This window comes from Epargyreus clarus, unplaced genomic scaffold (genome assembly GCF_041222505.1).
Source record: "Epargyreus clarus isolate Ecla_fem2 unplaced genomic scaffold, WU_Ecla_fem_2.2 ptg000001l, whole genome shotgun sequence".
NCBI classification, from domain to species: Eukaryota; Metazoa; Arthropoda; class Insecta; order Lepidoptera; family Hesperiidae; genus Epargyreus; species Epargyreus clarus.
The window spans coordinates 4,039,026-4,309,666 of NW_027332209.1; the positions used below are offsets into that span (position 1 = coordinate 4,039,026).

The window sequence follows — 270,641 nt, forward strand, 5'->3', positions numbered from 1 at the left end:
TTAAACTGCTATCTTTACCAGGACGATCGTTGTCATTTTTGGAAGAATTACTGTTCTGTATCGTTTTATTTTTTAACTCCATTATCAAAAGTTAAGAATCTCAATTTTCGCGGAAATCTTAAAGCTGTATTTTTCGTAGTTTTTATGATCGTCATTACTTAACAGCCTCGGATTTAATGTTGTTTTTTACTTTCAGCAAATTACAGTTCTTCAAGGTTTCGTTTATATTGCCGAATGACACGATGTACTTAAATTATTGAAAGGGGATTATGATAAACAATTAACTATAGTACATGTTACGAGCTTTCGTTACTTAAACATTAAATAATTGGTTTGTAAGCGATATTTCAATAAAGTGAAAATAAGCTTCTGTTGGACGGAAAATCTATGAGCGGGCTCCGTGTTTTACGGTTAGGTTAGTAGTTCCTACGTATACTACACATTTTCGACACAAAAAGCTAGATATTTGCAATCATAATAGACATTTGCAATCAATTCTATTCAGACAAACATAGTTTAAACAATTCTTTGGCGCTGTTTCTTCATTACATCAAAATTGTATTTAAATAAATATACTTATGTTTGCTTTATAAGTAGATGTTTGTTAATGGAAATGACGTATTGTTATTTCCCATTGTATTATTTGTTAATTTTAATTGATATTATAGAGTGCATGTACTCACAATGTTATATTACGCTAGAGTGACATATCCGGAGTAGATACCTGTTCATTTATGCAACAGCATGCAAAGAGAGTGCTCGTGGGTTCATGTACAATACGGGCATAGCCCCGAGGCTAGACTGCAACTGAATTGGAAAATTAAGCAACATTGAGCGCGGTGCACTATGGCCTAAGCCCCTTTCACCCTATGATCCGTGCATAGGACAGTAACGGGTTGACGACGAGTTTTGTTAGATGGCCAGTGACTTCTATGCTTCGGTGTTTGGTGGAATATGCTTCAGGATTCTCCAAATTAAGGGAACACTTTTGCACCAGCAATGGGATACAAACACGTATGAACCGAAGAAGAAAAAGAAACCGGAACTGAGTGATTGGCACTTTCAAATCTAATATATCCTTTTGTAGGAGCTTAGTGGAGTATGTTTTAGGACTCTCCAACTCATAGGGACACTTTTGTCCTAACTATGGGTCATAAAAGCGTGTGCGGTCGACCGAAGTGATTGGCACTTCCAAATCATATATGAATCCGATTGTAGGAGTTAGGAATTAGATTCTGTTCTACAACATGAGACATAACCTTGATATTTCTTCAATTGGGTAATCTGTTATTTTTAGTAATAAGATAATTTTGATTAAATCGAAATCGCTCTCTTTGTTGCGTACTATAGTACCGACTATCAAGGTTGCAATCAATTTTTTTTGTTTTTATATTACAAGCCAATGATATTATCGTCTGAATGGACTTATTTCGTTCACCAATATTATTTTTTGCCTTTAATTATTATAAATACCGTGCTATTAAAAATAACTACTGTTCAATAGAATTATTATTTCGATTCTAATAACAAATTATACACTGATTGTTTCCATTTATTGTAATTGTGTTTTTAAGTGAATATATCGTTTTAAAATAGCCAATTTGTTTAGTGACGTCATTAGAAATCCAATATGGCGAACGAATTATTTTTATTCACCCCCTTGATATGAGTATCAAATGAAAGGGTTTCTTGAGAACAACACGAAAACCCAAATGACTTACTAAAATCTTCTTTTAAGTATAAGTAGTAGAATACTTTTTTATATATTTTTTCGTTAATCTGCCTGCAGAATTTGACAAGGCTTTAAGCGAAGATTCACCTAAAAACGCTACTTTATCCAGGATAATGTTTGCTTTTTGCTTTAAAACGAAAAAATCCGTGCGTAACACTTGAAGAGTTGGGACTTACGCGGGGAACGCTCGAAATGTACCATACAGAAATATATTGTACACGAAGTTTTGCAGACAGGTAAACCACATCCACTCAACTATACCATTATAATTGCTTAGACGCGTCTGAAGTCCGCCTAGGTGAAGGTAGCAACACACCGTCGCGACGGATGGGGTGCTTTGAACCCTTAGATCGTCTGGCGCGAGAAAAGATCTCACCTAAAACTTCATCTCTCTTTAGTATCAAAATATCAAAAGTAAGTTTTTTTTATTGATTTTATAAAAATTACTGCATAAGTTGCCTATCCATTTTTTAGATCGGCCAATGTTGCCTTAATAGCAAGCGCCATCCGTCAGAAATCTTGTCAAAACTTCCGCTTAATTATGCCGCGACCAATAAAAAGTAAATTAACTAGGCCATTTTGATTTTTGAAAATGTGAAGCAAGCAACTTTGTCATAGGACATAGAATTAAACTTAAATGCCTACACTTGAAAAACATAACCCTCCTTTTGTCGGAGTCTAGTATAGGTAATAAATAAAAATCAATATTATTCCAATCTAAATTTCAAATAAAAAACGTAACAAATGCATTGTAAAGGTAGCAGCACACCACCGTCGCGACAGACAACGGGGCAGCGAACTCAGACGTCGTCTGGGATATTCCTCTTTTTGTTCTATAGTCTAAACCTAAGTTTAATATCAGTGCATTATTCATTTACTAACGATCCGGAAACTTAAGACATTGAATTATAGAAGTTCTTATATTGTTAAAAGATAGAGCTTTGAACAATATACGAACAGTTATAGTTTGTTAATTTGTTTTAAAATTTAATCATTATTTAAAAGTAATATTAACATCAATCGCACAATAATGTTGATTTAAAAAATAAGTGCCCGTCATCAACGTCATCTTTTGCCTAATTTTATCGAGTGATCATCATTACACAGTCTAAAGGTACATAAACAGACAATTCAAATGCTAATTTTGTTAAAAAAGAAACAAATCGACAAAGGCGAATTAGGTGCCTATTAAACCCGTACTTTGTTACAAAAAACGAAAAGCAATGGATGCGTGATCACGATGACAAAGCGTGACCAAATAAATCCAATGTCCTTCACACCACACGTTGCTATTAAAAAAAAACTGTTTGCAAACAGTGCCATTGCTTGTAGGTACGTATAGTTACAACTGCGTAGTATTAGTATTAGTATTCGTATTAGTATTTACGATGTCCTGTATTGTTTGAATTGTCAACATTAACCTGGTTAAAGTTTACGATTGTAATTATATGCCCATAAATAAAAGATTTTGTTGATGTGAGAAAATTAACATTATCCTCGTATTCATGAATTAACTTACGTATAGATAAGTAATTGTAGGTACACAAGGATTATGATGAGCTATACTGAAAGATTATAGTAATAAAATCTAGATACAACATATCTATGTTATGCAGATAGACTGATAGACTTTCGTAGTTAGTAACTCTATCGTCCATCATTGCCTTAATAGCAAGATTCAGCGGGGGATGAATAATAACTTTCTTTTCATTAAATAATGAAGTATATGGTGTAATTTACCAACTTTTATATAGTAGGTACCTATGTATAGTACTCATAATTGTTACCGATGACTTCATTCGTAATGTAGACAGGTAAAGTATTTAGAATACTTAAAGATAACTTAATAGGTAATAAGTTAACAAAATCATAATTCCTTTATGTTTACTTAGGTCAGAAAATACAATTTAATCTAACAATGTTTGAATGCCTCAGAAAGGATACTGAAGGTCCTTCAAGAGATAAAACGCTCATTATAAGTGGAACCGATGCAATACACATTACGTTGCTTGTCACGTTTAGAATATATTAAAATAATAGTTGTTTACAAAGTACTATTGCTTAGTAACAATATGCCTTCGTTATAACAATAAGATTAAGTGCAGATGAATAATTTAAGCTATTCTTCGAGAGCTTATAATTTTTAGGACACAAAATTAGACAGATAGAATTTGTGTATCCAACATTTAATAATCTCTACATTATAGATAAAATGTCCTTAAAATCCTTTTAATAATAAGCAAAAATATACACGGACCTTACTAGTATAACTATAGGATTACTTTATATGTTTTTATAGAGTTTGATAGGCGATTAGTAGACAGTGTGTGGTAGCCATATTTATGACCAAAAACAAGACATCCGTAACACATTGAGATAGGTCCGGGTAAGTAAGAACAAAGGAAGCATAAGTAACGGTTTCTTACTATATTATTACGAGTATTTTAAACTAGACTTTTAAAATTATGGAATGATTATTAAAATATCAAGTAAGTATAAAAATAAATAAAGTTAGAGAATGTTTTATATTTTTAAACACTGGTCAGTTAAATTAACACACAGTCATTTGATCACATCACGCTAGTAACCGTTAGCGTCGTAACAAGGACGGACTCTATTTCTGAACGCGAATTACACAATGCGCGGGAATTTTACGGTTTTCACCATTGCTTCAGCGCCATTTTAAATCGATATGTTTTATTTTAATAATAATATGTTGCATTTGCGTTGATTATTGGGATAAATTAAAATTTCAAATAATTATTTTATTCTGAAATTCATTAATAACACCAGGAGTCACGTCAGGAAAATGGTATCGTTTAGTTAGATAAAATACGAAAACGTTTTCGTACCTAACTTCGCTGTGGTGAGTGCTAACAAAGACACACATCTATAAATTTTATTAGCAGCATAAATTACACTGATGTGTTGAGATTTGACGAAAGATCAATCATACGAGTTGTCTTCTTTCACTTCTTTCTCCTGTGAGTTGAGACTTTATTCTTCATGCTCGCTTATCTAAGGATCGAAGTTTGATACCATATCCATTGTAGAAACATCGAGAACAACTACTTAATAAATAAGTAGACGTAAGTACTTATGTTACAAGAATCTATTCTATTTGAAACTGGAATGATAACACAAGTGTTTAGGAAGCGGATAACTTGGTCAAGGTTAAGTTTGATATCGCAATGTAATTCCACGTCTGGTTTATTTAGTGAATTATCGTAAAACTAACGAGTCCATTGTTATTTTTACTATAAACAGCTAATACCCGTATGGATTTGTTTATATATTTTATCTTTTTGTGCAATCTAAATAAGAATAGTGTTTTCTAATGTCGAAATTTAAGGATTTAAATGTTTATCCAATGAGGTAAGATGGTGAGAAATTGCAGTAGTAACATGTTGACTCTACAAATACAATATTAATTAATAATGGAGAAAGGTAGAGCCGTAGTCACTAAACAAATTAGTGCATAGAGTAAATCGTTTTATAATTATATGATTTAAGAATACGGGGCCGTAATAAAGTAATCTCGGCGATCTTACGCAAAATAATTACGGTAGAGTTGCAGTAACACTTGTACTAATAAAATGTGCAAGCAAGTACATTACGATAGAAAACATTTCAGAAAAGGTAAAATTGCTATAAAGCCTGTGCAATATACAAGGTGTTTTAAAAAAATAATTAAAAGGCTATGGAATTTTCCGATAGCCAAAAAACATGATATAAATTTCCGATTATCGTTATTGTACTAACTAATTTAGCTAGTTTGTGTATTTTAATGAAGCGATTATTCACTCTAAAAAATTGCTTTCCCGACATTGAAATTGTATGAATGGTTTCGATTCGTATCCACACAGATATCTTATTCGCTTCCTTGAAAACCGGTTGGCCGATACTAGGTAATGCTCTTCTTTATTTAAATTCACTGATCAATATTTAAAACATTTTCAACGTTTTTATCTAATATATAATGCATGAATTTTAGTGTAGCATAGTATTTTTTCTCTACTTTCATCATCTATGACTTTCATACGTATATTACCTTATGTTTAAAAGTAAGTATTCTTTGTTTGTAAAATTGTGACGCAGGGCTTAACAAATTTTATTATTCATGCAGTTTGAGATTTGCAAAGAATTGTACAAATTCTGATTATTACAGTAGACAAAGACCTTCGTTTAGATACATTTAGATCAAGTTACATTTATCGCCCAATGAAAAGCAAGCCCTACATAACATGCAGCCGAAAGGGAAAGTTTGTAGAAGCTATAAAATAACTTAAAATAACCGATAAATATATACCCATCTTTACAGGTATATTTTTAAAATCTTATAAAACTGCAGGCAGGTATTAAATCCCTACGTGGCTCTACCACAATCTACCATAAAAGAGTTTTTACGAATTGGGTCAAGTGTGCACCTTTTTGGTTTGTCGTTACGTCTCGTTTTCCGGAAATGCTATAATTATTAACAATTTTTATGCGCAGGTGGTGCAACCCTAAACCAGTACCTACACTATAACCTACATACAAATTAGGGCAAAGTTGCAACAAAGCTAATCGTGTGGAATACCCCAAAATTATCATTTGGCAAGAGATTATTTGTACGAAACTATTATTCGTTATTGTAACTTCGTAATAACAAATTACGAAGTTACAGACATATTATTATTATATACACAGATATATTATTTTTAATGATACGACACATATTATACGACCAAAAAAGTAGATAGATTTATGTATATGACTGAATAACAAATTATTTTTTTATTTTTTACGAATTGGGTCAAATGCCTTTCATTTTTTCTGTGTTCGATTGTTCCGGAAATGCTATAATGAATAATGTTATTGGTACAAGCAGGTGTTATGTGGAACTTGTTATATTACGAATTAGGGCAAAGGTGCAACTTACGAAATGGTGCGGAACGCCCTAAAATTGGTAACAGTTGGTTTATTCTATCTATATACATATTATTGTTTAAATTATGAAGTATGTATGAATAAAATGTTACGCTTGTGGTAAACGAAATTTAGAACAGCTACACCACGCACAAAATAATACTTATTTATTTCCTATTTTTAAATAAATATGTATGTACTTTATTTTTTAATTTCGTTTGCACTTGATTCCTTTCTTTTATGGACGAGTACTTAACACTAGATGTGGCTCAATGTTCAACACGTAGCTTTATACTAATGTAGAGTCAATATAGAGTAATAGAAATCTGATAAAAATCCATTTACTAGCACTATTTGATATATCTATTCTCCAATAGACATTTATCTATTGTATTTATCTGTCAATAGGTATGGCGAGCTAGGTACAACAAGGAAGTTGTTTGTTTATATGTTAAATTATACACTAGACATAGGTAGCGTCACTGCCAACTACATAACATACAAACAGGTGCCTACTGCATAGTAATATTATTACATAAATAGAAGAATTACGAAAATATTTTAGTTTTTTACAAATAAATTCGTAATGGTACTTACGTTTTCTACCGCGCCGATTTATACCATTGAATAATTTTCAAAGTCGATTTTTATGTCCCGTAGTACTCTTATCAGACTTATCACTACTTAAAGTGCACTTTTTCCTTCTCCGTCACGAGAGTAATAATCCTTAATTTTTACAAAGATTTTGAAAGAAAACTCACAAAATTTAAACAAAGAATTTTCTCGCACTGTAATTTTGCGCTTATTACATAAAGCTAAACTAAAATCAGCACTATCACTGCTAGTTTAAGGCAAAATCAGCTGATTCACATGATTTTTTCAGTCGCGCCTTACAAGATTTCCATACGATCTTCTAAACGCACTGAAATAAAATGACAAGGGAATGTTTACATCAATACATTGCACAGACGCAATACTCGCTTCACGCACACATGAAACCCACCATTTGTGTACGAAAGCAAAATATTGACTGGCCGTAGTGGGGATGAAGCAGGTCAATGACGTTGCTGCCAGATGAGTGGTGGAGAAAGAGATAGAAAACAAAGTAAATAGTAATACGCCCTGTGTGCATAGAGACAGAAATACAACAAACTACTGCACACTAAACCAAAACATGCATGTATAATGAATTGCTTTGTTCTCTATTACTGTTTTTCACAAAGAAATAATTTTTGTGAACTAATAGTTTCTTCCCAAATATACTAAAAATAAAATAATATTTAACAATGCGTATGCAGTAATAATGTTTACTAAAGATATTTTAAGATTAATTTTACTTACTAGTATCAATTATTGTCCTTAATTATTCACTGTTATTTAGGAGTTCTAAAAATAGTATTTTTACATTTTAATTTAGTTCATTATAATATCATTTTGTGGCATAATATCTGTCAATCACATCACAACGTATGGAATAAAAATAAATTTGATTGTTATCGGCCTGTTCAAACATATAATAAATTATTAAATACTACCTAAGAAAACACTTATAAAAAGCTAGAAAATATTATATGAAAGCTGAAAATAGATGAAATATATATATATATATATATATATTTTTTTTTTTTTGGGTATAATATACATTTATTATTCATTTTAATATTTTGTGGATATAAAAACTCCTCCCCAGCTTATTGTAACTAAGCTTGTAAGTGTATTGTTAACTTAATGTGTACCATAGATATTTTAAAATATAAGGATAAAGAGGAGCCAATTGAAAACATTTTAAGCTGAGATTAAACTGATATAATAATATGCCACTTTCTTTTTAATTTTTTGAAATAGAAAAATATTTAATGTCAGAACTTATCATTTATTTCAATCTTCGTAAATATCTTGTGTCAAGTAATGTCAACTGCTGTCATTTGAGTTTGACAACGTCATATTGGCGCAATGTATTGACAACATTCATTCGCATATATTTGAAAAATATTAAAATAAATAATGCTATAATAATGTATTAGTACATTCATACCATAGGTGTTATATTGTCGTATGTAACTTTAACGGTGTATGTATATGTAGCTAGTCTTTAGGAATTACATCGCATTATCACAAGGAGCGACCCGTTATCACACCACTTGCTATCAGAAACGATTGTTGTGATGATAAGTCACTTTTAAATCGGCAATAAATATTGATAACAGAAGGATATTGTTTAATTTGAGTTATTGTTGCCGGCTGGATAACATTTCAGGTATGTTTGAAATTATGTTTATTTTTTAAAGTATTTGATAAGTGGATGTTAGTTATCATTATACACTTTTTGCTATATTTTAAACTACATAGGTGCATTTGTAATAAATTGTTACTATGAAATTATTAAATGGGCCCATATCTCTTTGAACTCTGTAATGCTCCAATGCCTGGCACCAAAATGGGCATATGAGCACCCAAAAAGATATATTTAAATGCATTCCTACTTGTTCGGGAACCAAATCTAGAACTATCTACCAGCTAGATTAGGTGATTGATGTGTATAAAGATGTCCTTTACAGTTATATATGTTCACTGCATGGGTTCACAAATTTGCTCAGATTTTATGGACATAATAAGGAGGATTCTTCATTATATGTTATATCTTAAATAATATTTCTTTCCTAGGTATAAAATCATTATTTTCGTTAATGTTATATTCCATGACATAATGGTATGTTTTTGTAAGTAATAAATCATTGTTACGTTACATTTGTCATTAAGTTCTTCAGTACTTTATATCTATAATCGGTACTCTAATCATTAGAGTCTAATGGATATATGATTCTTTAAAAAATACTTGTATGTGTTGTGTTGAGAATTACCATTTCTGTTATAATTGTTTAATATATAAAAATATAGTTATTGGTGGAATTTTAAAAATATAAAATTTATATTTTATAATATAATCCCTAAAAAATAAATTGTTAATGACCTTATATGTGATATAGAAAAGAAAGAAATAATTCATATTATGTTTATACATAAATGAGATAAGGCAAACAAACAAGCATAACATAATGTAATGTTTGTTACATAATACATATTTTTCATAAATTTAAAATAGCTAACAGCTTGCAGTCCATTTGATGATAAGTGATCACCACTGGACATCTGTGACTAACCCCATAAAAAAATATTCTACCTGAACGACAAAGATGTGCGACGAGCCATAGACGTGCTGCTACCCATTAGACTAAGGTCGCCTCATATTTAAGTCAGCCAGCATCCTCAGCCTTCCACTGATATGCTGAACTGCTTCATGTAAAGTTTCATTATCAACCCATCCCTGTTCCACTGCTGGTCGCCACTCAGAATGAAAAGGAATTGTTAGACTTCACATACCTTGAAGTTTTCTCAGGTATGCAGGTTTCCTCATGATGTAAGCTTTGATAAATGTAAATCTCTGGTGGAACCATACTGACATTACTACTTTTCACTTTTCTTATCATATGTATTTTATTATTATCAACCTAGTCTACTGCTGGCCAAGGGTGTCCTCTCAACATGAGGTGAGTTACTGAAGAGAGTAAGCCCATCACATTGGCCAAGTGCATTAGTATTAGTAGACTTCACATACCTTTGATATTTTTTTTAAGAACTCAGTCACGGTTACTTTAGAACTTTTAAAACATTTTTATTAATTGCACTACCCATTACTCCACCACTTAAATATGTGATAATTCATTTATATATTTCTATGAAATTAAAAGTATTGTGGAAGAATATACATTGTTGCCAATGTAATAATTACAATGTGGCTATTTGTTTTTTGTTTTGTTAGCACTGGAACATTTTTATGTTATTTTTGCTTAAACAAATAATTATCTTGCCTTAATTATCGGCGACGCCAAATATTGTTAGGAAACTTACATGCATGAGGGTTCTTCGTAAGAAAAGGTCTTAAAGGTGTGTGAAGTATATCTGCACTTGCTTAAAGTGGCAGTGTAAGTCCTAAGACTAAACATTCTCACTCAAAGAAGAGAGTCCACTAGTTGGACAGTAATGGGTATATGAAAACAGAAGGACGCGTGTAGCCGCGAACAGAAGGCGACTATGCTCTAAGTATAAATGAAAGTGTTCTCATATCTTAAACAATGGATAGCAACTCATCTAATTAAACAGGATGATGTAATAATTGTATGTATCTGATCTATTGCCTATGAGATATGACAAATCATTGTTTCAGGATGTTGACAAAGCTTCCAGTACATATAGTGGGGCAGGCCGAGAGGCTGGCTAGAATGTCGAGAGTCGCCGCGATAGTAAGGATGTCCTCTTCAGCGCCTAGTACCGGGTTCTTTTTTAGGCAGGTATGTTTTATAAGTTAATGAGACCTTCTAATTGGAAAGCCGCTAAATTTGCTTCCAGGATTTTAATTAAGGAGGTGTGATGTCCTATTAAAGTTGGTCTAGCAATTTCCTATACTAGCCCCTACAGAAAAGAGAAGGATATGTTAACATTTCATATATTTTTTAGTATCCAATTACTTATGGATTACCTATGCTATTTTTATTCAAGTTCAGATCAGTTATATTATAGTTAAATAGTTATATATGTTGCAATATTGACATAGTTTCAAATTATGTTAACTGCACAAGAATTGAATCATTTCGTCAATTATTTATATTACATTTTACCATGAACATTTAACCAAATAAATGTTTTATTTTGTTACCAATTGGGTTATTTCCTTATTTCCAGCTCTTTGACACAGTCAGCAGTACATACACATATCTTCTGGGTGACATGAAGACTCGTGATGCTGTTCTCATAGATCCTGTGTTGGAACATGCTGAGAGAGACGCTACTCTAGTTAAAGATCTTGGCTTCAAACTTGTTTATGCGAGTAAGATTTTGTTATTATCCACTTATATATTTAGAGGCATAATGGGCAAGTGTTGGTTGGTTCAATTTAGGAAAAATTTGCCATCTACAGTGGATTTATCTACACCTTCCCTAAAAATGTTTATATCTGTATTAATCTAAGTAGATTAGAAAAACTTTTATATGAGTCCATAGAAGAACAGTGCCTTCTATAGATTTATTTTTAGATGAATTTAGAAACTTTTGCTTCCAAATTTTTCATGAACATGTCATATTGATATTTATACCTTAAATCAGCGATATACAATGATCCTACAATTCATTCTTAATCATTTGTACTATACATTTTTATTAAAGCTTTGATCACCATAAATCTTTATTATTATTCATATTGCCCGCTCACTATACATATTGCCCGCTCATTATACATATTGCCTTAACTAATCAGATGCTATACAATATTTCAGTGAACACGCATATGCACGCGGACCACGTGACTGGCACGGGCAAGTTGAAGTCCATCTTGCCCGGTACCAAGAGTGTGATCGGCAAGTCCTCCGGTGCTCAAGCGGATGTTTATGTGGATGATGGGGAAGTGGTCCGGTTTGGAGGGTACGAGCTGCTGGCTAAGTCCACGCCGGGGCATACTAATGGATGCCTTACCTACATTTGTCATGATCAGGTATTGTGAAGTTGTATTTTTGTGTGTGTCGTCATGCTGTATGTGTTGATGTTAGGTACATTTATTGTTACATTGATTCAAAACGTAAATAATATTCAGTATAGTAATGATTTACGAACTGACTGACTGAGTGACTGAGTGACTGACTGACTTCTTACTTAGTAGGGTACTTTATGCAGTCTGTCCCGGTCGTTTTCGTAGGATAGTAAAGCTTTGGTGGTATTTTTGAGCGGTTTGAAAATATCCGAGACAGATTGGCCAGTAACCCATACTTTCCGACACCAATCAGTATTAGAGCAGTGTGATGAAAATGGGTCTAGGATGCTCCAAACTTCCACCCTTTGTGGGGAGAGATATAAAAAGATGCAGCCAATGGTAAAGAAGCCACATTAATCATTGCAAACTTTAGCAACCCTTTAAGTTACAGAATACGCTGCACTCATCATCATTGTGTGACCAATTTACTTAAATATCATAATAACTTTATGTTTATACGAATGTGCAAAACTGCATGTCTCATGAGACCACCAACAACAATATTCATTTATCAACGTTATCTCCGCAACTAAATAGTGATAAAGCATCCATTATCTCTGCTTAATCGATTTTTGATGAGTGCAGCCTTGTGCTGTGTCACAGGTATTTACATTTATCTTTTGTATTTATTGACCATTTGTATGTAATGTTGTCAAGTTGTTTATATACAAGGTCCTACGTGCCACAGGCACTGCTCCCTTTAATATAAAAATATGGTATAATTTCTTTCTATTTATGAATCTCGTAAATGAGGAAAATAAATTCCACTTGTTTTGAAACTACTTATAAACAACCCTATTTATTTATATAGTTTTAAAAGATATACGTCGCACAATAAGTTGAACGGGAAAATGGTGGATGTAAATTTGGTGTAATGGAACCTATCCTGTTCGAGATAGAATCTTAATTAATAAGTAATTATATAATTAAATAGGCAAATGACTGGAAACTAATAATATAATTTTTATATGAGATCTAACTTCAAATTTCAGAGCATGGCGTTCACCGGTGACGCGCTATTAATAAGAGGTTGTGGTCGCACAGACTTCCAAGAGGGCTCATCAGAGAAACTATACGAATCGGTACACACAAAGATTTTCACGCTACCAGACCACTATACACTATACCCGGCGCACGATTATAAGGGACAAACCGCTACTACAGTTTGGGAGGAGAAGAAGTATAATCCAAGGTTGACAAAATCATTAAAGGAGTTTATTCATATAATGGATACGTTGAACTTGCCCTATCCGAAGATGATTGGTGAGTTAGCATTATTATCTATTACATAAGGTTTATTTATCATCATCATCATCATCATCAACCCATTACTGTCCCACTGCCGGGCACGAGTCTCCTCTCATAATGCGAAGGATTAGGCCATAGTCCACCGCGCTGGCCAAGTGCGTATTAATAGACGTACATAGGTACTACTTTATAATATATAAGTAGCAAACGAGCATGCAGTCCACCTGATAGTAAATGGCTATTATTGCTCATGAATATTGTAATCAACCCCGGCTATTATTGGATTCCTACCTGAAGTCGGCCACAGATGCGTTGCTGCCCCTGGGGACTAAGTTGGAATGCTAAGGATAAGCCTTTGAAAGAAACACAGCAGTGCTTAATCCTGCTATATTTCACATAATAACAGTGGTGGCGGTTCCTCCGAAGTTAAACGATTTAGGGGTCTTACTACTTTCACTTATCATGAATTTATGATGATCATTAACTACTTGTGTGGTAAGATATACTTTTTGTTACAGACAAGGCTCTACCCGCAAATAGAGTGTGTGGATTGTTTTGAACACAAGTTTTGAAGATATTCAATGACAATTCAAATGACTTAGACTGCTTAGGACAAGAAATGGTGCAATTGTTACTGATATATTCAAATATATATTTTTGTATTTAGGTAAAAGAGATTATTTCATGTGACCATTTGGAAGATTATTAAAAATATTACTCGATGTATGAGGAAATCATTTAGGAAATTTATATGAGTCAAAGATTTTGTTATTTGTATTAATTGAAATACAAATTAACATTCAGAAAACGAAGTTTATTATAATCTTAAATATTTAAAAAAAGATCATCGTATTATCGCTAAAGTAATATTGAAAACGATTACCTAATTGTTTGATTTACATAACTTATTGTTACTTACATCTATATTGTATTGCTACATTACATTTTTTTATTTAAATCTTATGCAATAGATGGTGTTATTCTACGATATAACTTTGAAAACACAAGTCATTTTTATGTAAATAGTATAGTATGGTATAACAAGTTACCAGACACAAATTAGTAAGTTCTAATAGATTATTAATACCCAGTTATATATGTTTCCTCGTAAAGATAAGTAGAACATTTTATTTTTAATGTTTTTTAATTAAAATAAAAAAATAAAAATGTTTGTGATAGCAACACTATTTTAAGCGTAATATGAACGTAGGATAAACATAAACTATACATTTTTTACAGATTATTTTGTGTGAAAAGTAATAAAATGATATATTTTTACAACAAACTATATATGTATAATGATTCAATGTAAATAAAATTGTAAATATCATCACTATGTTGTATTTTTTCAGAACCAATATTTATGTAATTGGACTTTGTTCCTATGTAATTTGGGGTTTACGAAATCTCTATTATTATAGATCTATCCACAACTTCGGATAAACAAACAAGCTACGAACACATTAAAATAAGGAGAATCATCTAATATGAGCCGTTGAAAAAGTTTCTACCTGCAAGCAGTAAATAGTAGTCCGTAAACGGCGCTATTGTTGCAAGAGTATGAAATGACAGAGTAAAGTGTGCTGAGTTGTAATATAAATAATTTTGGTTACTATATATAGTAACCAAAATTATTTATATTACTCTTATTATACTCTATAGAGTATAATAAGATACATAGAATATAATTGCAGAATACAGAATCTTAACTGTCTAAATAATTTCGTAATTTTATTAAACATTCTTGGCGTTTTTTAATCACGTGCTATACTAACGCCACCCTAATTTAATGCATTTCGATGGACACTTGCATACATAGAGATAGTACTCCTTTCCCGCTACATTCCATAGCTAGGGGACTGGGCGTAGCAGCTTTTCTACGTTGTGACTAGATGTCGCTATATACAAATATTAAAATATGGAAGTCTTAAGAATAGGCTGGTTGAACCACGTTTGTATAAATAACTAAAATGGTTGGTCATTTCCACCGTTTAGGACTTTTAGCGAGCTCTAAGCAGTCAAAAGTCTGCGTCTCTACGGTCCATCTATAAGGATTTTTTTAAAATAGTTGTAAATAGTAATTAATTTCGTAGCGTACCTACATTCCATATATAGACCCCTCCTACGTATAATATCGTAACCCACAAAAGTACCTTTTCTTTTTTATAGCATAAATTGCCTTATTTTAATGTGTTTTATCGACAAAAGTAACGTTATAAAGCGTATAAAATAATATATATATCAAATTTTATAGAGATACCTGAAGAAATGCAGATTATTCGCATTTTAGCATATTCGAAACTTTGAAACGCTCTCCTTTAAAGTTGTCATTTTGCAGTTACGATATTATACGTCGATATTTTCTATAAAAACGCATAGGTACATAGCGCAGAACTCTCATCACTCCCTATCATCCTTTGAATTCATAATTTTCAGTTATACAACTACGTACTCAAAGATATTTTAGGACACCGAGGGGCGTGAACCGCTCCACGACAAAAACATCGCAAAACGTCATCAGCACGCCGTTCCGTCATGGGTTTTTGACGGCTCCCGGTCGGTTTTGCTTGACCGGAAAAAATGGAACGGACCTTAAAAAATTGAGGCCGATTAAATAAACGGAATGAAAATGCCTCGTACTTTCTTGTGCTCGTATATGTAAATTCAAATTATATTTGCATATTCGTGGTACGCACGGACAAATTTGTTTTATTCGAACATTTTTTTGTGTGTAGGTATTATTATAACTGGTTTACCCACTGATAATTTGATTGTAGTAAAATACCTACTTAGGAACAGTAGCAATCACTGACCGATAGTGATTTGAGATTCGATCTTTCAATTTGAGGGTCAGAGGTTCGAATTCCTGGCACGCGTAGCCAAATTTTCTAATTTATGTGCGTGCCAGATATTACCTAATTATCACTTCCTTTTAATGTAAAGGAAAATATTGCCAATAAACCGAAGTACCTAAAATGTTCTTAAAGTTGTGTGAGGACTGCTAATTCGTACTTGCTCAGCACTGTGGGGTGTGGCCTAATTTATATGACTTCTACTAGGAGGTGGAATTAATGAATCGGCATCTGCAGCATTTTTAGGTAGGTACCTTATTCTATATTTACTTACCTAATATAGTTCATATTGAGTAAAATATTTAGTACTAATCACATATATCAATGAATACACATCATGAATCTACTAGATGGGCAATAATATAAATCAGAAAAGTGTACCTACATACATGTTATACACTTTAAATTGCTCTAGGTGTAAGAATTTATTCCCATATTATGAATGTATACACTGACTCAGCAAGTTGTGGTGACACCCTAATTTATATAGAAACGATCATCCCTTGCTCCACCCTCCCCGTGAAGGGTTTTCCATTCTTAACTAAAAACACCACCATATCGATTTGACACGAAAATGGTTCTATTGGGATTGGGATCCGAATGAGTCAATACCCGGCTAGGCGGCGTTTAAATGATAAATTCCTTATATTAAATTTAAAAACACAATTTTGATATCTGTGCAGTTATCCTTGCCTGTTAGGCACTACAATACCTACCTATATGGCAATACTAATGGTGACTGACTGACATAGTGATCTATCAACGCACAGCCTAAACCACTGGACGGATCGGGATGAAATTTGGCATGCAGGTAGATGTTATGACGTACCTACACATCCGCTAAGAAAGGATTTTGATCAATTTTATCCCCAAGGCGATAAAATAGGGGATGAAAATATTACTACGTAATGGGAGCGAAGCCGCGGGCAAAAGCTCGTACAATATATTGTAGACATCCTAAAAGAGCTATAGTAACAAATAGGACAATAAATACCTAATCTATGCCTAAAATGTTCAGGATCCATACGAAATTACCTTCTAACAGTTTCAGAACCCCAATATTATCTGCGAGTCTTTTATTCTATTCGATTAAAATGTTCCCCCGGTAGCAATATTTCATTAATAGTTTGTTGTTTGACATTCCGCCAATGAGGTTTCAAATTCCCTCTGGGAGGGGTCTCTGACGGTGATAGAGTTGCCACGTGTAGCCTTTGTATTAGGATAGATACATTGCTATATTTTTAGTTTAGTTTGTCGAGTGTACCAATAGTCCATATAATGTTACATTTGGGTTGCAATTATTGGAGGACGCAATGTTATTATTTGGATGTCAATGTTCATACAAATCCCCCTTGATAGCCAAAAAATAAAATTCCGTCTTCTGACTTTTGTACGCTCCGGACTAACATGTTTTATGGATTACAGCCCGCATTTTGTAAATGGTGGATTGTGGCCCAAAATCTTCCAATCCATCCATCCTAAACGTAGAGGAATAACGTAAACGAGACAGCTTAGATTCAAAACAGATAATTAAATCAGTGAGATAATTGACAGAAATTAAAATCACGTTTCTTATATTCAATAGAGATTCTTTCTACAGAAGATCTTTACGGCAAAAGTCCATACTACCGCACTGAAAAGAAGATTTGCGTTAAATCTGTAGTGCAATTCGCCGTGACCCTACGCAACTGGGTCGAAATTTCTGCAACAAAGAAATTAGAAAACCGTATTGTGAGTACCCGTTGCATATTATAAAATAATAACGGTCTACTGATATACGGCATTTCGTGTGCCTTAGCATAGAAACCATAACATTCGTTCGGTTACACCCTCGTTCTCTTCGCGAAGAGTTATTCTATTTTTAAGCAACAATCAGCGCCCCTAGCGGATTGTCTCAGAACTTGGAAATAGTATGGGCCAATACGTAAACAAATACCAAAACAGTCATATTTGTCAAAACCTAAAAACTCCTGGTAAGGGTACAGTTACGTCTTATATAATCGGGCCGCTTGGCACAGTGGCAACCGTATCGATCTGGCACGCATGAACCGTTTCAGGTTTGATCTCGGGCCAGGCAACTTTAATATTTTTATTTTAGGTTTTACTATCATATTTTGTAAAGCTTAGAGTTCTAGAATCAAATTAGATGCGGAAGATGCACTATGACACCCTGACACGCAGGAGGTTCGACGTTCTCGGTAACGTCACTACGTATATAGGAGCACTTTTTTATATTATGGGAGTAGCAGACGAGCATGCAGTCCACCTGATGGTAAGTGGCTACTGCCGCCCATGGACATCTGTAATCAACCCCAGATAGGATTGGATATTTCTACCTGAAGTCAGCCACAGATGCGCCGCTACCCTTGAGGACTAAGGTGGTACGCCTCGGAAAAGTATATCTCCATTACCACACCCTTCAAACCGGAACACAGCAGTGCTTAAAACTGCTGTTATGAGAAATAGGTGTGGGGGTGGTGCCGCCGGAGTTGAACCACAAAGGGTTCTACCACCTTCAAAGTTCTTCAAAGTTCTGGGATCTCGAAACGAACGCATCCGAGCTTCCCTTGTGTGATGCCTTTCCTCTCCCCTCGCAGCAGGCTCTCCTCTTAGAATCCTGGTGTTTCGTCTTCCTTCGTCTATATATATTTATTTACCGATTGACAGTGTCCCGAATATTTTCGAAAGTATGGTGCGTCTAACATTAGGGAGTTTCACGGTCATGGCGCTAACGAAGTGTCCCGAGAACAAAGGGAGGTTATTAATGGCCATTGTGATATAAACGTAGCTTCTGTTCCTAGCTTAGACACGAGTAAACTGTGATTTCCAAATGGACTTACTAATAAAATTATAACAGCTTTATAAAAAAATCAACTATAGTTTTAGGTGAAACTGTACCTACGTAGGTACAGTTAGTTACGATTACATAATGATAGTTCATGTATTAGATAGTACCGATTTAGTAATGTATATAAAATACCATTTTCGGATTCGGTTGCGGATTATCAGCTATAAGATAGCTAAGTTAGGTTATGTTACAGTACGGCAAGAGTGGGAGCTCGAACCGTCCAACAAGCGACCCCGGGAAGGACGGCGGTATGTGTGGTCGCATACCGTCGTAAACACTACATGGTGTGGGAGGAGCGAAAACTGCTCCCCAGGGTAGAGCTCGTTGGGCATCGCGCTTGGAGGGCTCTGGTTGTGTTCCGTTGGAGATCCCGGAGTTCTCCAACAAGCGTTGAGGACGGCCACCGGGGGGGTTTTAGTGCGGTAAAAATCCCACATAACCCGGCGTCGCTCCCACGTCGTCGGGTACCTTTTGAAGGTTGCCCCTTTAGCTAGTTACTCACCGGCGTTTAAAAAGGATCATAGTGTAATGTTACATAACGTATTCTTCCTTATTAAATTACCTATCAATGAAATGCAGAGTCCAATGCGTTGAATTAAACAATGACTTCAACTTTATACCTACCTCAACTTAATACTTTATGCATAGGCACTGTTACAGATATATTTTTTAAAAGAGCATCTTAATTATGTCAAAAGTGTATTTAAAGTATAGATTTTTGAAAGAATCCTTTTTGAACCACCGCTTCGCACGATGTTCCCATTTATCTAAAATACTGAATCTATATCTGTTTCTTTTTGCATCTAGTTCTCTGTATTAGTACCTGCACCATGTCAGTATTACAGGTTGATTGTAAACGCCAACACACCTTGATTTGCCAGAACTAAGTGCGAGATTATTCGAATGGAACGCTCCAGTGCTTCGGATTTCCTGAGTAACTGCATTTAATCCGATCAATACGTCTTGTATAGGTGCTGCCGACTGCGGTCCAGTCTATATTTGTTTATGTTAAGTCTGATTCTAGCTTTATTGACCCCGATTTGAGAGGATTATTTTACATGGAAATGCTTTTAATATGCTGGAGAATTTAATGGAAATATGCAGTTATTTCGATATTAAGTGGTCGGACTTCTGTTTTTGACCACAAAGTCTAAAGTTGTTCTTTAAATACTCGTTGCATCGTTATAATTGTTACCTCGAACAATAAGGTTGGAACATATAAATAAAGGTGGTAAAACCACACCCATCTTTTACCATTTGGCGTATCTGCGTAGTTAAACTCCGGTGTTACCTCCGGTACACTCATGACTACTTAATATAAGCAATGGGAAACAGTGTTGTATTTTGTCTTGTAAAGTATGGTAAACGATACGTACACATATATGAAATACTCCAATTTATTACTCAGGGGTACCTATGCATATGCAGCAAAATTAAAACAGGACACTACTCCTATCTGTTGTTGATTTTAGATGTCTATATGCGGCAGTAGTCACTTACCTACCATCAAGTAGACTGCATGCTTTGTTAAATCTGTCTAAAAATATCAAATTCGAAAATATATAAATAGAAAGGCTACTACTATTTCTAAACTGTACTCGTATAGTCGGCAATTTATCTATATTTGTTATTGAAGGATCATTGATTAGCGAGATTAAATAAATCTATCCCAGCTTAGGTCTGAGTGAACTAATGGAAACTTAAACGGTTCAGCGTTCGGGATTTACCGTTTCATCCACTCTGTTCAATATGCCTTGATCCTGTGTAGCCTAGTTTGCTTTATCTGTAACTACTTTTGTAGTATCATCATTATCATCAACCCTTTATTGTTCCACTGCTGGGTATGGGGTTCCTCTTAGAATGAGAAAGATTAGGCCATAGTCCATCGCGCTGGCCAAGTGCGTAGTTGGTAGACTTCACCTTTGACATTTTTTACGATGTTTTCCTTTACCGTTTAAGCAAGTGATCAATAATTTATAGTATAGTGCCTCGTATACTTTACTTTAAAATTAATCTTTTTTTAAAGAATTTGAAGTAGCGAACAAGCATGGATTTATTTTCGAAAAGGAGCATTCAATTCTACTAATTTCTGTCTCATTACTCTCATATAACAGAGGTAGCGGCGCATCTGTGGCCGACCTCAGGTAGGAACTAAGAATATCTAATTCTATCTGGGGTAGCTTAGCATGTCCATGGGCGGCAGTAGCCACTTACCATCAGGTGGGCTGCATGCTCTTCTGCTACTCCTATATTGCAAAAAAAATCTACGTTTTAACTTTGCCAGTATTTAACCCCAAGTATTAGTCAGTCAAAGCACTTTCTAAAGCATATTCTATCAAATTACAGTAACTGCGCTCTATGACACCGCGACACGATAATGCTTCTAAGTTTAGTCGAGACGTATGAGACACACACATATCAACGGATACTGTGTTATATTGTTTGTACCTACCAGTGGTTTCCAACTTTTTATATTTATCGACCACACTACTTTTTTCACCACTGATCAAATTATCATTTTAGTATTGGTTGCAAGGGAAGAAGAGAAGCTATGAACACAGTTATAATTGTTACTGTGTTATAAACGAGTAAGATCGGATTCAATTAAAGTTTTAATCACTTTGCGTTCTACAACTACAACTACATATCTAAGTTCTCGTGTACTTCCATCTGCGGACTAACGATTGAGAACCAATGCTATAGAGTATAGACTCCTTTGTGCTTCGCTGACACAGGCTGTTAAATATAAGCTTAGGGAACGTACCCATACTACGTTTTCCCTTTTTTTTAAATCCCTCCTTGGTAACCACCCTACGGGTAGTACCCATTTGCTAAGACCCCACTTCGAGTTCCTATCCCTTAAAAGCAGTCAAGATTCATTGGTCTTTTTTGGTATTGCCTGCGTAGACAGGAATCTGTTTTTAATCAACTAACGTCCTACCTATGTGCGTCAGTGTTGCCACTTGCGAGTTTAAAAAGTGCCATATTTAAATATAGCTGAAAAAAGTGTGATATTTTCCTAGAGATTATTGACGTAACGAAAACCTAAGACCACTTGTCACCCTTGAGACCAAGCGTAGTATTTTTAAAGACCCCCTCACCCATGAACGGGTTAAGTAAATAGTGCTATATTTGAATACAATTGAAAAATGCGTGAGATTTTTTAGAGATTAATGACTACGTAACAAAAATCTTAGCCCCCCCCCCCCTGTGCCCAAAGTGGTATTTATAAAGACCCCCTTCCCCCCTGAATGGGTCACGTAGTATGTGTACGTTCCCTTAGTTATACGTGTTATGTATACAAGTATATGCTTACATACGAATGTGTGAACATGCATACTGTGTCAAAGGTAATTTTGTAGTAAATGTTACTATGTTTACATAAGATTAACTAGTGTAATGCAATGAACCACGATAGCGTAAGATAACCGATCATATTGTAGGTATACGATACGATAGGTACACTGTGATGTTATGTGTGTGTAAGTTAGATTGTGTGTATAATCCCTGTATAATACAAATACGAAAAAATATATCTTTATCGTATATATTTATAAAATATAAAGATATATTTTTGGTGTATGACCACAAAATTGAATAAGGATTTAGTAGGAAAAAATAATAAAATTAGCTGAGTGCATTAATCTACGAACTTATGTCGTCACAGTACATTTAAGAAAGGTCTCAAAGAAAAATGCCTATGCATTGCCATCATATAGAATGGTACACTATATCGCAGTGGATTCTCCGAGTAATCGGGTCTGGGAGTTCGGTACTTAATATATATAATAATAAAATTCATTTATTTCCTCTCACAATAAGTACTTAATTTATATTTATAGCGTGAGGAGAACATTTACATTCGATTGTGTGTGTGTGTGTGTGTGTGAGAGTGTGCGTGTGTATGTATGTGTGTGTGTGTGTTTTGTAAGAGTGTGAGAGAATGTACAGAAGGGACACAGAACTTAAGGCAGTGAATGGAAAGAGTAGTTGTCTTGGTATTGGTCCATTTCACCCAGGACATTGTCTAGCACGGAGTTATGAGTAATAATAAATGTCAACCATATCGAGGCGTCGGCCATATTGAATTTAGAATTACGTCACTAAACTAATCACCTATTGTCGTATACCAATGTGTATGCTAGCTCGATCGATTGTAGTTTACAGTGATGCAGATATAAGATTTACCTCACATACGTATCAACTAACAACAAACGTTAAATAAGATTGTGAATGTCCACTATATTGGGTCGTCGGCCATATTGGATTTAGAAGTACGTCACTAAAGCTAAAGCATTGTCATCAAATACCGACGTGTATGCAACTTCAGCTCGATTGTAGTTTACTGATTTAAAATGCAGATTTAAGATATAACCCTTACACACATATGAACTAACCAGGACAGTTAAATAAGACCTTGCAAAAAGGAGGTAAAAAGAGTCTTTCTTTATGTACCAGAGCTACGAAACCACTGCTTTTATAACAGTGAGACGTATAAAATCTACGTTCTTTACGTTTAAAGAACCGCGATAAAACCCGACGACAGTGGCATATAACTGAACAGCCTCAACGCCACGCCAAAAGTTGGCAGCCGCGAGATACATAAAAATCGATGAGTCCGTATTGTAGGTCGCTACAGTCTACTAAGTGTTTCTGGTTCTTTTATAACGATATAGGTATTGGAAGAAAGAAATGCTTATGATGTGTTGCGAAATTGTAGAAAATATTTTTCAGAAAAGCGCCAGTATAAAGAATATTTTTTACACAAGTAATAAAATACGTTGAATTTACGCCAACGAACAATATTAAGTAAAATTTATATGTACCAATATACAATGTGAAACCATTAGAAAATTACTCTTTGTCAATAAATGTCACTGTATAGCGTGCTAGCAGGATTTAATGAATCTACCTGATGATTAGATGAAAATTTAGAGCAAGGATAAACTTCAAATTCACACACAAAAATAGCCAAAGGTTATGCAATCCTGATATTAAATGGCCACTGCAGCCCCTAACCATATAAAGGCTTTCCGACTTAGGTCTCAGTAGCGTCAGAACTGTATTGATTAATGTGAAGATGATAACACGAATCATGTCATCAAATTACCAAATACCAATTGGTCAAAGTAAAGTAAAGGAACATTTACCCGCACGTCATAAAGCGATAAATCTTCAAAAATTCGGAGCGCTATTCGATGACATACATAGCGCCGAGTAATCCTCTATAGAGGCAGTGGAGCTGAATACCGGACTGTCTGGGACGTATTCGTGACGTCATCCGCCGCATATGCAAATATCTGGAACGTTCTAGACGAGACTGTGCACAGAATTCTGAACGTGATGATACACGGGGGCTTATTCTGTGCTTTTGTTTGGCGTGTGAGTCGTTATGCGGTATTTTTGACTTCTGTCTGTGTACACAATTAATAATAAAAAGTGTTTGTCTTTTTTAAAGATTGAAGAAGCAAATCTCCAGGCGGTAACCAGCTCCATATAAAATAGGGAATCTACCTAAAGCTGATCACAAATAAGGTATTTGTGATCTGTTTCAGCTACTCCCGACTAGGATGGTCGCCTTATATTGTGTAATTCAGCCGGCATCCTAACTCATCTATCCAAACGCAAGATCTAAGCAGGTTCACTCTAGAATGTCCCTGTAGTTCCAGGATTAGAATAGGGCTACGGTAATTCCTGCCTGTCGTAACAGGCGACTAAAAGGGGACTTCCGGGGTTGCGGGCGGCAAGAGTGGGAGCTCGAGCCGTCCAGTAAGCGATCCTGGGAAGGACGGCGGTTTGTGTGGTCGCATACTGTCGTGAACACCAGATGGTGCGGGAGGAGCGAAAACTGCTCCCCAGGGCAGAGCCCGATTGGGGCATCGCGCTTGGAGGACTCCGGTTGCGTTCCGTCGGAGATCCCGGAGTTCTCCAACAAGCGTTGAGGACGGCCACCGGGGGGGTTTTAGTTCGGTAAGAAACCCATATAACCCGGTGTCGCTCCTACGTCGTCGGGTACTTTTTGAAGGTTGTGAAGAAAAAAAAAAGGTTCATTCTAAGAAATAAGTGTGGTGCTGGTGGTGTTACCTGACCGGTCGAACAATACTGGGTCTAGCATCTTTTAAAATGTTGAAAGAATAAGGGGATTGCTCTTAGCTGAAATGATGACATAAAGTATGTAAACATTTTAACACCCCTCGGTATTAAAATAAATCGATATTCAATGAGTAAAACTCATTGAGAGGTTGATGGGACTCTTCGAAATATTGGTGAGATGAGTACTTGAGATAATTCTTTTAAAATGAGCTTTAGGACAAAAAATTACATTTCGTTTTTTTATAATATAGGATTAGTAGACGAGCATGCAGATCAACCGATGTTAAGTGGCTACTACTGCCTATATACATGTGTATTCAACCCCAAATAGGATTCGATTCCTAACTGAGTCGGGCACAGATGCGCCGCTACCCCTGAGAACTAAGCTGGAACGCCTCGGAAAAGTATGTCTCCTTTACGACACTTAAGCAGCACTTTAGCAGCTCTTAAGATTACCATTATTATGTAGAAATGGTGGTGGAAAAGGTGTGGCGGTGGCCGGAGTCGAACCACAAAGGATTCTACAAATACGTTTCACACTGCATATAGGATATTCTTTACGTTTGATGTGTATGTATGTATACTTATAAACAGTTACAAACCTACTCTCACCCCGTATATACACGCCTAACTGCAGTCGTTTAATAGCCCCGACTTGGCTCGCTATTGACAATACGGGTTGGCCGGTCATTTTCCTACCCCCATATAACACGAGCGTTACCCATTTACGTACGCTTTTATACACGTTTTATATCCAAGAATAACATGTCAGGATATGTTAAAGCCGTTGTTTCAAGCGCCATTATACTCTCCGAATATAAATTACACAACAATACATTTTGAACGAAATATGATATTGTTGTAAGTTATAGCTTCATTTGTTATACAGAAAATATTATAAATTCTATTGAAGATACTTGCTTCTAGAGACCAATATCGGTACCGCTTCTCATATCGATAAAAAGGCTATGCAGGTATTAAAGAGTGACAAAATTTTAACAGTTGGCTCCGGTATGACTGCCGTTCGTTTTAATCTTTCTTTTTTAAGATTTAAGTAGTAAACTAATATGTGGTCTTCCTGATATGTTGTCTCTGTCGTACACGTTCACTAATTCCATGAGGAACAGGGATTCTATCAATACCGATGACAGAAGCGTTGCCTATTTTAGAACTAAGATAGTCTCCTCATATGTAAGTCAGACGGCTCCAAACCCATTCCACTGAAACGCAAGAATTGCTTCCGCTAGGAATTGGTAAACGTGGAACCAACCCAGTCTAACCATACTGCATCTACCTTTAAAAAGACAAAGAGAATAAAACAGTCCCATAGATTAAATAGGTTATTTCACTATAGTCACGGAAGCTGGAATAAAACTGACATAAAAACGTGTCATCTCGGCATTTCTTAACCGATGCGATCCTCGTGAGAAAGGAACGGCACGTGGCTCTCCTCGATATACTGCAATATACTTAGTACATTGCATTATATCGACGACCTCAATCTGTCCACGGCTCCTTTGCTTCGGCTTTAAATAAGTAAACTATACTCAAAGCAGTGGAGTTACTGTATCGTGGATGTAGAGACTAGTATACTTTTTACCCAACTGCTAGGGAAGGGTAATGTTTTAAATGTTTGGATGTAGACTGATTGACGTTAAACTTTTTTTTTATAATATAGAAGTAGCAGACGAGCATGCAGTCCACCTGATGGTAAGTGGCTACTGCCGCCCATGGACATTTGTAGTCAACCCCAGATAGGATTAGATATTCCTACCTGAGGTCGGCCACAGATGCGCCGCTACCCCTGAGGACTAAGCTGGAACACCTCGAAAAAGTCTGCCTCCCTTACCACACCCTTCAAACCGGAACACAGCAGCGCCTAATAACCGTCGTAACTAAGTCGAACCACAAAGGGTTCTACCACCTTCAAACTGAACTGTGTGGACCGTTTTTCCATGTGGCTAGCCAATATCTTAATGAGTTTAGGGGTGAAATAATAATGATAACGATGATAACTCTTTGTTTGAAGCTCAATATTTGTTGATAAAATGTATACAAAAACAAATGTATGAGAATTTTCTCCATTATTGTTTAATTGTTGATTGTACTTTTTAGTGTTTTATATACCAAAAGAATGCAGAAACCTGAAAGCAAACCTGAAGTGTTTGTGCAACAAACAGAATACGATCTTCAAGATTTTATTTCAGCAAAGTAAGGTTTTGTTCGACACTCTTATTGAACTGAAAAAAGCAGACGTGCTGCGGCATTTATAAAGAAAAGACGTTACCGTTGCACGTGGCACTCGTATTGTATCGGAAAATGTACACTTACAGCGTATTAAATCACACGAGCGACCTCAATCCGACGATTTCTTTCCATCGAGCTTTTAAGTACTGGAGTGCAGTTGTGAAATCGAAAAACATTTTCAAGATTTCTAGAAATTTACGAGAGGTTTCTTTAATTTTTTTTGCACTTACCATGTGCTGGGATGTTAAGGAGCTACTTTACTAGATCCGATAGAGTTTCGAATAATTTCGGATAAGGATCTGAATGACAAACTATTATAAATTTCGTCCAAGCTAGCCGTCGCTGATTAGTTCTTTACTTTTTGAAATGAAATCCGTAACCGAAACTATCAGGTACACTGAAGTAATTCTACATTTGTAACCGATATTTTATCAATCCTAATCATTATGGTGGTACGAGTAGAAGTCTCAATCCGCCGCATCACCGCCACACCTATTTCTGACTAATGACAATTTTGACGACCCGCGTGGCGGAGCGGTCACCATGCCGGTCTGACGCGCAGAGGGTCCCGGGTTCGATCCCCGGCCAAGACAGAAATCTAAATGATGAATTTAGATTTCTGTTTCTGGGTCTGGGTGTTTGTGTATTTGTCTCTGTGTGTGTCCATAGCACCCACGATACAGGGAATCCTAGTGTGGGGCTGTGAGTGTAGAAAGCGTTTTTTTTTTTTTTTTTTTAACAGCAGTGTTAAGCGCTGCTGTGTTCTGGTTTGAAGGATATAAGAAGGGAAATATACATTTTCGACTCATTCCAGTATAGTCCTCAGGGGTAGCAGCGCATCTGTGGTCGACCTTGGGTATTGATTACAAAAGTCAATGGACGGTAGTAGCCACTTACCATCAGGTGGAGTGCTCTACTGCTACTCTAATATTATAAAAAATAATCCGAAATTTCATATCCATTACATCCCTACTTCGTACTTACTATCTCGTTTTTGCACTCAAATAACTTGCGGATTGAAGCTCTATCTAGTGATCTCTAGTATATATATATACCTTCAGGCTTAAAGTTTAAGTTCTAAGAACTTTTTAATTACAACCACCACTTCAATCTAATTTTAGTTTAAACTAAAATGCTTTTTCGTAAAATGCTACCTCTTTATTTGGTAACCATTTATCCTTTTAATGGACGGTAAAATATGTAAATTGCTTTAAGAGGTGATTATTTACTGTGCCCGAAAACAAACATTTATTTGAACGATTACAAGGCACGTAGTGTGCTTAGAATGTTTTAATAAATTATAATAGTATATAAGTATTTGGTTCATCTGTTTCTTAAAGTATAGAAGTAGCAAACAAGCACTCAGACCATTAGATGGTACGTAGCCACTGCCGCTCATTGACATTTGTAATTAATCCCAGATAAGATTTTAATCCTACCTTAGGTTGGCTACAGAAGCTGTGACAATGTTGGAACTTATCGGAGAAGCAGTTATGTCTGTCTAACCACATCCTTGATACCAGAACACGGCAACGCTTAACACTGCTGTAACTAGGCAGAAATAGGTCTGATCTGGTGTGGCGGTACCTCCGAACCACAGTCAGTTCTACCGCCTGAAAATGATAGCAGTCACGGCCTTGTATTCTTAAATGTAATCTTGTAATCGTAAATGTCTTGTAATCAATTGCAACCTTTTTAAATATAAATTAACGCAATGAATTGTAGAATGAGGTTTTCTCTGAAACCTCGACACATAAGTTTTCTTCATTCTTCATTTTATAATATGCATCGAAAATAGGGTAACATTTTTGCATATAAATTAAAAACACAAAAATAAAGCAATCACAAACAGCAATCTACAAAATGTGAACGATTCGGTGGTTAACTTTCCATCTGTCGAAGGGGTGCGGCTGGTCAAACAAATTGTTTTACGTGGCACCACCGCCCCTTCTGTGAGTGTTGCTATTTGCAATCAGGGTATGTCTTGTTTTAGTTGGAATACTTGTATAAGACTAAATGTTTTAGATATTAATCTAATGTGAAGTCTATCTATCGTTCGGTCAGTATATTTAACTTCATATATCTGAAATCTTTCTGACAACAACGCATTTACTTCCTCAAGTACTCTCACTTGCCATTGACTACAGTCTTACCTATCATTAAATGATGGTAGAATCAGTGGTTCAGTGAGTAACACTATCACATATGTTTTTAACGTGAATCAGTTCTTGCCTTTCGGTGGAAGCAGGGCCGGATTTAAGGGAGGGCAACCGGGGCGGCAGCCCCGGGGCCCCCACAATAGAGACGCCGGTTTTTTTTTTAATTCCGACTAGTAAACACTAGTAAAATATATATATAAAAGAAATCAAATTTTTTTTCGCTGTTTTACCTTTATCTACAGTACTTTGTACAAACATGAATATAAGAAGAATCTACCTGCGTTTCACAATAAAATATATATTGAAAAACTCAACTAAAAAAAATTGTACATTTTATTCGGAAAATAATTTGGGGCCAAGGGGCCTCCACTCCTTTGTTGCCCCAAGGCCTCTAGACCTCTAAATCCGGCCCTGGGTGGAAGGATGACGATGCTGGATGGCAATTATATTAGTCCTCAAGAGAAGCAACGCGTCTATGATCGGTTTCAAGTGGAATCTATGTTCTATATGATGTTGATTACAAATTTATGCGGACGACAATAATACGACCATTAGTTGGACTGTACGCTTGTTTCATTAAAATTCATAAATAATACGGCACTGCATTTTGGAATTTTAGAGTACTGAATACTCTTCAAATGATTTGTTATTTGTTTGTGAATAGGCCCAATTTGTCACAGTATCATGTGCTATTGTACACATTTGTCAGTGCAGTTTGTGATCAATATTCACAAAACTTGTATGTCCGCGCAACAATGGAGATGTAACAGAACGGAGCTCGAATTGAGTTATGAAATTTCCACGGGTCAATCAAAATGGCGATTGGCTTGCAACTATCGTGCATATTTTATATGTTTGTTAGATATGTGTTATTGGTTATTGTGGACTGTAATAATGAATATTCGGACTAGATATTAATGGTATTTGCTTTTTCTATTATAATTAATTAAGTAATTGTTAACTATACCTATAGGGTGAATTTTTTAATTGTTGGATGGTCAAATTCAAAACTGTGAATGAAAAATCCTCAAAGAAGTTACGGGGCCGATTTTGATAATAACTAAAACTGCAAAATTAGATATTTAAAGAAATATTAGGCAAAATCCTAGCCATGAATTGGACAGGCTCATTTTGAAAAAAAAAAATACAAAATATAACCATTTTTGAAGGTGGTAGAACCCTTTGTGTTTCTACTCCGGCGGCACCACCGCTACACCTATTTCTGCCTCATAAAACAGGCGTAAAGTGCTGCTGTGTTCTGGTTTGAAGGGTGTGGTAAGGGACACATATTTTTTCGAGGCGTTCCAGTATATTCCTCAGGGTTAGCGGCGAATCTGTGGCCGACCTCAAGTAAGAATATCTAATCTTATCTGGGATTGATTACAGATGTACATGGGCGGCCGTAGCCACTTACCATCAGATGGACAACAAGCTCGTCTGCTACATATTATAAAAAAGAATATTCCTGGTATTTGATAGAGTCGCTTATGAGGATTAAATTCTGGAATACCAAATTAAATATATTACTTTTCATATACATCACAAGTCACGAGTACACTTACACAGTATCGCAATAAAAGGTTTTGGCGCACATTGTAAAAAGAGAACTAGATAGAAAGCGCTTATTTAAACACTGAAAATGTGGAAAGGCTTCGAGTGAAAAATGTACAAAGCCAGTTCATTTAAAATGGTACGCATTTTTTCCATGTAAATGCAACGTGCACCGTGAAATTTTATACTTAATTTATAAGATAGGAGTCTGTTATTTATTCGCTCTCTTACCATATTTCCATTATGTTCACGGCTTTTTGTAACATGATTATTAGTCTGCGAAAATTGAGAATTTAAATATGGAATCGTTAGTCAATGGTTGTTTTAATAGTTCCCTGTTGACTATTGGTTTATTGGTATGTGGTTCGATTATTAGTCAATTGGGATCACATTTAGCTTTTTCACATTTCACATTCACATTTACCTTCTTAAAAAATGCTATTCTAATATTTTTTTCATTATTGTTACTGTTTTTTGTCGTATTTTTAATATCTCGGAATCATTAGTCAATTGTTCCCCGCTTCATTTTATCAGTTCTCTGTTGCCCAATGGCTCTGTATTTTCGATTATGGCTCTAACAGGTTGATTACCTATCAGCTTTAAAGGAAATTAAAAACGGAAGACTCATCATTGGAAATGGTCATATTTTCTTTTTTCTTAATTTTAGTTATACTCTTGATAATATGAATGATAATAAGTTGATGGATTTCCGGTATATTTTATTGTTCACCGTTGACTAATCGTTCTATATTTTCGGTTGTGGCTTAATCAGCAATTATATTCAGCTGTAAAACATATTCTGAACTAGTCCATCATCATCGGGAACAACTTGTCGTATTTTTGTGATGTTGTGATTGTTTTTTTAAGATATGATTTGAACAAAATATTTCGCTAGTGGCTTAATGAGGTTCGTGGTTAGCTTAGAGGCTTATCGTGTGTTATTATCCACATGATCTTATTATGTTCTTCATTAACCGTTATAAGTTGCGTATTTGTACTCAGTGTACTAATTACGTTACTTAAGTTTTTATGCAGACAAAGACGCGATAATACTACATTACAATATTTTCAATATATCAACGCCTTTATACTCATACCATCTTAGTAGCAGTACAATGATAAATACAGGAGGGGAAAATTGACTAATGATACCGTATTTTGCTTTGTAGCTCAATTACATTGATATTCAGCTTTGAGGCTTATTAAAACCTGATGCCTCATCATCGGGAAATCCAGACAGGGCTAGACGAAGACAGCATTCGTGATTCGTTTCGTTATTCGCCCTTTGCGTTGCGTTTTAACAGCACTGCGCCTGCGTGGTTCTCCCTCTTCCCTCCTCGTCGCACTCGCGGTGTTCCGCGGCCGTCCCTCTCGCTCCCGGGAGGGTCGATATATACGACGCTAGGTACGCGTACGGTGCTGTACCGACTGACTAGTACGCAGGTTTCTGGCGTCTTGCATACACGTTAGTAGTCAGTCGGGAATTCAAGCGCGATACCGCGGCCGCTACAATGTCGCGCGCCGTGCTTTTTATAAGTGTTTTTACCATATTTTTGGACGTGCTGCACGCCGGACAGGTAAGCTTTAGATACATTTTCTCAGATTTCAGGGTATTTCTCCGTTTTAGCTGGTGCGGCGTGCTGCCGGGGACACTAAGTCGAAAATCGATTAACGCGTTCGGTAATGTTTTCACGTCGGGCGTAAAATAGCATAACCGGCTGAAAACAGTCGCGATGCCATAAAAGTTTTAGACGCTAACACGCACGTATTTCGTTTTTTGTACTTCATATGTTTATTCATGTGTTTTTTGTGTTGCGTAACCATATATAGATATAAAAATCTGTGTTAGCACTAAAAACTAATGGCTTTAAAAAATTGCAACTCAATTATGAGGAAATGAGCGCGTTTTCAGCGAGGTTTAAATGTAATTGGATGCTTGAGTTGAAAAGATTATGGACAAGGTTTGTATTTTTTAAATGATTCCCATATTTTTTGATTTGTGAACTCTCTGCATTACATTTATAAAAAAATATATTAGCTAATATCCACGCAGATTTTCGAGGCAAGAAATTGATCGGACCACCTATATATTCCTTTTTAAATTTTATTACTACGATTTTATTAAAATACGTCATGGTTTAAGACCAGAATTAACTTTTACAGATAACTAAAATATTCTTAGGAAAGACATCGCCTTTTAAACCTTTAAGATTATTTCTTTAGTTTAAATATGTCTCAATTATTTATTTTTTTACTCAAAACCGTCGGTAATTAGTCATTAACGGTTACACGGGGTTAATCTTTGATGGGTTAAAAACTATCAATTCATTATTAAAAGTACTTCTTTAAAAAACGATTATTTGATAAATTAGCGCACAAGAAGAAAATCCATTCCAAATATTTTTTTACAAATGACTGGAAGGGCCTCTAAAGGGCCTTAAGACCTTCTGAACACAATAACTTCCTGCCGGCCCTCTTTTGAAAGGAAATTTCGAATTCAAATATTCTTTGGCTTCTTTCCTGTCGAGGGATTCAAATTTTGGCATTAAGTTAATTGTATATAGGCTTCTACGTTATAAATATGTAAAATATACCAGATATTGGTAATATATACTAGAAATTTGCCCATATTTCCTTCGTTAGAGCAATTATTAAGCCATATTCTATCTTCAAGGCTCGATTGTACGCAGTATAAAATATTATGATACGGAAAGCGTCAAATTCTATATACTCGTATTTATACTTGAAATAATTGCAGTTTCTTATTATTAACTACAAATAACTACGGGACACATTTCCTCAGAAATAGGGGTAATAAAAAAGTATTAATAGTCATTTTGCGAATTTCCAATAACAATTTAAAAAGAAAAAACATTATTAAAAGTATAAATGGATTTTATGGAATTATAAGAACTTAGGTATCGATGAAAATTTTAGTCGGTGTAATCTTAGTTAAGAATAGTAACGCCTACGCCTTTTTAACAGAATTTTGAAGTTCGAGTATTTAATATTAAAGCTATATTTAACAAAGATCTTGCTTTTAAATAATAAAATCTTATCTCAATCAGAGTTACTTCAATCAAAGTTACTTAAAATGCGAAATCTTTTATCATTAATTTTATATAACAGTTATATGAAATAATAATTAGTATTTTAGCGTTTTTAAAATATCCTTGGTTGGTTAAAATGTACTAAGTCTACGGCTTAGCAAGTCTACTTAAGAGGGACATGCGAAGGTGGTACTTTGTTAAAGTACTGCATCTTATGCATTAATTTTAGCTTGGCTAAGAAATTATAAGGCCCCTACGGCGTTGAACATAAGGAAGAACACGTTTTGTCTGTTACGGCACGCGTCTGACACGCTCTTTGTCTGTAAAACTAAATGAAGGGTTTGTATTTTGGTAACCAAACTTGGTTACGTAATCATGAGATGTTTTTAAATCGTTTTGCTTTAAGTAACAATTCAAAATTGTGTTTTAATCATCAAAAACTTAATTTCGGTCGGCCGTCGGCAAACGAAAAATCTTATATTGAGTGAAAATTTTGTATTTTATTGGCTTATAAGGAATGGAATTATAAAGATAGTTTAGATTGACCCTTCATTTTAAGTAATTAGCGATTTTTTGCGCATTTTCGTATTTTTCTAATCAAGTTATTACTTTGCTATCTTTTTATTCTTTATGTCATTTCTACTGCTTACGCCCGGTATTAATACTCAGTCTATCCGTATTTTGCTTACCAAAGATTGAAATTAGACAATGTCTAGAATGAAGTATAATTATCAAATATCTTTCTTTGGTAGTAAAAAAATTTGGTAAATTCATTTTCTTAGTAACGGGAGTTACCCAATAGGAAGATTTCTTTTTATTATTTACGTATATAGGGCAGTTATTTTAGTACAGCACAACCCTTTTATGTTATACTGGGTATAATGCGGACCCCATTGGATGTAATTCGCAAATTCTTAGTCATCTCACGAACGCACGTACGAGTATGTCCCCGAGTTCCTTTATTGATTCAATTCCGTTCATACCATGCTTAATAGAATATTTTTGCGCATAGTACCGTTCAAGTAATATGAGTATGAAGATGAAGTAACATTTTAATTCATTTTAAAATGTGATGGTATCTACAACTACATGAAGAGTCGGTAGAATGGAAAAGTTAAAATATAGTAAAATTTTTCGGGAACTGTATTTTGGTTAGATTTAATACCTATACATAAAAATGTATAGGTTCTCATACTGGTGCAATGTAGTAGAGGATCCTTCAGACCTTACAATAAATAAGAGTCTTGTACTAGTAATATTTTTGGAGTTTGTGACGTACACTCAAATAAAATCTCTAAAATTACTTCTTCTAAATTAAAAAGAAAATAACAGACGGATTTGAGGAATGTCTTTTCAAAAATCTTAATTAATCAAGGAAAGTCAAAAGTTAAATATTTTAATCAAGGGATCAAACTTATTAATTGAAAATGACCGCATTGCAGCCGCTCGTAATAATTCTCTTTTTAAAAACTTTCTATTCAATGGTTTTAGTCTTTTTCGAAACTTTTTATACTTTTATACTCTTAAATATTTGAAGTTTAACTTAAAATATTTGATTATTGGATAAAGTCGAATGCAATAAACCTGCATTTGTAATTTTGTAGATATTAAAATAAATTTGAATTTAAATGTTCAAGATGAAGCATAGCTTGAATGTTTGTTCAAAAATTTGATAAACATTATAATTTACGATATTAAAATTAGATACCTTCCCATATTGCGCACAAATATATGATAATATTTTGACAAACCCTAAAAATATTTCGATTCTATCAGGGTTGTTTGATAGCAAAGTTCATTAGCACCCTTCCCATTTCCATGTGCCACCTGGCTTCCGGTTGATCCCATGTGAATTATGTCATTATACATAGATAAACATAATGAATTAGCAAATAAAGCAGTAGCCTAAGGGTTAAAAAATTGGTGTCCCAATCTGGGGTTCTGAGGTAAATAGGTTACGCAATAATTTAAATAGCTTACATTTAACACTTTGTCCCGATGACGTATCGATCTTATTGGACTCAGTTCCCATCGTCACCCATTGATTTGGGTTTCGAAACAGTTGTATGCCTATGTTAGTAACAGTATTTCGAGATCTTTGTCGAGATAGAAATTTTCCAAAAAGCTGACTTCAAAATTATTTTAATGAATTAGGTATATTGATAACGGCGAATTGTATCGATGAAGTCAATTATATTTTTGTTATCAAGTTTTTTTATTTTCTTAATCGTATCTCAATAGGCAAAGCTGGTTTTGAAGCAGATAAATGCATTTCCAAGTACATAGATGCGGATATGTACCTATCTCTATATCTGTATAAAAATGTCGAAGTTAAAGTAACATATATTTTGTTGGTGGCGCGCTTCAAAAAACTTCATACAATTTTTCACTATTTCGATTTTTTTTTACTATTGAACTCGGAATATAGGAGTGGTGCTGCAGTCGAATCGCGGACAATACCTCTGAATAGTATTTTTAATAACGAAAATATTTCGCCAACTACAAGTACTTTCAAACCTCCACCAATTCACAGTGGAGTACTAGTATTACGGGCTTAGGTTTCGAGAGGGCTGTGCCTAGTGGGATATAAAAGGATAAGAACCATGTAGGAACCCTAGGTATACCCAAAGATTATAAAATATACTACTATATGGCACTATTTGTTTTATTATATATTTTTTAAATCCCATGATAGTCCTATTAATATCGGATCAAAATAATTTGGATTTCAAAAAGTATAAACACCATTTTGCATTTTGGTAGTTCAGATCACGGAATAGTAAATTAAAAAAAGCTTTTCAAACTATACGAACCTTTTTTATATGAATACCTTATACAATACAAAAAGTATAGATAGCGTACTATTAGAATTCTTTAAAGCCATTAAAATAGCGAGAATTCGCACCAGGTATTCCCAGTAACAAATGCAGGTTTTTAATGAATTTCGGCAAAAGTCCGCAGTATAACGATTTTCGCCTTTCTTCCCGGGGATTTAGGGGAAGCTTCCCTTTTGTCTATTGTTTTAACAGTTCCACCGTCCATTGTTGGACGCGATAAGGCTTTTTATTTTTGTTTTCCAACACCTTAATGAATTAAAACGTTTTTTCTGGAAATACGAGTACATTGGGAGACGTGAAACGCTTATGCGTGTGTTATGTATGTATGTACGAATCATGACATTTTTATAACAGTTATGTGTCGAGGAAAAGCCAGTACCCAGCATTTGGGAATTTAAAGGATTGAAGTCAGACAAGATCGTTGTCACATACCTTGATATTTAATTATAGGTATATTACAAATATAAAAAAAAAATCCGTTCGATTTTATTCTTTTACAAAATATACAAAATAGTATTCAGTGCCTAGGAACTTACTTAGCAAAAAGTAGCAAATCAAAAAATATTTGCAAGTTTATTTAAATTCGTTTATTAAAATATAACTAATTTGATATTACCGTAAACCTGTCTTATATTACGACGCCTTAGCTACACACTGCACGATTTTTTACGATTTACGCCGTAGATTTCCACGACGCGACGCCGTATCGTGTATTTCTTTTATATCCGTCTCTCTAGGTGGAAATAAAAATATATGTACAAGAAATATCCCCTTGTAGTGGATATAAAAGATATGTATTTCAGTATTTCCTTCAGCTTTCCTGAAGTTTCGCTATAAGCGTCTAGAATTACATTTTTATCTCGCTATACAAGGAGAATATCGAGTTTAGTTCAATCTGGGGCCGTTTCTACCCCTGGGGAATCGTAATGTGTTTCGCAGAGCCGTAGCCATAGAATAGAGAATGGTTAGATGTACCTTCTAAATCTAGTTAACTTTACAATGGTAGTTATAATACTTAGATGCAGAAGAGTCAATATATATATGATAGGTACTTAAATTAATACTTTATACGTCATACTTTTTTTTTTTTTATAATATAAGAGTAGCAGACGAGCATGCAGTCCACCTGATGATAAATGGCTACTGCCGCCCATGGACATCTGTAATCAACCCCAGATAGGATTAGATATTCCTACCTGAGGTCGGCCACAGATGCGCTGCTACCCCTGAGGACTAAGCTGGAACGCCTCGGAAAAGTCTGTCTCCCTTACCACACCCTTCAAACCGGAACACAGCAGCGCTTAACCCTGCTGTTATTAGGTAGAAATAGGTGTGTCGGTGGTGCCGCCGGAGTCGAACCACAAAGGGTTCTACCACCTTCAAAAACTTGCCAGAAAGCGAGTCTGAAACCCATACAAGACTTGAAGCGTGGATCCTTAGATCGTGTTTTGTTTCAATAATGGTAAAAATATGTAATGCCACATATAAACTATAAAAGTAAAGCTAGAATTTTGCCAAAATGAGTACATAAAGCGCCATCTCTTATAAGTACGTTACAAATGCAATTATAAATAATTCTAACATATCAGATAAAAGCAAATAATAGCATAAATAACAGATCGTCCGATTTTATAATCATGTTATCTGAAATCAAAATGTAAGTGCGGAATACATCGTCTACAAGGATTTCTGCATTTTCTGATTAATATTATTAACTCTAATATTTTTTGTTTCATATAAAAAATACGCTGTAGTATCTAGTACTTCTGTATTCTATGGTCGTCGTAACCGGGCGTTATCTACCCTCCACATAGAGTTTATGCACGAACATACAAATTAATTAGATCTCAGAGCGAAAGTACAATTAGATACACGTTTTGTTACCCGAATTAAATAAGGTATCTTTGGGTATACAAAATATTATAAATATTCTGTATATATGTATTCTGTATATTATTTTGTAAGATACCTTATTATGTGTATTTTTGAAGGAGAAAACGAGCATGTAGTGTATTGATGAACAGAGGCCTGCTGCCCATTGACATCTGTAATCTCCTCCGTATAGAATAGGATCTCTTCCAGACGCCGATCAAAGATGCGTTGTGACTCCTAAGGACTAAGATGTTCGCCTCATATGTAATGCATGCACATACTTACATAATTTAATTAACGTAGAATTGCTTCAAGCTAAAAATAGGCGTGGCGCTGGTATCTCTCTGGTCCAATGATCCAGTCATACAACACAACACAACAACACTATCTTATATATAAAATTCTCGTGTCAAAATGTTAGTTACCGTACTCCTCCGAAACGGCTTTACCGATTTTCACCAAATTTTATATGCATATTCAGTAGGTGTGAGAAACGGCTACTTTCTATTTTTAATACCCCTAAGTGATAAGGGTTGTTCACTCTTAATATTTTTTTATTTATATGGCAATAGCGTTTGCCGGTTCAGCTAGTTATTTAGATAACAGAGATAATTAAAATAATAGTAATCGCGTCAGTAAAAGATAAATAAGATAATTATATAATACTAACAATAGTTCATCCGAACCTACTCACAGCTAAATATTTAGAATAGTAATAATGTAAATATTAATCTAAACTAGATTTGCCGAGCTCCAGGGACAACAGTGATTTAGCGCCGCCAAACATAATTAATCTACACCTGCCAATAATTATAGTAAATCAATCTTTATAATAGAATGTTCTGAATATAATTTACTTGTAGAATATAACAGCATAAAATGTGAGATTATAATGGCGTCGTTTAATAATCCACATGGCATTTAATTATAAGGGTTGTATACATTTACAGAAATAGGGTGTGTCAGACGTGCCGTTACGGATAAAAAGTTTTCTCTTATACATATACTTAATGTGTGTTATTTATACAAGATGTCATTGCCGTAATGTAACATAGCCGCATACATACAGGATGTATGTTCTTATGTATGCCCTTTCAACATAATATAGTCTAAAAAACAAAAAAAAAATATTTGTCTGATATTATGACAGAAGTAGGATAAGTGGTAGTTATATCGAATTGAAATATTCAAGTGGTTTTCCTTTAAATCCGTAAAACAGTCTAGGCACTATAAAAATATAATGTTCTTCTTAAATGTATTGAAATGAATCTAATTCAAGTTCTCTCCCAAATATGGCGTGAGGATAAGTGCTGCAGCCAATTTTCGAGCGAGTACTATTGGAGGTAAATCTAGTATACAGATCTATATATAGCATACAGAATCTAATTACTATTGGCAAATTGATCAGCTTCGCATAGCAACGAGTAAATAATTAGATGGATATCAACGCAGGATAATTCAGATTTGCACGAGTAATATCGTTAGCGTGATTGCAAATATTTCAAATGTTAATCATATATTTGATTATTAGATTATAATAATTTGAATTTGTAATTCGATTTAAATCTAAATTTATGTTTTGATTTTAAAAGCTCATGAATATGCCATTTTGTGATAGCTGGACTTCTTCTATACTGATAATGTGTGTATGTATGTCTTATTTTGATTCTGATAAAAGAAAAAGTATGTAATGATTTCATAGATTAGTAAAGATTACTCACGCCTAACAAGAAAATGTACCCAGTTTTGAAAATTGAAATAGTTGCGTAAAAAAGTTTTGCCACGTCTCCGTGCTAAAATGTCCCTAAAATATTTGAAATAATTATTTATTTATTACGTAAATTAGTTATTTGTTCGTAAATTTTCTCTAAAAATGATTTTATTTGTCAAGGATTCAAAAAAAGAACTTACTAAAATAAGCCATTCAATTTCAAGGCGGCGAAGTATCTTTACTAATCTATGAATGATTTACTTAACATTATTAAACTTAATTTTCCGAGGTATACCGGCTTAGTCCTCAGGGACACCGGCGCATTTGTGCAGGTGCACCTCAAATGAGAATCTAATATAATCCAGGGTTGAGTGCAAACTCCTATGAGCCACTCCGAATAACCACTTACCATCAGGTGGACTGCATGATAAAAAAACGGCTTTGTAATTTTTACCAATGTTTTAAGTATGCCATAATAAGGAGCTATTACTTGACATACAGATTAAAGTACCTTTATAAATAAGTCAACATCTAAACTGGAGCACATTGTTAGTAGAATACGCAACCAAAACGTGACGTCATCAGTATGATTTGACAAAATGAAATATTCATATATTTGCGTGATTCCATTAAATTTGTTTCGACAAACTTTATATTCAGGACCCGAGGGATAATGTGTCGTAATGCGAAAAATTGAGTTGTGTTTTTCTCGTAATTTAGTTAATCTTGCTTGATGTCGGTCGACTCTTCAAAGAGATTAGTTCGTTTTCACTAGAGATAGGGAAGCTGCGAGCTCAGAATCATAATTAGAGCTTATACTACAGTTTTGGAATCCTCTTACGGTTCTAAAGTAGGTGTTTTACTACCCACTCGTATTATAAAATAGTCTTAATCCCGGTATAACGTTTGTTAGCTCTGTTTTATGTTCAGAACCTTTTCAGAATATATTAGGGTTAAGCTGGCTCATGTACCTATTATTAATGTAGTAGTTTAAGAATCGATCATGAACATTACAATAGTGTAGAATGTTATACGTATGAGATTCTCAGGGGAAGCATAACTTTGTCAGATTAGTTTCCACTGTTATATGCGATACGTGTCTTCTGAGTAAAGAATATTTATATGATGGTAGGAAGTGTTATAAGTAGTGTATTCTCGATTGTGTTGTTTGAGGTTGTAATATTACAAGTCTGTAATGGTTGATGGCTTTAAGTATTACATATGTCCACAGTAGGTCTCAGTTAACAAAGTGCTCATAAATATGGTTTTAATGTATCAACTTGGTCTACAATTTAAGTAAATCACAAGAAATCACAAGAAGTGATATTGTTTAATAAATTAATGAATTTTGATTGGATCATATTTGATTTTTAGGAAAAGTGACTCCCAGTTTCGGTAAGTTCCTTAAAAATGGAAGGTGATTATATAAAAGCGGCAAGGAAAACTGAAAAATTACACGCTAAGCTTGTAAAAAAGTTCTCAGGTTTGCTTGTTATTTCAACATAAAAATGTTTGAGATAACAAGCAAACCTGAGAATAATCAGTCAGGGTTAACGCGAAAAACTCGAAAACAGTAAAAAGAAGTGAAATTGCTTAAAAATAAGCGGATATTTCACGCTTGAGTGAAGTATGAAATATCTTTCTAATTTAGGGAAAAAAGTTTAGCGGGAAAAAAGTAGGGCGATGTTTACGATTAATGGCTTTGGAGGGAATGTTCAAAGCAAAGATGGCTCAATTGAATCGCTTAAGCCTCTGATCTTGAACGTCGAAAATTGGAAACAGAATAAACTGAATTTTATCTATCAGAAGTTAAAAGACAAAGAAGATTATAATTAAATTAACGTGGATCCAAATCGTTCGACTTTATTTTATCGATTGAAGCATTTTTTAAAGGTATATAAGGTCTGTAATCTATACTAAGCCAGAGTGGAAAACTATGGACTTAAAACTTCTCAGTCTGAGAGAAAACTCTTGCCCATCAATGGAATAGTAAATAAAAAGAGTTGATATTAAACTTAATTATCTTATATGGTTTACAACAAAATATTTTACTATACGTTCTATCGTTACACTTACCGTTAGTCTCGTACTTTGAATAAAATGAAGGCAGCGGAAATATTAAATACAACGCTTCTTTTATTCACAAACGGAATACCTCTGAGGTGTAATCCCCATCCGCAAGATGGAGACACTGCTTTGAGTAGAGCTAAGACGATCTAAGATTGCCGTGTGGCCTCGAAACCGGCGATGGCAAAGCGATATTTATAATCTATAATATTTATAATCTAAAACATTATGTATAAAGAACTTTAAACGCATAAAAGTTGGTATGATTTAATTGATTTAATAATTAATAAATCGCGTTGAAATGCTTCTTAGAACTACTACTTTATAAATTTAATGATTTGTAAGGTATTGGAAACGTAGAGGCACGTCTGCCTCTGTCTCTATTGGGGGTTCTTAATAATAATAAATGTATTCAATGTTTTGCCTACAAACAAACGACATAATTATGATATTTTCTGCATACTAAAAATTGACAAGTTTCGATCTCTGACACCCAAAAATTGGATACATAAAAAAATATAAATTATAAAGTTTTAATAAAGGACATAAATCTGTGTAGCATGATGTAGAGAAATAAATGAGATGTGGTGTCATAAAAATAAAGATTTTATTTATATTTCAAGTTATCCAACTTCGATTTAAGTATTTCGTCCAACATAGCTGATTTCGAGGAATTATCTTGGCGTGGCACTAAGCTTTAAGATCTCGCCCAAACTTGTATAAACGAAACTACTCAACAAACTCTTATCCCTCTTCTCACGATCGTGAGCTCTATCACATTCGAAGTGTCGTGAATCCTCGAGAGTGGATGGGAAGCGACATTTAATTTCCCCGAGAACTCTCTAGAACGCTATTTCCTTGGAGTTTTCGAGAACATTTATGAAGATATGTCAAAAACGGGCGCGATTTCGTGACGGGTGTGGAGATAAGATCGGGAATTACTAAAACATTTTTATTTTTTGTTTATACCAATTTGTTAGGTAAAGGATTTATGTTCAATCTTTATGTAATCGATTAATTTGTATAGTAGGTGTTTTCAACATGTAGTTTTTATGATAAAATCAATTTTACTTTGTGGATATAGATGGTTAAGTAATCTCGATTGGATTAAGTAAATCCTAAATAGCTGAGAAATTAAATAAGACTAAATTTTGTTTTGCCTGTTTCGCGGACTTTATATTAAAATCGGAACTTAAACCTAGACACATTACGAAACTTATTAGTTCGCTAACAGCTGGACAAATAATATGACTACATCGTGGATATTTTGTAGCAGCGCTACTAAATTATTACAAAACTAGAAATCTGCTCAGTAAAAATATATTGCTACTTATATATCTTATATTTGATTAAAACAGATTTAGAATATAATAAAGTTGTATCAAAAATAATTTAATTTGAATTTTCTTACAAAAAATTATTCCGTTAATTTGAAACCTCATTTTTATTGAAAGGGGCTCGCCTATTGCCTGGCCATCCCTGCGTTCTTTACATCAGAGCACTATTGTTGAGTGAGAGCTACGAGTCTAGCTCGTACAGTAGGTATAGATAACGCTGCATAATAAAACTGTGCTAGAATATACCAGAAATATAATTTATCTTTCATATTTGAAAAAAATATTACGAAATTACAGTAAGTTGATTTTAATGTAGCTTGTACTTCGTAATTCGACTGTTACTAAAACAATGCGCTTAGATCATATTACCTTTATTTATATTTTGACATGTTGTCTTCGTATTAACTTGGTTTCACTAAAGGATAGTACCTACTTCTATTTCTAACCTCCTAACATGAGGTGTTTTAACCTCAGAACCTAACATCAGAAATTATGATTAAACGGTAGACGATTCTATACTTAGGAGGGTATCTGACATTGATTTAAAATTTCCACTAGCTCATTATCAATAGCAATTAACATGATCTTGAACAACTCGGAATTTAAATTTTAGTTTCATTTCTTTCATGGCATTCAAAACCTCGTATTATCAACTTAACAATTAATATCCATCCAAGCGTACGTTTGTCAGCCCGCGCGTTTCATGGCTGCATGCTTAAGCCGTCAGCTCGTTTCCATGCGGCTATTATTCGCGAAGCCTCAAGATCCATATACTCACATAGTACGTGCTTACCTTTACAATACGGTCTTTACTGTGGAACTCTACTAGATATACCTGCTCTAGTATATTATTTATAAGCGTCTGATCAAATTTAAAGGTTCAACAATTTGTGGTTCGATTTTGGCATTACCGCTACACCTATTTTCTGATCTATAAAAGCAATGTTTTTAGTTTAGTTTTTAAGGGTGTGGTAGTTTTTAAGAGATATATTTGTAGCATCTAGAACGGACTTTACTTTTTTTTTTTTTGAGATTAAATTTATATCTTATATTAAAATCTTTAAATAATCAGCTATTGAAATCCATTAATTCAATTACTTAATTACTGAAAAGGCTACGTAGTTAAAGACATGAAATAATTAGTTTCTATCAAATAGACAGCTGTCAGCCCTCGCTTCATGGCCGGATGTACCGTCTTCAGCGCAGGCTTCCACGGGGCTATTGTTCGCGCAAGAGCCTCGGGATATAGATACTCACGTAACACATGCTTACCTTTTCAATGTGAAGACCGCACGAGATGCACCGTGTCTACAATAGATCCCACTCTGCGATTTCTGTTAAGGTTTTTCGCATACGCTTTTTATAATGGATTTTTATTAGATAGCCTATTTTTCACTACGTTATTACTATGAGACGTTTTAATATTTAGGATAAAAATTATATTAAATGTTTAATGTAATGCGTATCCTTGAAAGAACCCACCAGCGCTTAAGCTTGCTGTTGTAACGCAGAAAGAGGTGTGGTGGTGATGCCGGAATGGAACTACAAAGGGTTCTAACACCTTTAAAGTAGAATAATCAAAGTTAAGATATTTGTAACACATACACAAAAGGCTAGTAAAGCAAAGACTAAAAGAAGAATCAATGTTCTCTCTAACATTAATCTTCTAGAATGTTCTCGGCCGTATCGTCAAAGTCGTTTGTAAGATTTAGATACCTCTGGAAATTCTGTAACAAAATACAGGGGAGGTAATAATAATGGTTTACGTAATCCGACTTAGTTAATGGCTGGCCTTCCGACGGAAGTAGCCTCTTCGTTGGCTTCGTATCCTAAATCTATTGATAAATGGACTTCTAGATTGAAAGAAATCGTTGTAAAATAGCAGAGATGTAGCAGATATGCAGATTATTATCAAGTTGTTTAGTAGTGATATGAAAGTTTAGTGTAGTGAAGAGTTACCTATCACTGTCACACTTTTTTTAAGCAAGCGTCAAGCAGACAGCAGTCATTGCGTTTTAGTAGAAGGGTGTGTGCCGGCTGAATCATATGAAGCGACCAGATTAGACCTCAACAGTGGCACTGGCAACGTATCTATGATCGACTCTTCTATAAGTCAGGTTTCCTTTATCATGGAATGATGAAAGAAACAGGATTAAGAGTTTTTTTTAAAGTTCTCGAAGGTGTATGAAGTCTAACTTATATTAACCAGCTTGTTGGTTCATTTCGGAAATTCTCTCAATCTGATAAGAGACCCGTGTTCAGCAATGGGACAGTAATGGCTGACCAAAGTTACCTAATACACGAAATATTTGATAGTAAATTCATGATTAATATTCTCAGTGTCATCATTATCTTTGACTATTATTATGACATTACTGTGCCAGGATTGAGATCCTCAGAATGAGAAGGGTTAAGGCAATAATCCACTTGACTGAGTAAATGCGGGCTCGCTTCCTACTTCAGAACATTGTGATGAGCTGTCAAGTATATATTTAGGTTTCCATGACTTATAAGTTTATTACTGTTAGCTATCGATTAGCGATCGAAATTAGACCATATGATTTTCATTTGATTTTCTATTGCTTCTCAATTTAGATGAAATGAAAGTAATTTTAAGACGAAGCTTATCGCGTAATGAAATGAAATGGTTTTAAGGCAGTAGGAACATCTCCACCAACGTTACATCCATTTATGTCTAACAACTACAGTGTCATTTTGTTCTGGATCGAAGTGGAATGTCGATCGTAGGAGATAAATGTATACGACGCGCCGCATCTTACTCCTCAGGGCAGCAAGGAATCTATTGTCATCCTCAGGTGCCAAAAAGGTGCAAAAATATCTTTTTGCCAAAACCGGAAACGCATTGGCTAATTTGAAGTTGCAAATGTTCGTAAGCAACGGTGACTACTTTCCATCAGCGTTATCATTAGAAAATTTGGTTCGGGGTTGATTATGTCAAGTTACTATGCAGAAGAAATAACGCAAATATTTATAACACACATAACTTATAACAGTTATAACACATAATATATAATCATTGTCATTTGTGCATACCGTGCCGGGCCGTCGCGTAGCCGCCATACTCTATAGGAAATGCCGGGACATTTCGCTCATTGGGTATTCAAAGACGTTCCCACGTCCCACTTCTATATCAGATATGTCGCTTGCTTACCGAAACTTCTTATCGTTGAATACGTAATACTCTGGAGCACTGAAGAATTCTTATTTGTGCTATAAGATGCCCGCTTTCAAGTTATTTGGTCTATGTAAAGATAAAATTAGATTTTCGTATTAGTTCCTTACAATCATTACATTTACTTCACCTTATTTACTTGACAGAACTGTGCTTTAGCAGTTATCATAATTTCTGTTTCAATTATATTAAATTAAACTAAATAAATTAATTTGTATAAGAGAGCTCTCCTTCAAAGCCGGCGATGGATTGGCGACTCCTCTGGTGTTGCAAATGTCCATAGGCAACGTTGACTACTTTCCATCAGGTAGCACGTCTGCTTTATCGTCAGGTTCAAATATAAAAAAAAAAGACAGAACGTTTCAAGCCATATTTCACCTTGATTATGCGATTAGTTAAACATTTTTCGATTATTATCCAGTAAATATATCAACAACCGATGAGACCCATTAATTAAAAAAAATGTGGACCTATTAACAGAAGTATAGACTTATTCTTAATGAGAAAAGCAGAAGCTCGATAAATATGCCGATATTAAGCTTTGTAATAATCGTCTGGCATACATAAAAAAAAAGCAGTGATAGCCTAGTGGTTAAGAAACGCGGCTTCTCGATCGAGGGGTCCGAGGTTCAAATCCCAGGCACGCACCTCTGATTTTTCAAAATTATGTGTGTATTAGAAATTAATTATCACTTGCTTAAACGGTGAAGAAAAACATCGTGAGGAAACCTGCATACCTGAGAGATTTATAAAAAAAAAGTCTCAAAGGTATGCGAAGTCTACCAATACGCACTTGGCCAGCGCGGTGGACTATGGCCTAATCCTTCTCATTATGAGAGGAGACCCGTGCCGAGCAGTGGGACGTTAATGGGTTGATGATGATGATGATGATGATACGTCAAAAATTTCCATATTTATTGTCAACGTAAATTATATTCCTCCTTCTTTAATTATATGGAAATTCGGTCAGTGTTGGGTCACATCAGCTCATAAATCAACTTATCTCTTGGGATTAACAATTGTCTTGAAGATTACCGTTCCAGATTAAGTTAAAGTATGTTAACTTATTTTATCAAATTTTTACATTTTATACTTTTAAAATCGTCAGAGTACGGCAATCTTCATGAAAGTTGCCAATTTTTCACTCATTCTTCTGAGTTGCTTCTTTATTGCTGAAGTTCGTGCCTGCTCTGGTGGTCTGCTGTGCAGGTGTGCTGCAAATTTCACCAAAAAGCTTAGTCTTAGGCAATCTGTAATAGACATCTTGGTTAAGTCCTTGATCTGTTCAGACCATCTGGTTGGCGATCTTCCTCGAGGTTTTTTACCATCCTCTTTTCCAACAATCATGATCTTCTCCAAGCAGTCGTCTTCCTTTCCCGTCGTGCTATATGGCCAATGTATAAAATAATTCTTTGGAGGCAGATTGCCAGTAATGGTTACCCTTTATACGGCATCTACTTACAACAAAATCAGTAGCAATGTCAATGTCAGTTCTATTAAAAATAACTTATAAATAAAGTAGCTCTTCATAACGGCACTTAAAAGTAAAGTACAAGCTCACAGACGCAAGCTGTTGACAAACATGTAAAAAGCAAAAAGAACCCGTCCGTCCTTGTGTCGAGTGTGCGAATGAACTTGTGGTATGCGAAATAATTGGCCAAGTGCGTCATAATCGCACGCTGAGGGTTCCGTACCACCAAAATTTTCATTTTTTTATTTATATTCAGTATTTCTTATCATGTCAGCATTATACATTTGAAGTGCCTACGTATTGCGATTCAATAATAATGAATAAAGCAAAAAACACTGAAAAATGGCGGTTTCTTGTAAAGCGAGTCTTATTTATTTTCGACTTTTTAAATTTTTAGTATTTGCTGTTATAAAGGCCACCGTTATACATACTTTGGAAAAACTCAAGTGTCTGTCTATAACGGTATACGAGATAGAGTCTTCTGACAGACGGACAGATAGCGGAGGCTTAGTAATCCCGTTTTTACCCTTTTGGTACGGAACGCTAAAAAACTACTACGATAAAATATGTGACTCGGGCCTTACTACGTACTACGCTACGACAAAAAGGCAACTAATCGTGTGAACAGACTTTTTAGAACGTCATAGCAGAGAAGTCTGTGTTTTCTTCTTTCTTTTTCGTCTTGGTCGTTTAAGGCAGGCTGTATGTTTTTTCTGGCTATTGAAGCAGAATTATTTTATGAGGCGTTTCAACTATTTTCCCAGGGAACTATGTTGTAGTTACGCAAATTCAAGTGGGACTTCTGTTTTATCTGATGTTCATAGATGACAGTGATCAGGAATTACAAGAAATGATAGTATTCACTTACACCTATTTCTGCCTTATAACAGTTTTAACAGTAGTGTTAAGCGCTGCTGTGTGATAGTTTGAAGGGTGTTGTAAGGGAGACATACTTTTCTGAGGCACTCCAGCATGTCCAGCTAGTCCTCAGGAGTAGCAGTGCATGTGTGGCTGGTCACGTTGGAATATCTAATCCGATCTGGGGTTCTGGGGATCACAGATGTCCATGGGCGGCAGTAGCTACTTACCGTACCGTACCGTAACCGTACTATATTAAAAAAGTATCTACACTTGATAAGAAGAAAAAAAAAAGAAAAGATAAGAAGAATAATAAGTTTGGGTAAAAGATCTCATGTGAAATGATACGTATGTATTCTGAAACATGACTCATGTTTATGATGTACTCTGTACCTTGTGGTGTGTTGCTAGTAAATGTATGTTTAAAAGGTTCAATGCTTTTAACCCATAAAGAGTTGACACAATATTTAACAGTCCATCGGTTATGCTTACTGAGTGCAATGAAATAGGATTTGTGCACTTTACAACTCATGTTGTTATACATTTTGTATTCTTTATGAAGAGTTGCTAAGTATTATTACTTATTCAGGTAATATCGGTAGTCTTGTAGGCGTCTATCCGTCTTTTTATACATGTTAAATAATATTGTTTAGCTTAAATTCTTGTATTGGTATGGTATTTATTATAGTGTGGTTTAATTTTTTTCTGTTCCACTCTGTGTTCTTAAACTCAGATTAGTAATTTCTATGGTAGAAAGGGTTTAGTGTATTTTAATTGCAGTAATACTAAATACTGATACATTTATTCCGATACTTCTTTGGTCCTAATGCTTTCCGATTTAATCCTATAATGACACTATTACCACGGAAATGGCTTTATCTTAAGTGGAAGCTTAAGAATAGCAGCCAGTTTCCTTATTTTCATTACTTTTAACTCGTACTGAAGCGTAAAATAAAGAAGCAATGAGTGAACTAGAACGTTGAATTTGTACGATCGCATTCAATTAAAACAAGTCGTGCTTGTAATTTCATTTAAGGGTTCGTTTTTGCGATGGCTATGATCAATATTGTTTGCTGTTTCGTGATGCTAATAGTTCTACTTTCAAAGATACGTTAACGTATTAGAATATTTTTTTGCTTCTTCAAATGTATGATTTCATAATTTGATTATGACTACTTTCTCTAATCGTTACTTCTGCTTCAATTCACAATTACCCATTACTTACGCGTATAACGTTTAGACTACAGTTAGGTAACTAAGTGTAAACACCTAAGTAAACTCGAATGCATCTATAGAACTCAACTATACCGGTGATAGCATGTTGGTTAATTGCGTCAGCGGTACAAAATGCCCAATGGAGCGGCAAATAGGCCCTTCTGCCCCAGTTGCGGAGACGGCCCGAAACATTGATAGCTACCCTCCAAGTGGGTAAACTAATCTCGTGAATTTTATTCCACCGTAGACCCCTGAAAAATGAATTTTGAGGTTACTCGCCTTTCGAAAGAGGGTAAATTGAGGCTGAATAATTTACTTTTCGGCTTTTCTTATTGCGTGTTGGGTAGGATTAAGTTTATTCTGATGTGGTCGAAGCGAGGTGTCGTGTTCTACTCAATGTTGGGGATATTTATGAGAATGGAGATAACGTAGTGCTTCGCCAGACGTGTATTGATGATTTCATTGTACTTAGCGTAACATATCACCTTACATTTGATATAACAGTGTGATATTTTCCTAGAGATGACGTAATATTTAAGTACGTCAATTTCTCATGAATGTTTTTTTGCTGTTAAACGTTTTCGTCAGATTTATTCTTTACCAATGATGCAAATCGAATATCTTTTCTATACCATTCAAATCGTATCAACGGTCAGTTGACCGTTTTATATCCCACAATGTAATGTCGGGTCTGACCGGCAATGCCGCCATATGTCAGGAATATGATTCACATCGTTTTACTTCTGATCCATTTGTTTTGTGCTGACGACGTTATTCGATTTGTTCTCGGTTTAAAATATTAACTCACTTATTGCCCACGTTCCCTAGAATTTGTTAGAAGTTGTGTTAGTTTTCACGTCTTGTTCACTATTTACTAATAATACTTATGTCTTTATCTCCATCAAATTACTTATTGATTATTATAGTAAGAGTCGGGTTCTAAGGTTGATTATTATTTTCTTGATTTAATCATTTGATTGAATCATGACTGAATATAGAAACTCGTTTTTCATATAAAAACTTTTAATGTTTTAACCATTTTAAAATTACATTCATTTTAAAATTAACATACACAAAATTTCATCATTATACCTCAATTAACAAAGAAGTAGTGAGATATCAATTGTAATAATAAAATACAAGGTTTAATATACTAACCAAATGAAACTCAAACTGTTACCAATGCGGTATATATAAATGAGGTCACAATTGGAATTGAAAGACTGATTAGGATTGATAAATAATAATCGCTTATAGAATCATACCTATCTTTCATTAGGTGGTGGGAAATTCATCCGGTTATCTAGTTTATTGTATTTTTTATTATTATTACTATAGATATCTCCATAGACAGTGCTATAATACAATGGAGTATTACATAACTTGGCGACCCGACCCGCAGCATTGCAATTTATCACCAATATGATTCGCGTTTATAACTCGTTTGGCTTCCGGCGTTAGTTCGATATTGCTGACATTTATTTGCGCATTATACTCGGATTGCTTAATGAGTTTCCTAGATGGATCTATAACTTGCTCTTCGTAATCTTGATTATTTAAATCTTCATCACTTTGGATCTTAATTATACTGTTCATTGACATGCGAATATTATTCACTTCGGATCTGCTTTATATTATGATCTGATTATAAATTGCGAAAATCATTACAAATGTGGTCAATTTGATTCATTTGTTTTTAGAGTCATGCAATACATACATTAATTTTTTTAAATTAATTCATATTCCTGTTAATGAAATTGCTTTACACTCACCTTTAATTTGTCGTAAGATGAATATAAAATGAGAAGGTAATTATGTAACTGGTAATTTTATTCATTACGTTTTCTAATCTCAATAAGGAAAAAGTTAATTACTTCCATGAATACTAACGAAGTAGTGAGTTGGAGCTTGATGAAACTGGAAAGTGGAGAAAGACTAGTAGTTAGAGAATTCTCATTAAAGGCGATTAGTCAATGGAAGTAGGTCTCGACTTGGTCTTAGTTTCAAGAGTCTTTGAACACGTAACGGTGTCAATAGAACAATCGAGTTGCAGTTCGTTTCATCGTGAGACTTCATTGAGGACAACGGAAACAGTCTTAAATACGGTGATTTATTTCATTCGGACTCTATTTTAAGGATTGCTTTTTGCCAACTTGTTTGTCCAAGATTGTAAGTCAGAATGACGTCGTGTCTCTTAAGTTCTATATTGCGTAGCATACAAAAGCGTCCATTTTGTGTTTCAATATTTATTGGAACAAATTATATTTATGCGGAGAGTGAATTCTAATAAAAATATAAATTATGTGGTTAGCTTACATTTGGCTTATAAAAGTATAAAGATTACGGTTATAAGTAATTTTACTCCACAAAAGTAGATTGACCAAATTCTAGTCCTTTAAGGGTAGTTTAATAAATGTATTTTTGTAGTACCAAATGAAATAGCTAGCTTGACGAAAGGTTGATACAAATGAGACAAGTTCTTAAAGGAATATTAAGTACCTGGGACCCAAGGAACCTTTGTGGACCCGTACTTGAATTGCTTTAGAAGTAAATAAATTGAATTGGCCTAAACAACATTCTTATAAAGGTCAGTGCGTACATTTTCTCTTTTTGTAACCAAACGTTTTTGTGACTTTGCTCGAATTGTTTAAATTGTTGTGAAATTATTAAGTTCTTTTTCCATTTTAATATAGTTTAGTTTTTGTCTATTTATTTTGCTTTGTCAAAATGTTATTTTATTGTCTCCGGGCCCAGTTACGTACATTAGATTATTATCAGCGAATATTATCATACCTAATATTTTATTCATTGAAAAGTATATATTTCTATCAGCTGTTACCCGCGGCTTCGCTCGCAATCGGATGTTATTGTCTGTACCTCGGGAACGGTACTTTTTGGGACTAAAGGTACTATGTGTCCTTTTCTGAGCCGCTGGCAACGTGTGTAAAAATATTCAGGCTAATCTGTTATGTAGTTCAGGCGTGACAGTGTAACAAACAAACTCACATTCGTATTTATAATATTAGGAGAGATACACATTACTTCAAACATCATAGAAGACACTGAATAGTAGTAAATTATAATTTTGGTTATATCAGTAGTTGCTTCATTTTCCTATTCATCCACAAAATTAATAAGAGTTATTATTGTATGCACTTGATTTCATAAATCATAGAAATGATTGAGCGTTAGGAATGATCGCTGCAAGCAATTATATTCCATTGTCTCTTCACTTCCATCTCGGTCGGTAGTTGCTCTTTAGTCAGGAAATCTTATATATGTGACCAATCAATACATGATATGAGACGGAGATATACGTTAGAGCGGGATGGATAGATGATTCGAATAAAACTATACGATCGCTTCCTTTGAAGTTAGGGATGTCCAAATTCTGTTATATCGATATATCGTATTGTATCGATACGCGATATTACCTATCCTTGTATTTTATGTGTATATATTTTTATCTCTGCTTTTTAAAGTATTTTAACTAGGGAATGTTAATACGAAGGACTTTATAAAATTTCTATGATGTTTTTAATTGTAGGAAGTAAGAAGAAAAAAACACTTATATTTCTGAATAAAATAAGATAATAAAATAATAAACTTTTATTAATCACATTTGATAGCATTATAAAGTCTAAAGATCTATTTAAAAAATTTAAATCGGCTTGCAAGTCTAAACTAAATTTTTGTATATAATGTGAATTTTATTATTATGAATAAATAAATAATTATTACACCTACATACAATACTCGTACCATACCATTAAAGTAATATTCTCAATATGCTTCAACACAATAGGTAAATTGAACCACATTGTTTGTCAAATTTATCATATTCATGAAAATATCGACATGTATGATATTTATCGATATCCATATGTATGTATCGATTTTTCAATATATTTAACATCCCTATATATAAACTTGCGAAGTTATAAGCTGGAGCTTATAACTTCGCAAAAACATTGAAGCATAACGTCATTGATTGGAATCAATGACGTTATGCTTCAATGTTTTTGCAAACTTCGAAGGCTTTTGGGTGGTGGATTTTTTGCGCGGAGTTTTTGATCGTGTTCTGAAGTTAGCCTTGCGGTTCTCAACTTTTGTACTGACCTCCTTTCTTTAAGTAGAGAAAAGTGTGCTTTAAAGAATTAAGTATTGCAGGTATGGTAACGCTATTATTTGTGAGATTTGTAGATGATTGCAGATGGTAGTGTTTTTGATTTTGTGCATGTTTGTATGTCTGTATGTATGTTTCATTCTTAAGCACGCCCAAACCAACCGTCTTGACGAAATTTTTATATGTGAGGTGACGTTGGTTTCACCTAAATTGCGGGAGTGACAAAGACTACATTTTTAAGCAGTTTTTGTTTTTAAGAATATTTTTTTGGTTTGTATCCTTTATTTAGAATACAAAAGATGTTATTTGTGACGGGTGACTAATGTATCGGTATACACGTACCGTACGTTTTACGTATGTGCGTACGTACTAGATTTTTTTGTATATTCCACCAATGATCGTATTACAGTTTATCAATGTCCACTAAGCACAATGCTACCAATAACTGGTAAAGTCTTATCTATCGTATGTAGGTATTTAATATACATTCCTAAATGTAATTAAGACCAAACCATGACCCAAACAGTAAATTACAGCGTTGGAAAAATGTCCGACCGGCATTCATTAACACTGGCAAATGCAATTGAATGCAAATTTGAAATTGTATGCAAATGTCGCGTTCCAATATACTATCTCGCTTCTCTTTCACGGGCCTTTTGAAGCTTGATTAAGTTCAGTTTTATTGAAGCTTTGATGAAAACTTCTAGATGAAGTTGAACGTTTTTTTTTTAATGTAGAAGTAGAGAACTAGCATGATCCCCACCTGATGGTAAGTGGCTACTGCCGCTCATGGACATCTGTAATCAACCCCAGATAGGATTAGATATTCCTACCTGAGGCCGGCCGCAGATGCGCCGCTACCCCTGAGGACTAAGCTGGAACGCCTCGCAAAAGTCTGTCTCTCTTACCACACCCTTCAAAACGGAACACAGCAGCGCCTAACACTGCTGTTATGAAATACTGGTGGTAGCTACTGCCGCCCATGGACATCCGTGATCAACCTCAGATAAGATTAGATTCCTACCTAAAGTTGGTCACAGATGCGTCACCATCCCTGAGAACTAAGTTGGAACGCCTCGGACAAGTACGTCTCTACTACCACACCCTTGAATGCGGAACACAGCAGCGCTTAACTTTGCATATTGGGCAGAAATAAGTGAGGTGAAGTACCACCACTTCGGAGATCTAACCACAGAGGGTTTTACCACTTTTAGTGCTCTTAACGTTAATTTTTATATAAGGAGAGCACTAACTCACACAATCAAAGATGGAGACCACAAATGTGTTATTACTCTTGAGGCTTTGTTGCCTCAACGCCTCATTTAGTCTCCCTTACTGTTTCTCAAACCAGAATAGTAACAATAGAACAATAACTTTAGACAATAATAATTAATTAGTTATGGCTTCCAAGTAATTCTATGCTTTCAAAGCAATCAAAGAGTAATAATATTCCGTTCCCATTCAAATGAATATTCACTGGCCACACATAGATTAGTAAAGATTACTGACTCCTAACAAGTAAATGTACCCAGTTTTGAGAATTGAAATAGTTGCGTAAAAAAGTTTTGCCACGTCTTCGTGCTAAAATGTCCCTAAAATATTTGAAATAATTATTTATTTATTACGTAAATTACGCTGTATTAGTTATTTATTCGTAAATTTTCTCTAAAAATGTTTTTATTTGTCAAGAATTCAAAAAAATAACTTACTAAAATAAGCTGTTTGTGGCTTCATTCAATTTCAAGGCGGCGAAGTATCTTTACTAATCTATGTGGCCACATATGAATAAAAATAATATAAAATCCTGCTCTTTTACGTTACATAACTAGAACATGTAACAATGTTCTATTAATGGCTTTTGTAATTAATGCTCATAGTGCTTTCAGAGTGACATTCCATTTCTATGTTCCGTATATTGCAAGTCATTCGTTCAGTTCCGGTCACTTCTATATACTCATGTATGGAAAAAATAAAAGCCTTTTCTACTTTTAATATCTACTGTGACGTGTTCTAACAATAACTTGTAACAATCTCTAGTAATTACTTTTGCAAATACTCATAGTGCGTCAGTATCATCAAAGAGAATGTACTTCTTACATCGCAGTGAAGTCATTCGTTCAATTCTAGTCTCTAGAATGTAATGCAGCATATGAAAAAAATATAAAATCATTTCCACTTTTATAATGTAAGATGTGAATCGTCTTTATTAGGTAATACTTTTGCAAATACTCATAGAAACTATTTAGTAATTCCGGTCACAAGTATATGTAGTAGCGGAAATACATAAAGCATCCTCCACTATTAATATGTACTGACGTGACGTCACAATAACTCCTAACATCTCTAGTTATTACTATTGCACTTTACTCATAGTTTCAGAGCAATATCAAAGAGAATGGTCCATACATTGCAGTGAAGTCATTCGTTCAATGCCGGTCACAAGTATACGTTGCAGCGTTAATACATAAAAGCGTTATCTAATAATAATATGTACTGACGTGACATAACAATAACTCGTAACATCTCTAGTTATTACCATTGCAATTTACTCATAGTTTGAAAGCACTATCAAAGGGAATGTTCTCCATACATTGCAGTTAAGTCATTCGTTCGTTGCGGGTCACTGCTCTATTTACATAACAATTATGCATATTGAACGTTACAATGAATATGCAAAGTTCATAAGGACATGCATGTAAAGCATGCTATATGAAGGAACTTTGTTAGTATAGGACGTTTTGTATTGTGAAATAGTGGAATTAAATGGAACGATGGAATATGTAGTGGAATAGTCCAAACTAAACAATGTGTGTTTAGAGAAGAAAATCAAGAAAAGTCTTTGCAAATAAGTGTTTTTATGCATCGCTTTTTTATGTCGCTACTAATCTACGTCTATTAAGCAATAATGATAATAATGGTAATATACCGTAAGTGATGGGCATTAGAAAATAGAAATAATTAATATTTTATTTAAAGAAAACTGTGTATCTTAATTATTTTACGCATGTCTTTATACATATATATATTTCTTATGTGCGTGTGTATGTCACTGAACACCTCCTAAACGACTGGACTGATTTTGATGAAATTTGTTGTGTGTGTTCAAGGGGACTTGAGAATGGTTTAGATTCACAATTTAGTCCGTGGGAAAAAGTTTTTTTATTGTTTTTTATTCGTAAGTAGTTATAGAATCGGAAACTACGTATTTGATCAAGTGATGATCTTTAGCAAAGTTGTTGTCCAAGAGCCCACGAGGGTTTGGGAGTTGGTAAGACCAATTTTCGACAGATGGCACCACTGTCATTCCTCCAATGCAGGTACAAATTTTCCGTTTTATGTATGTCGTATTATTTCTTCAAAATGCGGGTGAAGCCGCGGGCACCACTAGTATACAATAAATAGCTTGAAAAATTGTGAGGAACTACGCTAGAATAATAAAGATCAGAAACACTTAACACTTGACCACTTTTAAAGTGTGCAAATGATATTTAGTAACACGTACCATGTTCAAGATCTAAGCTAAGTGTTTGAACAGCCGTCTAGAGTGGGGATGGATTAAGGTAAGCCGGACACTCCGACACTAGTGTCGGGGAGTGCTTGCAACCACTCTAAGCTCTAGCAGACATTCCTGCGGACAGCCATTAGTGTTGGAGCTGGCTTATCTACTGTGTTGTGGTAGTAAGACTTCAAGTGTATTCATGGATGCAAGGTTCTTGTTATTTCGTGACGGCATAAGACACATACCTTTTTGAAGAATAGCCTGTAGCGTGTAAGGGATTGTGGTATAAATAAATTTCTAGTTTCTTAGAAAATATTTTACTATAATTATAGTGAGTTGACGGTTAACTCATACAAAATTGTACAAATATAAATAAAATGGACTAATCTAAGGTTTAATTAAGTGCAGAAAGCTATGAGTGTAGAATTAAGTGCTTTTAAGAAAAAGTTAATTGTGAGTCTAATTATATACATATAAAACGTTCAAACTTTGATCATTATTTTCGAATAATTTCGTAATATCTTCTTTTTTGTGTTTTAAACATTTTTATTACACAATTATAAAAATATATTAAGTATCTTCTTTTGGTACTATTTAGTAAAAAATAAAGTTTTAAAATGTTAATCCAATATACAAATGTAAATTGAAAGTGACATCTACGCAAACTTTGAAAAAGGGTTTCAGAGTTAATGCCATAAAGGTCATTGACTTTCACCCTTTAAAAGTCAATGCACATTAACCAGGGAGAAGGCTTAAAATATTAACGAGAATTTAACGTAGAATTAACACGAGGTACCTATTAAGTGACGTCTTGGCGTGCGTACATATGTAGGTGTGGATCTGTATCATACCGTACAAAAAAAACCGTTTTCATTAATATATCCTACCATATCGATACACTAGATATAGTAAACCGTTAACGAAAACGAGTCGACAAATACTTTTTCAGTCTTAAATTATTCGTTTCTCTGTACTTTTAAAAGAGATGATTACACTGAAATTTAATATTTCAAATTGAGTATACATTTGTCGACGATTTAAAAATGAAAGTAACTCGATATCGATAAAAACTGTGGTTCTGAAATCGATATAAGAAACAGTTTTTATATCGATATGAAAACCGTTATCAATAACGAAATATCGAAAACGGTTCAAATAAAACTGTAAACGAAAACTATTCACGGTTTAGTACGTAGACGTTTACACTTCTTCACATAAGCACATATCTCTTTACGAACTGCTCCTTTGAAGGGCAATGATGCGTTCATTCACCGTCTCGGCCCTAATGGACGTGTAAAAGTTTAATGTGTAGGTCCTACGGAACCGGCCCGTCGGTGAGGTACCTAACGGATTCAGACTAATCTCTGCGGCAATTACTCTTATGTGATTTAGCACTTTAATGGACGTAGTGCAATGGTAGGGGACTTTGTAAACAATGGTAGGGGAGACATTGTTTTTTTGCTTTCAGAGAAAATGTGGAACTAAATTGTGGTTTAAGGAAAGAAAAACGGAATTCCGTAATAAAATGAGGGTTTCAAAGCCCACATTTTTTATAGGAACACCCATTTACTTTTCTAAATAAATAAATATTTAACTCGAATCAAAAACTATCGAAAATATCTTCTAAGAAAGAAAAAGCTTAACATTATTTTTTCTTAAAGTAGGGTAAAATCAGTGATTTTAGATATATAGTGTGACAATAGAGTATCCTATTTAGTAGATTGTTCTAAACATTCACGGTCTTATTCATAAAAAGTTATAGCACACTTATAACGTTGCTATAGTACGATTGTCAAAAAGTGTTATTCATAAACGCATTTTAGGCATTAAACCGTTCTATAAACCTTCTATAACTTATAGAGGCCAGAACCCTACTATAACAGTGCTATAAGGCAAAGATGGCCGACTCTCAACAGCTGATTCGTGATTACTAACCTAATTTGACAATACGTTTTAAATAAATTATGTCAATGTCCATTTTGTATACAAAGTTGAAATAATTTATTTTAATATCCGATAAAAAACATTATTATATCACTATTTTAAATTACAATGCAAATTTTACAAAGCTTAGATTATTAAAAATCTAGAAAACCGTCCACTTCGAAGAACATTGCACCAAAGAGTGATCTGTTTTCATTAGACTATAGGAAGCGTTATCGCTTTAATACATCGACAGTAAATTTTATAATTGATCTCGTACGTAATGATCGTAAATTAGATCGCAGAGGTCCTGGTACACCTTCTGAAATACAGGGTTTACTGCCATAAGATATTGCGAATGTTTACAAAACGAAACTTAATTTAATTTAACTTTATATAATTATATCAATATTACATAAAACATTAATATCCAACCAATTTTCACTCCTTTATCTTTTAACAACTTTTGCTTCACATCCCATTTTAACAAATAAAATATTTTTAAATTCGCGGTATTTACAAATACAATGACACTGACATGTGATTTGGTTTTATCGACAACCCATTGACAAGAATGTCAAGACAGAATATTTTTTAGTACGAAATAATGTCATTTAATGATGTTTATCTATGGATATTCGTCAATTTGTTCGCCGAACTTCACTATAATGGTAACATTTTCATTTATAGTTGACTTTAGCGACACATTAGTTATAGAAGGTTTATGGAACGTTTATGAATAAGCAATTTTATAGAACGTTTTATAAGCTTATTGAACACTTTAACTAATGAGTGCTTAAAACCTTCTATAAGCATTTTTTAAGAATAAGACCGTCAATATTTCAGCACTAACAAATGGAGTTGTGAACGACTCTCGTAGTTCAGTTGCCGAATTTCAAGTTAATTGTGTCATTACAGAAACGATCTTTATTCGAGCTCGTCACCCGTGTCTTTAATAAATTTATCTTGTCAGGGGGAATATTAAGCAAGTTTAGGAACAAATTACGAGCGTAAAGTTACCTCGCACCTCCGAAGTTCTCGCATAATTACCGCGGTATTTGCCGTAATGTCTCCCGCGAGCTCACGTCGTTTTACTGCAGAACAGCGTATCTACGTTCCGTTGGCGCAAACGAGCTCAGATAACCGGTTTATTGCTTAACGGCTTGTCAGAAATCGGGAGTTTCGCACTTGTCATGTTTTTTTGAAGCGTGCATATGAGAGACTTGTGTGTTATCCTGTCTACAGTAAACCAACGTGAAGCACGGTTGGGATTTGAATGGGTGATTGACACTGGCAATCTTTTAAATACATTTCCGTGTTTCGCAGGGCACCTTTAGTAGTTATCATTTGATAGCAATCGCTAAAGATACTTGGAAGTATTTTGGCGGCGCAAAAACATCCAGCTGATTGGACAGTAATCTAATTTCAGTAATTTTCTCAGAAAGTAAATTTCTCAGTAGTTCACACTCTAGTAGTCCTCCAGATTAGATAGGAGTCCCGTGTCTTTAGTGGTACATAAAATTTCACACTACTGTGTTTAGAATTCAACATTTCTGAGGTATTTGGCATAATATTCCTGCGAGCTCACACCGTTTCTCTGCAGAACCGCGTATCAAGGTTCCGTTGGCGTAAACGAGCTCAGATAACCGGTTTACTGCTTGACGAGTTGCCAGAACTACGGAATTCTCAAGAATCAATATCATAATACTCTTTCGCGACTGATATGCTACTTTATTTGTCGCATTCCCGCTGATGGGAATTTGTATCAGTACGTAGAAAAATATCTGAAAGCAATGCTGTTTAAAGTTTTAAAGAGAACACGATAAGCATCTTTCTACGAAACCTTCCATTTCAGTATTTTGGCGAAGCAGGGTACTCGTACCTTCGATGAATTAATTATCTTAATTGGATTGTGCCTATTGGTCGCAGGCAATGGATGTTCATACAGCTCGTGAGCTGTAATGACCGTTTAACGTCATGCGGATATAAAGCGCATGTGACAGAATACATAAAAGGACCAATCAAATATTTAGGGAAGAACAAGGTCCTCTTTACAACCATAACTGCGCGTGGATCGTTTGCTATATGTCAGAATATGCACATCTCCATCTATATCAAGAAAAAAGTTCGAGAGGTATTTTTTCAATAGTTTTGTTTTAAAGTAGCCATTTTACTCTAAGGTCTGTTTTTCTCTTGTTCAAATATTTTACTTTCGCTAAACTCCGTTTTATTGTCGCTCGTGAATTCCATGGAAGCTTCAGTGAATTCTACTAGTTTTGTGAAATACGGCTCAAATATTTCCCGGCGGCTCCTTGGTTTTATCTTACAAATCTGCAGCTGCCGTTTTGCTACAATGTCTGTTGCTTTATGTATTGCCACGGCTTTATGCATAGTCGTTTATATTGCGGGCGGGCAAACGATTTATTATCCCGGAAAGTCTGAAGGGACAAGATAAGAAAATTTCGGGTTTCTTACTCCATTAAAATGAATTTATTGTGACAGTTTGATTCTGCGATCCAATCGTGAGGGTTCTTTTGGCAATATCAAAAATTAAATCGGAAGCAATATAAAACCGTTTAAGATTAAAAAACAATGGATAGGAAACAAAAAGGTATCCAGCCGTAGGTGAGATTAGCCATCAGTAAGTGGCGGGGTACCAGGCGCACATCGGTCGCTAGGAGTACGGCCGTTGTGAAACGGAGCATGTAGGTTAAGAGCTCTCAACGCTTTGTTAGCGCGCTCTAATCACTGCCGGCCCTCAACGACACGCGACTCAAGGGCTCGTGGCGCACTAGCGTTTTGTGCATCCTCTTCGCTATCTCTTGCTACGCCATGCTTGCCTTGTACCTGCTCGCCTAAAAATTTGTTAAAGTTCAAAACAAAGCCGTTTTTCTTTTGTCTTCGTCTTACCCGTGAACTTCTTTTACATGTTGTTTTCCAACATGTATATCCGAAATAAAAATCCGTATGGATAATCAACGTATGTGCTGATGTCTAATGAAATTCGTTTTAAAATATTCCTAGACGTTTCTAAGCCATTCTATTGGAAATTACTATTAGTTTTAAAAAAATATAAATAGCATTTTAAAATAAACGTTCATACGTTCTTCATAGATTTTCTTCGAAAGTTTATTTGAAAGCTAGTAATCTATCCTCTGATTCTGCAAATGTTTTAATCGAAAGTGTTAAGTTGGATAATCTATTTCTTAACTTTAATATATCATAACAAAATCCCAAGGATATTCTTTGGTCCAAAAAATAATACCTAAACAAAAAAAATATTATGATAACGATAAAAATGTGCGTAATGATGACACGAAACAACATTACCTTATAAAATAGGATTACAAGTTATCATTCGTCATCATGAACAACTTATTCCGCGGGAAGCACGTTCATATTTGGCAATAAGTCACAACGCCTTATCTCGATTTGGCCGTCGCATCGAATGGCCTGGCTGTTATCCAAGGTACACATTTAATTTCGCCAAACACTATGTTTTATTGGGGTAAGCAGGACGTTACACGAAACAAATTTGATTTACCAAAACGTCCAGTAAGGCTGTGTACGTGGCCGCATATAAGATAGAAACAGGAGAAGTAGAAACATTAGAAATAGGACCAAACATTTAATAATTGAATTTTACAAAAGAGATAGAAATGGAACATAGAAACATAGAAATAGACTTAAATATGGTGTTATATTCGAAATATTGTTGATTAAAAAAAATTTTAACAAAAAAATAAAACCCACTTCTATGTCACTACAAAGTAAAAAATAATTGAAATAAATGTTGGTTTAGTACATATTTCTGAAGTTGGCGCTCAATATATTTCGTTTGATAACAGCGTAAACAGCGTGTCCAATATGAGCGCCGATTTCGGAATTTTCCTCGAAATGGGACCCCCTGTGAAACTAACCGCATACAATGGTGTATGAATCATGTCGATCGGTCGCGGCATCGTGAAAAAATCGCCATAAAAAAAATATATATATACGGTCGAATTGAGAAACCTCCTCCTTTTTTGAAGTCGGTTAAAAAGTGTTAGGTAGGTGGTAGGTGGGTTAGCTGAAAGAATAATACATGTAATATGTAAATTCGCAGAATTAAATATAAGTCGTGGAAATTCTCAAGCGTATAACTGCTACACTCCCACACTTAATTTAGTCTTACAGCAGTATTCGCGTAGAGTATTCTGGTTTTAAATGAGATACTCTAACTTAAATATTAAGTTCATTAAGGTCTTCAATAGCAACAAGAAATTATTTTTAAGGTTTATGATCAAGGTGGAATTCCAAGTCCATATGTGGAGGTTAGTTAAAGTTAAGATTGACAGTTATCACTTAAGATTAGGTGATGTAGATTCTCATTTAATTTCTTATACAATAAGATCCCAAATCTTACCCTAAATTGTATCAAGAGAAAGAATTTAATACAATACCAGCCAGCAAAATAACAATTGTATTTCTTGTTACTTTTTATGTTCATCATGATCTAAATATAACTACTTGTAATTAACCTAATCTATCCCGTTCTTACAGATAAAGTTGTTTACCTCTCAAAAATATTTAGTACTATACAATAATGGTTGTAGGTTAGTTAGTATTTTCAAGAGGTTAGTTGGTTCAAAAGTAAATTTTAGACGTTTGAAATGGATTTTGCCGACAGGCTTATAATAAGCGGGTTTTCTTGTCCTGTAAAATGGTTGTTTGTGGGGGTTGGAGGGGTGGGAGGGCAGAACTCATTTCCGGTCCGTTGACGGAAGCCGAGGCGGCCAATAAGTAGAGAAAAATTGTATTCAGAAAAGTGTGGCCTCTTTCAAATCGTAATTTCATATTTCCCTTTCCTTTCTCCCGTTTCTAATTTGAATACTGTTATTTAAGGCATTCTTATTTCCTTTTGAAGAAATTTGCGGCATTCATAAAATACTTTGAAATGTATGAATAAAGCATATGCTATTATGGAACTAAAACAAGAATGTGCTTGACACCATTTCTTTATAATAAAAGTTGTGCTTTCAGTAGCGGGTATTAAATACCACACGTCACGAACGTGTGTTAACCCTTTGTGTTTTCTGCGGTGATAACATAGCTACACTTATTTTTGCTTTATAACAGTAGCACCCTGTATGCTACTTTCATGGTGGTTACTTTTGGTTAGGTTACAGACATACAGTTGCAATTGAATCATCAAGGGATAATACTCCAATCTTGAATGGAGTTAATCCTCAACACTGGATAAGCATGGTGGTAATATTCCTGATCTTCTCTCATATCTTGGAGACTCCTTCCGTGTTATCTCCAGAAGCTTGTAGTGCAAGGATTTTAACACGATTTCTTTACTTCATAAGGGTTGTGGAGCCAAATCGCAGTGCATAAAATTGGCAAAGTTATCAAGTCTACCAGGAGTTTGCATTCAGGTCGTCCTGGCAAGCCTCCAGCGATGTTGGCAACAACATATGTAGGACACAAAGTTTTGAACATTATGACTCTCGTGTTGGCTCATTTTGTCATTTTTGTGTTCTACCCTCCTCTAGGCTCTCCTAATTGAATTGAATTTTTAATGCGCTGCAAAAAATGTGAATTTTGGTTTTTCTTCTTACCCGATATAAATTTTGAAAACCTGGAGATAACTTTGTTAGAGTTCACTTGAATTATTTTCTAGTAAAGTTAGTGGTTTTATTACCTTTTTTAATCAAGCAGGTTAAGTTTCATAGACTACTGTGGTTCTCTTTCATCTCATTTCTATTAGTAGAGATAATCGCTACCAAGAAAATTAGCGATGAAATTTTAATATTCCAGGTAGATTTTTAATACCTTTCTTCTTATAGACTTATTGAAATTTTTCATTTCAATAAAAACTTAGTAGATCTGTGTTATTAATGATTTTAGAAAATGTTTTATTCTTTAAATTGTAATTATTTTACAAAACTTTAAATTTATCTGTGAGCTGCACATCGTTATACTTAATGTAGATTTTTTAATTTTAAAAATATATTTGTTACTTATATTCATATAGGTTTAAAACACGACTAATTAGTTGAAGAAGAGTAATTCTTATATATGACTTATATTATTTTCTTTCATGTAGAATCTTTTTGTAGATGGCAGGCAAAGAAAGAAGAAAGATAAGATAATGTTTTCCTTTATTTTTAAGCTTTCAAGGAATCGCAACAACAGTTTGAGAAATGATAGGAACTATCAGTGACAAACGATAAGAAATAGAAAAAGCACCCAACAGCTAAATGCAGGAAACTTGTACAATTCATTCTTAGTAAATGGCGTTAAATTTTTCTCTTCCAATTGAATACCATCGCCACCTTCCTATTTCTTACCAGGCGTTTAAAATAAATTGTCTAGAAAATTGCATTTCTGTCGTTTTGTTTTATTTTTCATGCTGCTTCTTGTTTCATGGTTTTGCTATTTTGCGGAGAAATGGCATATTTCTCAAAACAATGTATGTAGAAATAATAGTTTGCTCCCGGTAGGTTTGCCCATATTGTGGATGAAGTTGCAACTTTACCACCTTTAAAATATCCACGTATCAGGTATAGATATTTATCCTTTTTGATTTAAATGTTAATCCAAACACCATTATCATGGTTTCCTAGGATCTCAATTGTGTGTTCCATGTTAGTTTTTTCCATAAATTATTCTGTAAATACGTAAATATACAAATTGTTATGTGGCATTATAGTAAGAATTTAAATCTACTATTTGCAATATATAACCACACCTGATATTTAAATATGAAACGAGCCAGCCTTATATGCATATAGTTAAATACTTGAATACTAAAGAATTTTCGTTTAAAATACCTAGCGCTTAAGAGAAAATTCCTTATCGAAGTCTTAAGAAAATAGTTCTCGCGTTCTGTGATAGACAAATGAATTTAGTTTTAATTAAATACTAGAGCTTAAATGAATAGTGATTTTTTTTTTTAATTTGACTCAATTATAATCAATAAGAAGTCTTAATTCTTTTTAATTATTGCTCGCGAATTACCGGATGGCTTAACGTGTCCTTCAAATGAAGAATTAGTAGCACGAATCTACTAACTAGCGGTCACCCATCCTACTGCTGACCGTGCTCGATGTTGCTTAACTTTGTAGTACAATTGATCATATAAGCCGTTGGCTTTATGCGCTTAAATACAGAAGCATAAATAATATAAAACAGAGTTTATTATGAAATCCGTATGATACAGCAGGGATTTAAATATGCGGCATTGTGTTGTGAATGATTAAGCCGTCATGTTTCATATGCGATATGTATTGATTTGAAACAAAGGATGACTTATGGGATCCGTTGTGCATTAACTAGCCGGGTATGCCACTGATGCTGTGATTGGATGGTAGTAGATTCCATTGTTACGCTTGATTATGTAGCATCGAGATATTAGTTATTTATCATCAACTGGCCATTGTCCCAATGCTGGATACTGGTCTACTCTTGGTATGAGCATAGTTTAGGTCATCGTGGACCAAATGCAGTTAGGATATTTAAAAAAATGAGAATTTTATCCTTGAACAACGATGAGGTGCATTTCTAACGACATAAAATGACATTTTACAATTAATCAACATCAAGCCTGAGTATGGGTTTTCTATTAAATTGACTGCTCATTGAGAACAGTAGAGATTTATAAAAAATCTAAAGGGTATGTGAACCAATACGCACTTGGCCAGCGGTGATATATGGCCTAACCCTTCTCATTCTGAGAGGAGGCCTTGTACCCAGCAGTTGGACAATAATGGGTTGATGATTATGATGATGATGGCATCTGGAAGCTACAGCGATTATAAAGTGGTTACCGCGACTGTCAACAGTTGCTCTGTGACTATATGGTAGTGTAGACAATAGCTCGTTAAAATAACAAAATCAATACTCGAACCTTAGCGGCTTAGCCAAAGCTTAGTAACAGCAGCGACAAGATGGTAGGCTACTATGACTTAAGCGATAGTAGCCAATGCAATAAAACCTTGATAAAAATCCAAATTTCAAATTAAGTAAAAATTTTAGTACACAAGGTTTTATTGATTTAAGTAATGACCCCTAGACGTTTAAGTTACACGACTCAACTTCAAAATTTAAGTTTCACTTTACCTGAAAATTATAACGCTTATGACGGTAATTAGAATGTTTTAGGTTATTAGATGTGAGCACACGAAACTTTGCCCCATACCTTTGCTCACGCGAGGCTTTGAATAATTCCGTATTCGTCATAGTTTTACGAACAAAACTTACGTACCTACCCCTAATTTCCTTTTCATACGAAAATTGTAATGCCGAAGTTTATGAAGTGTGAGGGCGTGCTCGGGGAAATTAAATACGGTCTGTGACTACATTTGAATAATATTTATCGTGTATCCTAAGAGGATTTTCAAAAACAGGTATTTTAGTATTAATTTAATATACGCTGCGAGGTAGCTCATAATTATTTTTAATTATCCCCGCCGCGTCGTCCCGTGGCTGCCGCCATCTTGAATATTCATCTGATGGAGATAGGACTCTATTATTTTTTAAGCTCCAAGCTAATTTTCAGTAATGAGCCTTATGGGCTATGGTACGAATAATTTAATCTTATTTCATCATCGTAAAACCAGCGAGTGTGTACTCTGAGTGAAATGGGTTAGATTGGTGTTTCTTATTCGCTAGTCGTCTTGAGAGTGGTAGGAGTCATAAGGTAATAATAACATTATTCTGAAATCGAAAATAGTTGTATGTTTGTGCATGTGTGCCTGATTGATTGATTTTGCCTACTAAAGATCGGCATTAGACAATTTATTTATACTAGACATTGTCTAATTTTTTTACCTTTGCTTCTTAAACAGTAAATAGACTGATTATTAATAACGACCTGTAGTTACTTATTGTTAGTTTTTGATTATTTTAAGATTATTTATATTTTGTCTACGAGTATGTCATGCTGTTGTCTATCCTATAATTACTATATTTTATATCTATGTTTACTTCTCTTTATCAACTAAAAGTCGTAAACAGAGCAGTTTTGTTTCTTTCAAAATTAAACGACAGCTCCGCTTTGTCGGTGCCTACTTTCTTTGATTAGTTTTTGTTCAAAAGAATGAGGTTGCGCATGAAATGGGGTAGCGTTGTGAGCAAAGGGTTGTGGCACATTGTTTGTGCCTTATACTAATGATTAGCTGACTTAATATAATCAATCAGTAAAACATATTTACGTTTAAACTTTACACGTAAAGAATACTTTGGAAACTCTTTTTTGATAATATTAGAGTAGCAGACGAGCATGCAGCCCACTTGGTAAGTTGCTACTGCTGCCTATGGAAATGTGTTATCAATCCCATATATGATTAGATTCCTACCCGAGGTCGACCATAGATGCGCCGCTACCACTCAGGACTAAAATCCCACGAAAAAGTATGTCACCCTTCAAAACAACAATACAGTAGCGATTATATGAAGCGTTTCATTGTAAGGGGCGCCTTGAAGTACTTGAGATCGATATCAGTTCTACTCCATAAATATCTTCAATATTTCAGGTATGGATGAGAGACGTTGTTCTTATTACATCTGGTTCTTGTATACCATAAAAACGCTGAAACGTTATCCTGCATTTAACATTTCTGTTAAATTTCTGCCTTATAACAGCAATGTTAAATGCTGCTGTGCTCTGGTTTGAAGAGTGTGGTAAGGGAGACATACTTTTCCGAGGCGTTCCAGCTTAGTCCTCAGGGGTAGCGGCGCATCTGTGGCCGACCTCCGATACGATACGAATATCGAATCCTAACTGGAGTCGATTATGGATGTCCATGGGCGGCAGTAGCCACTTACCACCAGGTGGTCTGCATGCTCGTCTGCTACTCCATATTATAAAAAAGGCAGAGATAAGTACGGCAGTGGTACTTCTAGAATCGAACCATATGTTAACACTGATTGCTAACGTACTTTTATAGCTAATGGACCTTTAAATAACTCCGCAGTATAACATAATTTTCTATTATTAATTCGAAAACGCACTCACAAAGGCAATTCCAGTTCTCATCTCGTAGATGGACGTGTTTTACTTTTTATGAGACATAAAAGTGACGCGTGACCCCAGGCGAAGAAACGACTCCTGAATAACAATTTGAGATTTGGTATTTTCTAGACTTTACTACCATCACATATTTATCACACTTAAAACTTTGTGACGCAAATGAGAGCTTTTAGGCGTTTTCTTGTTTAAGAAATAGGTGAGCTATATATACTTCTTGGTATTTGTAAGGTTAGAAGTAGTATTGTTGGATTTGGCTAGGAAAATATCATCGCCACCTATTTTTGCCTTGGAGCAGCTCTTGCGTTTCGGTGAAAGGGGAGGCTAGCTGACTTATTAAGTAACGTAAAGTTACTTGGAAACAAGGAACAAAAGCTAACCTGTTTTGATTCTTAGGAGTGGCATTGAGTCTGTGATACGACATGTAGAACGGGAACTCCAGTTTTATATAGAATTGGTTACCATGGACGGGAGTAGTTACTTGTCATGCATACGCGTTTGCCACTTCTTGATAATAATAATACGACATAGAATGAAAAACAAAATAGAACCTGCTGAAACTAGTTTGGTCGATGTTTCCTTATCCTTACGCAAAATTCGCAAAATAATTTTGAATTTATGAATGCATTTTGTATAGAACAGGAATTTTTCATGATCATTTATAATCAAATCATGATCTATGTCATCCACTTGAACTAGAGCGCATATCGAAACTACAATATACTAATATTCAACAAATGTATTATACTGCAGTCTTGCATGCTATTAAATATCCACGGCAATGTTCGTGCCCTCCAGTGGACTAATTTTGAATTTTACTTACATAAAGTCACGCGAGATTTCTCATATGACTCATATATGCACATACTTTACTAAATATGGTTCTTAAACTTTCTTATGTTATTTAACTTGTAAGTAAATGGACTGGCTTAGAAAATTGTTGTTTATAATTGTAAATTATTTATTGTTAAGAATTAATTATTAAGTAATTATTAATTAATTTAAGGTTTCAATGATGTAAAGCGCATATAGGGCATTAAGGCATATTTTATACGATCAAAATAATGAAAAAAAGGTTCCTATATGTTCAAATGTTTGTCACATTAGATCCTAAATGTCGAAATTTAAAAGATTTCATTTTACATTTAATATTATATACGAAAATTTATTTAGATACAAATGTATTCTTATACATCGTTGGCTCTCATATATGTCCTATTTATGTCGTAGATACTTGATTGGTTTATAATAAGATAAATAATATAATATCCCTCCCTAACACGATATCCCTCCGGATATTACTCATTAAAATAAACCGGATGTAGAGTCGTCTCTACACATCAAAGCTGCCTTAATTAAATTTCTTCGCGTATAATAATAATATGGGGAAATCAAGAATGTTAATAAGTATATACGTAATATGTCGAGAGTGGTTTTTATAATATAGGAGTAGCAGACAAGCATGCAGTCCACCTGATGGTAAGTGTCTACTGCCGCCCATGGACATCTGTAATCAACCCCAGATAGGATTAGATATTCCTACCTGAGGTCGGCCACAGATGCGCCGCTACCCCTGAGGACTAAGCTGGAACGCCGCGGCAAAGTCTGTCTCCCTTACCACACCCTTCAAACCGGAACACAGCAGCGCCTAACACTGCTGTTATTAGGTAGCAATAGGTGTGGCGGTGTGGCCGCCGGAGTCGAACCACAAAAGGTTCTACCACCTTCAATTATTATTGTTGATTGATTGATTGTGTAATTAGTACCAATAATTTAGTTATTAAGATTATTATCTGGAGATAGAAAGTGATTAGTTTTGTATAAATAGTAATTGAGTATAGACATTTTTACAAAGTTAGCCTCGTAAGTTTTATTTTTATCGGAATGCAATACACGTCGAAACATTTAATCGAAATCAAGGCTGGTTAAAAATAAAAATAAACTGCTACCTCATGCATTGCAGTATAGTTCGCCTCGTACCGCCGGTTTTATTCCCTGTTATTCCCACTATTCCTTTTCTCTTTACCCAGCTTGCGGGTTTAATCCATGTAGTCGGACCCATATTAAAGTTTGCACAATAAAGAGAGTTTAGTGTAGTCGTTTTTTGTAGAATTAATTCTCATCGGATTATTTTGTTACTTCGGAAGCATTATGTCGTTTTTTACTGCTATGCCAATAATATATTTCTTGTGAGTATTCATTTGGATTAACCAATCATGTCTTTTTGGTTTTATAGTATGTTTATTCCTGGTGTTCTCTAATTCCGTCTTTTGCTTTTCCTTATGTAATCTTAACAATTTTAAATACACTTAGGAATTACATTGAGACCCGTATTTTTCTGGAAAAATATTCATTACCAAACCATTCCTGCTCCTCTGCTAATAGGTTCACCATGCTGGCATGGATCATTGATCCGAATATATAGATTTCACATACCTTTTAGAATTTTCTTCAAAGAAATCAATAATGTAGGAATGAAAGGCAGAAATATTCATTTATTCCAGAGGCCACTATTGCTTTGGTACAAGTATTTAGAATCAAATCGTAGCTTATTCAAACCAGTATCGTGTCCACAGCCTGTATATTACCCGATGCTATCGGCAGTGGAGCCAGATATCGACCGCGGTACAAACCTTCCACTAACGCATTCCTCGCCTCGTTGCCCGATGGTTTTGTGCTTTAATCAAACGAATGGCTTAAGCTGGGGTCTGTGACTAATAGATATGGAATAGAAATATATTATTCGATACTTATTTTATTTAAAACCTATGTTACTTAAGTTCTAATATTGACTGATTGAGTGAAAGACAACTTAAACTAGTGGATCTAAGAGAAAAACAATTCATTGTCTTTCTTTTATAGTGTATTTGATTAACAAGAAATATTTTTTGTAGATCCATTCTCATGTTTTGAAGTTACTATTTCAATAAAAGGTCGCATTTAACACATACATTTTTTTAAATGTCTTCTTTTATTACTGAATCTTATTCTAAAAAAATGTGTTTATTACTGAATCTTATTCTAGTGTAAATTGTTTGGATTTTCACATTCTCGACTTTAAGTAAAAATTAACAACACAAGTAGCACAATACCGGTATCGGTTCCTGCTTTATGTACTTTATGTTGCACGCTATCTTGATTTTCCTTTCAAGTCTCGTAATGCGAGTATTTCTCTTTTGATATTATCAGATATCGATATAAAATCATAAAGTACTTTCTAGTATCGCATTATCCTTTTCATCGTAATACGAGCTTTGTGGCTTGACTCAAGTAGAATATAGAATTGCGATTAGGCTAAGCCTAAGTGCCTTAGTGTCTTATGCGTGTTTTATTGTATTCCGTTTTTAGCGATTTTTTCAATATCGAATAATTCATTCTTAATGGTCTTGTTCGTAAGAAGTATACTTTAAGGATGTTCTTTTGTTTCCTACTTGTATGAACTATTATATATTCTTTCAGTTCTTCGTCTTAAGTAAAATCATACAAAATCGTTTCTTTTCAAGTCAATCATCATGATCCTTTTTTATTAAATTCTTCTGCAGTAGAAGTTCTGCATTCTTTTGTACTTCGGTATCATTGTCCGACATCATTAGTATAACCTGTACATATATTATATAAACATATGTGTGAAGTGTGTTTGTTAGTGAACATAAAAATCGCATCTCCGTTCGTATTAAAACGGTATGTTACGAGAATTCGTACCACAGTTCAATAGCCGCCGTATTTACAGTATACACGGTATTTTTAGTATCCTAGAATATTTTAATTATAGACTATAGAGTAGCGTACGATGCGCTTATAAGAACTTCTATATGAACACTACTTTTTAGATAGAAACCATAGACTTTTTAATAAAGCATATACATTATAAATTATTGTTTTAATAATTAATAGTTCGGAAGTTTAGAAAATACTGAATAGAATAGAATGAATTAGGTCATAGCTTCATTAAATATTTCTTATCTTTGTCTTAACAATCTTAAGCCACTGGGATTAAATGGTAATACTCAATTATCGAATCTATCAGATCTATAAAAACTATTAGTATTATGATTAAGTAAATTTTTTAGCTTCACATTTTCTTCAGCGAATTTACCTTATCTAATATGTCAGATCTTTCAGAACTTCTTATTATGATTACCTAATTAAATACTGTTAGCTTCATATTTTCTTCAACTTTTTTACCTTTTAAAAGTTAAAAAGTTTTTTACACAATTTGACATTAGAACTTTTGTCTTTACACCTAAAATTCGCGTGCCAAGCTTCCGTAGCGAGAATTCCCCTATTGCGAAGTGGCGGTATTTCTCGATGTGTTAGCGGTATTTCACACGGAACATAAAGCGCTTTGTCGCTGACGGATATTGGCCGCGCTGCGCTGAAATAACTAGGAACATTGCTCGAGCAAGCTATTGCTCTTGCGATGTAATGTATGTTCGTGGCTTTGTAGCGTGTGCTGCAATGTTGTTGTTTATTTCGTTAAGATAATGGAGTTATATCTACGCAATTGTTTCAATTTAAAAAGTGGATTTATTATTATTATATATGCATTATACACTTGAGTGTAGGGAATTTGTTAGCGGTATCTCACACGAAACATAAAGCGCTTTTACGCTGACGGATATTTCGTTAATATAATGGAATCATATCGCAATTATTTTCAAAATGATGATATGGAATGATTTATTATTTTTATTTATGTATCATACGTTTGAGTATAGGGAAACACGGATTAATGTATGCAGTAATAGTTATATTGGAAATATTAAATTTATGTAAAATGTAAGTGATTTAATGCAATATTAAAATAATTCAAATTGAGTTAATAAGCGTAATATTAACTTATATAGCGTGATAAAAGTTTCATGAGGTTTTTGAGTTTGCTAGCATAATGTAAGTAATATAATTACATTACTGATCAATTGATCGTTGTAACTTAAAATGTAAGTAGTACATATGCTATATCCGAAGATATGCTTAAAGCTGCGATTTTTATGTAAACGTTCAATATTACTAAGTCCTTCAATTTAATGAAATTCAAAATCTATTAACCATAAACGTGTACTTTGTTACGCCAGCGCTCTAAGAACTTTGCTATGTAGTATATTGGAAATTTAATAAGCAGCGTGCTTTGCACAGCTTTCACTAAGCACAAAGCCTTTGTCAGTACATTGTAGAATAAACTTGTCCGAACAATGTCTCACTTAACTGGAGATACGAGTTTGCATGCATAAGTGCATGTATCGGAATATCCATGCATCTAGCATGATGGATATTACTGACAAGCATTCGATCTTAAACTTCTATTTATAGGGGTTCCGTACCCAAAGGGTAAAAACGGAACCCTATTACTAAGACTTCGCTGTCTGTCCGTCTGTCCGTCTGTCACAGGGCTATATCCCCGGAATCGTAATAAATAGACACATGAAATTTTTACAGAGGATGCATAACGGTGGCCGCTATAATAACAAATAGTAAAAATAAAATAAAGTTGAATATTACAAGGGGTCTCCATACAATAAACCGGTATTTTTCGGCATTTTTCGATGTAACTCTTAAACCGTAGTAGGAAGACTGTTGAAATTTTTACAATCCATTTACTACTATAACTGGTATTATAATAAATACAAATTAGAACCATAAAACATATTTTAATATAGTTATTTAAATTTTATTATACGTTGTTTACGTATCATCATCACCCCAACGCCATATATTGTTATATCATATAACAAAGTATTGTTGAAAATAATAAAATGAAAACAAAAATAATGAACATTTGGTGATACGGAAGCCTTCATGTGCGAGTTCGACTCGTACTTGGCGAATTATTTATAATAACAAAGTTACTCAATTAACACAAGATTTTCTTTAATTATACCGAAGGACACTTAATGAAATTACATTTCATAAAACAAAATCAAAATTAGTTCTCCTGTTAGGAACTACGATGCCACAAATAGAAAAATAAATATGTTAAAAATAAAATAGGTAAATCGTATAAATTACTAATTACATTAAGTAAAGATAACTATGATAAACAAAAATCCTTTCGCAATATCATGTTTACCAGAATTCCCTTGGAAGTTTATATTAGCTGTAACATTAGAGCTAATATTATTGTTAGAACAGAATCTAGAGCTACTTTGTTAGAGAAAGTTGCCTTCACCCAAATTATTTCTCCATTTTATTAGTGCCCTTAAGCCTTAAAGTTTCTCTGTATGCCTTATCCTGCCTATTCCCTCAGGATCTATAAACTAGCAACATTGAGTGTAGTACACTCAGAGGAAACTAGTTACGTATTATACAGTAGTTACAAAGTTTGTTGGGAAAGGGAATTGCTAAACTTTTTTTAATGATTACCAATAGGCTTGAAGCGTGAGAAAGTTTGACGTTGCGTGGTGCAAGCTGTAATGTATAATAAAATTGGGCATAATTCAAAATATCCATGTTTACGGGAGAAAAAAGGAAAACCTATATTATTGATAGATTTAAAAAAAACTACATTTTTGCATGCTCCAAATTAAATTATGTATAGTATTTATTAAATGCATATGTGCAGGATCAAACATAAAGTGAGATAAAAATTTAAATTGAGTTTTTACAGGTAGGTATTAAACATAAAGTGAGATAAAAATTTAAATTGAGTTTTTACAGAAATGATTCATAGAAACATCTTTTTGAATGCGATTTGATAAAATTTTCGAAAGCCAGGAACTATTATCGCGTCGCTCGAAAGGCAATTTCTGAGATAATGTTTCACATCTTTACATATTTCCCAAAACTGATAATAATAAAGCTCTAACCAAATATTCGCGGCGCCTTATGAAATATTTCATCAAACCGTTCAATATCTAGTCATAATGCGTCTCTGAAGAGTTTTTCACGTTTTCGCAATCAAAGTGAGTGTCGGTTGAAACGATCCCAAAGCGCCGAGAAGATAAATGACGTGCGCCACTCCGGATCAAAGAGCACAGATAGCTACATTGAATATTATATGATCCTGACCACAGATCGTATATGATGTAGAAATGAATAACAACACAAATTCTCTAAGGAAAATTCTAAGGAGTTGATTTCTAAGGAAGTCTGTGTTGTTAAGTTAGAACTTAAAATTGAAGATTATAATCGCGATTAGACCAGTCATGACAAAGATTGAGGTTAGGTTAGGTTAGGTTAGATAGATTGAATATAAATGACGTGCGCCAATCTGGATCAAAGAGCGCAGATAGCTACATTGAATATTGTATGATCCTGACCACAGATCGTATATGATGTAGAAATGAATAACAACACAAATTCTCTATGGAAATTTCTAAGGAAGTCTGTTTTGTTAAGTTAGAACTTAAAATTGAAGATTATAATCGCGATTCGACTAGTCATGACAAAGATTGAGGTTAGGTTAGGTTAGATAGATTGAATATAAGCGACGTGCGCCAATCCGGATCAAAGAGCGCAGATAGCTATATTGAATATTATATGATCCTGACCACAGATCGTGTATGATGTAGAAATGAATAACAACACAAACTCACTAAGGAAGTTGTTTTTAAGTAAATGTTGTTAAGTTAAAACTTAAAATTGAAGATCATAGTCGAGACGGTGATGAAAAAGGTTGGTTTAGACACATTGATAAAGATTATCTCCATAGAATAGGTATGTAACTGAATCAGTAATTATTAATTAGGTTATCTTCATAAATAAAGAAAATTACGGATTATAGTGTGATTAAAAAATAATGGTTGTTTCTGAAATTCGCAAACTTATTTACATATTACTCTAAAATAGAATACATATACATATAAGAACACGTTTTATTTTTATCTGTATGTCTGCATTGGCTAATATTAGAAACGGCTGAATGGTGGATCCATTGTTGTTTGGAAAAAGGGTTTAATTTACCATTTCATTCTGTTTATTTTGGTCCCTTATAAGGTTTATATAATATGTACGAATGCCCGTTGGCAGTGTTACGAAAATAGAAAGTGATTCAATAATACTATATTAGTGTAACAATCTTACTATTATTTCCTTTCTATAACAATATAGTTGTATCTATATGAGTGTACACAGACAACTATGTCAATCGATTTACGTTCCTACACGTTCTGAGTTCTATTCTCAGGAGACGCAACGCTGTCACGTTCATATGTTACACAAATATTTTTATTTGGGTGTAATCCAATATGTTTGTCTTTGGTTCTTTAATACGGATGACTAAGAATCAAGCCTTTGAGAATCAATCTTAACAAAAATCGAAATTTGACAACTAATGTTGGTAAAAATTACAAATTTCGAACTTTGCTAAACGAAAATTGGTTAATATGGATTACTACTTCTAAAGGACTTAAGTCTAGGCCGATAAGGATCACAAACACTTTGTATGTGTGATTTCAAACAAATTTATTTGAATATTTCACATCACTTACTTTACTAACGTTGCTTTTCATTTCTTATACAAAATTATTGCTTAAAGGTTATTAAAAATCTTAATTTGAGTTGAAATCATCATATCCACACACATACAATCTTATATATAAAATTCTCGTGTCACAATGTTACCGTACTCCTCCGAAACGGCTTTACCGATTTTCACCAAATTTTATATGCATATTCAGTAGGTCTGAGAATCGGCTATTATCTATTTTTCATACGCCTAAGTGATAAGGGTTGTTCACCCTTAACATTTTTTTATTTATATGGCAACACGTTTGCTGGGTCAGCTAGTTTTCTAATAAAAAGCTGGATCACATAATAACACTGATCCAGAAAAATACGAAACCCATTCACTGACATCAATTTCCGATGGGTCATACAAGTCAGTGACAGCAATGATTGATTGTAATGAAGACTAGTGGCGCCCTCAATGTAAATCATGTTTGATTAGTCCCGCTCTTGTTTCTGGATACAAAGAAATATAACTTATGAAGGGGGAATAAGATGTCTCGTCATTGTGAGCCATACAGAGCCATTTGTAATGGAAATTATGCATACTTACAGTTAAAGTATTCATTAAACTAGGGGGTAACACAGTAAATATAACTCTTGATGATTTCGTAAAATAAAATTCTGTGAGTAGTTTTTATTTTATATATAAAATTGTATTTAATGTATGGATGTTAAGAACATTGAGGACAAGATGGGCATGTATATGATTTTTCTTATAAAATTTAATTCACACATACTGTTCATACATACGTTTAGTTCATACATGTAGATACTGATAAAAATTACATACATTACAATACATTATATAACACATAAAAAAGTAGTCTGTATACTGCCTTCCAGAGTAGGATAAAATTCGTTCAATACCGATCAATTATTTTTTTATATCACCATGGTCGCCACATGATTTAACATGAAACACGACAGACGAATAATTGCTACCTGCAATTGATTTCAGAAGTAATTTATTAATTTATGTAAAGTATATTATTTTTAAAGAAAAAATGTTTCATTGTTATTTTCATGACCATGTTTGAAGATAACGATAAATTAATATATAATTTCTGGCTAGGCTTTTGTACACATGTCTACATTTCCACAGTACCTACAACATAGATAATCTTATGTCGACAGTACATAAGCTCGAGCAGGATATTGTGCGCTATTATTTTAAAAGCGTAGATCACCCCGGGGATGAGACTAGCCGCATTGCGGGCTGTAATGCCTGTATGATACTGCAGCCTCCGCCCGAGAAATTATATTTCAAATCAACTAAAGCTAGTTGAATTTATGACTCTAGTTACGACTTTTGAGTTGTATTAGGTTTTTAATAAATGATTTCTTTATGTTTATGAAAGTAAATGTTCCAGTTCTATTTATTAAATCTACAACGTTTTTGTAAAATGTTTTTATAGTAAGCTTTTTTTTATAATATATTTTTAGTATGTGGGGGTCAAATCATGTAACTGAATTTAACACCAGTTGACCCCGATCGATTGAGTTGAAATATTGCATATATGTTTGGTTTGTATGACAATGGAAATTCGATGTTTAGTGACTTTAGCCTAGATTGAATATGACATCCCAACGTTGTGTGTTTGATTCTCATTCAGGATAATCGATAAATTTAAATTTATTCTAAGTAAGTCTCTTTGTCTATAAGAATGTCTACAACACACTGATTGAGCTGCATGTGTAAGCGTCATATAAATAAGTGGCTAACATAGACATTCTTGTCAGACATGGTCACAGCAACGGGGACGTATGCATGATCAATTATGCATGCAAACTTGGTTCCAGGATCTCCATATTTCGGGGATGAACCTGCAAGTACACAGTTGCTACAGCCATGACACTGCAACCTCGAAATTTGATTTTGAGTTTATTGTCTCTTACCTAACGAGGTACAGCTTTTGTATCTTTGTTTCTAAGTAGATGTAGCAAACGAGCATGCAGTCCACTTGAATAATGGCTGAAACTCATAATTTTATCAAGACGGCAGCGCTTATGTTTTTTATAAAATGTAAGTTGCAAATGCATTACCAGATGTAATAAGTGCTCATTATACCCAATTCCATAATTGGAGATTCAACCTGAAGCCAAACAAGGAAATGGCGCTCAATATATTTCGTTGGATAACGATGTAAACAGTGTGTCTAATATGAGCGCCCACTTCAGAAATATGTACTAAACCAACATTTATTTCAATTATTTTTTTATTTATTTATTAATTCATTGCATCAAATATGGTACATTAGATGGTATATTTTGACAAAGTTCTGCACATTTGGCCAATATCGGCATGCAACAATATAAAAGTAGTGTCATAATTTTTACTTTGTAGTGACATAGAAGTCTGTTGTATTTTTTTGTTAAAAATTTTTTTTCACCCTTTTTAGTGATGATATACTTACATTTATATTAATACAATATAAAATTATATTAACGTGATCATGAATGAAGGTAAGGTCTGAGTTTACATTGATTGGAACCGGCCGCTCGCAGGGCGCTGCCGCGCCCTGCTCGCTTAGTTTTATATTGTCTTATATGTTCCAACCTAACCTAACTAAATAATCAATGATGAACTGGCTTTGCAATTTCATTAGAACCTACACCAAATATCTTCAAACACAACTCAATTATTCCCATCGGTTGAGGAGTTACATATTTTGTCTCAGAGCCACATTATCAGACCCTTAAATAGTCAATGATGAACTGGCTTTGCAATTTCATTAGAACCTACACCAAATATCTTCAAACACAACTCAATTATTCCCATCGGTTAAGGAGTTACATATTTTGTCTCAGAGCCACATTATCAGACCCTTAAATAGTCAATGATGAACTGGCTTTGCAATTTCATTAGAACCTACACCAAATTTCTTCAAACACAACTCAATTATTCCCATCGGTTGAGGTGTTACATATTTTGTCTCCGAGCCACATTATCAGACCCTTAAATAGTAAATGATGAACTGGCTTTGTAATTTCATAAGAACCTACACCAAATATCTTCAAACGCAACTCAATTATACCCATCGGTTGAGGAGTTACATATTTTGTCTCCAGAACCCATCGATGGATCCTAACTATATTTAAATCGGACCAACTTCCAGCTCGTCTCTATATAATAAAAAAAGAATTATTAAAATCGCTCCACTAACGGCGGAGTAATTCGTATACATACATAGAAAAAAAATACCGGCCGAATTGATAACCACCTCCTTTTTGAAGTTGGTTAAAAAAGATTTACTTATACTCAATCCTATAGTATATAGAGGCTAAGCTAATTATCTCTGCAATATATAAGCTGAAGGCGTACCAACTTTCCCAGATACTGCTAATAAAGTCATTTCCTCGTCCACAATATGTCACTATCAGGACAATGAGGGTCCCGGAGGAGATGACTCGACTGCGAATCAATTAGGCGAGGATTACACGTCTCTAGGGCTGGCGAGCTTGTTTGTTGTTATAATCGGGAGACATGCGATAAGGCAGACTTTAGTTAAAATTTAAATACATCTCTAATTTACAGGATTATAAATGGTCATTCGTATGAAATCTATAAGTAATAGTAGATGAAACGGGAGTTTTATTTAAAGTTACAAATGCTTTGGTACCCTTGAGGACTAACTTGAGGCGTCAGGTGTCAATTCGATGTGGAGTTTTTTTGTGGCAAGGCAGACTTAACACAGAAACGTTGCACTGATGTCATAAAGTAGGAATATGTAGGAGTATAAAACAGTAGTACGTAACTACGTACATAAGGAATAGTGCTTCTGTAGGCGATTTTTCAAAACTTTCAATCGCACTTTACTTGAATGTCACTACTAAAACATTTAATAATTTGAACTAACTGACTGACTTTTAAATGATTAGCTGTAAAGAAGACATTAATGTTGTTAGAAGACGTTAACGTTATTGTTATATCAATTTCAACCACAAATGTCACTAAAAGTTATACGGTAGAAAACATCGAGTTTTCCAAGCCCAACCGAATTAAGAGATTGCAGCCCTAACTTCCCTTATCTTCTCCCACGATGACGCCTCGGGATCTTCTCATTAAAACTTTGGGTCACCAGCGACCTTTATAATGACCTTCTTAATGGATTCGACCAACTTTTAAACAGGTTTTTACACAATTCAAATCTTGTTCTTGTGTCACATTTACGACATTAGAATTCTGGAGAGGTTTAATTTGCAATGTCATGTTTCTTGGCCACCTTTGATATTCGGACCTTAGCTCTTAAGGTTTCTGGAGCTTTGTTCGAATTAATGACTTGCTGTTGTAATTTGAAAACAACTAAAGGAGCTAGAGAGCACCTATTGTGCTTTTTCAAATCTATGGATTTTTACTTTTCGTTTCAATTCATTACCAGCTAGTTTTTTCTAATTATGCGAAAAAGCTATTGATCTTTATCTTATTAAAATCTATATTTATCTGACAAAAAAGCTATTGATATTGATCTTTTCAACTTGATACATGCCCGGCTAGATCTTTGCAATCGTGCCAAAATATCTTGCGTCACATTTGTATTGAAAAGCATTTGGGTATAAAGATAAATAATTATCCTTATTAACTTAAAGTTATTTTGTGTTATGAGGTAGGTTGTGGTTTCAATTGAATAAATTCTTCAATAAATTAAATCATTTTAGTGATTATTTTTTCTCAAGTCTTGAGTTTAACTTGAGATTAAAAACAATTTTGCTTTTCATTTTGATGCACTGTTTTCTGCAACATTCCGTATTTCCTGAAACAGTTAGTATAATTTCTTAGCACAGTTTATTTTTAAACAGTTCACTTGCAGCGGTGTCACGTCGCCTGGCTTACGCTTATCCTTTGCTTGTGACAAAACTTTTTAATTTATTTCCTCCCACCTTTTGTTCATTTCATTCTGCGTTGCAAGCGGGCCATTAAGATTACCCTGTAAAAATAGTGTGCATTTTAACGTTCATTTCTTTAATTTGCATTCCTATTTCATAGCATTCCTACGAATTATTTATGAAGGTCATAAAGAGTGGTGCAAAATAAATGGGCTGGTAAGGCCGTCCTTCGATGTATACCTGGCTCATGGCCAGTTCATTTGGCCTTCGCTCTTAAAATAATCCAGGCAACTTTTCTACCTGCGAATAAAACGGGAGGTCATATGTCACAGCTTTGGTCTTAAGCCGTCTCCGCCGCTAACGAATTACTTTAACTGTTTTAAAACTCCACACCAATGTGTTGATGAAAAGTTATTTTTGGTGAAATAAATTTACTGAAATGATATTTTTTCGTTTTTGAATAAAACTAATATATAGGTATTTTGTATAAAAATACAATCAATTCTCATATTCAACTGGAACACTTAAATTGCAATCAATCTACAGCAAAATCGATCTTTCTAGCTTTGGGGAAGGGGTTGTGTCATAGTGAACCTAAATCATTTGGATTCTTGCCAAACTAGATTTTGAAAACTAACGTATCACAAAGTAAAGCTTGGTTTACACATTTTTAACTTGATATCTATCGAAATTATCATTTTCGAAATATACTTCGTGACGAATTTGAAATTGTGAATTTAGATATTTATTTAGAGTATTTGTGCTAAAGCCGATATCAAGGTATTGCTTATCAACATTACAATTTTGTTAATTACTGTTTTATTGTTATGTCCTTGAAAAAATTCCTTTGACGAACGCTGAAATCATTACAGTGGGTTTTTCCCGAACGAAATTTTAATTCAGAACATTGTTAGAACAAAGAGACAGTAGAACAATTTGCGAATAAAGAAATAATTGGAAACAATATATAGCCCGTAAGCTTTGGAAACAAATTGTGGAAAGTTTAAGAGGGTCGTAAGCTCCATATAATTGCGTTAGGCAAGCTCATTGTGTATTACGGTATTTATTATTTTTATTTAATTAGTGGGTTTATTATCTTTAAGCGGATTGTTTTATTTGACATGAAATTCGTATATTTGTTTTATGAACCCAGTTAACAATTTTGTTTCTGCATAAATTTATAATTAGGGAAAAGTGTAGAGGTATAAACAATAACTATAAACAAACAATTAGTGAAAATTGATAAAATTGATGTCCAATCAAACAGTCTATTAAACAAAACTCCTTAAATTGCAAAAAATGGAGAGATAGATAGATTGGTAAATGTAGTAGTAGTAGTAGTCAAATCCAAGAATACACTGTGCAGAGCAAATCTTGTGATTTCCGCTGAACTTTACGGAAAACTTGTATATGAATCAGATTTTCATAAGAATTGCGGCAAATACGTAAAATCTTTTAAACTTAAAAAATAAAAAAGATGGAACTCATGAATAGGAACTAAAAAAGATCAGTCCTTTCACTCGAGTGGTGGCCCCATTTATCACTTCTTTGTGCAATGGCGCTTATCGATTTGCTACCTTTGCCAATCTGTTATGTCACTCTGCCTACATAGGATTTAGTAAATGCTGGCGTTGTAGTCATAAATCGAAAATGCTTAAAGGTCACTGACCTGTGCTATCATTATCAGCCTGTGACTGTTCCATTTCTCGGAAGATGTTCTTTCACGGAAGAGTGACATGAGTTTAGTTAAGGACAAAGTAAACTATACTGGCGAGGTATGGATTAGAAGACTTTACACACCTTTGCGGATTTGTTATCCTCTTTCTCTCAAGCATGGAATTTTTTTTAAGCTTTTTCTTACACACTTAAACCAAGCGAAGTAGAAGGACTAGAATTTTGAAAAGTCAATGGTACTTTGGATACAAATCCAGAACCTTCAGCATGAAACATCCAATTTCAGAACAGTACTTTAATATTCCTCCATATAGACCAATAAAACATTCTTTGTATCTTTATCCGCACTATATCTCATGTTATCACGGACAGCATAATAAGACTTTATGGAAGCGTAAAAGCATTAACGTATCTCGCTCGTACCGAAATTCCCGGGAAGTTTTTATTCAGCAAATTCACTTACCCTCACACATCGGGCGCGGCGAACTGCCCTAAGCTCTCATTAAGGCGGCACTTTGCCTCTCGCCTTATCTCAAGTGTGCTCGGCCCTGGCACACTGACTCGTTTTCTATAACATCTACGTTGGACGTGAAAGTTTCAAGGGTTTCTACGTCGTAATTACGCTTTGACTTAAAATCGCTGATTCAAATAGGTCAGATACAGAGCACATCGAAAAACGTTCGTTAGTTGCAATTCGGAATTAAGTTTGTAGGTGTAAATAAGTGATAGTCTACTGGCGTCTTTTTGACTACCATGATACTGCAGATCAAGAGTGGAATTCAAATTTCGAATTATAAGAAAAATATATAATGTATATGAAGCAACTGAGGAATATCGGGTGGAACAAAATATGTATTGTCGCGAAAGTTAAAGGCACCAGTAAGGGGATAACAGATGTAAAAATTTAGCCACAAAATAATTTTCAATTTTCAATATCACTCACTTAATTAAATTGATGAAAGAATAATTGAAAAAGTATTAACCTGAAAATGCTGTAAGAAAGCAAAAAGTTGATCAAATATTTCTTTTAATTTCGGAAAAATCCAGGTCAGGTTAATTTGCCTTTAGCATTTAGAAATACAGCAATAATGAAACAAAAACAGAACAATATTTCAACAATTAAGCTATCAAAGTGGCACTCGGTCCTTTCGTTAAATATTTATCAGTGAAAAGGCAAACTTGATTAAGATTATGTTCATTAAGGGCAGGCCAGGAAGTGGCTCTGAGTTGACAGCCCTAAGGGACAGGCTTAAGCGATGTGGAAAAAAGATGGTTTATTCATTTGTGGGAGGTGAGAAATGACAGCTGCCTTTTAATCGGAGGTTCAGAGGGTTGATAATATCTAGTGTAAAGTGTGACACATATTTATTCTAGTTAAGTGCGCATTAAAATGAAGTATCACTTGCTTCAACGTTGAAGGAAAACATCGCGAAGAAACTTGTCCGAGTGCCCTTTAAAAAAGTTCTCAGTAGTATGCAACAACAAGCACGCAAGAAAACAAGAAAACAAGCAAGCAACAACCTACCAATTCGCAATTGACCATCGCTCTTACTTTGAAAGAAGACCCAGCCAGCAGTAGAACAGCCTTAAGTTAACGCCGATGCTTTTAATAAAATATTTTATCAAACAAAATACTTTTGACGTCGAATTAATACTTAAGCTAGTGCTGAAACAACTGTCTAAACTTAGGTACCGAAAATTCTCTTGGTAATTTGTTAAAAGAGCTAATTATGAAAATGTGACGGCGACTGCGGGTATTGTGAAGTTGGGAAGTCTGGGCGAGTGCCAGATACGCTTTAATTAAGAAACCATTAAGGCACCATGGATGACACTCCGTTATGGTACATAATCCAGATCGTGGGTAGAATCTTCTCATACAATGTGATAAAGAAGTAACCGTAGGTATTGTTTGCCTCTTTTATTTGCTCATTTTAAAAAAGTAACCTTCAGGATTTTTTTCTTTGAGTCTCTCAAAGTCCCAATTTGAGTTTAATAAAAGTTGAACCGATTTCATCAAGACTATTACTTGGTTCAGGTATTGGTTCCTTTTTAGATCCCGGAGTCCTCTACGTAGCGCCGAAGACGGCCACCGAGGTTGGTTTTAGTGCGTTAAAAACCCCACATAATATTATGCCGCTCCCACAGTACCTTTTGTAGGTTTCCCCCTGGAGACCTATGGGTTATCTGTTAACATGTTGAAAGGTTAAGGACCCAAACAGATTAAGTAATTGTAGCTTTGACTGTCGACTATTTATTTGCATTTCAGAAGCTAGATGCGGCAATGTAACGCTAAGCCTTGTGAATGTAGAAATTCACTTATTATTATCACTTCTTTATAATAAAACCATAAGAAAAATGAGATAGGAGTCATCCGAGTTGTGCCTATGAATTTATTACGGCCGCTGCCGCCCGTGACGTCACCGCGGCTTATCTGAAGGACGCTTACTCCTGAGTTTATCTTTGACGCGAAGTCCTCCCTACTTTTGAATTTCACGAGCGCCGTGACTTCCTTAACATAATCAGCCCGTGAAGTACTGGCACTGAATATTTAATGCATTCGGGTTAATTTAGCGACCCGTTTTGCCTTAAAATGTTGGTAACTGTACTAAAGAGCAGTTAGTTGGAGATCGTTATTAAATCTGTGGTTTTAAGTCTATAGCAGAGAGACGTAAGATTGTTAGAACAGAAATTATCTTTTTCATACATGTTGGATTATAAAACGATTGCTGTTGGATTACCAATTACCGGTCAACAATTTACGTTGACGGAAAACATCGCGAGGAAACTAACGTGATTTTCTTTAAAAATAGTTGTCAATGGTGTGTGAAGCAACAAAAAGCAAGCAAATATGTGATTAATAATTATTTTATGTTGCAGTACCTAAGTGTTGTATACATGTGTGTGTGTAACTGCGTATGCTTACATTCGCTACACATTATTACATTTCAAACACAAATACAATTTATGCTTCAAGGCACAGTTCTGTGTGTCGTGATCGTTTTTACATAAGTAGTAGGCATAAGGTAAAGAAATATTTCCCACTAATAATACATACGTAGAAAAATCCTATTGTTACAAGTATAATATATTTTTGTAAGCCTATATTTGGTATTTACGTCACATCACTACATGTTGGGTTGGGTTGGGTTTGTTGTGTAAATTTTCACTATTATATTTCAGCATTGGGGCGAGTGTGCCTGAATCAAATTAGTTACACTTTACTGACTCTGTTGGGAGATTTTTTGTGGGTTTATGTAGAATGACGTCAGTGCGCTTTATTACACAGGGTGGTTTAAAAATATTTCTATTTCAATTTTTAGTTTCATTCTGTTCTTTTACGTACAATCGCATATAGAGGTATGGTTTCCTCACGCAGCAATTTCAATGGTTTATTTTATTTATGTTTTTTTTCGTTATTACCTGATTGTATCTATGTATAGTATTAATCGTATTATATAATTTAGGAAATTTTGTATATTATCGCAAAAAAGGCAACGTTATTATGGTTGAAATATGTTTATTAGTTACGTACATTTCTTCTCAGTGTTAACAAGAAAGAAATTTAACGTTACCAATTCGTGAATTTAGTACAGTTATGGCGAACTTTTAGGGAATTCTTCAGAATTTCTTCACTATTTTTTCTTCATCGCCTTCACATTCTTTGGTCCTTTCGGTTTTTTTATTATTTAAGTTTGCTATATCCCAGTTTAATGTGTGCGTTCGAATCTGCAAGACTATTAATTACAGTAATAAAGTAGAAAGTAGAGTTTAAGGCGGATCTTGTATCCTGAAATATACGTTAGTTGCAACTAAATTTCTTCTATGGGTCCATAAAAGTCAGTAGAGGTTTAGAATGGGCTTTCTTTAATGTAATGGATGTTAGGTTTGGTTAAATAAAGAAAAAATAACACTTTTTCCGATACAATCTCTAAATGGTATTGATGCAATACATAAATAAAAGGTGTTTGAGAACATGAAGGGGACGTAACGTTTCTTCCTTACGTGACGATTTTACCACTGAACACCTACCGCGAGCTAGGTTAAGAAAACTCGTTTTAAAACATTAACACTCTTGTTGGAAAATCTAAACTCCAAAATTAACGTCGAATAAAAATATTTTGATATCCTTACTTAGCAATGAGTTCAGCAGGTATCGAAAAATACTCTATATAAATAAATAAAATTAACTAATCTATCAGTTTTAATTTGTTCACACTAAAAGCTTCGAATAGATAATTTAATTTAGAGAATGGTCCACTGAAACAACGCTGAAATATTCCAACTAAACGGACTTCTGTTTTTCAGCGCTGAAAAATGCGGACAGATATTTTTCTGCCCTATTTATTTCAATGCTGAGTAGCTTTTATTGTGCTTTTGTTGCAGTTCACTAGTGGCATTGTTGGGCTGTTGATTTACTGCCTTCATCTCTTTACTTTGTCGGGAAACGTATAATGTTTTCAAAAAGTATGGTCACAATAGCGTTCGTACGATGCAAAATGCAACGCTTTGATCAAAGGCAAAGAATTGTAAAGGTTATTTTAAGTTGAATATTTAAAATTATGTTTGTTGTACTCTTGTGTACAAAGTTAACTTTGGTAATTAGTTAATATGCTGTTATATGAAGAAAAATTAAAGGGAAAATAAAACGAAATATATTCCATTATAATATAATAATTTAACTTTACATTAGTATATTCCAATTTAGTGAAGTTTTAAATCTCTGTTTAAGGATAGACCGTTTACGAATTCCGAATTAAACCAATATTATTTATACATTACAAACAAATATATACAAAGAATTTTACGTTACTTTTCAAGGATCAACGATTTATTTAATACATTAAAACAATACATGACTTACAATGAGATAGAATTACTATAATTTGGATTTTATTCGTAAATCCTACTCGAAAAGCTACTCACGTGACCTTTTACCACATATAATACAATTTCTTATCAGTAAAATGTACATTATTTTAGCAACAAACACTAACAAGCGATAATTGTAATAAAAACAAACTATCTGAGATAATAAGTTTAGAGAATTAAAATTTAGGATTAAATTATACACAGATTGTATCTAGTCTAGGAATATTTTACGAGTGTCGTCTAGACCGACGCACTAAACATTATTGCTATTGTATCGTTCATCTTGCATAATGACGACCATGATAGTACAAAGTTTTACAGCTGTCATTCAGTTGTAATTATTCATTTTATAGCGATAGTCATATTTGGTGTAAGTTGTGTGTTTCGTATGCGTTGTGTTTTCTATATGATATTCTAAGGTAAAGACACCATATTCCGACTGGTTCTGAAATTAGCACCAAATTCCGAGGAATGTAAAAAAGCGTTTAAAAAAACTACAAGCTCTTTTTACTGACACATATCTTAATTGATATAAATCGTGTACACTTGAAAATGTTTGCTGCTTTGCTAGTTACCATAGTTAGTCTGGGTGGATAGGCTATTCCCTAATATAGTTTCGCTCCCACGTTAGGTTTCCGTGGATGTCGGTTGTAAGTGTCGGGCCTCTATACGAAGTTATGTAAAGTAAGTAAGACAAAAGGATACTATACCTATGTTTATTTACTTTAACTAAAAGGTTACAGTTAATGGAATATTCTTTGTATTATCGTACTTTTTCACCTTTATCACATTGATTATACGTTGAAAGTTAAAATTTGAATTCCAGAAAATTAATTTCAGTATTTCGCAAAGTTCTATATGAAACGCCACCATAATTTTCCAATGTTATTGTAAGGTAATCAATGTTCAATTATTCTCCCTTTATTCTGGCTTAAACGAGGGAGGGTAAACGGCGTGTAATTCGCATGTGAAATGTTAAACGGAAATAAATGAATTAATGTTGTCAACTTTATGACCATAATGGTACGCGGGGCTGAAGTTTCGTAAATTGTGGACAATATTGTGGGGGAACCGTTGTGGTGACCATAAATTTCGAAATAACGGTCCGTAAAGAGTATTTAAACAAAACAAAAGGGCCGTTACCTGTCATCATCAGTCCCAAAAACGGTGGGATTTATTGCCAATGTCACTCCCGCCCGACTATATCACTCGTAATGCGTCTGTCAACATAAATCAATACTAATCGCGGCCAGACTAATAGTTTAATTAACTTGGTCATCATAAACTTAGAAGTACAGTTAAGCGTAAACTCGTATAATAGTTATGTATTATACGAGTTTACGCTTGTTTTATGACAATTTAGTTTAGTTGATAAGGTTTATTTGAACTATTTAAAAGTATATAAACGATTATCATTAACTCTATTACTATTTCAGTGTTGCACACGACATTCTTTTTATATTTTAAAAAGATCCGCACATAAGGATCTCGTAATTGTTTGGTAAAATATTATGATCAATATTAAATATTATTTATAAAGTAACGAGTTTTCTCTAGAAATTCACAGATACAGATAAGATACGCAGATGTATCTGGAACTCTAGTAGTGAAATTTGCAAATCCGTTAAAGATCAGTTAAAAAGTGAAGGCTACGGATACGAACGAAAAGATTTCCCCGCGGATATTCACGGATACGGTGCCAATAAAAAATCCGTCAAAGATCAGCTAAAATTTAATGAATACGGATACGAACATAAAAATTTTCCCCAAGGATATTCACGGATACGGATCTCAATTCTCTTGTTAATGTCACAATACAAGCTTAGAATTTGGTTATAATACAGTGACACACCACTTCAGCAAAACCGTGTTGATGTCTCCATTGTTCCTAATTACGTTCGTATGTCGTAGTTAATTAAATTTCACCTAATAAGACGCATGTGATGTGGTTTTACTGGAAAGGCGGTAGGATCTTCTGCTAAGGTTACTATCTTCATTATAAAGGAAATTTTGTTTATTTTATAAATAGAACATGTTACATCTTGGGACAGGTCTTTTGTTTTAATTGTTGCAAACGAATATGATTCTGTAATGTCAGACCCGCCTATTATGTGTGTAATGATTTCAAATAAGAAATGCAAACTTCACCAGGACTCATAGATAGTATGAACTTATCAGCTACATCTATATCATTTGATTTGAAAAATACCTGTTTCATTTTAAAAGAATTTCAAATGACACAATTTATGAAAAAGCTTTACCTACATTTTGGAGATTTGTCTTTTTTAACTTTTGATCCTTAAGTAATCACTTTTTTTATTAAGTATCTCGTTCAGGGTTGAGACTTATTTTTAAATATTAACTTTTTTACATTTTTACATTTACATTTTTACATTAATAGATTTAGATAAAAGATTGAAATAATTCTTCTTCAATCTAGCAATACGTCACTTCATTTCGTCTTATACCAACTAACTCAGTGATATATTATTATTCATTCCTAAGTTTTAATTGCGTACCGCATCGGTGAAACCTTTCAAAGTTCCCATCGATCCGTCGCAAGCCCTTCGCTCGGGTCAACTCGGGTCGATTTATTTTCGACTTGTTTCCGAGAATATTCGAGAATTTCCATCTCGTCACCAGGCACGTTTCACGACTTTCGCAATAAGTCTAGGTTTTCTAATGTATTCCGAGCGGTTCTTGCTCTAAATTCCAGCATTAGTAGTCCATTAAGATCGACCGATGGACAACAATCCTGCTTTAATGGAATGACTCCATTTCAAAAGACTATTAACAGATAAATTGTTGATAAACACTCTTAAATATGCCTAATTCTCAATTATGGCCTAAACTACTCGGGTTGATTTATTTCCGACTTGGTTTCGGGGATATTCGAGAATTTCCATCTGGCACGTTGCAAGACTGGCTCGCAATAGTCTGGATTTTCTAATGTATTCTGAGCGGTTCTTGCTCTAAATTCCAGCATTAGTAATCCATTACCATCGAGCGATGGACAACAATCCTGCTGTAATGGAATGACTCATTTCACAAGACTCTTAACAGATAAATTGTTGATAAACACTCTTAAACATGCCTTATTCTCAATTATGGCCTAAACTACTCGGGTCGATTTATTTTCGACTTGGTTTCGGGAATATTCGAGAATTTACATCTGCCACATTTCAAGACTCACAATAAGTCTAGGTTTTCTAATGTATTCTGAGCGGGACTTGCTCTAAATTCCAGCATTAGTAGTCCACTAAGATCGACCGATGGACAACAATCCTGCTGTAATGGAATGACTCATTTCACAAGACTCTTAACAGATAAATTGTTGATAAACACTCTTAAACATGCCTTATTCTCAATTAAGGCCTAAACTACTCGGGTTGATTTATTTTCGACTTGGTTTCGGGAATATTCTAGAATTTCCATCTCGTCACCAGGCAGGTTTCATGACTCTCGCAATAACTCTGCATTTTCTAATGTATTCTGAGCGGTTCTTGCTCTAAATTCCAGCATTAGTAGTCCATTAAGATCGACCGATGGACAACAATCCTGCTATAATGGAATGATTCTATTTCAAAAGACTATTAACAGATAAATTGTTGGTAAACACTCTTAAACATGCCTTATTCTCAATTATGGTCTTAACTACTCGGGTCGATTTATTTTCGACTTGGTTTCGGAAATATTCGAGAATTTCCATCTGCATGTTGCAAGATTGGCTCGCAATAAGTCTAGATTTTCTAATGTATTCTGTGCGGTTTTTGCTCTAAATTCCAACATTAGTAATCCATTACGATCGAGCGATGGACAACAATCCTGTTGTAATGGAATGACTCATTTCACAAGACTCTTAATAGATAAGTTGTTGTTAGATACCCCTAAATATGCCTTATTCTCAATTATGACCTAAAACAACTAGGGTCGGTTTATTTTGGTCCATTTCAAGAATATTCATGATTATCCTTCTCGACACATTAAATCAATATTTAAAACTGCCCTATACTAAGTCTGGATTGACAGAGAGTCAAATTTATTTATTGGCACATTAATTTATTACACACTTCAATTTTTTTTTGTGAATTCTACTTTTTGATTGTTTATTCTTCTGTTGTTTTCTGTGAATAGTTATGGTTTATTTACTCCATTTTGTGTTGCATTTTTAATTTCAAACTTCTATCTACCATCGTCGACACCCACAAAACAATGTGGGTTACTCATAATGATTCTGCATCGCACCGTATTTTCATGTAGCTCCACTTTTGTTCTCCTTTGTCTCTCAAAGTATTCTTACGTGTACTTTCGTGAGATTCCCGCATTTTCCGTTGTCACTAACAGTAACTGTAGCAAGGTGCATAGATTGTGTGCCTAAATGAGAAATTCCTTGAGTACGGAAACGTGACGCTCTCTAACAGCTAGGGATGTAAGGAAATTGCTGGTTTATGTCGATAGTGCTTGGTTTTTCTGGTCTTTGTAAAAATGAGGTGCGGAATTTCTTTTTAGTTTGAGTGTGTTGTAATTAATGAAGTAGGTAACTAAGTAAACGATTTGTTGAAAATTTATTTTAGATATTCTTTAGATTAATGTAGTAAATATGTTGCTGTTACCACCAATCTTAGCAGAATTTCCAGAATTGTTTTTTTTAACGACCGTAGATATAACATTGTCACATATACTCCAGCTTCATGTACGATACGATTATGAACATTTATGTCAATGCATTTTGTTTTTAAAAACTCTTGCCCGTTATTCATAATTAATCTGTCTTACCAAAAATTTAATATTGTCACTTTTGAGTAGAAGTAGAAATTGTCAAATGTCTGTCTCTGGTATGTCAAGCCTTGGATAGACTAATAACGATGATTAAGCTTAAAAACCTATCATGCTTTATATCAATGGTTGCATCATTATAAATGACGAATTTTATCGATAAGAAACTGTGCCAAAAATATAACAGCCCTACGCCCTTACGAAAAGAAAATGCTCATCTAGAGCGTGTATTAATTCGATGCGGAGGTAATGTGGGGTTTATTAAGGCGTCACTCGAATTTTTCTCGAGTTTTCACCTCGTGGCCGGAACTTAATTAAGTTTTTTATGGAGGAAAATTCTTAAAATTTTCGCCCACGTGCGCTCTGGAGTTATATAGTGTTTTGTTCTTGTTTGTGTTGCAATTTCTAGTTGTATAGAAAATATGGTTTGTTCAGTAAAATCATTTTGGCTTTCTGGAGGATTTCTATTGCGTAATAATACGTTTCTGCGTAGAAATACGTCAATACATAATTATAAAATGTATTTAATAGAATTTTATTATTGGTAATTTACTTTGTGTTACTAAAGTACAAATACCTACCCTACTTTTCCATATTTACCTAGTTTTTTATAAGTTAACTGATTGTATTAAATATAGACCACTTTAAGTGTCACTAATTCAAGTCTTTTTAGGAAATTAGTTATATTATTTAACCACATTATTAAAGCTTATACACCTTCAATAAATTGCCCATACATATTATAATTTGTTGTACCTACATCTTATTTACTTAGTACAGTATAGTGATATTCACTAAGATTCAAGTTGACGTAAGTGGCCTTTCAGTGTGAGATATGAACGCCTACATACCGCTTAATGAGAAACCTGCGAGTTATTCTGAGATAATGAACTCTTCCATTGAACATTTATTTCTGGAAAAAGCATCAGTGGAAATGATCAATAAAAGGTTAATTTATGTTCGGTTGATGAGGCTTTATCGACAATAATAACTTAATTCACTTTAAATTATGTTAACATTAAAACCACCGCTATACCAATTGTGCCTAATAACAGCAGTGGTAAGCGCTACTGTATTCTGGTTTGAAGGATGTGGAGGAGACATACTACTCTGCATTCCAGCTGAGTTCTCAGGGGTAGCGGGGCATCTGTGGTCGACTTCAGATGGGAATCTGGTCTTGTGTGTGGTTGCTGCAGATGTCCATAAGCGGCAGTAACTGCTTAACATTAGGTGGACGGCATGCTCGTCTGGTTTTTCTCTATAACATATTAAAAAACATCTTAATAATATGTACATACGTATAAAACAAATAGGTAGTATAGGTATCGTATTTCTTCATATACTTAGTCCTTACATTTCAATTTGCCAAAAATTAGATAAATAATGCTTCCTACAAGGTAGTTGGCATAAATATTTATAGTAGCGAATATCTCAATATATTGTACTCTACTTATTCTGAGAAATCTGAAGGAAGACAAATGAACCTTGTTTCAAAGTCGAAAGCTCCAACAATTCCGGAGCTGTGAAATATTGAGCACAATTTGTGAATCTTTGAAATATTTATATAGAAATGGAGGTTGTGTACTTTGAAATGTTACGGATTTTAAGGAAATCCTAATGGAAAAATTCTTTAATGCACAAAGCATTAAAGAAAAATGTATTAAAAGTTGAAGTTGAAGTATTTGAAGTTGAATAGTAAATTAGTATTTACTATGATTGATCTAAGGCTTGATTTATTAGTTTTTAGTAAATTTCGATGTTTTTATTTGTTTTTTTTGAATATTTTATTTTTGGTCTGGAAGTAATGAAAATTACAAAATTTTTAAGATATTTTTTAAAATAAATCTTTAAAAAAGTTCATAGAGGTTTGTGAAATCTATCAATTCACTTAATTAGCGCCGTGAACTGTGGCCTCAAACCCTCTCATTTTGAGAGGAGCTCTGTGCCCAGCAGTGGGATAGTATGAGTAATGAGTTGACGACATATTATTATTATATGTTTACTATAAAATACCCTCTCCGTCCAGAAGTTAGAATCAGTGTGTTATCAAAAAGGTTCCGAGTTTGATCAGCCAGGCGGAAATGTAAATATCTTTTGATATCTTTCCGGTTATCTTTGGGTAACTGTTTGTGTTCGTGGGATAACATGGGAAAATCTACAAAGCGTTTACTTCAGATAACATAATATTTATGAACAGGGCCGAATATGTGGTCTGGAAGCCCTGGGGAAATGAAGGAGGCTTCTTATTCTTTTTCAAATATTATTTGTCAAGATTTTCAAAATTGTTGCCAACAAATGAATAGTTTTAACAAAGAATGTAATAATTAGTAAATGCAAGTCGGTTAATTGTGGGGGTACGGGGCAGTAGCTCCGCCTGTCATTCCCTAAGTCCGTCCCTGTACAAGAAACAATCCTTAGGCTTTATCAAAGTATAAATATGATTTGTGGCGGCTTAACATTTTACCTCAATTGGGAGCGTTAACCCTGAAGACAAATGGGTTTTATCGAGGCGAATGGAACCCGCGACTTCTAACGATAATGGACGTCGGGACGTGTTATTGGGGATGTGAGAATGGATGCTGCTCGGTACGATTTCTGTTTCAACTTACAGATTACTGAAAGTGCTGAAGTACTTTGATATATATCAAGGCGAAGTAGAGTTCGATTTAAAGTTCTCCTTTGATCTTTGGAAATTATTAGAAATAATCATCAGTTTTATCCTTGAAGGAAAATTATGTATCGTAATCGTATAAGAGTTTCGCAATGCGTGTGTGTGTGACTTTTGGGATAGGGCGATGACTTCGTACGTGAATATTACTTTGAGAGGGCACCTAAGTACAACAGTTTGGACTGACTATATGGTAGGATCAAATGCTGAGTACCTGGATTTCAATTTTTGACTGCCGCTGGGAAAAAAATAGAGTGGTTTGGCAGTAATAAACTACATAGTTAGAGACTTCATAATTAGAGACAGACTACATAAAGGCCAGCAAGCTGTAGTAAAAAACTTCATTTGGATTTGAATTACAAACCCGTATAAAGTAATCTAAGCCGTGTAGCGCACACTATATTTTAGTGCTTTGATATTTACGTTCGATTAGTAGTCTAATTTTGATCTTTTCAAGTTATTAGATATGATTATCAGTTCAAATGATGAAGGGAAGTTATCTATCATGTGAGATTCGCAAAGATTATGAAGAGAGAGTGAGAAGACTTATGTGGCAGTTGCAGTGGCTATATGGTGGGATATAATTTTACCGCGCATAATTCATAAAACCACATAGTAGGAGAATTTTTGACAGGCGGTAGGGAAAGGGTTTTGTCTGTCTGTGGAAACTGCATAATTTGAAACAGACTACATACAAGCCAGCACGCTGTAGAAAAAAATCTTCATTAGGATTTTAATTACAAAAGGCGTATAAAGTAATCTAAGCCGTAGCGCACACTATATTTAAAATGGGTATATTCGGACGCTGCACATTTCAAACATCCTTTAAACTTCCACCTCTGGAACACTATCAGAGGATTTAAAATTGCCCACTTTGAAGTGTAACGTAGCAAAGGACCATTGAATTTTGTTGCTCCTCTGTACGTGTTGACCGTTTCAGTAACATTCCTACCAACGTTACGCTTTGAATATTCTGCTTTGTTTCTTTGTTAATCTTCTGTTTTAAAAGGCGTTGTGTGTACGTAAATGTAATTCTGTTCTCTTTAGTAATGTATGTAGGACGTATGTAGCACAATCTGTTTCTTTTAGGAAGTCGGTTAAAAAATAAGGTAAGACCTTTAACAGTAAATGAACTATGGAGGTAATAAGATACCCTAGGCTATTTTCTTGGCTGGCTTGCATATTATGAACAAGGATTTAGATTACACCCTTGGTTGTACTGATAGAACTATTTTAAGAAAGTGAGTCACAAAATATACGAGTCAATAAGATTAATCCTACATCCTGATGCATGTTCTATAGTAGTGAAGTTATCAGATAGATCATTATTTATCAAATGCTTCACTATATAACGATATTTTATGGTAAAAAGCTAACCACTTTAAGATTGCCGCCGTTGCTGTTGTGACATTTTTCGTCAATGATTACATTTTAATAGATTACGTGTAATTGGTATAGATATGGATTAAAATCAAAATTAACCTTCAGAATTACATAACATTAGGTATATCGTAAAGTAACTTTCATACACCTCATAACAAATTACACATGCAAACTTTGAGTATGGCGCGCTATTTACCAGAATAGCTCAAAGCAAGTTTAATATGAGCTTGCAAAGTTTAAAATAAACTTGTAACATGCAATCTGTTATCGCCTTCTAGGATATTGCATTTAGATTGAATAACTTGGAGCCGCTAACAAACGCCGCGTGGGAATAGCTCGCAGACTAGATTTCTAAACTTGGAACATGCCTACCTGACCTAGACATGCCTAGACTAGACTAGCTTATCTTTGTATGGACTGGACAAGTCAGCTTTATTGGTGAAGCACTTAAACGTGACGTTTATAGTGGGTTTTGGATAATGAGTAATCTCTGATGAACATTTAAACGTTTAGAGATTTGTTTGTGTTTGTGTAAACGCGTGGGACAATGAATCTTTGATGAACAAAAGCGTGTTCATAACTTTTTTGTATTTTTTTGTTAATTAATTTAAATAACTAGCAACATGTAAACATTTATACTACTTACTACTAGAAGTCTATTTAGATGACTTTGTTTTTTAAGAGTTAAAATAGTAACTTATTTAACATTAACATCAAAAGTTAATTTTTACTGAAACTCATTTTACATACCTAAAGCTCTCTGTTATGATGGCTAGAGAAGCCAAAGTACCAAGTCAACATACTCGTATTAAAAATTGACAGTTAAGGGTATGTAATATAAAATTGGCTATTTGAAGACGAGGATTTTTAATATTTTTGAAGAATCATTTTTTACTCATATAATTCTCGTGAGAGAATATTAGTTACATTCTATGCAATGACCTGACTTGACTTTTTGCTGCCCATTTGTACTATTATTTCTTTGGTTTGATTTCTTCGTGCCCTAAACTATTGATTTAAGATTTCCTGTCATTTCAAATAATTTGCTGTCTTGTAGACTTGTTAACAATTTCTTAGGAAAGAGTGGGCGTAGAATTAAATGGATCTTCAATAGGTTCTCAAGTTAAGTGACTCTGTTGATACAGCGATGTGAATGGAGGGTAATGGGAGTGTGTGGGCGGGTCGCGTGGGTATAAAGGATTATGATACAAGAAACTGTCAGGCGTACCGCTATTTTAGGTTGTGTGGCGTAGAAATGTGATTCTTTTATATTAAATGTGTTTTAGACTAAATATAGTCGAAGTTTGATATGTATTTGTGATGCTGCTTTCATATGACGTCATTTCTTCGTTCTATGATACAATGAAGTATCATCTTATAATTTACCTGTGGGTTATTTTTGAGTGGCACGAGACTTAATTATGTAAAAAAAGTTAACTTTCTAAAGGTCTACTACTAATATATATTTGTATATAATCGTATGAAGGTAAAAATAGATGAATTAACAAGGGTAGTTTTACATAAAGCCTAAAAGAGAACATCCTTTGTTATTTAAATAAATATACTTAGGGCATTTCATAAAACCTACAGTAAAACCTTATTTATAGTGCTATTTCCAGAATAAACACCAGGTATATCGAGGTCTCTAAATTTAAACAAGGTATATATTTTACTAGCCGGTTGCGGTTTTCGGGCGACCAGTGAATGTTTGCTAGGAATGTTTGTTTTGGCTGTCCGCCTGCAAATGTTATATCTTAGGTATGCTCGTGTAAATGTGGTTGTGTGGTTACGTTGCGATTTGCATTTGATTAAAATTTGAATTTAATATGATATGGAATATATGGTATACATACCGGTATTTTAATTCATATTTGTAAAGTTGAAAACGAATGGAGGTAATTCGACACAAAAAAGGAATTTGTATGTAAATAATCAAAATCCACATGAAGTGGTAACAAAGTGAAACATCGACTTCATTATTTAAACATATCATTATGAAAGAATATTATTAAAAAACGTCTGCTGATATTTGTATAACTTGTCTATGATAAATTACTTTGAATTTGAAGTAGCTATATTTTGAAAAATATTAGCACCTGAGACCAGATTTTTTAATCAAACTTAAGTATAACATTATCTAGGGAAAATAAATTATCTGTTGAGTTTTACAATTTTAAACTCGATTAATCAATCAATCACTACTTTAGATTGATCTAAAATAGAACTATACACGGGTTAATCTCTTTAGATGTTAATCTTAGATATTTCAAACATTCCAATCTTAACTTATACTCCGATTAATTTCTATCAAATTCTCGTCTATGATGTTCCAAACATTGCTTCGCTTAAACAAATATAATATGATATCGAAGGCCCAAGACATATTGCTACAAATCAACATAAACTATCCAGCTTGTATCCAACCCAATCTGCCGCGGTTGGCGGAGACCCACCGCACATAAATCATACCTACTGGATTGAAACGTAACGAAAGCCGCTGGCCGGTCGCCATTTGTTTAGAAAGGGATCGGGACCGATTCAAACCCATGATTGTTACATAACAATGTTTGTTATAATGATTGAGTGCAAAGAGGGACACCATTTTGTGATGATCCGATTTTTTCCGTATACCGCTTCTAAGCCAGATTCAAACCCACTGACTGTTACATAACAGCATTTGTTATAATGATTGAGTTCAAAGAGGGATACTGATTTCGTGATGTCTTTTAGATACCTCGCTGCCAAGTCAGATTCGAACGCACTGATACAAATTTCACTAAAAACGTGGTTAAGACACTCAGCTTACCACGACGCTGCTTCAATCATAATATATAATGCATCGTAATATATAAGAAAAGATAAATGCAATTTTATAAGGTCATTACGTAATTATAAAGTCTTTGTGGGCTAATTTATGTGACAATTAATTCATTTTTAACTACATATTTCATGTGCATATAGACTTAAGAAAAATGACCTATTTATCCTAATATTTTCCTAAATCCATCTAAATAAAAATACGTCTCATGAGGAAATGTTGGTTATTCGAATATTCTTCCGGCAAAATATAAAGTCCATCCAGTTAACGAGGTCAAAGTCTTCAGTTAACTTTGTGTATGTGGAGAGAATTCTTAGACCCTTGGGTAACATCCTTTACAGGAAACGACACAAAAGGTAGAGCGACTATATCTTGAAGCGACTCTATTTATTTCTCTACAATGTGCTTCAATTTATATAGAATTGGCTCGTACGTAGTCAATCTGGAAAAGTGGAGTGAAGTGGATTGTATTTAATAAACGAGATATCTCTGAACTGATTTTTTAAATTCTTTTAACAATTTTAAAAAACTAAAAGGTTTTTTGTTATGAAAGATTTCAACCGTAATTGCTATATTAGGGGATTAATGCAGTTTTTATAAATCTCTTTTCATATTATTTTCTAAAATATAAGAGTAGCAGATAAGCATGCAGTGTACCTGATTTAAGTGTAAGTGGCTTTTGCCGCTCATGTCTATGCCCATGAGATGGGATGTTCGGGGTTTGATTACAGATGTCTATCTGTAATCAAACCCAGATAACTCAGGTCGCCCACATATGTGCCGCTACCACTGCGAAAACTCCAAAAATGTAAAAATTCTTACAATGAGGAATTTCTCGAGACGTCCTTTATTAATATTTTATAATTATTTACTCAAGATGAATTGATTTAATGATAATCTACCATATTAATATTTTATGAAAGTATCAATTTTCAAGAGACACTAATTGATTTGAAACCTGATGAGTTTTCTATCCCGTTTTACGAGAGGAGCTTTTGATACAGGAATAAAGCTTTATAAGGCATCCTTACGAGCAATTTTATTAAACTTTCACGTTATAAAGCTTCTCTAAGCTCTGCGAACGACGTAACGTCTGAGGAATATATTTTCCAGGTAATTTTCTACGAAAAAATAGTGGGATACAGAAAACTTGTACATAATCGGATGGTGACGAAGATTATTATGTAATATATATGCTTATAAGTAATAAATTTAACTGCAATAATCCTCAGTTAATCGAATGTTTTGTAAAAATTGAACAATGACTGTCTAATAATCTACAGACTTTTAATCGTTATACTGTAATAGTAATAGATATAAAAAGTCTATGATAATCTAGAGCCACGACAACAATAATATATATAAAGTGATTCTATGGGATGGCGTTAGACGGCATTAAATAAAATAGTGGCGGAAAGTGCTTTTTTTAGTACGTATCGAGGTAAATGGTTTTTTATGTGAAATTTTCACAATCATTCACATGAATATGCAAGAATTAGTAGTTTAAATATTAAGCTGTCTTTTCTTAAGTCACTTAATAAGCGTTGCATAAAATATATAATATAAAATAAAACGAAAAGCATTTTCCACGTTAAAATTTTCAATTCCAAGGAAGCTTGCTCATGCCAACCTGATCCAAGTTAAACATAAATCCAATCCGCCGTACAGTAAGTAACACGGAATAGAATCGCCGCTATCGCCCTATCAAGATCAGGCTGAGAGAACTGATTGGGCGGGTGTACGTCGTATAAAGTTTACAGTCACGCGATCGCCCTCTAGTGGCGTACAATTTATTGCCTAGACACCCTTGAATATAATGTATGTATAAAGAAAGTGACTTAATTTTAGAAAACAGTACTTAAGTGTTGTGAAGCTAAAATATGATTTTGACTCAGATGTAATGTTACAATTAATTATGCAGTTTACCTACTGGCCAATAAAGTCATGTGCGATATCTGTTAGGATTTCTAGATCGGATTAAAGTTCTAGCTGAGGTCGGACACATTTACGTTGCTACTCCTGAGGAAAAAATAAAGTTTTTGTTTGAAAGCCTCGTAAAAGCTTCCCCCTTATCATACACTTCGAAGCCGAACACAGCGGAGTCACTGCTGTTATTAGGCAGAAAGTGTAAGTTTGTTGTTATTAAGGGTTAATAAAGAAGAAGTGTTATAGAAGGACTACGTGAATTTTGGAATTACATGGTTACCTGGTATTCGATTTTTCAAGTCCTTCCTAAAATCGATAACGGATGACCCAGGGGACTCCCTTGGAAGATAGCGGAAAAAGTATTATATTATACAGTATTAGGCGTATTACTTAAAGAAGCGTCCCTTGACATTTCTCGCAAAATGTCCCTGACATCGGAGACTTGGTATAAAATATAAATTTTGTAAATCCAAGACACGAGCAAAGACTTAATATTCCAAACATCTTGCGAACAACGATACTAGCTTTTATATTTTACGTGCGCACTCATATTACTTGGTGAAATGTAATCTTCAAACTTTGATATCATATTTACGATAAATATGACAAAGTTTCCTTGGTTTCATTGCGGTGGCATATTATTAAAGTTATTTTTAAAATGCAGGATGTTCTGGTATGAACAGTGTGGTCAAGTAGAGATGATGAGATATTCCAACTTACTTATCAACAGTAGCAACACATCCGTGATATCTAGACTTTTATCCACTTTTGGATACATAGATCGTTAATAATAACATTACTATTTCTCAAAAAATAACACAGAACTAGAAGAAAGTACATCCTACGAAATAACAGCAGTCTTTCCGCTCTTTTATTGTGGTTTAAAGAGTGTGTTAAGACAAAATAAATAAGAGGCATTAAAAGAAAATTAATTAATAATTTAAAATAAGAGGAATTAAAAGAAAAGAAGAGATACTTGGATAAAATTTAGGTCAATTAACGATTTATCGAAATCTCTTATCATATCAAATGTTGGCATTTTTATTGTACGAACGAGAATCAATCAAAACTTCCAAAAAGGCAATTCAGTCTTGTAATCAAAGTAGCGAATTCAATTTACTGACGATAAACGTACATTGTTCAGAAACCGCTAATTAAAACTTTTATGAAGTTTCATATTCCCTCGATCGTAAAGATGAAGTTCCATGATAATTCCGATATTCCACTTCCAGTTATTTATGTTGTAAAAGTACGAAATTTATGCTATAATTTCTTAGTCAATTCTTTACAACTGCTAGGCACGGAATTCAGAATCAGAGGGATTTAGGCCACTGACAATGGTGCTTCCTAAGTGCATTGATATTCATCATATTGAGATTTTTCCATTTCCATTTGATTCCCATGATGTTTTCATTCAAAATTTGAGAAAGTGTAAATTAATGTGTGATCCGCACATAGGGTGCGTACTTTATAAAATCAGAGGGATTTGGTCTTTGGACTCCTCAATTGAGAGACAGAGTTTTTAACCACTAAGCTATAACTGTTCGTATTTCTTCTAATTAGGTCAACATTTTCACAAACGCGTAGGAGGAATTAGGATAAAATTTTAATTAACCCTCAATTGGGTCTCAAGACATTCATGTCTTTATTTTGCATAACGTTCTTATTTCGTAAAATCTTTGGGGTAAAATCTCTTCATAAAGAGATTTCACCTAGAATTCCGATGTAAGTTTTTAAGGTGGTACAACCCTTTATGGCTCGACTCCGGCGGCACCAACGCCACACCTCATACCAGCAATGTTAAGCGCTACTGTGTTCTGATTATAAAATATGGAGACATATTTTTCCGAGGCGTTCCAGCTTAATCCTCAGGGGTAGCGGCGCATCATTATGTGAATTTATTTACTGTCACACTAGGTAATTTACTGCACAGACATTATTGTCAACCACTTAAAAACGGATTTGATTATTTATTTTTAATACAGACATAAATATTATTTTTAATTGAGACAAACTTAATTCTTAACAAATAGATAAGGTAGAATTACCATTTCCCATAGGCATAAACTATATAGTTTCTATATAGATCGAACGCGGGTAGTTGACAAAGGGCATGATATTTAGAAGCTCACGGCCCGGTGAGCGCTCACTCGAGCGTCAGACCTTGTTAGGGATGGACGTGGATCAATACGATATTAAATTATGATCAAAGGTTGCTTCTAAAAATGGGTCAGACTGACCATTAGTATTATTGATTTAATATATATCTATGATTATGAGAGTTCAATGTTTGTAGGTTAATTATTTAGTTTTTTTTCATTAATAAATAATAATAATAAACGCTTTCTACACAGCCTCACACTAGGATTCCCTGTGTCGTGGGTGCCATGGACACACACATAGACAAATACACAAAGACCCAGACCCAGAAACATATATACATATCTAAATTCATCATTTAAATATCTGTCTGGCCGGGGATCGAACCCTTTGCGCATCAGACCGGTATGGTGGCCGCTACGCCACGCGGGTCGTCTTTTATTTCATGGTTTTTTTCTTTGTTTCAATGATGCTGTAATATTATTATAACCTCGAAAAAAAGACGTTGGTTATTAGTTTACCGTATGCACATTGTACACGTATAACTATATGTCTGTTTGTAAAATCATAGCTCCTAAACAGATGAACGGATTTTCCTTTTTTTTTTGAAAGGTGATTTCATCGAATGTTTGTTAATTATCTTGAAAAGTATCAGCTCTTTTCACGGGAGGTTTCTTCTAAGTTACATTCAAACTCAGTTTTTTATAGTTTTAAAAATATAATGTAAGTGATTTCTAAAGCAAAGTATCGTTGTATACATTCTCATTCTATCAATAGGGTCGTGAAATGACGGTGAATCATCCCGGTTATCAATTTCGCCATGGTTCTCAAAGAGCTGACCGTGACTTGTTGAAAGAGCGCTAAAGAGCTCTTTTATCAAAGGAGCCTATTTCCTTTGCTGTCTCCTTGACTTGACGTCTATTGACGACAATACGTGGAGCCCGCAATTATTTATCGAATATGCTTTGAATTGAGTTGAGTTCGAATACGCTCCTTACGATACGAGACGTGATATTACGTCGCTCCTCGACTTTTATTATGCTTTCAGAAACCGCCATGTTTAGAAATAGGACCAAATTGTATTATACTGTTATATACGAGAAGTTCTCTTAGAGCTTCGGTTAGAGTTTGAGTGAAGTTAGTTAAGTTAGTTTGAATTGTCGATGGCTACATTTAGGCCTAGTACGAGTTGTGCAGTCTAACTTTAGTTGAGTTTGATTTGAGTTTAATATTACACTATATATACTCTGTATATTTTGAGAGTAGGGAAACTTAAGTACATAAATGAACATTTACATGGTTGTACCTCTTTATGTCCTATTGTTCGGTACTCTGTTGCATCTGGGAAGGGTTGGACTCTACGCTGCTCCAATGCGGATTACATTACATTAGACAAAGAGATTCAATTAATAAAAAGCTTTCATGGAAAAAAATAATGTTAGTGGCTTAGATATATTGAGAAAACCTACATATCTGTAGTTTATTTACGCTACATCATTTATTGTATAGGTACATAATAAAGTACCTCCTATTAACAGTGCAAAGCGAACCGCATTAGTAATGCATCGGACTGGAAAAGATTAATCGTGTAAGGATGAGTGAGCATAGTAGTCGTGGTCGACCCATTACTGTCCCACTGATGGGAAAAGCTCTCCTATAAGAGTAAGACGATTTAGGCCATAGTCTAAAAAGCTAGCCAAGTAAGGACTCTATTTTTTTAACTATTTTTGGTATTTGTTGTTATAGCGGCCATTCACACTTTGTAAAAATCGCATGTGTACATTTATTGTAGTGGAAGCTTAGTAATTCCGTTTCCATAGGGTTTCAATTTTACCCTTTGGGTAGGGAACTCTATATTAACTGGAGATCTAGGTATTATATCGTTTTGGATGGAAATTCTACGTAATTATGCTTATGCTTATTATGTTTAAACGAACACATACAGGAAAATATGCACCATTTTAATAAACCGATATTTACATACAGGTATTTTTACAGAAATGTTTAATAATTATAAAGAATAAAAATATAATAGGTACAGCTCGCTACAATAGTAATGTAGTTAATAATAAAAATATGACGTACAAGGCACAAGCTTAATAAGTAATCAGAAATAATGGAGCATACGAACATTATCGTAAATCACGTGCTGGTAATATGGCTCATACTTAAGATTTGGCCACATTAATAGCAACTATATCACGGCTCATGGACTGTTATGAACAGTAACCGAATTCATCTATACCTATACTTAGTAATATTATAGCTGAAGGTCGTTTGAACGTGTTAACTCTGAAAGTAATAGTCTGATTTCTACGTCTTTTTGATTTCAAGACCATTGAGGAAGCTATTAGGCTATGATCTTTGATAAGTATACTTCGCCGCCTTGAAATTGAATCAAGCCACAAACCGCTGATATATATATATATACTATTATTGCGTAATTTACATAATAAATAAATATTTCAAATATTTTAGGGGCACTTTAGCACGGAAACGCGGCAAAACTTTTTTACGCAACTATTTCAATTCTTAAAACTGGTTACATTTTTCTTGTTAGGAGTAATCTTTACTAATCTATGGCTATGATTGATAAAAATCGGGAGTCTAGAACCTTTGATTCAGCTTGACCTCTCTGAAGCAACAATTCTAATACGTAAGGGAGGTCTATTAAAATGGGCGTTAATAGTTGAACATAGCATTCATATATTTTATACAGTAATTTATGCGCAAACAGTTTGTTAACCCGGATGAAACTGTGACGTCTAACTATTTGATAATAAACATAAAACAGTTTTTCCAACCATTCGATCGTATAAACTGTGATTCTAACCCATAACGCCAACAAGATTGTCGCAGGGTTGTTTGTTTTACGTTGTGTAAATCCGATCAAGCGACCTATTCCGAGCGCATGCGATAAAAATACATTAGCATACGAGCGTTCCCGGCAATATTTTACGAGGTAGGCTTTAGGCTGTGCCTTGAAAATTGTATCACACGCAAATGTAAACCCAACGTCCCGTCAGATATAAAACGAGGGAATAACTCAATCTTTTACTCGACTGTGGAAGGGTTGTTTTTAGAGTATGCTTGTTTTTTGGTACCGGTTCTGACCTACACGGGTTGATGGATTTTAATGTATGAGGTGTCATTAGATTTTTTTTATAATATAGGAGTAGCAGACGAGCATGCAGTCCACCTGATGATAAGTGGCTACTGCCGCCCATAGACATCTGTAATCAACCCCAGATAGGATTAGATATTCCTACCTAAGGTCAGCCACAGATGCGCCGCTATCCCTGAGGACTAAGCTGGAACACCTCTGAAAAGTCTGTCTCCCTTACCACACCCTTCAAACCGGAACACAGCAGCGCTTAACACTGCTGTTATCAGGTAGAATTAGATGTGGTGGTGGTGCCGCCGGAGTCCAACCACAAAGGGCTCTACCACCTTCAAATTTCGAATAGGCAGCCCAAACGGCATAGAATGATAAAAAATGATTTCCTTAGTACACCTTTTTGTGGCAATGTCACCACCTGATCATATGTGGGCGCTGTAACCCATATACGTCGGTCACCAACTTCAGAACTATTTCTACCTGAAGCGTTGCTATAACAGATGCGTTGCTACCTGAGGACTAAGATGGTCACCACATATGTAAGTCAACATGTTTTGAAGGTGGTAGAACCCTTTGTGATTCGACTCCGGCGGCACCACCGCCACACCTATTTCTACCTAATAACAGCAGTGTTAGGCGCTGTTGTGTTCCGTTTTGAAGGGTGTGGTAAGGATGACAGACTTTTCCGAGGCGTTCCAGCTTAGTCCTCAGGGGTAGCGGCGCATCTGCTGCCGATCTCAGGTAGGAATATCTAATCCTACCTGGGGTTGATTACCGATGTCCATGGGCGGCAGTAGCCACTTACCATCAGGTGGACTGCCTGCTCGTCTGCTACTCTTATATTATAAAAAAAAGTCAGCGGGCATCCACATCTCTCCACCGAAATGTAGAACTACACGCTGGAAAGGAGTGTGGCGGTTGTATATCCCGCGTAAAACTGCTAGTCCGCTCTGAACATAGAAATGAATCGCGTCGCCATAGCAAATTGTATGTCTACGTGCTCGCAACAACTTCAGAACGGACTTGCAGTTTGGCGCTGACTAAACCTCAGTCGAACCATATAGACTGGACCTTTCAAAAGTGTTTGTTCACTTTTCCAAATATCTATCTACTAACTACTATAGTCTGATTCATAATTAGGTGTCCAAAATGTAAACAAAGGTGTTGACCTATCAAGAACATACCCTTCAAATGGTAGATTCTTATTTTTGACAATATTAAATTAATACAACAATAATAATATAATAATCTAAAAAAATTAAGATCAATTCAAATTTTCTAATATTTATATTACCTCAATTTCGTTCCATACAGTAATAATAATAAAAAACAAGGTTTATGGTAGAAAATTAAAATGTGATAATGGTAACACAATCGGAACCCAGAACATTTCTTGTGCCGTCATTTTTAAGTTTCGTAGCTGATGTTATTCATTTTCGTGATTGTAATTGAACTCGAATGTATTATCGTTTACATAACGCATTTGTTAAATTGTGAATAATTGTAAAGTGTTCGTTTTTTGTTGAGTTTGTTAAAGTTTTTATTTCTTGTTCATTTTGACAGTGACATTTGTTTGTTTACATTTTGGACACCTAATTATGAATCTGACTATAGGTAAATATCTATCTACTATTCATAGATAGGTTTATTGAAAAGGCCCTAACATACTGGCCCAGTGTATTCCAACGCTCCACTGGGTACGGGGCTGATCGATTACAAATTGTTTCGTTACGTACCTAATCACAGTAGCTGGTACGTTTTACGTTACATCCCGGGAAGCTCACAAATTGGATCTTCAGGTCTGTTGTTAGAGTGCAAAGTGGTTATTTAGGTTGAAATAGGTTTATCTTCCCCCTGCACTAATGTGTCCATACGTTAAGTTTGAAAGGGACCGTCCCTTTTTCGTTTATCGTCCTTATAACCTCGAGAAAAACTTCGGACGGCACTTTATGTGCCGTGTTGAACATGACCGTCCAGTCTTCGGTTTTTCGTCCCGGTGTCTCCTAGAATTTTAGGACGCAAATTTTTCCGTTTCCCCAAAAAGCGATAGAGATAATCTTCATTTCAATCTGTCAAAAACTGTATTAGTCTCTCTAACAAATGAGCACATTTTTCTTAATTTGTTATAAAAAGTGACAAATACCAATAAACGTTTTATTTATTTTACAAAAATTTAGTCCGATATTCATAAATTAATCTTGACTTTGAAATGTCTTTTTCTTCTAATCAAAATGTATTATATAATTTCAAATTTAACAACTGGTTTAGGTAAATAAAAAAGTATAATAAAAAAGCCGATATCCCCTTTTTAAGTAAACGTCACGTTACCCTACATTAGCGAAGGGAGCGCCACCCCGCGGCGCCCATGCAAACTTTACCTTTACTCAGACTGCTATTAACGTATTTTATTGGTAAGATAAGAGCCCTTCTTAGTATTTGAGTACCAAACTACCATGATTATACGGTAAACATGTTTATGGTTAATCAAAGGACTCAATAAACATAATTTCAGTGAATTACCCTGTCTGGCAGACTGAATAAGTTTGTCTATTTCTTTGAATTGTAAAATATTTCATATTTGTAAACACTTACAGTTTTGAGACTTTTTACTCGACTGCGTAGGATTTTTAAGTGTATTTTTGTCTCATTCTTTGGTACGCCGTGCAGGACAATGATACAGGGCTTGACGCAGGTGTTGTTGGATTCGTTTAAATTATGGGAGTAATATAGACTACATTCAAGCAGTCTGTTCCTATATTTTTATAACAATCTCTAGTTGGTGTAGGGATTTCTTATGTTGTTTTATTAATTACGTTTATAAATCGCTGCTATACTTAATATAAAAAGTAAAATATTTATGTTCACCTTTTATATATAAAAATTGGTCCTTATATTTGACAATATTAATCTCTGAAAGCGTTCAACCGATTTCAACTGAATTTTATAATTGTATTTATATCATTGGTTCCAACTTGAAAAATTACTACATGACTAACAATACCTTTAGAGCCGATAGGTAGCGATGATGTTCGGACTTTTTAAGAAGAGTATATGTATATCTGGGAGCACTAGTTAATTATAAATAATACTTGTTAACAGATGAAATACAGTTAACTTCGTTAAATTGTCTTGGCAATGAACAACACGTTAATATTGCCAGTAAGCGGGGTAATGGAGCTTGGAGCTACTGGGACGTGTAATGAGATGAGATGGTAACGTCGGCTTCAAGTGTAAAGTTATGTTTGAAACGAGACAAAACGTTATATAGATAAACTAGCTGACCCGGCAAACGTTGTGTTGCCATATAAATAAAAAAAAAATGGTGAACAACCCTTATCACTTACGGGTTAAAAATAGATAGAATATTTGAAACTGACTAAATTGTAAACCATTCTCAAGTCCCCTTGAACGCACACAATAAATTTTATCAAAATCAGTCCAGTCGTTTAGGAGGAGTTCAGTGACATACACATGCTCGGTTTCATTATAAATATTATACTCGTATATAATTTTATGTTTGGAATAGCAAATGAACTTGTAGTTCATCTGATGGTAAGTGGTTTCTGTGGCCATGGACTGTATCTGTGACCAACTCGTACAAAACTGGTCTGCCCTTCAGTCTTCTTGTTTTATTGATATCTTAAGAACTGGGATGTTTATGTTTCATAATATACAAATTCGTATCTGTTCACAATTTAGGCAAATCATTAATGTATAGGACAATATTACATTAGCGATAATCCGTTTGTATGAAATATTCCTTACAAGTAAGAGTAGCAATAGGTAAGGGGCTAATGTCGAATTTTTTTTTTCATTTTCCGCACAAAACAAATCTTTCTTCTTCGTAACCTTCGTAACTTTGTAAATTTTTATACATTACTAAAGAACGGAAATAATTCGTGCGTAAGCTTCCAGTTTATTGAGAATAATCGATAGAGAATCTAAAAAGCCTTGAAACCTTGACATAACAACTTTTACCTAATAATAACATCAGGGTCGTGTTACCTAAGTTAAAAAATATAACAAGCAATAAATTCCAATAAAGGTAAATAAGTATAAAACATCTTGTATAACAAAACAAGTTACCTAAAGCTAAGTTATAATCAAAGTTATTTTTCTAAAGATTCTCTCATAATAAAGTATATTTCTAGTTCCACACCTGCTTTTGAAGGTACAGTACTTTGCTTTTAGTTGTTGGTGTTTGAAAGAATTATTATTGTTACCTTAAAGTATAATTTCTCTCTATGCCTTTTTTCTTTGCTTAAAAAGAAAATATTTTGAGACTATTTTTATCTATTTCATGGTGTGAATAATAACATATCTAAAACTATCTATCTATTTATATGATACAGCACCAATTTCTACACTACCAAAAGTTATATTTTACATATGCAAAATATACATATCACCGCCACTTTTATTTTTACTACAAACAGTTTACATTACGGTAGAATAGGGTAGATTCCGTCTGACTCAAGTATGAGCCGACTCTTTCTCCACAAGTAGAGCCTGTTCTAAATGGAGTTGTCATGGGCAGCAGTAGTCACTTAGTTGAACTACATACTCATTTGCTCTTTCTATATTACAAACACATCTAAAATGTTTTAAAATTTCTTTATCTACGGATAATGTCCAGCTAGAAACGAAAGCAATGTAAACCGAGTCGCGAGCAGAGCTTGTCTTCTACAATTTATCTTGTTAGCTTGAGCCTAAACTAAATGAAAAGCTACGACAGTGTCGCGCCTTTGCAATTTCGTTTATAAACTCGTTTGCGCCGACAAACTCTCGTTTAACTTTGCAAAGTAAAACATTTTCTGAGGAGATTTCGTTTTGAATAGAAATAAGCCAGATACGTTTCGGAATTGCCTCCGGCTGTATAAAAGTTATGTATTTGTGTCGGCTACAATGGATTGTATTGATTGATACCCCAATTTCCAAAGTTTATCGGTTTTGCCCCTATTGGCATGCGATGTGGTTAGGGCTTAGACGTATTTTGCTGCGAAAATATTTTCCTGAAATGAAAACGTTGTATAAAAGCAATTTACAATATTTTTTGTGTATCGTATCCCTTTAATGAAGAATGTTACAAGATTTTTAAAAATACATATTACATACATAGGTATTTATGAATGTATTATAGACACATGATTTTGAACTCTTAAATTTCCTCGAATAAGTTTGATGTCGCATGTAATAATTTCGGTATCAATAAAATAAACTCGTGTTTAATTATGTATTTCTGTCATTAATTATTTAAGATATAAAATCAGTAGCTTTTATCAAGTAATCAATTTGATTGTTGCCTTGCATTTTAAGTTAAACACGAATTTTTCTTTAAGTACGAAAACATGAATAAATATATACGTATATTTACACAAAAATTGCCATGTGAGAAAACTAAATTAGTCCAAATGGGCCATTGGATGGATACTATGAAGGTGGTAGAACCCTTTGTGGTTCGACTCCGGCGGCACCACCGCCACACCTATTTCTACCTAATAACAGCAGTGCTGCTGTGTTCCGTTTTGAAAGGTGTGGTAAGGGAGACCGACTTTTGCGAGGCGTTCCAGCTTCGTCCTCAGGGGTAGCGGCGCATCTGTGGCCGACCTCAGGTAGGAATATCTAATCCTATCTGGGGTTGATTACAGATGTCTATGGGCGGCAGTAGCCACTTACCATCAGGTGGATTGCATGCTCGTCTGCTACTATATTATAATTTTTTTTTATAATATATCTATATTATAAAAAAAATCTATTCTTTAAAAAAATATATGTTGAAAGCCCCTAATTTACTGTAGCTAAATAATAAATGTGTATTTTTGTTTCTAATTTTCTTTTATCACATTGTTTAAATAACATTTTTCTTCTTTACAGGTAAGTCGTCCGAAGAAGTTCGCAAGTATCCGAAAGATTTTAATTAAAACGGGAAAGTTAAAACAATTTAAGGTTTGAGAGGATTCTTGGTTCGGGAACGTTTCTACCATTCAACTATTTCAGGTATTTGTGCCTTATTTGCCTGAAATTATTTCAATTTGCTCTCAAATACTTTGCTATTGGAATTCATTGTCACTTGCTACAACGGTGAAGGTTTATGTGACGAACGTGTAAGATGTGGAATGAGCTTCCTTCTGACGTATTCCCGGAGCGTTATGACATGGGGCTCTTTAAAAAGGTTCAAGAAGAACTCTCATCCAAAGCCGGCTGTGCATTGGCGATTCCTCTGGTGTTGCAAATGTTCATACGCGGCGTTGACTACTTTCCTTCAGGTGGCACGTCTGCTTAATCGTTAGGTTAAACAATAAAAAAAACTGCGACCTATACACCCGAGAGTTCTTTAAGAAAAAGGTGTGGGAAGTCTACCAATTAGCATTTGACCAACACGGTGGACTATAGTCTAAATCTCTTTCACTTATAGGGGAGATCCGAATTCAGTAGTGGGACAGGAACGGGTTGATGCCGACGACTTCGTGAATTTCAAGGAGGTGGAACACTCTCTGATTTGATTATGCGGTCTTAATTATAAACATAATTAAAATTACTACTTACGAGTATATTATGATTTTCATTGTTAAAAATAATTATAGGCTTTATCTTAAGAGTATTTTTCATCTTGTAAGTTCGCTAAGATTAAGTTACAATTGAAAGAGAAAATCTATTTCATTATTTCCAAGGATTAGCATTGAATGCGGAGGAAACCAATTTTTCAAATAGATTTCAAAATTACTTTTATAATGGAACAATAAAACCATACGCATAGCCATTCGGATCGTACGTTTAAGAATGTATGAACATATCCAGTTTTTATAGTTTCTTATGGGGTTTTATGGAGCGTGGGGATAGCGTTCCTTAGAGATTACACCCTGCAATACCATGACGCGCCTTGGGCAAAATTATGTGCGATATGTTACGCTATTTCACGGTAATAATCGTTTTGCGAATTGCTGACTTTGTTTAGATTAGGTGTGTATTTTTATGTGACGTGGGGTAATGTTTTCGAGTGTATATGTGTATGTATGTATGTATGTATGTACATATGTATGTATGTATGTATGTCACAATATTTGGCACGCTCTCATTTTAAAATGTTAGGCGTCGTTGAATTCGTCTAAATTGTGGGAGTGACATAGGCACAGACCTGTATTTGTTTTGTGACATAGGCTATATTTGTATGCAGTCGAGTTGTTTGTTTTAATAATAATTGTTATAAATATCACGTGCGGTAATGGAATTTAAAATAGGCAGTAGGTACACACAAATTTTCTTAACACACTTTGCTAAAATATAGTTATAGTGAAAATAACAATATAGTCCCACGAATATACGTGAACATAAAAGACAAAACCAAGCGTACATAACGCAAAATATAAAAATTCTTAGAGTATTTTTATGAAAATCGCAAGACATTTCCTGATTTATTATTACCATTCAAACCTTATCACCGTTTTAATAGATGCATCAAAGCGGTCATAAACAGGGGATGAACGACCGGAGGGTTTATTAAGCCATTAACAATGAAATAGCACCCCGCCCTTATCTCAAAGCAAATGATACGAGCGAAACAAATCGTTCGAATTAACTTGTACCCACTAGTTAGCTAAAAAGTCCGAACAGTATTCTATAGCAAACGAAATTACGCCTTATCTGCGAACATAAAAGTATTCCGTTCCGTTTGCGGCAGTTACGTCGTTACTGTTGAGAGTTGCCGAATGCAATCGGAGACTGAACTGAGTGTCAGCTCAAAGTAATGGGAGTTGGTTAAGCTTCTATTACACTTCTATGGGAGACACGTCACGAGCAGAACGGAACCGCAAAGCTGACGTGGCAATTCCGTTCCGTTTGTAACACACATTCTAGAGTTTAATCGTGCGGCAAGCTCAAAATTGCAAGATTTCTTTTGCTTCTAATATTTTATAGAATAAGAAGTATTTAAAATTGGAATAAAGTTTTAAAATCCTAAACTTATTGCGTGGTAAGGGCTACAGATAAATTTAAAGATAAATATTTTATCCCCATTATTTCCATTTAACTTTTGAGATTCCGTAAAGTAAAAAAAATGCGCTTGGACAAACAAATAAAATTAATTTATTTAAAAAGTCGAAACTGTACTATGTGTCAGACGAAATTCCGCCTTATCTGCGAACAGAAAAGTATTCCATGCCGTTTGCGGCAGTTACGTCGTTACTTTGAGAGTTGCCGAATGCAATCGGAGACTGAACTGAGTGTCAGCTCAAAGTAATGGGAGTTGGTTAAGCTTCTATTACACTTCTATGAGAGACACGATACGAGCAGCACGGAACCGCAAAGCTGACGCGGCAATTCCGTTCCGTTTGTAACACACATTCTAGAGCATTAAGGTAAAAATAGCAAAATTTTGATATTTTTCTTTTGCTCTCTATAATTTCTAGGGTTTATTTAAAACTTGAATATTTTAAAACAGTTTTAGATTCAAGAATAAACTTAAGTAATAACAAATTAAAATTAATGGTACATATTTTTCCATTTCATTCTTATGCCCAATACTCCGTAAATTAAATAAAAACAATTAGATAACCTAATATTTTTTATCTATTTCTGTGTCCCTTTGGGATAACGGTTAATTTCTTATTCTAATAATTTTGGAACTTTATTACTGGAAAGCTTTTAATGTTTGGAATCAGGATCATTTGAATATAATTTAGCTTTGTAACTTACCCGGTTTGGATAACTATTATCTATTATTCTGTCTAAATTCTGTGTCTCCCTGACTAAGCATTTTCTTCTATCCTCCCACTTAGCAAAATTTCGTATTTATCCTAGAGAGATAGTTTTAAAACCTACGCAATGAACCACCCACGGTTTTAAAATGCCGATGAAGCTACCAGACAGAGCTCAAGTCCGTTTTACGTCCATTTTATGGCTCTATAAATTTTTACACCCCCTGTAGTCGCAAATGTAGCCATTGCTCTTTCAGTACGCACTGCCGTTTGATTACTGATGTGTTCTTTATTTCTGCATGCAATTGATTTTAAAGGTTCGCATAAACGATATTGAATTTGGATTATACAGCGTGTTTTAATGCAAGTAAATTTTTCGTAGAAAAAATAAATTTCACCATTTTTTTTAAGTACTGAACAATGAGTGATAATATAGTGTCAACGATAGTACAACAATTGGAAGAAATATATAAAACAAGAAAAAACTGTACTTTACTTAACAAAACAAGTTATAAATATTATAAGTGTAATAATATTATTTAATGTACAATTACTTGTGTGTTACCCTATTCGGACAGATTAGTTAAAATAACACTTCTACAAAAATTTCAACCAGCTACTTATTTATCTGTATGTCGGCATTTTCGCGGACGTGTTACTATAGATAGTTATTTATATAATACACAATGTATGTAAATATAGAAAAATATGTATTATTTTTGTCCGCAACCTTTTGCCGACGACCGTCGCAAACTTTCGTCGAAATGACCTTTGCTGTGTATTAGCTTACTGGCTCTTGTACGTTACCACCACACGTGCAATGTCGGTATATATGAACGAACCAGAACCGCTTACAAACAAACTCTTAAGGATAGACAAACAGACCAACGGAACGGAAGATAAAAGACAATCCCGTACTAAGGTATAATAAGATTCCTTTCTTCCCAAATGCATCACCATAAATTTAGGGGTTCCAAAATAAATGCATTCTGGAATCAAAGCGTTGCAAACTTGTTTAAGTTTGGGGTGAATTCCCGATGACGTAACGCTTAGGGGAGCGTCGGGGGAGCTATCACTACCCTCGGCGTTGGGTACACACGCTCAGGAGCAAATCAATACAAACACCTTTAGTTTACAGTCAACAGCCATTCAAAGGGGACCTTGTTTTTGCAAACTCGTTAACTGTGGAGTAATGAGTTGTGACGTCACAGCTCATGTGAATTTTATTGGAATCATTGTGAGGGCCAAGATTTTTAGGCTAAAATTTAGGTACTATATTCTAATTTGTTCAAAGTCAAAATCAGTTAAGTATGCAAAATATGAAGTGTTTTTTTGGCCATATACTTAAATATAAGATGTCCATGGTTATAAAAGAAATAAGAAAACGATTATTTTTGCATTATTTACTCTTCACGAAGCGCCGATATCTAATCTAATAAGTTTAGTTGGACTCTTAACTTCCTCTTTTTTAAATACAATTCGACATATTGTAGTCAGATGAAAGAGAGAAAAGAAACTTTCGAGTTGTACTTCAAATAAGAGGTTATTCATATCAACATTTACCTAACAGAGAGTAGTACATATTCCAAATCGTGATTTTCCATTTTCTTAATGGCTCTGAAAGTCAATGTCCCAATAAAACAATAGACGCATCTCACGTCACTGCGAATTGGGCACTCATGTTTTATATTTCGAAGTTCCCCTTTCGTTAGGGTCCTATCAGACATGCTACTTTCAAAAACAGCGATTCGAGTTAGGGCGATTGCATCGGTACTGGCTCATTTTGGCGACTAATACGTACGGTAGCGGCAACCAAACAAATGCGATTTGTGACTGCATATGCTGTACTGCTGCATCGTGTTCGCGTTTAGTTGTTGCATCGAGCGTCTAAAAACTATAGTGATCGGCCCTCAATTTTTTTTTTACAATAATGAAGTAGCAAACGACCATGCAGCGCATGGTAATAGCTTCCGCCACCAATAGACAAATGCAATCAATCCTAGATAAGAATTGCTACCAGAGATTGAGTACACTGCATTGCTAACCTTAAAGACTAAGTTGCGACCCTCGGATAAGTATTTCCCTTACCAAACCCTTCAAAACGGAACCGAACGACAGAGACCTCTACTATATTTACGTAGCATTTAATTGTTGTGTCTAGCTACCGAAAAGCAACTAAGTTGTCATTCATCCATCCTTCAGCCTTCGCTGCTGTCCACTGTTGGACATAGGCCTCTCCTAATCTGCTCCACTCCGACCGGTCTTGAGCCGTCTGAATCCAGCGGTTCTGCCGTCCGCTTCAGGTCATCAGCCCATCTGGTTGGAAGCGTCCTGTACTCCTTTCGCCGAGACGCGGTCTCCATTCGAGAACCTTCCTCAGCTAAGTTGTCGATCGACTAAAAATAGCACGTCTTTTGAAGCCCTTAAATCTCAAAGAGTTCTCGCGTAACTTAATAAAGTTGAGCAAACTCGGTAAAAGGTAAAGTCGGGACAAACACGGTCGTTCCATATTTTTATAATGCATATTTAGCGAGCGCTTGGATTATTATATTTTCTTTGCGCTTTACAGTATTCTGTAAATTCTGTATTCTGTAAAACTTTTACATATTTTCTAGATAATTTAGTATTTTCTAATATTTTTTGAGATAGACATACTTAGTATATAAATAGGCACGGATTTTTGGTTTCTAGATATTTTAAATTAATTTCAAATAGCAATTCATTAATTAGTAAATTTTTGATTTTTCCTACTTTGTCACTACAAATTTCAACATATAATATTACACATACTAAGTAACGTTTCTCCTAACTTTTTTTAACATTCTAAGGGAGCTTGTTTAAAAATCACACGTCAGCTTATGGATGACACGGCAAATTTGAACTCTTAATTATGTAGATAATTTTCTTATTGATTTTAAAACATTTGATATTATTCTTATAGGAAAAAATTCGTTCTTTTTTTCTTTCTTTCCTTCTTTCTTTTAGAAACAAAGACTATTGAGCGTTCTCTAAGTGAATTCAGGGTGCAAAAGCTAGCAGCTATTGAATAATGCAGTGACTTGCGTTTCCTATGCAATTGGAGTTCTAGCGTTCCCGACTGGAATTGCTTATGGGGATGAGGAAGCAATAACATTGTCTGTAATGCACTTTCACGATCTAGTTAACAATTGTTTGTGACTAAGTACTAAGTTAATAAATAACTAAGTAGTGTTTTGTAAGTTGTGTGTTCATTAATTACGTACTTAGTAAGGGATGAGGAAGCAATAACATTGTATAATGTACTTGCAGGATCTAGTTAACAATTGTTTGTGACTAAGTACTAAGTTAATAAATAACTAAGTAGTGTTTTGTAAGTTGTGTGTTCATTAATTACGTACTTAGTAAGGGATGAGGAAGCAATAACATTGTCTGTAATGCACTTTGACGATCTAGTTAACAATTGTTTGTAACTAAGTATTTAGTAAATAACTTAGTAAGTAAGTAGTGTTTCGTAAGTTGTGTGTTCATTAATTAAATACTTAGTAAGGGATGAGGAAGCAATAACATTTTCTGCATAATGTACTTGCAGTATTTAGTTAACAACTGTTTGTTACTAAGCAATTAAGTTGTATTTTGTAACTAGTGTATTAATTTACTAGTTAGTTAATGAATGAACGACTTAATGAATGAATGAGTAAAGTGAATGAATTAATAGGCAATTGTAATGAGGACTAAGCTGGAACGTCTCGGAAAAGTATGTCACTTACCACACCCTTCAAAGCAGAACAAAGCAGCGCTTAATACTACTATTAGGCAGAAATTGGTGTGGCGCCGCCGGAGTCGAACCACAAAGGATTCTACAATCTTCAAATTAAAAAGTTAGTGTGCAATTACAGTACTATCCACAACAAATACAGGTCTGTGGTTCAATCATTTCCGACCAGAATTAATTATTCCTATAAACAATTCTTATTTCATATTTTTATTCATTTCTAAATAAATAGAAAATTTCCATTACCATACAAATTGTTAACTACACTAAAGGAAGCAAAAGTCAATTACTGCAATTTGAATGTTTCACTTGTACACCGATTTCGGCGTTAATTTGATACAATTGTCGCAGACTGTTTTTGAGTTAATGACTCTTCAAGCTCTTACTTTAGTGTCACCTACAGAATAAAGGTTTTTATAATATTTTTTATTATAATATTATGTTTTATTTTTTGTTTGTAGTCCTTATGGAAAGAAAAAGTAAGTCAAATACCGATACCGTGCCGAAGTTGTACAGAAACTGTAATGGGCCGATAACGTATTGGACAGGGATAAGATACAAAATTGTGCGGACTTCAAGTTAACGTGTTTATGTAGTTAGCTAACTTGCTGTTATTTTAATAATATTATAAGTCAGTGTGTGTAAACCATTGTATGACGTCACAGATCTATCTCCAAAAGTAAATTCCAATTCTCGGTAATAAATTTCGGGTGTTTCGTGCGCCTGACTCCCCATCCCGACATATATAATTTACTTAGTAATTAAGGCAGTTTATTTTGTCTACGACTCACGAAACCACGAAAGGTACAAACACGATTTGTTTTTGAAGTTAAAAGAGAAATTGGAGCTCCTTTCATTTAAAGTAATGAGCATTACTCATTTGAGATTTTTAATGATAACATTCTGAAAGTCGAAATTACTTGACAGATAATAAAAACAAAAGAAAATCTACAATTATTGTGTGTACATGTTTCAGAGAATAATAAACAACTATTAATGTACTGAAAAAGATTATCGGCTATACTCGGCTACATTCGGATCTGAAAACCGAACTGTGTGATATCTCTTAAGAGTTGTTACAACACTTTTTATAGATACTCGTACCATAAGTCTATTTTTGCTAAGGTAAGTGGAAATAACAGCTCATATTATACGTGTAGATTCAGACTTATCATTTAGGAAGGTTTAAAAATGCTGACAAATCACACACACGAATATTAGTATTAAAGCAAAGCTCGATCAATCTCTAAATTATTATATGTATTGAACTCGAATTGTACTCGCTTTATGAAAATCGAAAAGAATTAAATACAGATACCACTTAAAACAAAATTTTATGATTTCCATTTAAAAATTGTTGCACGAAGGCGCAAATTTCGGGTTCTCGTGTTAATGCGCCGTTCTAGAGCACTTACCGCCAATTTGCGTTTCCCAGAATCAAGTCGTGGAAAACTGTTTTAATGACATTGCTTTATTTTGTGCTTCATTCTACTTGCAATGCAAACAGACTATTATTTTTGAAGTTAATTGTTTGCAAAGCTTCAAGCGTCGTAATTGTATAATAATAAGTACCTGGATGATGTACCTGGATGTGTTGTAATAATAAAACAAAAATACCGAATATTTAAAATAAAAAGTCACGAGTGCAATCATTTTTCTCACAAAAAGAAGGAAATCGTGGCGAAATTTAGCTTCGTATACTTATGATATTGTAGGAGGTTTTTATTCAATTAAAACACGGTTAAAACGTCATTTTCTGAAAATAAAACCTAGCTAGGTCAACTTATTGCTTCCGAAATTCCTGGGTACAAAATTTTAAGAAAATCGTCGGAGCCGTTTCCGAGATCGTTGAAATACAAGAATTGCTCGTTTAAAGGTATTAGATAGATAGATAGATAATATTGAATGATGAATTGATCTTAAACAAACTAATATCTCTATAATAATGATCAGGAATAAATGTATCGATTTATAAAGAGGGTTGTTTCACTGTGAATTTAAGTGATAATTTACTAGATATTTATAATACGTTTATGCCACCACTATTACGCGTGTATCTCTACCACTAGTCATCGTCAACCCATTACTGTACCCTTACCACGAGTTTTCAAAACATCCCACAATTTTACGTTACGTTTACTCAATCCATTTTTCTATTCCGTTTGCTTCAGTAGACTGAGTAAACGTAACAATATGTTAGTGCTCAAGTATGTTGTCTGCCTCACATGTTCGCAAAAAAGAGAGACAAAACATAAAGCGCCATTTTCTCAATTTAGACATTTAATGTTACGTTACTAACACTATAGTTCTGATACAATCCGCTGGGGGTGCTGAATGGAATTTGTATGGGCAAATACGTAAACAAATACCAAAACAGTCATATTTGTCAAATCGTACAAACTCATGGTATGGGTACTGTTCCGCAGCTAGGCACTAAAAATCAGAGGTGCGGGATTCAAAACCTCCGATCTCCGATTAAGAGGCTGTCTTTCAATCACTAGGCTATCTCTGAATTTGGATTTATCATTATACAAATACAATATTTCATATTTAAATTAAAGAGGTAGGACATACTTGAGTCTCTACTTCAGAATTTAAAATAATGTAAGTTACAATAATAGGGAAAGTTTATGCCCGTAAAAGGAGCGTCGTTAGTGGTTTGCGGTTACCCGTAGACCTAAAAGGGTCTGTTAGGGCCAAACAGAAACGGAAAGGGTCTGTCTCTACGTAATTGGAAACTTGAGCTCTACCTAGAGAGTATTGTTCTTGTGTTACTTATATACTAGTGAGAGCCCGTGGTTTCACTTATATTTGATGATACATATATTTTAAGCCTTTAATGTCCTATTTAGACATGGGTATGACTTCAACACCTATGTCTAGCGTGAAGCTGTTGCGTTTTGGGTGGAAAGGTGGGAATGGCGATGACTTACGTCTGAAGAAACGGTCTTAATCCTCGGGAGTGACAATACATTTTTGATATATATTTTTTGTTTGCACACTATTTTTTTGTATGCATATTCCTGTCCCAGGGTTGCTGGAAGAAATTCAATTTGGAATAAGAATTATAGAATAATCCTTTGTACTTCATTTCTGTCTCTTCTGTATTGTTATCTTTATTTTTTTGTGTACAAAAACTTATTAAGTAAATAAAAAAATACATTAATGTTTGTCATTAATTAGAGTCACTGCTCTGTATAGAGTTGGTTACAGATGTCCATGGATTGCAGTGTCACTTACTATCTGGTGGATTGAATGCTCATTTGGTTCTTAAATCTTATTAACAAAGTGTTTTTCTTCATTGTTTAAACAAGTGATAATTGATTTGTATCGCCTTGTTGGGATTTGTACATAGACCTTTAAGCTGAATCTGATATTAGGCCATCACTACTTCTTAAATTAGCATATTATATACAAACAACATACCCAATCTCGGATAGTCGGCGTAAGGCCTTCGTCCCATCATCCATAGTCAATGGAACGTATTTACAATTCCACCGGACCTTTTAGCTGATCAAGTACAAGCCATTCTCACCCTTATACCTTGCAAATCACACCGTAATTGAGACCACGATCCTGTGACAATGATAATTACCGGATTTCGAGTGCTTGTTTAGTTAATACCCTCGGGGCGTATAAATGATTTTGTTTTGACATCCCTCTCGAATTAACTGGTTTTCGAAGTGGTTATTGGGTAAAAGATGTTGGTTGAATGTATTTTAAAGATATATTCAATTTAATCTTTCATTCTTTGGCATGCCCTCCAGAACAAACGGTTTGGATTCGTCTAAGTCGGGAGTGTGATACACTACTTCCAGATAATTTTACTTTAAGATAATTATATTCACGAAGTCAGCTTTTACTATTTTGTAATTATTAATAGTTTCTATGAGACGAGATTATTAGAATCAATTATGCTAGGTACAAGTTCAATCTTAATCTTTCATTTATTATGGTATTTTATGTATTTTATCTAAGAAAACAGTTTTTTCAAAATCCAAAAAGTATAGTGAAAGTTCTTACCTTAACTTAACTAGCCAAATAAGAAATTTAATACCTACACAGACGAGTCCCAGCAAATGCTATTAACAACGAAATATTAGTTTCAGTTCAATATTAAGTTAAAGGTAGTTTCAGATTTCAAGTTTTGATTATAAATTATCTGTTCGGCGTTCAACCTCGCTGTTCAACAGATATTTGTACCTCCGTTTTGAATTTCAATTTAAATTATCTCTGTTTCAAAACGGAATCGAGAGCACAACAGATACAAAGTACGTTTCAATTTGAATGGAATAGTTTTCGCCATTCATTATCGAATAGCTATTCTTCAAATATCAAACGAGCTACGAACAGACTTCACGAGTGACATCGTCTGTCGTCGATTCATAGTTGAAAATGCGATAATTAATCGTAATAGTTGCATCGCTTTGCTATGAATAGTTTTCGTCATTCATTAAATAATGGTAGCATGGATATGCAATGAGCTGCGAATAGCTTTTCGCAATGAATGACCTTTGATTTGGAAATAAATTTTTATGATTTATATTCATTGCCATAGATTGCGTTGTTGCAAATCTGACAATCATTCAAATAGTTGTATAGCTTCAAAGGACTGAAGTTTTTCGCAATTCATTATTGAATATTGGCGATTATGGTGAACAATGTGAGATTATTTTTGTCACATTTAAGTTCGTTTTTAATTTTCAATAACTATCATTATTATCTGCTACCCAAACGACTTTCTCACCTCTATTGCAGAGGTAGCAAATTTTATATAACCGATGCCTATATTTATTTCCGATTTGAGTTGTCTGTCCGGAAAATACACAATGAGAAATATGGCCGATAATAAAAGTATTAAAGCTCGGTCTAGATCAAAAAGGGAATCAAGAGCAACACAAACACAAAGTACATTTCAATTTCGAAACGAGCGAATAGTTCGCGATTCATTATCGGATTGGTGCGCCGGCACCAAAAAGTTTCATTAGTGGGAAAGGCAATGTAGCAGTCCTTTGTCGTCTTGTAAGCGAAAAGGCAAAACGCGCTCCATTTTCTTTTTGCTGCACACGAAAGGGTAGGATGATGCTGAAATAATGAAGTCGTGTGTGGGATTGTCTCACGCTGTTTTATCGAATTTCTCTGAATAATCCTTGTCGAATTGGAGTTTAATGATACTGTAGGGTTCCGTGGAAAAAACTGATTCGGTTGTTCGGATCCCTTTGTTCTTCTTATCATTCAAATAGGGATTGATAACTTTGATAGGATAATTTGAAATAGCAGAATGATACTGAACCGTTCAATATGATTATTTTAATTTGTTTACCGGCCTAATGAACAACTTTTAGAACTTTTTTGATGGTTCTGGACGGAAGATGAAGTGAAGATTGCAGACTGTATGCGATGTCTCCTACACTTGAGTTCAGCAGATAGTTCTGAACTTTACTTTGGAGCTGGAGACTGCCGTTTGGTTGATTTTTATAAGACAAATAAAATCCATCCAGTTTCTGAAGAAGTCCTTAATATATATATATGCGTGAGAAAATACGTTGATAAAATGGAAGTTTATATACTTACTGTATATATATTATTTATAATCAAATCCAAATGTCCTCTGGCATGCGAAGTCAATGCGACCGTTTAATTGGTTCTGCTAATTGGTCCCTGTGGACTAAATGTAGACGGGATAATTGTCGAAAAACACTTAAACCTTTCATGTTCATATTTTTATTGTTGTATTTTTCCTTGTTCTTCAAAATGTTTTTTTTTTATCTTTTTCCTCTTCGGCTTCCCCATCTACCTTTCCAAATTCAGGTGTTTAATTGGCGCTAATTACATAAACACTAAATGTAGGAAACAACAGAAATTTCATATTATATATTTTTTTTGGATTTTCGTTTTGTTTTCATGGGTTTTGTTTGTGGTGCTTTATATGTGTGTATTTATGTATGTGTATAGTGAATTTGTAATTTTTCTATAATTGCCAAATATCCGACTTTCTAAGTCTCGAGATGCTCTTTACCTTGCTGTTTTAAGATTTACATTAGCAATCTATCCTGAATCTATCGTGAACCTTTAAGGGTTGCGAGGTAAAACCAGGTAGAATAATGTAAAGTGCTCTTATTTACATAAAGATGGAAAAACTCCCTGTGGTTCGATTGTGGTTGTTATCCATGCCCGTATTTCCATCCATTTTGTTATTGGTTGTATCTATGATCGACTTCAGGGAAAACTCCAGTTCTATTTGTATTTGCCTATCCGTATGAATTTACTTTGGTCGAAAATTTTATATAGAAGATTTTAAGGTGGTAGAACTGTTTGTGGTTGGCACAACTCTGCACACTTATGCACAAAACAGGAACATAGAAAGAAGTTCTGCATAATTTTTCCAACAATTTCCTAGCAAATTATGGTTCCTAATGCCAATATAAACTCTATAATCAAATTCGATTCTCCAGAGGGTGACGGCGAGAGTCCTGCAATTTAATTGGTTTCGCTAATTGCTAGGGGAAGTTGCTGGAGATATCCAGCTCGAATGACGTGTAATGTTTATATATTGAAGTTATATTTGTGGCGCCGGTGTAACGTTAATGTCTGTTCTTAGATGTTTCTTTGGTAGCCATTTTAAAAGGGGGGACAGTGGAATTTTTTCACATATTTCTGTTTAAATTGTAAACTAAATTAAACTTAAAAATAAGTAATCAAATATAGGTATATTTATTTTGAATCCATGCAAGCCTACGAAGATTTTTGAAGCTGTTTTGCCAAGTACCCAAAAGGTTGTAGATACATAAAGTTCAAAAGTTCTAGAGAAATAATTTGGATTTTCTGGTTATCTTCGCTCCGATTAATTAGAATCACAAGTCTCCTCTCCTTCTCACACTCAGACGCTCAAACATAATTTTGAGGTAAAGGACTCTGTTCAGCAGTGAGACTGGAATACCTATTGTAATGTAGCCCCTCGCGCAATTATCCAAGAGAAGGCATAACAATGGCAAAATATGCTAATTATGTACAATTATTGCGTTTATTATTGTTTAGCACGCCTATGTTTTAAAGTGGTATGTTTTGAGGTGGTAGAACCCTTTCTGGTTCAACACCGGTGGCACCACCGTCACACCTATTTCGGCCTCTTAACAGTAGTGCTAAGCGCTGTTGCGTTCTTGTTTAAAGGATGTAGTAGGGGAGACATATTTTTCCGAGGCATTCCAGCTTAGTCCTCAGGGGTAGCTGTGGCCGCATCTGTGGCCGACTTCAGGTAGTACAGATGTCCATGAGCGGCGGTAGCCACTTACCATCAGGTGGACTGCATGCTCGTCGACTACTCTTATATTATAAAAAAAGTTCAGTTACTAGAGCCTTTGTAAAAAGCATTCAATATTAATACTCTACTCGAGACACGATATTTTCTTGAGAATGTCTGAGTGTAGTACTCAAATATTTATATAAGAATACGATTACAGAATATTTCGTCTGAGACAGCGTTTTAATAATAAGAAAGACTTGTAGTGAGTTTAATATATAAGGTATAAGAAACCCAAGTGGGGTATAAATCAGTGTAACGCAAAAATTGTTATTGGTGAATAAAAACATGAATATTAAAATAAAGAATCTTATATCATACAAGCATCTGATATATAAAGCTTTATCTCATACATAAACATTTTCACAATCATGGAATACTTAATTGCTACTAAATAATGGAAAATTGTAAATTCAGTACAACACTACTACGTAGATATTATTATGTATTGGAAGATCCAAAAAATACATTTTTTTGATGATGTAAACAGTTATTTATTAAAGAAATCTTAATTGCTAATCAACAAAATAATTTTCATCATTTTCTAACAGTTATAACCACTGTTTTCTGCGTTCTGCTTATGTATAAATAACAAACATATTTTACATTGTAAAGTCAAAACGCATCTAAAACATGTACAAAGTAATTTAATATGCTTTACGCCCTTTAGGGCGCGTAGTGTTGAGTCGGAGAATATTTCTTTAGCAAGACGTTCTAGCAAACTTGTGGTACAAAATGTTGAACTAAATAACTTTCTAACAAACACGAGGCACTAAGTACGTGATCGCGTCCGCCATGTCGGCATATCACGCGTTTGTTTAGCGAAGCATTCGAAGCAAGTCGAAGCAAGTTTCCCCGCACTTCTGTTTCTAGAAACATAGAAATAGGGATGCAAGTACTGTTATTTTTACTAAATATTTGCTTAACGTAAAGATGTTGCATAATAATTGAAATTAACAATATTCAGGATTATTAATAATACTATAGATTTTCTATATGTCACAACGAAGAAATCGCATTTTTCCAAGTTCATCTGATCATTATATCACAAACTCTGAAATCCATTTTTAACGGAATCAAATACTATACTTGAAAATTAAAGATCATTTGTAGATTAATTATTATTAAAAAAAACAGACAAACCCACTGAGTTTCTTACCGGATCTTCTCAGTAGAGGTCGCGTTCCGATCCGGTAGTAGTTTAAGAAAAATATTGTACCTGACAATTTGTAAGTGCCGTCGTTGGCCTATACAAAAAAATAAATATAAAAAAAGATTACTTATTATTATTTGTGTTTAATAGTTAGTTTAGAATAATAGTTTAAAATATTATTTATGTATATAAGTTTTGCAAAATGTAAATATGTATGTGATATCTCAATAAAAATGTTTGTACAACCTAGAATTATTATCGATTTTATAAAGCTTTTAAAATTGCAACGGATGCTAATAACTTACCGATGACTGTTTAAAATATTTATTTGAAACACATCAAAAATAATAAATCAGTTGGACTGAAATAACAGTATTGCTACCAATTACAATAATAAAGGATATAATGCACTATGAGTAATGCCAAATTGAAGTCGGATATCTATTTACTTTGAGTGCATACCTTGTTCCAGCTTTTCCAGTTCGCCAACTGTACGAGATAAAACTTTGTTTATGCCATGCACTATGCGCTCTCATACTTCACTTCGGAAATTCTACGGATCCCATATCTAAGTTGAACTTATAAACGAGATACCTGTATGAGATGCATGCATTCTAGAATTAGGGACGCGGTAAAGTATCGATACTTTGTGTTATCGTGTTTCCCTTGCGATATCGGTCCTTTATTACTCAATGAGTAGATTTTAATAGGTACTGTATCGAATAAATTTTAGGAATGACTTAGTTGAATCTTACAGTTTATGGCAAGATATTTTGGTTCAATCCTGTCAAACATTTTAAAATAGCCGTCGGCAATCTTTTTGGCAATACGTCCATAGTAGCTACACTGAACTTTGACAGTTTCATGACGTGTACTTGTGGAGGGATTGGGTCCTTTTTTTATTTGTTAACGAGAGGGAAACCTTCAAAAGGTACCCAGTGCCGTGGGAGCGACACAGGGTTATGTGGGACTCTTACTGCACTAAAACCCCCCCGGTGGCCGCCCTTGGCGCTGCGTAGAGGACTCCGGGATCTCCAACGGAACGGGATTGGGTCCTAAGAAAACTTTCAATACTTTTATGTGTACGATACTCATGTACAGAGTATCGATACTTTCTATTCGATACCGTATCCCTATATAAAATTTGTGAGGAACCAGGTAGCTACCTACAGAAAGGATATTAACCATTATGTGAGATCGTGTTCTGTTTATGTACTTTGAGAAGGTTGGAGTAGAGCGCTATTAAAGTGGGTTTCGAGTACAATAGGAAGGGGTGGAGCTTATTAAAATAGAGTTACTTCAAACATTTGAATAGGAACGTTATTATAATTTTGAATCTTTGTTGTATGGTTTGTATAAAACTCCACACGTAGTTTTTGAAGGTAGAAAACCCTTTGTGAAATGATTCTGTGGGCACCACCACCATACATATTTCTGCCTTATAACAGCCGTGTTAAGGTCTGCAGTTTTCCAATTTGAAGGGAGGGAGACATACCTATCTGAAGCTTTCCAATTTAGTCCTCAGGGATAGCAACGCATCTGTAGCCAACCTCAGGTAGGAATCTAATCTTATATGGGGATAATTACAGATGTCTTTGTGCGGCAATAGCCACTTCTTATCAGGTGGGCTGAATACTCGCTAGTAATTTCTTTAGAGAAACTTCATTTTATTAAATAAATCAGAAAACATATTTTCAGGTTAATATTTATTGGAGACACACACACAATATCAATTGATCGAATTAAATCCTTGGGAACATCATGATAGATGGTTATAAGTGCGATTGACAATTCTATAAAACAATTTATTTTGTATTCCATTCTATTTCGTTCAAATCTCAACTAGTAACAAGTTTGCTTGTCCCTTATTCCATTTTGATTACTTTCGAGTGAGCCCAGAAAGGATTTCAATTAAATAAATCCTTTTAATTTACCTCCGAGCTCTCATTTACCTTTACAACGCTGACCCTAATTCTGAGCGATATTAAGGGTAAAGGTAAAATCGCCCTTCGAATTTTATTATTAAAAGTCCATTTTATAAGTCATTTCGTACGACACGATCTTTTGTCGTCGGATATTGAAAATATAATAATCTCAAATTGCTTTTAAAACGTAAAATGCGATCGGTAATTCCGCGATTTTATAATCGTCGGAAAATTAAAATTGTCTTTGAAATAGATTAGTTTTTATGCAATAAATTGAAGTATAGCTATTCTGTTTTGTTTTACTTTTTATTTGTTTATAAGTAGATACATAATGGATTCAATATTCCTTTTTAATTGAATTTGGGACACTACACAAACAATGAATCCAGATGTTTAGATTACTACATGAGGTTTTCGAATCCAAACATGTTGGGTTTTGTTAAAAACATTTATTACTTTTTTTTAATGATTAACAAAATTATAGTGAGAAAATGAGAGAGATGGTCGGTCGCATGATTATTAGATTTGGAAAATGACTGGATTTATAATAATAAAGGGGCGCAGGAAAATAAAAATCCTGTATTACCTGAACTCCATAAAAACTGACAAACCCTTCTAATTCTAATCAAAAAAAGTGGGAAATCACGAAGACATGTTGCAAATCGCGTTACCTTGAACAAACAAAAATATTCAAGCAGGCAACGTACTTTGAACGTCATGAACGCATAATATTTCGCTATATCTTTACACGATAACAGAAGCCATAATCGAGGGCTATTTTGAAGGGAGGGGCTCGTGGCTGCGCGAAGCTTTGTCACGTATGATACGAGTAACGATGTTGGTACCCTAAAAGGGGGGCTGCAGATGAACAGATGTATTTTCTAGAAATTTTAGTTACAAAAATCTTGTATCACCAGCACAAAACCTATACCACTTTAAAAGACTCAGTCGCGTAAACGAAAAAAGTGGAAAATCACGAAGGCACGTAGCAAATCTCGTTATCTTGAGCAAACAAAAATATTCAAGCAGGCAACAGCGTACTTTGAACGTCATGAACGCATCATATTTCGCTATATCTTTACACGATAACAGAAGCCATAATCGAGGGCTATTTTGAAGGGTAGGGTCTCGTATGCGTAGCTTTGTCACGCGTGACACGAATAAAGATGGTGCCTATAAAATTACGTTATGGGGATTCCTGCGCGCTCCCAATTTTGTTTTAATATAAACTCCGCTGACAAATTGGTATGTCGTTTATTAAAAAGGCAACAAATATGATTGTGATGGAGATATTTTGTATGTGAAAAGAGTAACGTTTTCTATACTTATTCATCTTATAAAGATTTTTTGTGTCGTGAGCGATAAGGCTACTCAAATATCAGAAACTTAAAATCATTCGGATGTTTGCATGGACTATGGTTGAAGCCGGGACCCTCCGACTAATGTTATATGGTTACTATCATACCATGAATAAACGCTTCTCACAAACTGGGAACAAATAAATATAATTTACACTGACAAGGCCATAAATAACGTTGTAATTAAAATACCTATGAAATAGAGAATTTCATTTCATTTCATTTGGTTACATTACGTTTCATTTCGTCTCATTCCATTATATTCCGTTTCATTTAACATACAGACACTCGTATTTTGAATCATAATAAGAAGGTAGCCCAAAGTTCAAGTAATTTACTTACAGAATACGAATAATATTGGCTTCGTAGTAAATGTAATATAGCATTAAGATTGGGATCTGCGGAGAAAACTTTCCATATGATAATTTCGCATGATAACAAGGGCACTGAAGTAATATTTTTGTTTCAGCGATATTAGATTCTGAAAACATTTGGGCTCTTTGGTAAAATTCCTCCAAAAAGGCTAAAAAGTTTACTCATATTTTCGTACTAATTTTTGATTTTTATTATGATTCACAATAAAGATTCTTGTAGAATTTGCTTTTATTATTATGGTACATGTCTTGTGTATTTAATACAGATGCTTTATTAACTTTTGCGAATAAAAAACTTTGTCAATATACAATAATTTTCTGTGATCAAAATTAAAAATATCATTCTTTCATAATAACTATTATCATTAATGCATAATTATTATTATCTTTATGCCATAATCATTTTTATCATTATTGCATAATTATTAGTATCATTATGACATAATAATTTTTTTTTTGATCTTCTAAGACTTTAAATAGACATTCTGATAGGTTTTGTTTCGAATTAGGTTGACGTAGTTCTTCTTTGGTTTATAGGACACACCATAAAACTTGTAATTGGGATCCCAAAACCCCGGTAGTAGTGTGTGCGTCCCGTCTTGAATGTGTGAATGACTTGCGCATATCAGGGACTGTGATTTGCAGTAATTCGTTGCCTAATCGCTTTTTTGCTAAACTCTATATATTGCCTTATACTTTGGAAGAGATTAAGCATTAAGAATACACATAAGTACAGGCTAGAGATGTTATATTAGGGTAATTTTTAGGTAATCCTATTATTGAATATATTAGCTATCGTATATTAGGATACCATAACTATTATGGGATATTAGTCACATATTAGTGAACCGATCACTATTAGCTACTCAATGTAATATTGATACCTGCGTATCGTACATTAGGATAACATACCTATTATGGGATATTAGTCACATATTAGTGAACCGATCACTATTAGCTACACAATGTTATATTGATACCTGATTCTCTTGATTAAATACAAGATTCTCGAGAATATGCACGATATTAATCACGTAGAATGTCTATTATAGAAGTAAACAGGTGAAGGTGATTAAATTTTCGACGAATTACGCGACACTATTATTTGACTAATTTCTGGTAACCTATTACGCTACATTCGCCTATATTGCCATAACGAAGCGACTTGCCTGCTCGCATCGCTATTACGCGACACTATTATTTGACTAATTTCTGGTAACCTATTATGCTATATTCGCCTATCCTAATATGAATGTACATGACTTATATTATGATACCTGTACCTGCTACTAATATATTAGTCACACCTCTAGTACAGGCATATAAGCTAATCATCGGAGTGATCATCGTACCTATCTAATGCTTAGAGTCCGTGTCCGTGTTTGTGTCGACCGCGGTTAGGTATTAGTTGGTTGACTGCTCATCGCTAGATTTCGAACAGGTTTCCGTCCTGAGGATGACCTAACCTTATTCTGAAAAAAAACCGAGTAAAAAGTGATAAGGTAGGTAGAACCCTTTGTGGTTCTATTCCGGCGGCACCACCGCCACACCTATTTCTACTTAATAACAGCAGTGTTAAACGCTGCTATGTTCTAGTTTGAAGGGTGGGGTAAGGGAGACATACTTTTTCAAGGCGTTCCAGCTTTGTCGTCAGAGGTAGTGGCGTATCCGTGGCCAACCTCAGGTAGGAATATCTAATCCTATCTGAGGTTGAATACAGATATCCATGGCCCGTAGTAGCCTGTTACCATCAGGTGGACTGCACTCGTCTGCTACTCCTGTATTATAAAAAAAAAGAAAAACGAATAGATTAATAAATAGAAAAGAGAGAAAAATCTAGAAATACTGGCGTATTTAGCTACCAAGTGTTATAGGCTGGAATACCAAGCGTGCTCCAGTTCAGGATATTGGCGCAGAGCTAAATGTGGAACGAAAATAAAAAGACTTTTCTAGAACGCCTGTTTCTTTATTTCTGCGCTTTTCGCCACTCGATATCGTTTTTAGCTTTAGGTATAACTACCTATATTTTAGCTAAATAATCCGCTTAACTGGATTTTACTCTTATACGTGTAGGTATATATAATAACTGTGTATAGGTGTGTGTAAAAAATGTGTGTGTGTGTGTGTGTGTGTCTAATAAAAAACTTAATTTATTTTTTTAACACTCATATGTCACATAAAATACATTTCAGTAATTTAAAGTTTAAACTGTACACAAGATATTCAATGATTCAAAGGAATTATTCAAATTGCAGTTTATTTAAAATTATACAAATTATATTCATTTGTAAATTTCAACATTTGTAACATTAGTTATTTTTTCCGAAAATATCTAGGGATTAGGAACTTAGAAAGTGTAAAAATACGCGCATAATTTTACGAGTATTTGTAAGAAAAAATAGTTCCGGTCTCCTTTGTTTGATAACCAAGAAATTCCAACTTGCAACCATAATACCACTTCTCAAGTTCCACCGTTATTCATAACTTGAGAGCTAATTCAACCAAAAACGTTTTTACGACTAATCGTAAATCTTCCGGAGAGTTATTTCAAGAAAACTTCTCATAAACTTTCTGAATAAGTCTAGAATAACGTATAAAACGCTAGAATGGTGGCATTCCAGACGTGAAGAACGTGGCATGATTACTCTTTTCAACTAAAAGTAGAATTTCGAATAATAAGTGTTATCGTCGTTAATAAGAAGCTTGGATATTAACGATATCACATTTTTATAACGTTACATTAAAGTAATAAGTGACTCATTTGATACTACAGTTTAAAAACAGATGCGGGTAGGTGAAGTGGGGACGACACCTTGGCGGCGCTCGAATTAACAGAGAGCGACATTCTGGTCGGAGACTTCAGCAAGAGCAGTCGAATAACGGAGATACTTGTGTAGTTATAATACTTCTAATCACTAGTGTGAACTTACTTACGTATAATTGTTATATCGTTACTCTGTACCGTTTATGTGACTATATTATTACATGACTTCAAGACCTACAAGATGAGTTTGATTTCATCAGAAGTGTACAAGAACCAGCTCACAATCATGGACGGCGATTCGTAAGTACGAACATACTTGACACAGGAATAAAAACCGTGAGTTAAAACATTATTATGTCATATGTGAATTCATCTTGGTAGAATAAGTAAAAATGGGGGGTAGATAAATGTCGTTGATGTAAGGGAAAACTCATTTGAATTAAGAAAATGGATAGATTGAGACTAGTAATTCAATGAAATGTTAATACCCTCTGAAAATGATATACTTAAATTTTGTGAACAAACTTTACTCTTATCAAATTACTTGTTAACATTGTAAACTGAGGTGTTTACTTCAAAATAAGTGCATTTTCTGTGAAGAAGTGTCTAAAAGTAATTTTGCAAGGCAGTTCTTGTGGTAAATCTGTCCATTTGGTTAAATTCTGTGGTGTAAAAAGTAAATCCTAATTGTTCTAAAGTTACACCTACTTTGAAATGTATAGAAATACACGTACTTATGAAAATATTTTAAGGATCTTTAATCTTAAATGTCAGGCTTTATAGATATGGGAACCTAATGGTTGTTAATATAGGCTAATGTACGCCAGAAATTGCATACAGGTTAGATTTGAATTTATTTTTGATAACTTTTAATGTTTCAAACGGGGTTTACGTATATGCGTTTGTTTTTATTGTATGGAAGGGACTATGCGGTAGCAACAAACGCAGTTACAGAGTACAGTATACCTACTTGATATAAGTGACACGTTTATTAAGTTGCAAAATTTTGATTATTCATAATTGTACAGAAATGTATAATATCTACGTGGTACATATTTAACTGCCTGCAAAAAAGTATCACGACCACGGTATTGAGTGGCTGAGTGTACCCAGGAGGAAAAGGGTAAATGAGTTTAAGGTTTATTGTTTTTTTTTTTGGATATTAATTGACTATATTTAAAAATAAACTTGCATTCACATCTACATTGTTCACATTTTCATTTTATAAATCAATGAAAGTTTCCTTTTGATTTCATATACTTGATACGTAATTGTTATGAAAGAAGCATACGTACGTTGCCAAATTTAGATTTCCATCAATTCTAGGCGAATTCACGCAGTACTGTGTACTACTGTGTTTTGACTCCCATAAAGTATAAATGCACATTAGTTAATGATCTATAAGAAAACTGAGAAACTTATGCGCAGCGGTCTTTGGAATATTATATATAAAAATATCTCTCTTATCTCCCATTCTACTTCAGACTGACTCACTTATACATAATATTAAATGTCTGTTTTAAATTTAGTATGCAACGTTTCGTTTTGTATTAATATTTCTTTACATCTCGTAATTTTAAATCTTTAAATTTCAATTTGAATTTGACACATTACACGTCCTTTTGGTTTGAAAATTGGGCACTATCAAATACTGGTAAATGAAGTTTGTACCTTAAACGGTGAGACGCTTAGACTATCGATATTATTAATTATGTGAGCCATTTACGAAATGATAAACGGGATCCACTTTGTATGGGATTGAGAATAAATTATTTTAAGTAAAATAATAATAATAATAATAATAATAAATTGATGCTTTTATAACTTGAGCTTAGTTCTATTTACAAGTTACAGCAATTAAGTTATTATACGTATTAAGTGAGAAACGGTCACTGAAGCCTACATAAATTTAGATAGTCTCTTGTATACCATATTTAAAATGAGTCTTGCCTGCGACTTTGTTCATGTGGAGTCAGAATATAATTTGAATTGCATTTTTAAAACGAGTCTTGCCTGCGACTTTGTTCATGTGGATTCAAAATATAATTTGAATTGCATTTTTAAAACGAGTCTTGCCTGCGACTTTGTTCATGTGGATTCAAAATATAATTTGAATTATACAATGCCCTCTGTCAAGATCACGGAGTACGTTAGTAATTTGGAATTGTCCATTACCTGGTCATGTAATGTTTTTTAAAAAAAATGTATACTTTTGACATCGACTTCGTAGTTTTGGTTTTAATGCATTTTCAAATATACAAACCGACAGACAATTTTTCTTTTTCAAATATATTCGATGTAAACACGTGAAGATTTCATTCTTATTATATGTATATCATAGCCAAATGAATAATAATGTAATCAAATAAAAGCATAGGTACATTTCGATGGGATTTTCTTATACAATAATTTACTTTTCATATAAATTTCATACGGTTCACAATTGCGTCATGTCTAGGTTTTCTCTATAGAAACATCGAGCATCTCCTTGAGAGTGTTGGTTGTAAATGATACATATTATATTAATATAATCTATATAGATATTACGCACTAATATAATTTTTATTACAAACTATATAAAAGTCAGGTGAAGCCGAGGCGTTTGAAATATATATAATAAATATGAATTGTTCGGTAATAAGGTGTATCATAAGATAGTTTGACTAACTGTTTGTTTGGCTGGCTGGTATAAAATCATGATCAACTTTAATAGACCTTTTTCAGGTCATAGAAATTTTAGGTTGTGATTGATAAGGAGCCACATGTTATGTAAAACAGTTATAGTTTTAAATCTGACGATCGTGATGAGACAAAATTAGAATCGGACAAGATTATTAAAATCATGTCATGTCATAGGTATTTCAAAATTTTTAAATAAATCTGACCGTTCAAAGTAGGTAAAAATCGAATTCAAATATTCCGTTACATACATACAGGTCAAGTTAATAAAAGCGTGGCAAAAATAAAAGCGTGTTTAAAAAAAAATCTTTTATCAGTTGTAGACACAAATAAGTATAGTTAAATAATGGCCGGTTTCTGAAGTCATTTTTCTTGGTAGGTAGTTTACGAGTGTGTATTCAATAACACTATCCGTTTGATAACTACCTACGGAAAAAAAAAATCCGCTTCCGAGGAACTCAATGTAAGACAAGGTCTGTTTAAACTCCGTTTAGATTAACGGACCATTTTAATGTGTTTATTCTTTCCATAACATTATTTGATTTTTTTTTAAAAACGACGTTTGCGTAAAGTCTAGCAAATCTTCCTTAGTATAATGCATAACTTTTACAGTAAAATAGCCCAAACTATAACTTCCTTATGGGAATCTTAATTTAAAACTTTTGGTGAAATAAAAAAAAAAAAAGTTAAGTAGTTAAGCCATACACAATTGACAAGTATGTCGCTGACGTGAACGCATGGGTCCTTTGCTTTGTTAATTAAATTTTGAAATTCATGTAATAGTATGTATTATTATAACTGAATATAAATTCAATTTAATGTAATGAAATTTCTTTCTGACTTTCAAAAGTGGGTTATGTGGCCCTACTTTGAAAGAAATAATTTGAATTTGTGATAAATAACGTAAAAAAATTGGGTTCATACAACTTATACGTGTTATATTGTGTGAAATTCATGGTTAGTTTACCATTATTTAGTCTTTAACTTTGATATCATTCATTTCAAATATTCACGATATATTATTATTTTGATACTGCTTCATCAGTTGATAAAAGACGTACATTGGAAAGGCAACTATTTGTATAAAATAACATTGTAATAATTAAAAGAAGTACTAAGTAGTAATAAAATAATTTTATAATAGTATTTTGAGTCGCACAGATTCATTTAGTGGCCAACTATAGATCTATCTATCTATCAGTATAACAGTTATTGAACAGGTTGTTGAGCATTCCGAAATGGACTAATAAGATAAACGTCGTTATTCTGATGCGTAACTTTATCGAATCAATAGTTGTTGGAGATTTAACTATTGGACTTAGAATCCAGACATAAGTAAAGTGGGCAGCTAGATGTTGTCATTACTGTAGGTGTAGGAAACTTTTTTTAGTTTGATTTTTATTTATCTGTAGTTAAGATGGATTAGTGCAGATGCCTCGAGCAGTGTAATGTTCGCGGGTGTCTCTTGGTGATGCATATGGTTGGGTGTATGTATGTATGTATGTTGGGTGGATGTATTACATTGAGTGAATATTGCATTTTTAGAGTAAATTTGAGTTGAGCACTGGCCGAATGTTATCGTAAACAAGGTATAAAAACTGCGGTGATACATGACTAGAGTGATCCTATATGAACATCACCTAGTTTAAACCGTGTGTTTTATTATTTAACAATGGTCTAATGCATTCGCTTCAATACCTGTCGCGCATATGACATTTATGTAAAGAGTCCTTATGAACTATGCCTGCAACAGAAATCCGTGGTGAACACTGTTGGGGCAGATTTATAACCTAGGTAATACACAACTAGTGTGATTCTATATGAACATCACCTAGTTTAAGCCTTGGTTCGGATCAACAGTTCGGGCTTTTTACATGCGAGTCGGTATTGCAAGAAAATGCGTAGAGTTTAAGCCATGTTTTTGATAAACAGTTCGGGCCTCTTACGTGCGAGTCGGTATTACAAGAAAATGTGTAACTCTTCTGGACTTAGGCATTAAACAACTGGTTTTCTTTTGCAGCTCTTGCATCAGACCATACACGATCGAGGACGAACGTGTGAGCAGGACGGCCGAATGTTATCGTCGTTAATAAGAAGCTTGGATATTAACGATATCACATTTTTATAACGTTACATTAAAGTAATAAGTGACTCATTTGATACTACAGTTTAAAAACAGATGCGGGTAGGTGAAGTGGGGACGACACCTTGGCGGCGCTCGAATTAACAGAGAGCGACATTCTGGTCGGAGACTTCAGCAAGAGCAGTCGAATAACGGAGATACTTGTGTAGTTATAATACTTCTAATCACTAGTGTGAACTTACTTACGTATAATTGTTATATCGTTACTCTGTACCGTTTATGTGACTATATTATTACATGACTTCAAGACCTACAAGATGAGTTTGATTTCATAAGTATTATTGTAATATTACTTTTCATTTCCATTGTAAAACTATTGACATTTTTGGTGATTTGGGGACGAAGTTTTATCTCTTGTCTATATTATGTGATAAAACGATATATACAGTGCATTATAATTTAGAATACTTATTTGAACCGTCAGAATACGTGGTCTGAAGCAACTGTAATAAATTAAAACAAAAAATGTCTAAATTTTTTGGAAAGTTGAGTGTTTTGGAGTTTCTAACGCTTCTTTCAGATGATCGTCAAATTCAAATAAGCATACTAAGTGTATTTATAAATTACCATTAAGATCAATTCTTACGACACCATAAAATACCAAAACATTCTACTTAAATCATGAAATATTGTTATGGAACCGTAAATTTTACTCATCAATATCAAAAACGTAAATATACGTTAATTACGAAAGCAAATTGATGATGATGACGTCATTATTTTCGTGCAATTACCGCTATGGCTTGTGGACCGCTTGACCCAATTACAGCTTAATTTAAGCTGAATGAAGTATAAGCAACTCGTTACATCGTTAGGATATAAAAGGATATGTTGCGGCCCATTAACTTGAACGCAGTGGCGATCTGGTAGTTGTTTTTTTTATAATATAGGAGTAGCAGACGAGCATGCAGTCCACCTGATGGTAAGTGGCTAGTGCCGCCCGTAGACATCTGTAATCAACCCCTGATAGTATTAGATATCCTTCCTATCATTCCGAGGCGTTCCAGCTTAGTCATTAAAGACTAAGCTGGAACGCCTCAGAAAAGTATGTCTCCCTTACCACACCCTTCAAAACGATACACAGCAGCGCCTTACACTGTTATTAGGCAGAAATCGGTGTTGTGGTGCCGCCGGAGTCGAACCATAAAGAGTTCTACCACCTTCAAAATTAATCAAAATTAATAAAAACTTACACTTACTTATTGTATGTCTACTGTAAATGCTTATAATTATTTTCATACTGGTCTGACAGACATCTGACTACGAGATGTAATATCGATAAATCGTAACTTACAAATGCGTACATTTGTAAGTCTACAATACAATACAATACAATACTTACAGTTCTTTTCACAATGGTCAGACGGGCGTGATTATGGGACAACTATAAATTGAGATTTATATTTTGGTCGGGTGTTTATAAATTCGTCTTAGTGTGTTTCTATATCATTCACGACACAAGGAATCATAATGTGGGGCGTACAAAAATAATAATGTTTCATGTAACATTACATTCTTTATTATTTTTCGGTTTTAGTTTTAGTTAACGTTACAAATAAACTAAGACACTTAGTTTATTTATAACCTAAACATTGTCGTTTGGAAAATATTACGGTTACGGTTCTTCATTGCAGTATTTAAAATTATTATAATGCATTACCTAACACACTTGTGACAACATTTCCACACCACTTACCACATGTGAACAACCAAAATTCGAAAAGGGCAAAAGGCCGATGCGATAAACTGTCACGTAGCATGTAACAGTAACCGTATAGTATCACTCCATAGTGCTATTCATCAGCTGTACGTGTCCGCACACAAAGCGTGCCCACTGACGCGTGGTGCCGCGATAAGTGCTCGGATAGTCGGATCTGTCGTTAAGCGCTGCCACAATAAGGCATTTCATGATATGCCCAGTATCTTTAGTATGAGTTTTTATCAGCGCCCCTAGCGGTTTGTATCAGAACTGATTGGAAATACGTAAAAACAAAAACAGTCATTTTTGTCGAAACGTAATACTAAACAAAACATACTAAGGGTACAGGTTTTTAATGTTAAACGTGTAGGTGTCAACTTTAGGTATCAAGAATTGCGATAATTTTCCAAATTTGATGTAATAATTATTATTGTAAGAAATAAAATAAAAACATATTTAATAATTGTAAAAGCGCAGCAAACAAAATAAAATAACAACTACAATTTTACTGTAACCATTAATATTATAAACTGCATATGATGTGCATGATAATTTGCAAAATAAACGTAATTATTATATTCGTCAGAAATAAAATAAAAACATATTTATTAATAAAAGAAATACATCTTACAATTTTACTGTATCCATAAAACATTTTAAACTGCAGATGATGTGTACCTATGATAATTCTCGAAATTAAACGTAATTATTATTATTATCAGAAATAAAAAAAACATATTTAATAATTGTAAAAGCGCAGCAAACAAAATGAAATAACAACTACAATTTTACTTTAATCATAAACACACATTTTAATTAACCAAGCAACGCTATAAATATCGTTAACCAATGCACAATACAAACACAATTATGAACAAACTTAATTAAAAACGCCAACGTTAAAATAGTATTGATACTCATAACATTGACATTATAAAATGACAACAGTACAGTAATCAGTTCTGATACAGTCCGCTAGGGGCGCTGATTGGAAATGTATGGGAAATGCGTAAACGAATACAAAAACAGTCATTCTTGTAAAAACGTAAAAACTCATACTAAGGGTACAGTTTTCAATATACATAAAAGACGACATAAGTGGCATTACGTATTGAAGTATTGGAAGGGAAGCACACGGTATTGTTAAGCCAATCGTATTCATCACGATACGTGTCTGTATTGAACACAAAATGAATCCACTGATGCGTAGTTTTGCGATGTTCATGTGTAATGCTGCTACAGTGAATCGTAATAATCTTATTGATATGATTCAATGTATAATACGCCCAGTATTTTAATCGAAAACATGACAACAACAAACAACAGCGTTATAGTTCAGTTTTTGGAACTTATACTGCGGAATTTTAGTTCCGATACGGTCCACGGGGGCGCTGTGTGAGCGAATTCGTAAACGTTGAACGAGCAAAAGTAAAAACTCATACTAAGGGTACAGTTTTCAATATAAAAGACGATATAAGTGACATCACGTATTGAAGTATTGGAAGGGAAGCACACGGTATTGTTAAGCCAATCGTATTCATCAAGATACGTGTCTGTAGAACACAAAATGAATCCACTGATGCGTAGTTTCGCGAAGTTCATGTGTAATGCAAGAATTTTATATATAAGATTTAGCGTATTAAATCTTTCTTTCTTAATTCTCGTGTCACAATGTTAGTTACCGTACTCCTCCGAAATGGCTTTACCAATTTTCACCAAATTTTATATGCATATTCAGTAGGTCTGAGAATCGGCTACTATCTATTTTTCATACCCCTTAGTGATAAGGGTTGTTCACCCTAAATATTTATTATTTACATGGCAACACAACGTTTGCCGGGTCAGCTAGTGATCATATAATTGTATCTATAGTGACGTCCAGTCAAACTTTGTAAAATTTTGGGTTTTCTCAAAGCTGATTCAAAATTCAAAACTTGAATTTTGAACTCCCATTTGAATTTTAAAGTATTGAAACGCTTGCCTAGTCTGTGATATGCCTGATTTAATATTTACACAAATGTTAATTTATGAAACTTCTTATTAGAATGAAATATTAACGGAACACATAGCATATTCTGTAAGTCGAAATATTTCATTTTAAATTTGCAGAAAGCATTGATGAATAATTTTCGGATTTAAATATCGGATATTTCACACCAAGGTGACCGGTCTAAACTTTTGCTGCATTCCTTCTTGACAATATGCCTAATTTCAAGAACTATAACTACCTGAATTTTTTGAACTACTAATATCTTGTCGCAGTTCTGAATAAGGCTTACAATAAGCAGTGTATAAAGATAAAAATCAAATTAAGATAAAATATAAGGCGTGGAGAAAATCAATTTAATTAATAAATTTAATTGCTACAATTTTTTTTATAAATGCTTGTTATAAGTGCTGGAAATCAGTATAGTTATAAACGGACCTATATAAAGGGACTGAGCGAGTGTTGCGTGACTAATAAGGGTTTTACGGTTGAAGGGGTGCGAACAGTTCAGGGCCAGTATCGACTGGCCGCACCTAGTACTTATCTGAAACAGTAGCTCTGTGTGTTGTGCTACTTATAGAGTACCTACTTATTAATTAATACACTATGAGTCACTTTACATCATGCAAGATATAAAAATTACAAAGATCACTTCATATATTGTTACGAGTTAACATTTTTGCCACATGTATCTTTCTCTGGTAATATCATAAGATCTGATTTTCTTCAGTACTATTTGAACTTCATCAGTGACACTAGTGGAAGGTGGTAGAACCCTTTGTGGTTCGACTCCGGCACCTCCACCACCACACTTATTTCTACCTTATAACAGCAGTGTTAAGCGCTGTTGTGTTCTGGTTTGAAGGGTGTGGTAAGGGAGATATACTTTTTCGAGGCGTTCCTGCTTAGTCATCAATGGTAGGGGCGACCTTAGGTAGGGATAAAACTATCTGGGGTTGGTCTTAGAATGTGCTGTAGTAGTCAAGTATGTAATAACAATTTCAAATAAGAAACATGCGTAGTAATTTCAAAGAAGAAATATGCCTATTATAGTAAATTGTATTATCCGCATATTTAGAGGCACAAAGTATTTTGGTATGTTGTGAGTTGTACTGGAGTTACTTAAGGTACACATCTGTTATTACGTACTAATTAGATGAAACACGCTTCCTTTGAGGTTCTGTCCCATTTCACTCGTAATTAATTACTTATGTATTATGTGTACCTACATAAAAATGATTTCCAACAAACACCATTTCATATCATTCAATCAGATTATTACATATAAAACTTTTTTGCGCTTTATTCGCTTTTTTGCTCTAACTTTATAAAATAGGTAAATTAAACAATACTGCGTTCATTAATTTTAGCCAAAAAAAGGCAATTGAAATAATAAAAATAATCTAAATATTATTTATTTCTACGGAAATTTTAAACGAAATATCGTCCTCTCGCTAAACTGAATAAAAACATTAAACGAAAATATTGAAAAATCATCCATTCGACGAAGAGCACAGCTCTATCAATCAACGAATTTTCCAAAAAAATTAACACCCGAGCAAAATCAACAAAAATACAAATGTACCCCAAACAATGTATAACGCATTATTCTCTTTGTTTCAGGTAAGTGAGTCGATTGGCGCGCGGCACGCAATTGGGGCGTTTACCTTATTTTCGAACGCTTCGCTTTATCGGGTAAATGTTGCAAATTTGTCTCAATTGACAGGTTGTTGTGTTTCCGGCTGCCTTTTATTTATTGGAAGGACTTTCCTGCGTGTTTTATGGGTTTTCTATGCAGGACTTTTATTTATATCTTCTCTCTGCCTTAAAATAATGTTACACAATACAAACGAACTAATTACGTCATAATTCAAGTTACAATTATTCTAACGATAACATAAATACTGCATAGGGCTATTATGTTTATGAATTGCGATAAAAGTAAAAATACTTAATGAGAAAAAAATATAGCTAGAAATAAATACTACACATTTTAATTTCCGCACCGAAAAATACAAATGGAGTCGTTACATAAGAATACATTTATATAATGAGAGTGGTGATCTCATTACATCTAGCTTTGTCATTCCCACCACATATCACTACATTACCGCTTTTATGAGGCAGCTGTACAGTGGTAGTGTGGGCAGAACTGTGCTATACTTTGTGCTTTTACCCTAATTACTATGTTTCTATGTGAGATGTGGGTACTGGCGCTATTGTTTTGACTGCGGTTATGATTTTGTTTTTAGTAAGAGCTGTCTTTGATGTTGTTTAGGTTGTGGCGTGAATTATGAGAAGGTAGCTAGCTTAAAGTCTCATATTATGATTTAGAAATAAAAAACAGGGGAATTACTACCATCTCTTAAAATAATTTTAATCATACTTTTACTTTTTTTTTGCAGAAAATTTAACTTTTGAAGCAAAATATGACAATTTCAGTTGGTTTTATACAATGGATAAGCGAAAAATTAATAAGGGTTTAAGTTTGTTCAACTGTGTATGACGGAATATTTTACTGTTTTAAGGAGGAAATAAAACTTTCCTGAACTATGATGGTTTTTAAAAGATGGTGGTAGGCCCCCAGGACGTCCAAATTATGTTAAGTGTTATTTTAAACGTGAAGCAATACTTACGTTTGAGTAGATGAGTGCGGATAATAGTTGACTTACGACTGACAGCCATATTAGTCCTCATGAGTGGTAAGGCATGTCTAATCGGTTTTAGGTTCTATGTGGAGTTGATTGTATGTTCTTGGGCGATAATGACCATTTATCATAAACGTTATACTAGTTTGCTGGTTTAGTCTAAAAAAATAGTTGTTTGTTCCATAAAACCTTTAATCAAGCATCATATAAAGGGTGGTAAAACTCGCCATAGTTCAAATGATTCGGTACCATTGTCACACTCTCTTCTGACTTATAATATCAATACATCCTTTTTAGTTTGAACGGTGTATAGATCATGATTTCATGAGTAAAGGCACATTTTGGAAAGATATTTTATCAAATTTCGGTAGTTACGAAACCTGGAACAGTTTTGCGTAGTTGGGCTGTCGATAAATATGAAATCGTGCAAGTTTCAAATGTAAACCTCTAACAGGTAGTACCGTAAGGTATTTTGTGTAACTGACATTGCGAATAAAACTACCCGGTGCTCGGACCAAACGAACAACTTTAAGTGGTATTAAGTAACTCATACCTGTACTTGTAATATTTCGAAAAGTTACCTAAATTATGTAGGTATATATTTTAATAGCAAGTAGGAATAACATGCAGTTTACTTAATTAGTAGTATTATTTAGTAGTTTTATACCAGAAACGATTGGCGGCGTATAGTTAAGCGCCACTAGGACCACATAATGGTCACGACCATTCTGAAAAGAGTGTAATAATATTTCGAAGAGTTACCTTAATTATGTAGATAATAGGAAAGGAGCATGTAATCTACTCGTACTTTCTAGTAAATACCGCCCATCGACATTAGCAATTAATCCTGACTGCGTCAGTCCTGAGATCAGATCCAGATGCGTTACTATTTCTAAAAACTTAACTCACCTCATGCCTCATATATGTATCTTTGCCTTACCAGATCCTTTAAACATACGTTTGACACTACTGTTAAAAGGTATACTATATATACTATACTGTATACTGTTAGTATTTTATAGGTGATGATTTAAAGAACTCTACAATCTTTGTTCGAGTTATTTTTACTTCAATTAAAATGGAAAGCAATTAATAATAACGCCGGATTAACCTAAATTAGATCGAGATACCATTTACGTGACCTTTCCTAATTAATTTTCTAAAATAAACAGAAGCTTATTTTAACACAAATAACTTTGCTAAGTTTCCTTTCGTTAAATATAAATACTCGTAATATTGTCGTGGGCTATCGATTAGTAGAACCCGGGTAAATTAAAAAGCATGATAGTGGTTGAAAGTAGGCTCTGACGCGACAACCTACACGAATTGCAGGATATGAATTACAGTTTGTTGTAATTGTACATTTGTGTTCGAAATAATAAGTGGGGGTGTTTTAAGGTTATTTTATGAAATTGAAGTAGTAAACCAATATGAGGTAATCGACTTGAAAAATAGACAGGTATTACCTTAAATATTTAAGGTGGTAGAACCCTTTGTGATTCGACTCCGGCGGCACCACCGCCACACCTATTTCTACCTAATAACAGCAGTGTTAGGCGCTGCTGTGTTCCGGTTTGAAGGGTGTGGTAAGGGAGACAGAGTTTTCTGAGGCGTTCCAGGACTAAGCGTCCTTAGGGATAGCGGCGCATCTGTGGCCGACCTCAGGTAGGAATATCTAATCCTATCTGGGATTGATTATAGATGTCCATGGGCGGTAGTAGCCACTTACCATCAGGTGGACTGCATGCTCGTCTGCTACTCTTATATTATAAAAAAGAAATAGATTACGGTGCTGCTACTACTGAGGACTAGGATGGAATGTCTCATAAAACAAATTTGACTTAGTAAACATTGCAAACTAGAATAAATGCTACTAATTCTATAATGTAGATAGATGTGGCGGGGAGTGGCGACGCACGCGAATGTTGAAGAATTCTTATTATGTGGCCGTCTTAACCTTATGTTACTTTATCAAAATAAATGAAATCAAATATAAAAACCTGATAGGTCTGATAAAATTAAGCCTTTGGATTTGTCTATATTTATAAAAAAATATATTATACAGACCTATAATAGGCCAAGGTTTTTTGCAATGTACAAAACTTCATTTAAAGAAGATATTAAAAAGCATTTAATACGTAATTAATAAATGCAATCGAATTAACGAATTAACTTTCAATTCAACGACATTTTGACTTAAATTGTAAACTGAAAAACAAAGTCAGGCTTAAAGGCAAGCTAAATACATTTCCCGTAGTCAGGCAATTGGCATTACGAATTAATTTCGATTCAACAGATATGAAATGAATCAATCGAATAAGTTTAAATTGAATTTGGTAACTCCGATTTTTCCATTTAGCCCGTGAATGGAGTGAGGTTGAGTAGGCAGAAAATTAAATCTGCTCGCACATAAATAGTTCAGGCAGGTTCTAATATGGGATTTCCCGACGGGTTCTAAACAATGCAAATTAACACCGAAGTGGGTTGAACATTCGAACGGGATTCGAATCCCTTGTTTGGGATTGTTTCACCAATTAAAATACTTTAAAGCAATTACAGTATTGAAATTGAACGAATGATTTACTGCATTTTTTGTTATTCTACAATTTACGAGCATTTTTCACTTTTTACCTTGTATGTATTGCGTTTTATTATTTATTTGGTGCTTTTTTTGGAAATGTGATGAGACGGTTAAATTATACTTTTGAGTAATTCCATGTGTCAATGTGGAGTAGAACATGGAGTATGACTGACCTTTAGAAAGGACGCTACGGTCACTTTAAAGGTTTTTTATAATATCAGCCTGTTCTTCTAATGGATGCATAAACTCTGACACTGTTTTTGATATACTATAGATTACTATATATTATAGGTGGCATATTTTATTGATGTACGATGTGGTGTGAGATCAATAATAACAGGACAGTGGGAAGCTCTTGAATATAAAAAGTCGTCAAAGGTACGTCCATATGACAAGTAATAATAGACGTAAGTTTAGCTTAGAAAGTACAAATAATTATATATGGAAGTATAGGGCATCTATAAAGAATATGAGAAGGTAAACATTTTGTGTTATAAAATGAAGGAAAATATAGTTCAATTCAAGTTAAATATTCTATCTTGTTTACTATTAAGTACCTTCAATATTACCATTAAAGTTCTCAACCAAATACATTCGAAATGGATTTCATTTGATTCGATTTAAATAATTAAACCGCGCTCTGGTTGACTAGGCAAATATTGAAGTTCAGTTTGTTTTACGTACAACTTAGTTCATTTACATAGGCCTTGCCAACTACGGAGTTTCTTGGCAAAGTTGGCCAGCTTGCAAGTTTCCACGTTAAAAATTTTACACCTCTACGTGTCACATGGAAGTTTTTGACTAAAACGCTAACACGTTCAGTGTTCCAAATACGTCTAAAGCTGGACAAATTTTGTATTGATTTTCTCATGCACTAGTTATTTTTCATGCCAATAACAAGTTTGATGAACTATGTAAAGTTGAAACAAATTTTCTGCACAAAACCTGCATACAAATATGTTGCTTGACAAGTTAAGTGAAATGTTTGCAAGTTTGCATTACGTGATATTTAATAATATCCGTTATTTTTATAAAGTAAATCATGCGTATTATGTGCATGATACTAACAGTAACTAAATTGTCATTAAATTCACTTGATGGCCTAACTTAACTTCAGACTTTAATAAAGAACATTTTTGACGAGATTTTCACGCAGAGATAGTGTGTTTCACGAATAAAATATTCTACGTGAAAATTTAAAACCTGTGCACCGTTCACTTAGGCACTACGGCAGACGCTCGCTAAAATAAAATAAAAATAAGCATTCAATTTTCCGAAGTTTAAATTAATTTTTCTGTCCACCGTCGCGCGTTTCGAATAAATAGCGTAAAACGAACTTCACATTTCCCTAACGGTTCTATCATGTTTCCGGCGGCCGCCCGTGCAATATTGCGGAATTCAATCAATGCAGTTTTCAATCACTCGGTGTCTGCTCGTACATAGGACGTTTTTCTGCGGTCGCGTCCGCTCCGTGATTGGATTTTGCGTGCTGCGATTGATTTAACAGTCTGTTTATACCAATCACGCGTACAGGTACTTTTCATTGGCATTGTGTTACGCGAATTATATTTTTCCCGAGCCCACTGAGTGAGAATTATATCATACCTATCAATAAAAGGACATTTTTGAATGTTAAACATTGCCGAATAACCGTATAACTTTCTTAAATATCTAGTCAATTCTGTCATAAATTCTTGTAAGTAACATTTTGTAGGTCGTTTGTAATTAAATTTAAAGCCTATTTTTATCCTGAAACCGCTGCTTTGGAATGAAAATAAGAATATGTATCTCATAGATCAAATATTCTTTATACAACGAATAATAAGATTGGTAGTATGGGTGGGTATAAACCAATTAAATTTTCCATTCATGATCATAAAATTGAGAAAAATGAACGACATTTTCCCAGCAATTCTATCAAGTCTCCGAGGAACACCAGTGCAATATTGCGGAACCAATCCGCGCGGTATAAGGTTGCAGTTTTCAATCATTCCCCGTCGCTGGCCTGACATTGATAGAATACTGTTTGATTATTTTTTATTTTGGTATTCAACGGGTACCAAACCTATAGTTAAGTATAGTAAACATACGTATTTAAAGCGTCTTTTGAAAACTAAAGAGGGCGATTATGAAATCCAAGAGTTAGTCAGTATTCTACATCGAGTTATATCTATCCTCTAGAAAAAATATGATCTATCTTGTGAGATTGTGGTAATGTACAAATATGCATGCATGCATGCATGCATAATAATAATAAAAAATATTTTCCTCACTTGCTCAAAAGCTTTTCAACAAACAGAAAAATCTGTGGAGTATTTTCAACTTAAGTTTTTTTATTAAAATCATATGTTTGCTCTATGCTTCAATTCCAGCAACCAGTGGGGCACTCGATTGCAGTTTTCAATCAACCACCGCTACTGACGTCGATAGGACATTTTCATGCCTATGCGTTTCTATTCATTTCGTTTCCATACTTTCATGTACGGGAACTGGATAGCCATGTGATTGGATTTTGCATACGGTGATTGATTTAGCTGGTCAGCTTTACCGACCTCGGAGTAGGGCTTTCGTATGGAATTTTATTTCAGTGCTAGACTTTAAAGCTTTTATTTTTTGAGAAAATAAATCGTATTTTCTGGCGTTGGAAGTTTCAATATCGTATTTGAATAGCTTTTGAAAGGCAAATATGACTTTATAAATTACGTTATATCGGAAAATGTGTGGAAAGCGTAGTGAAAATTCTTAGCCTATGTTTATGGCTAGCATAGAGAAAGTTGCTAAGTTTATTCTTTGCATAAATAAAGTGACTTTTATATTTCTTTTGTATTTTATATTTTGATGTGAAATTAAGTATTATTATTTCTTTATAAAAAGCGCTTCATATGACTTTATATGGTAGACTATCACTAATAGTAATGACCCATGAAACATTCTAGTACCTTGTATACAAATCAAATATTATATGTAAATTATTCAACAGAGAAAACGTAATGGCGCCCGGAAAAGGTTAAGTCACAATGAAATATTGAAAGAAATGAAGTCAAACGAAAAGTACATACATGATGAATTACATTTCTGTGACTTACAAGTCACTACTTAAAGTCGCTCCTTAATATTAACTTCTCCAGTAAGTAGGTTCAAGTAGTAACTCGAGAACATTCTTACCGAAGTTGAAATACCGCAACTTAAATTTTTAAGGCCCCTTATAACTTTAGGTGCTAAAATTTCACACGTCTCGTAAGTCTGGATGCGAAAAGTTTTATTCAAGTCAAAAATTTTCGGTAAAAGTCTAACGAATGTTTGGAGTTAGACTTTATTTTACTTGACGAGTTAAAGATTAGACTTAAAATTTTTAGAGCCTTACGGAATTAAGTTAGTTGTTTTCTTCTTTGGCAGTGATACTTGAGTCGTTCCAAATAACACCTATTTTTAATAATCAATCTATCCAATGATCCAAAGATCGAAAATTGACAATTCGATTAGGCAGATATTATCAATTATCGATTTATGTTACACAAAATCTGGACGATGTGAATATTAATAAGAGGCGTAGTAAGAGACTAAATATGTTCAATTTAATAAATTCTATCCTTACAAAATCCGGTTCTTTCGAAATAAATTTCCATCAAACTAAATTTATAGGTTTAGCGACTAGCTTAGATTTCCACTTAAAGATAAAATGACTAAACTCTTAGTAATATCTTAGTATCTTTATAAAACATGTTCTTCAAAATAAAAGCAACGATTGTGAAAAATAGAGTACAATATATTCTTTACAATTCGATATACAATAATTAGACTATAATTTTATTATAAAACGAGCTTTTGCCCGCGTTACGAAGTAATATTTTCATCCCCTATTTTATCCCCTTGGGGGTAGAAGTGATCAAAATCCTTTCTTAGCGGATGCCTACGTCACAACCTCTACCATGCATGCCAAATTTCAGCCAGATCCGTCCAGTGGTTTGGGCTGTGCGTTGATAGATCACTCTGTCAGTCAGTCACCTTTGAGTTATATATATTTAGATATAAAAATGACTTAAAACTTAAATAAATATCTTAGTATCTTTTTAAAATTGTGCTTCAAAATAAAAGCAATAATGGGGAAAAACAGATAAATATATATATATATATATATATATGCTTTACAAGATAACTACAAACTTTTGATTAATACAAACGAGCTTACCAAACAATAAAGTCGTTGCAGTATTATGGACGAATATATTATAAATTTTATTTAAGCCGGCTTCGTCCAAATTATGGCGATAATTGCTTTAGGGGCTATAATTTAAAGCAGATTGTGTATGGTCATCATGTTCAATTTGGGTAACACGTACTCGGTTTAATTAAATGTCATTGTTTCATACAGTTACTACAAACGGGTATTTATTTTTGGTGGCTATAAATTACCGCTTGTTTCGTTATTTTATAGTATATAGTTTAAATTTTAATATGTAGTATATTGTTTATTATTATTTCGTTACTTTTTGTTTTATGGTACGGCTTTTATATACTTTTGTTTGATTATACCCGAATATTTATATCCGTATTTAATATGCTTTAAAGGCAATCATATTATATTAAACTAGCTGACCCGGCAAACTTTGTACCGCCTGAACATCTATTTATCAAATATATTTCATATAAAATATAGCCCATGTTACTAATAAATAATGTAGCTGTAGAATTTTTAAAATCGGTCCAGTAGTTTTGAGCCTATTCATTACAACCAAACATACAAACAAAGTTTTCCTCTTTATAATATTAGCGTAGATTACAAAAAGTTAACATAACAAATATTATGTGTTTAAGAAATAAACATACATATATAAATAAACATGTCAAACTCTATGTATCAGACTTAGTATTCGGAAGTGTGTTAATGGTGCCGTCGCTATCGAAGTATTAAGTGTTCAACCACATTTAGAAGTCAGAATTAGGCACAAAACATAACTGAGGAAAACAGAACATGCGTAGTTCCCGTCCATTATGCCAATCCCCCGCTCGGATAATGCTCATCAGTTTTGTTCTATTTCGCGATCATTTTTGTTCTATTTTCGTGATCATTTTTGTTCTATTTTCGTGCTCATTTTTGTTCTATTTTGCGCGAGACTCATTCGCTCGAGCCCCAACCGACACTAATTGCTCGATTTATAACGTTTGATTTGTTTATACTATTGCCTTTCAGCTTCAGGACTAGAGGGTTAGATTGCTAGTGTAATAATGCTTTTCTCTTTCGATGAACAGTTTTATGGGGGAAGGTCGGCCTTTTCGAGCTAATGTTTGACTGATACAAATGAAGACATTGCTCTTTTTAAAAAAATATATGCGAATACGTGCTGTGGGTTTTCAATACTCACACAAACAGGCAAATATACTAACAGATGGAAAATAAAAAAATACTGACTGCCCAAAATAGTGCTTTTGCCAGAAATCAGCATGATTAGTTTCTTATAGTTTACTTACAAATTTTTTTTTGTTACGATTATTCAATGTTTGCCATTTATGGCAAGAAGAAATTGCAAATTGTAGGTTTTGGTACGTGTGAGCGCCATAAACAAATACAAAATAAGCAAATGCTGTTTCTGCATACATTAACTAATTTACCGAAAGACCTACTGACCAGTAATTTGGACTATATATCACTATGCTTTTAGATCGCTAATAAAGCTAGCTAAAGCCTAATAAAGCCGCTTAATCGCGGAATAGATCGACTGTGCCAAACTGTACAAATCGATAGCAGCGAGCGAAAAGTGCTATAAATAACGGCTATTTAGTTAACGTTGCTATTATGTGCTATTTGATATTATCCACGTTGTGGGTAGGCGATAGCTCGTTCAGTTAACGAGTAACAGTTGCGCAGGATGATTAGCTACCCGCAAACTTTTGCTAACGTTCATTACTTTGACCGGAATATTTGTGAATAGACATATGTTTTCTTTATAAGATTTAAGCAGCTAAATTAGTGGTCATTGCCGCCCAGAACAGAATGTATATCTAAAAACGACTACAGACGCCTAGTCGCCTCATATGTAAGTCAGCCGGCATCCACACAATTAAACAGTACCCTTACCATGAGTTTTTACGTTTTGATAAATATGATTGATTCGGTATTTGTTTACGTATTTGCCCATACAATTTCCAATCAGCGCCCCTAGTGGATTGTATCAAAACTATAGTGTCAGTAACATAACATTAAATGTCTAAATTGACAAAATGGCGCTGGATGTTTGTCTCATTTTTTTTGCGAACATGTGAGGGAGACACTAAATTATCGTCACTTCAGCACACACTTATTGTTATGTTTACTCGCGTGTGCGCTTTCGACAACTCATTCTACTTGAAGCAAACGGAACAGAATAATGGATTGAGTAACGTAGCTTAAAATTGTGGGATGTTTTGAAAATTCATGGTAAGGGTACTGAACGCATGAAATGTTTCATTATAGAAGTAGGAGAGGCCGTGGTACCTGTCCAAAACCACACTGGTTGTACCAACTTTCAAATTAAACTCCGCAGGACGTTTCTGCCCAACTAGGTACATATAATATGATTGTTTGATTCAATGATATATTAAAACTTCAATGGTTTCATTTAAGTATTTATTTAAGTTTACATGTGAAGCTCTCGGTAAATAAAATCGTCCTAACTCCTTGTAATTACCGTAACACATATCGCTTGAAAATCTGCGACCTAAAATAAGTACAATAAAATAATAACAATAGTAATGTATATTCTGTAACACGCAACGCACCAGTACTTGCGTGCGGTGTCTTATGAGATCTACACGGTAATTTGAGATATGTACTATTATGTAATGTATCGAACCGTAATATCACCGCTTAATACGACTACAAATAATAAACGTAAATATAATTAATGCGCGATAATAAACCCCGTTTCAGTAACTAAAAATCCTTGTAATAGATGGTAATTTATGTGGTAGATTCCTCTGTGGTTCGGCTCCGGCGGCACCACTGCTACACCTATTTCTGCCTTATATCAGCAATGTTAAGTGCAGATGTGTTCTGGTTTGAGAGTGTGGAAAGGGGGACGTATTTTTCTGAGGCATTCCAGCTGCAGAGCACTGAGTGAGGGCACATCTGATGTGCCCCTTGAGGATTAAGGCTCTCGCTTCGTTTCAGCAAAATTATGTTTCCCTTGTTACATTTTACAAATTATAACACATCAGCGATTAAAATTGCTGTTATGCTGTTTATTAGAAACTAGCTGGCCCGGTAATCTTTGAACCGCCTCAAAATCTATTTTTCAAATATATATCTAGAAAATATAGCCTATGTTACTCGTGGATAATGTAGCTTTCGAATGGTGAAAGAATTTTTAAAATCGGTCCAGTAGTTTTTGAGCCTAGTCATTACAATCAAACAAACAAACAAAGTTTTCCTCTTTATAATATTAGTATAGATAAGTGTGGTGGTACCGCTGAATCTGAATCTTGGAGCTGAATCCCAATGGGTTCTTCTAAATTAAAACTTTAACAGCTCTAGATGAGATGTTAAAGTTGAGTGCTATTAGATGTAGCACTAAAATTCTAACACAACAATTAAATAAACTATAACTTACAAACAAAACGACGAAATAACTTAAAAAAGCAACAATAATTTAAGCCCCAAGCTTATCCAAGGCGCACTTTACGAAGTGTATTCGTGAATAATTCCTAAATGTGGGGTTGAGGGTATGACGTGTCGCCTGTTTATTTGTCTAGACGCCGATATCGATCAGCGGACATGGCGCGCCGAATGATTCACTTGTATTCGCTTGTGACTCACCTTGCCTTAACATACATTTTTAATGACTGAAAAAGGGAAATATTTTCATCGGTAATTTTGCTTTTTTAATTTTCAGTTACTTTTTAATTTGTACAATTCCACCATTATATTACCATTACCCATAGTATTATTAAGTAAATATTAAGTTAAGTAATATAAAGTAAATATTATTTACTAAAAAACTTTATTTAATTTTGTTTCAAATTATTATTAAAATGTAAATAGGAACATATTTCCAAAAATACTGTTCAAATTCAAATTCAAATTCAAATTCAAATTCTTTATTTGCTAGAACACAGTTATTACACAGATATTATGTACATCTTACAGTCCAGTGTGTTCTACCTGTATGAGGTTTGCAAAAAATCAACAAAATTATATAAAACAGATTAAAATTTGTTACTATTTGAATTATAATACATTATTCGATTACACATTAGTCGATTAATAATAATAATTAAACATCAAGTCAATAATAATATTAAATAATCACATGTCAAGAAAATAATATAAAAATGCCAAATAGTTAAATACAATAAAATTAAATGTGGATAGCTTAAATGTCAGTTTAAAATAAAACATTAATTTTACAAATTCATTTCATTTTACAATGTCATGTAATCCTGCAGGCTGTAAAAGCTATGCTCCAAAAGCCAGTTATTTAATTTCAATTTAAACGTATGATTCGGTAAATCTTTAAGAAACACTGGTAATTTGTTATATATTCTTATTATGCAATACTGGGCATTCTTTTTAAGCGTTTGCAGCCGACATTTGGGTATTAACAATTTGTGCCTGTCCATATGTCCCTTTAACCTTAGTGAGTGGGGTTGTGCTTCTAATGTAAAGTATTCGGGATTTTCTTTAACAAATATACATGATGCTTTAATAAGCATACAAGGCAGTGGCAGTATTTTTAGTTTTTTAAATAAGGGACGACAGCTATCAAGTTGTCCTACGCCACATAATGCTCGAATAGCTCTCTTTTGGAGTTGAAAAACTTTCCCTGCTTCTACAGAATTGCCCCATAATATTAGGCCATATGACAATATAGAGGAAAAGTAGCCATGGTAGGCGCTAAGTGCTGCATCCTGTGAAACAGTCAGTCTTAATTTTCGGATAGCATAGATAAATTTAGCTAGTTTATTACAAAGGGCATGAATATGATTTTTCCAATTTAAATTCTTATCTAAGACTATTCCTAGATATTGTATGTCAGTAACAACTTCTATTAATTGATTATTAATTTGAATATTTAACGGATTTTTTCGCTGTTTTATTGTAGAAAAATGAACTATTTTGGTTTTGGTAATGTTTATTTCTAAATTGTTCGCACTTAGCCATCTCATAACAGAGTTTAAAGTTTTATTAATTTCTACGGTAAGAGTTGCAACATTATTACATTTTACTATGATAGTTGTGTCGTCTGCGTATAGTATAGATTTATGGTTTGTTACACTGGGGAGATCGTTTATATATAGCAAAAACAAAAACGGTCCTAGTATGCTGCCTTGAGGGACTCCGTGATTATTATACTTCTCCGAAGATTTACAGCTCTTTTTTGTATTATTTGTAATATTAGATATCTCTACATACTGTTTTCTATTACGCAGATAATTACATAGCCATTTATGCGGTTGTCCACGTATGCCATAATGCTGTAATTTGTCTAAGAGTCGGTCGTGTTGAACAAAATCGAATGCTCTGGACATATCTAAAAATATAGCTGCGACTTCTGCTTTGTCATTTAAAGCCTGTACAACCTCATTAACTACGTTGAAACAAGCCAAAGTAGTGGATCTATTTTTAAGAAAGCCAAATTGTTCCTGCTTTAATAATTTATGTTGCATGACAAAGCCATAAAGCCGTTTAAGTATCGCTTTTTCGAAAATTTTTGACAATATAGGTATAAGTGAGATAGGCCGATAATTAGACATGTCTGTTGGATCATTTTTTTTTAGAAGAGGCTTAACAACAGATAATTTTAGAGCGTTTGGAAAATCCCCTTGCAAGAACGATGTATTAATTATGTGGCACAATGGTTTACACAAGTAATTGGCACATTCTTTTATCAGTTTTGTACTTATGTCATCATAACCTACCGAACCTGTATTTTTTAGTGACCTTATAATCAATTATATTGTTTATTATATTGTTTATTTACGATAAAGAATTTCTGTGATAAAGTCCATTCTCTTAGATCGGTTTCGATCTCATTCATTCAGTTAGTCTATCTCTATAATTAGTTTCAATTCTCAAGGATATTCGCAACACATTTGTAATCTTTTTCTCAGACTTATCTAAGGCCTATATAAGTCTAAGAGAAATTCCGAAATAGTACCAAAACGATACGTTACTTGAAACTATTATACATTTTAATACGTTTCAATATTCTATTGAGTCTCTTTTTTGTTTCTATCATATTCTAACATAATCTTACCTTTTTGAATTACGTTATAATAAAATTACTTCTTTTCTTTACTCTCAACACACCCGACATAACTAATCACATTTACATGTAAATCACGATGTAGGGTGCATACCCCACTAGTAGCAGCTCTGTAATTATGTAATGCAATGTGGTTGTGCTGACTCACACAACCATGTCACTAATGTTATGTTTAATTTCAAACAAAATGAACTCGTGTGTTCCGTTTCATTATACGAGTACATATGTAGCTTTACATGTGTGCAATGAATGTCCCACTGTTGTGTTCGGTTTTCCCCTCATAATTATGTTCTAATCAACCCTACGTAGAAATTCTGTAGTGTTATCAATGTACCTGCATTTTTATAATATAGAAGTACCAAACCAAGCATGTAGTCCTTCTGATGGTAAGCTACTGCCCAAGGAAGTTTGTAATCAAGCTAATTTTCAGTCGGGCAAAAGTTGGTACTCCTGAGTATTAAGTTGAAATGCCGCGGATAAGTATGTCTCCTTTACCACATTCCTCATAACTGAACATAGTAGCGCTAAAGGAAGAAATAAGTGTAGTGGTGATTTTTCTGTAGTCGAACACCTTCATGGACCACAGGGACTACCACCTTCCCACAACTTTACATACCTAAATAAGTAATTCTTAGGGATGTAGACTTTCACCACTGTTAATTCAATGAAAAAACTTGTTTTTAAATCGTCTGTGTGTTTGGACTTCGATCTTTTACTGTCTGTCCAAATGTTCGGGATTAGTTCCACTTCACTATTATACTTTTAAATTCTTGTTACTCATAATTAGGTAATTAATTTTTAATGAACCATCGCGGTACTTTTAACGCCTAATTACTCCTAATTATTCAATTCTGTTAGTACTGAACTACCCCTAATCGTCTAGACCACAGGGGTTGTTTAATGAGTCATCCCTGTGTTATGAATAACTGAGTTCGCTGACTCAGTGTCGTGCGTAATGTCATTGCTACCTAATTTACTGTGCAAGTTTCATGTTTAGGGGTTGAAATAATGTTTGGGTTCAGTCTGCATCATTTCTATAGGTTTTAGGTTTTTTTTATAACATAGGAGTAGCGGACGAGCATGCAGTCCACCTGATGGTAAGTGGCTACTGCCGCCCATGGACATCTGTAGTCAACCCCAGATAGGATTAGATCTTCCTACGTGAGGTCAGCTATAGATCCGCTGCTACCCCTGAGGACTAAGGTGGTACGCCTCGGAAAAGTATGTGTAAGTGTATACGATTAGATAATTTTGGATTAGGTTCAATGTGATAAATTTGGAACTTATCGGAAAATGGAGGAGATGAAAGTAATAAATGAATAAATTTAAGTCTTTTTTTTAATTTCTTTCGAGACATAAGGCTAAAGGGTTATTACTGAAGTAATAGTGTAAGTTGGATACTTTAATTAAATTTAGATTAAGACCAACAAAAGGAAATCTTAGATCTTTATTCCATAAATAATCTGTTTGGACTAATAATAATAGAATTTTTAATAATTAAAAGAGAAAATATTACTCACAACACAACAAGACCAAATTCACCATTGTATTTGAAAAAAACTTAAGAACCAATCGAAAATGAGAAAATAATGAAAATAGCTAACCAACAAAACAATATCTAGAACAAAGCTAAGATAGCGCATATTAAGAATCGGAACCATTAGGTACATTGTTGCTAAAAAACAGACTAGAAACAGAAATAGTATTGTGCGAACAGAAATACAACTAGTGAACAAAAGCTTCCTCTCGTTCCATTGTAAAAAACAATCAGCCGCTGAAAGCTACGTTAAGCTTTGAAAGCTCTATCACCATCTCATTTAGGTACTCGTTTCACGGATCTTGAATGTATTGTCATGGGATCCAACAATGGGAAAGTATCTGGTGCATTGCTCGAAATAGATGGGATATTTTTTGTATTAATATTTTAAAGGTAAAACTTTATACACGTTTAAATTCGGATCACGCTACAGATTATAGTGTGTTATAAAAAAGAAATAAAGTTTGGAAGATGGTAGTTTAATTTGTGGGTAGCCTCCGGAGGCACTATCAACACGTCGAATTCTGCCTTATAATAGGAATTTTCAGCGCTGCTGTTAGGGATTCAAAGGTACAATTCGGAATTAGTCCTCAGGGTCTCAACGCATCTGTGGCCGACCTTAGTTAGGTCTTATCTGTGGTTGATTATTAGATGATGATTAGATGTCTTTGCAGCTGCCACTTGTCATACGGTGACACAAATGCCTATTTGTTACTTGCCTATTATAAAAAAGTTTTGCACGAAGATTAACCTAATTCGTCAGATGTGGTAACGCAGCTGTAGCTGACCTCAAAGAGATAGCGTTAAAGGTAGTATTCCTATTCGTAATACTTGCATTTTAATCAACTCAATGTAATCCATACTCAACATACAATCATTCCGCCTCTACAGCTACTTAATTACTTATAACCACTCATTAACAAATTAATTTTTACTTATCTTCATTCCCGTGTTACACATAAGTTAATTTGAAGCGTACTTCATTACGCCTCTACCTACATAGAGTCACTCTACATAGTCGCGCTACATAGAGTCGTGGAATGAATTTACACTGCACGTAGCGTGGCCTGATGCAATTACGAGCACAATATAACGCCTCCACAAGGACGGTAATGAGCAGACTGTTGTTATAATTATATTTTATTTTAATATTTAATGAAGTCTTTGTTGTGTATATTTTGATGAAGGATATGTAGAGTTCATATATAACTAACTGAGTATTGTTGTGGATGAGTCGTTAATGTTATTTCGTAGTTATTTGATAAAGATATAACTTGAAGATAGATAGATTTGAAGGTGGTAGAACCCTTTTTGGTTCGACTCCGGCGGCACCATCGCCACACCTATTTCTACCTAATAACAGCAGTGTTAGGCGTTGCTGTGTTCCGGTTTGAAGGGTGTGGTAAGAGAGACAGACCTTTCCGAGGCGTCCCAGCTTAGTCCTCATGGGTAGCGCCGCATCTGTGGCCGACCTCAGGTAGGAATATCTAATCCTATCTGGGGTTGATTACAGATGTCCACGGGCGACAGTAGCCACTTAGCCATTAGGTGGACTGCATGCTCATCTGCTACTCCTATATTATAAAAAAATATATAACATTCATGAAGTTCAATCATCGTCATCGATGATCGAATAGGAAACGTTGTTTTAAAGATTGAAGTTTAAAATGATCTTGCAGTCCATCTGATGTGGTCATCAGATGACACACATGATGATCAGATGATACACATTTACATCTGTAACCAACTCGACATAGAATAATTCTTCCAATAGGTACTAGTATTTATAATATTAAAATCTGAATACTTATATATTTTTTGAAAAAAATTAAACACAACCAGTGTTTAATTTTGCTGTGTGTATTTTATGAGGTATAACTTAACTACAATTTAATTAATAACTTCTTGATTTGATAATAAAACTTATTAATATTATCATTTCTATCCCGACTAGATTTTTATTGCTTACGTCCTAACTAAAACGTACAGTGTACAGTAAGCGCAATTATAACGGCATACAATGTTTGTATAACGTTACAAAGACCGCTCGCACTGTTGTTGACTGTATCCTGTTTAATTAATAGTCGCCGGTTCATTTACGGTAGGTTTTAATGATTTTCTTCCTGTCTGCCTTGCGTGCAGCAACAATGGTAATGAGACCGTATAACCACACTATCTATATATATATTTAGATATTTGTACCGTGGTATAACTCTTACAATAATATTTGCATGGTGGATTTTAAGGGTAAAATAAACTTTTTTTTTGTTTCATGGTTAAATCTAACGATTCTGCAGACGGGCTATGTGATGGACAATCGCCGTGGCCTATGGATATTTTCAACACTATAGGGGTAGTCATTGCATCGCCGTCTTTGGATAAGAGCCCTTTTGGGACCTTCTTTGAAGAGTCCATAGCTATGTCATACTTGTAATACATAGTTACTTCTGGTCAGTTTATGGGGTCGGTTGATTTCTGGCCAAGTGAAGATGGGATCCGACATGGCTACCCAATCAGTGATTTATCTACACTAATATTATAAAGAGGAAAACTTTGTTTGTTTGTTTGATTGTAATGAATAGGCTCAAAAACTACTGGACCGATTTTAAAAATTCTTTCACCATTCAAAAGCTACATTATACACGAGTAACATAGGCTATATTTTATATGAAATATATTTGATAAATAGATTTTGAGGCGGTACAAAGTTTGCCGGGTCTGCTAGTAAGCGATAGTCTTTAATTTAACAAACGTTAAGCTTATTATTTCGTGGTTAGAAGTAACGCATTTAAAAATTTATTTTTAAATAATTTATATTGAAAAAAAAATAGTTTATTTTACTAAAACATTTTAGTAACTTGCAACGTTAACCCATTAAACTATATCTAGAGTTCAGTCAATATAAAATTAGGTTTTGAAATAAATTCACTGTGTCGGCAGTTCTGTCGATTAGCTGAACAGGATAAAATATTCAGGCCTGGCCGCGATAAAACGAATGTCATACCCCACCGGCCGGAATAAAACGATTAAAGTGTTGGGGATGATAGCAGGGTTGAATAATCTACTGACAATTTTATTTTCGTACATTTTTTATAATATAGGAGTAGCAGACGAGTATGCAGACCACCTGATGGTAAGTGGCCTCATGTTAAAGTTACACACATTAGAACATTCAAATCGCTCTACTGTAAAGTTGTGAAAACGCACCTGCACCAGTTTACGTAGGACCCGTCGTTATGGTCCACTTATTTTGAATTTGTTTTTTTCAATTAATTAACATTGACATACCGAAGTAGAATAACAATATTGGTCACGGATATAAGAGTAGCGAATATACAAATATAAGCTGATTATTCCTAAAAGCCTTTTTTATACAATAAAAGATTCAATAACAGCTCCATTATTTATTTCCTCTGACAATCCATTCTATGACATTTTATTCTCTAAACAATATACTCGTAATATCCTTATTTTTTATATACTTTCCCGCTTGGCTGCAAGTCACCAGCAATTAAATAGATTCTTATAAAAAAATAATTAAAAAAGTATTGTAATGATAGCTAGCTAAAAAGTTAATTAATAAGTGAAAGGGACACAAGTAAACACTAGGAACTGTATATAAAAACTGGCCTTATAACCAGAGTAGGAATTTCTTGTTGATAAAAATAATTATGAAAACCACGTTTATTTATTAAACAAACATACGCGTACATATTAATATAGAAAAATATACCTACTCACAATTATATAGTTTATGACGAAGGGAGGGTAATGTCACAGTAGAAATATGGTCCATATTTGTACTGTGCTAATGTTCTTTGTATGTATGTGTGATTCTGTTACTAGAGAGATCGACAAAAAACAGTTCTCAATGGTATGTGAAGTCTACCAATACGCATTTGGCCAGGGTGGTGAACTATGGCCTAAAACTTTTCATTCTGAGAGGACACCCGTGACCAGTACCCTTACCAGGAGTTTTTACGTTTCTACAAATATGACTGTTTTGGTATTTGTTTACGTATGGGCCAATACGATTTCCTAGTTCTGAGACAATCCGCTAGGGGCGCTGATTGGAATTTGTATGCAAATACGTAAACAAATACTAAAACAGTCATATTTATCGAAAGGTAAAAACTCCTGGTAAGGGTACAGCTGTGGGACAGTAATGCGTTGATGACGACGGATGATTATGTTGTTTAAACAATAAAAGACTATAACATAAGGTGTCATTTATACTCAAATATCCCATAGCACATTCTGATCATAATAGTAGTGTGCCTATTTTCCAACTCTAGTGTGGCCTTTAAGTCTAAGAGCACTTATAAATTCCTACGCCATAAGCTACGTTCCTCACTCTGCGTTTGAACGCCAGACCGAGCAGCCCCGCCTGCTCGCGTTCTAGTGTTTCCTAACCCAGAATTTTCTCTGGCCTTTCGGCCGGTTCTCGCCTACTCGATATTATCGATAGCGGTCCGTGCTTTGTTTATTGCCAATTTATTGGGAATAAACAAAACTCACGTCCCGACGCGTTTGAGTTGGTGGATACCTAACGGTGCCAACGAAACCAGCTAGCGTTGACCCGGTGCGCTTCTCAGACCTCTCGGCCTGAGAGAAACCGGCAGACCCGATCCCACTGCACTTGGGCTATCCCAAGGGTGACGGTAGCAGTTACTTTCCCTTAGGGGTAATTGCATTTCCCTCCCCCTCCCCGTTAGCTCCCTGCCTCGGCAGGGAGGCATCCCAGGTTACCATGGCCTACATGGTAACAGATAGGTTTTTCGAGGCTCTGTCCTCCCTCTTGAGCAAGGAGCTCAATCGCCCATTTGACTCAGTCAAACTCCGCTCCCTTTGCGAGCCCTTAAAATCCGTAACGGATCCCCTGTCCGTTACTGATTCACCCGCATCCCCTGATGCCACCCCGAGACACGAGATGGACTTCGATGCCATCTCGCTCAAACGCCCCGCCTCCTCCGACGAATCGTCGGAGCACACCCTCATCACCGCCCCCTCCTCCGACGACGACCAGGGTTTCACCCCTGTCAAGTCGAGGAAGACCAAGAAACGACCGGTGAAACGCGTCGCTAAGGCGACAAGTGAAACCTCTTCCGAGGCCTCTTTCGAAGCCACCCCAGCCCCAGCGGCCCCCGCTCTGGCCCCCGTGCCAAAAGCCTCCACTCTGGCCCCCGTGCCAAAAACCTCCACCGAGCCCCAGAGCTCAACCCCCGCGGCTAAGCCCGCCAAGCCAGCCACGCGCTGCGAACCGGCACTTGCCAAGTGCAAACCGCCCCCACACATTTTCTTCAGAGATAAGTCGAAATGGTCCGACTTCTCTAAAACCCTAGTGGAAAAACAGATCCACTACACCAAGGCACGTAACCTTCGCGACTCCATTCGCGTTTCATGCCCCACCACCGAGGACTTCAGGAGCCTCATTAGGCTCCTAACTCACCTTCAACTCCCGTACCACACGTACGCTTTAGAAGAGGACCGCAAAATCAAAGCGGTCCTTAGGGGTCTCCCCTACGAGCTTCCCACCGACGAAATCCTAACGGATCTAGTCAACCAAGGGTTCCCCGTGGAAGGTGTACACAAGTTGTACAACCGCAACGGGGTCAAATACCCTCTAGCCCTGGCCATTCTAGCCAAGACCCCGTCCTCCAAGGACATTTTCAAGGAGAAGGAGCTCACAATCTGTGGCCTTTCTGAGATCAAGGTGGAACCACCTAACAAGCGTGGCTACCCTGCCCAGTGCCACCGCTGCCAGCTTTACGGCCATGCAGCGGCGAACTGCACTGCCCCCCCAAGGTGCGTCAAGTGCCTAGAACCCCACGCCACACGTGAGTGCAAGAGAACTCGTGAAGACGAGTCTCCTCCTGCCTGCGTGCTATGCACCACTTCAGGGCACCCGGCTAACTACCGTGGCTGCCCTAAAGCCCCCCGTCCCGCTCAAAAGAAGGTTGCTAAAAAGCAGCCCTCGAAAGCAGGCCCACCTCCGGTCAATTCGACCAATTTCCCGCGGCTAGGGGCCTCCAAAACCCCAACCGCTCCCATGAGTTGGAGGAAAGTCGCACCCGCGACCGCCCCACCAACCCCGGACCCTAAGGCCACTCCCACTCCCCGTCCCACCCAAGACGCATCGGTAAGGGAACATATCATGTTCCTTAAGGACTGCGTTAAGGGCGTGAACCTCGACGAGATCATACTCGTCTCGCAAAAGATGCGTAACGCCAGCCAGGCGGAGCGCATCGCAATCTACTCTGAACACCTAGCGTTGTTCAAGTCCATTCAATGAGTAACGTTCATACTCAACCCCTTCATCCCGGTCGTCAAAAACCTAAAGGCGTCTCGCTTATCTCCTTCAATGCACGAGGTCTTAAGCCTTGCATTCCCGAACTCAAAGAGTTCGTCCGCAACAGGGATATCGACCTGTTGCTTGTTCAGGAAACTTTCCTCAAGCCCTCCCTTAAAGGCGTAAGTCTCCCCTCTTACGCGCTTGTACGTAATGACAGAGCCGACGACCGTCGTGGCGGAGGCACTGCCATCTACTACAAGAGATCCTTCCATTGCACCCCTCTGGAAACACCCAAGCTCACCAATATGGAAGCCACCATATGCAAATTAGGCATGACAGGACACCCGTCCCTGATCATAGCCTCAATTTACCTCCCCGCCAATAAAGCCCCTCTCCAAAGCGACTTGGAGGCCCTCCTCTCGCTCGGAGACTCTGTCGTACTATTTGGAGATTTCAATTGCAAACATACCGTTTGGAACAGTCGTCTGACTAACACCAACGGTAAGAAACTCTTAACCATTTCCCGCGCACTGGACTTTGATATCTTCTCTCCAACAGCGCCAACCCACTACCCCGATCGGGAAGACCAAGAACCCGACGTGCTGGATTTCGCCCTCCTTAAAGGCGTCGCGCTCAATACAAGAGCGATCGAAACACTGGACGATCTGGGCTCAGACCATCGTCCAGTCTCTCTACAGTTAGGTCCCTATGATCCAACTCCCCATACCTCCTCGAAAACCTTCACTAATTGGGAAGGGTACGAGAAATCTCTCACCTCGGCCATAGAGGCCCCCGATTCACCGTATACTATTCCCCCAGACTACCTTGTTAGCTCGGAGAAAATAGACAGTACGGTGAACTCACTCACCCAGCTAGTTCAGACTTCGCTTCATGACAACGCCAAGGTGGTAGAGGTCCCGAACCGCAAACTACCTCGCGAGGTCAGGAAGCTAATCCAAACTAAAAACGCAGCCCTCAGATGGGCCGCCAAGTATCCCACCCCTGTCCTTAGGAGGCGCGCTAACGCCCTCCAAAGGAAAGTCAGATCCCGGCTAGCCGAAATGAGGGATTCCAACTGGAACTCTCTCATGGAGGATATCCAACCTTCTCATAAGGCATTCTACAAAATCGCTAGACGATTTCGTACCGAAGCCTTCTCAAGCACTCCCCCTCTCACGCGTCCCGACGGCAGCATAGCCTTCGAAGACGCTGAGAAGGCCGAATGCTTCGCAGATAGCATCGCTGCGCAGTGCTCCCCCAGCACTCAACCGTGCGACCCTATCCACATTCACAAGGTGGAGGAGGAGGTCCTTAAAAAGATCTCTCTCCCTGTCACCTCTGCTCCCATTAAAATCACTACAGACGAGGTCCGGACCGTCATCCGCGGTTTGAAACCTCGTAAAGCCCCAGGTCCGGATGGTATCTCCAACCTGGCGCTCAAACACTTCCCCGAGCAGGCACTGACCCTTCTGGTCATTATCTTCAATGCCTGCCTCGATCTCAGCTTCTTTCCAACAGCCTGGAAGACAGCAACAGTTATCGGTATTCCCAAGCCTGGGAAACCGAAACATATTCCCTCCAACCACCGCCCCATTAGCCTCCTCAATGCAATGGGCAAGGTTTTCGAACGGGTGATCCTCGTTCACATAAGAGGGCACCTCTTCCCAATAGATGCTCCCCCACTCATCATTCCTCACCAATTTGGCTTTCGCCTCCAGCACTCGTGCCCCCAACAAGTCCACCGCATTGTCGAGTACATCACAAGCGGGTTTTATCCAAGACGTAACAAGACACTAGCAGTCTTCTTCGACGTCGCCAAGGCTTTTGACAAAGTCTGGCATGGAGGACTGGTTTACAAGCTATACCATTCTGGTCTTCCTGATCGCCTAGTCCGCATCGTGGCTTCCTACCTTCAGGACAGAACCTTCCGCTACAGGCACGAAGGTATCCTCTCTCCCCCACGCCCCGTAACAGCCGGAGTCCCTCAAGGCTCAGTGCTCGCTCCTACATTATTCATATCGTACTCCAACGATATTCCTATCCCCAAAAATGGGGTGCAGCTCTCACTCTTCGCCGATGACACCGCCCTTTACATCCAAGGGCAAAAGGAGTCATCTGTCCTCGCCAAACTCCAACGCTCGGTCAACGAGTTAGGAGATTGGTTTAGGAAATGGCGCATCGAAGTCAATGCGGAGAAAAGCTCCGCAATGCGCTTCGACCACAAACGCAGGCGCTTAAACAACCTGCCCTCCGTCAAATTACTTGGGGCCCCCATTCCATGGAGGCCCACAGTAAAATACCTAGGAGTTACCCTTGACCCGGGCCTCACCTTTAGACCCCACGTCTCTAAGGTCACCCATACCGCCCGCTCTTACATGAGCCGCCTTAACGCCATGATTGGCAGACACAGCAAGTTGTCAGCCAGGAATAAGCGAACGCTGTATAAGGTTTGCATTCGACCGGTGTTAACATACGCCTCCCCAGTCTTCGCTCACGCGAATCCCACCATCCTAGACAAACTCCAGGTCATACAAAATCTCTTTTGTCGTCGGGCACTTAATGCCCCCTGGTATGTCAGAAACGCTGACCTCCACCGCGACCTGGAGCTCGCTCCAATACAACAAGTCCTCAGACAATTCTCTGAAGCGTTCTTTGACCGCTCAGAAAACCATTCCAATCCCTTAATCAAGGGTGCAGCGGACTATGCTGCCCCTCTTCCTACCCGTTACAATTGCCGTCGGCCAAGAAACATCTTGACCGACGCTCCTAACAAACTCTCCACCGATGTGGAGAATCTTCTGGCCGCCCACAGGGGCGTTCAACTCTCCATAGAGAATCGTCTTCCCGACGATTCTAATCTTATTCATGATACGTTGACACCTTCAGTGTCATCTATCCAGCGGTAGCTCTCTAGGGAGCGCCGCTAGCGCCTCTCGCTCCGCAAACGAGAGGTCGCTATCCGATGTCGGCTGTACGGTCCCCTTGGACGAATGCCTTAAAGGAGTTTTTAGTGGGATGGTCCTCCCTTCAGGAGGACCTTTCAGTCAGCCCCACACGACGCAGGCACCGGCCGTCGCGGCCTGTAAGTGCTTGGACGCATTTTTTGCTCCTCCCTCTCCGTAGAGGGTCAGCCCTTTTTCCACCTACATCTGGGCGCCAAAAAAAAAAAAAAAAAAAAAAAAAAAAAAAGCTACGTTCCTACGTCAGCGTTTGAAGATGGCTACGATGTTATGATCAAAGCTCTAAAGGTTAAGTTTTACCACCTTTCTTTAAAATCAAGTTTGAAATTGAGTTTTTGGAATTAACTATAAAAGATAAAGATATCAAATGCAATATATACTTTCGTAAAATTAAAATGTTGGATAAATTACATATATACTGTTATGGCGTTAATTTGGGGTACATATGTATAGTGTTAAACCTTTATGGGTGTTATGACGGTAGTAAGTGAGATGTCTTTGAAGAAATGCAAATACTTACTGCTAAAACTAAAAAAAAGATTCCAAAAACTTCAGCCAAACTGAGGTTTTGTCCTTACTAATAAGGAACGGACCATTCAAGAAACAAATTTATTCGAATAACATCTAACATAACAAAGTTCTTTGAATCTCATCATGATTTGACTTTCAAATACATGATAGGATGGGCATCAAATACAATGTAAGTAGTTCACATTCGAGCAAAGACATACAATGAAACTAGTACACATTCGAGCAAAGACATACAATGAAACTAGTACACATTCGAGCAAAGACTTTAGTTCACAGACTAACATTGTGGCATCGATGTCGGCGACAGCTTGACGCGCTTTGTACTTGTGGTAAAACTCGTTAAGCTTTGTACTTCAAAGGTTTATTCTATACGTCCACTGGACCCTAAACGTCCTTCCATTTTGTAAATAATTGTTTTTTTTATTAATGTTTTCATTTCTACACTCTTATAAGGTGATTTGAAAATGTGCGTTTAAAAAGTTGAACAAATATCCGGCTAATTTTGCAGATACATTAATTAAATCCAAAAATATATAGTGAACGATAAATTGAAACAAAAATCTTAATCATGTATAGTGAAAAAATACTTCTTGTTTAGTCTTGAAACTCAATGCTTCGCTCCCTTATACTATATCTTAAAAATACATTTTAACATATGTAGCATACGTATTATATAATGAAAATTATCCTATATATTAACAATTTCAAAGTATTGTCAGTGAAAGACTTAATTCGTAGCACTATTACGTAGAACAATGTAATCGGCTGCTCTTGACAGTTTGACAGTTCTGCGGTTGCAGCGGTAAAGCTCGTTAAAAGCTTTTAGCTAGAATATTTACAATGAACACATGCATTATTTATAAAGCTCACATACTGCTTTTACGTGATGCTAAACTCATTGCATGGGTTAGAATTATTTTATTTTACTGAGAATTACAAGAAATTGCCACTTTCATTGCAGACTTAATAAATGCTTCTTTTACGTTTTTATAACCATAAGTATGCCTACTTTTTATCGTAAAAAAACTCTATAAAATTCTAGATAAGGATAGATATCTCACCGCCTTGTAAAGGATGGAAGCCATTAAATTGCTTAAATGGCTGACAATGTGTCAGCTATTTAATGTCTGTCATGGTGTAATTTACGTGGAACAATTCTGACATGTGCAGTTAAGTGGTGTAAAATCGCGAAATCAAAGAAAAAGTGCGGAGAAATATCGTTTCATTCGTAAATGCTCTCAAAACTACATTTTTTTAATATTTTTCAAGCACGAAAATAGAGGACAGAGACAATTTCAATTGTTAAAACTGGTTACATTTTCTTTTACATCGACAAGTAAAACCTACTTTATAAATGATTAAACAATAAATAAAACATACTAATAAAACCCCTAATAATTCCTTTATTCGTTCACCAAAAATGATATATGGGCTTGATTCTTCATATTTCACACGTTCGGTATATCTACACGTGTTTTTCGTGAAATACAGCGAATAAACACGAGTATTAATCATACTTACCCTCAATCCTGCCGGATTAAGCGGTGAATGTGGCATTAAAACACACTCTTCACGTTCACCCGCGGCAACGGAGTGCCGTTAAATTGACAGCGGAATGATTGCGAATGCCGCGAGTTTTGGAGCTACGAATTACAAAATATTCAGTGTATACTACAAGTAGAGTTTTATTCTTCGTTCAAAGTTTGACAATCTTAATAGATGAGTCGCGAAATTAAATAGTTGATAACAAATGTTGTCTCGATTATTACGATGAATGGTTCATTTGTAAAGATAATAAATTGTTAAAATTGTTATTTAATGTCGGATTTTTATTTTGTTAAAAGTAATTGCTCTAAATAAAAGTAAACATTAAATAATATTATTTTAATGATAGTAAGTGAACCCTGCCGGATTAAGCCGTGACTGTGGCATTAAAACACACTCTCCACGTTCACCCGCAGAAACGGAGTGCCGTTAAATTGACAGCGGAATGATTGCGAATACCGAGACTCGTGGAGCTACGAGTACGAATTGCAAAATATTCATTATAATAATATACTACAACTATGGTTTTATTATTGGTTCAAAGTATGACAATCTTAATATATTCGTTGCGAAATTAAATAGTTGATAACAAATGTTGTCTCGATTATTATGATGAATGGTTCATTTGTAAAGATAAAAAAATGTTAAAATTGTTATTTAATATCGGATTTTATTTTATTAAAACTGAGTACTTACTATAAATGAAATTAAGCAATACATCATTCTAAGCGCAACGTAAAATTTATTATAATGATAGTAACTGAATCCTGCTGCTGGATTAAGCTGTGAATGTGGCATTAAAACACACTCTCCATGTTCCCCGCGGAAACCGAGTGCCGTTAAATTGACAGCGGGATGATTGCGAATAGCGCCAGCCGTGGAGTTACGAATAGTAAAATATTTGTGACGACAGTTAAATGTTAAAAATGGATTCCATTGTACACCACAAGTAAGGATTAATACGACAAAGTTCATAGATCTAAGGCGAAATCAAGTACTCAGTCGTTAACAGATGTTTGACTGCCCTTTTCCAATTATTGTCATTTTCTAAAATTTTTGCATACTTAAAAATCAGTTTTCGTCCCCTACAATCAGTAGTAACATTTTTATGATCAACTTAAATACATACTATAAAGTTTTTTGAATGCGTATGAAGATAGTATAACCATAGTTTCCGTCAATCCTGCCATATCGAACGGCGTTTGTAGTAGGCATGCTCCGTATTCAGTTCCGGAAAGGACAGAATTGACAGCGTGGAATGATTGCGACTACCACGAAGCCGAGTGCGAATGACAATTCACTCGATGACAAGGTGAAATGTTGTGTAAGGGCTTAGGAAGGATTTATGCACTACAGTGTAGTGTAAAATATATTTTATGTTCGTAAATTCTGAAATGTAATTCGTAAATCTAATCTAAAATGTAAATTCGTAATGAATCTGAAACTTTGATATAAATCCAACTTGTTTGACGAATACCTGTTTTCTCTTTAAAAATATCGATATTGATACTTACCGTCACTTGCAGAGAGTTGTTGAGTTGACGGTGCGGAATGATTGCGACGGCTGTGGATTGCGAGTGGCAATCCAGTCGCAATGAAGTTGAACTCTTCATATCACTGGTTAAATTATTATTTCAATTGTACAGTAATATTATATGTTCTACTACTACTACTGCTAGTACTAACGTTATAACTTAATACTTAGTAGTATAGAATCTGGGTTGTAACAATTTTGGACGAATACCGTTTTCTCTTAACAAAAAATCCATATCAATATTATCGTCACTCGTAGAGGACCGTTGAGTTGACGGCGCGGAATGATTGCGACGGCTGATGATTGCAAGTGGCAATCCAATCGCAATAAAATTGAACATTTAATCTCACTAAAAATATATTTGATCCATTGCAAATTGCATTTAAGGTCATAACATTGATTCTTAATCCTTTAAATCTGAATGTATAGTATGAATATAAATCCAAAGTAATAAAGAATTTACCAAATATCAATATTAATACTTCTTGCAGAAAGTTGTTGACTTGACAGCGCGACATGATTGCGACGGCTTTTGATTGAGAGTGGCAATCCAGTCGCAATTACGTTGAACACCTAATCTTACTGAAAAAATATTTGATCAATTGCAAAATAGTATTTTAACGAAACTTGAAGCCTAAAACTTGTTCAACAAATACCGTTTTTAACAATTATCAATATGAATGCCTGCAGAGAGTTGTTGAGTTGACGGCAGAAATCATTGCGGCGGCTGTGGATTGCGAGTGTCAATTCAATCGCAATAAAGTTGAACACTTAATCTCACTGAAAAATATATTTGATCCATTGCAAATTGCATTTAAGGTCATAACATTGATTCTAAATCCTTGTAAATCTGAATGTATTGTATGAATTTAAACCCAAAGTATTAAAAAAAAATACCAAATATCAATATTAATACTTCTTGCAGAAAGTTGTTGACTTGACAGCGCGAAATGATTGCGACGGCTTTGGATTGCGAGTGGCAATCCAGTCGCAATGAAGTTGAACATTTAATCTTACTGAAAAAATATTTGATCAATTGCAAAATAGTATTTTAACGAAACTTGAAGCTTAAAACTTGTTCGACAGATACCGTTTTTAACAATTATCAATATGAATGCCTACAGCGAGTTGTTGAGTTGAAGGCGCGAAATGATTCGACGGCTCAGAGTTACGAGTGGCAATCCAGTTGCAATAAAGTTGTTGCCACTTAATCTTACTGAAAAAAATATTTGATCGATTGCAAAATAGTATTTTAACGTTTTAACAAAGAATCTAAATCCTTGGAAGTCCGAATTATTGCGATGGCCGTGGATTCGAGTGGCAATCCAGTCGCAATGACGGTGAATATATTTTATCTTTTTTTTTTATAATATCGGAGTAGCATACGAGCATGCAGTCCACCTGATGGTAAGTGGCTACTGCCGCCCATGGACATCTGTAATCAACCCCAGATAAGATTAGATATTCCTACCTGAGGTCGGCCACAGATGTGCCGCTACCCCTAAGGACTAAGTTGGAACGCCTCAGAAAAGTCTGTCTCCCTTACCACACCCTTCAAACCGGAACACAGCAGCGCCTAACACTGCTGTTATTAGGTAGAAATAGGTGTGGCGGTGGTGCCGCCGGAGTCGAACCACAAAGGGTTCTACCACCTTCAAACCATATCGATTGTAGCATAGTATTCTAATGTAATAACATAGAATCTGAAACTAAAAAATTGTTCGTCAAATACGGTTTTCTATTAACAACTACCAATATCAATACTTATCGTCACTAGCAGAGAGTTGTTGAGTTGACAGCACGGAATCATTGCGACGGCTGTGTATTGCGAGTGGCAATCCACTCGCAATGACGGTGAACACTCTATCTCACTAGAGAAAATATTTTATTGGTTATACAATATTAGTTTAATGTAATAATATAGAATCAAATGCAATGAAATCAGAATGTATTGTATGAATTTTAATCCATAATAACAAATAATCTTAAAATTATCTATATTACTCGTATTACTTATCGTCAGGCGTAGAGGGCCGTTGAGTTGACGGTGCGGGATGATTGCGACGACCGTGGTTTCCGAGTGCCAATCCAGTTGCAATGTCAATGAATATCTCTTTTTCTCTGGAATATTAATTTTATTATCGATGCATTTTCATTTATTTGTTATTAATCTTTTTAACTTCTAGTCGTGTCTGTGTTGATACATGTATCAATATTGTTTTTAGTTTATTTATGCCATTTTACTTATAACAATGCTTTAATTATTATTATTATTATAAATTATAACTTACTTTGTGAGTTGTATACCCATGTAAAAAGAAAATATATTAAGAGGCCTACGACAATAAAATTTTAGAACAAAAGCAATGGATAAAAATTAGAACAAACTCAGAAAAACATGTAATAGAAACCAATATTACAAGAAACCCTTATTTTATGTGTTCCATAACTTTAAAAAAATCTAAGGTAGGTACATATGGAAAACGACCATAAAATATGGCGAAATGGGTAGCAAAATTAATTAAAATATGCCCATGGAGAAGGGCTCGATGATGTAGTCGTGTAAAGCGCCAGCACCCAGCAATTACTTAGCGTAATTGATTACATCAGAACATTAACTCTTCAGAAGGCTCTGCTCGAGTTACGTACTCGTATGTAATACTAGTATGAGATGAGGGGTAAATGAATAGTCAATCTAATTAAAATGCGAGTTTTTTTTTATATTATAGTAGGAGCAGACGAGCATGCAGTCCACCTGATGGTAAGTGGCTACTGCCGCCCATGGACATCTGTAATCAACCCCAGATAGGATTAGATATTCCTACCTGAGGTCAGCCACAGATGCGCTGCTACCCCTGAGGACTAAGCTGGAATGCCTCGGAAATGTCTGTCTCCCTTACCACACCCTTCAAACCGGAACACAGCAGCGCCTAACACTGCTGTTATTAGGTAGAAATAGGTGTGGCGGTGGTGCCGCCGGAGTCGAACCACAAAGGGTTCTACCACCTTCAAAGTTCGATTGAATTACAGTTTTAGTTACAAAACTTACATAAGGTGACCGTCGTAGTCTTTAGGAATAGCATCTACAAATGGCTTCAGATGTAATTCAGAGGTCAGATCAGATGGTTGTATAGAAACTAAAATTAACAACAAACCCTACAATTTTCCCGAACTTATTCCCGAACTTATAAGAGATTTGCCTAAAGTACACACGGAATGCGACCATAAAATATGGCAAAATTAATTAAAATATGCCCATGGATATTAAAGGTCTTGGTGGTAATGCGGCAATTACTTAGCGTTATTGATTATATCAGAACATTAACTCTTTAGGAGTCAGGCTCTGCTCGGGTTGCGTATGTGTCAGACACTAGTATGAGATGAAGGGTAAATGAACAGTCAATCCAATTAAAATGCGAGAGTTCGATCACCTCGCGTTTTAGTTACTGCCTTTTAAAATAAATATAATTGTTGTTGATAAGACGGTCTGAGCGGCGCCGTTGTCGCAATTCTGATTTGAAATGAGGGTCACAGGTTCGATCCTCGGCTAGACAAACATGTAAGTAATGAAAAAAGTCTCTTCTGCAAAGAGACCTGTGCCTTGTAGTGGTATTATATTTTTATATTATAAAACGCATTTTTTATATTGTATGCAGTCCACTTGATGATAAATGGATACCGCCGGCTATGGAATTCTATAATCAATCCCAGATAACATTAGATTGCTTTCTGATGTCGAGCACAAGTGTCGTGCTAGCCTTGAGGAGTAAGTGGGAAAGCTTCGAAAAAGAGGCGTCTCTTTTCACACACCCTTCCACACCCTTTAAACCAGATCACAGAAGCTCTCAAGGCAGTATTAGGCAGTAATAGGTGAGGCGCTGGTGCCGTCGGAGTCAAACCAAAAACCGCTCTACCACCTTCAAACCTTCATTAACTTTAAGCTGACTGCTCGTTCATTTCCTGAAAAAAGGCTTTTAACGTTAGCGTTGAAGACGCAAGTCAAAAGTAAGTTGGCACTGTAGGCTGTATCGAACGCTCCCCGCTTTGCACGTGATCGGAAACCTAACTTGCCTGAAACTAATGTTTCATTCAGGCCGGTTTTTACAGGCGGTAACTTTGCTGAAACATGAAAATGGCGTTTTGGGGTAATGGATACTTAGGTTTTGGTTAGGATAAGCTTACTAAGTAAGAATAAGCAAAGAAGTTGACTTCGTTAATGTCTGTTGCGATAACGTGATGTTGAATCACATTTATTCAGCTTTAAAATGGTATTGAATGAATAGTATAATCCCTTATTTTACATGGTGTAATGCCATATTACAAGTCAATACAATACACATTAGTTTCCTTCTTAAAGGCAGGCGTTTTAAAAATCATTGACACGCCCAATATTAATAATCGATTTATGAATTTTTTTAACAAAGATCAATTTTTTGCCAATCTCAAGACTCAAGACTTTACTATTTGATGAAATTTAAGCGTGTTCATATGAATTGACATACCTTATATTAATAGAATATATTATGTTCCAAAAATATGCATTTGGACTCATAGTATCAAATTTAAGTCAAATGTTTACGAGGTCTTCTAGTGTATCGGGCTTATGTGGCTGTCTTTACCTTCGTGTTAATATGAGAAGATTCATGCCAAGCTTGGAAAGTTATAAATTAACGAGCTTTTGCCCGCGGCTTCGCTCGCGTTACGAAGTAATATTTTCATACCCTATTTTATCCCCTTGGGGGTGGAATTGATCAAAATCCTTTCTTAGCGGATGCCTACGTCATAACATCTACCTGCATGCCAAATTTCAGCCCGATCCGTCCAGTGGTTTAGGCTGTGCGTTGATAGATCACTACATCGGTCAGTCACATTTGAGTTATATATATTTAGATAATCTAAGCTTTCAACGTATGTAAACCGCAGTGCAGTAAGTATATAAGTGTTAAATGCGATGTGCTCTAATATCTGACGTGCGACGTTGCGGTATTGACCTAGTTCATGCCCAGTAATTGCAGTTAATACTAATATGAACTTTGACCTCAATTTTTTTCATCAAATTTCACGAAATGTGTCATGATTTTAGCTTTTTTGACTTGCTTTGCTGTGAAGCGCTGGTGTGTTTTCGTTTAAAGGTGTGGCAAGGTAGATGTACTTACACCAGTCGTTTATGTTTAGTACTAATGATAGAAAAACACATCTTTGGCTTAGATAGGATGTCAACCCAATTTGGGCTTTATTTTAGATGTCTATTAGCGTCATTGGTCAGGTAAAAGGTCATTCCAACAGGTAAACTGCTTTCTCGTCACTATTTTAATTTTATTATACCTAAATAAAATTATTTAATACAATATATCCTAAATAGTCACCAGACATGAGATATTTGGATACAGTACAAATCTCTAAGCCATATCGATAAGAGTATTAATATCGTTAAATTAAGTACCAAAAATAACTCCGAAATATAAATAAAATAATAGTTACTTCAGATCATACATATATGACATCATGTAGAAAATAGATAGAAATATAGGTAGTCTATATAACTGTGTGTATACTTTATTTTTATTTTACGTATTGACATAATAATATATATGTATAACATTGAGTGACATTGGAAACGATTGTACTGAAACCTCTGAACAGACTCAACATGAACATTTGAACAAGTTTAAAAATAACCTGCACTTTTTGCTTCAATTTCATTTTAAAAAATAACAGATAAAACATACAATGTAACAATAAGCTTTATTTCAGCACAATAGCGCTTAAAGCGCTGTCGAGTCAACTCGAACAAACTGAAAGAGGCTTTAAATACTTAAGCCTAACTCACTCGTTCGAAAATATTAAACTTTATAATACAGAATCTCTATAATATAGTAGAATTCTATTTTTTGCAAATTGAAGTAACAAACACATACTTACATAAGTATCTTATATATAAAATTCTCGTGTCACAATGTTAGTTACCGTACTCCTCCGAAACGACTTTACCGATTTTCACCAAATTTTATATGCTTATTCAGTAGGTCTGAGAATCGGCTGCTATCTATTTTCCATACCCCTAAGTGATAAGGGTTGTTCATCCTTAACATTTTTTTATTTATATGGCAACACAACGTTTGCCGGGTCAGCTAGTTCTATATAAAAACAAGAATTTACTATATGTAAGTCATTCGGCATCCATAGTGTCCATACCATTCAACCACAATATAGAGCCGCTTACCACTAGATACAGGTGTGGTGAGAGTATCTGTCAGGTCGAACCATACTCGTTCTAGGTACCTTTCATATTACAATTTCAGTATAAAAGCAAAGTAATTGCAGAAATGAATCCATAATAATGGAGTGTATTGTGAAGGATGGAAATAGCTGATTTAAAGGTTATCTATCATTACATGTTCGGTAACATGTTTACGATTCCATAGCGATCAAAACACAGACGATGTTTTATTTATATTGTCAGAAAATTGTACGTGTGAGTTGTTAACATTTTGTAAAATTTTCGAGTTGTTTCTGGGAATAAAATCCGCGGTTGTTAAATAATTTTAATTCTATATTTACCGTGACAAAGTATAAAGTATAAAAAGTGTTTTAAGACGTGTTATACAAAATTGCTTTTTTAATAGAAACTTTTCTCTATGGTTACTGTCCAAACTTTGACAATAAAAAATAAAACTTACCATAGACAAAGTTCAAGTTGTGGCCATAAATTGTTCTTCATGTCCTACAAAAGTTCTTTCACGGATCTTGTAAACTTGAACACTGTTATAAAACGAGTTTCCGCTATAGCAGATGTCATTTCCGGTACAATTCCTTTTGGAACTTTGTAAAAGTCCGCGGTGTTTCCAATTTTGAAATGTACAATTAGATTGTACATTTCAAAATTCGAATATTTAAAATGGTTTTGCAATTTTCTTTTTGTTTTATAAAACCAATCGGTTACGTTACGTTTAAAAAGTAATTGTAATGATTTTAATGATAGTCTACTAAATAAGCTAGATTTATGAAGAATGACATAGCAAACAAGCATACAGTCAACCTGTTACTAAGTAGTCAATGCCTGAAACCATTTTTTAACAGAACAGGTGTTCCACCTTAAGCTGATCATAGATGGGTTGCGTCAAGAGCACAAGATGATCATATGTAAGTCAGTTGACATCCACACTATTCCACCGAAACGCACAACTGCTTCACGCTGGAAATAGCCGGGTACAACCCCACTTGTCATCTTGCCTCTGTCACTTGCCACTGTCACTTGTCACTGTCATTTTCCACTGTCATCACTTGTCATCACCTTTCAAATGTATTTTAAATTGTCTATGAAGTCCTTGTCAATGTTACTTTTCATGCATTACCCAATTAAAACAAAGGAGATTGAATATAAAATTAGCTATATTTACATCACAGATCAAATTACGTATTGCTATTTACTTTTGGTTCTACATACGCTTTACGAATGGTTATTCAGACGTTGAAATTGCATTTGCGGATAACTGACAGTTAAATTGCAAACATAATTCATTACCGTAGGCGAAGAGCAATTGTGTTACACAAATAATGGTTTCCAACATGCAAAATACATGATAACATGTTATATTAACATGCTTCAAGCTATTGTGGACGATTTATTGTATACTAGTTTTTGCCCGCGGCTTCGCCCGCGTTTAAAAGAAAATAACATAACATACTAACATACATAAAAATCAAAATTCGTACCTTCAACTTTACTAAAGATCATCACTTGATCAAATGCATAGTTTACGATTAAATCCTTACTAATATCGAATAAAATAATCGATGTTTTGGGTCTAAAAGATCGATTCTGCGATTAATCGATTTTAGATCGCCATCCCTAGTTCCCGTGGGATTTTCGGGATAAAAACTATCCTATGTCCTTTCTCCGGTCTCAGACTATCTTTGTACAAAATTTCATTAAAGACGGTTCAGTGGTTTGGGCGTGAAGAAAAGACAACCAGACAGACAGACAGACAGACAGAGTTACTTTCGGATTTATAATATTAGTAAGTAAAAGTAAGTAATAAGTATAAATAGGAACAGATAAAATATTTCAATACCTTCTTTTTTACCAGCAAATTATCTTCTTTTCTGCAGCTTTTGTTGCTAACTGTTGACGTGTTTTAGTTTTACTATGATAACTAAAGAATTAGTATAAAAGTAAAAGTACAACTGCAAAAATTATAGCCTATCACATCCATAATTTAAATCAATCCAATGGTAACTGATTCACGGCATACCAAAGAATGAGACATACATATATACGCTTGAATAACTTTACCCTCCGCAGAGTAATTGAATACAATAAAATAGTGTTATAAGGGAGATACACGCGAGGTATTTCAAATTAATCCCCAGGGGTAGCAACGGATCTATTGCCAAATTTAGGTAGGCTTTCATTTCTATCTGGAGATAAATGTCCTATGAGTGGCAATGGTCACTTACTGTGGCCACTTACCATCAGACGGACTGCGGGCTCATTCGCTACTTCAATTAAAAAATCATATTACATTAATCTCGGCAGGAAAATTAAAACTGAATGCTTGAATGCAATTGAAAATAATGAGCAAAGAGTATATCCTAATTTCATATTTCCATCATAAAATTTTATAATATTAAACGCAGTAGTGCGCATAAATATTCGAATGGATTACAAAAACTGGTGTGTTTTTATAAAACGTTAAGAAAATTATAAAATACATAATGCTGTTGAAAATAATATGACGTTACAATAATATTATGATAATTCGTGTATTTCGATCACGTCCTGATCTAATATGGATTTATGTTCAATCTCCATATTTTTTTTTATTTATTTGCTAGGTCTGGAATTTGCAAGTTCATTATGTAACCCTGCTGGGCACGGGTCTTCTATAGAGTGGGAGGGGTTTTGGTCATATTCTACTGCGCTGGCAGAGCGCGAATTAGTCCATTTAGTCCCCTTTTTTAAGAAGTCTTAGAAGAACATAAGAACGGAAATAATGTAGTAGACTACACGAGACTGTGAGACATATAGATGTTAGTCTCACAATTTTTAAGAATCCATCAAGACCTCATAAGTTAAAATACATCAAGCCATTTAGGATGCAAGACCTACTAAAGAATAAGCTATATATACAAACATACATACGCTCGAAAAACATTACCTTCCGCTTTTAAAAAGGCAATTTTATAGTTTTATACTGTACATAGAGCTCTTCTGCAAACTGTTTAAAGGCACCGTATTGCTTTCTAAGAGTTACATCCTTAGGGCTATGGGTAAGCAGATGCTTCTGTGCATTATATTCTTTGTCAATAATTATTTGTTATTTAAATTGAATTCAAAATATCTTATGCTATTCTTCAATTTGCAGTCAAACTAGCTGCGATTAGCTAGTGTTTAGTCGATTAAATCTTTTTACCAAAAGGTAAGTATCCATATATTTTTCATTGTATTTTCATATTGTGAATATGAATATTCATGAATATGAGTGAATCTACGTAACGGAATAAAAAGATAACACATAGAAACACCCAATCCGCTGATTTCATTTGGAATCATTGAATGGAACCACCGTGAATCCCATGTGCGCGAGGATTTATTTTTTAAATATATTTCATATGAACTTCCGCCCGTAGCCTCGCTCGCGAACACCAATACCTATGCAATTTTTGGGTTTTAATTTAAAATGTATGCAAAATATACCAAAAATCCGAAATCCTAATGTGATCCTGACTAATAGACGGACAAAAAGTTGGTATATAAGTGTATAATTCGTACCATTACGAATTATTATTTGTCTAAGTTATTTATTATATTTTCTATGCATGCCTAAACTAATCTGCAGGCACGGCAGTGCCTCCGCCAAGTCGAGCCAAAAAACCAAAAAAAAGCAGCACGGCCGTACCATACTTTTCTCGAAGTAATTCAGGCCATTTATTATTTACCGAATAAATTAGCTTATGCCAGGTTATCGCCATGTTTATATGTATATAAAAATTGTAAAACTAAATGTTCGTACTGTTACTGTTACTGTTCTACCAAACTTGTTCTATCGATCAGTTTACGAGTCATGTGTTTAAATGTCGTTAGGGGAATATAATACCCATCGGACGCCATCGCCGGCTGCCCGTTCGATGCAGAAATTCCAATTTCCGCCCCTCTATTGCACACATCCGAGTTTACATGCAATATGCATAGATATACTCGTAGTAAGCTTGCTGAACTTTGTATGATGCGGAGTTTCATATAGTTTCTTAATATGTACGATGTAGCACGGTAAGGGTTAATTATAGTTGCCATGTATAAATGTTCTTTGTAAAAGCTTATTAAAAATAAAGATGTAGTTATTTTTGCCTAACACTGTACCGTCTTAATCGATTGAGGGATGATAATATTTCTCATATATGTATGTCTTATTCTTTGACATATTCTACAATTCAAATGGATGACGCAAAGTTGTGTGTGTATAAGAAATTCATTATCACTGGTTTTAACGGTGACGGAAAAGATCGTGAGGAAACTTGCACTACTTAGAGATCTGTAAAAAATGTTTTTAAAAGTATGTGAACTCTACTAACTCGCACTTGTTGGCCAAGTGTTGGCGGTAAACCATTGGGATATTCCTTCTTATTCTGAAAGGAAACCCATACACAGCAGTGATAAGTAACTAAGCAAAATGCTCTAAGATATAGACCACAGAAAAATACTTTAAATTAATTGTGCAAGTCGCCAACTAATCTATTAAATGTACCACATCTTTTCACCGAGTACAGATACTTTAGTCAATACACGAGCGTTGAAAGCCTGTAATTACGAAATGCAGACTCAACGATAAACTTGTTGAATGTAGATTAAAGCTTTGCTGGGAATGCTGCCTTTGACACAGATTAGTTAGCGGTGGGAATATTTACAAAGGGAACGGGAATTTATGTTAATGCTTTGGTAATCTTGTCTTTACGTTGCTAGAATGTTGTGTTTGGCGCAGTGTGTTGATTTGTACAGTCAGCTCTAGAAGTCGATGAGCAGATCAAGATATAAAAAATACCTATATATACCTACATCCAAATAGTTGAACACAAATTATTTTGTGTAATCTTGTCTTTATGTTGATAGAATGTCGTGTTTGGCGTAGTGTGTTAGTTTGTAAAGTCGGCTCTAGAAATCGAAGAGCTGACCAAGTTTTCAAAAATACCTACACCTAACCTACATTGATAAATAGCTGAACACAAAAGCTTTGGAGTAATCTTGTCTTTATGTTGATAGAATGTCGTGTTTGGCGTAGTGTGTTGATGTGTACAGTCAGCTCTAGAAGTCGAAGAGCAATACCTACACCCAAGCGTTCATATATAGCGAAAAACCCGATCATCATAATGACATGAACATCGTATTCTTCGAAATTAGATGAACACTAGCGCGGCAAAAGAAGCTGAATGTTAAAGATAAGGCGTCAAAAGAAGCATGTGCAAAACAATAACAACAAAAAAAAACAACCGACTACTACGTCAGTACAAAGTAAAAAATAATTAAAATAAATCTTGATTTAGTATATTGTTCTGAAGTCCATAGTCAGGCAAAAAATGGCCCTAGGCTATCACTACTCCCAATAATTATATTTGTTCATTAGTATCATATAAAAATTATAATGAGTTATAAGCTAAAACAAATTTATTAAACGCTAAACCTACTGGAAATATCTATAAATATCTATCATTGCCTGGTACAATTATCCAATAAATTATAATAAGTTAATAACAGTTAATCTTTATGATGCCGAACAAACAACCGAATTCCATAATCCGATCCTACGTTTATTCATAATTATTAGCAAAATAAACGAGAATTAATATTAATGTGTAAATATATTTTAATGTGTACCACCGCAAACAAGATAGCATTATTTGTTTAATGAAATGAGATTTTCGAATTTCGATTAAGCTGGAGTTTGTTTAAGTTGGGTTTAATGTTAGTTTGTTATATACGAGTAGTTGTAAGTTTTGAAATATGTTATTGGGAATATATCAGTTTATATTACCATTCCCATCAGTATATATTTCAGAAGTTTGTAGCAGTCTACAAACTTCTGAAAATTGCCTTACGTATGAGAAGGAAAATAAAAAATATAAGAAAATTAAATGAAGATGTTCCACTGCTGGGCATGAGTCTCGTCTCAGTATAGATTTACCCCACAGCTTACCATGTTTACCAAGTGCGTATTGGTAAATTGTATGTACATTTGATCACTTTTTAAAAAACTTTCGTGATGCTGGGTGCTCTATGTTTTCGTTAACCGTTAAAATGACAATTCATTTCTAATGCACACATAATTTAAAAAATAAGCGGTTTGGTTCCTGAAATTCGAACCTGGGGCCCGAAACAGTCAGACATTAAGAATCCGACTTTCCAACCATTACATCATTACTTCTTGCGGACGGTTCTATTACATAAAACGTATCCAGTATACCTAAAAAGAAATAAAGGTTCATATGGACATATATAGCAGACGCGCTTGAAAAATTCACCCGAATGACAACGAATGGGTTCAATTCAATTTACATCGGAATGGAATACTCAGAATTGCGCAGTAAAACATAAAACCATTAAATAGTGTAATGTTACTGCGTTAGAGAAAATTGAAAACGGGATATAATATTTTTAACTATATCTAGCGAAACTACAGATTTTTTTATAGTATAGGAGTAGCAGACGAGCATGCAGTAACCCTGATGGTAAGTGGCTACTGCCGCACATGGACATTTGTAATCAACGCCAGATAGGTTTAGATATTCCGATATGAGGTCGGTCAGAGATGCGCCGCTACCCTTGAGGACTAAGCTGGAACGCCTCGGAAAAGTATCTCCCTTACCACACCGGTCAAATCAGAATACAGCAGCGCTTAACACGCAGCGCTTATGAGGCAGAAATAGGTATGGCGGTGGTGCCACCAAAGTCGAACCACAAAGGTTTCTACCACCTTCAAAGATCATAGATTTGTCGTATTCAATAAAATTAAATGTATTTTAAACATGTTAACCACTTAATAAAGATTGATGAAAACAGTAAGTAACTAGTAAGTGAGTAGCGCTAAAATGCTGCTATTAAATTGTTGTAATTCAAATATAGTTTGAGTTAATTTTATTACTTTAATATTTGTAACTTAAAAATATTATGGTTAATAATAGCATAATGCATTAACTTGTGAATCTTAGAAAAAATTACTAAGATAGAATTTATACGAGTATACGTGTCTTTATTACCACATCCTTCAAAGCAAAATACAACAGCGCTTAATACTAACACTTGGCAAAAATACTTGTGACTGAGGTTCCTCAGGAGTGGAGCCACAAAGTTTTATACCATTATCATTATTATATCTAAAGTTAGCATTTTACAATCACATATTTGTAGAAAATTTTCAATAAAACTTTAGAGTTATTTCGAAAGTGCTTTATGATTTATATTGTGTATAACCAAACCGTGGAATTGCTTCGGTTCAACTGAGAAGTTATTTAAGTTATTTAGAGTAGGGGTCCTTTCAAATAGCTCAATGTCGGTAAATATTGAAATGGGGAGGTTTCGCAGAGGGACTCGAATAGGAGATTTATATCCACAAACAAATATACTTAGGGTTTAAATGGCACTTATATTAAGATAATTGTATTTTTGATCTTTTTTTCTCTTGTTTTGAGTATGAGTATCAATAGAAAAAAACATAATTGAAGAAAGTATTGTTCTTATATATATATTTATTTATTTTTGAATAAGATTAAAATAGAAAGCGCCTATGTCTGATGCTAAATCACCCATGGACAATTGAAACTAATTTCTTGTTGAACACGGGTTCTACCATAAGCTAATTTAATACGTTGGCACTCCTGAAGATTAAGTTGGAATGGCTCACATTAGTATTTTTTTATAATAATATAGGAGTAGCAGACGAGCATGCAGTCCACCTAATGGTAAGTGGCTACTGCCGCCCATGGACACCTGTAATCAACCACAGATAGGATTAGATATTCCCACCAGAGGTCGGCCACAGATGCGCCGCTAGGAGCCGCCCGGAGGACTAAGCTGGAATGCCTCAGAAAAGTATGTCTCCCTTGCCACACCCTTCAAACCAGAACACAACAGCGCCTAACACTGCTGTTATTAAGCAGAAATAGGTGTGGCATTGGTGCCGCCGGATTCGAATCACAAAGGGTTCTACCACCTTCAAATATGTATAACAGATTCCAAAACGAATACAGTTCTACACTATAATAGTTTAGACTGAAGCGATCCACTAATGCCCGTTATAATTCATCAATCTAAATTCTACCAAAGATTGGCAACCTACCTATTAGAAATTGTTACATTTAGATTTTTGTTAGCAAAAATCGTATAGATTGAATATTATTAACGGCCTTCAAAGCTCAACTATATTAAATATGCTCTAATAAAGAGATAATTACAATAACACAAAAGACTTTGATAACAGATTGGCTTTGTCCCATATTTTTATAAAGACATTCAATATCAACTCCAGAATCTAATTAACAGTTAAAAAGCTTCGCAGAATCTTTATAATTACGACATTCTACTTTAACGATTCCTCTGTCCGTTCAGTCATTCATAAAATAAAAGGTCTGAGAGCAATATGCTAATTTCGCTCCGAAATACATTAAATTTTGTCCCATTCAAACATTGTAGTTTTTTTTTTACCGAGACAATTATTATTTGATTTGGTTGTGAGTTTCAAAATGCGACATTTTAATGCTCGTAATTCAACTGTCATTGAATGATCGCTATCCAATTGATTTATTGTCAATGTAAATTAATACTTAGGAAATACATTAATTTATTTTGTATGTGTGCGTAATGGAGCAGCATACGAGCATGCAGTCCACATATTATAAAATGCAGTTCACCTATAAATTATCCAAAAATCAGTTAAAAACGCAAAATAGCTCTGAAGATTAATATGGAACGCCTTGTGTTATAGGCAACGAAGCGGCTTAATAGTATTATACCGTAGAAATACCAGTTATGATACCTTCGCAGTCAAATGCGAAAAGTTCTGACAATTTTAGTTTCATTAATAATTTTATTAAAAAAGTAACACGTGATATTTATACTGCTTATAATATAGGTATAAATTCCAAAAGGATTAGGTTATTCTATTCAATACTATAATATCGTTCAATCAAAAACAGTATAGACACTATTACCGTTAGACAAAAACGGTAACGGTGGCGCTTCCACACAAACGACAGTGTTCTACCACCTTCGTAGCATTAACCTTAGGGATCGAGTCCCTATAAAAGGTTCGATTCGAATCCACCCTTATTCCACCCCACCCCATCAGGGGGTGAGTTGCGCGCGCATACAAAATCAATACGTTCACGCACAAATGTAACCGTAGGGTTGTCATGGCCATGTCGATATTAATTAAGGGCTATCGAGTTTACGTGGATAGTGACGTAATGAGATTCCGTTTTAATTTATCAATTAATCGGTAAATATATTTTCACGCTTGCGTTAATAAAGTCTGACTTCATTAATACGAGCATAAAATTTAAAAAAGGTATGAGATTGATACGAATTTAATTGTTTTTGAAGTTTTGTGTTACTTTTTGTATCTCATAAGTGGGCATGGGTTTCTGATTACTAGGGGCCGATTTGAAGCACTCTCTACCACGATGCTGTGTTGATAGCTATAATCATAGATAAAGGTGTAATCACAGATGTTTCAGGCAACTGCTGAAATACAACAATGCCGAATAATAATAACCTTAAAAATACTGAAACGTAATGTAACTATGTAACTATGTTCACGTTATTAAGTCACTTCATATGTCAAAATCCGTCAAGCCGTTTGAGCTGTAGGAAGTGCTAAAGAATGAGATATACATAAATACGAAGATATGATTGAAAAACTTTAGGTACTCGAGAATCGGGTAAAAATATTTTAGCGTTAAATTTGAGATTTGCTTTTTAACCCTGTATTTTTACATCGATGAGCCATTTCTCAGATCAATCTACTACTCATTAAGCCATCCATCTAGGAACCGATAACTCACAGTTCATTATTGGCTAATAACTGGACATATGTAAATGAATGTATGTAAATACATACGGTAGAAAAACAGTGCCCACTGCAATCGTGAAAATTATTTTACCGTCAAATGTCAGATTTGCCTTTTAACCCTGTATTTTTCCATCGATGAGCCATTTCTCGGGTCAATCCACAACTCAATTAGCCATATATCTCCAGAAGCCGGTAATCCACTGCTTACTGTTGATTAACAACTGAACATACATAAATATATAGATACGATCAAAAAGAGTAGTTACCGCAGTCGGGTAAAAATATTTTACCGTTAATATATGAGATTCGCCTTTAACCTTATTTTTCCATCGATGAGCCATTTCTCGGGTCGATCCACAACTCAATTAGCCGGTCCATCTACGAGCCGGTAACCACAGCTCAGTGCTGGCTAATAACTGACTAATAACCGTGTGGTTTATCGAGTTATCGGCGTTTTACGTTCTATCCTAGTTTAGTTCACTAGACGCTTTTGCTAAAGGAGTATTATAGTGTAGGCTTCGCTTTTATGTCTTCATAAGTGGTTACTCGTATACCCACTTTTTATTTATTTTATGTTGCAGATAAATATATAAGATTCCATTTTTTGGTCCAGACGGATTAATTCATTGAAGAATCGTCATTCAATTTCAAGAAATTTAAAATCCATTTAATTTCCAATTGAGTGATGTAATGTTCAAACTCTTAGGTAAATGTATCTTCTGTTGTATTCTATTTAGGTATAATAATTTATCGTGTACCTTTATCGTGTATCGTGTACCATTATCATGAGGTTTGGTATGCTTTTTGAGGTAATTAGCAATGTTCTCAGCAATAATCATTACTGCTTTCCAGCTGGGTACTGATCTCTTCTCAGAATGAAAATCAATTGTTAGGTAACGTGTAGGTACATACAATTATATAAAAATAAAAAAGCTCCCTTAAATTGCCCTTTGTTACCTTCACATGGCAACCCCTTGAAAACTAGTCGTGCATAAAACATTAACAAGTGAGCCAATTGGCCTTGTACTTCATATGATATTTATAAGAATAATGGGTTTTATCGACCATGGAGCAACCCTGACCGCCAAGACACGAGGCTAAGCGAAAGAGTCCTTGAAACAACATATTTTCTATTTCAATAAAACGTTGACTTTTAAACAATAATATTGTTTTTAAATTAAATCATTTTTTATTTAAAATAGGTTCTTTACAGAAGTGTTTTTTAATGTCACTACCTCTTCCGCCACTTTACAAGTGTTTCGTTATAGAGAAGTAGCAAGTAAATAAGTTTTAGTAGTACTTCGTCGATATTAAGTAATTATGTTTTTTTAATGTGATATTATGTACGTACTTATAATAAATGAAGCAGTTACTATAATATTTGAAGGTCAATTGAAATTTAGTTCTACATACATGTCTGAGGCGCTCCAATATAGTCCTCAGGGGTGGTCGACCTCAAAGGAAAGTCTAATCTTATCTGTGCCTAATTACTGATAATCATTGGCAGCAGTAGCCACTTAGCATTATTCATCATAAAATAAATCTTACAAGAAGTCTAGGCCAGTGACATAAATACTTTTTAAATATTAAAATAAACAACAAACTTTTTCAAAAAATTACGGAAATTAAAATTTTAATGTAGCCTTCTTTAATAATGTGGTAAGACGAAATAAAATACAAAACATATAACATACATAAATATGTCTAGCTATACATACCTCTGGATTTTATAATAATTCTCTCAACATAACTTTGTTATTAAATAGGCACAGATCTGCTTAGAAACAATTAAGGCTAAACATAATTGACATTCAAAACAACCATTCCAGATATTAGGAGCGATCCTACAAAACCCAATTAATTCCCGGGAGACGCACGACCCCGGCACGTGATTAAAATGACAAAAGTTCCATTACGCTATCGCTGATCGGCTGCATGAAATATTGGCTGTAGCATGCTTCAAGATTTCCTTAAGACCTCACCCTCACAACTTTATTAACTCGCGAAGTTAAAACTCGAGAAGTTAAAATTCGAAGGAATAGGAATTATTTCGAGAAATAGGAAACAACAACGATTTTTGTTGTTGTTTCCTATTTCTCGAGTTCTCGAGTGGAGTTTGATTACTTAGTATTTGATTGTTGATTATTTTTAAACTTCGATGAATGCTTAAAACTTAAGGATTTTAATTTAAGAAACGAGATTTTACTAAATGTAAAGTAAATAAACATTATTTAGCGAAGATCGGCTCCATGAAATATGCGCTGTGGCATGCTTCAAGATTTCCTTAATAAATGTGAAATTACTAAATTGTAAAGTAAGTAAACATTATTTAGCGAAGATCGGCTCCATGAAACTTTATTAAATCGCAAAGTTCAAAATTAGAAGGGAACGGGAATTATTTTGAGGACAAAAATCGTAGTTGTTTCGTATTTCTCGATTTCTCAAGTGGAGTTTGATTACTTGGTATTTGATTCCTGATTATTTTTAAAATTTTGATGACTACCTAAAACTCAAGGGTTTCAGTAAATGAAACGAGAGTTACTTAATATAAAGTAACTAAACCCTATTTAGCGAAGTAATGCTGCTAGTAGCTTCGGTAAACTTCCATAGGGCATTTGGCTCACTTATTTTATTTAGAAATTTGAATGCACTTATAGGTTTAGTACATAGAATTGTATTGAAAAATGTATTGTATTATAACATCGAGTAAACAGTAAGCGTATAATTTAAAACTTAAATTATTTTCAAAAGTAGTTGTATATGTTACTAAGTACCTACATATTTTTTTGTTCAACTAATTAACATTTAACCAAATAATACAAAATTGATAATAGTGAATAATGTATACCAAAGACCCGTATAGATATAGGTGTATATGTATACCTATTAAAATCGGTAAGCATGTATAAATTATTAATGAATTATGCTAATTCAACGTAGGTACGTAGTTCAACTTCGAAACTTTGAGCAGTTTGAGCATAGTTTTTGACAGTTTCTCTCCACGGCTATAGCGGGCTTAGACAATGCTCCGTTCAGGCAAGTTATAGGAACTCGTGCAAGTATTAATCAATAGTATTTCCGCTAGTGCTCCATATTATACACTTTCTCAAGCATTTAAAGCTAGGTGAAGTCAAATGTATGTACTAAGTTACTGTAACAGTATGTGTAAGTACTGTAAGTATCTTTATTTTTATAGTGTGTCGGCAACACTATCACTTTTTCAATTTGACTGAAAATTTAATAGATTGAATGTTCATAATGGGCGTGAGAGATTACCTTAATTAGTTTTACTAAGTGATACATGTGTTACTTCGGTAATTTTTTTGGGACTGGTTTTAGTCTATAGAGCCTAGGACCACGTATTTTTAAAGCGAAAGAAAATATTTATTAGAAGCAGCAAATTAAGTCTTTGTTTATAGAGAGTGACCACTATGGGCCATGGACATCTGTAACCAGCGCAATAACAGCAGCATTGTGCACTGCTGTTACTGCCCCTGTTCTTAGGTAGAAATTACTAACATTTACTCGAACAAGTTACAATACATCTGCAAGCATTACGTTCTATCTTAGCAGAAACTTGCTCCAAACCTTCCAATCCAACTAGTCCTTGAGTTTTGAAAGTTCTGCGTGACAAATCCATATTCTGTATATTGATGGCAAATCAATAGTTCCAACTCCTAGCAACTAGTTCCTTTCAATCAACGGAGGCAACATTATTTATTCGGGACTTGTCAACAGAGAAAACATTCAACTTTTGTATGGGTATTCGATATGTGTAGATGTTTGTGAAGTTTTCTAATGACATAAGTAGTATCACTATACACGTAGCATTGTGGGCTGAACTATCCAACAATCTTTACATTTAACTTAGTGGTGTAAATTTTGGTCTTCGTACCGAGTCTAAATTCAAAAAATGCCTATATTCTTCTGAACTCATAAAAATAAAAAATAAATTAGACTTACATAAGTTAATACATATTTTCGATTTTTCTTACTTTCAATGTAAGAATTCAATAAAACAAATATAGGTAAGATAAAAAAGTGTGAACTAGAATTCTGTTTTATGTTTATTATATTGTTTTTGATATATTTTTCGTTTTAATATTTAATACTGGCAAGAAAAATACTGACACTTATAAAAAAATAAGAAAAAAAAATTAATGCAAATAGCATTATTTTATTTTACCAATAAAAGTATTACTCTTACGTTTCAATATTTACTTTAAAAATATCAAAATACTTTATTAGGTTAACAAATTGTGTATGTGTGTGTGTGTGTGTGTGTGTGTGTGTGTGTGTGTGTGTGTGTGTGTGTGTGCGTGTGTGTTTGTGCTAGCGTGGGTGTGCGTGCGTGTGTGAATGTGTGTGTGTAACTTACCTATTACGTATTAATTTTTGACGTAACATTTTTTAGTTTTGTGAGTGACTTGCAAGCAAGAAGAATAGATACAAAATTGTTAAAACGTACGAAAAATGTGCAAACAAGCCTAAGTAGTTTCACCATTTACAATAAGGCTCTTTAAATACGCATTAACATCCCGGGTATGCCGTCAGAATACTTAAACTGGCGTATATTATGTAAATACGAACTTTTTCTTTGCTCTCGGAGACAAATGGTTCCCGTCAAGGCTCTTCTTTATCCATTTATCATGTCTGCAGAATCTATAGGAAAGTTATCCAAGAATCACCCACTTCTCGTTGGAGATATTTTTGTCAAAGCGTACGCGTTGTGATGTGATTTGTGAGTCAGAAAGTCGGTCAGAAAAATATGAAGAAGAATAATGTGCTGACGATCTGATTTGAGCTAGAAATGTTTATTGTATTAGAAATGAAAATGTGTAGACTTTTTTAAATAACTCAAGTGTGTAAGGTTTACTCAAAATATTTTATTTCACATCGATATTCATATTTCATATGATGTTTCGATGTTTTATAGTGATAATAAACTGTAGTTTTGTGTGTTTTGTGTTACAGATTGTATGTGAAAATTAATTTCAGACATAACTACGAAAAATGAAAATCCTAGGCATGCACTAGGATTTCAATCTTTTCAATTTCGATTTTATATCAATAAATAATCAAGATAAGTAGGACAGAGTCATTTAGACTTCAAACAACACAAAAAAGAGAAGGTTAAAAGACTTGCCTAAGTAACTAGAAGCGTAAGCTGGCAGTACAGTTTGCGTAAAACAAATACTTGAGCTAACAAACGAAAACAAGAGCAATTAAGCCGTAAAAATTAAATACTTCATAATTATTCACAAAAAGAAAAGCTCGGGAAAGATTTGCGGAATTTTCACTTCTTGTTCTTTTTATCTGACGAACTTAAGGAAAATATGGATAAATTATTTCTTGTTTGATAGTTTGGGTTGGCTAATAAGTTGTTAAAGTTTATGTTAGCATAACAATGTTCTCTGTTTTTCTGAGCTTTGGAAGTTGTTACGTCTAAAGCCCCGTTTACATCTACAGTACTCTTACCATGAGTTTTCAAAACATCCCACAATTTTACGTTACGTTTACTCAATCCATTATTCTGTTCCGTTTGCTTCAGTAGACTGAGTAAACGTAATAATAAGTGCTCAAGTGACGATAAACTTTTTGTCTCCCTCACATGTTTGCAAAAAAAGAGAGACAAAAATAAAGCGCCATTTTCTCAATTTAGACATTTAATGTCACGTTACTGACACTATAGTTCTGATACAATCCGCTAGGGGCGCTGATTGGAAATTGTATGGGCAAATACGTAAACAAATAGAAAAAGAAACATATTTGTCAAAACGTAAAAACTCTTGGTAAGGATAGGTACAGGTATTGAACAGATACGTGCCCTGGCTGACAAAAGCATATTTTCGTATTCACTATTTTAACAGACTGTGTCTGCGCAGCTGTCTTGCGGTAGATATAGATTGATTGATATAAGACTATAGAATGTCGGAGAGCATTTTTTGTCTATTACGGTACGTGTCTGAAACGGTGTATGTCTTTAGATGAAAATGTTTTTCCTTAAAATCTAACGATATCTTAGTCCTTTATCTATTAGATACTAACACAAAAGATCACTTATACCTTTCACTTTACATTAACGATCGTAGGTACCTAACACTGTCCCTGTAGTCCCGGGACTAGAATAGGGCTACGGTATCCCCTGCCTGTCGTAAGAGGCGACTAAAAGGGGGCTTCCGGGGTTGCGGGCGGCAAGATTGGGAGGTCGAGCCGTCCAGCAAGCAACTCCGGGAAGGACGGCGGTATGTGTGGTCGCATACCGTCGTAAACACCAGAGTGTGTGGTGAGTCCTGAAGCTCACCTAGGAGGAGCCCGAAGGGGCAACGCGTTCAGAGGACTCCGGTTGCGTTCCGTAGGAGATCCCGGAGTCCTCTTGGCAACGCTGAGGACGGCCACCGGGGGGGTTTTAGTGCGGTAAGAATCCCACATAACCCCGTGTCGCTCCTACGACACTGGGTACCTTTTGAAGGTTTCCCCCTCGTAAACAAAAAAAAAAAAAAAAAAAAAAGGTACCTAACACAGTAAAAGAGCCTTTGTTTAGTTCTTGACTAAAACCTAAGATAAGCGTATCAATACAGACAGGTTTATGTTCATGTATAAGGATTAAACAAGATGGTTAAACCCTAGAGGCTTTCAAATAAATGTGTTTCCATTATCGATATCTCCGCTGTATGGGTGTCTACCCAGGCTCCGGTAGGGATGTTCGACGCAGTGATGTGTATCGATAAACTTTAAGCTTTAGATCCGGTATCGAATCAAATTATTGCAAAGAAAAAAAAAGATTAATTAATTAATTTATTAAAAATACAATAAAAAGCTATAAGTAAAGCATCGCCTCATTTCACTGTAATTCTTATCAGAAAAGAGTAGTCTTATTAAGGTTACTTAGTCTTACTTAGGTAAGACTCTACCTCTGGGATCACTACGTCTCAGATATTGTTTTAGATGCTTGCTACACCTGAAGACTAAATTAGAACGCCGCTGCTCTCACACCTTTCAAACCGGAACACAGCGGCGCCTATACGTTGTTATTACACAGAAAATGGTGTAGCGGTGGCACCTCCATAGTCGAACCAAAAAGGTTATTACCACCTTCAAAATATCGATACAGATGAAGCATCCCTAGGCTCCGGTTCTGCGAAGGGCAATTTACATACATTTGCATAAAAAGCAACGAGATGTGGTTGATTTTGATGAGCGCTGCAGACTTCGCTATCGGCAACTTGTCCTTAAGGGCTCGCCATGAATTGAAATTGTTGTGTTAAATGTAAATGAAAAAATATATATATACATATATATTAAGTTTTTCATATTTGAAACTTCAAATAAATCTTACAAATAAATGTTAATTAAAGCATTTTTTAATTTAATTACATTACCCATTTAGAATATAAAATTAAAATCATTTTTGAATTTACATACATATTGGTTTTTGTTTGCAAATCGTTACTCAGATACACTCAAGAATACACTAAAGCGTATTTTTTAACTTTTTAATTTTATGTGTACCTATATGAATAAATAAGAATTTATTGTAGAAGTAGTTTTCGACTTTAGTGAAGAATTACATATATCATCTATGTACTTATACTTTTTCAAACTGAGCGAAATGTTCCTGTGGTATTGACTTAAGATTACTTTAATAAGCTTACTTTTGAACTGCTTAGGCAGCATACACACGATATATACGACACACTTATATAGCTTTTTAGCGATGCGATCATCAGATTTATATGGTGATTTTTCGACAAAAATCTTCGTGTAATAGGAAATATGCACACAAATCCCTAAGATGAAAAATACAAGACTACCAGACTTACAAAGTGTCAAACCACTTACAAAGTGTTATACCACTCATTGCATTGTTGGTTACCTAAAACCCGAGATACAAACGAAATACGAGATACGACATAATTGGTCTTACAGCTGATCTGCTAACCCTTAAAACGTTCACAAAATAATCTACAACAATTCCCTAACGTCGCAAAAAGAAAGCTAAACACAGCACTTTGCTTGCCAATTTGCGAGAGCACTTCGCAGATCGAGCATCATTACGTTAACTATCTGTAGTAGATGTCTACAGGCTGGTTTTAAATATTCATCGATTTTATTTTTAACTACAATAGACGCCGAAGTGCTTTAGCAACCTTATTGAAAGTTCTATTCACGTTAGTATTTAAAATTTAGCTAGTAAAATTATTTTGGATGAAAACGTGTCGATTTAAATGTAACTTATTTAAGCAGAGTAGTAAAAAATATTCCCTTAAATCGAACGTCTAGTAGGTAGGTAATGTTGGTTAGTTTAGTTTCAATTAGTCTTTTAGAACTTCTAATAGAAACTAGATTTTTATTAAGCGAACGTTAGAAATCGGAATAACATTGGTCAAAGTTTTAGTGGAATCAACAAAATTGCGTTTAATAGATTCAAAAAAATGAACAAAATTCAAAAAGTTAAATAACTTACAGTTGAAAGCGTGTTTTCAGGAAAGCGCCAATAAGTAGCCTAGGTATTACAAAAGTTGGAAAAACAAAACAGGTCTTTTACTTCTATCGTCCATAGTTTCTCAAAGTTTGTCGTCCTGCCGCGAACATGAGCAACTTGTGCAATATCAGACACCCGTTGCCTTGTCGCACTGCCCACTGCGGTGAACTCCGTGCAATATGACCACTTTGCATCTTACAACTTTGAGAAACGATATTTCATTCAAGTATAACGTTTCGAGTGTAATTTGAATGAGCAATTCAGACTAGCTGTAAACAGTGTATCCTTCTGTGAAATAAATTAAAATTGTACGTATTTCTAAGGGCCATAGTATATTTTGGTCAATGCAAAAACAAACAGGGAGGTTTGAATTTTTCAATGATTGGATATAACTTTTCATTTTAATACTACTTGTTTATTTGCACTTCATTGATACGAAAAATAAAAAGTCAACCTTAAAAAACCCATTGCTTTAAAAAACATTACTCCAGCCGCATATATGTACTTAGGTGTGATATTACAAAAGTTAAAGTGCAGGTCTTTTATTTTCATCGGCAAAAGTTGCCTAAAGTTTCTCGTACCACGAACATTACCAACTTGTGCAATATCGGACACTCGTCGCTTCGTCATACTGCCCACTACGGTGTGCTCCGAGCAATATTAGGACTTTGCATTTTACAACTTTGAGAAACGCTTTTTCTCTGTCTTTGAAAGACTTCTAGATTTAAATGTAATGCGGGTCCACACGTTTCGCAGTAACCACAAACTCAAAATCTATATAATTGCACAAACATGTGGACATGTTGCGCAATTATATAGCGCTGGCGGCAAATTCCTTTTGATTTGCAAAGAAAACAATATTCTACTCTTGGATCGGCTACGTTTACATATCTACAAATACTAAGTCGAAGGTTCTATCCGCACGTTTGAATTTGTAACGGTTCGTCGAGGCTTGGCAAGTGTGCGAACGCGGCATAAGCCTGTAATCTGTATCTTACCGCTATTACTACTATTATATACAACTACACTGTTATTATTATCTATGTGCATTTGTAATTGCAATATAAGTCATTTTTATCACAATATTATATTCTATAACTGCTATAAGTCAGTCTTACTCTGCAATAAAATAAATCATCGTGAATAAGGAATCTATATTAAAATCATTTCATAGCTTCGCAGTAGAACCATTAAGCTTAAGCGTTACTTTAATGCACTCTCAGCCCTAATGCGATTTGAAAGCTTTTTTAAATATTCATTCCCAGCACTTCCAACTTAAAAGGAAGATCTATATTTTTTCTACTTCGCTCTGTAAACTTTGAGAAAATAGAAAAGACGAAGTTTGGTTCTATTTTATGTAATGGATGTATAAATTTGGCGTGCAATTAAAATATTAATGGAAATTAGGTAAAAGAAGATTAGGCTGAAATCTTACATTGATAAAGTAAGCACTCTTTGTGGACAGTTTAGTTTTTATTTTGTAATTTTTGTTATCTAGAGCTGTATATCTAGAAACAAACACTTGTTAAATTAATATTAATATAACTATTTCGGAGTGGTACAAATAACAACAATAGTCAAGGAAGTTTGACTTATTTGTAAGTCATTTTAACTAAGCTCTCAAAAGTTTCAACATTTGTAGTCGAGTTAAAGGTCCGTTATTCTATTTGAAGCTGCCTGCGTACATTGATTGAAGATAGAAATAATTACTCCAAAATCAAACCAAATTCTTGTTTTCCATATAATCTTAAAAATAAAATCGTTTATGCTAATGGTGTCGACAACAATGTGCTGACATTCTGTCAACAACATTAAGACCGAGTAAGTCAAGTCGAGTCGTCGTGAGCTTTCGAGTCAAAAAGGCTTAAGCGCATGTTTATGGTAGTCGTTAACTTGCCATGATTAACGAGCTTCATTCATAAGCTCTCGATCTTGCCAACGACACGATTTATTATTATTATAAGAAGGATTTATGGGCTACAAGCAAATTACAATATTGATGTCGAGGGGCCCCTTCGATTAGTTATCCGTCTATTATAAATTAGTCTAATCGGAGCCACTGTTTAAATATTTATAGATAAAGCCTCTTGAACCTTAAGCCTATTAAAGCAGACGAGATTCTGTTTTGCCAATTAAAGATGTAGGTCCAGGGCGTTCAGTATTCTATTCCGGAGCATGAAAACTTATGTATAATACAAATTATGAGGTTCTCAATAAGACCGTAAGTTTTTAAAGGACGGCTTAGAACTATTTAAAATATTGTCTCTGTTTCGTATATTTTAATGACATTCCAATAAAGGTTTTAAATTATTTGTTTACGTATCTAGTCAGTATATAGAAAGAAAGAACTAAAAATCGAATTTAAAGTGATTCTATAAAACATTGATACGGCAACCACGGCATAGGGTACCTTTTGAAGCTTACCTCGTAAACAAAAAGAAAGGTTAATTGCTTTGAATAATTTCTGGAAGAACTAATACTACAATATTTCATTACACGTGAATAATATGATTACAAATATCTCAGCACAATTTTACATAAAGCGTTGTAAGAAAATAGGTGCGCCATTTTGTGCCGACACGAGACGCGAGAAATTGCTCCAGTCATATTCGTATTACATTTCGCCATGCTTGCAATATTTGTTTGCATCTCAAGCGACTGACGCTACGACACGAACGATATTCAATATAGGAATTCAATTTATTCCCTTTGTATTTCATAAGATTTGCATCGGATATTGCATTTATTTGTTTTCTCACTTGAAGCTACGCGTAGATCTGATACCTGGTGTGGATTTCAGCTGGGAATTCTATTATGATTATGGGAATTTAATTTATTTTTATCGGAATTAAAATTAAATTATTAAGATATTTAGATTTATGTTCTGGGCTGTGTGTGTTTTAGGTTATTGTGTTCATCCATACCCATTTACAACATGGAATCCTACTTTATATGACACTGCCGTTAAAAGGGCCGCCGTTTATAAGCAAAGCCGTTAGTCTTACAGTAAATCACCATTCCAATGAAATATTCTGTATTTGTTTCTAAAATGTGCGTTATAATCATTAGCGGGTTTTATGTAGGTACTAACAAGCAGTATTTGTATTATATTTTCAAATTATTATTTTATAAAGTTGTGATTTCTATAAAGATATTTATATGTTAGGTATATTTCACAAAAGATTTACATCTGGGATTGAGATCAGTACAAAATTGATTTGTCCAACTTTTCCGCAGATAGAGTTATTATATAGTCGGCAACTTTCTATTCTGTTTTTCTTTCTCCGTTGTTGTCCGTTTGTTTATTGTTCGTTTTGACGTCTTTTATAAAAGTAAAAAGAACTTTTCCTTTGAAATCCGTTACAATGTTCTGAAAGGGTTCACTTTTGTTTAAACACCTGAGTCTTCACTTCAAAGGCACGTTTTTGGTATTAGAAGTAGCAAATACACGTGCAGCTCTGTTATAAAAGTTCATTTACAAGTACAGACATAGAGCGGGGGATATCCGTGTCGTGGCAGATAAAAAAGTATTCTATTACACAGTATTTATTATACAGCCACATAGTCATGGGCGTTGCCTGCCAATATATGTAGTGTAGAGAAAATATTATTTTGTCTGATACCTTCCGTACCTGATCCGTTCAGTGTCTGTAGCTATAAACATGGCATATATGGTGACTGCTGGTTATTTATAATCAATCTTAATTAGATAAAGATTAAGATGGGATGCTGTATATAAGCTTTTCTATACTTAAACCCACATCTGGTTTCTTTTAAAGCAAACGATCTTTCTTCATTAACGTAAACATTACTAAGTATATTAGATAATTACGCATTGCAGCGATGCTGTAACTCGTCCCTGATTTTTAATTAGGTCAGTTTATAGTCAATAACGTAATGCAATTAAAACTTGGTTGATTTTTCAAAACGCAAATATAGTGGAAATTAAAATTCAATTTTCTTTTTCTTTTTTAATAGAAGTTGGAAGCGGGAATTATGGTTAAAGGTACTGGAATTCTTTGCAAATATCTTAGGAATTTAGGTTTATTTGCTGTTTATTCTAAATGTTTATGAGGGACAGTCCCTCTTATAATTATGTAATTAAACTATATACTCGTTTGCTACATTTTATTACTAAAAACCACCGACGGTTATCAGTCACATAGCTATCATAAATCGATTGATATTCTTGAGAATAACTTAAAAGTCAAGGCGCCTTATAAGTAAGTCAGATTTACCACATCCGTCGAACCAGATATGTATTCAAATTAAAAAGAAATAACGATGATTTACTACAGGCCCAACTCACACCTATCTATATTATATAGATACATGTATCTAACACTCAAACTGTAACTTATAAGCTGTAACTTATAACTGTATTATTATGTAAATAATCCCATACTCCTTTGCAAATATATGGGAGCGTATATGTGGCGGTTCGTCTCGTAACTCGATAGAAGTTTGCTCGCCTTGCAAGTACCAGAGTTTGCACTTAGCCCGCACCCCCAACTTGTCGACGTATTTTGAACGGATTATACACTGTAACTCACGTGTTTTGTACTATGCATCCTACCTAACTGTTTTGTCTTAAGAAGTTGATAGTTTATCTTTAAAAACATTGGTAGTTAGGCATCATAAGGTCTTAAATTTTTTGTTTTTATTGTATCAATTCATATAAAAATGATTCACTTTTGTATAAAAGTAGCCATTGGACATCAGTGACATAGCAACGTAAATCTGTTGTTATACCTGAAAATTATGCAAGTAAGTCAAATTTACTACTCCAATCTAGTCCGATATGTATTTAATTTTTTAAAAATTTACGAGCATGCTAAATTTGCAAATATATGGGAGCGTGTATGTGGCAGTTCGTCGCGTAACTCGATAGAAGTTTGCTCGCCTTGCAAGTACCAGAGTTTGCACTTAGCCCGCACCCCCAACTTGTCGGGACAATCTCGGTGTTTTGAACGGATTATACACTGTAACTCACGTGTTTTGTCGTATGCATCGTAACTGTTTTGTCTTAAGAAGTTTATAGTTGTTCTTTAAAACATTGGTAGGTAGGCATCATAAGGTCTTAAATTTTTTGTTTTTATTTTATCAATTCATATAAAAATGATTCACTTTTGTATAAAAGTAGCCATTGGACATCAGTGACATAGCAACGTAAATCTGTTGTTATACCTGAAATTTATGCAAGTAAGTCAAATTTACTACTCCAATCTAGTCCAATATGTATTCAAATTTTTAAAAATTTACGAGCATGCTAAATTTGCAAATATATGGGAGTGTGTATGTGGCAGTTCGTCTCGTAACTCGATAGAAGTTTGCTCGCCTTGCAAGTACCAGAGTTTGCACTTAGCCCGCACCCCCAACTTGTCGGGACAATCTCGGTGTTTTGAACGGATTATACACTGTAACTCACGTGTTTTGTCGTATGCATCGTAACTGTTTTGTCTTAAGAACTTCGAAGTTAGATATTGTTAGGTAGCATAAAAGGACTTCATTATTAATTTAATTATCGTTATTTACTAACCGAAACTTGAAAAGACAGAAAATTGTCTTTTACACGTAAAAAATATTCGGAAATATTTTATGAATATTTTTTACGTGTAAAAGACAATTTTCTGTGATATCACTTACAAATTATAATAATATTGTTGCCATGAACTAAGAATATTTTCGATACTCTTGTCATTGTCTATCGTTATTGTCTATCGATCAACTGAGAAATAATTAAAATGACTACCAATATGCCCGACTATGAACCTTAGCAAAAACGGTTCTTGGAATAAAAATAAATATAGTAATTAGTAACCATACACTTAGAGAGCAAATTAAATGCAGAATTTTTTTTTAGAATAACGTCGTATTATTAAATTCGACACATTTACTTTATTCAAATGAAATGAAAGTGGGCGTCGAAATCAAAATGTCCGAGAGATTGGAGGAAATTTAAACATCTCGACTCCAACATTTTGAAATGCTCGAAATAAATTTCCTCTGCAAAGAGCGTTATAATATGGAACAGGGTCTATTTGAAACACATTAACGTCACGACAGGACGTTACGTTCCATAATACTTTGCTGGAAGAAGAGGGAATTTCGAAATTTATTAGAGCGTTAGTGCTATGGAGTGGCTGAGTGGCAATTTCAACGAATTTTAGTAGATACGAGTATCTACGTCACTGCTTAGGACGGGTGGTGCGACATTTTCAGATAGAAATCGTTGCCTCGAATTGCTTCGAAGGTATAAGAAAGTACGTTATTTATTTCGGCCTTTTGAGAAGTTCGGTGGTCACTTACTTATATTATTAACTTGCAAAGGATTATTTCTTTTTCTTTCTGTATTTTGTGAGTGAGTGATAATATGATTTACTATGTGATAGAACGTAATCGGGACAAAGCTGTACAAAGCAAAGTACATATGCATATAATGAAAAAAAATCTTGTTTATGTTGATTATTTATTATATTTTTTTCATTTTTTCACCTTCGAAAAGTATAACAAATCCCAAATCCTGTGATGGGTATTTCGCAAATCAATGTCCAAATGAAATCAAAAGCGTTGTTCTTTACATGAGTTATAATATTGAATGAGCAATGACATATAAATACAGAAAATACATTTTTAAAAGGCTTATCTTTTAAAAGATTAAAAATATTTTTGCTACTCAAAATCGTTGGATTTTTATGACTAAAAATAATAGCTTGGACCGCCCATAAAACATATTGTATCTACAAGACTTACTAGTAACTTTTGACAAATAAAACCTGAAATATTTCAGAGATAAATATTTTATCTATGACCCTAAAATATTTTATAACATGTACCGCATATTTTCTAATAATAAATACATACATAAGTGTTGTTAACAATCTAACGCCCGTAATTAATAATTTATCTATCCATGTTTCTATACCAAAGATATACTTCAGTAGGTAATATTAGATAGATTGATTTATTAGTAAAATCGGGATTAAAATACATACTTACATACTTTTTCGAGGCGTTCCAGCTTAGTCCTCAGGGGTAGTGGCACATCTGTGGCCGACCTCAGGTATTTAATCCTATCTGAGGTTGATTACAGATGTCCATGGGCGGCAGAGGCCACTTACTGTCAGGTGGACTGCATGCTCCTATATTATAAAAAATATATCTTATAAGAAATATTGTGTCGCCGAACGGTGCCACTCATTTATTTCTCATACCTATCCAGTAAGTATCCTCTATTTCGCTAGTACGTAATTGATTTTCCTGGAAATTCAAAGCGAATGGGTTTTGAACAAATATGATTTTAGTTCTAATTAATCGACGCCGCCCAACGATATTAATTTCTGATAGATTTACGTTTGATGTTAGTTTACATGTTTGTTTACAAGTTGTAAGTAAACCAATATTTGTAAGCTATAACGAATCAATTTTAAGCTGATTTATAATAACTAATACGTTTCTCTGCTCTTATGTTACGATCATTACTTTATCTTACGTCTATTTTGATATTTTTTAAATATTTTAATAAATTTAACATCAAATACAACTTAAATTGGTCCTTTGTAATGTTTAAAGTTGTATGATATTTTTTTTATTAAAGTTATCCCTCGTCCTTATTACGTAATTTACGTCACAAGTTGCTTAATTTGGAAAGTATATCTAACAATGGAAACTATTCTTCATATCTAATCAAGTTACAATTAATATTTGCATCATACCTTTCCATACTTAAGATGCAGAGAGGAAAAAAATCAATATTTGTAAAAATTCAAGCTGGATTTTGTAAAAAGAAAGTAGTCAGCCGTCAAATTTGGGTTCTCCAAAGTTTACAAGCTTGCCAGCCGAACTAATGAGGTAACTTGTAGAATTCTGAGCATACAAGCCAGAAACTATTATCGTTAACTGTCGCAAACTATTATTTGTAAAGCAAAAGGTATAACTTTTGCTATTTAATTTAAACTTGAGATCAAATTAGTCAGACGTCAAGTAAAAACCTTCCATTATTTTTAAAATCGAGGTTTTGTACTTATGCTCAATTTATTTGTACTCGTAAAATATATGATACGTTTGCTGTTAAGGGTACAAAAACAGATTAGTCAGGAGTCAAATAAGAGACTACAAATTATCTTAAAGTGGAGTATCTAATATCACGTTGTAACAGTAGAAGGCTATTTGTTGTAATTGAGTTGATGAATATTTTTACATTTTAAATTCAGTTTAAAATTTAAAATGTGAAAAAGTATTTTTTAAGGCTCCAATGTTGACAAGAATGTAAAATACTAAAATTGAAAGCTAAAATAAATATTAGTCAGGCGTCAAACTCGAAGGTTGTCAGTCAACCACTAACGAGGCAAGTTGCAGAATTCGGAGCCTTCGCGTAACGAAAACTGCGAACTATTGCCAACGTAACGAGGTTCACATTGTACTGTCAACGAAGTTTCGGATCCGTCCGAAAAGTAAGTTTGAACTACGGGGACAACTATCAAATTAAAATTTCCGAACCGGCCTGAACGTGTACTGATCGTAGGTACACTTAAGCCTGTCACTATAGTTCCGGGACTAGAATAGGGCTACAATATCCTCTGCCTGTCAAAAGAGGCGAATAAAAGGGGGATTTCAGGGTTGCGGGTGGCAAGAGTGGGAGCTCTAACCGCCCGGCTAGCGACCCCGGGAAGAACGATGGTATGTGTGACCTCATACCGTCGTGTGCTCCATAAGGAGTGGCGAGCTTCATAATCATCTGGGCGAAGCCTGATGGGGCAACGCCCTAAGAGGTCTCCGGTTGCGTTCCTTTGGAGATCCCGGAGTCCCTCTACGCAGCGCTGAGGACGGTCACCGGGAGAGTTTTAGTGCGGTAAAAGTCTCACATAACCCGTCGTCGCCCCCAACGGCGTCGGGTACCTTTTGAAGGTTTCCCCCTCGTCAACAAAAAAAAAAGGTACACTTAAGCCGTTCTTGGTAAAGCCCATCCGAAAAGATATCTAACTACTATTAGATGTATTTGTAGAAGCGGAGGAGTAAGTAATGCCCGTTTTGGGCAAAACTATGGGCTTTATAACAGAGAAAATAAATTATTTGAACTATGTACAATTATGGTACAGTGAAACTTACATTTTCATAGACTGGTATCCAAGAATGTAGCTCAAATAAAAATCCAATTAAGGTTGAATTCTATCAGAGGTCCATTCGAGGTCCAAATCCATTAGAGGTTTGAATTCCATCTTAATTCTTGGCTAACAGTCCCATATCATGGATTCACTTCTAACTATGCATTATCACAATAACTGACGGGTGTGAGAAGGGGGTCTTATTAAATTACCTTCGTCTAAATTGCAATTTGATGTTTAATACTGATATACACCCAAGTGATTAAATTCGTAGGACTATAGGGTTACATTGTGAGAATTTTCATACAAAATCCTTCATTCCATTTCATACTGACACTTGGATTTATATTTCAGAACAACCATACTACCAATTGGTAATAAGTCAAACATATCACTTTACCTTTCCATGTCCGGTTTTGAGGGATTTTTTGCATTTCAAATGCCTTCTGCAATTAAAATTGATAAAATATGCCGAAATAATCATTAAATTACGACTAATGAAAAACGAGACGGGAGATTCGAAATAAATCACGAAGACCAGATAGTTCAACAAGTGCTCTTATAAAAAAAAAAACAAAAATTCTATTCGACCATGGCGAGGCAAAAAGGTTATGATATTTTTAATTTACTATCCTGTGCTATTCATCATTATATAAAGTACTCATTTTGTAAGGATGAACTAAAGACTAATTAATTTTCCGTCACAGACAACAACTTTTGTATAATTTCGTTACAAAATATAAATGTTAAGGTAAATTTAATTACTTAACCGTTTCAAAGCAAGTCAATTACAAAAACAGTAGTAAATAGCAAACTAAAGGAAGCTCACAAAAAGGCAAGTTTGTAGTTAAACGAGTGCTCTTAGTTAATTAACCGAAAAGGAGATAAAAAGCAGGAACAGCGAAGCGAAAAGTCGGTAATTAACTGTGAAGTAGCAAGTCGAAGCGAGTTGGCAAGTTGTCTGGATGAGTCAACAAGAGCAACTCTGTAAAACGATTTCACGACGTACCAACGGTATGGAGAATTAAGTTTGTTTTCGCGATTATAGATTCTAATATTTTTTTATAAATACAGCTTTCTTTCAAGCAATTATATCATCTGGAATACTAAATCATCAGATCTGAAACATAGAATAAAATAGAATGCCTGAACTGTGAAATTCTGGTTCTCATTTCAGAAATCCAACCTCAAATATTAAGCATTTTTCATGTCTTTATACTTCAGTAACAGCGATAACGTAGTGATTGAAACTTGGCTTCTTAGAGGGACGTCCACGGTTAAGTTAGGTTAGGTTTGCAGTGAAGTGAAGAGTCGGTAATTAACTGTGATGTAGCAAGTCGAAGTAAGTTCGCAAGTTGTCTGGATGAGTCAACGATGGATTCTAATAATTTAATAGAGATCCAACCTTCTTTCATAAAATTTGGTGTCTGAACTATTGAATAATATGGAATACATAAACTTGTATTTCCCATGTCGGAAGCTCTGTTTCCAAAGGCATGTTTGATGTTCCAGAGACCAGTGCCCAGTTGTAATACAGTAATACGTAGATGAGAATGCTTCTATACTTAGGAGCATGTTTAGTTCTTAACGTTATGGAGTATTCTCTAGAATATTAGGCTTTCCTAAATTTGGAAAGAGACCTGGATCTTGTTCCTAAACAGGAAAGGGTGGGACTATTTTCTGACAGAACAGCTTTTCTGAATGTTTTCTTGAACAGGTTTTGACCATCTGGTGTAGATCTAGCACAGCTACATAAAACCCAGTACCATCATCTACAAACATGACTACCAACATAATATTGAATGTTTACTTCGTTACCGTGTACTTTATAACAGATACGGAGTTTTAACGTTATTCGACCTAATAATAGCCACAATTTCCTAAATGGGCTACCTCGGTAGGAATCTTAAATGTCCGGGAAGGCGTGAGGAATTTAATCAGACAAAAATGCGGCGTGTGGAAAACGAACCCTCTGCTCGAGTTATTTTTATCCGGTTTATACGGTTGGGTGTCTGGAACTCGGTGATTAGATCCCGGAGATTAGAATTATCGAAAGTCGACACGTGTATTCCAGAACCATCTACAAATACTATAGTTACTTGCTTAGTACATACATTAGTAAAGATTACTCACTTCTAACAAGAAAATGTAACCAGTTTTGACAATTGAATTTTTCACTGTCATCTATTTTCGTGTTTGAAAAATATAAAAAAATGTACCTTTTAGATCATTTACGAATGAAACGATATTTTTCCGCAGTTTCTCTTCGATTTAAGCCATTTAAATTGAAAATCAGAGATGCGTGCCTGGGATTTGAACCTCGGACCCCTCGAACGAGAGGCCGCGTTTCTTAACCACTAGGCTATCAGTGCTGTGTAAATAGTGTGTAATTCAATAAATATTACATTTACACCTCGCAACATTTTATTTAATTGCCAAAAGACACGTATTTTTGGGTATAATATACATACTATATGTTTTACAAAAATCAAAATGATTTTAATGAAAGTAGAATGTATACGATCCAATAAAAACAAACCAAAGTTAATGTAACTGATTTTCTACACTGTTTTGCTTAGACATTTTGAGTTTGCTTTCAGCGAACCCTATTTATACAAGGGAATTGCCGACCGCTGTCACACACAAACACGATTTATCACCCTTTATTTTCGAACAAGTCCCCGAGGCACGCCTTTCGTCATAATATAGGGTTTCAAAGTTGAAAACATTGGCGACGTAAAGCCTACAAAACAAAGTACAGATTGCGGGGTATTTTGATTTTCTTTTTTTTATAATTTAGGATTAGCAGGCGAGTATACAGTCCACCTGTCCAGTGGCTACTGCTGCCCATGGACATCTATAATCAACCCCAGATAGGATTAGTTAAAAATATTGTTTTTTTAAATTTTAAATATTTGAAACGGGGTTTGTTCTTTTTGGCCGTTCTGTTTAAGGGAGTACTGAATCTTTTCTACTACTTAATCTTTGGACTATTGAACTTCTTCTTTGAAATTGAAATTGAAATTCTTTCGACAAACTAAAAGAACAGCGCATAAGTTAGTAGGTACAAGGCGTTTTACAAATTTAGAAAGAACTAGAAAGGATTATTATAAGATTGGAGAAGAAAACTAACTCTATACCCCTTTTAAAAATCATCACCTTTTAAAAATAATGTACTTTATTAACTTTTAATACTTTAGTGATTTTTTGTTTTAATTTGCTGTTTTTAATATTTCATGATGAATCAGACCTATGATGTTTGTAATATAAAACCGAAGTGTGTTATTATAATAGTTCCTATTAATTTTACGTAAATACGAATACAGTGAATATAGATTGAGAGTGCTGCATTAGTATTCAAACGACGCAGAAAATATAATGAATATCAATAAACATTACGGTGATCATTGTAATTTTACGATGTACTTACAATTCAAATAACTCTGGCCATAGTCTACAATGCTAGCCAAGTGCGAACACACTTTGGCGAATTTTCACCCTTAAGACCCTTTTTAGGTACAAAAGTGGTGTACTTATTATCAAAAGACGTTGCTAAAACAAAACAGAGATATAATCCACCAATTATAAGTGCCCTCACGGACAACGACCGTCTCAAAAGGTTTTTTACTGAGAACAACCGTCTAGACACTGGCTGGACGTCATTTGTCTAAGTTATCCAACTCGGGGACTCATTTACGAGCACATTCATATTGATTATACAGTAAGACTCACCTCTGTTTACTTATAGGGATTATAAATTCACGTGGACTGTGTTCTAGACAATAAAGTCTGGGAATACATTGGGATTTAATTCTGAGCGCTTTTATTTTGGTTTTGTACCTACTGTGTTTCTTACGGCTTCTATCAGTTAATAGTCCGGTTAACCGAAATACCAATATCGATGCTAAGCTGGAAAGCTTGAAAAATCTTTGGTAAAATTAACTTATCATTTATTTTTACTTACCAGTACCACTTACGAGTGTGTGTGTTACATACTACTACCACTATAGTAAGAGTAGTAAATGAGTGAACGACTAACAACTCGTAGATCCATGCCGCCGTGGAACCAATAGAAACATGGATTCCTAGAAAAGGCGAGAACAAAATGGTCATTCTAAGAAGAAAATGACTTACTTTAAGTCCAATTGTGAAATCTGTCAACTTTTCCAAGCAATTCGCGACATCAGGACTTCTTAGTTTCTTAATTACCTTATATTAATAGAAAATTCCATTGTTCTAGGCAACCAGCGGGGCTGAACCTCAGGTTGCGGTGCTATGCGAGACCGGAGGCTCCTACCACCCCCAGTACATGTCTGCTGCCGGACGATGGACCCCTGACCTGACCACCAAGCCACACAACTGCCTCAAGGACAAGATGGAAATCCTCGACTACTGCAAAAAGGTATGAGAATAAACAGATATCACCGTACATGAGAGTCTATGATATATTTACAATCACATTAGATAGTCCCGGTCTTACTGTAAAGTTGCGAAAAAGCTCATATTTTTTTGTAAAAAGATATTTCATACAAATTCTACCTTTAAACTAATTTCTATATTTTCATAAATTACCAAATATCATCATAATCTTTTGTATTATACGAAACGTCTAAAGCTGACACACCAATGACTAGAAAATTTGTAGTTGTCGTTTCGGCTCGAATGCTTTAAACTCTACCCATGAATGAATTCTTATAATACTTATTCTATTGCTCACTGGGTGGCTCTAAATTCATAGGTCTATTAGAGCCACTATATAATACTAGTAATTAGACTTTTAAACTGTGTGTGAGTCCTACTGATTACAATTACTATCGAATCGGAATATAGACTCCACATTCCATTTACAGGTCTACCCCAGCCACGACATCACCAACATCGTCGAAGCCTCCCACTACGTGAAGGTTAGCAACTGGTGCAAGCTGGGCTCCGGCAACGCTGCCAAGTGCAAAGTCACTCGATGGGTCAAGCCTTTCCGCTGTCTTGGTATGTATGCAACTGCTAAAAACATTAGCCCTACCAACGTAGTCTTCAGGGATAGTAACGCATTTTTCGCCAACCTTAAATTCCTACTTGACCTAAGGTTCCTTAACCATATTTGGGCAGTAGCAGCCGCTCACCTTAGGTGGAGAGCTTGTAAAAAGAAAGCTAACAATAGCACCATCGCACAACTATCAACATATCATATCATATTTAATGTCAGTCATCAAGAATTAAAAATCAATAATTACCAACACAATAAATTTAATTAACATCATAAAGAAATTTAATTAGCGTGATGGGCTATGGCTTGAACCTTCTAATTTTGAAACGATAACCGTGCTTAGCAGTCAGACAATTGTGGATTGATGAGGATAATGATTAATGTGGAATACACTACGGCTCGCTTCAATGTTATCATCGTCATTAAGTGTTTTACGCGGGTTTCTTACTAATCTTTGTATATTGTATAAGATTCTACTAAGGTCCAGTCTTTTGTCAACTTCCATGTTCACTGCAATGTCTGTTTGTCGGCAGAAGGTCCATTCCAATCGGACGCGCTGCTGGTCCCCGAGAGCTGCCTCTTCGACCACATCCACAACCAGAGCCGATGCTGGCAATTCGCGAGATGGAACGCCACCGCTGGCCGTGCCTGTGCTCAACGTGGACTCCGCCTGAGGACCTTCGCTATGCTCCTGCCTTGTGGAATCAGCCTCTTCTCTGGTGTTGAATTTGTCTGCTGCCCTAAGCACTTCAAGGGTAATTATTGTCTTATTACCTATTCCAATTCAATAATTATTTTTATATTCTAGTAATTAATATACTAGTATTCATGCCTTATAACGTACTAAGTTGAAATATTCCGCTTATAAATCTATGAAGAAATTGTTAATTAATTGTTATATTAGGAATGGGTTTTAAGCAAATTTAATGAAAAATCTAATTTATTGAATGGGTAATACCAAATGGAATTCTGTCTCTAATGACAAGGGATGATTTTTTTTCAGAAAACGTGAAAATGCACAAACCCATGGATGTTGGCGTGCCCGTAAGCCCCGGTGGTGAAGAGATGCTGGCTGCCTCTGCTGCGATGGACGAACGTGATGACGAGCTTCTCGATGACGAAGATGCCCTGACCGATGATGATGATGACACCCTGAACCTTAGCGATGATGATGATGACGATGATGCTGATGACGGTAAGACAAGTTTTGAATGCTGGCAAGCAATGAACACTGTAAACTGTTATTTCCACAATTTAGACGTATCCAACGAACCTTATATGGTAAAATCAAAGAATGAGACAAATATTCATACACTCGAAAAACATTGCCCTCCGCATTCGGGCAAAAAGAGAATAATTTTATTAAAAGCAGTGACCATTTAAATGCACGCTGATAAAATATTTCTCTTTAAAATATTGCGACATGAGGCTTATGAGGGCAAACAATTTCCAACGAGATAATTGCGGTACATAATTTACCTGGCTTAAAGGAAAATATAAATCGAAAATAAATACTTCAATGAAAATGTTAATGATATCGCATATAAATATCTGAATCAGAATAAGTTTTATTTTGTTGAAGTACATTCGTGTTGATTTCCCCTGTTCACGTTTTCTGGTTTTCATAATTTCCTACATTTCGGTATGAGAGTAGATACGAGTATCATTCCTCAAAAACGAAGGTCACCTTCGTATTTCAAAAATATCAAAATCAAAAAAATATTTATTGCGGTCTACAAAATGGGTTATTTAACAGACAATGGGCTGAAAGGGTGGCTCCAATAGCCACCCTTTGAGCGTTTTATTGCTGGGTGGTTTCATTCATTCTTCTTCAAAACTTTGCAATTTTCGGAGTCTATTAAAATTTAAATGAATGATTGGTATATAGGATAATCTGTTAGTAACTGGAAAACTGCCTTGATTTAAATAATAAATATATTTATTTGTGTAGATATGGATGCGGATGAAGACGCGGACCAGCTGACCGGTGACGATGATGCTGAAGACGACGACTATACTGATGGAGATGACAACGCCTGGCCTCGCCCTGAAACCTCCTCCTCGCCGTCGACCACCACTTCCACCACCACCAGCACTACTACTACTACCACGGTACTGTTTAATGAAGCTATTAGGGAACTACTATACGAGTGGCTGTCGGAGATGATAGCCGACACAAACGGTTACTCATGATTAGATCACTGTCGCTCATCTGTTACTTCCCTTAATTTAATTGCAAAGCTTTTCAATGAATACTTTATGGATGAGTATGCGTCAAATGATAATCTTACCAACTGAAACAAATGTAACGATAGAAATATAAAGGTTTTAGAAAACATACTCCAAGTTAATGTAAAGATAAATGCTAGCTAATATGAGACTGACCAACTTAATCCTTTGTGATGTTTGTGATAACGCATTTGTGATCTGCTTAAAATGAGGCTCTCATTAATGCTCTGTGGTGATAAGGCACTTATTATTGCAATTCAGTGAACTCCTTCTTTATTTGGCTTACTATAAGTCGATGTCCATGAGCAGCAATTACTACTTATCATGAGATACTCTGCGTATTAGTTTGGTACATTAGCATGAAAAATAACTATGTTGATTGGATTTAATTTATGTCTTTGTTTATTTAGGCCTCCACTGCCACTTCTGACCCGTACTTCTCCCACTTCGACCCCCGCACCGAGCACCAGAGCTACAAGGATGCCCAGCAACGCCTTGAGGAGACCCACCGTGAGAAAGTAAGTGTCGTATAATATCAAATTCATAATCAAATTACATTTCAGTTCAGTCACAATTACATAAACTCTAGTCGATTAAGACGATAAAATTTTCGAATTTTTCTTTACAAAAAGTTGTCAGATAAAATACCTATACGTTCTGTACTCCGTTTCAAGTTAATAAAAATATCTCAAAATTTCATATTATGTTCGTTTACACTACACTAAATATTTTTGTATTGGACTAAAATATTTCTTCATCATCCAAAAAAATAGTATCAGTCTTTGGATCAATAAAAAAACATTGGATTTTTGATCTTGTATTCCAAATTTCATCCTAACATCGACCCATAAGTATCGTTGAAATTGGTATCTTTAAAAGCTCCTCATTACACTCACATCCATGAAAAACTCTGGAGTTATCAAAAATCCAACTTAGGTGACTGAACTTGTTGTATCTATACTAAATTGTTCAGATTACGAAGGTGATGCGAGAGTGGTCGGAGTTGGAGGACCGTTACCAGCAGATGATGGCGTCTGACCCTGCCGCCGCACAGACCTTCCGTCAGCGCATGACCGCCAAGTTCCAGGCTAACGTACAGGTAACATTATTTTAATATTATTTCTATTAGTTTCTTCTATTCTATCATTAACTTCTTCCTTTAAAAAGTTCTTAACAATACTCTGCCACTGAGAAAACCTTGTTTTAAACTTCAAGTCGTAAAATCTTACATTTTACCACAACTTCCACCTAAATGTAATTTCTTAGGTTTTAATTTCTTTCTTTTTACTTGAGGCCTTTTTTCCAATGCATTCTTGTATAAATCTAAAAGTATATAACATAATCCTATCATTTTATAGTTCTTTTCTCAATCCTTTGTTGTACCATGCTTGACGATTACTTCGTTAATGTAAAATTTCTATTCTTGACACTGTTTAGTAACTTCAAACATTCCGTTCTAGTCTCTCGAGGAAGAAGGAGTTGCCGAACGCCGTCGTCTCGCCGCCCTTCATCAACAACGTGTCCTCGCCCACCTCGCCCAGCGGCGCCGTACTGCTCTCGCCTGCTACACTCGCTCTCTCCGCGACACCCCGCCCAATGTGAGTATTGTCTATGATTAAGTTGCTAAGGCTTCTTGCCAGCTGTTATCGAAACATACTACCCATTCGGCGTATTCTCTGTGGAAACCACAAAAGCGTTCCGCGTAAGACATATTACACGTGATCTCCCAATCTCGTACCAAGTAGATACTAGCTAAACAATGAATTTTCTATGTATATTTTCATGGAATCCATAAGAAATGGAATCATGCCATGCTGAGTATGCAGCGTTTCTTTCATTTTTACCTGGTGGAGTGATTATCGTTTTAGTGCGAATTCCAGATCTTCGGCTAGATAGACATAAATTTAGATTTCTGAGATGTTCGTCTTAAAAACAGAGCAATAATGCTTTGAATATATAAAACATTATAATCTTTTGACAGATTCAAAACATGAGTATCAATAAGTAAATTTAATTAACTAGATTGTTGTTGCGTTGTTGTTGTTGTTGATAAAATACTTATGCTGTAATATAGGGTAACACCTATCACGACAGCCAATGCCTTCTGAAATATTCGTGAATCACTAAGCTAGTGTCATATTAACTTTGTAACTTTTTTCTCAAATATAATATTATTATTATTGGAAAAAAATGTATAACGTCTCTTTCGTCGTCATCAGGCCCACCGCGTCCAGAAGTGCCTGCAGCGTTTAGTCCGTGCCCTCGCAGCTGAACGTAGTGGAGCGCTTGCCGCGTGGCGCCGCGCCGCCGCCGCCGGCCGTGAAGCCGCCGCCGCTGAACGTGCCAGCGCTGCTGATCGACTCCAGGTAACAACTGTTCTGTCACGAAAGGCAGTTGGAACTTTGATGCTCAACACTCAGGATCTTTATCAGCAGCACTTCAAGAAAAAAAATCAATGTCTTTAAATGGATTTATCAACTATTTAATATCAGGCGCTGAACAATCAGCTCTAGGTTCAAGAAAAGAACATGTTTTCAAAATTGTAACATTAAATCGAAATTCGAAATTGAATAATTGTGATATCTTTCTTTCTTTCATATCCTATTATATAACCAATATTAACTGTAAATAAGATAATATTGGTTAATATGTAAGATATTGACTGGATTAAGACTTATTTTTATTATTTTGCCCAGAAATACCAAAATGCGTCATTGAAAAATCTGGCATTATAAAATACACATTGTTTACAATTTATTTAATCATTCCTTTGTCTATTAGGATGCCGACCGTGCTCTGCAACGCGCCCTGTCCGCCCTCCGCCGCCGCCCCCACCTCTATGCCAACATTGGAACCGCTATTGAAGATTACGTCCAGGTTAATTTCTTATTCTTCTGCTCTTCTGTGTTTGCACTTTCCTCCTTCATAACATTACACTTTATTACATTCAAGCAGTCAAGTTATCAACATTATTTACAAATACTAGAAATTTTTTGAATATAACATCACTCCTTACCATTTTGTCCTATCGTTATAGTCGATGCAATCCAAGGACGACATGGCCGTATCCCTGATGTCCATGACCCCTGAGGCCGAGGAGCTGCTGCTGGACCGCATCGAAGCCGAAGTGCAGAAGGAACAAGCCGCCAGGGAGCAACTCAGTGCTAAGCGTGACCAACGCACCCGCCAACGCCAGGATATCCAGAATGAACGCGCAAGGGTAATGAGCTTTTTGTATTTCTTATGATATAGGACTAGCAGATGAGCATGCATAACTGATAGTAAGTAGCTACTGCTGCTCATGGTACAGCAGCGCTTAACACAATTCTCATTAGGCAGAATGGGTGTGGCGGCCCCACCGTAGTCGACCCATAGGAGGTTCAGTTCACCATCTATAAAACAACAGTATTATGACACCCATAAAACTCAAACACAGCAGATTTCCATCGCTTTATTAAGGTCCACATAGATATCGCGATGGCTGCAGCCTTATTAATCTGCCATCGCTAGGCACAAATCTTACCCTACAAACGGGAAAATCTTGCATCATACTTCACAACGTCGCTCTGTTGCGGATAGATGATCAAAAACATTTATTTTTAGATAGAAGTAGCAAACTGGTGGTAAATTACCACTATCCCCAAAGGCACTTGACTTTATAATCACAATATTAATCAATACCTACTTTTCAGACCTCCAACGGTGTAAAGGAGAGCGACGAGGTTGACGACGAAGCGAGCGAGCCAAGCGATGCCGAAGACACTACAACCACTACTCACACCGCCGCGCCCTCCCCCTCCCCCTCCCCGTCACTCGCACCCTCCTCTGTCCACGATCTGACTACCCGCGCCGCCTTCACTCAGGAGACCACTACTACTGTAAGTAATGTAAATTTTAATTACAAAATACCAATGAAGTGATTTCCCACTGCCGCCAAGAGATGGTGCTACATGTATTCTGAATCACGCTATCGAAGTTTTCTCAACATCTTGCATATGTATATACAATTTCGAATGAAGACTGTCGGAGCACGGCCGCTTCCCGAGCGTGATCACCTAGCCCGGCGGGAGCTCTCTTTGCCAAAATAGGAACCTTTTTCTTCCGGTTATTTTTTTCATTTGTGTTTCTTATATCATTTTTATGTGTGCAACATCACATTGACTTTGATTCAGACAGTCAGATCAACAGCCCTAATATTTTTATTTGAAATCGTCCGGTATTGTAAGATTTCGACGTTGCAGGAGATGGCTACCATCGTGACCACTGATGCCCCTGAAAGCGAGACCGAGACCGGTGAAATTGGTGAAACTTCCAGCCGACGATCCACTAGCGAGGTACACTTAAAGAAATTTAATTAAATTGTGATTTACTCTTTTAGCATTTTTGTCATAGTCTGTGAGATTTATTTAAAATGAAGCACTTCTTATTTTTATTTCATTCTTCTCTGTTTTTTCTTTATTTGTTTTCCTTTCTCTTTTGAGAAGATCAAGATCTTCCTGATCTTCCTTTTTTTCTTTTCAAGCTAACATAGAGCTTCAATCACTTCTTATTTGTACCCAAAACATTGATCTACAGACTAAAATTCCCTGTTGTTCTATCAAGCTCCTGAAAGATTTAATAAATAATTTAAAACAAGACATGATGATACCGGACGGATTTTAAGTAAAGCTATAGTTTTGGGTTGTCAACCAGACGGAGGGCGAAGGGCTCCGCGCGGCGCTGGAGCAGGCGGAGGAGCGCGCGCCGCCGCCGCCCGCGCACGTTCTCAAGCATGAGCTGCAACACTCTCAACCTGTAAGTATATTTTTATATAAGTTTCTCACCAAAACTCCGCCGTCGTAATAAGAACGCGGTATTTGTTAAATGGTAGTTCTGAAAAAAAACACGTTTAAATGAAAAGTGTTATCTAGTGCAAATACTAGATTTTTCGTTACGATTTGACCGACTTCCAAAGCATTTTTTTTGCCTATAGTCTCACAAGACTATGGCATCATAATGCCATTTCTGCAAAAAACTGAATTGCGCCAAAATTTCGATTACAGAATAACATTCGATTTAACAAGTGTTCCATTTGTAAAAATCTTTTACGATGATCTGCAACCTGGCAGTCTCAAACTACTTACAGGAAAAAAATATCAACGGGTTGCATTGCGAGAGTGACGGCAGACGTAAAAAATATCGAATCCTTACCTAAATAATAAAATATAATAAATAATAAAAAGTGAAACTGACATACTAAACAGCATAGAAAAAATATGTCAATACCCATTGACATATTTTTTCTATGCTGACACCGGATGACATCTTGACTTCTGCAGTTTCCTTTGCTGTCTTACGAAATTTCTATCAGGACACGTGATTCCGACGAGAGTTCAACATTTTTTATCCATCACAAAAAGTGCACAACACCGCTATAGAATTGTTCACTTACACTATCGCACTATACTTATACATCGCATGCATGTGTCCCAGGGTTACACGGTGCGCGGCTCCCCCGGCGGCAGCTCCGGCGCGCTGTACCCGGCGCTGTGCGTGGGCGGCGCCGCGCTGGCCGCCGCCGCCGCCGTCGCGCTCGCCGTCGCGCGCCGCCGCGACCGCGCGCCCGCCGCGCAGGGCTTCGTGCAGGTGACTCACATAGGGATTTTTCTATACTAATATTATAAAGAGGAAAACTTTGTCTGTTTGTTTGGTTGTAATGAATAGGCCCAAAAACAACTGGACCGATTTTAAAAATTCTTTCACCATTCAAAAGTTACATTATCCACCAGTAACATAGGCTATATTTTATATGAAATATATTTGATAAATAGATTTTGAGGCGGTACAAAGTTTGCCGGGTCAGCTAGTTAATAATATAGGAGTAGCAGACGAGCATGCAGTCCACCTGATGGTAAGTGGATACTGCCGCCCATCGACATCTGTAATCAACCCCGGATAGGATTAGATATTCCTACCTGAGGTCGGCCATAGATGCGCCGTTACCCCTGAGGACTAAGCTGGAACGCCTCCGATAAGTATTTCTCCACTACCACACCCTTCGAACCAAAACACAGCAGCTTTTAACACTGCTGTTATGATTCAGATATAGGTGTGGTGGTGGAGTCCAATCACAAAAGGTTCTACCTACTTTAAGCTAAGTAACTGGTTAGACGATACGCGTTGTTGGGAGGCGAGTTCGGTCTTCTGTACGCAGGTTCGTGTTAGTGAATGTGGTTTCTATCTCAAAAATATATAATATTCTAAAGGATTAAATCCAGCTCGATTACGATCGATTACGAGTGGTATTTGACTAATAATCAGGCATATTACATAAACATAACATTACATTGTTTATTTTCCAGGTGGAGCAAACCGGCGCCGTTGCTCCCACCCCCGAGGAGCGCCACGTGGCCAACATGCAAATCAACGGCTACGAGAACCCCACCTACAAGTACTTCGAAGTCAAGGAGTAAATGCTCCATCCCTCCCACTCACACCCCCAGGCCCGCCTTTCTATCTCTCTCTGACACGTAGAAGCCGGACGGCCATGTTAGAAGACCTAAAGAAAGTTATCGCTTCTTTTTGTCTCTTCCCACGGATTCTGTTGAGTTTGTTGACTTATTACTTGTAATAGCCCTGAATATTTCTCTGGTTTCAATAGTTTAGTTTTCCTAATATTTTGTCATTTGATATTTTGAAGTCAACTGGACACTCCACAGGATCGACCGTGTGGGATCGGACGAAACTTTCAAATATTTTGTGACGTGTGCTAGTTTCCCTAGAGCCTGGGTGCTTACCTTACCTTATATCTATGTCCTAAAATTGATAATTCTTTATGGAATGAATGTGTGTGAAACGTATATACATATATCTGTCTTTCTACGGATAGCAAAGGGAGCCTGGCGGAAGCTTTCGATTAACTTCTTTTATAAAATATTTAAATTAAAATAAAGCTTGTGTGATTAGTCTACTCATATTTTGCGAGGATTCGCAACAGTCATGATAACATAAGTTTAGAAGTGATATTATGATTTTTTATATATTTTGTTACTTTTTATGTTTGCACCAAAATATTTATTTTAATTTTAAGGTTAGGTCTAAGTTTTCGTCTAGTGTCCTAGAACTTATAAGTGTCACCTTGTAGTGAAGATTTTAATTAAGTTTTCGAGACCGCAACTCAAGTGATAATGTGCGCTGAGGGATCCTTCTATCAAATTACATTTCCTTACACCAAGACATTTCAGCATTGATCTCAAATTAGTGTATCTTTAAGCATTTTTAGTTAAGCGTCATCTTGCACGCCTTCGTGGCGCATTGTCACTTGTGTGAGTGGAACAAACGTCCATGGTACGCTGTGTATATAGGCTCCGCGTACAAATTTGAACCTAAATTACTTACTCTTAATGCCCGCTTTCCTTTTCTAACGTAGGTAGATCATAACGTGAATTTTATGTAATAAAATGCGAAAATATATTTTAATAATTATTGTGTACTTAGCAAAGGGACGGGCGGCAAAGCCGGCGCGGGCGAGCGCTATCTCCTTCTAGCGTCTTCTAGATATTCCGAACACTTCTACCAGATACGCGCGTATCGTAACGCGGCAGGCGTATCTCGGTCAGCAAGTGGCTCTGTCTCCTTCACTCTCCTAACTCTTGATATCTGTGTCTCGTTTCTCCGCTCGCCCGCGGGACAATACATTTAGTTCCCGATAGGAAAGAGCGCCGTGTACTCAAAGTGTGTTTGTACGAGAACGTTGCTAACTCAACCGCTTACGTTTTTGTAGCAGTCGCAGGAACAAGGCTTCTTCTAATCTAGTCAAATCCGAGTTGTGCACACATTGGGTACTCGGTAACGGCAGTAAGCTTAGTGAGTGTATGTACGGTAATTATATAAGTAGATGTACAAAAAGTAATACATTATATAGATGTTTTAGCGTCAGATACATAGATATAAAGCAAAATATTATTATATATCGCATTCGTCCGTTTAAAGTAAGGGCTTGCGCTCGTGTCTAATCCCACGTACCACACTTAATGTTACGCCGTAGTTAAGATGTAATTCTGCCTCAGTATTATATACATTTAAGCTTATCTGTTACATAAGCTAATTTATATACACTTATTCTATTCGTCGACGGGCGTAGTGGCGTTACTACATTAAGAAAGTCATATCAGATGCGTCACGGCGCTCTTTGTTCCTCTTTTGTTGCGATGCGCTTGCACTCTGAGTTCTGTCGAAGTTTCGACTACCGATTCGGGAACGGATAGATGGCGCTGTAACACTATGACCACCGCATTCGCAGTGAAAGAGGTGTCAGTAGGCGCCCGCCCGTGGCTTTACGGCATTTAAGTAAGTCTCACTGTGTATAACGTAAGTTTCTTGCATCAAGTATCCGCTGTATTTTTAATACTAAGTAACATGCCGACCACTTATTTTTTTAACAAAACTTTTTGCTCAAAATCAGCTCTTTATCTCTTGTCGGTATTATAATGTTGTAACAGTGTCAGATCGATGTTTTAATATAATCGTTGTCGTAAACTATCGATGTTCGTAGTGGACCCCTGGTTTCTGTAATCCCGATCACTTTCACGTATTTTAAGAACATAATAAATGGTTTGAAATCTTTTGTGTTTACTATGCTGCATTTTATTGCGAGTTTGGAAGTTCAAATTGAATCAATAAATAGGAATTTAAAAATTGGTGTTGTTACTGGCTATATGCCGATGCCTTTCAACTTCTTAATTATTCATACCTATCCTTAAAATCCTTAAAACAGACATGTTTAATTATTTATACAGTTTCTTCCATTAAACACTAATTACAATTAAATGAAGTTAACAAATAATTTTAAATTAATTTATAATCTTAATACGCCTATAGAGTCTGTAATCTTCGTAAAATTAAAGTCCTATTTGCCTATTAGTACTAATCAAATCAGATTGGTTGTAGCGTCTGTTAGCGTTGAAGCGTTACTACCCCTGAGGACTACATTTGGATAATCATTGCAGTATTATCATTGTAGTGTAAAGACATAGGAGTGTGGTAAGGTCCTCTTACCATACTCTTCAGAAAACAGCAGTGCTTAAAATTGTTGTAAATAGATGTAGCGATTGAGTTAGCGCAGTCGAATCATGTAGAGCTAGAGTCCTATCACTTTTGAATAGTGTACATAGATGCAAACTTTAGTCGTCACTATTGCTACTTTTGACCTCCACAATTGGAGAGTTCTGAGGTCTAACACATAAAACTAAGTTATATTGCTTTTCTCTACACTTTACATTTATTAATTATTTTAATGAACTCAATTTGGAACATTTTTCACATAAACCAGATCAGCAACAAAAATAAAAAAGCCTTAAACTTAACACTGTCACTGTCTGCTATTTTACAAAAAGTAGTTTTATATTTTATTCATAATATTGAAGAAGCAAACTAGAATATAGTCCGCTCTGACGGTAAGTGGCTACTGTCACCAATTCAGATCTGTAACCCCTAAATAAGATTAGATTCCTGCCTGAGGGCTGCCAAAGATGCGTTGCTACCCCTGAGGACTAAGTTAGAAAGCCTTGAAAAGTATGTCTCCTTTATCACACTCTTCATACCGGAACTCAGTAGCAGTTAACAGTGTTGTTATGAGCAGAAATAAGTGTAGGTGTGGCGGTGGTGTCTCCGGTGTAGAACCACAACAGGTTCGATCACCTGGGTATTTAGAGAAAAATGAAAAAAATATGTTCACGAATCTGTAAGATAACAGACTATACGAATATTTGAAAATTTAAGCAAAAATGGTTTACCATTATATAAGTATGAACACATTTTATATTTTCTGATATCACAGCAAAACAATATCTCTAAGGACCTGTATCACAATATTTGAGTACGGCATTTTATAGTTTTGGCATTAACGTTTCATTAGGATTTATTTTGTATTTTAGTATTATTGAAATAATTTTTAAACTCAATTGTTGTTTTATTCGGCGTGTAATACGCAAATAATCTTATTTGGGATCTTTTTGGGATATTGAAAACAGTTTACTAGTTGGTATAGGTTGATGCTTAACTAACTTTCTCTCAGAAATAACTTCAAAACTCTGTTGCAAAACGCACTCTTTTAGGTTTGTTTTGAACTGTTAAAACAACGCCATCTATAAACATATGTAACACACAGTTGTATCCTTATACTGTGGTTGTATCAAAAAGTCAAATAATTTCAGTATTAACAAAGTAGCAACCTGCGTTAGCAACAGATAATTTAGCGACGTCATTGTTAAACGCTATCTTTAAGTTTACCGTGGAACGTGAAAACAACGCCATCTATGAACCCAGATAATCTTCATCAGTCATTTGAACAACGTTAACTGAAAGCTCTTACTAGCGCCATCTACAATAATACCACAGAACTAATATGAACATGCTTAACTGACAGACAAAGTAATACGCAATCCCACCACAAGATGGTGTTAGTTGACAGACTGTAAAACCAAGCAACGCCCACCTGCTTCAATTTACATATTAGCAACAGATAATTTAGTGACATCATTGTTAAGCGCCATCTTTAAATATACTTTAGAATATTAAAACAACGCCATCTATGAACCCATATAATCTTCACCAGTCATCTGAACAACGTAAACTGTTTATTATTGTAGATGGTGATAGTAAGAACTAGCGCCATCTACAATAATACTACAGAACTGATATGAAAATTGCTTATCTGACAGACAAAGTAATACACAATCCTGCCACAAGATTGCGTTAGTTGGTAGATTGTTCAACAAAACAACGCCCACCTGCTTCAATCTACATTATTAAACAGCTTGTGGGGATAGTGGGTTGACCGTAATTAATTTATTGCCTGACAATATGATCTCATTCTCAAGTTCAGTACATTTGTTTTTGTATGGATTAATGTTAGTTTGTGACCGAAATTGGCAAAAATGCGTTATTATCGAATAGTTAAAGCTAAAATCATGATAAAATGAAGAAAGTGAAACTCAAACTCTATCTAATAATGTAGCGTCACGTATTGTAGTAGCAATTATTTAGCTCTACTAAAATACTTAGAGGATAGATAGGGTAGAGTTATATTCGTTTTAACATTATTAATTATTGTGTCTTTATGATATTAAATACTAATTAGTTATCTGGGAATTTAATATGAGTATAAAATATCTACATGTTAATTATTCATGGATTAATGTAAGTTTGTGACCGAAATTGGCAAAAGTGCGTTATTGTTATATAGATAAAGATAAAATGAAGAAAGTAAAACTCAAACTCTATCTGATATTGTAGCGTCTCGTATTGTAGTAGCAGTTACTTAGTTCTAGTTAAAGATATAAAGGATAGGGTAGAGTTATATTTATTTTACATTATGAAATATTGTCTTTATGATATTAAATACCTATTATTTACCTATGAATTTAATATACGTATAAAATATCTATATGTTAATTTAAGTAATGACCATGCCAATCAGAAAGCTACACTATTCAGGAGTGCTTTAGGCTATATTTTATTAAGATTAAACAAAAAGTGGGCGAGTCCGCGGTTACTGCTAGTGTAGGTATAAAATACCATTAAAATACTTATATACGTATAAGTAAATTAATTTTAGAATTATAAATTGCAACGTAATAATAATTATTTTTGGATAATTTCGGGCTTTCCTTAACGAATAGGTTGACAAAAACATAAGACTCGTTAGATCATAAAATTTACTTCGTAGAAATACACACTATTCACTTATATTACGCAATATTTATTCGCTGAAGATTTGAATAAAAGAAAAACTAATTTATTACTATAAAAAACATAGAACCAACTGCTTATATAATATATTATATTTAGGTAGAGTCTATGTTACACCCAAAATTTAGACGAACCTTATATATGTACTAGCTGACCCGGCAAACGATGTGTTGCCATATAAATAAAAAAAAATTTAAGGATGAACAACCCTTATCACTTAAAGGTATCAAAAATAGATAGTAGCCGATTCTCAGACCTACTGAATATGCATATAAAATTTGGTGAAAATCGGTTAAGCCTTTTCGGAGGAGTACGGTAACTAACATTGTGACACGAGAATTTTATATATAAGATTATGTTAAAATCCGTTATACTGTTTAGGCTGGAAGGTATGCCCCTCAATCATACATACATACATACATTTGCTCGTATAATATTACCCTCCACAATCGGGTAAGAATTATATTATTAGCAAAGTCAATTTTATTATTATTATTATATTAGTTTCGCTATAAAAAGAATATGTATTTAAACAAGTTTTGGTTTTCCTTTAAAATTTACAGCATTATGACGTAATCAGCGCGTAGACAGCCCTACGTAGAAAGGTACTTCGTCATATTAATGGAAATACGTATAGCTATTAGCACGTCACTGAGCCATTCAGTGTATTATGTAGGTGACTGTACGTCATAGAATTTGCTGTTGAACATGTGTGTTCGAATATGATGGTGGTAGAACCCTTTGGCACCATCTCCATTTCTGCCTATTAATAGCGGTGTTACGCCCTGTACCATTACCATGAGTTTTTACGTTTTGACAAGTATGACTGTTTTGGTATTTGTTTACGTATTGGCCCATACTTTTTTCAAGTTCTGACACAATCCGCTAGGGGCTAGGATTGGAAATTATATGGTCAAATACGTAAATAAATACCAAAACGGTCATATTTTTCAAAACGTTAATACTTATGGTAGGGGTACTGATGTGCTCGGTTTGAAGTGTGGTATTTGACATACTTATTCGAAGCGTTTCAACTTAGTCCTCAAGGGTAGCAACGGATCTATGGCCGACCTCATGTAAGAATATAATCATATCTGAGATTGATAGATGCCCTTGGGCGGCAGTCGCCACTTACCATCATGTAAAATGCATGCTTGCTTAGTATTTTTATCTGTATGACAAAGATTTCACCACACCTGAACCACAATATTAAATTATGGATTAAGTAAATAAATATAATTAAATTTATAACTTAAAACCAATAAAATAAATCAAGTCTCGACGGCCCCTGGATTTTGTAATCAGTATTTCTGGATCCCGTTCATCACCAAGCCAAAAAAATACTATTAATAGATACGTGATAAATTTCTAAACTGTATAATTATAAGTTAATTTAATAATTATAACATAACATTATCTAACGCTTATAAGCGCATGTGTGTATGAATAAATTTGTATGTTTATGTGTGTGTTTGTGTGTGTAGGTGTAAGTGAGTGTGTGTTTGTGCGTAAGTGCGTAAGAAAGAGTTGTAACACCTTACAAATCCATAGATCAATTATTCACTTTGAAAAGCAAAAGTCGATCGGTATAATCTTCATTATCTCTTTTGTATGATACAAGCCATTCAGATTAATGATACGTTTATGTTGATAAATAAGATGTATATGAAGTAATATGAACCACAGCTGTACTGAACTCTTCATTAGGGTTATAAATATGTAATACCGACGCCGGTATTAATTATTTATAGCAAATCTTAACGTAGGCTCAACCAAACCATCGTTGATTCTTGTATGTTTATTATTCAAAGACAGATTACGTTTAAAGAATCTTTATTTCTCATAAGACATACTATTATAGTACAATGTCACTTAATATGAGAAACTTAAAAATTAATAATAACCTAACAAAGCTCGGTACATGTGTGTCTATGTTTTGTTATCGATGTGTGTGTTTGTGTATATTGGTGCATACGTTCGTGTGCATCTGTGCGTGTGTGTATGTGCGTCCGTGTGTGATATCCTTGTGTGCGATTTAAGTAGTTTTCAGTGCATATTATAATATATGTTAATATTATTTTTATTGGATTTTGTTGAGAATTTTTAACAGAGTTTTTATTTCGTAAGGGTAGTTATACATTCAGGTAAGTTATAATACATTCTAGCTCCATCATATTAATTTTGCCATAATTTGTCCTAATTTTGGGCAGTTGTAATTACATGTATCATTCCTCAAAATATATAAAAAAGAGACAACAATATACCTACATATTGAAATTTACTGCAATAATTGTGACGCATATTATATCTAAAAATCTTCGATCACTAATAAGAACCATTAGTGATCAAAGCTAAAAATGAAATTAATACTTACTTAAAGGTGCTAAATGACTCTATAAAATTCATTTAAAATCTCTATTGAAGTCAGTCTTTTTCAAAGAAATCCAGGAATAAGAAAAATTCAAATATTAGGATATACGTATCCAGTGAAAAGTATTGGGCATTTTGCAAAAGAAGATAAAGTTAGACATTATTAGTTTGCCAGTATTTATGTTGTGTGTACTTTTACAACGTGCAGTGCTCTTTCTCTTACACGCGTATTCAAGAAATAAATATACCTTACATACTACTAACATACACGTGTTTCACCCTTAAGCGAAGGTTTATAAGGGTAAGTTGACTCTACGTCGGTTTATCGTTAAGTTAGTAGCATGGTTTAACTATAAGCGATTAACCCAAAACACCATTTTGACCAGGTTTTTTTAGCTTGCCTTGTTAGTTCGATAGTATTTGAGGGTTATACTCGTGAATTTTAACCAGTTAATTCTAACCGATTGAGCTGAAATTATGCAAAAACCTTTGGTTTGATTCAAGCATGATTAGCTTACATCTTCTAAAAACAATATGGCGTATGCTCCATGATGGTGAACAAAATTTTATTATTTTATGGACCCCCATAGGATGGGTTTTACATGTCCCTTACATATGATTTCTGAGACTTCCTGAAACGATACGATACGAAAAAATATATATTTTTTAAAAATAATATACGTATATTATCCTACAACACTTAACATTTTTGGAGTAAATACAGTTTTGCTTTTACGTGAAATAATTTTCAAAATCAGCTCTGCCATTTACAAAGTACATACCTATTACCTAAATCAATACACAGATTTTCCAACGGATTTCAATTACTTTTTCAAAAGACACATTATTCTGTCGTAAACGAAAAAAGATTACAGATTAGTGACCAAATGTGTAGACGATACAAATAAGTAAAAAATCGACTATTTCGGTCACGGGCCGAGGTGTGGCTCCGCACCTTATTTGGCAGCCGGATTTGTACCGAATCAACGAAATGAACAACTATTGGTTGTAAACACTTGTTTTTATTGTGTACCACTTTTGCATTTAAATAGAAATCTATTTGGTTAAATTAAAACTAATATCGGTTACGTACTTGGTTTATTTTGTGTCGGACTTGTTAGTTCATACTTTGCAATTTGGTGTCGATTTTCCTAATATAATTGGACGTAGTTATGCAAAATGGAGCCAACCCACAAAAACCGTTTTTTTTAGTTATTATCACAAATGGCATCTCCACGTCAATTTTCGTATATGTAAAAAATATTCAAGCTGCATGGTACATTTTTCACTGACTTGTACGATTGTATGAGCGAACGATCGTTTGAAAGAAATCTCAAAAATAATATTTACTGAATCATCCAAATTTGATACAAGATTTCAAGAAATTATAACACAAATGCACTTTAACGAAAGTGGTTAGTAAAATGAGCTTTCAAGCAATCTACCTGAACAAACCCATTCTTATCATTCTAGGAAGGTTTGTTTCTACGAAGCAATTACTACCGACCTTCATACCTTTAACTAGTACACATAACTGTGACGTTGTTTGGTTGGATCATTTTATGAATAGGTAAAGAAAAGGGTTTATTAGATTTTTCATTTTAGTTCGAAAACGAATGTCATTTTTATTGTTTATTTTTTTGAGGTTCGAGGGGTACAACAAAACCCTATTACTAAGCCGCTGTCTGTCCGTCTGTCACAGGGCTCTATCTCTTGAACAGTAATAGATAGACACTTGATTATTCACAGAGTATGTATAATGGTGTTGCTTTAACAAATACTAAAGATAAAAAATTTGCACGCACACTTGAACAAATATTATTTTATTAGCCTTTAATCGAAAAATCGTCAAAACTTCAATAATAATAATTGTTATCAGGGTCAATATTCAGTAGGCGAATAAGGCTATTTAAAACGTTACAAAATAATTCAGTGCCTTTTTGTCTTTTGTATTTTAAACATTTTCTTTTGTTCTATAACTTTTGAACATATAATTTTCATGGTAGCTATTGAAGAGCTTTAGTGTCATCAATAAAAAAATAGAAAATATATGATCATGTTCCCAATTTGACTACTACTTACATGAATTATTTTTTCAATACTTACACTAGTATTCTACTAATAATTTTTAAAAAGAAGTTTCAATTTAAGTCATTAGTAAGATATTGAACCTAAGAAAAATATACAGACTTATTACAAAGCGTTTGTTTTACATCTGTTTTGCAATTTGATCTTGTCTTCATTGTCATTAAGACCGCGGACTTATTATATCTCCATAGTCTCCAGAGTTATTAAATAGTATAGAGCGAGCGTACCCAAGTACGAACACAAAGCACAAGTAAGAACACCATCGCGTTACGCGGTATCGAACGAACAGTCATAATTCATGTCAAATGGATGAGTCAACTTTCGTTGTTTTAATAGTAAAGATTGTAATTATTGTGAAGTGTCTTGTAACACTATATACCTAACAACGTTTTGTACATTCATAGACGAATAAATACTCAGACCGAGAACAGATATCTGAATTAATTCAGTTATCTGTCTAGCCGGGAATCAAACCCGGGCCCACTGCTTGTGAGATTGGTTTGATAACCGCTCCGCCATATGAGTTATCTAATTACTAATCTGTGCAAACTATTTTAATACATTTCCCAGCAACTATAATAGCTATATGTAGGTAGGGTAGGTATAGGACATCTGTCTACCATTTTTTTTATAAAAACAAATTGATTTAAAAGTAAACTTTGCACTTTATCATTTATCTACGGGGATAGTATTTATCTTTACATCTGGTCGATTAGAGCACCATAGAAATGCGGTACGGCACTAGAACTCAAATGGTACCGCGTACCATACAACAGTAAAAGCAAAATTCTTCTATACCTGCTAGATTTACATGTAAATAATGAAAAAAGCCTATATCACCTACGATTGACCACCAAGATGCAAATGACATGCACTCTATATTAATTACTGCTCTAAGGCGTAATCATTTTATTTATCTCCATAGTCGCGACAGTAGCGTCTCGCTTTAGAATTATGAGATCATGTAGGGTATAGGTATAGGGGTCGGTTATTTCAAATGGGGTTCGGATGTATAAAATTTAATCGAGAGTGGACATAAAAAAATAGTTGATACCCGATCGCGAAGAGTAATGTTTTTAGATAATGTACAAGTATTTTTTATATAATATAAGAGTAGCAGTCCATCTGATGTAAATGGCTACTGCGGCCCATGTACATCTGCGATCAACCCCAGATAGGATTAAATTCCTACTTGAGGTCGGCCACAGATGTGCCGCTACCGCTTAGGACTAAGCTAAGACTAAGCTGGAACGCCTTACATATTTCAAACCAGAACACATTAGCGCTTAACAATACTTTTATTAGGCAGAAATAGGTGTGACGGTGGTGCCGTCGGAGTCGAACCACAGAGGATTCTACCTTAATATCGTAGGTAAACAGGTCCACGTATTTCTTTATAAATTATTATATTATTTTATTCTATATGATAGATTAGTAAAGAGTACTCACTTCTAACAAGAAAATGTAACCAGTTTTGACAATTGATATTGGCACTGTCATCTATTTTCGTGTTTCAAAAATATTTAAAAAATGTGTTTTTTAGATCATTTACGAATGAAACAATATTTCTCCGCACTTTTTCTTCAATTTCGTGTTTTTGCACCATTTAACTGCGCGTAATTGTTCCGCGTAAATTACACCATGACAGACATTAAATGGCTGACAGAATTGTCAGCCGTTTAAGCCATTTAATGGCTTCCTTCAATTACAAGGCGGTGAGATATCTATACTTATCTATGTTCTATATATGTATTGTATCGCATCATATGGTCATATCATATATCGTCATATCGTATAGTGTAGTATTTAATCGTAGCGTATATGAGCATTCTCGTGTAGGTAGTAATTTTTCTTCCATTTTCCGACGTGGCCGAGTTCCGTAGTACAATTACGATAGGACGATAAAGAATTTCGTTCACGTAGTTACTTATACTCACATGTTCGTAATATGTAGTACGGTTAATACAAGATTGATATGTTAATAGTCTAGGATCCTGCTATGATTTGGTTCATTTGATTTTAAGCGATTTTTTTTTATATGTAGTTGTAAATAGTGACTTTGAGTGAAGACTTGCCCAGCAGCCCAGGTAAGGTGCTATCACCCAAATAAGGTTAAAAACTTATCTATCTTTTTTAAACTCAATTTTGGCTGTAACGTAATTTGAAATACTTAAATCTTATATATAAAATTCTCGTGTCACAATGTTAGTTACGGTACTCCTCCGAAACGGCTTTACCGATTTTCACTAAATTTTATATGCATATTCAGTAGGTCTGAGAATCGGCTACTATATATTTTTCATACCCCTAAGTGACAAGGGTTGTTCACCCTTAACAAATTTTTATTTATATGGCAACACAACGTTTGCCGGGTCAGCTAGTAATTTATAAAAAGTGACGCAATCGTCATGGCACGCAGAAGGACCAAGGTTCGATTTCCGGCCACAAATTTAGTTTTTTACCTGGATGTCGATACATTCACAAACCAATACTCGAAGTATTTCATTACATTAGAAATATAAAGCAATATTTATTAACATGGTTCGAAGTAGTTAGGGGGTAGAACCCTTAGCGGTTAGACCTCTAAGATACCATCACCACTACACCTATTTCTACCCAATAATAGCAGGGTCAAACGCTGCAGTATTCCGGTTTTAAGGATATGGTAAGGAAGACATATGTAGTCCTAAGGAAGATATATCTAGTCCTAGGCGTTTCAACTTAGTCTTCAGGGACACTACCCCATCAGTATTTCAGTACCCCATCTGTGGGTGACTTCAGTACCCTTAGAACGAATTTTTAAAACATCCCACAATTTTCCGTTACGTTTACTCAATCCACTCTTCTGTTCCGTTTGCTTCAGTAGACTGAGTAAACGTAACAATACTCGTAAGTAAATGCTCAAGTCTTTTGGCTCCCTCACATGTTCGCAAAAAAGAGAGACAAAGCATAAAGCGCCATTTTGTCAATTTAGACATTTAATGTTACGTTACTGACACTATAGTTCTGATACAATCCGCTAGGGGCGCTGATTGGAATTTGTATGGGCAAATACGTAAACAAATACCAAAACAATCATATTTGTCAAAACGTAAAAACTGATGGTAAGGGTACAGATAGGCCGCTTATCTTCTCTGGGTTCGATTACTGATGTCCCTGAGCGGCAGGACCCACTTACCATCTGGTACACTTCGTTTACTACCTATTTCTCTATTTTAAAAAGTAAATCTAAAAATAGTTCGCTAACTGACCAAGTTTTGCTTAAAAACTAGGTTCTTGTGTTGAAAAGTAAAGTGATTAGGATCGGAGGCAGTATTTCCGAGTGGCGATAGCGGACTGGCTCTTGACCGATTTAGCACGAGTCTTAGCCCACTAATAAACTTTAATCTTTTTTTCTTAGGGCGAGTTATTACGGGGGTTTTGTATGGTATTGAAGCTGCAAATAAGCGTGAGTGGATAGAACATAATGCTGAGATAGTTGAAGCTTGGTTAGGCGGGCCCCAGGTTCAAATCCTAACACGGATCTGTTATTTTTTAAGTTATGTATGTAATTAAATGATTGCTATAAAGAAGAAGGTAAATATTGTGAGGTAACTGACATACTTGAAGGTTCTTTAAGAAATGTTTCAAAGGTGTGTGATGTCGACTCATTCAGCCAGCGTGGTCTATGGTCTAAATCTTTTGAGGGGACACGTGGCTAGCAGTGGGTTGCAACATTTTTTTTTAGTTTCTTAAAACAAAACAAATATTTTTAATAAACACACGAGTACATTTAGTTCTTTTTTACATAATACTTTTGCCATAGTAGATCCGTCTTGCCTTCCTTTCCCGTATTATATTGTAATTATTAAAACAAAATATTTTTAACTAAGACATAAATAGGTATAATTATGTAAAGTTTTTTAAGTTTAATAATAATCCATGTTTGTCAAATGCCATAATAAACATGAAAAATATAATAAATTAGTGTAAAATTTTAAAAGCGTGTACTAAGAAATGGCAGGTTGGCTTCCTGTTAGTAGAGAACCAACAACCATTAATCAGGTTAATTTGTTCTAACTTTCCCAACTTATGGACAGATGCAGTTTGTTTCAGTTAAGGCGTAACTTGCCGAATTCTTGGTACAAGAAATTTTACTTGCAAGGCATCAGTTGCCTATAAAAGTGCCTTATATATTTCTAGAGGAAGGTGCTAGAACCCTTTGTGGTTTGACTCTGGCGGCACCACCAAATATTATAAATTTGAATACAAATTATTATAAATTTGAATTAGACGACCCGCGTGGCGGAGCGATCACCATATCAGTCTGACGCGCTGAGGGTTCCGGGTTCGATCCCCGGCCAGACAGGCATCTAAATGATGAATTTAGATTTTCTGGGTCTGGGTGTTTGTGTATTAGTCTATGTGTGTGTCCATGGCACTCACGACACAGGGAATCCTAGTTTGGGGCTGTGAGTGTAAAAAGCGTTTTGTTTTTTTAATTTGTCAACGTAAATAATAAAATGATAATGAATCATAAGAATCATAAGTTCTACCTTTCAGCCATTCTTTTTACTTACATTTCATAATAAAATGTACCTACCTAAATCCCACGAGAGGTATCACATACATATTATCTAGATATACAAAATACTTTCGCTTAATGTATAAAGTTTTCGCGTCAACAAGATATTAATCATATTTTAATATATTAATGATGAACATGTCAGGTATAGTTAGGAAAACAGTCAAAGATAAATCTAATGAAACATCGAGAGCGGAAAGTAGGTCTCCCGTGATGGATTAATCTGAAGCTTAGCCAGGTGTTTCTCATCGAGGCACATAGCAGGAAATATATAATTATATATACAATGAAACGGACAAATAAAAAGCGGTTGTGAACTTATGTAAAAGGCTTAATTATTATAAAACTAACTAGCTGACCCGGAAAACGTTGTGTTGCCATAAAAAATAAAAAATGATAAGGGTGAACAACTCTTATCGCTTAGAGGTATGAAAAATAGATAGTAGCCGATTCTCAGACCTACTGAACATGCATATGTCGGTAAAGCCGTTTCGAAGGAGTACGGTAACTAACATAGTGAAAAGAATTTCATATATAAGGTGACCAAAGTTCCATTCAAATTGGATCAGTAGTTTCTGAGGACATATGTACTAGATTACATAAATACGTATAGGTATATATAGCGGTCAAATACAGGTATCTTCTTTTTTGAAGTCGGATAAAAATACCCTATTGCTAAGAAAGTTCAGTCTAGCGGTGAAATGCGCTGAAAGAACATTAGGAATTAATAAACTAAATAGTACACTTTTTTGGTATTTAAAGTACATAAAATATTTAGTTTCACTTTTCCAAAAAATACTATATGTCGGAGCAAATACGGCAGTTCTCCTATTTTAAAATGAAATAATTATTTAATTATCCTACAACTAATTCAGTAATTAATAGTTAATTAATGAATTAAAAATACTACAGACGGTGTTATTTCGTTATATATAATAAAGTCGGTTAAAATGACGTGATCAATACAACAACACTAAGATACAAACATAGATACAAAATTGTTCCAAGGTCGACATCATATCTCCAGTAAATGTTGATCAATTTTCAAAACTTTTAAAAAATATAGCCATTTATGGCAGCTTAAAACAAAATTATGCGTTTTTAACCGACTTCAAAAAGGAGGAGGTTATCAATTCGGCCGGTATCTTTTTTTTTTTTTTTTTTTTTTTTTTTTTTTTTTTTTTTTTTTTTTTTTTATGTATGTACAGCAATTACTCCGCCGTTAGTGGACCGATTTTAATAATTCTTTTTTTATTGTGTAGAGACGAGCTGCGAGTTGGTCCCATTTAAATATGGTTAGGATCCATCGATTGGTTCTGGAGAAAAAGAGGGGAACTCCTCCACCCATGTAAATATAACAGCCATAACTTCGCCGTTTATGAACCTATTTTAATGCCTTTAATTTCGTGTGTGGACAATTGCTACAAGTTGGTCCCATTTAAATATGATGAGGATCAGAGTGGGTTCTGGAGGCAAAATATGTAACTCCTCAACTGATGGGTATAATTGAGTTTTGTTTGAAGATATTTGGTGTAGGTTCTAATGAAATTGAAAAACCAGTTTATCTTTGACTATTTAAGGGTCTGATAATGTGGCTCGGAGTCAAAATATGTAACTCCTCAACCGATGGGAATAATGGAGTTGTGTTTGAAGATATTTGATGTACGTTCTAATGAAATTACAAAGCCAGTTCATCATTGACTATTTAAGGGTCTGCTAATGTGGCTCGGAGACAAAATATGTAACTCCTCAACCGATGGGAATAATTGAGTTGTGTTTGAAGATATTTGGTGTAGGTTCTAATGAAATTGAAAAACCAGTTTATCTTTGACTATTTAAGGGTCTGATAATGTGGCTCGGAGTCAAAATATGTAACTCCTCAACCGATGGGAATAATTGACTTGTGTTTGAAGATATTTGGTGTAGGTTCTAATGAAATTGCGAGGCCAGTTTATCATTGACTATTTGAGGATCTGATAATGTGGCTCGGAGACAAAATATGTAACTCCTCAACCAATGGGAATAATTGAGTTGTGTTTGAAGATATTTGCTGTAGGTTCTAATGAAATTGCAAAGCCAGTTCATCATTGACTATTTAGTTAGGTTAGGTTGGAACATATAAGACAATATAAAACTAAGCGAGCAGGGCGCGGCAGCGCCCTGCGAGCGGGCGGTTCCAATCAATGTAAATTCAGACCTTACCTTAATTCGTGATCTCGTTTATACAATTTTATATTGTATTAATATAAATGTTATTATGTCATCACTAAAAAGGGTGAAAAAAAATTTTTAACAAAAAATACAACCGACTTCTATGTCACTACAAAGTAAAAAATAATTCAAATAAATGTTGGTTTAGTACATATTTCTGAAGTCGGCGCTCAATATATTTCGTTGGATAACGATGTCAACAGCGTATCTAATATGAGCGTATCAATATATTTCGTTGGATAACGATGTCAACAGCGTATCTAATATGAGCGCCGACTTCAGAAATATGTACTAAACCAACATTTATTTGAATTATTTTTTACTTTGTAGTGACATAGAAGTCGGTTGTATTTTTTGTTAAAAATTTTTACGTCATACAATTAATGCTTTCATTGTTTTTATACAACTTCACAACAGACAAGTGACGTCACTTATTATTACCACGAAAAGGCATACAAATACCATAACTATGACATACCTCATAACATCATTTTGAAGGTGGTAGAACCCTTTGTGGTTCGACTCCGGCGGCACCACCGCCACACCTATTTCTGCCTAATAACAGCAGTGTTAGGCGCTGCCGTGTTCCGTTTTGAAGGGTGTGGTAAGGGACACATACGTTTCCGAGGCGATCTAGCGTAGTCTTCAGGGGTAGCGGCGCATCTGTGACCAACCTTAGGTAGGAATATCTAATCATATCTGGGGTTGAATACAGATGTCCATGGGTGGCAGTAGCCACTTACCATCAGATGGACTGCATGCTCGTCTGCTACTCATATATTATAAAAAAAATAGTGCTTGAAATTGGACTCATTAATCGTGAGGTCTTCTCGTACACTGATTTTTCAACGTTAGGCATATTAATTGTCAACTTGAAATTAATTGTCACTTGTTATAGTGGTGTTTGGACCTTTGCGTCCAAAACAAATACAGGATTGAGGATGGTGAAGGAAAACATCGTGAGGAAACTAATTATACATCTGAGAGTTCTTAAAAAATCTCAAAGGGCCTAAACCCCACTTTGAGAGGAGACCCGTGCCCAACAATAATAATAATTGATGACGACAATGAAATATGTAGCTTTTCCTTTAGTTTAGTGGTGACGTAATCGGTAACAGAATTGAGACCAATGTGTATATTGGTAATATCTCCCTCGCTCTCCATACGTGTGAACAAGATGGATATACGCGTTCATTTAGTCTAAATAGCTCGGATAAAATATAGATAAGCTATTTGAGGTAATTCCACAGTTTAAATATTATTTTGTTTGGCCCAATATTATCTCATGTGTGGTATTTAATTGAACAACAATCACATTGCTACGTATTCGAAACCACAATAAAATGCAAATATTTTACAGGAATTTCCAAAAAAACTACAGAAATAAATATATCAAATTTAATAATGTTAAAATTGCAGCACATACTACTCGGACTTAACAAACACACATGAACTATTAATGAGATATAAATAGTTTTTTATATTGTCTGCGTGACGCTAGTGGTGCCTCCCATAGTAAGACATAAGTCTGTTAGTATTAATAATCAATCTATCTAATGTTTAACCAAAGATCGATATTAATTGATAATTTCTTCATACTAGACATTGCCAAATCTCGATCATTTCATGGTAAAACTTGGATAGATTATTTATTAATAATGGACATTAATCAACCCCAGATAGGATTACCGTCCTACTTGAGATCGGCCACATGTATACGCTGCTCCTTAAGACTACATTGGAACGCCTAATATGTGTATAGAACACAGCAACGCTTAATACTGTTATTATAAAGCGAAAAATAGGTGTAACAGTGGCGCTTCTGGAAACGAACCACAAAGTTTTGTAAACTTCAATAAGTGACCAAGTATGAGTCGTATACACAGAGGGTTCCGTACCACTAAATTTTTATAGATTTTTTTATTTTTAGTATTTGTTATCATAGCAATCATAGAAGTGAATGTACTGTGAAAATTTGAAATGTTTACCTATTATGGTTCAATAGAAAAGCGCAACTCCCATTTATTTTTAAGCAATTTTTATTTTTAGTATTCGTTTTTATAGCGTTTTTATAATTACTCTGTAAAAAAATAAGTGTACGGATACGGATAGATAGCAGAGGCTTTGTAATAGGGTTCCGTTTTTACCCTTTGCGTACGGAACCCTAAAAAGTGATAATGGTTTTGATTGTATTCATAAATTTAAATACACGTATGAATTACCGTATATCAACAGTTACAGAATTTATTAAACAAGTCATCATGATCGCGCTAAATTATTTACATGAATACTGAATTCTCATAAATGCTTTATTACAACAAGGCACTGATGGTTATATTGTGTTAATGAAATGTAATGAATATATCATTTCAATGCACAGGAAAAATACATACGATTAACATTTGGATCTTGAAGGAATATGTATGTACTTAGCGGATTTATGATACTTTTTTAATTTAAAATTTACTTTGAAAATTTAAATTTACTTACAAAACCTGTTTTAAGAATTCAATTAACACGCTTACAGACTGATAAAAAAAATATAAAATCATAATGGAGTAAAGTTGCTTTTTTTAAGTAAAATTATAAATGCATATATTAATTAATTCTTAGTAGGAATTAAATTAATGAGAATACGACAATCTAATATATAAAATTCTCGTGTCACAGTTTTCGTTGCCATACTCCTCCGAAACGGCTTGACCGATTTTGATGAAATTTTTTGTGCTTATCCGGTATCTATGAGAATCGGCCAACATCTATTTTTCATCCCCCTAAGTGATAAGGGTTGTTCACCCTTAACATTTTTTTATTTATATGGCAACACAACGTTTGCCGGGTCAGCTAGTTTGGACTAAAATTTACAGAACAACATACTCTTTTTATAACGTTGCACAAATTTGAATTTATAATAGTTTATAAATGATTACATATCACTATTATATCTATAGAACATTAATGTTACAACATATAATTATTAATAATGTAGTAATATATCTAATGTTTTGCCTACAAGAGATAGAAATTCGTCAATTTTTGTAATAGGTTAAAATATCTTTTAATGTCTCGTCTATATGTACTTAAAAGATATAGATAGTATTGATAACAGACGCTAGTGTGTGCGAAATAAATGCAATAAATAATTAAGTATAAAAACAATAGTAGAAAAATGAGTGCCAAGTAAAATAAGCCATTACCAATCCTTAATTAAACCCTGTTAGGATTTAACTACCTTACTTATAATATGTCTCTGCAAAACTCAAAAATCTGGACTACCGAACTGCTCCAATGTGGATTAGAAGACTAACCACTGTTTTCAAACTACTCTAAGGTACCCGATAAGGCTTAACTTACCTATTAAATGGCTCATAACAGCTAAACAGAAGTATTTAATTAGGTGTGAACAATTAGATCTTTAAAATACGAGATCATTGCCTCCAGTGTTTACGCGGTCATTGAACCTGTACATCCACTAATAATGTTTAGTGCACCTTGTAGTATGTACGTATCATTGTTCGAGTCCAAAACGGGAAAGTAAAATCAAGTACCGTTAGTTTTTATTTTGTCATTGTTGCTACGTAAGGTTCTTATGTTCTTATTAAATTCGTATGTCCGTATGTATGTTACTTTTTATATTAGAGAATTAGCGAGCTAGTAGTCCACTTTATAGTAAGTAGCTTTTGCTGGCATGGTCATCTGTAATCAACGCTAGATAAGATTGGATTCCTACCTGAGGTCGGCCATTTTATACTTTTTTATTATAGGAGTAGCAGACGAGCACTCAGTCCACCTGATGGTAAGTGGCTAAGTGGCTACACGCCCATGGACATCTGTAATTAACCCCAGATAGGAATAGATATTACCTGAGGTCGGTCATAGATACGTTACTGGGACTAAGTTGGAACGCCTCGGAAGAGTATGTTTCCCTTACCACACTCTTCAAACCAGAACACAGCAGCGCTTAACACTGCTGTTATTAGGCAGAAATGGGTGTGATGGACCCTCCGGAGTCGAACCACAAAGGTTATATTACCTTCGAATTTTAACATTTTCGAATATTTTACAGTTGTAAGTTGGTTTTATAGATTCATCAACAACCCATTACTGTCCCACTGCTGGGCACGGGTCTCCTCTCATAATGAGAAGATTAGGCCATAGCCCACCGCGCTGGCCAATTGCGTATTGGTAGACTTCACATACCTTCGAGATTTTTTTTTTATTAATCTCTCGGGTATGCAGGTTTCCTCACGATGTTTTCCTTTACCGTTTAGCAAGTGATAATTAATTTCTAATACGCACATAACTTTGAAAAATCAGAGGTGCGTGCCTGGGATTTGAACCTCGGACCCCTCGATCGAGGGGCCGAGTTTCTTAACCACTAGTCTATCACTGCCAGGTTTTATAGATTAAACAATTATAAATAATTTAATATCAAAGTGTATTACGAGAATGTTTGTAGGAAGAGTTTCCATCACAATGAGTGATTAAATTACTGACGTAAGAACATATAAAGATTATTACCACAAAATACGTTAAATACAGTAAAATATGTTGGTTTTCCTCTATATATGGTCTTAACATTTTCGATAATTTGACTAATGACGTTATTTGCAGTAATTTCAGTGGTTTAAGATTGGCATTATAATATATTCAATAAGATAATTGACATTAGCATAATTGGTAATTATAATAGTGAAAAACTATTGTATTTATATAAATACACAGTGTATTTAATTATACAAAGTATATGTAGTTTCGCAGAAAAATAATGGGACATTATATTCACCAGACGCCTATTTCATAATCACTTGCAAATAAAGTTTGGTTTATTTTATTTAGAAGGTGGTAGAACCTTTGTGGTTCGACTCCGGCGGCACCACCGCCACACCCACTTCTACTAATAACAGCAGTGTTAGGCGCTGCTGTGTTCCGTTTTGAAGGGTGTGGTAAGGGAAACAGACTATTTCGAGGCGTTCCAGCTTAGTCCTCAGAGGTAGCGGCGCATCTGTGGCCGACCTCAGGTAGGAATATTTAATCCTATCTGGGGTTCATTACAGATGTCTATGGGCGGCAGTAGCCACTTACCATCAGGTGGACTGCATACTCGTCTGCTACTCCTATATTATAAAAAAAATGAAAATCTATGTCCACCAGTGAGGCTGTGGTAAGTCTTTGTTAAATGTATAGGTTAAGAGAAACATAAAGGGAATATTTTGATACTTTCTCAAGATACCTTTATCTAGGAACCCTAGACTATATACGCAAATTCCCCAGACACAATGGTTAGGAAATATATGCCTATCAGCAATTCGCTTATAGAGTACCAAGCAATACCTATTATCAGTCATTGACAATTAGCGAAGTGATAAGCCCTATAATCATCTAAGGGTGTTTACATATGAGCGACAGTTAAAGGTAAGCTAGTACCGTCGCTTACAGCAGTCCAATCCAATCGGTGCTAACAGTCACTACCGACAATCGGCTGGTATTAACAGCCTGCATCAGTGTGAGACTGCCTTTGTCTATCGCTGTCGATAGTCAGTGACCGATGACAATCACAATCGCAGTTTTACGATCGTGTTTTGTCGTCGATCGCTAACGAAAGTTGGTGAATGTCGGCATCGCGACCGCGGGCGACTGTCGCCGCATGTTGTTACTGCCGCTGACGGTCGAGAGCAGGCTGTCGCTCGTATAACAGAGCCCTAATGTGATAAAACTGATAACTTATAATCTGTATTACACAGTAGTTGTTTAACGATAAATATTTAAATATTTATGTACTTTTTATTTTACTATAAAATGCTATAACGGTGAAGGAAAGTTCGTTAGGAAATCTGCAGAGGTTAGCCACTAACACGTAATCGCACCATCAATTCGTATTGCCTCAGAGGGTGGCAACCCAGGCCTCCCCCACTTGTGGGCACAAACCTGTGCCGAACAATGGAACATAAAAAATTACACCCAGCAATTGCAAGTTTTAAGCATAAGTTTTTTTTTTATAATAATCCACCTGTCCACCTGGTGGTAAGTGGCTACTGCCGCCCATGGACATGTATAATCAATCCCAGATAGGATTAGATATTCCTGCCTGAGGTCGGCCACAGATGCGCCGTTACCCTGAGGACTAAGGTGGAACGCCACAGAAAAGTATGTCTCCCTTACCACACCCTTCAAAACCAGAACACAGCAGCGCTTAACGCTGCCATTATGAGGCAGAAAAAGGTGTGCAGAAATAAGTTAAATATTGTTATCCGAACGGAAAGTACCTACTTATTTTAAACTTCAGATTTTTTTTGCCTCTTTGTTATGTAACTGGCGTGTGGTATTTTAGGCTTAAAATTAATTATTAAATTGCTAGTATTTATGTTATATTTTTTGTTGTCACACTCATTCATGCCTTGTAAATTAACAGGAAAAATTAAAATATTTAAATAGTAGAGACGAAATATTACCAACTTATTGTGCGCTTGAAGGACAAGTTGAAGTTAGAATGACAAATTAAGAGCATAGTTAACCTTAAAAAATGTGGTAGAGTCACTATTATTTTTATATAAAAGTAGGAACTAAGCATGGAGTTCCAGTGTTAGTAAGTGGCTATTGCTGCCCATGGATATCTGTCTTGAACTCCCAATAAGAGTCCTATCTACGGTCGGATGCACAGATGCTATCTAAGTTAGAACGCTTCGTAAAGTCTCCCTTACCACACCAAATATATGTTTCGTCTGGGAAGGTTCCACTGGCACACCCATTTCTAGTGTGAAGCAGTTCTCCGTTTCCATGGAGGGTTGTGGATGGTATCTGACCTACTGATAAGGCGATCATCTGTACCCTTACCATGAGTTTTCAAAACATCCCACAATTTTACGTAAAGTTTACTCAATCCATTATGTTCCATTTGCTTCAGTAGACTGGGTAAACGTAACAATAAGTAAGTGCTCAAGTCTTTTTGTCTGCCTCACATGTTTGCAAAAAAGAGAGACAAAACATAAAGCGCCATTTCGTCAATTTAGACATTTAATGGTACTGCTGACACTATAGATCTGATACAATCCGCTAGGGGCGCTGATTGTATGGAAATTTGTATGGGCAAATAGGTAAACAAATACCAAAACAGTCATATTTGTCAAAACGTAAAAATTCATGGTAAGGGTACTGTTCTCAGGACTAACAACGCATGTGGGATCCGTGTCTGAACCTTTTAATGTGGAACTGGTCTCAGATGTCAATGGACGGTATTTATATGTTACCATCAGGGCTGCATGCTATTCCAGTCTCCTCCTCCTTCCTCAGTCTTCCTTTGCTATTCCAGTCTCATAAAACCACGCTAAGTGAACAAAGGTAGATTCCTTTTCACTTCCAAATTAATCCTCAGGTAGTAATGGCCCTGATCCAATCACAGAAATGATTACAGATATCATTTGGTGACAGTGATCACTTACCATATGGTCTGTATGCTTACTTGCAACAATTTAAAAAAAATGCATTTACTTACAAACAGTCATATGATAAACGATTTTCGATAAATTAAGTATGAAAAACCGCAACTAAGTAATATCTTTTGATATCTTTTAGAAGTTAACCTTATCTTTTATAAGTACTTGTGGACAGTATTTAATTCAATTTACAGGTCACTTCGTAGCATCGCGAGTCACTTTCGCCGGTATAGTTGGCTTCTTTTATGTAGAGTTGGTGGGGAGAGCGCATACTTTGTAACACTATAGCTCGGTGGTACGTATAAATGTTTAATGGTGTTTACTTGTGTGTAGAAGTAACTATAGCCTCATGATTTGTGTAAATCTTAATGTAGAGTCAATCTAGATTAACAAAGTTAAGCAACACTGGGTGTGGTCAAGAGTTGGATGGGTGATCACTAGTGGCTAAACATGCGCGTTTCCGTGTTTTGGAAGGTACGTTAAATTGCCAATCCTGGTTGTTACAGTGGATAGCAGTTGTTAAACCTCGGACGCTTTATGATCCGTTCGAAATTTTCCAACATGGGTTTAACCTTATTTAGTAAGAGTTCAATAACTACTTACTATCATGGGAATTGTGTGATATTATCGTTAACCTAAATTTCCAAAAAAATAAGTTTATATAGGTAAAGTATTTTGAGAATACTGCTGACGTCGGAAAATAATATAGTACACATATGGTTTTTCATTCTTCTTCTTCTTGTGCCTCTTCACTACTGAAGGTTGCCGTTAGTTTCTTGAACCTCTCTCTGTCCATAGCCAAGTGAAAGAGTTGTTCGACAGAGGTGATGCCTGTCTACTCCCTGATGTTTCTCAGCCACGACTTTTCCGGCGTCCAGCACGCCTCTTCCCTTCCACCTTGCCCATCATAATGAGTTGTAGCAGATTACACATAGAAATTAAAACAAAAAGAAAAGGGGGATAATTTTGAAAACACGATTTACGTAAATAAAAGTAAAAGTGGTACTGAGATAGAAATGATATCAAAAAACAGCTTGCTAAAAAAAGGTTAAGTAACGCTGCACTAATCCATTTCACAAAAAAAATTGTGGCACATTCTCACATTCACCGGAACGTTACGACGAAACTCATTAGCAAAAACTGCATGAGATTCGTTAACCACTTGTCTGCTTATGGAGGAACAAGTGATAAAAACAGGTAAAAGATTTAAAAAATCAAAATTGCGGTAGGTATATTAAAAAGCAAATCAAAAACGGGGCAGTCTTTAGAGGCTGCCGATAAAACTAAGTAACTTGTATATTATATCGTCGAGTCGTCGTAGATTATTCTTTTTGAATTATTATTGCTTTGTAAAGAAAGTATTAATGACCAATTAATCCTTGATCATAAAGCGTTTGGTAACGATGACGCGAGTTTCATGATTTTTGTTCACCCAAAGGTGGTCAACGCGCCTTAATATGTTTCACATCAAAAAAAATAATCGCGCTGTGAAAATTGCAATGATCATGCTGCATCAAGACTTTAGGCAATTGCTATAAACTGCAAGCCGATACAGATGCACAAATGTGTCGACGTGCAAGCACTTGCGGCAAATTGCTTTTGATTTTCTAAAGAATTGACATACCATTGGGTCGGTTACAAGCGCTTGCAAATCAACACAAACCATGTCAAATACTCTATCCGCACATTTGAATTCATAACGGTTGGTTAGACCCGCGCCCGCGCGCTTTTAAAAACACGCGATTGTCAGCTGTAGGTCTTCTGATCTTCTGCAAAATTGAGCACCATCTTATAGCTATCTATTAGCGCAATACTGCCGTTTCGTGATTTAAGAAACATAACAACCAATTCACATTTAATAACATTTATTATTCCGAAAACATTTTAATTGACGCTTTAAAAGATCATCGTTCATCCTTCAAAGGTGAAACACATCCCCACTCGCACTGCGATATTCAAATTCATTTTCAGTGCTAACTTAAATGACACTTGTATTTACAAATTCGCGTTTGGGGAATTTTCGTCTGGTTTTGACGAGCGTGTGACAACTTTGACAAATCGACAAAAACATCGTAGTTAATCTCAACTAGCGTTTGCTTGTTACTTTATGTGTGATATTTTGTATGAAAATAGTAACTATTCATATTTTTTATATGCAACTGTCATAGGGGAATAGGTTAGGCGGTAATTTTACTAGTGCAAAAAGGGTTTTGGATGTTTTTAATTTTATTTTAATATAGGTATGTACAAAATTTCAGCTTCAAGAATGTTTTTTATTAGGTCATATTCCACGTAAAATAGTTTTGTGGTAAATTTAATAATGTATGAGCAAATTAAACATGATCTTATAATAAGTTTTTTTTATTAAATTTCGGTAAAAAAATGCCTCTGTGAATTTTGTGTGTTTTAAGACATATAAAAATCAGAATCATAATATCACAAAATAATTTTTATTTTATTTATGTTTTGTGAATAGTAGGTGCGTAACGTATTAGGTAGCCTTTTATACTTTATTTTATTGATTAATCAATAGAAAAATCATAAATCTAAAATAAAATAATAATTCAGTAGCTTGTTCTCAGGCTTATAATGTATTATTATATGGAGTTAAGTACATGTTTATTGCTTAAGTTGTAAACTTTAAAAAACTCATAATACTTATTACTTCTTGAGAGTAATTTAGTCTTGTATGCTTAGCCACTATTCACTTTCATTAAAATCTTGATAACTACTAATTAATAATAATATAAAAAAACAAGCCCGAGCTTTGACACAAAATCAATTTAGGAGACGCTGTCAAAAATGTCTACATTAGACGTGGCATTTGAAATTTGTAATTTGATTTAAATTTTAAAATAAATCAAAGCGCAAAGATTTGTCACTCGTTCATAACACAGACGAGTGTCTAGAATAACAAATTGCAGATTTTATCTATTCGTATGCGCATTTGTCTATCTCAGGATTTCTCAAACTTACAGCTGTATGTACCCCTATTAAACTTACGACACAACTGCGATCCACTTTAAAAATGTTTACGAGTACATTAACGAAATAAGGTAATTTACTAACGAAATACTGTCACTAATGTCAATAGACATGTGTTTTAAAAAAAATTGTTTGGTGGGATTGTTTCTTGCCGCTATTTGAGATTATTGAATACTTTTTGTATTAAATCCAATCAAAATAAAAATCTTTATTTGCCAAAAACAAGGTACAAATGGTGTATTTATTGACCATACCATAATTGCGTGTTGCATACACGTGTGACTTAAGTGTAGGACATTATGTAGACGTTCTCGTTTATCCCTATGACTAAAAAGTGAAGTCCCAAGGGATGTGCATGAAGTCCGCACTTTGAGAAACCCTGGCTTATCTGTATAAGGTGTCGAATATCTCGCAAGATCAACATTCAAAGATTCCTATCACAATAGTGGATTCCATTCGATTTTTACAAAATACGTACAAGAGGGGATGGAAGATTATTGGGTTTGAGTCCTAATGGAGTCGATTTTGGAAAAGTCGAATAAGAAATTAATTAAACACAACAGCTAGGAATTTTATAAAAAGTAAAAAAGATTTTCATGTATAAGAACAAATTTCGTAGATTCACTGGTATTTAATTTTTATGTACCTATGTATTGACTGTTGATAGCTATGTGGTTAAGAAACTCGGCCTCTCCATCAAGGGGTCCGAGGGTCAAATCCCAGGCGCGCACCTCTGATTTTTCAAAGTTATGTGCTTATTAGAAATTATTATCACTTGCTATACGGTAAATGAAAACATCGCGAGGAAAAATCTCAAAGGTATGTGAAGTCTACCTATACGCACTTGATCAGCGCGGTGGACTATGGCCTAATCCTGCTCATTATGAGTTTGACAGACAATTCTCCGAAAAATAGCATTGAAGTAAGATTTCATTATTCCATTTCAACATCGTTGCCCGGCTATATGCCTTATTGTTTCATAATATTTTCATTTATTTTGTTGGTAGTATTAAACGTATCACTTCATTTGCTGTCTTATTTATATTGATCCACTTGACACAATAAGTATAGTTTAATCATAAACGACGGTAGATTTAAAGATATGTGAGTATTACCTGCTATGTACAGATTTTAAGCTGAGTACGTAATTATGTACAATATTTGATTTCGTACCCATAAAAGTCTGTGAACCTAAGGCTGATTGTTCATAGGCTACTACCGCTTAAGAAACTGGTAGCTTTATCGATTAACGTCCGTTATTATTAATTAATCTATCCAATGTTTTGCCTACCGAAGATATACATTCGACAGTATCTAATACAACTTGTTAAATGTAATGTAATACAACTTGTTCGATCATAAGGTATAAAATTGGATAAATCGATGTTTGTCGATATGATACGAAGTTTGTCGGTCGCTCAAACAAGAAGTTAGATACACGAGCGACACTGGTTTAGGCAACTGTTCAGCAGCTTAAGCGATAAGATTGTTGCCTATGCAACTGACGCTCACATGATACCAGACAATGGACAGTTAGCCTTATGTTCACTGCTTTTTATGAGTACAAAATAAATATTTTATATAATCAAATACGTATGTTAAAACCTGTATATACATCTTTATGTATGTGTAAATCGGCCATATACATCTCTCAGTATATCTTTATATAGGTATCAGAGATAATTATGTAAATCGGTAATGTAAAAGATATGAATAAAATGTCACGTTACATTTACACAATACGAACTTACAAAAACGTACTCATATAAACATTAGGTAAATACCAACTGTTCATTTCGCTGTACATGTTCATAGTTAAGCCCAGAAGTGGCAGCCTAATCTTAATTGGCAGCCCGTACCAATAACTAAAATGTGTTATGAGACTTGTAAAATCAATTTACTTCGCAAACCATTAATTCACATATCGTTCAATACTTATTGAGGCCCAGATTAGTTTGAGCTGTACCACCCTCCGTCAGTCATAGTTTTAAGTTAGGCCGGCGGCTTTTGAATGGCGCGTCGGGGTTCTTGTTATGATGGGGGATAATAAAAGTTACCCTCGTGATAAACACAATGCAACGCAAGGGGCTCTACCCTTATGGCGAAGACGGGAGGAATGTCGGGAAATAGTCGCGGTCGAAATCACTTGTTAGCGATAAATTGGTGTTCGGTTTTTATAAAAGTTGGTTTCTGGGTGTTTGTTCTATTCACTTCTAGGTTTGTAATCGTAGAAGTAGGAAACAGAAAATAAATAGGGCTATTATCAATGACCCCTCTTGAGTTAGATTTGATCTTATTTCAGATGTTGGGTTAGTTTTTTTATAATATTATTTTTTATAATTGGTTTTCCCATTTACCACGTTATGGTAAATGGCAAATGCCGCTCATGAAAATCAACCTTAGATAAGATTAAATTCCTACCTAAGGTTGGCTACAGATCATTGCTACCCCTGAACTGAACTGTAGTAAGTAACTTACTAAATATTCCTCATGTGTGTGTCTATTCCTTAATATATTTCTATTCCTTCCTTTCCCTTCAAATCGAAATAGAGATATATATGCAAACAGAGTCTATATTGTTCAGCTAGAAGAATGTAACAATGTTTGTTGAATAGTATTTGGCACATCTTGCAACCCTAACGGCATAAACAATTTTAACATATGAGATGTCGTTCGATTCGCCTAAATTGTGGGAATAACATAGACCATTTTAATTTTATTTCTGTAATTATTTTAACGATTATATGTGTAATTGTTAACTTCTAACACCCATAACTTCGTAAAATCTGAGGTGCGAAAAATTGATTAGAACTTCGGACCCCTCAAAGAAGCCAAAGTTCAACCTTTAGTCTATCACTATATAATTACATCCACTTATGTATATAAGTATTATGGTTTTTAACTTAATTTTCCTTTGCAAAGTAGAATGTTCGGTATGGCAGTGAACTGTAGTGAAAGTAGGACCAGACGGAGTCGTGCCAGCAACACTGTCATTTATTGTAGAGAAATAAGAATTCTAAAAGCGAATGGCGTAATACTGCATTGTTGTTGCCATCTTGTATGGTGTAAGTATACCATACGACATAAATTAGGTATGAGTTGTAAGCTAGGTTCTGAACAAAATATAAAAAAAAATTGGTGTTACTTCTAAAAACAATACATAATAGTCTATTAAAATGTTATATTATATGTGACAATTGTCAAAGGACGCAGATAATTTTTGGATGTCCAGGGGATCTAGTATAAAGCTAAATCCTCATTTGTGGGTTCGCAATTGTTGTCCCTCGGCCGCCTTCTTAAAAAAGAAACAATGAATGTATGATATAGAACGAAATAATCATAATAACAAATGTACACACAAAATTCACTCACACATACACATATACGCGCGCTCACACACACACACACACACACATCTTTATTTTTCAGTTTGATTTCTTATTATTTTAATTGACTATGTACATATATCTTACGAGAAATAGAGATTCTTTAAACCGGAAGCAAGAGGTTAATACTCTGTTCAAGTCTATGTATGTCTCATTCTTTGGCACGCCCTGTTGCCCAAACGGCTTGACAGATTTTAAAGCATGGCTTGTCGTTGGGTTCATCAAGTTATGGGACTGGATGGGGAATGGGAAATATATAACATTGTGACACGAGAATTTATATAAAATTCTCGTGTCACAATGTTAGTTACCGTACTCGTCCGAAACGGCTTTACCGATTTTCACCAAATTTTATATGCTTAGTAGGTCTGAGAATCGGCTACTATCTATTTTTCATACCCCTAAGTGATTAGGGTTGTTCACCCTTAACATTTTATTTATATGGCAACACAACGTTTGCCACGTCAGCTAGTATTTTTTTAAAATAATATACTAGTATGTAATACCTATATTAGAAAATGCTAGTGCTCTTCGTGGTTCGACTCCGGCCGCACCACCGCCGCACCTATTTATATTGTATTCCGGTTTGAAGGGTGTAAGGGAGACAAGTACTTTTCCAAGGCGTTCCGGCTTAGTCAGTAATTATTAATACTATCTGGGGTTTATTACAGTTGTCCATGGGCGGCAGCGGCCACTTACCATCTCAAGCGGACCGTCTGCTATTCCTATATTATAAATATCCCGCGGCTTCACTCGCGTTACGAAGTAATATTTTCATCCCCTATTTTATCCCCTTGGGGGTAGAATTGATCAAAATCCTTTCTTAGCGGATGCCTACGTCATAACATCTACCTGCATGCCAAATTTCAGCCCGATCCGTCCAGTGTCATTCAGTATCAGTATGTCAGTCAGTTACCTTTGAGTTATATATATTTATAAGATAAGAAGATAGGTACCCAACAAGAAAATACTTTGAAAATATAATGTCTCAATACATTTATTACACAATAACCTAGTTTTGAAGTTGACTACTCGTGATATAGCAATACTGGTGCAAGTGCGAAATCTAATGTAAGACTTTCCATTCCTCTTTTACATTGCAAATATCATGTGTATATCGTCTCCATATCATTGCTTGATATTATCAGCTTATGGTTCGTAGATTTATCATGGTATAGGATGGTAAACTTATGTTTAAAATACTTAAAGTTCACTTAAATAAAAAGGAAAATAATGTAGCCTAAGACACCTAACATTTATATGAATCCAACAATAATATGTTAAAATTCGTCAAACCGTTTGGGTTGTATAAAGTGCCAAGGAAAGAGACATACATACGAAAAATTATCTTCTGCAGTCGAGTAAAAAAATATAGTGCATATATTCTCTATGGGGTTGTAACCTTAGTATGAGTTTTTACATTTTTACAAATAAATTTCAAATTAGTTCTGATATAGTCCGCCAGAGGCGCTGATTGGAAATGTATGGGCAAGAACGTAAAATAGAAAACCAGTCATTTTTGTAATAACGTAAAAACACATACTAAGGGTAATGTACCGTTTTCAAATTATAAGAGCTTTAGTAACTGGTGTAAGGTGTTTCAACGTAGTCTTCAGAGTAGGTAGGGATCACCGATCTTAGATTGAAGACCAACCCTACGCAGAGTAAATTACAGAAGTCAATGACCCCATTTCATCACATGTACAACGTTTACTACTACAATTTAAAAATTAAAAGCTTGTAAAATGTGTTGATTATATATTTATTAATATAGATCGTAGCTGTATATGATATTACTGGGCATCTAGTTAATTTCAGGGACACTAGCATGGATAGCAGTATATATTATTCCAGTTGCAATCTACACTGGATTGGGTCATTGGATTGAAATGCTTCTGAATTAATTTGAATTATGTGGATGTGGTAATTTGTACTGCTCATGGATGTAACCAACTCCATATAGAATAAGGTTCTATCTGTAACTGATGACAGATACGTTACCACTTATGATGTCATACCCTTCCACAGAGAAACTAGGGCTATTATAAATTGGGAAAATCCTTTGAGGTTCGACTCCGGCGGCACCACCACCACACCAAATTCTGCCTTATAAGGCTGCTGTGTTAAGCGCTGCTGTGTTCTGGTTCTGGTGTGGTGGAGACATACTTTAACAAGAGATGCCAGCTTATTCCTCAGGGGTAGCGGCGCATCTGTAGCCGACCTAAGGTAGGAATATATAATTCGATCTGAAGTTGATTACAGATGTCCATGGGTGGCAGAAACCACTAACCTTCAGGTGGTCTGCATGCTCGTCTGCTACTCCTATATTATATATCCAAGGCGTTTCCGCTTCTTGCTCATGATGTAGTAACGCAACTGTGGCGAACCTTAAGTCGCACTTTAATCTTATCTGGGGTTGATTATAGATGTTAACGGGCGGAAGTAGCTAATTAATATCAGGTAGACTGCATACTCGTTTCGTTACATATTAGAAATAAAAACATACTTCGATTTATTCTCGAACAGGAATCAGTAAAATGTGCTTAATAAGCTGATATAGAACAATGTGCGCGCACCTTTAGTCCAAGTGTTATGCGAGCACAAACACTTGGTTCCGCATGTGTGTGCAAACTTGTCAAGATTATGAACTGATGTACTGTTTAGCGGATCTTATCAGTATTTATAAGACTACTCAGTCTGGGCAAATAGTAAAAGGACATTTTAAACAAGTTTTATACGAGTTATCCTTAAAGTAAGAGTGTAATATATTGAGGTGTATTTGATATTAAATGTGGAAGAAACAGCATGGTTCAACCCACGAAGTTTCTTTTTTTTATAATATAGGAGTAGCACACGAGCATTCCACCTGATGGTAAATGGCTACTGCCGCCCATGGACATCTGTAATCAACTCTAGATAGGATTAGATATTCCTACCTGAGGTCGGCCACAGATGCGCCGATACCCTTGAGGACTAAGCTGGAACGCCTCGGAAAAGTGTGTCTCCGTTACCACGCCCTTCATACCAGAACACAGCGTTTAACACTGCTGATATAAAGCAGAAATAGGTGTGGCAGTGGTGCCGCCGGAGTCGAACCACAATGGGTTCTACCACCTTCAAACCACCACTACCAGTACCACTGCTAACGAGAGTCAATTCTTGCGTTTCAGTTAAAAGGTTTGGATTAGTCCTTAGTCCTCAAGAGTAGACACATATCGACTTCGGATAGAGCTATATGGTGTTGGTTTCAGATATCCATTGGCGGTAATCATTTACTAATAAGGCCTGCACAGTTGTTTGCTAATTCATCCTTATAATTTAAAAAAATCTATAAAAGGTGGTAGAAAGGTTTGACGCCCCGCGTGGTGGAGCGCGTGGCGGACCGGTCTGACGCGCAAAGGGTCCCGGGTTCGATCCCCGGCCAGATATCCAAATGATGAATTTAGTTTTTTGTTTCTGGGTCTGGGTATTTGTGTATTTGACTATGTGTGTGTCCATGGCTCCCACGACACAGGGAATCCTAGTGTGGGGCTGTGAGTGTAGAAAGCGTGTAAAAAAAACTCTTTAGTGTTTCGTCTAGGATGGCAATATGGATGTACTTCATTTTAAGACCAACTGTTAAGATGTTCTTCTATTAAATAGCTATATTTGATGATCGAATACTTACCAAATCGGTCTATAAATAGCGAAGATATGCTATAACCCGTAACAATAAGTCTTAGTCAAATTATTGAGTCCTACAATTTAAAACACAAAACTTTCTCCATTACAAAACAATAGTTTACTTCAAGTTCTTTCGTAAGTAAGCAATCGCAAATCGTTTTGTCTGAATGTGTCGTTGCCAAATAGAATGAAGTTGATCCGAGTGTCGGGCGTGCACAAACACTAGTGTATGCGTTGTACAAACTCTGTCAAGATCGAGAGCCGATAGATTAGTGTGTGGTCAGATCAGATCTGCACTATATACAAACTTATTAGGTATTGAACTTTCCTAACATGTGTAATTTTATTTCTGTTGTCTTTATTTGGAGCGTTATCAATGTTTATATGTTAACTTGCATATTAAATAATAAGAACACTTATTCCTTTTTATTAGTTACTGTAGTATATATATTCGGTTGTCAAAAATTCAACGATAGAGGTCCGTTTGCAAATTAATTGAAAAACAAAACATTTTTCTTTAACAACATAGTTTTGCCTTTGTAAACTTGTCGTTGCCAAATAGAATATAGTTGATCTACCGAGTGTCGGGTGTACACAAACACTAGTGTATGCTTTGTACAAACTCTGTCAAGATCGAGAGCCGATTGATTAGTGAATGTTGTCAAGTCCTACTGGCGTAGTGGAATATCCGAGCTTATTAAGTAATTAAGAGTTTATGGCACGTGCGTTAACATTTTATAGTGTATTTGAAGTATTACAAATACAATGAGCAGTAAAATCACTTGTATTTTTAAGGCAAGTAGTTAATATCCTATTAGTTTTGTCTAACATTTTATGATAGAGATAAATTTGCAAGTTAATTGATTGAACATTTTTCAGGATATTGTTTTCCTTGCTAAAATTGTGTCGTTGCCAAATAGAATGAAGTTGATCCGAGTGTCGGGCGTGTACAAACACCAGTGTATGCGTTGTACAAACTCTGTCAAGATCGAGAGACGATAGATTAGTGAATGTGGTCAGCTCCACTCTACATCCAAACTTATGAAGTAAACAGCTCTTTGCACTTTTAACACTTTCTTAGATTATAAACGGTATGAATAATATGATGATAAAATGTGGTAAAATCCTTGTGTTTAATCGCAATAAGTAATTTGGTTGTATTTTGCATAAAAAAGATTGACAATGAAAGGCAAGATAATATTTCAAAAATATTTTTTCCTATAAGCAATATCGTATATTGCTATCATATGTACATCATTTTATGAAAATATGCCGTAGCCAAATTGAAGGAGGCTCCATACGGTGTCGGGTGTGCACAAACACTTAGAGTATTTGTATAAACCCGCATCAAGATCGAAAGCCAGATCGACAGAGATTAGGAAATTGTATTATTATAGCTTAGATTATAAAGTTTAAACGGCTTTCAGGCGGGGAAGGTACGAGTAATATAGGTGCAATAATATTAATTTGTTAATAAACATTGCTCACTAATAAATGTTATAGATATTGTTGTATCGTTATATAATGTAGTATTTTAACTTAAACATTTTATCTATTTATAGTCAATATATCTGGCTTTTAGAATTTATCTTTTATATGTACTAATAGACTGTACGATAACGACGCATCGTTTGGTGGAGACTTGACTTACGATGTTTCGAGCTAGTGCAAACACTTGTATATACTCGTATATTCATATAAAATCATTGGATCAAAAACATTAGAGATTAGTGATTATCTTTTGTAAATATTTGGTTTCAATATGTAATGTTACCAATTATACTGAGGCGCGACGCAAAGTGTTGAGCGAGTGCAAACACTTGTATATACGTATCTATACAAAGTCGTTCTAAGACTGACAGTTGTAATAGAGAACTAATGAATATCTTTCCATTATGTGTAATATTGTTTACTTCCTTTAGTGTTAATAGGTACCAAAGTGTCGGGCGAGTATATCGGATAATAACATTTCGTTTAGTACAGTAGGTTACAGTGTTACGAAATAAAATGAGCCTTGATTCATCAAGTGTCGGGCGAATGCAAACACTTGTATATTATTATAGGTATCTATACAAAGTCGTTCTAAGACTGACAGCTGTAATACAGAACTAAGGAATATCTTTCCACTATATGTAATATTCTTTACTTCCTGTAGTGTTAATAGGTACCAAAGTGTCGGGCGAGTATATCGCATAATAACATATCGTTTAGTTCAGTAGATATGTAGTGTTACGAAATAAAATGAGCCTTGATTTATCAAGTGTCGGGCGAATGCAAACACTTGTGTATACACTAATATACGAGGCTTTTTTCATAACCAGGTCTGTAGTTATAAATAAATTATGTTTAAATAATAGATCATACACAGTTGAAAAACATATTATTTGTCTTGCATTTCCGGAACAGTAGATTTCCATGTACCTGAAATTAAAATAAATTTTAATAATTTACCAAAAATAGGCAAATTCATATTCTTTTGCCACTTTTTGGTAAATTATGAAATGAATATAAAAGAAGGGGACTCTCTGGTGCAGATCTAGGTCATGTAGGTTTAACGAAAGAAGCTAAAAAGACTTCGTGAACCATTTTTTCTATCTACTATACTTTATCTGTTATTTAACTAAATAATGTTTACTGAATATAAATAATAATAAAAATACCTTCATGATCATCATCAATCCGTCACTGTCCCACTGCTGGGCACGGGTCTCTTCTGAGATTGAGTAGGATTAGGCAGTCCAGTCCACCACGCTGGCCAAGTGCGAATTGGTAGACTTTACATACCTTTGAATTTTTTTAAAGATTCCCTAGGTATGTAGGTTTCCTCACGATGTTTTCCCTCGCCGTTTAAGCAAGTGATAATTAAATTATAATATGCACGCTGAAAAATCAAAGTTATGAGCCTCGGATTTGAACCTCGGACCTCTAGACTGAGAGGCCCTATTTCAACCACTATGCTATCACTGCTAAAAATACCTTACAATTTTATTATTATGAAATGGCTCCCTTCATAACTTCAGGACCACACACTTAGAGGAATAAGTTTTTATTCACTTATTACAAATTTTATGATGCATTTTACAACTGTATTGTAAGTACTACTTAAGCTTGGTATACTGTGATTGGAAATTCTTGATGTGAATTGTACACACGCATAATGACACACAATAATTAATTTATAAAGTGATTTTTTGGGAATTTAATTATGAGCGCGGGGTAAACATTGATGAGAAGGGGATAGGAAATATCGGCACTCTATTCTTAATAATTGGTCAAGTACAAGTTCGACTCGCACCGGGAGGGTTCTGTACCACCAATGTTTATTTTTTGTATTTGTTAATGTAGCATTGAAATACATACATAGTGAAAATTTGACCTGTCTACCTATAACGGTTCAACAGTTCGAAAAATCTCCTGGAAAAATTTATTTATTTTGATAGTGAATGGCGTTGAACGAAATCAAAATAAATAAAATAAAAAAACATTTTGACAAATAGTGGAGTTGGCTGATTTGCGAATTAAGGTATCGATATGTCACTCGTATTTTATTGTAATTTGCACGCCTTAAAGGCAATTTTTTTTAACCATTTGTTTTTTTTTATATTATCTTGTTGCCTAACTGTACTTAACAACTGGAAAAATTTTTGAAATGTTATGGGTCTGGGTATTTATTTCTATGTGTGTGTCAATATCATTTAAAACATTGCATTAATGTGTTACCGACGTACCTACAAAGCGTTGTTAAATAATATTTTGATAACTTCGAAACTCGATAAAATCGAGTATCGGTTGTAGATAAACATCTGTGGTGTTTGCCTACATACAATGCGCCGCTAACTGTACGCCGACTCTATGATAGAGTTCAGTGAATTGTGGCTTGAGATAGAGTTTGGGTCGCTGTTAATTTAACGTAACATAATCGAATGAAGTTTACATATAAGTGTACAAGTCAAAACAATTTTGGTTTGGAAAATTTAATTATGTAGACACTTAAAAATTGTAAGTTTAAAAAATTATTTAATTTTTTTCTTATGTAATAAATAATGGTTTAACTTTTTTTATAATTATACCTAAACGATGAGGCAGACGGGCTACCTGATGGAAAGCAGTCACCGTCGCCTATGGATATTTGCAACACCAGAGGAGTCGGCAATGCATCGCCGGCTTTGGAGGAAAGCTCTTTTTACACCTTTTTTGAAGAGCCACATGTCAAATGGTACTACGTGTTTTTGCTTTGTAGTATCAATATTTGTGTTATTATGCTATTTTGTTTGAAGGGTGTGGCAATTTAGACTTACATGAAGAAGTAAAAAACATAAATTTTACTTCAAGTAACAATACTGTTTTATTGGAGTTTATAGTTATCAAAATCACTTTAAAATCAGCTAGCTTGTATGTTTGGAGCATAAAAAGTAGGACGCCTCAGTCATACATAGTTAACGTGCTTTTACATTACGTTTAAGTTCCTTATCGTCGTGTCATAATCATACTATTTCTGCATACTTCGAGCGAACGTACAAAAACTAATTCATAGCATCCACACAACACATAACCTCCGCTAGATGGCGTTACGAGGCTCGCTGCAGAATACCGTTCATTGCGGGTTTTCACTGCAAAAATTTGACACAGATAAAAAAAACTTTTTTGCTCTGTGCTCGAATTGACAGGACCGGATCTTTTTTGGCTGTGCAATTGGTGCATGATTCAGTTGCAGGTTGCTTACGACGTTGATTATGTAATGAAAGACCATAGACAAGTTACGGAAGTCGCACGCGCGACCTTAATTTTATTTTCTTTTTGGTTTAGTTTGTCTGGTTTGATGTGTTAAGTGGAATGTTATTAAATGTAGTGTTTTGTTGAAGATACATAAAATTGTTTTTTGTTTTGTTTTATGTAACAAAAGTTGGTTAGTACATATTATGCTTACAGTCCACCTAAAGTTAAGTGGTAACTACAGCTCATATAGAAGTAATTTAACTTAGGAGGTGGTAGGCTTTGTGGTTCGACTCCGGGGCACCACCGCCACACCTATTTCTGCCTAATAACAGCAGTATTCAGCACTGTCCTTTTCCGTGTTGATGGGTTTCCTGAGGGCGATAACTTAATACTATGTCTCAACTTAGAAGGTTGTAGAACCCTTTGTGGTTCGACTCCGGCGGCACCACCGCAACACCTATTTCTGCCTAATAACAGCAGTGTTTGGCGCTGCTGTGTTCCGTTTTGAAGGGTGTGGTAAGGGAGACATACTTTTCCGAGGCGTTCCAGCTTAGTCCTCAAAGGTAGCGGCGCATCTGTGGCCGACCTCAGGTAGAAATATCTAATCCTATCTTGAGGTTGAGATACAAAGACATGCTAACTTCAAATTAAATTTAATTGTTAATTTAAATAAACTAGTGTACATTTTCCACAATATTTTCTACGTATTAATTTTTCTGCGAACATTCTTTAGAATATAATTATGATGTAATGTTGGTGGTATCGTTGTGAGCTCAGATTAAAAATGAAAGACTACGTTAATATTGCGAGCCTCAACTTTTTAGACGATCTCAAAATATGTTTGTACTTGTTAACGATACTGTATTACATAACAACTTATTAGTTGCTCTTCTTTGTTTTGGTACAAAAATGAACTCGTCATTATTGGAATTGTATGAGAACGAAATCATCATGATTTATGGTGTATGTTTGCGTAATAATGTATACTACTAAATCGGCATATTTGATGCGTTTACTATTTTATTCGTAAGGCGTAGTCTACCTTTTTTGGTCTGAGGTTGTGAGTAAACATTAGCTATGACTTTGCAAACAATGTAAAAGTGGTAAGTATATAAATATAGCTTACTGCGGCGGTATAAATGATACTTGTTTATGAATACTCCAATTGAACTACTAATTTTCAACCGACTTCCCAAATCTATTCGTTATTTTTTTTAATATATGTCCAGCGATTTTTTCATAAACCACCGTTTCCGTCTGCAGTCGATTGTCAGCGATTGCTGCCGCCTGGCCTTGACGACCGACGCCCGTCTATGGTTGCAGGCGACAAGCAACGGCGGTCGGCGACAGTCAACAGTAAAAGTCGCTCATGTAGATATAAGTTGAGTGTCGACTCACTTAATCAAATTTAACGCGTCATGGATACTATGAACACATACTAAAATAAAATAAACACCCGAATAATCAGAAACCAAAATAATCATTTGTAAAATCTGCCTGGGTGTAGATTGAACTCAGAACAGAACACAGTGAGCTACATAAACGCTACTGTGTTACGCGGTCATCATATAAGTCAGTACCTATACAGATACACAGAGCTCGCGGCTTGTGGAATTCATAACAGTTTTATAAAGTTAAGGGACATCGAGCGCGGTCGGGATTTGGATGGGTGACCGCTGGTGTCTAAACAAGCGCGTTCTGTGCTTCAGAGAACACATTAAGCCATCAGTCCCGGTTATTACTTAACAAGTTGCTACTTGCCAAAGACTTATTGGGCGGTTTGAAAACATGCGAACTGGACTGCCTACTAACCTGAATCATTTAATTCTTGTTAAAGACTTTTAGGTGCAGTTTGAAAACATTCGTCCTGGGTTACCTACTAACCTGAACTTTCATCATCATCATCATCATCAACAACCCATTACTGTCCCACTGCAGGGCACGGGTCTCCTTTCATAATGAGAAGAATTAGGCGATAGTCCACCGCGCTGGCCAAGTGCGTATTGGTAGACTTCACATACCTTTGAGATTTTTTTTTTATAAATACAGGGGTATGCAGGTTTCCTCACGATGTTTTCCTTCACCGTTTAGCAAGTGATAATTAATTTCTAATACGCACATAACTTTGAAAAATCAGAGGTGCGTGCCTGGGATTTGAACCTCGGACCCCTCGATCGAGAGGCCGAGTTTCTTAACCACTAGGCTATCACAATAGCAGTATAGATAGACACAAACATTAACCCGTTAGCGAATTTATATATAACCTGTGCGTTTAATATGCAATGGTTATGCAACGTGCATCTGTTAGCGATCGTGTCGTGACTGTGCTGTATGGGGCTGAACTGGAACTAATTTTAGAACAAAACGATGTGGTATTATAATTTGAACAACGTTTGATTACCAATTGAATGTGATGATTAAAAATAAATAGATATAGAAAGGAAGAATTTAACAATTATATTTAGGTGTAAATTTAATCGATGGTATCTTTTGTACAAACTATCATCATACATAGGTATCTGAATTTGTTCATAGTATTTTATTCCTCATTGAAAGGTAAATTGAATATGTTTAGATCATAGTGAAATATGCCTACAATGACAGCCTAAAATCAGCTTTATTGAAAACCTAACCTATCTTTTTTAACTTGGGGAAACCCTGCATGGTTCCCTCTCTCCCATGGGGGCAGCAGAGAGGATATGCCAAACAACTACCGGCTAAAACCCCACGGTGCTCCTCTAGACGCCTTTTGTCGGGACCACGGGTATGCAGCGCTATTCCGCGGTCCCGACGGCAACCTAACCTAACCTAACCCGTTAGCTTATAACCTGTGCGTTTAATATGCAATGGTTATGCAACGTGCATCTGTTAGCGTTCGTGTCGTGACTGTGCTGTATGGGGCTGAACTGGAACTAATTTTAGAACAAAACGATTTGGTATTATAATTTGAACAACGTTTGATTACCAATTGAATATGATGATTAAACAATATAAAGAAATGGACAGATAAAATACGGACAGGAAGATTTTTAGGAATTGTATATTTAATCGATGGTATATTTTTTACAAAATATATTTATCAGGCATAGTTATCTTAATCTGGTCATTATATTTTATTCTTCATTGAAAGTATAATTGATTATATTTGTATCACTGTTAACAATGCCTACAGTGATATCCTAAAATCATCTTTGTTGAAAACCTAACCTAACCTTATTTTACTTAATTGTATATTTTAAGTCTTACATGTTCAAAGCATATAAAATGTACGGTAGGGAAAATCAGTATGTCTTTTTTGCAATATGATATAAAATAATATATGTGAGAATCATTTAAGAATCATATTTTGGATACATATTAAAATATCTCAATCTGTACAACGTATATGTACTTCATGGAGGTAGAATTTTTTGGTACTTTGAAATATGCCTACAGTGATGTCCTCTATCGAACAAAAGAAACCGTTTAAAAACGGTGTTTCTGTTACTAATGCTGAACAAACGGGGTCTAATATTACTTATACAATTTATAAAAATGTGTGCAGTACACTTTTTCAACCGATTTTCGCTTACTCAATTCAATGTTTTTCCTACCAAAGACCGAATTTGACAATTTCTAGTAATTGTCAAATATCGATCGATGGTAGGTAAATACAATTTGGATAGATTGAATATTAATAATAGACGAAGAACATAAACTGTTTGTTCTTAACCATATTCCAACTTTCTTTTATCAGATATTTCATTAAAATCCTTACTATAATTAACATCCCTTTAAAATATACTACGATACGCGTAGTATATTTTAAAGGGACAAAGTAGTAACTTAACTACTTACTGTAAGTATGCAACAAGGGTTTCCTATTACGCTATAGTTTTATTATAGCATGGATTAGAAAGTGGCGCATATGCATCGCATAGTGTCCCGGTTTCAAAGACAAGCAGCGAAATAAGGACACCTAAATATTGCAGCCGATCCCACGGGAACTGCAGGCAACGGAACGGGATCATTTTGCTCGGTAGAGGGCGCTTTACAACGTATGAAAAGCATGTTAAGCATAGACATTAAAATTCGCGCTTTTATCTGCAAAATTAGTCAGCTGACTGCAATCCTGTACCTAATCCATCATCATCAACCCATTACTGTCTCAATGCTGGGCACGGGTCTATTCTCAGAATGATCCACCACCATAGTCCACCGCGCTGGCCAAGTGCGTATTGGTACACTTCACATACCTTTGAAAACGATTTTTTTAGATTTTTCAAGTTTGCAGATTTTCTCAAGATGTTTTTCCTTTACTGTTTTAAGTGATATTTAATTTCTAATTTTCTAATACGCACATAACTTGGCAACATCAGTGGTGCTTGGGATTTGAATCTAGGACCCCTCGATTTAAGGCCGTGTTTCTTAACCACTAGGCTATCACTCCTTATCTGAAGTCGATTACAGATGTCCATGGGCGGCAGTAGCCACTTACGATCAGGTGGACTGCATGCTCGTCTGCTACTTCTATATCTCCTACATAAAACACACACACATATGGTAAATAATAACTGATCCACCATCTTGGACATTTTTGAATGAAATCCGTTAAACGTACCGTCTGCTTTGTGGATTGATTAAAGTGACTAGATGATGACGAATTGTATAATCCGTGGGATTTACCTTAAAGTTAATGAACAATGGTTTAAAGTCTATCAGTCATACAATACATCTATGGTAAAGTGTAATGTTAATGGCTAAGCCACAAATACTGGACGTGTAGATGACACATATGACGATATGAGTGTGACCAATATTCATATATATTATTTTATTTGTAGGAGCACTTTTTCTACCTTTAAGATCTATGTTGGGGTGTCTCATGGTCACAATGTTAGCATATCTTGGAAGCAGAAGGCAGCAGCGCCTAATACTGCTATTATACGACAGAATAGATATAGTGGTGAATGGTGGTAATGCCACAGATGCGCCACTAAGTGCCCTATCAGTTCTTATTTATTATTTTGTGCCTCAAGATATAGTTAAAATGAAAAAAAATGTATTATATTAGGATAATAATATAATATTTTGGGTACAGTGCAAAAGAACCAATTTCAAAATTCTTTTAAAGCACTTTCGCAAAATTTTGTATCTCACTCTTATTCAGAATTTTTGGAAAGAATATCAGTATTCAAAAGCAAAAGGAAATAATACACGGACAATATTATCACACAAGGTTACATAAAACTACTTTAAGCGCTTAATGACAAACGGTGGATATTTTCCTTAAACTAATACGTAAAGCTATATTGTCCGTAATATGACGTCATAAGATACATTTGTGACGTATGTGGGGCGCGTTGTAGCGTGCACGTCGCGTAGGCCATACAATTACGATATGTAGAATGTAGTATGCGTTAGAACTGTAAATATTATAGATTGTGTTAGTTTTCTTAGCGTTGTTGCTGTTAAGTTGGTGGATGACCTTTTTTGTGTAAGAACGAAATCAACGTAGTGTTATAGCAACTGTTTTTATGACTGACTAGCTGACCCGGCAAACTTTGTACCGCCTCAAAATCTATTTATGAAATATATTTCATATAAAATATAGCCTATGTTACTCGTGAATAATGTAGCCTTCGAATTGTGAAAGAGTTTTTAAAATCGGTCCAGTAGTTTTTGAGCCTATTCATTACAATCAAACAAACAAAGTCTTCCTCTTTATAATATTAGTATAGAAGAATCAAACATTTTATTTTATAATGTAGGAGTAGCAGACGAGCATGCAATGTACCTGATGGTAAGTGGCTACTGCCGCCCATGGACATCTGTAAACAACCCCAGATAGGATTAGATATTTCTATCCGAGGTCGGCCACAGATGCGTCGCTACTTATGAGGACTAAGCTGGAACTCCTCGGAAAAATATGTCTCCCTTCAAACCAGAACGCAGCATCGTTTAACACTGCTGTTATGAGGCAGAAATAATAATACCCATTTTCAATGCACAAATCAAATATCGTGAAGTAACTTTAGTAGTTATACTTTCAATCTTAAACCTATTAAAGTATAAAATGTAAATGCGTTCACTTTTCGTTACAACGCCCACATTCACGGAGGGATACGAGCGGGAAGATTCTATTTCCAAAAATAGTATGGGTTCTATGCTCTTATCAACTTTAACCAGATTATTCTTACACGTGACATTTAGTTATCGACTTACGGACATTATTTATAATCGATCTATCTATTTTTTTGCCTACTAAAGATTGTTTGACAATTTCTTCGTACTAGTCATGGTCAAATTTTGGTTTTTGATAGATAGAAATAATTGATTGGGTTGAATTGATTATTAATTATGGGGATAAGTAACTGAAACTACGCGTAACTAACTGAATTACCACCGCCACACCTATTTGCACCTTATAACAGCAGTTTTATGCGGTGCTGGGTTCTGGTCTGAACCTGGAAGCTGGGTTCTGGTCTGGGTGTAGTAAGGGAGACAGAGTAGTAGTTTTCCGAGACGTTCCGGCGAAGTTCTCAGGGGTAGCAGCGCATCTGTGGCGGACCTCAGATAGGAATATCTAAACCTACCTGGGATTGATTACAGATGTCCATGGGCAGCAGTAGCCACTTACCATCAGGTAGACTGCATGCTCGTCTGCTACTCTTATATTGTATAAAAAATACATTAGTTAAGTATAAATAAATAGACTTCTGGGTATTTTGAACTCCAGATGTTAAGGAAAACTCATCTATATAGATATTATGGGTTTTCTCACGATAATTTTCCTTGTAACTAATAAAGTTAATAATTAAATTTGTAACAATGTCGCCATTACAACTATATTTTGTTTTAGGGTATCAATTGTATGCATTGTCTTCCTTTCTTCTTTATATTTTTAGCCCACTGTGGAGAGTAATGTTTTTTGAAAGTTATCTCTTATTCTTTAGCTTGCCCTTCAGCCCAAACGGCTGATTTTAATATATGACGTGTCGTTGGAATCGTCTAAATTGTGGGAATAACTTAAGCTATAATTTTAATCCGGTGGATTTTTTTAGGGTTCCTTACCCAAATGGTAAAAACGAAACCCGTTTACTAAGTCTCTACCGTCTCACCGCCTGTTATAGGGCTCTATCTCTTAAACCGTAATAAATAGACACTCATTTTTTACAGAATATGTATAATGGTGGCCGCGATAACAACAAATACTAATAATAAGAAAATCTGGAAATTAAACTGCTGTCATCATACAAGAAACTGCTATTTTCCGACATTATTCTCTTTACAGCTCAAATTTCACCATGCATTCATATCTATAGCTGCTATAATAACAAATAGTAAAAATAAAAATAGGAAAGAAAATTTCGTGTTACGGTCTTGTGCTAATTCGAGTCGCATATGACCAATCATTTCTTTCATGTACCTTTTACAAATGATTAGACGAACTTTTTACCACTTAAGACCAGCTTTAAACCATGTTTTATTAGCAATAAATATATGAAAAACTACCGGTAACATTCCTACACAAATTCACTCGTCAAGCGTATTGTCCAATATTGCTATGAGTAAGCGGGGATTCATTTGTGAGTTGTGACGTAATGTGGTGATAACAAAACAAGATCACTCAGTCTGGGCTGAATGTTAGCGATTTCGTATTTAGCGGTGATGTCTATTTGATTTATTTGTAGTAAATGCTTGCCCGTTTGTTAGTCCACCTTTTTTACTATAGGAGTAGCAGAGGAGTATTCTACGTGATGGTGAGTGGGCACTGGCGTCCATGAACATCTGTAATTAACCTCAGATAAGATTGGATTCCTACCTGAGGTCTCTGACAATTATCTCTCTCTTACCACACCCTATAAATCGGAGCTAAAAATTGATATTATTATGTAGGAATAGATATGACGGTAATGCCTCCGAATCCAACTATATGGGTTCCACCACCTTTAAATTAATAATGTGTACTTTACATAATAAATGTGTTCAATAAATCTTTGTATTCCCAGAAATAAAAATAAAGGAGTTAAAATTAATTATTATCAATGTTATTATGTAATATAATTGTGTTATATACACAATATGTTATCCATCAGCCCTTATACTTAAGTCTCTGGAAAAGGGAATTTACTGCTATCAATGCGGTCAAGCAAATAATGCCAATTAATAATTACCTACAAAAAATTGCATCATTCACATATTTAGAGCAACTAATGTGTCCTGTGTGTAATGGTCGAAATTCGACCATAATGATACATCCAACAACACCAAACAAAAAATAAAAGCAAGTCGATTAAGAAAGAAAAAAAGGGAACTGTACTGAACTGTTATATATTAGGAGATGTTATAACTAGAGAATTACTATAATAAACTTGAGTGCTTAAAAATAAAGTCTATGTAATTTTAAAATCAGTTAAGTCGTTTGGGTCGCAGGGCGTGCCAAAGAATGAGACATACATACATAGGTACATACGCTCAAACATTACCCTCTGCAGTCGGATAAAAAGCAACGTTACTAGTCTGCAAACGAAGCTTAAAATAAGGCGTGCATCCCGCATGACACAAAAATGTGACATGCGTGACCCGGACAGCGTACCCCCTGAGATAAGAAATTCACCCCTGGTTATAGGGTTTAACGCGACGTAAATACAATATCTCTATTTTTACAATTAAGATTACATTCACTTACAGAAAGATCACTTAAAGAAAGTAAAATGTTTATAAGTGCAATCATCGATTAAAAAAAATAGTTAGGAATATTATTTTTTTATATAGTTAATACTAAATTGTAAAGTACTAAATTTAAATGTTACATGTATTTATGTTTTTTATTATTTTACCTTTCGTTTCAAACGACAGTATCAGTAGACCGATGTGGCAGAACTCTTCGACGTTCGACTCCGCAGGCACCTCTGGCACTCTGTGTACAAATAATTTATAACGGTGGTGCCGGAGTCGAACCACATAGGATTCTACCACCAACTGAAGCAGTTAACAGGATATTCCTAACAGTCGGTGGATATAATAGTATAGGTACTGACGATTGACACTCTCTGTTGCATTGTTTCAGGTCATATTTGGCGCATTTGTGTGTATACTTATTGTGAACTTAGGTTTAGGAAATTGCTTCGTAATCACATCCATGTACATCACATCTTTGTAAATCACGTGCCCATGAGTAGCAATAGCCACTTACTATCAGAGGGAGTGCACGCTAGTCTGCTACTCCTATATTATCCAAACATTTTTTTGAGCGTCTGTGTCACCTGTCTCATTTTTGGCTCGTTCTGCAATTGTTGTTATGGAATGTCGATGGTTTCGTCTAAATAGAGTGGGACATAGGCTATTGTCCAAATTGTGAGAGTGACAAACTATTACATACATTTTCAGTTGATTATTTTGGTTTTTATAAAAGTTAGTTCATTATTTAGGTTTTCATAACTTCAAAATGCATGACACATCGAAATAGTAAACTTTGTTAGATTAAAATCTGAAATTGAAATAATTTTGCGACAAAATAGGCGTGATAGTACCACGATGCCCGCATAGGGGTTGCTGCCCCTAAGTTCAGTTAAGGTCATCCCGTGAACTCTTTCCCACGCACTTTTAACTCTGACATACATAATTAGTTCGTTTTGATATTTAATGCATAATTGATTGTGTAGAGCAACCTTTGACTGCCCTTTTGAAAAACTGTTAAAAATAAACCGTAAATTTGAATTTGGTCTTATGGTCTATAATATAGAGTAGACCATATAGACTCTATATGAATAATGAATCATATGTGTATAAAACTATTTAAGACCTTTTTTTTGGTGCCTGGTGCTAGGTTCGATCCTGGGCCAGGCATATTTATAAAAAAAATTAGGCTTATTTTTGCAGTATTGTGTTTGTGTATTTGTCTGTATGTCCATGTGTCTGTAGAATGATTTCTTAATATTATTCGAATCACGGGGGTAAA

At 34.9% G+C, this 270,641-nt stretch overlaps 2 protein-coding genes across 6 annotated transcripts; both read left to right on the forward strand.

The window, feature by feature from the left end:
- Positions 1–8,581: 8,581 nt before the first annotated feature.
- On the forward strand, positions 8,582–14,702 carry LOC140743219 (persulfide dioxygenase ETHE1, mitochondrial). 2 transcript variants are annotated; one of them, XM_073074334.1, is made up of 6 exons: positions 8,582–8,897; positions 10,866–10,989; positions 11,381–11,525; positions 11,971–12,185; positions 13,214–13,484; positions 13,988–14,340. In XM_073074334.1, the coding sequence occupies exons 2-6, from the start codon at positions 10,867–10,869 to the stop codon at positions 14,026–14,028; spliced, it is 795 nt and encodes a 264-aa protein (XP_072930435.1). In that variant the 5' UTR covers positions 8,582–8,897; position 10,866; the 3' UTR covers positions 14,029–14,340. The 2 variants fall into 2 exon arrangements, with proteins under 2 accessions (XP_072930435.1, XP_072930445.1); XM_073074344.1 differs by lacking the exon at positions 8,582–8,897 and adding an exon at positions 9,867–10,037 and having other exon boundaries at positions 13,988–14,702.
- Positions 14,703–32,637: 17,935 nt separating this feature from the next.
- Appl (amyloid-beta-like protein) lies at positions 32,638–224,228 on the forward strand. 4 transcript variants are annotated; one of them, XM_073074623.1, is made up of 17 exons: positions 32,638–32,796; positions 212,580–212,741; positions 213,190–213,325; positions 213,857–214,078; positions 214,327–214,518; positions 215,275–215,435; positions 215,963–216,070; positions 216,526–216,651; positions 217,013–217,150; positions 217,772–217,918; positions 218,334–218,429; positions 218,590–218,772; positions 219,245–219,430; positions 219,794–219,886; positions 220,227–220,346; positions 221,025–221,177; positions 221,894–224,228. In XM_073074623.1, exons 1-17 carry the CDS (start codon positions 32,731–32,733, stop codon positions 222,002–222,004), a joined length of 2,400 nt encoding a protein of 799 aa, XP_072930724.1. In that variant the 5' UTR covers positions 32,638–32,730; the 3' UTR covers positions 222,005–224,228. The 4 variants fall into 4 exon arrangements, with proteins under 4 accessions (XP_072930724.1, XP_072930751.1, XP_072930741.1 ...); XM_073074650.1 differs by having other exon boundaries at positions 220,245–220,346; XM_073074640.1 differs by having other exon boundaries at positions 216,535–216,651.
- Positions 224,229–270,641: the final 46,413 nt, after the last annotated feature.

Coding starts and splice junctions, on each gene's coding strand:
- Appl (XM_073074623.1), top strand. CDS start 32,731: ATGTCGCGCGCCGTGCTTTTTATAAGTGTTTTTACCATATTTTTGGAC. Junction 32,797..212,579: donor ACGTGCTGCACGCCGGACAG/GTAAGCTTTAGA, acceptor CCATTGTTCTAG/GCAACCAGCGGGGCTGAACC. Junction 216,652..217,012: donor AGTTCCAGGCTAACGTACAG/GTAACATTATTT, acceptor ATTCCGTTCTAG/TCTCTCGAGGAAGAAGGAGT.
- LOC140743219 (XM_073074334.1), top strand. CDS start 10,867: ATGTTGACAAAGCTTCCAGTACATATAGTGGGGCAGGCCGAGAGGCTG. Junction 11,526..11,970: donor CTTCAAACTTGTTTATGCGA/GTAAGATTTTGT, acceptor ACAATATTTCAG/TGAACACGCATATGCACGCG. Junction 12,186..13,213: donor CCTACATTTGTCATGATCAG/GTATTGTGAAGT, acceptor TTCAAATTTCAG/AGCATGGCGTTCACCGGTGA.